Source organism: Salminus brasiliensis, chromosome 6 (assembly GCF_030463535.1).
Source record: "Salminus brasiliensis chromosome 6, fSalBra1.hap2, whole genome shotgun sequence".
In the NCBI taxonomy this organism is placed as follows: Eukaryota; Metazoa; Chordata; class Actinopteri; order Characiformes; family Bryconidae; genus Salminus; species Salminus brasiliensis.
This window is the reverse complement of record NC_132883.1, coordinates 10,946,265-11,234,622: the sequence shown is the minus strand read 5'-3', so window position 1 is coordinate 11,234,622 and position 288,358 is coordinate 10,946,265. Positions and strand designations below refer to the sequence as shown.

Below are 288,358 nucleotides of genomic sequence, written 5' to 3'. Positions count from 1 at the left end.
GCTGAAAATACCCCAAACTCCCTTTCTTTCCCAATGTCTGACACTCGGGTCAATTCACAGCCAGTCTGGCTGACATCTCATCATGGATGGCACTTTAGTTGATCCAGAATGCAGCAGCATGACTCGACTTGTCTTCCTAAGTTTGGTCAGGTCATTGCTTTATTGCATTCCCTTACTGTCATCCTGCAGCTCACATAAGATTTAAAACTCTAACATGAGCCTACAAAGCCAGTGGACCAGCCCTTTCCTACCTGACAGGAATGGTCAATCTTCAAGCATGAGTTTAAAGAACACTTGACCTTACATCCTTTCAGATGCACGGAAGGCAAACTTTTTTCTATCATGGCACCAAGACGTAGGAACAATTTCTCAGCTTTCATGTTGTTTTCAAACACAGACTAAAGACCATTATTTCAAGATTTCAAGAATATGTAAATCAACACTATGTATGCACTTAAAGTCTTATGACTGCACCTAAATGTCTTTTCTTTTTCATTTCTGTAGACATTGATATTGTATTCACTTTTGAAACTCCCTTCTGGCTGGTCTTCCTACCAGGCCCTTCCAGCAGGCCCTTGCAACTGATACAGAATGTGGTGGCATGAACAGTCTTCAATGTTCCTAAGTTTAGCCATGTAACTTCTCTGCTGTGTTCTCTTCACTGGCTTCCAGTAGCTGCCTGCATTAGATTCAAAACCCTCACGCTGGCCTACAAAGCCAAGAAAGGGCCAGCCCTCTGTATTTGATGGCAATGGTTAAAACACGACCTGTACCAAAAGTGCTTTGAGACACTTGCTGTCTTCAAACGCTGACTGAGGACCCATGTCTTCCATGAGTACTTAAATCAGCACTTATTACGATTATGCTCATGTCTTGCTTGATTTGTTTAACATTCAGGCAAAGTGTAATGTATGGAGTATTGTGTCTCTAGGCATCTATGCTGACTTTTGTACTTAGCAGCATCTAACTTGAAGTATATTTTGGATTCTATACAATTTTATATAAACTAACTATTTTCTAAACAGGATATTTTCTGAGTAAACAGTGAAGCACTTCTGTAAGTCACTCTAGACAAGAGTGTCTGCTAAATTTATTGAGGAATCAGAGATGGTGCATTGTTTGTACCTACCTACTGGGTGTTGTGCTGATCATTGCATCTAGGTATCAGCACTGCTTGGGTCTTTAGCAGTGTTAGAGGTACCACAGAATTTTATGATAGCAGAAACTAGCAGTTGGAGGGGATGACTGGGTGAAAATCCCTCTTTAATTTTTAATTAAAATCAACATGCATGCTGCCTGAAGCTCCTAATTCAGTTATACTCTTATTAATGAATTTTGTCATTTGCTTACATACCACGGCCTCAGATAGCCCATAGTTAGATGACCTTTTCTTGTGGCCATGCCCCCATGGAAAATTGGAAAATTGGTATTTAGTTGCTTTGACTGTTACAAACTATATACTTAAGGGGGGATCTTCAGATATGTGACAAATTTAAGAAAACACAGAGAGAGTTTAAGGTCTTTCTGCTTCTCGGTAACTTGCTTAACTTTAATTGCCCCTTAAGGGTTTTCTTAAGGGAAAACTTTAAGACATCACTTAAAAAGTTTTATGCAGGGACAGGGTTTCATTTTCTCTTAGGGGATTTACACAACAGATGCAGCCAAAAGGAAATGCATCTCTCTCTCTCTCTCTCTCTCTCTCTCTCTCTCAGTCTTTCTCTCTCTCTCTCTCTCTCTCTCTCTCTCTCTCTCTCTCTCTCTTTTTCGCTCTCTCTCTCTGTGTGGTTTGCAATTTGGCAGGCTCTGTGTGTTTTGGGGTCGCAGTTCTTTTTTAGCCTTGTAGGACACTACCCCAAATGTGTCTGTGTATACCAATAGCAGTGAAGACGGGAGTGGAAGTGTATCTGAGGTGATTTGTAATATGGAGAATGGCATCACTGTCATTGCTTCTACAGGCTTGGCGCACTACTAACTGCACTATGTAACTTTGGAGAAGCAGGAAAGACAACACTCCTGCTAAGAACTGCTAAGATGTGTATCAGAATCAGAATCAGAATCTCTTTATTTCACCAAGTATGTTACACATACAAGGAATTTGTCTTGGTGAGAGCAACACGTATGACAAGTAACAAAAACACAGAACACAGATTATTTACAGTATTAAACTGAAGAGAAATAACACTAAACAATAAATAGGATAGGGGATAAATAAAAAAAAGTAAAAAGTACTAAAGGTAACAAGAGCTGAAGAAGCTGAGAGATGTGAAACAGATTTAGTTGAATATAATATATAGAAAGTTACAGATGACCTGAATATTTACAGAAAGAGAACATCTGTACAGGTGTGCAAATAGTCATAGTGCAAATAGCAGAGTGCAAATAGCAATTCAGTCGGTTTGGTACAGTTCAGTTGTATGTTTTGAGGTTTACAGTGGGAGGTGTCCACTGTGGTTGAGGAGCGCTACAGCTCTGGGGAAGAAGCTGTTAGCATGACATGTTGTGCTGGTTTTGATAGACCGCAGTCTTCTACCAGAGGGGAGTGTCTGGAAGAGGAGGTGTCCAGGATGTGAGGGGTCAGATGTAAGTTTGCCAGCACGCTTCCTCACCCTGCTGGTGTAGATCTGCTGAAGTGATGGCAGATTACATCCAATGATCCTCTCTGCTGTCCTGATGATGCCCTGGAGTTTGGCTCTTTCTTGTGAGGTGGAGGAACCAAACCAGATGGTTATGGAGGCTGTGAGATTGGACTCAATGATCGCTGTGTAGAACTGGATCATCAGGGTCTGTGGCAGGTTGAATTTCTTGAGCTGTCTCAAGAAGAACATTCGTTTTTGAGCTTTCTTGGTGATGGAGATGGTGTTTTTCTCCCATCTCAAGTCTCTGGAGATGGTGGTGCCCAGGAACTTGAGTGACTCCACCATGGATACTGCAGTGTTGTTGATGTGGAGGGGGGAAGGGGTGGTGGATTGCATCGGAAGTCCACCACCATCTCTACAGTCTTTTCTGTGTTTAGCAGCAGGTGGTTGTTGCAGCACCAGGACACCAGCTGCTCAATTTCCTTTCTGTAAGCAGACTCATCAGCGTTGGCTATGAGGCCCACCAGAGTGGAGTCATCTACAAATTTCAGGATCTTTACAGCTGGATCTTTGGAGACACAGTCATTAGTGTAGAGGCTGAAGAGAAGGGGTGAAAGAACACAACCCTGTGGGACACCAGTACTGAGTGTCTGGAGGTCTGAAGTGTGCTTCCCCAGCCGCACCTGCTGTCTCCTGTCTGTCAGAAAATCCACAATCAAACCGACACATGGAGTCTGGCACTGACAGCTGGGAGAGTGTGGCCTGAAGAAGCTGCGGCACAACAGTGTTAAAAGCCGAGCTAAAGTCCACAATCAAAACCCTAGCATAGTTTCCATGGCTGTCGAGATGTTGCAGGATAAAGTGCAGGGTCAGGTTGACCACATCGTCGACTGTTTGCTCTGTACGCAAACTGCAAGGGGTCCAGCAGGGGGTCTGTGATGGACTTCAGGTGGGCTAGGATCAGGCGTTCAGGTGTAACCCGGTAATTTGGCAATATTACTCTACTGCCTTAGTCTGAATGCTTCTTTAGCTTTTAATAACAGGTCTGTATCTCTCAGCTTGTCCAGAAATGAATGTGTGCTTTCTGTCTGTAGGAGTGTAGGATAATGCTGCTTTAAGACTGTGTTGGATTAGGAAAATTGTCCAGATCAGGATTTTGGTCCTGTGGTATCTAGGTAGATACATATATATTGAAGTCCCAGCCAATGGAAGACCCTGCTTGACTGTTTCTACCTGGATACCGCAGGAAGGCTTGCTTATCCATCAAAATAATCAGGAATTGACAAAGGTATTAACCAGTCACAGTTTAATTTACAGTAGCCCAAGTATGTGACAAACAAATGTCTCTCTGGCCCTTCTGGAAGTCCTAGACGTGTCACTGACTGGGAATGTGAGCGAATGTCTAAAGCTTTGGGTTCACTTCATGGCTTAACTCAAGTCTTAGCAGAGCATTTAAAGACTTTCTGAGTGAGTTTTGCTGATTTTTTTAAGGCGGATGAAAAAATGGATTATACACGACACAATTTCAACCTACTGCTAAACTGAACCAAACACATTCCCAAAACACATGTGCTTTGCGTTGCCTAGTAGACTTGATGCTGTCATTGTTTGCACTACCTTTTGCACTAGCCAAAATGGAAGAAATGTGAACAATGGTCTTAGATGAGATCATGAGTGGGAAGATGGAGTCAGCATGCTCAGCACTGAAGGGAGTTGGAGCACATATAAGCCCTTACATGTTTTTTCTTTATCTACTTCCTGTGTTTACTTTTTGATTGTACCTTATAAAAAGAAACATCAAAACACCATGAAGAATGAAGAAAACACAGAGGTTGAATCCCAAATGACACACGATTCCCAATGTAGTGTACTATGCAAGTCACAAAATTATGGATTCTAAATTTAGAGAGTTATATATTTATAATAAAACAGTATTTATATTTATTTATTATGTTGAAAACTGAACTCTAGTGCTATCTGCATGTAGACATTGTAGATTTATTACTTATGTAGTTTACTATATAAGGAGTAAGGATGCATTTTAGATTCAGCCAGAAACATGTATGCATTGTTATGTCAGCGTTTCCATAATGCTCCGTTTTCCCCATTCACACAAAAACACTGTCAAAAACCCTCACCATTTTTTACCATCTCCTTTTTCAAAGAGCAGAAACGGCATTTTCGTGTAGGCGGGGAAACATCCAGCCTTAGTTTGATCTAAAGGTTCTTTACTCTCAAATATTTATCTTATGAAATATTTCTTTTGTATGGAACTTCTGTGGTATCACTCAAAGAACCTTTGGCAGCAGCATTATTTTTAAGAATGTAGTCACTGCCACTGCACCGCTATACCATACTGTATCTAATTTTATTCTGTCTACTCTGTCTATCTCTTAGGAAAGGACAGGACACAAACTATCCTTTGAAGAAAGCCAAAGAGACATTAGGGAGGGATAGAGACAGAAGTAGAGGCAGAGGGTAAAACAGAGGGCGAGAGACAGTGAGAGAGACAAAAAAGAGACAGAAGTACAGTATGAATGATGGTGTGGTTGTACTAACTGCATTAGGTCTGGAGAGATTTAGTTACAGAGGGTAAAGGCTGAATACCATCAATGTGGCTGGACTACAAATTCACATGTGAAGCATGAATTAATGAGCGAAAAAGAGAGAGGGGGAGGGGTTCAGGTTTGAATGATGATCAGGTTGTAATAACTGGATTATGCTGGTGATGATGCAAAACTGTGGCCTGCAGAACTTTACTGACAAAGGGTTGAACATCATCCGAAAGAAACAATATGTGGAGAGAGAGAGTGATGGGGTGGGGGTGGGGAGGATCTTGAGAAAACTTTCTCATTGTTTACTTTGGAGGTCACTTTTCTGCGGATCTTCCTGGCTGAGTGGCATTCCTGAGATTTATGCTGACATTTCTCAGTTTCTATAAATAAATGGAAGCATCTGCACAGAGCGGTAAACGCTAGCCCCACACTAGCCTGCAGCCTTCATTAGCCTCCTTGCACTCATCTTCTCATCTGTCCATCCAGACTCGCCCCCCTGCTGAGAGACAGGCCCGAGAGAAACTAGCCTCATTTTCATTTACATCAAAGCAGGGTCAGATTTATTCCCTCATCTTTCAGTTAAATTCAGCGGAAAAACGCACGTGAGTCCCTGCGGCGGTGCTTTTAGTTACCCAGTCATGACAAAAAGGGAGAATTAATAAAATATCGAGAATAAAGGAATTTCAGGTGTTCCTAATGGAGATCCGGACTAAACCTGAGAGACAAATTCTGGCTCAGCAGGCTGCTGAGCTCTTTAGTAAAATGTGATATCCACAACCGGAGACCATGCCCTGAGCTACAGCCACACGTACACCTGCAATAAGAGTTTGATGCCCATTTAGGAAAACGGTGGTAGCTGGGAAACCAACGTGGAATAGGGAAACAGTCAGTCAAACACCATAGGAGACAGTAAAGCAAAATTGGTTTTAGTGTTGACACACAGACACTCATTAATGTAGACGTGCATCTCAGGGCTTAATTTGGTGGATCCGTCAGGTCGATGCAATGCGGGAAAAAAAGATGTGTGTTATAAAGGTGCATCTATGAAGTCTTACAAACCAGGCTTCTTGTTCAACAACAAAGAACAAGAAACATCAAACTCAATATACCTGCACACCTTGACCTATTTTCCAATGCAAGGCCAAATGTCTACTAAGGCCGCACTGGTGCAGACCGGTTACAGTTTCTATTTACATTTGTTGTGTTGCTAAATCAGGACCACACAGAGTTTTTCATGTTTTGGCAGTTTTATTTTTTAGTATTGTGCTACAACTTCAAGGCTAATGTAGATAGCTAATGCTGTAATCTGCATGCATAAATCATACTCATCTCAAACCACGCTAAAGAGGTCATTTTATAGATGTAATGTTATAATAATGTTGCAATCCACTTAAACAAGTCCACACAGCTGTTACATATCATGCAAATCGCAAACCCTGCAATTCGCTTTTAAGTGTAGCAATGTTGGACGAGGCCTGTAGCCGGCATGCTAAAACAGTGGTAGCGATGTTGTATGAGGGCTGTAGCAGACTCAAGTCTGCTAAACTTTACTATGATGCCACAGTGTGTGGCAGTATAAAGCACACTTGCTGACACACAGCTGATCAGTGCACTTCATCAAGGCCTAGAAGACCACTTGAATTTTGATGTTTAAATAAACTATGATCTTCTCTGACTGCATTAAAACAACCACTGAAACAGCTTTTTAATCGTCCCAAAAACACCAGCCAGAACTGAAGGTTTATTGTTCTAACAGATTCTAGTGAAACTCATCCATGCTTAATACCTCCAGCAGGATCGATTGCTGCAATGCTGGTTTAACAGGACTTCCCAAAAAGAGCATTCAACAGTTCCAGCTGATTTAAAGCTTTGCTACAAAAGTTTTAGGGTGTTTGCACACCGACAATTTGTTTTCTCTGGTCTGAATAAGTTAAGGAGTTTCTAAACTCAGAGCGTTTGCACTTGGTTTGGGTTGATTTCAAACAGGGAAAAAACCAAGCCCACCAAAATGCGTCACAACAAATCATGTGAGAACTTTCTTTTGCTTATTGGTCAGACCTGTCTGGGGCACGAGCATGATAGAAAATACAGGAAGAGGGTCATGTGTTCTGGACTAGTGCAGTTTAACAAGGAGCAACAGCAGAGATGGCTTTTGTTCATAGTTGTAGTGATTACATGGGCAACATACCTTAACATACCTTAAGTGGCTAAGCGTGAGCCGTTTAGCTCAAAGAGTACACCTGATAGTTGGTTCGCATCGAGGTCAGAAACCAAAGAACTAAACACATTAATCCAGGTCTAAAACCACAACATACTTTGAGGACTTTGAGTGATGCCACAGAAGAACCATTTTTGGATTCTGGGAATAAACACCCAGTAGATTACGTGATTCTCCTGCCAAATATTGTGCACTGTAATGTTGTTTTCCACTGTCCTCTGAACTCAGACACAGAATGGAGACCAGAGAAGTCAGAATTTCCAGTTGGAAACTTGGGCACATTAAGTTCACTGATATAAACCCATCTGGTGTCAAAGCCAAAATGAGGCCATGCATGGTGAACCGTAAACATCCAAAATGATCCATGTGCTTCCATAGTGAAGCTCTGGAATGCTATAAAACTACAGAGATTTAAACTTCAAGCACAAAGGAATGCAGTATAAATAAAAATGTTCAAAAATGATGTGCACAATTTTTGGAGTCATTTACTTAATCAAATTACTCACTTATATCATTAATTAACCGTTCAACCATCCTGGGTTTTTTACATCAAGACAGAAACACTCAGTCTTCTGTAGCCTTTACTCTTTATTGTAGCTCTTTTGTAGTTTACTACAGTGTTTCTGTAGTTTATGAGAGCGTATTTGCTCTGTGTGGCTTTTCTTACTGCTCTTATGTTAGTGCAGCATTTGTTCATCGGCAGTAAACGCCTCATGCTCTTTCATCTCACATCACCTGTTTCTCTGGAGTCCTCATTTGTGATAGTTGTGATTGAACTATTTCCCTGATATAGAAATAATTCTGGCAGCATAAGAGGAGAGAGTGGAGCCAGAACCATTTGAGACAAGAGCCTTGGTCTAGTGAGGACTTGAAATGTATACATTAGAGAGAGAGACAGAGAGAGAGAGAGAGAGAGAGAGAGAGAGAGAGAGAGAGAGAGAGAGAGCATAGCCAAGGTCATATCTAAATGGCTGAACTTTTGTAAATGTCTTCAATCTGCCTTCCTCTTTAATGAGAGAGGGCACAGGGGATCAACACATTCAACTATCACACACACATACTCACACACCAACTCTATTTCATCTTCAGCGCTGTAGGTAGATAAGGATTTGATTGGGTGAGGGGAGAAATATCAAAGGAGTAAGATGGCTAGAGGGGAATGTGCAGTATTGTGGTTGCATGAATTAATAGGTGAAGTAATGTATGTGACAAGCATGTTATATAAGCTCAGCTTTCAAAAGATCCTGGCTTTAGCAGCAGCAGCAGCCCTCCAAGTGAAACTCATTAAAAATTGAGTTACTTATAAACCTGCAGTGTGTATTTTGTACACAGCTTCAAACAATTTGTGGACAATTTCTGGACCAATTCATAAACAGATGTATGGAAGATGGGTCCTTTAATGACTCTAAAGCGGCTGAAGGATTTGAATCATAATTTAAACATAAATCCCATATTTGATTATATCGGGATGGAACATGCTCAGTCAATATTTATTGTTACTATGTTTAAGTATTATTTTAGAATTGGAATTTAGAATTCCAAATTACTGTAAATATTTCTTTGAAAATTTGTCTCTAAAGCATGAGTAGACTCACTATACTGAGTAGACTGATGAATCACTGTGCTGATCAGTTATTTATCTCAGTGTTGCTGAGCTCTACTAAAGCCTGAGTAGACTGATAAATCACTGTGCTGATCAGTTATTTATCTTAGTGTTACTGAACTCTACTAAAGTCTGAGTAGACTGATAAATCACTGTGCTGATCAGTTATTTATCTGTGTTGCTGAACTCTACTAAAGCCTGAGTAGACTGATAAATCAATGTACTGATCAGTTATTTATCTCAGTGTTACTAAGCTCAGTTAAAGCATGAGTAGACAGATAAATCACTGTACTGATCAGTTATTTATCCCAGTGTTAGTGAGCTCTAATAAAGCATGAATAGACTGATACATCATTGTGCTGATCAGTTATTCACCTTAATGTTAATTGTTTGATCTATAGCCTCATATTATCTCAGCATGTGAAACACTCACCAATCTACAAAACATGTTTCAAGCATATTGGGAATCATGCTAACAAAATTCATCACAGTACAATAAAATATCGCATATATAGCATATTGCCCACCCCTACTGGAACCTTTTTGGTACTATATTGAGCCATTTGAAAGGGTGTGTTTACACTTATAGTTTGGTTTCTGGACCAAGCAAGAAAATTATAAAATGTTACATTATAGTTCTGTTTTGCTTTTTGTTTATACTGACATACCAACATTTGGAGGAACAAAAAGCTACATGGTGACATATGATGCACTTACTTATAACTGTAAGTACGTAAGGCTTGCATTCAGCAACGGAAGCATTAGTAAGGTCAGGATGTTGGATGATTACCACTCCACCTCATCCTCAACTCCCTAACTCATTCCAAAAGTACTGCATGGAGCACCAACCATCAATCCATAAAACACAGTTCTGTCACTGGGGGGGCTTCATACTCCTCTAGCCCACACCTGGTATTAGGCATGGTGTCAATAGATTCATGTTTATCTGCTCCAGAAAGTCCTATGCTTTTGGCAGTACTTCTCTACAGGAACTGGACAAGCTGTTTGTGTGTGTGTGTGTGTGTGTGTGCACACGCGCACATTTGTACATCTGTGTCAGCAATGGCTGCAAAGTAGCTGAATATGTTTAAAGGGGCGTCCACAAACATTAGGACGTAGTATGTGTTCTGTTTCCTTAAGGCATGGCTCCAAAGAACTTTTCATTTATTTAAAACACAGTTTTTATATAACACACTTGGTGCTGAGATAAACAGTTTAAAGCAGTTTGGCTGTCTAAGACTTTTGCACACTGCTGTATATTTTATTCATGTTACACTATGTCTAAATTATAGCTATTAAAATGTATCTTTTGGAGCTGAACACACCAGCTAAAGCACACAGCAAGTGAAGGGGTTGCTTTCTGTTTTTACCTAAAAGATGAATTTTGCTGTTAGAGTGGTTTATACAAGTGCAAGTACTGTATATGTCAGTATGCGCACTTCTATCGCATGGAAAGTTCTGCATTATGATTTCATAACAAATGAGTTTCATATGAAAGCAATGAAAGTGCATCTGTTTACTTACTGGGCTGCAGTTAAGGAGGTTTGAAAAACTGGATAAAGTTCCCACAACTGTGGAAACTAAGAAGGACTGTATTACTATAAGACTTATTAAATCACTGAGCATGTCCGTGCAGGCGCACAGCTCCTGTGTGTGTGGGGCCTACAGGCACAACTCCGACGCTTCACTATAAAGGTCACAACACTGGGTTGCTTCAACACACTCTGATAATTACTCAATTCTCATAGGGCTTAAACACACACCTGCAATCATACACATGTATGCACACTTGTACACTAGGGCTGTGTGTTGGCAGGAACCTGACAAAATAATCTGTGTCACGATACAGGAGTAACAATTCAATATATTGCGATACTGTAATACTGTAATTGATACCCAATTTGGAAGTCCAATTACCCCAACCCTATTCATGTGAACTCCCTCTATCACTAGTAATGTCCCCAACACTAAGAGGGTAAAGACTAGCTCATGTCTCTTCTGACACATATGAAGCCAGCCTCTGCCTCTTGGACGCTAGGCAGGAAAGCATGGACCCCTAGCTCTGATACAACAGCTAACAGATGCCTGTGCTGACCAACATCACATTAAAAGTGATGTGGGGAGAAGTACCAAAAACCTACTTCTGAGAGAGCAAGGCCAATTGTGCTCCCTCTGATTGTAGCTGCTGATGGCAAGCAGTATTGACCTGGGATTCAAACCACAGAATTATTTCTTTTCCATTTTAAGAAATCTTCACAATCTGAGTAAAAGAAAACTCGACTTTCTACACAATCAGAAGCGGTCAGGGTTTAAACACAACACACAATGAACCACTGTCTGCCACCAATCTTTACATTTAAACTATTCATGTTTAATCAAAAATCAATACTCAATGTTTTTGAGAGTCAAAACAGTATTCCAAAATATGATATTGCTATACTTCGATATATTGATATTTTCTTGCACCCATATTGTGCACATGCATAGATTTATATGCATATTGCCACAATCATGAATCTAATTTTCATGTAAGTTAATAAATTCAAGATTTTAAGCGATTTTCAAGAAAGATTCACTCATCACAAAATGTTCACATCATGGAAAGAGTAGATGCCCTGAATAAGTGTATGTGGGATTTCTCCTTATTACTAAATTCTGATGTCGGACAGGAATGGCAGATGCACAGCTCCAGAGTGCTTACAATGTAGGCTCAACATCTGTTTGCAAGAAACTTGAGACAACAACCCTGACCAGCCTGAGAAAGAAAAGCCACAAAAAAAAGCCCAAACATAGTAAATATTACATGTAGCTCCTTTCGGTCCAGTTTTCCAGATATTGCCTAGTCGTGGACTAATAAAACAACCTTCAGTGAAGAATTCCCATCGGCAGTCTACCCAAGTCCTGCACTATGCAGTATCTTTCAGTGGAGAATTCCCATTGGTTGTCTATTCAACTCTGTGCCGTATTCTGTGAATTCTGTATCCAGAAAAATGTGTTTTTAATATTTAATGAGGGGTTCTGGGTTGTATGAAGCTTATGTGAAGATAAAGATCTATGTTAATCATTATGTATGTATGTATGTATGTATGTACAGCGTGTGTATGGGCACGGGGCAGACTATTCCTGTCTCTGTTTGTGTTATGAATATTAACAAGGGCAGAGTTTACACTTATGCATAATATGCACTAATCCAGAGTGACAGCCGACCTGTGGCTATACTTCTAAGGGAGAAACAAACATCACCACAAGCTTCTATCGCCCATTCTATGATGTGCCAAGTGATGAAAAAGCTTTATTTAGCCTAATTAACACATTGTAAACAAGGTATAAAGGTCTAGTGTCTCTGAGTTTGAGTCATTTTTAATGTTTATACCAACCTTGGCTTATTTGCTTCAACTAATGTTGACTTTCATCAGCTGTTTCTACAAACACTATGAAATGTATGAAGACCAGGGCGGCTTAACTTGAGATTACATGGATACTTAACATCATAAACAACAGATCAGAGTGGACTTATGCCAAAATCAGACTACACAATATATTTGTCGTAGGTCCTCAGGGAGGAGGATCAAGAAACAGGTTACAGAGTGTCAGTGCTGTCTGTGATGCTGGCGGTTTTGTGTTCAGAAAAGGAAAATTATAATAAGAAAAAAGACCCGATCCTAGGTGTCACGAAGAAGTCAGTCTATCATTCAAAAAAAAACTTGCAGTAACATGTCAATAACTTCCAGTACCTGTTCACGAAGCACATGTTCGGGCCCTATGCATTAAATTTGTCATGTCGGGCTGGATCCTCCACTCTTGTGCTATTCATGGCAAGCTTTAAAAGGCATCCAGTATGGGGACCTCACCTCAATCATTTTACTGTAAAAATGGATGGTCATACATGAGACCATGTGCTGATAAGTAGTTGAACTACTTTAATTCAATTCAAATAAACACTTTGAATGAATCAAAGAAAGTTTTTCAAGTTAAATTTAGTCTAGATGAACAACACACAATATTTGACATTAGTTTCAACCTCAAACCATAACTAAATCCAATCAAATCAGGTTTATGGTCACATCCCATTATCACAGGTGTAAAGGTGAGTAAAAAGCTTAGGTTCATAGTCCCTCACAGCATTAACGGTAACTTTGTATCTTTATAGTTCCATGTCTCAACACTGGCAAATCATTGATTTTAAGGGAAGAAAAGCTTCAAGCTCAAAAAGCAGCCAAGTCTTGGTTGGCCAAGTCAGCTAATCTAAATCCAACAGAGCATGCACTTCACATGATGATGATGATGATGATGGTGATGGACCTGAAGGCTAAATGACCAGAAAAGAGCAAGAAATTCAAAAACACTTGCGATAAAGGCCTGGAGGTTCATCTGCAGAGGATGCTCTATATTGAATGACATACAGTATATACTCTATATGCCCAAATGTTTGTGGACACCTCTTATAATGAATGCATTCAGCTACTTTAAGTTGCATCCATTGCTGACTTACACAGATTTGCAAACACACACAGCTTTTCTAGTCTCTGTAGAGAAGTACTGCCAATAGAATAGGACTCTCTGGAGCAGATAAACATGAATCTATTGGCACCATGCCTAATACCAGGCTAGAGGGGTATAAGAGTGAGGTGGGTTTAAATAAAAAAAAAAATGTATATATTTTTATATTAATGTATAAAATTGATTTGTATAGTTTTACAACTGTTGTTGTCACAAAGCAGCAGCACAAAGCACAAAGACCCCCAGTGATCATCCTACATCCAAAATCTAGTAAAAAGCCTTTCTGGATTAGCTTTTTTTAATACCCTTGATTTCAGACGAACAATAAATCAGCAGGTGTCGCGATACTTTTGTTCATATAGTGTATCTTACATCCAGCTTCCACTAAATACAAAGAATATGCAACACACCTATTCATTATCTTGTGCAGTACAGTGGGGGTATTATGTGTTCAGTATTCAGGCTAGGTTTCAATTAGTCAACAAAAAGCACACAGTCCTCAGCCTGTTCCTCTGTGAAGGAAGATACGCGCATTTTGAGATTATTTCTGTATAAAGTGGATTATCCCTTTAATCCACAGTCTCCTGTGGGTCTCATCCGAATTGAGTTTTCTGCTAAGAGTTTTCCTCACAAGGAAAATGTCTCCAAACTGAGTGGTCCGGTTGTGCACCTCTTGAAAACCACAGCGCTCACACCACTCCCTCAGGAAGCATCTTTCAGAAGGAAGCGTCCCAGAGGGGACATTAACCCTCATCACTCTGTGCCTGCTCTGGGTGGCCAGAGAGATACCTCTAAAAACACTCTTTGTCTGCAATTCTTTCCAAAGCTAAAAGCACAGCATGCTTCCTGTGTGGCAAGACTGCCTAAGAGGATTGTGCCCTATCTCTGGAACCTGAGGTTCAGTCCCTGCGCGGCCACAGCCATTCGTGGTCTGAAGTCCACAAGAGCACAGTTTGTTAATAAAGCTTCCTAAAGCTCCTCGAGTGTGGACACACTGTGTGGCCTGAAGAATTTACAGTTTATAGATTTTAAAATGATTTAGGCTTACATTATAGACTTAAAAATATAGCTATAGCTCTTTTGACCATAAATAACATCTAATCTCTAGGTTAAATATCTTACTCTCTTTAAAGAAGAACCCTAAAGATAATGATAGAAATAGCATTATTTCTTTTAGAGCAGGCCTGATATTCAACCAACATACTGAACAAAGGCAGTTTTCTTATTTATCAAGTCATTAAGAGCCTCTAACAATGAAACTGGGAAGCTATCAAAACTGTTAATCAATGAAAACTTAAGAATATGTCTGTATGTCCACTTATAGCTAAAGCAGCCTTGTGAGAATTTGTGTGTTTTGCTACCAAGCTCCCCTCACAGTTGTGGAATATAATTTGTGTTTGCACCATTGCAGTAAATACAAATCGCGCTTTAAATGACACTTTAATGAACAAGTGCATTTGTTAAGAAGTTGAGAGGCGCAGAACCATGTGGACTGACATAGTAGAGTAATTTTACAGGATTTTACAGAACTATAAGTATGGGTTATGCAAAGTGGTTCAGTCTAGTGAGAGGTCTAGTTCCACCAGTCACACCAGTCCACCAGTGCAGCAATCTCTGTAATCTTCCATTACAGAGATTATAGAGATCTATTCCATTATAGAGATCTGAAATTGTTCTTTATCTCAATTTTGGACCGTAGACTGTAGACAGTAGACTGTTCAAAATGTAGTGTATTGCCTGTTTACTGCTATATGTCCTTTACATTATTAGGTACTATATTATTACTATACTATATTACATTATATTACTATTATTACTATATTATTAGGTTATATATTTTGTGACAAAGAATATGGTTATTCCAAAGCACCCTGGAATTCACTTTGCACAGGTCTTTAAATGTGCCTAGTTGAGTAGTCATTTAAAGAAGTGATCATCTAGAGTGCACAGATGTCTGTGGGGAGTATTTTGTAACAGTGGCAAAGACTGTGTTGTGCGGTGGCAGGTGTATGCTGTAGTAGAAGGGGTTTTGTAAAGTGCATGCTAAAATGGCCACAGCTCTCTGAGATTTTAAACCACCATCCACACTTTCCTGCACTGCTTTTAACAGTCTGATGGGAAACACACAACTGCTTATCAAGCTAAAAGCTCTAGTGGTTAGGAATGGTCATGTGTGCATACATAAGTATTTCAGAGTGAAAAACCTGTCTATTAAAATGACTCATCAATAGCAAGTAAGTGAGATATACTTGGTATTTGGCAACCAATGAACTGCTTTACTTAACAGCCTGTGATTGATCGTTTTTGCCTTTTTTAATCGATACTGTTTGCTTATTCGAGATCAAAGCAGCAGGCCTGTGTAGCTATTTAAATGATTTCAGGCCTTCACCAGAGCGTCAGAGAGGAGGGCAGATTGTGTGCTAAAAACACATCTGTAAATAATACATTTACATTTTTACCTTATAGCTTAGTTTAACTTATTTTTAGACTTATAATAATTTGTGACTGCAGCAGGAGGAGTCATGGTGTCCAGTCTGGTGGTGGGTCTCATTTTCTGAACAGCCACTCTCATTTTCTGTTGTGGCCTGACTCTAGACCAGGTCGTAACAGTGTGGCGTTGCGGTGTACAGTTTCGGAAATATTCAGGAAAGGTGCTAATAATGTGGGAATGTCAGCAGCTGTCTCCAAATTCCATCATGTCAGCGTACACATAGCAAAACCACAAACCGCAAGTGTGGACTTCGAGACAGGCCCATCATTTCATGACTTATGCAGTGCGCAACATATGAAATGGGGAGGCGCTTGAGGTCCAGCCGCACACCTCAGACAGTGGGCGAGAATTGTAATGGCTCCCAATGGGTAAATAAAACATATGGTTGCGTCAGGGCTGGTGGGTATAAAGAACTAGTGCTTTCTTCACTATCAGCAGAGATCATGCTGAGGTCTGATCTACAATGTTTTTTGAGTTTGCCTTTTTATCATTAAAGTGGGATTTGGTGCGAGGCGGCTGTTGTGCTTCCTACTCTCCAATTCCTTTGCCTGCTCACTTGTACAAGCTGTTCTGCACTGGCTCCAGTAACGGCACACATAAACCACGGAGCTCCTGCTCCAACTAAAAGATATATTACAGAAAGAGCACGCACCCAGAGTCCTGCGGCTGCTTTCATTAGCGATTCTACTGCAGCCATACTTCTAACAGCCCCAGCTGAGAAAAACAAGATTGGCTAAAGCTGTGAAATAAGGGTGATTGTTTAAAATATGGCATAATATGTGACAGAAAGGCATTATTATTAGACTTATTTTAACCATTAGACATTGAGAGCTTGTTCTTTTGTTTTGCAGTACTAGTCCTATGTAAACAGATATGCAAAACATTTAATGAGTGAGAAATAATGATTACATTATGCTAATTGCATTATGATTGAAATATTAACTTTTTGGTTTAAATGTGCCAAAGAATACATGTATTGAGTATTTGAAGCTGTTTTTACATTTACATTTACATTTACATTTAAGGCATTTAGCAGACGCTCTTATCCAGAGCGACTTACATAAGGGCTTTGCTATTTACCCAAGAAAAACCTCAAGCTAGTTAGAATAGACTAATAGTTCAAAGATAACTTTAAGCTTTAGACATTACTAAACACAAGACAATAAGGTGACAATAGTACTCTTTTATTCGTCCAAGTATTCTCTGAAGAGGTGGGTCTTCAGTTTGCGTTTGAAGACAGCGAGCGACTCGGCCGTTCGGTCACCAAGGGGAAGCTTGTTCCACCACTTTGGTGCCAGGACAGAAAAAAGCCTGGACGCTTGTCTTCCGTGGATTTTGAGGGATAGTGGGTCAAGCCGAGCCGTACTTGAAGCTCAAAGGGCTCTAGGTGCGGATCAGCTTTTGACAATTGCAAGTATGGAGGGGCTGGTCCGTTCTTGGCTTTTTAGGCCAGCATCAGGGTTTTGAATCTGATGCGGGCAGCTACAGGAAGCCAGTGAAGAGAATGCAGCAGTGGAGTGACAAGGCTGATGTATGCATAGTAAGAAGTATGTATGTATGTGATTGAGGCAACAAAATGCTCAGATGCTGTTAAACAACCCTACAGCCCTGCTATCTTACTGGATAGTGTTGCTGTCCTGTTGTCCACTCTTGTTGTTAGCAAGTTGAGGAGATTGTAGCTGGGCTTGCTTTTAGCCTTGACCCCACTTGCTTCTTGGGTCTAAAACATAAGCCAGTACTTTCCCTTATGATGTGTATTTAGCTCCAGTTTGGTAGTCAGCTGAGGTAGTCTAAGTTCAGCCATGTAACTTCACTGCTGCGTTCTCTTCACTGGATTCCTGTAGCTGTCCGCATCAGATTCCAAACCCTAACACTGGTCTACAAAGCCAAGAATGAACCGAGAGCCCTTTGAGCTTCAAGTACGGCTCAGCTTGACCCCGCCATCCTTTATGATCCACAGAAGACAAGCATTCAGGCCTTTTTTTCGTCCTGGCACCAAAGTGGTGGAATGAACTTGCCCTTGGTGTCCAAACGGCAGAGTCGCTCGCAGTTTTCAAGCGTAGACTGAAGACCTACCTCTTGCAAGAGTACTTGGGCGAAGTGTAGTGCCAAGTGTTGTGGTCTCCATACTGACTTTTGTGTTTAGGAGTATCTGAGCTTAGAAGAATCTTTTGGATCCTAGTCTATACAAACTAGCTTTTTTTTCAGAGTAAACAGTGAAGCACTTTTGTAAGTCGCTCTGGATAAGAGCATCTGCTAAATGCCTGATATGTAAATGTAGTCTAGTTTATTTTTGAGTGAGGAAACGTTGGAGAGGAGAGATGGTAAAAGCTAGCACAGGAAAGGCCTTCAGGTCTTCAATATGATCAAATGCCTTTTCAACTTTATCAACAGTGCAATACACTTAGAAATTGGGGCAAGCTGTCATTCCACCCAGCATTTTTTAAAGCACCAAGGCAATGACCCAGCACTTTTTGATGAGTTCCTGAAAACAAACCTCCACTCTCCCTAACCAAACCGATCACTGACTAATGGATGGCCAGTTAAACTAAGAGGCAGAACCAATTAAAATCTCCATTTTGGCTTGGGGAGGAAAAGCATTTGCCAAACAGTGAAATCTGCATGATTGCTGGAGTTCAGTAATGCATTTTAACTTGCTTTTCGATGCAAAAGCTACTGCTGACTCACTTGGTCAGAGTTGATGTTCACGCTATTTGAAATGTACAGAATGTCAGTGGTAGTTCTACTTCTTATGACTTCCTTGCTAGGCTAGGACTTGATGTTCTTCAGATATGTGAAAAAATTTTGGTAATAGACATGTGACTTTCAAATTAATAAAGAACCTTTACATCGACAGGGTCATTTTGGGTCATTTAAAGGTTCTTCACACTCACACTTCTATGACACACATGGTTTTATAGGGAACTAAAAGCGGTTCTTCTATGACATCCCTCAAAGAGCCATTCGTAGCAAGAGTTGTATTTTTAAGAGTGTATCTGAGTGGAGCCCAATCTCAAAACAAACAACACTGCCACTATATTACAGTTATTATTTAATGAGTTTTAAATGCAGTGGTCCAATCAGAGTAGATCCACCTACTGTTGTTGCAGTTTCAATTATTTTTTGTTCATAAATTTTGTCCCACCACTTTTGGAGGTGTGGCTCCATCCTTGGCGATCCATTCTGATGTTTACATGACTCTGGAATGTAAACTCACACTATTAATCAAAACTTAATTAAATCACAGTGGCACGTGCTTCATTGATATTTATCACATTGATAAACATGTATTTACATGCCAGGCAAGAAGTTTTTTTCCCCCCAGCAAATTCCTATGAATTATTCATGTTGGAGTATCATTTACCACTTGAATCTAATTCATATGCAAAATAAAACTCTCCAAAATCTGTAAAATTGTTTACAGTTATAAAGACAATAAGGCAGGAGCGAGCGGCAGTGAAAAAATAAATTACTAAGCATATTTTTTTATCAGTTAAGCTGGGAGATGTTTAAATGTGTGCCCTTAAAGCAGAGCAATTACACATTCATAACATTCCAACACAAATTAATTGCTGTACAGAAACAAATACATAAATAAATCATATGACAAGCCTTGTGCCCAAAGCCTTTTTTGTGGCCTCAGGCCTGATTTTGCTTCATTACAGAAGAAAACCCATACAACAAACACCTCAGTATTATTCAGCACTGCCTTTGTATTTTCTTAATCTCTTAATTACCTTCTGATAATCAAATATATCTGTATTAAAAAAGCAAATTCCCCACAAGACCATAAGGTGGAAAGCAAAATATCAGCTAAAAAGACTAAGTCAGCCATCAGTCTGGCTGAAGAAGACTTTTTGAGATGGTGCACCATCTGAAAGCTCTGCAGTACAGACTCTGTGCCCTCAAGCAAAACAACGACCCAGTGCCTTCCTGAAAGTAACACAGTTTTATGATCATCTCAACAGTCAAAGAAAATGTTTAGCCCTTAAAAAGTCCCCAAATCCTACATTTTTATTTTATTTTACTGTTTTTGTTCCTTTTTATCTATTCTCCCTTGTGCCGTAGTTCCATGTGCTTATATGTTTTGCTTAGTCTCCACCCTAGCCCCACCTTGCTATGTATCTTTAGCCCTGCCCATTTGTCACCTGTCCCATGTGTTTCTAACCTAGTCTTGTGTTTTAGCAGTCTCACAGGTTTTGCATCTATGTTAGCATCTACCTCTGCATTAACCAGTGTGGTTTTCCCAAGGTGTGTTTTCCATGTTTGTCCTATGCTCAGAAACCATCGACATTCACACTTATATCTGGACTTCAAAGCCTCCACTTTGTAACCATTTTCTAACCACTCTCTGTTCTTAAGAATTGAACAGTCTTGCTTGTTATTCTACCTTTAAGACTATTATACTGGTGAGCCATATTTGCTGTTGGTAAGCCATAACAACTCACTTGTTGTTGCAGCACTTCCCACAAGTCATCAGACCAGATGACCTTCTTCAGTTGTTCCAAGGTCCAGTTTTAATGCTGTGTTCCCATTATTGGTGCTTTGTGGACAGGGGTTAGGATAAGCAGTCCTTCAGGTCCACTGTCAGCATTTACTAATCACTACTCACTGGGAGCAATGCAATGCTGTAACAATCTGGCCTTGTCAGAATCTCTGAAGTTCTTCACATCTGACCATTTTTCCTGCATCCAATAAATTGACTATGAGAGCCAACTGTTCAGTTACTGTCTAACATATGTCCCACCCTTTAATAAATACCATTGTCAGAAGAAAATCAATGTTCTTCATTTCATGAATGAGTGGTCATAATGTTTTAACTCATCTGTGTATGTGAGTGACTTATGTTCTGATTGACTCAAGTCAGAACAGTTAAAACACTGAACACTTTTTGCTGGCAGTGCTAAACTGCTGTTGGCTAAACAGGGAGATATACACAGATTCGCCAAAACAATAAGACCTAATTAGTTGATAGTAATAGGTGTGCCACCAATAGTTCAGTCTCCAAGACCTATGAAAGTGTCCTGTGGGATCCGGCATCATAACATTAGCAGATCCTTTAACTCCTGTTAGTTGCATGGTAGATCTGATGTGGACCCAGCACATCCCACAGGCATTGTATGTTGTGAGGTATTTCTCCCTTTAAAATGTTAAAGTCAGATCCATCCAGATGGGACCTTTGTAGTCTTTGTTGCCATCATACAACAATGAGCCTTAGGTGCCCAGCACATTTACATTTATGGCATTTAGCTGACGCTCTTATCTAGAGCGACTTACAAGATTACTCAAATTACAGTGTTAGGAGCTTTGCCCAAGGACTCTAATTGTTGTAGCACAGGATAGTCACCCAGACCTGGAATCAAACCCAAGTCTCCCACATGGTCTCCCACATGGTGTGGTAGCTCAATGGCAGGTATTATTCGTTGCACCACACCAACCCGGTTTTTATAATTTCACTTTTTTGACCTCATCTGAGGAACGACCGATTAAAAGCCAGTGACTGTCATTTTGAAAAGAGTGCATAAATAAACCAACTTAGCACAGGTACACTGTCTGATTTCCTAATGACCTGACGTACCATACAACATGTCTGAATTTGACCTCTTATATTTCTAGTTTTGTTTAATTTAAGTCCCATGACTTGTAGGTAGCCACATTACTTAAAAGCTTGATAACTGCGTAAGAATTGCTGCAGTCATTCACCTGCATTCATGTGTGTGTGTGTGTGTGTGAACGGGCTGTATTTAAAAGGTTGATAATATATCACTAATGCGTTTATGTGAGCTGGTAGCTCTACGCTCTTCAGGGCCGATGAGCTGTGGTCCTGCAAATGCTGTTTTCATTAAAAACCTACTGAGCAGGATAATAACACAGCACTCTACCAGCCTTCTCCTCTTATCACTTCATCTCCCTCTCCTCTCATCTTCATCCTTTTGTCCAGTTACTATTGTCTACACTCTTTAATCTATACAGCTCCAGAGCCTCTGCTTATCCTTTTGCTTTACAATCAATAGGCTTTTAAATGTAATTTTATAATTAATGATTGTAGCAATGATTGTACACAGTTGAATATATGAAATTTCTCATATTCAACATATATTTGTCACATACATATAAAATTTCTGTTTAACAGTATCTGACAATTGAAAATTGCCCATTCATTAAATGTGGACACAGTGTAAACATGCATTTAGCATTTTTAATTATTCTTTCACATATAAATACATGATATGGACAAATGTTTTGGGACACCTGCTCATTCATTGTTACTTCTGAAATCATGGGTATTAAAAAACAAGTTTATCCCCCTTTTGTTGGAGTAACTGTCTCTATTGTCCACGGAAGGCTTTCTATTAGATGTCTACTAGAGGATAGCTGTGAGGATTTGGTTGCATTCAACAACTAGAGCGTTGGTGAGGTCAGGATGTTGGATGATCACCACCCCAACTCATCCCAAACGTATTGGGTGGAGCACCATCATTCCAGATAACACAGTTCCACTGCTCCACAGCTCTGTGCTCCATGGTGGGGGGGTTTATGCTCCTCTGGCCTATGCCTAGCATTAAGCATGGTGCCAATGGGTTCATGTGTATGTGTTCCTGTGAGTCCTACTCTATTAGCAATTCTTTTACAGGAACTAGACGTTTATTAGAAGGAGTGTCCACAGACATAAAGCTGGTCAGCTAGGGCTAGTTTTTTACCTAGCACAGATAACCGCATGCTTTCTCAGCTTGGTCACCGGACACTAGCACGGGAATACCCACAGTCAAAAGGCCTGGTTCTCATAGCAACCTGTATTCCACTATCTAGCAGATTCTTGAGGTGATGAGCTGCTCTTCAGTTTCAACAACATCATCTTTCCCCTTTGTGTTTAACTGTGAAGCAGCTTTAGGCTTTAGGCAAACTTAGGAGGCGTAAATAGAAGTCATACAAGTCAAGACTGTTATGTAACAGTTTGGGGGTTTTGGAGTTGGCCCGTTTTAGTTATACCAGATTTTTTATGAAGCGACAACAGTGTTTGAGGTTCATGGTATGTCAGTTCCTTCTACTAAACTCTCATTATTCAACTATGCCAAGATACAGTTCTCCTTTAAGTTCAGTACACCCTTAAGTCTTTAAGTTGTACGGTTAGTTTAAGACTCACTCCTCTGTTTGACTAAGACACTGCTGTGCTGTATGTTCCAGCCTGAGGTCTTTTCCAGGTCTGACTGTGAAATGCGGTTACAGCTGCATATCAGGAGTGCTTCACTGCTTGCTTTAGCATGTAAAGCTGCCATCATTCAGTTCTGGCTGTGCTGCTGCTGCGACATGTCATGCTGATAGGTGTAGGGGTGTGTGTGTGTGTGTAGGTGCTCTTGCAGGATGATGTAGACAGATCTTCAGCAGCCTTGGGGGCAGATCTGTAGGGGGTGAGATTCTGAGGCTGCTTAATGTTTCAATATTTCGTCATAAATGAGTAAAAAAATCTCACTACTGGGTAATCTCTCTCTCTCTCTCTCTCTCTCTCTATGGGTGAGTGGGGGCTTTAATTTAAAATATGTTGTTAATATACAGTTTTGTGAAAAAGGTCACAAACTGGATTCACCGGAGTTTATCCTTTAACCACCCGGCTTTGGTAGGGAACATACCATGACCTCACTCCATTGCAGTTGTTTATTTAAAATGCATTGTACTCATTAGAATTGTGTGTTTCTGCCACTTGCTCCTGGAAAAGTAAAAGTATTAAATACAGTTAATAGAGTTAATGGAGCAACTGTAGCCAACTAGCATTTATGTCTTGCCTCAACATAATTAATTTTATTATTTTCAGTGTTTGATTTTATACCTGATGTGCAGAAGGGGCATTTTAAAGTACTAAGTTTAGCATTATATTTGGAGTTATATTTGGAGTTAATTAATCCCATTGCTTCCACATAATTATGTCAGAGCAGTTAAACTTACTCATTAAAAACTGTACTGATTCACAAATGTACTGATTCATAAATTTACTGGTTCATAAACGTACTTATTTAAAAATGTACTGATTCACAAATGTACTGATTCACAAATTTACTAATTCACAAATTATTATTTTACAAATGTACTTAGTTTTTTCACACCTACTTGTTTAGTGGTATTAGACTATAAACAACGTATGTAAAAGGAACAGAATTCATGTTTTTTTTTTTTTCAATCCAAACTGGAAAAATGAAATTGGAATCCCTTAAACCCCAAATACACGTGTTGCTGTTAAATGTCCCTGTGTCATCAAAAGATTCTAAATACAGCAATCATGACTAGCTACATTTCTCGGCTGATGTAACACGGGGTAACTCAATTGCCACCAGCCTAGTGATGATGAATGTAATCAGACTCTTATGCTTAATGAACTATTAAAAATCAACCCCTCACAGCTGCTGAAATGTGCTGTAATGAATATTGACTTAACATGGCTTTTCTAATGTAAACAAAGAAAACTGCTTACAGGCAGTCCCCCATTTACTCATTCTGAACTGACCTTCAGGGTTTCCAACAGCAGAAGCAACTCTGTGTTTAAGTGCCTCTGTGTTTAAGTAACGGATCATTGCTAAATCAAGCTTTTACCTTCTGCTCGCAGCGTCTGCTGTGGGGACATGTTTTGGGTAATCGCTGCTTGTGAAGCATGCTGTGAGCACATCTTTAGACGGGAGCTAACAGCCCTGCCACGCAGGCTTCAGGGAGAGATAATGAAAGGTTGCTTGGTTACAGGCTGAGTGCCGGGATCGGGCATGCAGGGCTTGGGTTGGACGTCCATGCCAGGGGACGCAGGCATGTGGTCATCTGGGCCTGCCTCCATCTGCTTTACTCAGAGACGTCTCCAACAGGTCCGGGAGAGACTGGACCGAGAGACGTGGGTGTGGGGAGTGAGAGGGATTCAGAGAAACCGAGGGATGGAGAGAGAGAGAGTTTAGAGCAAATGAGATTGGTGTTTGTGTGTGTATGTATCAGGGGATGTTAGCTTGAAAAGGCTTATTACATTAGTGGGATTCTGAAGGGGATTGGATGTGGATTGGATTGTGATGTTTGTGGGTGTAAATGACAGATCTTAAATGATACTGATGATTGGTCTTTGAACCTCAACCTTTTTTTTCTTTTGCTACTTCGGGCCATGCCTTCATTTTATGAAGATTTGGGAGAAGACTGAGAGGTACAAAGAATTTCGGGCTGAAGCTTGAGTGGCTTTTGCCTTGGTAGGAAGCCAGTCTCCCCTCTGACTAGTGGATCCAGGAATGATAGATGACAGGGTTAAAAGGGAGGTGATGGGGAGGGTTGCACTTGTTGTAGACATGTGAACAAGGCAGGGATTGAATTTATAGGACATTAGATTAGAGAGGAGGGCCTCCACTTCCAGTAAAAACAAATAACCCGTACATCACTTTCCTTTGTGATGTATGTTTAGCTCCAGTTTGGTTCTGAGGGAGCGGATGATGGAGAGAGGACATGGTAAAAGGCTAGCGTTAGCTTTTAGCCTTGCACAGCTTTCGTTTCATTGCAGGTAGAGTTTGAGCTCCCCTCCTGTGGACACTGGCATAGGAATTGCCACGATCACGACGTCTGGGTCATGTAGTGACCCATATTTCAATTAATAGCAGATTATCAAGCTTTCCAGGAAGTCAGGACTAGATTGTAATAGTTTTAGGGTTTTGGAATTGGTCTATTTCCAGCAAGAGCGTAGCTAGCTCTTTTTAAGCACCCCTAAATTCCCAACACTCCTAAAAAATTACAGAAAAAAAACATATGGCTAAAAATGTTCAACCATAGAGAATATATGATTAAACCAATGTTTTTAACAACAAAAATACCACCTTGCAAAATGGTATGGTCCAGCTTCTCTTTCTCTCAGTGCAGCATCGCACACACATGCGGTGTGTCAGTGCTTTATTTGACTGTCGTGTGTCAAGTAAGTTTTGTAGTATTTTGTACTTTATCACTCAGAACCAACACATTACAGTCATTTTCTGTTACTGTTAGCTGGGAGTGACTATCTGATGTTTTTTTATTTCATTTAATTTAGCAGGTTAATGATGCAGGTGGTCTGTTTACTGTTTAAAAAGGAGGGAGAGAAGCTTTACCAGCTGTGCTATTGGTTGGCCTGTGTGTTATTAAAGCCAAGGAGCTAGAGTAGTGCTGTCTGTATGTGTATTAGCTAATTAACGTTACAGAATGATAAGATATGAAGAGATGATACTATAACGTAACTCTGTGTGTGTGTGTGTGTGTGTGTGTGTGTGTGTGTGTGGTCAGCCAGTCAGCTTTGGATATTCTATTCTTTTTCCAGAAAAAAAGAGGCAGGATCAGCTGAGAGAGTAAGGTCAACATGATCTTGATTAATGCTCAGAATCTGTTGATAATCATAATAATATTGATATCTTATTATTAGCATTGGTGTGTCTGATCTAAATTATTCTGGCATGACACACCTAAGTCTCAAGCCCTGAATTTCTCTCATTCTTATATGGTCACCCCAGCCCATGGAAGGTCAGTATTCAATGATAAAAAAGTGTTAAATTGATTTGGATCTATTTATTTTTCTTTTAGATGAAATACTCACACTAACACACCACTGCCACATCAGTGTCACTGCAGTGCTGAGAATGATCCACCACCAAAATATTAGCTGCTCTGTGGTGGTCCTGTGAGGGTCTTGATCATTGTAGAACAGATGAAAGGAGGATAATAAAGTATACAGAGTGACAGATGAACTACAGTGCACCTGTATGATAAGTGGAGCTGATAAAATTAACAATGAGTGTAGATACAAGATCTGTGTACCTAATGAAGTGACCAGTAAATTTATATCGTTTACCCTTTTAACCATTATTATATTTGACTTTTAATAAAATGTCTTAATACATTTGTGAACTAAGCTTTGTGGGATTAATAGTCTGAATTTTTTTTTCTGTTCTAATTTTTGTGCTAAACCTAAACCTCTAAGCCTACAATCACCCCTGATTTCCAGTCCCATTAGGTTCTGCCAGATTTTCTTTTGAATGTTGACAATACCGTTTTTAAGGCCCACGATTTGTCACTTCCATATATCAAACGTTCATTATTCAACTACGCCAAGGACCATACATGCTCTCCCACTGTAGAACATGTATGCATGCTCATCTAAAAACAGAAAACCCACTTCTTCAAACTGGATCTGAAGTCTGAAATTGCTCATTTTGGACTCCACATTCCACACCTCCTCATCTCACTCAATAAAAAATGTGTGTTTCTTATGTATTTTAGTACACACTGGCTAGTGTTCCACCACTAAACACCCCTTTGGCCCCAGCGCCAACACCAACGCACAGAAATCAATCCCAAAGCTAACAAGGCCCAGTGATTAGTGCACAAGGCTTCTATTGATCTTTGGAGCAAAGAGAATTGGGCAGAATAGTGAAACTTAATTAATTCCTTCTCTGAGCAGGCTGGCTTGTCCCCTGGGTGGCTGGGGGTTGGGCACCCTGTCCAGACAGTGACACAGACTTATTCATCACCTGAGCCCTGAAGAACAGCCACAGAGATGACAGAGCATCTTTGCCTTTTTTTCTTTCTGATCTGCTGTCTATGTGCCAAATTTGCCATGGGGATAAATACATATTGATGGACCCGAGCATCCTCCTGCACTCCAAAAAGGATACTGCCATAAAAGAACCCCTTCTTGAAGAACATTTCAATGGACAGTTCAATTTCAATGGATAACAAAGGGTTGGTTCTGTTCTTGAGAGGTGTGAGTGGGAAGAAGGGTTTTAAGAAAAAACAAAGTAAAAAAAGTTTAAAGTAAAAGTTAGAATATCTCTACAATACTGTTCAACAGCCAGAGATTTATATATATATATATATATATATATATATATATATATATATATATATATATATATATATATATATATTTATTTATTTATTTATCTATCTATTTTGTCAGTCTGCTTTTCAGGCTCTTATATAAACAGTTAAACAGTACAACTGATTATATGGTACCACAAAAAACATATAGACTAAATAATGGTCAACACATTGGACCAGAATATCTTTACTGTCCAATTAAACCAAAATGGTGATTTTACAGGCAAAAGGTTTGTCTACATTGAATGGAAGTCAATGTAAAATAAAAGTTTATTCCAAGTAATTTGGAGCATTTTCATTGGTCCATTCATTCTAGATTTTTACACTGTGTACGGAACAGCTACAGGCCTCAAATGATGGAGAAAAAAATAAAACAAAAAAGAGACAAAATTGAAGATATATGTTTTTCATTGGACAGCAGCGATATACTCATATATGTTTAATACATAAGGGTTAAAAAGGTCATCGTACATCGTAACTATTAATTTAAGTGGTTTCATGTCAAACTACGTCAGTGTTACTGTGCCCTGGAAATGTGCTTTCCATTTAAGTGTGTAGCTCCTGTTGGGAGTTGATAAGGATGTGCCTTTTTTTTCTTCCCTTCTTTTCTTTTTTCAAATAATGCAGCTTTCTATCAGTTACAGGCATCTCCCACTCGGCTCCTGGAGAGCTGCCCTGCTGCAGTGTTTGCTTCCAGTCCTAATCTATCGCGGTTGATCCAGATAATTAAAGTCTTCAGGCACGTCTGAATGTGAATGATAGACAAAAGTGCATTAAATTAGGCTTGGAGCAGATCTCTGCAGAAGGAGTCCTGTTTAGCGGGAACATTTCCTGTCCTGGAAGTTTTCAGCCCCACTTTATTCAAGCAGTCCAGGGGCCAAATTCTCTAAAGCAAACAGTCACAAGTACAGCCATGCAGTGAGATTACCTTGTTAGAGAGCTGCATTTAAGAACATTCTTATGAAAGTCTTAGTGTTGATCTTAAGGTCACATTTTTTTCCTGGGAAAGCTGGAAAAGTCCGACCCCAGAACATTACAGGATTATCTACAGACACTGTTAACACTGTAAAATCTTTGAGTAAGGGTTGCAATCATGGTTGGAGTTAGAGGGCATGTACGATTTAGGGTTGGGATGATTGTTCACAGACAAATGTGACTGACTGATTCTGTTATTCAATATCTCTTAGTGCAGAGTAACCATGACTGATTCTGGGCTTACGTATATTCTGCACCAAGTAGGTCCTACTTTTCCATCTCCAGATTATCACCAGTCCTGACTTTGCTATGAGAAGATGAAAAGTACATTCTACTGACCCATTTAGCTACATTATAGGAGCGTTAGGCCCTGGTCACACTGTGTTTTTGTTAGTGAATTTTCACGTGTGAAAGGCAATTTCAAATATTAATTGAGAATTTGTTACATGAGACATTTGGTAGTTCAGTCCTATCCCCCAACAAAGTAAAACAAGCCCATTTTCCTAAAATGTCTAAAATATTTGCCCAAAACATGTTTACAAGAGAATACATCCAAAGCGCATGTACATTATGTGTGCAGCCTTTCCAGCATTCATCACTCTTACTTAAACTCATCCTACACATCTTAAGGGGGGTAAGGTAATACTTATGTAGCTTTTTACACTGAGAACATTTGCCCTTTACTTTCCTTATATAGCGTCTTACTTTTTTACAATGCTGTTCCATTTCTCTTCATAAAAATTACAATTAATGTCTCTCTGTCACACACACCTAAGACTGTTACAAGGGTTATTAAGTTCCCTACTATGGATCATATGAAACACAGCAGCTTTACAGCATTCAAGTGATAATTTCTAATATTTACATAACTCATTATCTGTGTTACTCATGTTACACCCTTTTGTTATTTGAAGGTTTTTTAAAAATGTTCACCCTTTAAATTATACCTTTTGACAATTTCTTCAAAGGATATAAATACTCCCTCACAACAGAGTGAATCCCACTATTCTCACACTCAATCCCACTATTTCCAGTACCAATAATTATTTCAGCATTGTGCCAGAGTGCAGAGTATTGTTGTTGAAATGGTGAAACTTCCCTTGAATGAAGCACAACAATGTTATGAGTGTTGTCCTGCTCCTTGTGTGAGGATGTCTCCCCGCTGTTGTGTGAGGATGTCAGTAGGATGAAACGGGGAGGGCAAATCTTTCACTACGGCGACCCTGTCCAAACCAGAATACTTTTGAAATCTAACATCTGGAGGAGCTAACCCTCCATTTTCCCCCAGGGAGGGTTATGTGAGTTCAATTGTGCCCCCCCCACCCAAAAAAAAAAAAAAAAAAGAAACTTCTAATACTCTTAATGTACTGTTTATATACTTCAGGTAGGCTGGGAAAACAGTATGTTTTCCTAATTCTTAGCTTTAAAGGCAACTTCTCTGAAGACTCCCCATCAGCTACAGTGTTAAGTCCTAGCAACGCAGCCAGGGACCATGTGTCATCTCTGACCTGAAGCCATGCAACACAGCAAACAGTGCATTTGTTTGTACAAACGTAATTGCTTTTTGACTCCAACCCTTCCATTCTCTTCTAGATTTATGCATGGAGATGATTTATGACTCACTGGTGATTTTAGCCGGTAATTGCCCTGTCAAGTGTCCCCCAGGGAGAGAAAATGAGAAATATCAGTTTTGGTATAAAAAAAAAATGTTTTTTCCACACTCCTGCATCGAAGATGCTCCGGAAGCAAGGAAATGTTTCACTCGCCCCTTCAGCTTTGTTTTATTTTTGTTGTCTCCTTTTCTGACATCAATCCGTAACCACTAGCCTAAACTCTCTAAAGTGTTTCTGTATCCATTTCCGTTGTATTGAGCGTACTTTGTCGAAGGTGCACTGATTAATTTTACAAACTCATTTCCCTGTTTTCAGCCCTGCTTCATCTCAGGGAGCTGTGATTAGGATCCGAGAGCGAAAGTGTATCTCTCTTTAGCCGGTTAGCTTCAGGGGTGGTGTACTGTGTGCAGATAATTAGCTTCCCCAAATTCCCCACTCAGCTGCCCGTGGCCAGGCAGCACTGAGTTAATTGCTCCCTATTTAACAGGAGGAACATTAAATACAGGAGCCAGGCTAGAGTGAAGAGCAGAAAGATTCTAGGGAACAGAGGCTCTTTTCTCTTCTAAGGGGTTTTTGGCATGTTTGGTCAGGCTTTAGAGGACCAATGGGGGCTTTTGGAGTTTAATTTCAGAATCAATTTCAGAGTCAATTTCTGGCAACACTTTATTCTGATGGTTCATTTGATGGTTCATCTACAGCTCAAAGTATTAAACATTTGTCCTGCTTTTAAGATGATACCATATGACATGGAGAAGCAGTGGCAACATCCCAGATGTATCCAGTTTCAGTCAAAATTATTCCTCCAGTAATATTCTTGGGTTTGCATGCTGCAACCACCTTCTTCAAATCCCACCAAAGAAAAATTATGCTTTGGTATCTTGGACCTTCCAACCAAGGAAGTCCACCAAGGCTTGGTTTAGAAGAAAGATTCTGGAAGATTCTGGAGTGGCCATAGAAAATATTTGGTGGGATTTGAAGAAGGCAGCACACATTTACAGCAGGTCATAATAGCAAAAGGGTGCTCTACTAAGCACTAAAGACATGTCATTATGGGCTTGAATCATTTCAATTGCAACTTTCTTGCAAGCTCACTGGTAGCAGCTGCAAATTGTGAGATTTATTCACATCTCAGTCAAATGTCAAAGAGTTCAACAAGTAACACCATACTTTTTAAGAAAAAACAGACACATGAAGCCAAGCAAAGTGCTAGACTAACTATGAATTTGTCTAGAAATTCACTGAAGGGGAACGACAGGGTTGTAGATGGAATATTAATTGGGGAATATTAAAGACAGAGCAGAAATCCAAAATAAAAACAAAAAGTTGGAAAAGCAAAGAGAGAAAGGCTAATGGAAACTGGGAACCACAGGAGCTGGCCCAGAGGACAAGCCAGGACCAGACATAAGAAGCAGGAAACAGACCAAAGAACCAAAGACAAAACTGTAGATTAAACACAGGACTGGATAGGAAACTGCACAGAGGGCAAGATACTAGACTGGGCAGGGGATAAGAAAGGCAACAAACAGAACCCTGGGCTGGCAACAGGACTGGGAACTGTACATACGAATGAACACTAGAAAGAATAAGACACTGCAATCTACAGGAGACAAAAAGACATAGGAACAGGGACATGGACTGTGACATGGGATGAGGCAAACCAAGAGAAAAACAAGGGCTGAGGAAGGGCTAAAAGTTTCACAGTAACACAGTATCCAGTTAAGTGCTAATGTTTATTTATTAGGTCTATTAGGCATTCTCCTTTCTCACATGCACACATACACAGAGGGCTGGAGATAGTGTGTGCTGGTTCACTTTGATCACACACACACACAATTCAGAAGTTGAATTGCAGTGAAGTTTGTGTGTAGTCATTATGCTGGTCCTCCCTGACCCAGACACCCAGACTTCAGTCTGTCTCCCAGAAGAGAGCTCGCCATATCTGCTACACACACACACACACACACCTGTGCTATGACATTTGGTAACTGGGTCACTGGAACCCAGAGGAGTCGTGGTCAGGTTTAGCTCTCTCGGGTGACGACACAGAGTCAAAACTAGCCCTAGTGCTACAACTAAACCCCAGTTTTAGCCAATTTTAGTCCAACTATGTTTTGGACTATGTGGACTCATCAAGTCTAGTTGCTCACTTGTAGCATAATTACTGCCAGTGTTTTCAACATTCTGGTGCAACCCTCATAATAATCATAATAATGGCATGCTAATGGTTGATGGTTTGTTGTTTCTGTTGTGAAATAGTGTGTGCACCATTTCCCAGTCTGATAGATGCATCTGCATTGTGACAAATGATTTACAATCCCCAATCCATCTCCATTAGTGTTTACTGCTCATGTTCTACAGTATCGATGCTCCTGCTGCTTCATTATGCTAAGGAGGCCTCGGGGACTGAAATAAATGTGGTTTAACGACCAATGACTGCACTTCGCTTGAATGTCATTGGAATATTTCCCATATTGCTAAGCATGAATGACTGAGGCTACATCATAATTACCCAGTCGCCCTGCTCCTCTCGCTGGGGAATAAAGCATGCAGTTTGGTTCGGTGTAACTTATTAACAGGCCAGTGAAGGAGTGACGGAACGAACATGGCAATGATGCAAAGAAATGCTGAGCTTATGAAAACAGTGCCGCTTCACTCTGAGGCTTCCATGAACGTCCTCCCACAGCCGCAGCCACTTTGAAAGCCATTGTGTGTTTGAGCAAGATGTTGCCATGGCTACAGCATTGGCTTCTGCTTTCTTCTGTGTATGTGTGTGTGTGTGTGTGTGTATGTGTGTGTGTGTGTGTGTGTGTGTGTGTGTGGCTCAGATCATCTCCAGTGCACATTACCACCCTCGTCAGACTCAGCTCCAACGGAGGAAATATTCATCGCTAGGGTGACCTTCATGATGTTCTTGTTAGGAACAGATGATGCCCATGTCAAATGCCATTCAGCTCTGAAGTCATTCATTCTATGGTGTCCTTGTCCTGCATGATTACTGATTGGTCAGAAAGGATTTGTATGTAAGGAGGACACATCACAGTCATATTTTTCAACGGGACTCTTAACTATCTGCCACTATTAATATTACCACTATTAACTATCATTACTCTGACCATCACTGCCATGACTATATTAAGTTCTACTTCCACCATGATTATTATATTATAATTATGAATTATGATCAGAGCAGTTCAACGGTATAGATGGCTTGGTTACTACTATAGCAATAGTTTATAAATAGTTCTGACCAGAGGAGGATGAGTCCCCCTTGTGAGTCTTGGTTCCTCCCAAGGTTTCTTCCTCCAGCTCTGAGGGAGTTTTTCCTTGCCAGTGTTGCCGCTGGCTTGCTCACTGGGGGTCTTAGATTTGTCATATCTTTTTATGTTATTTTTTTAAATATTTTTTCTGTTCTTTACTAATTACTGATTGTGTAAAGCTGCTTTGTGACAACAACAGTTGTAAAATGTGTTATACTGTATGTGCTTTAATAAATGTGACTAGCTGTAGCCTATATACCCTTACTTAAGTTCATAGCCTTACTAAACTTGAAAGCTATAAATTATATATTCTATTATATATATATATATTCTATTATATAATAAATTATCTTTCTCACTTGTAAGTGTACAGTTTCAGTACTTCCTGGGATTGAATTGGCCCACTTAACTATACTTTAAGTATACTTTAGTTGTAGGAGCAGTAAACTTAGATTACAGCAAGTTTTACCTTGTACTGCAACCTTAAACACTAAACTTAATTTTGGGAGAAGGGCCACACCCTTGACCCCTCCTTCTCCAGGTCTTGATCCCCTTTGTATACCCACACCTCACAGTCTACCCCTGTGTAAACAAACTTTGCGTCCACCTCGTCCAAGTCTCCTTATCTTTTTCAGACCACCACTCTTACAGGGTGGCCAGGCTTAACACCTCAGCAGAAGTAAACTGTTAGGTATACTGTTAGTTTACTAGTTACTTTTGTAGTATGAATGTTGAAAGTATGAATATGTTTGAGTATAGACGGGTTTCTGAGCAACGTCTACACAGTGATGCACACCTAACCAAAGGGAAAGAAAGCAACAGATAGCAGCATTCTTCACACTGGAGAGCAAAAATGACAACCACCAACCGCAGAGGAGATGGGTGAGAAATCTTTCATATTTCGAGGGGGATCAAATCCCTTTGTTAATATTGTAAAAGATGAAAAAGAAACAAGCAGAAAAAAAGGACAACAAACAAACAGATCCAGCTCTGACACTGTGGCTTATTATTGAATCAACAAGAATCTACAAACAGTGCCAAATCAACGTTAATTACAGCAGTTGATTAATATTACAATCTACTGACCGGCTATGTTTCCAAGCTGTGCGCACACCCAGTAATGTTAGTATACAGGAAAGCCATATATATTTCCTGTAAACTACTAATTTAATAGTTAAATACTGCAAATATACTGAGTTTTCTGAGTTTACTGAGTTTACTGAGTTGTCAAGTGAACTTGACATAATACTTATGAAAATGAAATGAAAACAGTGAAATGTGTTGTGTTAAAACAGAGGACAAATTATACATTACACCTTTACCAAATCAATGATGAAAAGTCCAGACCTTTTGCTTTTTGGCTTGATGTTCTGTGATGACCTTATGTATATGACAAGAATTCTTTTTTTTTAATATCTCTACAGCAAAAGTACAAGTATACTTAATATCATTTTGATTAGTATAGCTCTGATAAGCTCATAAAAAAGGGATTTTTAGTTTAAAAGAAGAAAACTATGCATGCTTGAATAAACCTTTTTTAAGGCTACTAGGCCCAAAGGGTTTATTTGGGGGTCCAGCACCACAATGTGAATGACAATATCTCTACTACTTACTCTTTAAAGGTCTAATCCTAGTGCCTAGCTGCCTGGACATATCTATATTTAAACTGTACTGTACTTTCTGAAAGGGCTTTATGTCCTCTGACTATGAAGAAACTAATACATCAAAATTTATCTGAAAAGTAACTCACGTTATGAACTTCTAAAAGGCACAAAGTTGTAATTTAGTATGTAAAATGTTTTAAAATCGCCATTTAGCACTACTTTAAAAAGTTTTCTTTGAATCAGTTATCATAAAGTGCCAATATTTTGTGTGATTAAGGTTCATTGGTGCACAAACCTTGAGAAAACCTGATTCAAAATAGCTTTAAATGTCTTTCCACATTGTCTGTCAATAATCCTTTATAATAGATCTAATTTCCCTTATTGGTGGTGTATTGCAGACTAGCTATAGGCACTACAGGCATCTACACTAACACAGTATATTAATTATGACACTCGTTTTAACACCGTTATTGCTTTTTGCTAATTTGACCCTGCGACTTATCCATTGTTCCTGGCTAATGCTGTATTCAAGATTAAGGGGAACTGGGAATTTTCCAACCTCCAAGTAGGAAAGTTGAGATGAACAGCCAGCTTCCCACTTGGATTGTCAGATTTTATTCAAGACCTCAAACGAAGCAGTGCCCATAAAACTAAGAGCCAATAGCTTGACTAATAGCTTTTCAGAAAGACTTTTTCTGTGCATGGTAGTTGAATATGGTATTGCTGAATGCATAGATATCCTTCAGTGACTGCAAGGTTACATCGTTCTGTACAAGATATACACGGGCTGTGTACTTTCGATTTATTGTTAGCATTATATTGACAGTGAATGCCATATCCTTGCATAGCACCCATCCACGTTTCAAAGAAATGAATTCAAATACCTAAACAACTGTTTTGCAGCGAGTGTAAATGCTTTCAAGAGCTTTTTTATGTGCCCACAACAGGCAAACAAGTGCTAGATTACCATTAGAACCCTTCTTTATTTTAACAAACATGCACAGCTAGAATTGTGTTTACACTTCAAGGTGGGAAGGAGGAAGCTGCAGGTTTGGCATGAACTCTGAGCTATCATCACGTCTTCAAGTACTATTTGGAAGTTCTTACTAACAACCTTGGAGCTTGTAAGGACAATGTGATTTCTGTTCATGTGGTAAAAATAGCCACTCAAATTCCCACTTGGATAGTCTGATTTTTTCAATCTGGAAAAAAGCATTTTCTTAGGGTGTTAATGTTGTTTCCAACCTTGGATAAATGAACAGCAAGTTTAAACAGCAAGTTCTAAGGATGTTATCTGAATAAAGCGAATAAATGTTTTTTTCCGATCATGCCGCAAACTTCATGGCCGAAGAACACAGAGTCAGCACTTAAAAAATTATTATTATATTATTTAAAAATAAATAAATACACTGCTGATTTCTACCACATCTGTAATATCAGTAACGTTATTCTACATGGTTCAGAAGTGGTAAGTCGAAACTTAGAACTGCACGGATGCCTCCATCAAAGCTGCTCTTGTGTTTGCTTAAAGTTCATCAACAGGCATTTTGTCTACATCAAACAGTCTTAGTTTTTCATGACTCGTCTTTCACAAAATCTTCCATTCAAGTCACATGCTCTTTCAAAAGTTGAGCTGGGAACCACTGGCGTGCTGGAGTAACTTATGTCTGCAGTCACATTTTGAAATGTGGTGTGAAAGGTCTCCAGAGCTCAATCTTTTCTTTTATTGGATCTGCTGTATTTAATCTTCTGACTGGCTGCCAAGCAATGGCTAACCTGGAAAAAAAGCCCAACAAAGAACTAAAAGTGCTTCTTCTGTGGCATCACTCCAAAGAACCCTATCGGGTAACTTTATTAATAAATAGTTTGACAAAGAAAAGTCCCAAACATTTCAAAGGTAGTCGGTCAGCCAAGAAGTTGGGTGTCTGAAGTTTGCTTGTTACAGGTTACCCTGGAGCTATGAGGCAAATACAGTGCTAGCTATTTCAAATAGTCTTACTTATAAAGTTTCTGACACTTCACAATGTGCCCTTGCCTACTGTTGTACAACTGTATAGACAAAGTTCCGACTTGTAAGTGGCTGCTTTAGCTGTGCAACGTTCTTCCATTTTTATGTGCATGTCATACAGTGTCAAAAAACAAAGCCAAAGCAAGTTTATAAGAATTTGTCATGGTTTGAGTGTTTGCATGTGTGATGTAGGATTTAAAAATACAGTTTACAGAATGCTAAGGATTCCACATTAGCTGTATTAGCCTCCACTTTAACACTGTATGAGGTGCACTAGCCACCTAGTGCTTACTCTCAGAGATGGACACTAAGTATGATTAGGCGGATCAGCTAAGTCTGAACTATGTCTGTAAGTAGGGTAGCGGGGTGTCACAGGAGAATGGGGATGAATTGTGTGTACTGATATTGTAAAGAGAGATCAGGAGAGCTGATGCTATGTTGAAAGTGGTTGTGTAAATCTCTCACATTGTAAAACACACAACATTGTATGTACAGTTTATTTTTTATCCATCTCAGACACATTTCAGCCAACTGTTTGTCTCCTTCAGTCAGATTTATCCTTAAAGGCAAGATCAGGCAAGATCAGGCAAGATCTTGGCGCTTTCTTCTAAGCGTAATGGCTTTGACGTCTTTGACCTCACACTTTAAATTGACCCACAGCATATCCCACAGATACGGAGCTGTTGTTCTGTCAGGGAAAGTCAGAGTGGACACTCTGGGTTAAATGCTTGGAATCATATTATCCAATTGTTGTTTATGGTTTATATTCAGGGTAAAAAAAATCCAGAAATTAACAGGGTATTCAGTGTATATTTACATATTTAACACATGTCAATATTTCATTTTTAGTACAAGGAATTATAAAATGATATAATGTTTAATAATTTTTATAGCCATTTTTCCATTCTTGATGTTACAGTTTTCTAAGTCATTGTCAAATTATTACAGCTCTGTTTTATCATTCCTGCATGTAAAATGTGGTAGGTTAGGATGTTAGATAGGATGTTAAATAGTTTCACGTAAATGCATTAAACGTAAACTGCCAGGTAACCAAAAATACAACAAAATCCCTGACTCATAAACAGGCCGCCACATCGCTTGATAATGAGGCGTGCTATGAGTGACACACAAGCAGCCAATCATTTAACAGGTGTAGGGAGTGAGTAGCGTAAGCTACACAAGTGGCGCAAATGGTCCTATGTTTATGTAGCTTCCGTACCAGCACTAGGTTAAAACTGAAAGAACATATACAAAAGGTCAGCTTGCTCACAGGTGACTGACTAATACAATATAAACGTACTAAGGTGGTTAAATGAAAGTGTTTAAAGTCAATCATTCTTCTTGCCCTTTATATATTGAAAATAAATGTAAAACAAGCTATATTAATGTATCAAGGAAAACAGGAAATGATAAAGCATTGTTATGCCAGCATACTTCACTACAAGCCCTCATGCCGCTGTTGCCACTGCATTTGCTGCATCTGCCATTTTTTCTAAATTTTTCCAGACATGAGTAGCTCCTCCCTTTTCATATTACATTGCATCGAAATCACCCTCAAAAACAAGCTGTTTCTGAGTATGCACCATGGATTTTTTGAGTATACTCAACTTTGACACTTTTTATTATTATTAATATTACATAGTACATACTCAGAAAAGAGTATTACTGGTTAGTAAGCAATTGGGACGCCCCCAGGTTCAAGAATAATCTGACAGAACAAGACATTTTAAATGCTTTATTTAAAAAGGACACAGCGGATAGCATTACTTATCCTTTTAAGAAGAGGAGATTGGAGTTAAAGTTCTTTTCCTTTTTTGCTCAACTGCAATTACATTTCTATGGCTGTTTTACTGTTTACAAGTCCTTGAGACAGATACTCAATCATTATCGTCACTGGCAATTTGTTCCGCACTCAAGTCCATTAAGAAAAGTTTTTGGTTTTTTGGGGGTTTTTTTCCCCCCACTGCGACACAAACTTTATACTGTGAGCGTTATGCAGCACTTCTGGCTCTGGCAAATTGAAGCTCAGTCTGGGTTACTGTATGTGTGTGTGTGTGGGTGTGTGTGTGTGTGGTGGCATAAGGGGATGTTTTTATCAAAGTGTCAGATTGTGCATTTTGGTTATGGAATATTTGAACAGTGTCCGGATGTTTGGGTGTGTGTCTCGCTGTAGGAGTTTGCTGTGCCGTCGGAGTCTTCTCTGCTGCTTGCATTGATTCTAATTAGAATTTCTCTTCATTAGTGTCTGAAATGGAGTTCTGAGAGCATCGGCAGCTTCAGTAATCATCAGTGCGCACTCGCTGAACTGATTAAAAAAAGAGAAAAAAACAGTCTGGAGGAAAAGTGGCTCATTTTCCACAAGGTTTTGTTTAATTAGGCGAATGCATGGTCGGGGCATGCTGTCGTGCATTTCTATGTATCTGCTTCCAGCCGAGCAGAATAAAGGACAATTGCAGATTGCTTTATAACACTCATATACTGAACAGCCTTAAAGGGGAATTCCACCAATTCTTCTAAAGTTTAGTGTCATTTAGTGTTTAGTGTTTCGCTGAGACGTAACCAAACTCCTACACAGGTTTGATTTGTATATCAGGAGATGTCAGGACAGGTCATGTGGAGGGTTTTGAAGAACACTATCCTAGATAAATGTTTATATGGGGCTACTATGTCTAAAACACAACCACTATGTCTAAAACACAAAGTTCTTGCAGTTGGATCTTTCCCCATTCCTCTATGCAGCAGGCCTCTAATTCTGAAATATTTGTGGATCATTTTTAATGGATAGCTTGTTTAAGGTCTGTTCTCAGGTTTCAATGACCAAGTTTGTGTCTCTTCAGGTAACATCATGGTGGATTTTGAGGTATGTTCTTTGAGATCATTATCCTGATGTTGAAAGTCGCCCTCTTTTCAGCTTCAGTCATTTCACAGATGGTTTGACATCTGCATCCAGGATTTGCTGGAGTATTGTGGTAACCATTCTTCCCTCAACCAGTGCATTACTGCCAATGCCACTGACAGATGAAGATGTAGGTAAGGTTTCTTTCTAACGACTCTTCTATGAAGATGATGTTTGTGCAAGCAACACTGCACAATAGAATGGTGCACCACCCACTTCACTCAGCTACAGTTTTAAGCATGTTTTGATTTGCCTTTCTTACCAGCATAAGAGCAGTTATATTGGAGACTTTTCTTGATCTTTCAGATCTCGTCTTGACCTTCATAATCCTCCTAAACTGCCATTTAAAAAAAAACATACCTCAATGTAGAAACTGCAAACTGAAAATGCTTGGCTTCCAATATCTTCTTATAGCCTTCCCCTGCCTTGTGGGTGTCAATTAATTACCGACAGTTTTTTTAGCTCTTTAGACAGTTATTTAGAGGAGACCATGTTTAAGTGTTGAATGAGGAATCAGAGAATTCATACAGCTCCTTTAAAGCTTATTTAAACTACAGTTTAGCCTAACTTCACAATATTGTTGTTTTTGTCAAAGATACACAAATAAACAAGCAACTCCAAAATGTGCGGTTTAACACTGTAATAAAGAAAAAAACAAGGGACTTCAGCCTGTTTGCTTTGATCTTTCACTCAAGAGACGGATTAAATGAGCTGGTGTGTCTCTGTGTGTGAAGTAGTCTCCAATAGAGCACCTGTCTGAACAATAAAGCTCCGATAAACAATTAGGCCAGACTTATTTAATTGGATACAAAGAGTCATTAGCATAAAAAGGGAGCAATTCATTAATCTGAGACAGAACGATCTGCTTAGCTGACTCCAAGGCTTTGAATCCGGTGAGCTAAATATGAAAGATCAGTAGCGTGTTGTTAGTGGCAAAAGGTATAGTGTGAAAGCTTGCAAAAGCCATAATGATTTTGTTTGCGCATGCAAATCAGTCATAAACGGTTGCTCGCCTTCCATTTGTTGTAAATGAGGTTTAATGTGTGAACTGGAGCTTGTCTGTGCAGGGAGTTTAAAATTCCTCTACATTCCTTGTGCTCCTCAAGTTTAGCTTCTCTCAGTCTCTCAGTTTTAAAACTGACATTAAAATGCAAAACAATGGGTCTTGCTCAGCATCCGTTCTTACGAACAAATGTATTCCTTCAATCTACTTACAAAGATATCACAAAGATTCTGAGATTTGTTCAAATTACCAGGACAATGGGATCCATCAGTAAAAGAGCAGAGCTGTTAAAAATCTGTGGTTTAAAAACACATCATGAATCTGGAATACAGACTTTTTGTTAAAATGTTTCTCAAGAACTTTTCTTACTATGATAATCCTAAGGAAGGTATTAGCGAATGCAGCCCAATGTTCCGAATGTGATCAGGCCAGACTTTCCATTTACTGGGGTTGATATAGTGGCATGGTGTAAGTTTTCACACCTGCAATTTTTGGTCGAATTAAATCGGACTGGTTTGCTTTCACCCTTGGTATTATTATTTTGGGCAGGTGTGAAGACAATATTGTGAATACAATAGTCGCACTCAGGTGTGAACCAAAACAACCGCACCAAGACCCTTGAGAGAAGTGGTCTCAGTTCATTTGAGGTGCGAATGTGATCTGACCCCGAGCCGACCCGACTAACAGGTGTACTCTGCAAGTTTGAGCTAATTGGTAGTTTAACCTGGCGTATCGTACTCGTACTCTAATTTAAACCAACTACGGGTGTGAAAACAAGACTACCAAAGACTATTGTCTACCTGCCACAAGTACTGGCTCACTCGTCTTTATTGATGATGTAATAAAAAAAATTCTGAGGTGTATAAAAAAATCTTATCAGCTCAGGAGTGTTCAAGAAAATAAAGCAATACTCATTAGTAAATTATGTGAATGTGCACTTTAGTCACATGTGAATTGTATTAAAGATATAACTATGGAGTACACATGGAGTATGGAGTACACTTAATATATACAGTATATTCCTCTGTCCCAAACACTATGAAGGGCACTATACATACGTACGCACATGTTTTACGCTTAGCATGCAAAATAGATGCACATAAGATTGGCTGATTATGTATAGCAGTTACTGAATAATAAGCCTTAAGATTAATAACTGAATAACAAGGCCACAGTTTCAGGGGTTACTCTTGCCTTGACTCACTCCTTTGAGATCAGTACAAGAACAGTGTGGCCTAGCCACAGCAATGTCTGCTAAATAATGTTGGGCCAGCTGGTATCTTCTGATTTGTTTGGGGTGCTCTAGCCTCATATGGCTGCTGTTGCATCAGGTCAGGCACTTACCAGTGCGGTGAGGCAGAATTTTCCATTCCTCGCCACAGGTCTGCAGAGAACTACTGTTCTGTTTACAGGACAGGTCATATGGCACTAGTGGCTGTGCTGCCTTATAGAGTAAGATATGCATCTGAGTGTCTTCAGAGCAATATTGCTGAGGAGGTGTACACTGTGTGACTGTGTATGTGTGTGTGGTTTGCACCTGGGTATCTTCAGTGCATTACTGCTGAAGAGTTTTACTCTCTGTGTACATCTATGCTTGTGTGTGGTTTGCACCTGGGTGTCCTAAGTGCATTATTGCTGAGATGGTTTACAAACTAAAAGGTCTGGGGGGATTGAAAAGTGTGTCATCTGGCTGCGTAATATGTTTTGAACTAAGGGTTTTTTCTGTCTTTTTTTTTTTTTACATCCTGACGCTCCCTGATCTGAATGTAACAAATAATAAACATCACATCATTTGCGTAATCACTCATTTCATGCTAATTAGACTAGACTGTACACTGTGAGTGCATTTGAATTTCACAGGGCAGGGTATTGCTACATGTTTACAAGGCAATGGCATCATTCTTTCAACAGTAGCAGTAAATTCACTGGAACAGATCTGCCATCCACTCTAAATGAAGGGTGGATATGCCCATAGGACCCAATTCATCAATATCTTACTAAGAATTTTTCCTAAGTTCATTCATGAGAAAAGTCCTAAGAAAAGGTCTACATCAGACTTAAACTGCAAAATGGTTCACAACTCTGCTCTTATAATGATGGATCCCCTTGTCATCATAAATTGAACGAATCCCAAATAAGAAAACACTGGGGAATGTCAGAGTCTTCCTACAAACAGCTCAAGTGGATTTTAAGAAGAACTTTCTTCCTAAGAACGGTGGGTGAATAATGCCCAAAGCTATCAGTAAAATCCAAAAGCTAAAAGCCTTCAGTGTGACTGAACCATAGCAGCATGCAATCTACCTGAGGCTGAATTTACACTTTGCAGGATGTTTTTAAAGTCAGTTCTCAAACAAACTTTTTCAATATGCTCCAAATATGCATTTTCTTCTGTTTAGTCTTTCCTCTGAAGTCCAGTTTTGCTTGTGAACATCATCATCTGAAGCTACTGTTGTTGCTGTGCAAGACTGATCTATATTAGTCCAAATGTTTGTGTCCACCCTACACAATGCACTCATTGTTGACACAGATGTGCAAATGCACACACACAGCTTGTCTAGTTCTTGTAGAGGACTATACATAAATGTATTACCCATATAATAGGACTCTGCGGAGCAGATGAACATGAACCTATTGGCACCATGTCTCATGCCAGGCCTGGGCTAAAAGGGTATAAAGCCCTCAGCATTGAGCAGTGTTATCTAGAATGATGGTGATGATGGCTAAAACGTAAGGGATGAGTTGGGGATGAGGTGGAGTGGTGATCTTCCAACATCCTGACCTCACCAATGCCCGTGTTGCTCCAAAATCTACAAAGAGATTTTTAGACAAAATCTAAAACATTCTTTCCTGAATAGTAGAGACAGTTACTCCAACAAAAGCAGGATGAACTCTTTATTAATGGCCTTGATTTCTGAAGCAACAATGAATGAGCTGTCCAACCCAGTGTTGAATGAATGTAATAATTTATTATTATGGTATCTATTGTGCATTATGAATGTATGATGAACTCCAAATCTAAATCTAGTCTTTGTCCTGCTCACTGTTCACTGTTCTTGGTCTTGACTTGACTTCACTGCAAAAGCTTGATCTCTGACTCAATGTTTTGATGTTAATGTCAACCTTACAGACTCCAATTCCCATGACCCCACTCACAATGTTAGTTTGCATCTATACCCCTTCATTTGTCTGTTACTTCATGAAGTATTGACAGCGTCACCTCGTTGCACACTAAGCACTCCTTTCTAATTTTCTAGTTTTCCCCCATTTTGGAATTGCTATTTTGCTCTGGTGTCTGATATAGATAGTTATGGTTTTGACCTGGCCTGTTCTATGTATCATCCTTTGCAGTGTTTTGGTCGGGGTTCTGTCTCATCTCTAATGGTCTTGATAATGTTGGCTTCAATATTATCAAGTAGATAGTATTGCAGGAGATAGATGCCTTTCACTACTTTGAAAGCTTTGGAAGTTAACTGTTGTTTAAAATGAGAGCAGCCTGCCACTACTAATTAAAAAGCAATTTAGTAGAAATATACAGTATGCCACTAGCACACATCTGTAAAGTGTGTGTGTGTGTTTCATTTATTTTGACCAAAGATTTAATATTTACTATGAGTATTTAGTACTTTAAACCATGATAACATCATAATGGCACTGCAATTGCATTGACCTGGCTGACACTCAGCAAGCTGCATGTGCAACCAAAATCACACACACACACACACACACACACACACACACACACACACACACACACACACATACACACATCTTTCCTTTGGACTTTGAATACAGTAACCTTTGATACAGACATCACAGCTGCGTCACTCTGCCTCATTTATCCAGCCTGACTGGGGGGAAAATATCACACACACACACACATTCCTAAGAGACACACACACACACATACGAGTCAATCAACCATATGTCAGCTCAGATGATATTCATATGACCGCAAGTGATCAAAAATTTAAACCCTCAGCTGTGTTGAAAGATGTCATCTGTTTGTGAAGGTTGCTGGAAGGTCGTTTGCCACAGCCCTCAAGGCTTTGTTGGGAAAAGTAAGACTCGTTTCGCAGCTAACTGTGCTGTTGGACTGTTGAGAGATGTTATAGCACACATGAGTCAACACATTAGGCTTATGATTATGTGTAGAATTATGCAGATCTACGTCTCAGTGACTCAGAAATGCCCTTATACAGAAGTGCTTTCGAAAGGAAAGAGAAAATCTACGCTGGAGTACGTTCCTAACATGCTTGAAATACAGAGGACATAGTAATACGCTCCAATTTGTCATAGTAGCCAAAACAACATTATCCAATTTTACATTTTAAATTACTGTAGCGGAGACTTTTCACTATGGAAACAGAATTATCTGCTTGAAATAATGGCTCTGTTTTAAGCTGTGCGAATCACGATTGCTAAGCGCCTCTCCGCTGCTTGCTTAAAGCTTAAGCTTAAGGAGTGAGAACGTGTCCTGATTAGACTGTGATTTATTTGAAGGTCATGGGCAGAAATACAGATCCTGGTATTGCTTTAATGGAGGGGATTGAATGCCTAAGAAATTTCCTTCTTGGAACAGACCAGTAGTGTTATTACTTTGGGGGGGGGGGGGGGGGGCAAAGGGGAGAAATTGCACTAGGGTCCATCACCAGGCCCCCTACTAGGTGATAGATAAGGGAGAGCAGGGCACAACTGAACCAGGGTTAAAACCTGGGTTAATTATGTGATAATTGGTATTTCTTACTCCTGGTCTCCCCCTACCCATACACAACTAAAGGAGGACAATCTACACATGCATTTCTGGACAAGCTGGGAGATACAAAACCGTCACTGAAAGTAAAAGAAGCATGTGGACTGGGGTGGTAGAGTAATATTAGAAGATTTTACATGAATTAGACTTAAGCTAAACAGTTACGCAGTTCATGCGAGCGCTGTCCTGCTCTCTTCACCAAAGTTACATAGTGCAGTTAGTGCAACTCTTTTCTTCATATTACAAGTCAGTGAAGTGATTATACGTATATGTTTGTCTTCCCCAATTTTGTCATTTCCATTTTCCAGCTACTAGCTAGACCTCCCTCTATCACACAATGCTACCACTGCTAAAATAATTATAGCTAGCATGTGCTTCCTTTAAGTCACATTAAGTGAGCCACTGCATTTTTTCAAACTCGTTGCACACAGTGTTATTGAACAGCTAAACACGTTTGCAGAAGAACACTAGCAGCCACTTCTGTTCAACTAACAGATGCCTGCACTGGCTAGCATCACGCTGCATGATGGGAAAGAGGGGAGAGCTATCCTACCTACTCAAACAGAGTGAGGCCAATTCCAGAGCTATTCCAGAGCAAAATGCACCCATCATGCATATTACCCACTGTAAAAGACCCTGGAAGCATTGTTATGATCTGGCTCAGAAATGTTATGTGGCAATAAAATGAAGTCAGATGAATACCTGAATGTACTGAATGACCAGGTTATTCAATGGACTGAATAACCCTCAATGGATTTTTTCTTCCCTGAAGGCATGATGGCCTACTCCGGGATGACACTGCCAAGATTCACAGGGCTCGAATTGTGAAAGAGTGGTTCTGGCAGTATCAGGAATCATTTTCAAACATGAATTGTCCACCATGGATGCCTGACCTCATCCAGTTTAATGTTTTTTTTTGTTTGTTTTTTTTTTTACCACAAGCTTTTCATTAGTTGTGAAAGCAAAAAAAATAAAAAGACAAAACTTTAAGCTGTTTGAATAAATGTATCATGTAAACAATATCATAAAAACATGGACATTTCTAGCATTTTTCCCCAGCATTATAGAACATCAGAAAACAAGTTCTTAAAAAATATTAAAATAGCCATTCTGACAGGAGTTCAGTTGGACAAAAAAGAAGTAAAGAAAATACCACACATTCCAGTTGTCACTAACATTTACAGGTGTTGTATCCTGTGACGGAAGTAGCACTGGAGCACACAGAGGCCAGAGGGTTCTCTGCAAACTGAGCATGTGAGCAGTAGAGAGCTCTGCAGCTCTAACCCAGAAAAGCTCACATACCTCTCTGCCTTACTCATGGTAATGGGAAAAATATATAATGATTCAAACTGGGGACAGAAAAGGAGGGTGTTTCTGAAATGATGGGTAGTTTTGGCTGTACAAACAGTGAACCTTGTCTTTACATTGTTTCAGTTGAAGCTATACATTTTAAATTAAAGTATTTTAAATAAAGAATGTTGTAGTTAGGATGTTACAGATGGATATAGAATACATGTTCAATATGTCTTAAAAATGTGTTTAAAAAAGAGATTTAATGTCATTCAAAAAACTTTAATTATAAATGCGGAAAAAGCTGTAAAGACCCCTAAAGAATGGTTTAATGGGCTCCAAATGAGGATGATATTTCAAAAGCATGACGTGTCTGATGTGTCAAATTTCTGTTCTGTCTGTCTAATACACGGCCAAATATGCTCATTAATTTAAGAAAGCCGGGTGGTGGCAGTTTCGTAGCTCCCTGATTGGTAAGGTCATGCTGTGAACCAAGCCCACTATACTTGTGAGTTTAGCAACATGCTGAGTTTGATTAAAAGGGAGAGCAAGTAATCCTGAATAAAACAGTCTACTAAATATGCCTAAAAACACTCCTAAGACCATTCATTTTACTTTGTGCTCTGAAACATGAGGATTTATCCTTAAAAGCATGTGTGATTTGAGCCTGGAACATGGTCTATACTATTGTGTTTAGCCTGCAAGCCAACTCATCTAAGCACAGATAGCTGGTTCCACAGCTATCTGAACCTTATTTTGCAATAACACTTGTGTTGGTAGCTCAGCAGTCAATAGCAGTTGCACTGGGCTATCTGAATACTCTGAATTTGTAGCTAGCTTAGCGAGTGGGCTTAAGATCCAAATCAGGAATATAACTTAGAAATCAGCTTTCGGCCTTTACAACAGCAGACGCTCGATCATTATCGCCTAAACATTTATAAGTGGGCTTTCAGTCAGCCAGACTTGAATTTAATCTGTGGTGAGCAAATTTGTTATCCTGCTAATGCAAATGCTAACCATCTTCTCTCCTGATTCAGAGCAGCTTAACATTTGCAGTTGTTGTCAGACTGACAGTTCAATATTTATTAAATTATTATTTTAAATTGTGCACAGTGTTCATTTAGTCTATGACCCTGTGAGTAAACTGAACATTGTATTTGATTGTTTTTTGGTCTTAAGGTAACATAGGTTGAGATTGTACAGAAGTCACATAAACGTAAAACTATCTGTGCAACTTTTTTACACTACTTTCCAGCCCCGGAATTGTGCATACCACTGTAATATTTTGAGATGGTTTGGCAGTATAAAAAAGTGGATACTGCCCTTATGACCTTATGTTGCTTTACTGTTAATCCAGAAAGGTCTACGTAAAACAGAACAACAGTCTTTTTGTAAGTACGTTTTGGTTTGAAATGTAGAAAAAAGTTAGTTGCTAGTTTAAGTTCTAGCACAATTATGAAATCATCAGAAGAGCCAAATGATGTCCAGCTCCTGTTGCCTTGGCCAAGGAGGGTTGGCATTTTATCTGGAAGTCGTGTTTGGTCGATAGTAGACAGACAGATAGTAGTAGAAGAAGAAGGTTCTCATAACTTCTATGGCAATCATGGCTAGAAAGTGTTATTTGTTTAAAATATATCTGAATTGATCCTTCATGCATAGCCTGTATTTAAAAACTGTAATTTTATTCTGTATATTCTGTAGAAAAATACACTGAGCAGGAAGAAGACGTCCAAGAGAATGTGGCTGAAAGACTGCCAGAGGAGTGGAGTAATGAAAGGAATGGCTGGATCAAGGAAAGAGGAATCTTAGAGGGTTCAGAAAGCTGTAAAGAGAGTTTACCAAACCTACCTTCAAAAAGAAACAACCAAGCGAAAGAGAAAACCAGCAGATGAAGGTGGAGTAAGAACCAGTTTGTGTTTGAGACACAGAAAGAGCAAATAAAGATGGAGAAAGTGAACAACAGGGTTGTCCAGAAGCTTCTGGAGGATAAGATGGCCTTGGAAACTAAGAGAAAAAAATAAAGCTCCTATCAGCACAGTCTGGTGGAGAGACAACTGAGAGAAGAGCAGAGCAAAGATGGAGAGAAGAAGTAAGGATCCAGACTGAATACTGATGAGCTGAAAAGATGAACCAGTAACCTGAGTGGTTTTCATAGACTGGACTCCGACCCAGAGATAGAAAGCAGGGAAGATCTGGAGAAAGTCTGGACCTAGGTGACAGAGAACAGACAGGCAGATCTAGGCTGTGAGGCAGAAAAGAGGAAACAGACAGTAGAGACTGAAAGAAGACAGTGAAGCTTTAGTGAGCATTGGTGGAGAAAATGGAAGCCATGACACTTTAAGGCCCAAATGGACAGGGTGTGAGTAGACATGCATAGAAAGTGCGTTGATTACAAATTATCTTCCAAATTGTCTTATTTGAATGCATTATTAATTGTATTGTATTAAGCCTTACATTATCTAAGCCTTCTGGAACACATAAAGGGCATTAAGGGGAGGGGTCTTAGTGGGTGGACCCAGGGGTCATATCCAGTCCTGGCTTTATTTTTTTAAGCATCTCAATACAACACACGCACACAAACCCGAACACATTTCTGCACCCGGTTGGATACCCTTAACTCGCCTTCAAATTCTGAACTATCCTAACTGCACAAATGTGACAGAAGACATATTCAATTGAGATGGATTTCAATTCTTGTGTGTCACTCAGACAGGCTGTTGACTAGGGCTGGAGCACATACATAAGCCGACTGTCCACAGTAGTGGCAGGTTTCCAAGCCTGACATTGGTTACAGCAATTTAGAGCTACAGCATTGTGTTCCAGTCCTCAGAGAAAGGAGATCTGAAATAGCAGCACATTTCATGCTACAGTACGTTAAAATGAGCTTCCATTTAGTGCTAGATTTAATGTGTTAGGCTTATGTTAAACTGTCAGATAAGCACAACAAATGGCCAAGTGTAGATCCAGATAGCATATTGATTGACACACTGCATGTTTAGAAGACAAAGGCAGTAGCTCACTCTCCCAAATGTAGTCAAACAGCCAAGGGATGTCGGAAATGTGCTTTCTTGGTTTTGTGCTGAAGGAGTGAGGGTAATGTATCTTACGAGTAATGGAAGCTCATAGCCCAACTAGTTAGCACTGTGTAAACTGCTAGCCTAAATAATGACACACTTCATACTGAGTTGAGTAATAAAGTGATTTCCAGCATAATTTCACAGTGCAATAGTTTGTGAAATTTAAAACATAAATCTGTTATGGCAACAATAAACCTTTGGTCTGATGATTTTTTCTGATGAAAATTGAGTGGAACTAATCTGATTTCTTGATTATTTGGGAAATTAAACATAACATCTTGAGCCTGGCTGACAGGCTTTTTACTAGCAAAGCCATCTTTTGGATTGTAAATGTTATTTAATGGTACTTTTAATGGCATAAAGAACATTATTATAACATTTGTGAATAAATAAAATAATTTAAATCATCTATGTACTGTTTTCCCATGGACCCTCTGCAATTATACCAACGGACATGTCATTTAAAACAGTACTCCTTTAGTTTAGAGAAGGGCTGATTCATTGGTAGGGGTCTAGGGAGGAGATGACAGGGCTAGTTCATTGGTAGCAGCATGGGGTATGGGGTATCAGGGCTAGTTCCTTTGCCTGTTTTGATTAAGTGTCAGCCAAATGAGGAACTAAACGTTAAGAGGTATTTAGTAATGGTAAAGGAGCAAAAGTAGCCTGTTTCACTGTGGGCTTAATGCTGTGCTGTCTTTTCTCTCTTTAGGCTTTCTTTTAGTTTTTTTAGGAGCTGGATATTTCTTTAGGAAGAGAAGATATGACAGTCCACTGATGGTCCTCACTTGCATTTCACCGCTAACAAACACTGTTTTCTTGGTTTGTTTGCGGGACCAAACCATTTAATAAAATTCATGAATATTAACAGGAGCTTAGTCCTGACATTTAACTTTATAAAGATAGCTTTATTAATTCTGTCTAACTTGTTGTTGTGCTTTATATCTATGTTAACTGCTACATCATTTCAGGATTAGAGAGAATATTTCTACAAGTTGCTAACTAGTGATTTAACACTAGCCAACCAGACCCTGCTTGTGGTAGATGGTCTGTAAAGACACAAAGGCAAACTAACTTACCATGCTTTAAATTTGTGGTGGATATAAGTAAGTATATTTATAACCATATATAATCAACTGAATAAGCATGTTTGTTAATGTTGGCTCAGTTTTAGCTATACCTGTCAGTACATTTTTCTTAGGATCCTGATGAGATTTTAGCCCCATGCATTTACACTCAGTAGTCAAATGCATCTTCAGTAAGTCAGACTAAAATCTGATTGGTGTGTGGGAGAGAATATGCAAATTCACTCATTGCACCGAAATGATTACTGGTGTTTCAGTTGTACTGGGAGAGGTTTAGGTTGTTGAATGCGTCTTGGAGAAACGGATGTGTTTAAACAAACTGCTAAACTCAAATGTAACTCAAATGCGTCTCAGACCACCTTCTGAAGTGGTTTGAGTGATTGAATTTATACCTGGCTTAAATGCGTCCTGGGTGTGTCTACACTTCCGTTTTTTTATGTGGTCTGGCCTTATACAGTTATTATCCTGATATTTAAGACGCACAAGGACATGTCCATGTGTAAACAAGGTCTTAGTTGGACCAATTAGCTTTGTAATGTTGAACTACAGTTACTGAATTTGCTAGTTGTCTGAACATGTTCTTATTAGTTGGGTCAATTTTACTAATTAGCATTTTTATTAAAGCAAGATTTAGCCATTATAGCCATTATCTAGTGCTATTCTAGATTGTCAGATACTTAAGGTTTCATAATTGTGAATAAAAGTACTGTTTCTTACAGTATTTAATGGGGTTTGTATTCATTTATCAGACATTTTAGCAACTGTTACAACTCTCACCTCAGTCTTATAGCATTATACAGATAACTCTGCATACATGGCACGTTGTGAATTTACACAGACTTCACTTACTGATGAATTGTTCATAACTGACTGGTACAGCTAACAAAGCAGGTTGCTTGTGTAAAACAATGTTGTTTTACACTTAAAACTGTGTGTTGGGATATGACTCAGTATGCCCTAATTAGACTATTGTACACCCATTGCTCACAGAATCATTTTAATATCAGACCTCACTTGCTTGCTTCCATCACCATTACTCAGACATTCTTGACGTCTGTTTATCTCCCACCTATTCATAATGGATCTCATCCACGGTAACCTTTTCAAAAGAATGCTTCACAACCTGCAACATGATATATTTATTAACAAGCTATTTGCTTAATAAGGCTAGACATAAAAAATAATATCTTCAAGCATCAAGCAACATATTCACATAAAATTGATGAAATGCCTTTTAGAGGCATGAAATGCTTCAGTGGCTGGTTTCATCACCACCAGTGTGAGCAATTCTGATGGTGTAGGTTTCTCTAGAACAGTGCAATTTCTGTATGTTACTCATTTGAGAACTTTGTGTAAGTTGTTAGGCCAAACATGAACAGCCAGGAGAGGTATACAGGATGGTACTAGCTATTGCTATACTAGAGTGTAATAATCAGATTTGGGGAAAAAGCTGTAAGCATGTCTAGTTTTGCAGGTCCTGAGTTGTCAACCAGAGGGAAGTGGATGCAATAGGTGAGGTCTGGGGTGAGAGAGGTCAGCTAAAGTCTTACCAGCACATTACATAAAACTGCTGTTGTATATATCATTGCTGTCCAATGAAAAATATGTACTTCCAAAATGGTGATCTTACAGGAGAAGGCAAAAATGCTCTTATCTTTGAATTGAAGGCAATGTAAAGTAAGAGTTTACTCCAAGTAATTTAGAGCTTTTCTATTGGTCATGTTAATCCAGAACTATTTACACAGTACACGGCTGTTTTGGGTTTAGATATGGTTTAAATTGGTCAAACTGACTTGCTTTTGGGTTTCATATGAAAAAAAGTTAGCTGTAAACATGGAATAAAGTGTAGATCGAATGCTAGCTTCAAGACGGCTGCTACTAATGTTTTAGCTCCAAATATAATACATTACTGACTGCCACACAGCAGGGTGACCACACGTCCTCTTTTTCCTGGACATTTTTTTAAAGATGTGAATGATGCATCAAGACAAAATTTTTCATTTCTGTCCATGATTTTTTTATTGATTCAGGGCGGCCGGTAGACACACATTCTGTATGTGACATTTTCCAGCTTTAAACTCATCTGTTTAAGTCCTGCCTACTTACCGCCACTATTGGTGTACACGTACCTACATGAGTCTACATTAACCACTGACCAAACTTCTTAAGTCCTGCCTTCTCACCGCAACTATGTACATCAACTGTTGGTCAACCACATAAAACTGCCTTAATGTAAATAAACACTAATCAGTTTGACTTCGTCATTTTTTATTTTACTGATGTACTTGTTATTAACATTTTTACTTGTTTTATTTTAAGACACATAAGATGAAATAAAAAAAAATTTGTTGGACCATATACGCTATTAATGCCATTTAATAGTTGATATTGTTGGTAAATGAGCAAACGTTTATATATTTTTGCTCATTAACATAGTTGAAGTTTTTAGAGATATTTAACTCCCTCTCACCCTCACACATACACACTACTTCAGTCATACAACGTAGGCCCACTCAAAGCCCTCCAGTCACAGCATCCTAGCCATGACAGAGGCTTGTTCGTCTCCATTGTCTTCTTTTTTGAGGATACTTTGAAGTTACTTAACAACTTGGCATGGTTTGGGGCAAGTGTGTGATTAAGTACGTTGTTTGCATGATACTAATTGGTGGGCTAAAAGCTTCCATTGATTGTTAGCCAAATTAGCCTTGTAGGCCCAGTACAAAACCAATAAAGCCAATTTCAGACACCAATGACGTCTTTACTAACCAATTCAATTTAAGGTAAAGGGGAAATTGTGGAGGGTGGTAAATAGCAGATTTTGTGAGTTAAAGGCACTTGATGGTTCAATGGTAGATCCTGTTTATTATGTAGCCGGAAGGCAGCTGGGTACTTGTGGTTATGACCCCAAAGATTTATCTCTTCCCTGTTTCCACACACTTTTCTGCTGTCTAAAGATGTCTTCCGCCGCCATGGCTGGGAGACCAAAACATCACATGTTACTTTTTTAGAAAGGGTAGGGTGGCCTCAATGTTCCCCCATTGCTTAGCGCAATGCTAGCCAGTACGGATGTCCGTAATCTCACAGAATTTACAGTAAGTGTTCTCCTCCAAGCATGTTGAGCTGTGTAGAGACTTTGCATTTAGGGTGCAAAGAAAAAAGAAAACAGCAAACAAACAGCAGCTGGATTTGTTGTCTTAGTTGTGTGAATGCAGTGGCCCTGATTGCAAGGACAGCACCACTCTGATAATGAAGTCCTCAGAGGTGCAGGTTTGGGTTGTGTGTCTGTCTCTCCACAGAGCCTTCCCCTCATCTGATAATGGGATGTGGGTCACAGTAGGAGGCTGAGCAAAGAGGACAACCACTGCTGCGAGTGCCTATCAGCCACAACATCAGCTGCCATCAGCACCCTCACTGCTAGCCCACCACACATTAAAGGACAGGTTCATAAAAAAGATTCTTCTTGTCCTGGGGTTCTCTATGTAGGCTTAAGGGTCATTCCTGGAGGACGACTCTTGACATTTGGACATGCTGGTGACTTTATCCTGCTATTTCACTCAGCACTATATCCAAGGGCATGAATCACCTTCACTCAGGCATGTAGGAAGGACGTTTAAAATGGGGGGGGGGGGGGCTTAAAATGTTTAGCAGCACTTTTTTTCTATGTTCTGGAGGCCCTGTCATTGCAATAGGATTATCTGCTGAATGGACAGAATATACAAGGAAACTATATATACAAAGCTCTTTATATACACACTGGTACTGATGAGCCAAAACATTATCATAAAATGAGGAACAGTAATTGTTCCATAACAAGAGTTCATGTCAAGGTCTGAGATGTATGTCACTTTGGACAGGTAGACCCGTTGGTTCTTGTAATCAACATGATGGATACAGAAGAGATGGTCAGGTGTGAAGACCTGACAGACTCTGACAAGGGCCTAAACGTTATCACTGGGGGTGGGTTAACAAGGATTGTGGGATGCTCCTTGTCATCATCAGGGTGTTGGGTACCAAAGGCATATCAACAAGCTTCAGTGTGTTATGAGAAGAATTCCTTACAGCTTATCATTTTTACATCATTTGGGTGGCCATTTTCCAGTGTCAGCTCTCACAAATGACAGCAGTTTGGTGCCAGATACACTATATGGACAAATGTATTGGGACACCTACTCATTTTCCACAATCAATGTTATTAAAAAGAGAGTTTATTCTCTAACTGTGTCCACTGTCCAGGGTCAGTCTTTCTACTAGATTTTGGAGCATTGCTCTGAGGATGTGATTGCATTCAATAACAAGAGTGTTAGTAAGAACAGGATGTTAGATGCTCACCACCCCACCATATCCTTAACTCATCCCCTACTCAAGTATCATTCCAGAGAACACAATTCCACTGCTCCACAGCTCAATGCTAGAGTGCTTGATACCTCTCTAGCCTATGCCTGGCGTTAGGCCTGGTGCCAGTAGGGTCATGTTTTTATCTGTTCCTATTCTATTCACATGCTTCTCTGCACATTTGCACACCTGTGTCAGCAATGGGTGCAACTTAAAGGAGCTGAATGCATTCATTAGAAGAGGTGTTCACAAACATTTGGACATACAGGGCAGCTAACACAGGGCATCATCATAGGTCTTGTTGAGTGAGCTGTTTTGGTTCCTGTTAGCAAAAATCTTCAAGCAAAATCATAGATGGTGAAATGAGATTGATTGCTTCAGAGAATGTTCCGCTCCAGTGTCTGTTTGGGTTCACAGCTGTGCATCTTTATATTTCACTGGAATGAACTGGGGAGAGCATATGCCGTCCTCAGTGGCGCTGTGATGCCAGCTGATATATCTGACTGGAAGTGAAGGCTAGTTGGCACTGGTTCAGGATCAGGTATAGAGGGTCTTTTCTACTCGGAGCATGAGAGTGTCTGGTGAGGGTACTGGTCTGGGGTCATTAGTATTCCTCCGGACCTTCAGAAGCAGAGCCTCTGCAATCCCTGCTGAATTAATTAAAGTTTATATTGCTCAGTGGAGCAGTGAATATGTGGGTACACAAACAAAAGGCTTCACCTCTCTCACAGCTTTGCTTTCATAGTTAGCCACCACATGCTCATCAAAATAAGGCCACATGTTTTGAGACCCAAGAAGCAGAATCTATAACCAAGAAATCAAACTTTGTAAAGAAAGCACTGTCATTTATGCCAAGCAACAGGAAAACTGTATAAACAGAATACTTCCCAAGTGTAATCATTTTGATGCCTCACTCACGTGAACAAGGGAGAATAGCGTCTCTATCATTGCTACTCCTGGTTTAGCACGCTGCTAACTGCACTTTGGTGAAGTGGGCAGGACAATGTGATTGTTCTGTATCTCTCAGCTTGTCCAGAAATGCATGTCAGTGTGTCCTTTCTGAGCTGAGGCGAATTACACTTCCGACTGGCAATTTTCACAAATACTACTTTCTCATAAAAATTTGTTGCATCTCTTGCAGTCTCACACTCAGTTCAAAAAGTTTCTTGCTTTAAGTTTTGGCCATAATTCACCATGAGGGAAGGATTTAGTAAGTCACTGGCTGCTAAACAAATGATTGACGCAGCGCAGAAATACAACCTGCCCACTGAATAGACCTTTACCTCAGAGTCACACCTTATTCCATTAAGAATTGGTGTTAAACCACTGCTCCACAGAATCAGCTTTGGCAGAAGCAGTCTGTTCTTGTAGTGTGTTGTAGCACTCAAATGTGAAATTGACAAAGTAAAAGGAGTTCAAATATTCAAAACTAAGCAGAAGATGTTCGCAGTTCCCAAAAGATACTAGATTCACAGTGTTTTTATTGGCTGGTTACCATGAATGCAGTTTATTTTTTGCTGTCTGTTAGCTAATGCTTGGCTAGCAGATGCCAAGCTGTGCTGTGACATTTTTGTAAGGTCAGGTGTCTGTGGTGTCGGAGAGCCAAACCTTGTTGACAGCAAGCTAACTTAGTAACATTAGGTATTTATAAATTGACATGGCAAACTGCTATTGGTTTAGCACCTAGCCTAGCAAACCTTCCTAGTAACTTGTTATTTTTACAACATGAAGCACTGGTGTGTGAGATAAACAGCGCTGCCACGTGCAGCCTGCTGCTAACAACAACGCGTGATAGCCAGGTTGTTTTGGGTTAGTAAGTGCAGCTCTGTTCAGTGGATGGGTTGTATTGCTGTGATGCATCACTTATTTCAGTAGCCACTGATTTACTAGATCCTGCCCTCAGGTCAAATTATGCCCTAAACTTAAAGCAAGAAGCATCTTACACTGAGAGCAAGAATGAGAGACGTCAAAATGTGCAACAGACGTGGAGTAAAAAGGATTATTTACACCTATCAGATGTAACATTAATACCATCTGCCTAATATTGCCACTGCAACAGATCTCCCCATTTGAGGCATGGGCTGCGTCCCAATTGCATACTACACACTAACAATATAAGGTATATACTTTGTAGACTCAGTACACAAAGTGGGAATTCACAAAACAACTTGGTGTACTTGGTAGAACTGACTTAGGAAGTTTGACTCTCGAGTATAAACTCCCGAGAACGGGAGGACGCTGTACGGGAATTTTGTAATTGGAACAGAAGTGTGGTGTCTAATGCATTCTGGGATATTTGGCTATGCCAAGTCCACACAAGTCCCGTCAACTGATGCATCCTCAAAAAAATGGGTGGAACAAGAACACATCCGGGACTTTTGGCTGAACTAGATGGAACAATACTTAGGATGTGACTGATGAAGTCCACAAGAACACAAGTACAGACAACAACGCAGATTGAGAAGCGGCCAAAATATCAACATACAACATACTACTTGTACTTGGAAGTGCTGAAGTGTTGCTATGCCAATGTGAGTAGCTCCTCCCTTTCTGTTTCCCCTTGCATTGTGGGATAATTCTGTCCATCCTAACCACACTAAAGAAAAACGACTGGTTCTAAGTATGCATCATGGATATTTGAGTATAATCAATGCTGACACTTTTATCTATTCTACATACTACATACACAAATATAAGTTAGTATTACTAATTAATATGCAACTGGGACAGGCCCGTAGACTCCACAAGACCACTGACGGAGTCTTATGGTATCTGGCACCAAGACTTTAACAGCCACAGATCATTTAAGTGTATTATTCCTGTAAGCTGTAAGGTCAGGCCCATGACCTTGTCACTGGTACACGGGTTGTCCTCTTTTGAACCACTTTTGGTAGAAACTAAGTACCAGAAACAAAACCATAAGACCTGTCTAATTCTTTGAAGACAATTTGGCTCAGATCCCTTTTTCCTAGACTGTTCACTTGCTGCCTAATTTATCCCACCCCTTGACAGATGACACTGTAGATGATACCACTGTATGTGGTATTAATGTTATGGCTGATTGTTAAATAAAAATAAACGGTTATATGTATTCTATTTGCAAAATCAGTGAGAGAAAACGTTTTCCTAGTGCTTGAGATGAATGTCAGTGGTCACTAATTTCTTGGTTTGACTTTTTGATGTTTTGGTTCACAAAACATTCAGCTACTCCACCAGATAATTGGCCCGACTTCACGTAAAACGTTAAGGCAGATAGACATTGCTGTAGAAGCACACTGCCATTAATGTAGTCAGCTGAGAGGCTTGATTTGGCTTTCCTTCATGCACCCAGCGGCTTATGGAGCACGATGGTATTGGTTCATTATTCCAGAATATCCATTCATTGCATCACTCTTACAAAAACACACCCCAACAAGTATGACTTATTTATTATCTGTAAGAGGTGGGTAGAGTAGTCTACACCAGTGTGTGAAATATCCTCTTATAATCAGGGGTCTCATGCTGGTTGACTACTCGAGCATTGGTAGGCTGCCAAGTAGCTCACCATAACGACACTAACGCTCAGCGGCTGCAAAACATTTGGTTAACAATTGTCTGTGTGGTTGTTGTTGATAATACTGACATGACATCTACTGACATTATATGCATAATTAGTAGAGTTAGCTAATTATAATTACCAATTTGGCGGCTGGCCGGACTATGTGGGAACTTGCTCCAGTCTGAAACACTATGTAGAACTTCAGCAATAATGGGCGGAGCTAAAGGGCTGAATACAGATTATGCTAAATGTGTAAACAAGCATTACTCAATTACTTAAATACTTTTGAATGAATATCAATTTTAGGTTGCCATGTTTTTCAGTATTAGGAATATACATCTGTGAATAATAAGTCATGAATTATTAAAATGAGTAGAACTGCAGAAGAACTTCTTAGTCCACTCAAGTGTCTCTCAGCAGAGCAACTGAAGCCTGGTAGGCACTATAATATTCTCTTTTAATTCACTCTTGGTCTAAAATAACACAACACCCCACAATGTTGGACATGTGACCAGTCATAAAACAGTAAAGCAAAACACCCTTTATGGACAAAAGTATTTGGACACCAGCTCAGTCATTGTTTCTTCCAAACTCATGGCTATTAAAAAGAGACTGTATCCTGCTTTGGTTGGAATAACAGTTGGGGTCTCTACTGTCCAGGGAAGACTAGATGTTGGAGCATTGCTGTGAGGATCTGATTGCATTCAGCAACAGGAGCATTAGTGAGGTCAATATGTTGAATGATCACCACCCCACCTCATTCTCAACTCCCCAACTTATCCTGGGAGTATTGGATGGAGCCCTCCTCATCATCGCAGAGAACACAGAGCTCCACAGCTCCACAGCTCAATGACAAGGGGCTTTATACCCCTCCAGCCCACACCTGGCAGTAGGCGTGGTGCCAATAGGTTCATGTTTACCTGCTCCAGAGAGTCTTATTCTCTTGGCATTACTTCTCTACAGGGACTAGACAAGCTGTCTGTGTTTACACTGGCACATCTGTGTCAGCAATGGGCGCAACTTAAAGAAGCTGAATGCATCCATTAGCAGGAGTGTCCACAAACATTTGGACATATAGTGAATAGTGTAACAAATCCTATCATCCCTGTCCTCCTTTTCCGCATAGCATATTGTTCGCCTGTAGCTTACACTGAGCTGCATCACCCAAACTCCAGTGTTAAAGTTGTGGGAAGGTTAAAGACACGGACAGACAGAGACAGGCTGTGGTGCTTTTAAAGGCCATTGCGTTAAACCTTAGGTTAGACCAGGTACTTCCAGTGCAATCATGAAAATGGCTTTAATGTTTAATATGATGAGATGTGCGACCCCTCGTGAACCCCCTCGTCGGTTTATCTGAGCCTGCTTTACTCGGGGGGCGTCAAATCTCGTTTCAGACGTGCTGAACATCGTACAAAGGTGCGTGCGTTTAATGCCAGCGACGCTCCAGAAGGGCTCCGTTGAGCTGAAGAGGCTTCCGAGCGAAAGTGAGCGGATGCTGCCTCGGTGCGTCTGGCGTGAATCCGGCTGCACGAGAGAGAGAGAGAGAGAGAGAGAGAGAGAGAGAGAGAGAGCAAGAGAGAGAGAGAGAGAGAGAGAGAGAGAGGAGTGGGTGAGGGAAAAAGAGACCCCCACCGCTGTCTATCATGTGAGCATATTCCGCGGGAAGCCGCTGGACGTGCTGGAGCTGGAGCACCGAGGGAGCCGCTGCTCTCCGTCAGCACAGACCGACAGCATCGCTCAGACGCTCGGCCGCTCTAGCCTAACGGCGCGGTCAGCGAAGACTCCTCTGTCGACACCTTACGTTGATTATCCGGTAAAGCGACACACAGCCGCGCGGTTCAGCCTCTGTTTTTGCATCATTTCTATCCTCTGGTCAATGACAGCCTCTCTTCTTTCCTTATTAGTTACTTTAACAAGCGCATAGACTACTTTCCCGAGGAGCTAACGGCGTGGAAATGACCTGCCTGTAGTTCCCCTCATTTTTCACGGGTAAGTAGATAGCTAAGCTTAACAATTAATACACAATATTATTGTGTTTCTTTACAATAAACTCAGTTCTGTTGAGTTTTCGGTGGCTAGGTACCCTAGTCTGTTTAGCTATCTATGTGCCTTTTATCCGTTTTAACCGTTTAACCGTTTAACCGTTGTGTCGCATGTTTTTAACGGTTTAGGTTTGACTTTCATTTTTTTTGGTTTGTATTTTTATCTCTTTTATAGCCAGGTTTTGTTCATAAGAGTGAAATTTAATACCTGACAGAAATCTAGACGGTTTCTGTTTCTTGAGTCAGAGCTTCACCCTGATCAACAGGTAGCTACGATGATGGAGGTGGTATAGCCTCCTCATCAGCGCCTCATTAGGAGCTTCTTGGGAGAGGCTAGGTCCGTCTAGATGCTTTAAGCTTAATTTGAGGTGCAAAGCCCCCTCTTCGTCATGCCCCCTTACACTGTATTCATTCGTGGAGATTCTGTAGCAGTCGTGAAATGTCACAGGCATAGCCGTGTGTTTTTGTACCCTAGCAAAAAGTTGCCGTGTCTATGGATGACAGCAGACGTTATGGTCGAACCTTAAACCTCAAGGACGTTTAATTGAAAGCCCATGTTTACAGGGTCCTGAATAGCTGTGTTTATATAGTGCATTATAGCTTAAATTAGCCCATGTCTGTCCTACAACTGCAAACCCTTCAAGTTCAGTGCTGTAAGTTTATTTGTTTATTTTCTACTGAAAATAGAAAAAAAGTATTTTAATGCCGCTTCCTCACGATTTCACTCCTTTCTCACTTTCTCCATCCCGCTCTCTGTCCTCTGCTCCCATGTCCTTTCCATCCTCCCCTTGTCCTCTCTCCCATCATCTTCTTCTCATCGCGTCCTCTCTCACTTGCCTCTGCTCTCCTCTCACCCCCTCTCCATGCCCTGTCCTCCCTCGCTCTCGTCTCTCGCCTATTCTCTCTGTTCCTCCTCTGTCCCTGCCTTCTCTCATCCCACTCCCACTTCTGTGTATCCTCCCGCCTTTCTCTCCACTGCGTTCTTTCTCTGCCAATGCTTCTTTTCTCCCTTCAAATCGCTGAATAAATCCTCTCACTCTCTCTCTCTCTCCCTTTCTATCTCTCTCTCTCCCACTCCCACTCTCTTCTACCTCCTCTTTTTGTGTAGATGGTGTCTGAGCTGAAGTCAAGCTGGTTGTGAAGGTGTTTGACCTGCTCCCCTCGCCCCCAGACGGAGTGACCATGGCTGCAGGAGTAGCAGCCTGGCTCCCCTTCGCCCGGGCAGCGGCCATCGGCTGGATGCCCGTGGCAAACCTGCCCATGCCCGTGGCGCCGACTGACAAGAACAAGTGTCAGGACGAGCTCATTATCCTCAATGTCAGTGGCAGGCGCTTCCAGACCTGGAGGAACACCCTGGACCGCTATCCTGACACTCTTCTGGGCAGCTCTGAGAAAGAGTTCTTCTTCAACGAGGAGACGCGAGAGTACTTCTTTGATCGTGACCCGGATGTGTTTCGGAGCATCCTGAACTTCTACCGCACTGGCAAGCTGCACTACCCGCGCTACGAGTGCATCTCTGCCTACGACGAGGAGCTGGCCTTCTTTGGGATCATCCCTGAGATCATCAGCGACTGCTGCTATGAAGAGTACAAGGACCGCAAGCGGGAAAACGCTGAGCGCCTGATGGATGACATGGAAGACAGCAAAGACAGCAAGCTTCCCAACATGACCTTCCGTGAGACCATGTGGCGGGCCTTTGAGAACCCACACACCAGCACCATGGCCCTGGTGTTCTATTATGTGACTGGCTTCTTCATCGCAATCTCAGTCATCACCAACGTGGTAGAGACGGTCCCGTGCGGCTCCACGCCCAACCAGCGGGACATCCCGTGTGGCGAGCGCTACACGGTGGCCTTCTTTTGCATGGACACGGCGTGCGTCATGATCTTCACCGTGGAGTACCTGATGCGGCTGTTTGCCGCGCCCAGCCGCTATCGCTTCATGCGGAGCGTGATGAGCATCATTGATGTGGTGGCCATCCTGCCCTACTACATTGGCCTGGTCATGACCAACAACGAGGATGTGAGTGGCGCCTTCGTCACACTGCGCGTCTTCCGCGTCTTCCGCATCTTCAAGTTCTCGCGCCACTCCCAGGGCCTGCGCATCCTGGGCTACACGCTGAAGAGTTGTGCCTCTGAGCTTGGCTTTCTTCTCTTCTCCCTCACCATGGCCATCATCATCTTCGCCACTGTCATGTTCTACGCTGAGAAAGGCTCTGCCTCCAGTAAGTTCACCAGTATCCCGGCCTCCTTCTGGTACACCATCGTCACCATGACGACACTGGGGTGAGTTGTACATCGCTCTTTCTGACTTGAGGTTTCTGCTTTCTCTTTTTGCAGGATGTTTGGTAGAGTCAGTCCTCCATTGTTAGCATGCTCCCTCGATGGCTTTACTAATCCTCTACTGAATGATTTATTAATTCACTAGACTAGATCAGCAAAACCTGGGTCATTAAGAGGGGGGTCTGGTCTAGAAAGGACTAGTCAAAGTATTGATTATTGTGGTAAGTATCAGCCTCAAGAACGTGTTTTTAAATCAATTATTCTTATCAAGGCAGAATTCCATATTGATTGGTTTTGGTTTGGTCCAGAAAGGGCTTGTCCTGAACATCAGGCCTTTGACTTGTTGTTCTATGAAATACTGGGTGGATAAAGACCGGAAAGGGTGGATCCGAAAAGGCCAGGTGTATGAGGGATTAGTCTGAGTATCAGGACTGAGTACATTTTCCAGTAGTCAACAGCCATACTTTATCAGTCTCTAGCTGCACTGATGGTATGAATGTCCTTGGTACTCAGCTGCCCTTCAGTCTGTTGATTTTATCACTTCTCTTTTATAAGAACATTGATGGAATTTTGGCAGTCGTTTCCTAGCCTAGCACCTCCGTCAGAGCTTAAACCATCTATACTCTTACTTAACTCACTCTGAGACACGGCCGTATCGCCCAGCTGTGAGTTTGTATTTAACTTGTTGCCTTTGGGCTGACTTTATTTATTGTCACTTATCTGCCAATTAATATTTAAAGTGGGGTGAAACAAGCCGAGGGCCATTCTCAAGCACATCTCTCACATTAAGACAAGCAGCAGAACCAACTCAATAGCTCTTTATGGCACAGTATGTTCTGCTTTATGGCCTGTACTTCTGAGTGGCTCAGCACAGAAAATAAAGACAAGGAGAGAGAGACACTCCAAGAATCGCTCAGGAGCATGATTGGTTTTATGAGGGAGTGCTGGATTAATTAAGATTACTGGTTAATGAGTGATTCATTAAGATGACTGGTTCTATGAGTGAGGATGGGAGTCATGACAGATTATTGCTTCCTTTGGAAAACCGAAGCTGTAAAAAGCATAACTGGGTCATTAGCTGCCTGCATATGTGTGTGTGAAGTCGCTGCCTGGGTGTAGTGTCTTTGGTGCGGACGACTATTAGGCAGTTCTGCAGTGTCACAATGAGGAGGTGGTTTAAAATGGAATGGACTCAGGGGTGCTACTGACAGGAGCTCAATGTTTTTTTTTATGTCTTATCTTCCTTTTTACATTGCATGACTCTTACTTTATCGTTTCCTTTTTCATAAGCAGGGGAGGCCTCTTGTTTATGCTGTTGTCTGATTGGCTTTTGTCATCTTGATGAGCCTGGGGACTATGGGAAATCCACACTCATTGTACTCATCTTGTAGTCTCGCAATAGTCTCTGGTGCTTGTTTGTTTTCAGTACTGTGAGCTTAATGTGTTGCACTTCAGTCCATGCCAGCTCCTGAGAACTGGCCCAGTGTGTCTGTTTGTATGTGTGTGTGTGTGTGTGTGTGTGTGAGTGTGTGTGCACGCATGTGTCTCTGCTCATCAATAAAACACACTTTAGGGGTGTGTCGGTGTGACTAACGATGCGCTCCACTGCATCTGCTGACTATTGGAAACCATCCCAAGACTTCCAAGCCCACTGATGTCACATCAACAGCAAAACAGAGCAGCATGTAATGGGTTTGCTTACTGGTTTAATGTGTGTGTGTGTGTGTGTGTGTGTGTGTGTGTGTGTGTGTTTGTGTGTGTAGTAGTAGGGGTGCACTGTATATCTGCTATGTAATTTGCAGGTAAATGGGAAAAGCTGTTATTGTTATTGACCCAGTGTTGGAATTACAGCTGGTAATTACAGCCCTGGCGTCTCATATGTGCTGGTGCACGCATTGACGCATATACAGTCACAAATGGTGGTTCGAATAGGTCTTCACGAAAGATTTCATTGCCTGCCTAGACAGGAATGCCAGTGTAGTATCAGTTAAAGTCATTGGATAAGACTCCTAATGTTACATTCGCCTACCACTGTAAGTCACTCTAGGTAAGAGGCCCTACCAACTCACAATTCTTTCTTAGAATTTCAACCTGTCTTATGCTCATTGCACTGCGTACATGAATTAGTAAGGGTGGGGGAAAAAGTCAATTCTTAGATGCGTCTTCATCTATTGATAATATAATGTTGATGGAATGCAAAAGACAGAACTCAGAAGTGCAGCACCCAGACAGTCTGTGGCGTTTACATAACAGATGGATCAGACAATCAGACGACAACACAAGATGGATAAGCGAGAAATCTGACCAGCACCTTCTGCATTAAAAGCTGGTAAATGGAAGCACTGCGGCTTCTATACGAAAACAAACCCTTGGCAACAAAACGTAGAGTTTCTTACTTGTATTGCCCTTTCTGAGTTGGGTGGAAGCTTTGATATCACTTGCTTGTGCAGCTTGTCCTTTGGTTGGCAGCATGGTTTTTTACCATGGTTTTTTTTTAAGATATTTTACTGACCCACACTTTACAACAAGACCAAAACTGAAGTCATGGAATCAGTGAAGAAAACAGGTAGGATGGATGTAACATGTAATGTATGGACATTCATTGACACCGAAACCTTATGACATTGTAACTGTGCCTTTTATTTATCTTTATTTTCATCATCATTGATGGGTGGCAGTTAGCATAACATGTACTTCAAACAAGAGCAATAAATTAGAGCCACATTGAGGCAGATATGGCTGAGCTGTAAAAGAGTGTAGCACAGAAACGGCAGATCAATAAGAAAGGTATAGTTTTAATCACTGATAACACTCCACTTGCTGCTGAATTGGGTAAATTCCTACGTATGCCGACATGCTAAACCTTGCCTTTCAGTGAGTAGTCAAGTCACCCACAGTTTCAAGGCATTTTCCACCGCAGCCCCCCTGTAAAATCTTCCAGACTTGCCACATCACTTAAATTTTTTAGTAATAAAATATACTGGAGATAAAGTCATTATGTATTGTTACAAATACTTAGAAATACCAGGTAGGGTCACACAGTGAGAAAACAGAAATCTTGTACAAAAAAAATGTATCACTAGCTATTTCATCATTGCATCACAGCCCTCTGAATGGTAATCAAATCAACTCATAAGGGTTCCTTGAGATTTCTACCTCTATGTATTAGAGTATGTTGAATTCTCTATAAATTAGAGTGTTTAACTGTTGTTGTTTTTAAAGACTAAAAAGTAAAACTATTGGTTTGGTATCCACAAGTATCTACAATATCAGTAATCTCCCCTCAAATCATCTAAGGCCTGCCTAATGAAGCAACTCCAGGGTTGGAGTTAGCTGGCTAAGCAAGAAATCCTGCTTTGGATAACATGCCCCAGGAGCAGGTCTCTGAAGTTGGGTGTCAGCAAAGGGTACATTATCCTTTCACACATGCCGATTAAAAGTCTACAACTTCAAGAAAATAGAGAATATCACTTGAGTTATTTTTTGTAAGATCATTTTATAAAAGCAGGCATGGGTGTAAAGAGGGTAGGGGTGCACAGTAATATCAGTATTAGCAGATACTTAGAAAATATTTCAGTTATTATTCCAACAAAATGCAGAATGGTTAGGCCATTAGCTGGGCTAGTGTACTGGACGAGTGTTATGCAGATAGTGTGTGCTGGACAGCTCTAGGGGCCTTAAGTTATAGGTTTGATCTGGTCTCTAAGTGTTTGACCTGTTTTCCCCTTCCACTCAAAAACGAAAAGGTGAACTGACCATGCAAAATTTCCCCAAGGTGTGAACTGGTGCCTGTTGGGTACCCTGCGATGGACCGGAGCCCCGGTTCAGGGGGTATTCCTTGTGCCCAGGGGAAATTCCTTGTGCCCAGTGTTTCTGGGTAGGCTTTGGACCCTCTGTGACCCAGAATTTCTATATTGGGGCATTCTAAGAAAAACATAACCTGAGAACAAATGAGTTATGTTACAACTATGGGTCAGCGGGTATAATATTCACAGGGGAGCACAGGGGAGAACATCATCATCCAAAGAGATAAAAAAAAATCAGTCTTTATCAGTCTGGACTACTTTTATTTTAGAGAGGGAAACACCGTCCAAGCACAGGATCCTTTACAAATTTGGGGATCATCATCAAATAATGTTCACCACCCAAACATTTCTGTATCTTTTTAGGTATTGTGACAAAACATCATCCATAAAGCAAACATGAACAGTCACATAACATAAATACCACAACACCTTATGTGGGTTTGCAGGCCTTGCTCACCTCTGGTATGTGTATTCTCCGTACTCAGACGGCAAGATGCTGGCCAGAAGAACACTGTTGCCTACGCAGAACACAGAGTACCTGGATGATCTTCACAAGCTCTGGAGCACTGTTCTTCAGTCAGATGATTCAGAAGTCAACGTTACGAGAGACCAGTTCTCTTTTACAAGATTATAAATTGAAACAGTTTGTTCAGCAGTAAGGCCTGAGCGGGTGCTCACTGCTCGTCCAGTACAAGACGTTTTGTGGATCATTTTGATTGTTGTAAACGCACTGCCAAGATCTTTTGCTAGCAGCAGAAATCAACATACCTCCCACATCATGTTTTGATGTGCTAGATGCATACATATTTATATTGTTTATCGTTAACAAATTATTTGTGTTTTCTAATTTAGGCTGTGTTTATGTTCTGTTCCAAGCATCTTCAGGCGGTCAGGCTTTCAGAATGACATTAATCAGAATGGCCATTCTCTCATTGTTCTTCAGATTAGGGGTATTTAGCTAACTGGTAATAAAGTAACATAAATGTTTAATTTTTTTTTTCCTACTCAATTACCCTACCCACTTTTTAGTACTTTCCCCAGCACGTGTAATGATTATGACTCTTTTCTAACTGCGGCCAATGCAATGCCACTGGGCAACCAAAGCACTTAAAGTGATGTGGGGGAAGAGAAAGAGCCATCTACCCACCAGAACAGTGCAAGGCCATTTGTGCTCTCTCCAGTTCTGGCTGCCGATGGCAGGCAACATGACTCAAAATTCAAACCAGTGGTATTTAGGTCATAGTGGCAGCACTGCTGGACCCTTCTGATGGTTAATCATGAATTAACCATCATTTAATAAACATTTTAATTTTTTAAAACATATTTTTCACAAATAAAAATGACAAAAAAAAAGGTTGAATTAAAGTAAAAGTTTTTTAATATTAGAAATATTCTGAATGGCTCATTTGCATACTCTTGGGCGGTCATGAAATGAATGAGTGGATCTGGTGGACCTTTCATATTTGATCTGTCCTCAGAACTGCTTGAGGGGCAGTGGTGGCTCAGCGGTTAGAGCGCTGGGATATCGATAACAGGGTTGTGGGTTCGATTCCCGGGCTCGGCAAGCTGCCACTGTTGGGCCCTTGAGCAAGGCCCTTTACCCTCTCTGCTCCCCGTGAACTCACTGCCCCTAACACATGTGTGTGTGAGTTCACTACCAGATGGGTTAAATGCAGAGGACACATTTCGCTGTACAGTGACAAATACATGCACCTTTACCTTTTTTGTTGCTTCACAGATAAAATATAACATTTTTCATAGCATGTGAAAGTTGACATTTTCCCCCTACAGTTGTGGAGTGTAACGATTAGAAATTGGATTTTGATCTCCCCCTAATGGACAGCTAGAAACATTCAGTTCAGGTACAGAACTGGCATAGGAAGTGAAAGGTGTCATGTAGACTGAGGAGGTGGAGTAAAATAGGTAGAGTAGAGAATTCTACACTAATATGACATTGTGTAATATGGTTCCAAAGTTCCATAGTGCAATAGCAGTGGAGTGGCAATGGTAGAGATGCTATTCTCTGTATTACCGTCAGTGTACCATCAGCATGATTCTGAAGCCCTTATTGTAAGGCTAAAATGCTAATAATGGTGCTTAAACCAAGGCTGTTTGAGTTTGTGTTTGTGTGCACTTATCTGTGCAAAATCATTTATAATGCGTGTGTGTTTGTGTGTGTGAGTGATGCTCCTTTTTCAAGGTGTGAAGAGTGCCTCTGTCACAGACATGAGATTGTCTGCTCTCTCTCTCTCTCTCTCTCTCTCTCTCTCTCTCTCTCTCTCTCTCTCTCTGCCTCTTTCTCTGTATTTTAAACATGGAGCGAGCCCTAATGCCAAGACGAAACACAGAGCCCTGACCTCCAACAAGTGAGCACTAAATTAAACATGCGCTGGTGTAAACGATACAGGAGAGCAAAAGAAAACAGAGAGGGAGAGGAAACGTACTGCAGAGATACCTAATATAGCAGCTGGGACATAATGCTGTATGACATGCGGATTCCTTGATCCGCTGTTGTTTTCTCTTATTGTCTTTCATTGAATTATGCAAGGAACAACATCTCACACTGGTAATCTATACAGGCAGAAAGAAGGAGAGCGAGATTGCCCTTTCAATCACAGTTGAAAATCCCCAGGCCTTTTGAGTGCTGGCGGCAGATGTTTCGTGACAATCGCACGTTATAAAATGATAAAAACGCACTGCCTCTCACTTTATTACATGTTGCGCAACAGCGACGTGGCCTCAGCTGCGGCCTGGCGTATCTGGAGCCCAGCTTTGCGTGGTGCGTGAACGGGATGTCTGTTTCGACCCTGCTACGACCCCGCCCTCCTCTTTCAGCCCTGCTCAGCAGATTGCGCCTTCAGAGGGATTTTCGCTGAATTTTTGGTCGTTAACAAAATTGCTGCTGACCTTTGGATGGACAGGAGCTTGTCGGAGTTGTTATGATGTCTGCGAGCAGCACAGTTTCATGTTGTGTGCCAAAACGGGGGGATTTGTGACTGGACATTGTGAGCTAAGAGAGAGAGAGAGAGAGAGAGAGAGAGAGAGAGAGAGAGAGAGAAGAAGAAGACAGAGAAAGTGAGTGTGAGAGAGAGAGGTATTGTTTTTTCTTTCTGTTGGTAATGAGATGGGCCTGACCTTTAGGCAGAGCTCCACATCCCCAATAACCTTTAAAGAAAAAACACAAATCTCTCCTCTGAGCTTCAGCAATCCCGCAAATGCTAGAGAGAGGGAGACTCAATAACCCTTTACCTCCCCCCCCCCTTTCCATCTCTTGTTCTCTCTCCTATATGATGGGGTGGAGCACTTTCCTGCCATGCCTTTTGTCAGGAACTGTCTGATAGGTTACAAGTTTGTGTGCGGCTCAATTGCATGCGTGAATCCAGCACTGCTGTTGACCAGAGGGACTGATGAGAAGGATGAAAGGCAGTCGATGGGATAAGGATGAGAGGCAAAGGCATGAAAGAGCTGGCTGGATGAAGGACAGAGATAAGGGCATGAACACAGCGGATGGACGGATGAGGGAAAGGTGTTATTTCAGGACGGAAGTAGTGTGATTACCACAGCAGAGAGGTGTCAAACACAAGGAGGGTTCTTCATGTGTGTAGGTGTGTGTGTGTGTGTGTGTGTTAAATTGATTGAGTGAGCCAGCCTCCTTGAGGTAAAGGTGCAGGTTTGACCTCTTGACTCTTGACATGAGATAAGCACACAGAATTGGATTGACAATCGATCGACAAATTCTACTTGTTGGTTTGTGGTCAGTCTCCTGCCCATATTGATGCTAATGGAATAGAAAAAACACACTGCGTGCTTTCTTGATCTATGCGCTTATTTTATAGACATCTATTTCAATTATCAGTTCTATGGTTTGGACCATAATCACCCAGGCTTCATGCGCACATTTGCACATGCACATGCACATATTTGTATATTATTGTATTTACTGTCTCATGTTTTGTCTATTGTCCTTGTATGTCCTACCTATTATACACCAGAGATTTAGCCTAACAGTGTTTCGTTGTACTGTACAAGCCTGTATTAGTATAATGACAATAAAGTAAATTAATTTAAGTCTATGGATAATTATAATTTTGTGCAGTTGTTCAAATATTCACCTCACTTTGGTCCTGTAAATGGAAGTTTCTCTCCATCTCTTTTCACCTATTCCTCCCTTTTTCTGTCAGTAGACGTCTTCAGTCTCTTTTACATTCACTTTCTCCCTCACACTCTATTTGTGTGAGTCTATGTATGCATGTCAGTTCCTGCACTTCTCTCACTCACTCCATCTGTCTTACCATGACAGGCAGTGCTCCTATCCCATAATACTCCATCACATCTATGAAACTACACACATGCAGGCACTTTTACTCAATAAAACGACACTGCGACATGGATAAAGACACATGCAGGCTGCTGCTGTGCAGAGAACTGGACGCCACTGTGGTGAAGGTTCCACCAAAGGCAAACTCACATGTTGATGAGTTCTCCTCAGTGTTTCTTAATGAGTAGATGTGCAGGAATACCGATAATAAATCATAATAAAATCAATAATTGTTCAAAGAAAATGAATTTAGAGTGTTAAGTGGGAATCAGTGATCACTTTGCACTATGATCGGTTGCTAAAACATCGCAGATCAGGTAATATTGGAACACCAGGCATAGTAATTATTTTTATGAAACAAAAAAAAAGAAACCATGAACTTTCCCAAAGCAGAGTAGCTCCAAAAGCTAAACTACATAGGGTGTATTAATTGATGGACAAGACAGAACCAGCAGGCTGCAGGGCCCATGTTTATGACAAAGATAGATTTTCCTTGATGTGCCCCTCTGCACTTTTTACACAGCCCCCCCTCCCCTTTTTGCAATGACACCTTAAAATTAAAATCTGCAATTCATAGATATCTCCAGGTGCTATGTATCTTTTTTGGTCTTTTTGACTCCAGCATTTGTTTCTCAGCTTTCTCTGATAAGATGTTCCTGTAAACATCTTCTGACCTGATGTCTTTTCTGCTACACGCACACTCTCTCTCTCTCTCCAACCATTTACCCCAGATAAAATGGGAAGCATTTTTTTGCACAAAGCATTTGCACTAATAACTTTACTACCTCACTGGACTCAATATTTATTACACACTGCAGAATTTGCACACTACCAGCAATTATTTATTATTCTCTGTCTGTACTGCGTTGTGTTGTCTGTCCGCACTTGTTTGTGTTGCACTTGTGTTCTGTATGCACTGTGTCTATGTTGCACAGTGGTCCTGGAGGAACGTTGTTTCGTTTCACTGTGTACTCTGTATGTAGTTGAAATGACAATAAAACCCACTTGACTTGACTAAAGATCACTGTGCTACTGCCTTTGCAGTTGCATTATCAGTAGTGGAGCGTATAAAGTGTGACAGATTTTGTGACAGCCATACATACCCAAGCCATGACATCCCCACCACCATGTTTCACAGATGAGATGGTGTGCTTTGGATCATGAGCATTTCTTTTTTTTCTCCACACTTTGCTCTTTCCATCTCTCTGATGCAGGTTCATCTTGGTCTCAGCTGTCCACAAGTCTTTGTACTGTTCTTGCAAACTGCAATCTGGCTGTTCTCATATAGTGGTTTGCATTGTAGTGTAGCCTCTGTAAGCCTTCTGTTCATGAGGTAGATAGTAGTCTCTGATAAATACACACCCGCCTCCTGACGGCTCTTTATGGTCTGTCTGACAGACCATTGAGAATTTATTTTCAGCAATGGAGGTCTTCCTTGGGCTGCCAGTCCCTTTGCAATTAATAATATCACAATTGCATCCTTTCTTCTCAATGATATTCCAAACAGTTTATGACTCCAAACATCATGGTGCCCCGAAATAAGGGTGTCTGTGTAAACAAGGGTTGTCATTTAAAGATAATGCAGATAACCTTAAATTACAGTCTAGAATGTGTACTTTAATCTAGTCTGATTGGTTTGCTTTGAAATTTGAAACTGTGGAGCAGAGAACAGAGCAGGCCATATGATGGGAAAATGTGTCTTTGTCCCAAACATTATGTAGGACACTGTCTATCTTTTTCAGTTCTCTGTTCATAAACACTTAAACATTTAAAGATTAGATTAAAAAAGTCCTGCTTCCATTTACAAGAAAAGGGGAGTGGAAATCATCATATAAGTAAGAGTAGTCAAAGTAAACCACTCTCACTATATATATATATATATATATATATATATATATATATATATATATATATATATATATCTGTGCTTGTCTGCATTCCACAGATAAACCAGATGCAAACTTTATCAGTTACCTTCTTTTACCTTTCATATCCTGACATTGCCCAGCAGTGGTTCCTCTCGCCCCTCCTTTTTTGAGTCTGGGCCATCTTTTTTCCTTTGGTTTATTCGGGTTGTTTTGTTTCACGTCTGGGTTTATGTAGGCCATGCTCGAAGGGCTTAAAGACGTCGTTTTTGGCAGGCTTATCAGAGTGCCTATTCCACCTGGCTGTTACTTCAACGGGAGCACATCGAAACACACACACACACAGCCTCCAACACATTCCAAAGGTCTACACACACCATGGAATGAAAACAAAAACATTATGATAAACTTAGGAAAGGTCTCCCATCAAACAGCCACGAGAGGCAGAATAATTAATAATGTCAGTCATTTAAAACCTTTTCCTGATTGATAGCACAGACATAAAAATCATTAACATCAAATGATACGCCAGTCGTGAAAACCTAATTATGATAATTCAATTACAGCTCATTTTTATTCAGTCACGACTTTAAAACTGGACATTATGGTAATGGAATGGTTCCACATTATCACTCACAAATTTATGAATATGTAATACAAAGTGTTCTTTTTTAGAATGAAAGATATTTTTCAGGTCCACTAAACCGAAGCCATTAGACATAAATAAAGATCCTAAATGTGGTAAATAAAGGTCACTGTGATTACTTCATTCTACACTAATCCGAAACATCCTCCAAGGTTACAGTAACTCATGCCTTTACCCGCTTTGGAGCTGGATAGAAGCTGAATTTGTTGACCCCCAACCTCACCCCTTTGCCGAGACGCCCAGAAGTGTGATTATTTTGCCTTAATTATCCCTTAAAGATTAATGGTTGGGTTTGTGTTTGTATGTGACTGTGGGTGTGTTTTCATTGACTTAAGCCCACTGCAGCAGTGTAGAGGTTAGAGTTAATGACATTTGCTGCATCGTGTTGCCGTTTTGTTTGTTTGTGTTGCAGCTGGAGTTGTGCAGAATTGTTCTAAATTCATTATTACCTGTAGATACAGCAGAGGAGCTGAATTTATCACCTGGGATCTAGCAGCGGGAGATACACCGGCTCATTCTCAATACTGGTATGAGTTTTGTGTTAACCTTTGAGATGCTCTGCCATGTTTCAGGTGAAAAGGAAACTCTTGATCACCTTCAGATAGTCAGTTCTGAGATGCAGCCTTAAGCCCTATTTGGACAGGATTAGTTTTGAGTTTCTCAGCGATTTGAGTCCTGTCTGAACGCACTATGTCTGCCATTTTCATGGCTCACATGCTCCCACATTAGTATTTTATTATTACTTAAAGTGGTTTATAAGATAAGGTTACTATCATGTAAAACTAATGCTATCCAAATAGGTAGTCCAGTTTGTTTTCACATCGGAAAGTAATTAGGGAGGAACGACTACTCTCTTGGGGTTAGATTTTAGCCTAGCATGAACACCAGCCTCTTGTCTGTGACTCTTGTCTTGCTCGGTTAGCTGCATCCAACAATGGCATAGGCAACGGCATCATCATTTTAAAATATCTCTGAATATGTTCCTAACAACCCTATTAACAGGTCCCAAAGAACATTGGGACTTTAATTGTTTATCCTGCTTTTGTAGGATTGTAGAGACTAACTGTCTCTACTGTCCAGGGAAGCCTTTCTGCAACAAGGGGGTTAGTGATGCCAGGATGTTGGGTGATCACCATCCCTCCTCATCCCCAACTCCTCAACCCATCCCTAAAGTAATGGCTGGAGCACCGTCATTCCAGGGAACACAGTTCCACTGCTCCACAGCTCAATGCTGGGGGGCCTCATACCCCTCTAGCCCATGCCTGGCATTAGGCATGGTGCCAACAGGTCCTACTCCTTTTGGCAGTAGTTCTCTTCATGTACTAGACAAGATGTGTGTAACTTAAAATAGCTGAATGCATTCATTAGAAAGGGTGTCCACAAACAATTAGACACATAGTGTAAGATAAATCAGGTGTGTTTGAGCAGAAAACTGAGCAGCGTTCCCTAGCCCTTTTGTAGCAATATTCATCTTTGGAACCTTGTTTTATATGTTTTATAATATATATATTTTGGCATTGTTAATCTACAATTACTAGATAATAAAATATTTTGACAAACTTTTAAATCATGCTATTTAATGATTTTGTGGCCGTTCCATCCACTACTACTAGAATTTTAGCAGAAAGCTTTCAACCTGAGAATTGTTCCTCTCTTTCTCTCTCTGCTCTGCTTTCCTTATCTATCACTCATTTTTTCACCTTCTCTAAGTCTCTCAGGCACATCTTTTACACACACTCTCACTCCTCTCCCCTATTATATCACCTCCCTAACACTCTGTTAGTGTTTCTGTATGTGTGTGTGTGTGTGTGTGTGTGTTTTGAGCTCGACAAATCAATGAATAAACTTCTTCAGACTCGTAGAGGCTTGTCTGTAAGAATCTTTTTCCCACCACAATAAGCATCTCAGCTTACATTGTCAGAACAGCTCTATATTGATTTTATAAAAGCAGCCTAAGGCCTATAAAAGCTACAGGGCTGGGCGGTAGAACAATAGTAGGGTCTATATTGTGGTATTTGTGGTCTGTGCTGTATCTAGTTAGTGGCTAAATAAGCTCATTCCCTGTATGCATTTAGGAAGTGGGGGCCACAGAGTGGGGGCCACTGTTGGTAATGTCAGATGCTGTAAAGTCCTTGGGCAAGACTCTAAACACAACATTGGCCCACTTCAACATTTATCTGTAGCTAATGCAGCCTATTGTCATTTAAACATGTATATATTTCAATTTTGTGAAATATATGAAGTATAATATGTAATATTCTTTACATATTTTAATAAACAATGGGCAGCTAAGGACATATAGCAAAAAAACATATGCGTTCCCCCGGCTTTGTTGAGATTTTTAATATGGCCTTTTAAGTGGTTGAGTTTGACACCCCTGGTTTAATTGTATGAAATAAATGAATATCGCCAAACCTTAAAGAGTTACGATCTGTACTCATTCCTGTGACCTCAGAGCCATGCTGTTCCTACGATCTGATCTGCAGCTTAAAAGCACAGCAGCCTCCCGCTTTCAGACCGATCACTTTACTGTGACAGACTGAGGCCTCCAGTTTCTGAGTCTTTTCATGCAGTCTGACCTGCCTTTTTTGAAGCTTTGAATTCAGTCTGTGTTGTGAAAGACAACACGTATACTGTTATAGCCATTCAGCTCCCTTCAAATGTTCTGAACAACTCTGATTCTCAGGAGCTGTAGACCGCAGTTTTGGCATTGCCCTACAGTGCTTTAAACTGCCACACAAGCAACTCAGATCGCAAGATTAGTCATCAGGATTTTTGGACGTTTCTAAGCACCGGCTTACAGCATACTGCTCTCAAATTCTCTCCGAAAAATTACAGTCTCATTCCCATTGGGGACTTGTTGATTGACGTATGCTGTATTTGCAGTGGAGGCTGTAATTCTACAGTGGGATTGCAGCAGCATGTAATGAACGTTTCACAGCTAACGGCTCACATTTAGATACAAAATGCCTGCACTGAGCTGGATGAGCAAACAGTATGCTAAATAAAATTCTAAGTCTGATTTCTTCTCCAAATACATCAGTCATTGTTTCTGGATTTTATACTGTGGGTTGTATTGCGCTACAGCTGTTTGTTCATTTCCCTCAGTTAATCCACGTCTGCTGCTGCTCTAACAGAGCTCTAACTGGCACGTCAACCAGTCTGACTGGGAATGAGCTCTTTCCTTGGGTTGTTTTGGCAATTTGTATACAAATCGGAATATACATGTAGTATAGATACAACTTTACCTACGTTTTATTAGTTAAAGAAGCAGTACACAATTACGATCTTATTCATTTTAATGATACAATTGGTTGGAGGTACAGGCCAAATGTTTAGGGAGCAAAATTCTCAGAGATTAATTTTCACCTTGTAAATTTTACTATGAGCAGGCCTGATCTAGATCTTGACCATGATCTAAAACATCACCTACGACAGCATCATAGGAAATCACTAATGGGCTGGGTCAATCAAACAAACTTTACTTATATAGTTATTTTCAAATAAATCAGATTCAAAGTGCTTCGCAAGAAAATTAACTTAACATAATGCATTAAAATAGGTCTGAAATACAATACTGTAAAATACAACAAAAGATGGATAGTAGGATAATAAAATATAAAAACAGAGACAGGTAAAAAACTGTTTATTATATTTATTATAAAACTTATTATTCTAAAGTATTATAAAAGTCATACATAAAAAAATAAAAATGGCACATTACTGAAATATAGAAATACATTTCGTAATAAAAAACTACGAATAAATGTTGTAATAAATAAAAATATTCTGAATACTAAGACCATAGAATGTTTATTTTGCATTTAAAAACATAACTCAGGCACAGCAGTGGGCATAACAACATCCTCTACTGTGTTTTTACACTGTTTTTTGTTTATACAACCTGCCCCCAGATCATGATGATTTATTTTGCATATTACAACAATCAGACTCTGCACAAGCACTGATTGGTAAAACACACTTGTGTGTCATTCAAACTTGCAGCCCTTAAATTGCACTTTACCGGCATATAATAGCAGAAGGCCTAAAAATGTACATGGCGAGTTAGAGAGATGGAGGGCTGATGGAGGTGGAGTTTCTCTGCTATCTAATAATAAAGTCACATTTTGCAGCATTTTCAGACTAAAACCCCAGTACATTTCTGTGTCTCATTTAAGAGTGAATGTCCAAGCAATGCAGAAGCAAACACGCTGTATAAACTGTCCACGTATTGCACAGTACTGTGCACAGCAACTTGTACATGTATGAAATGTGTGTCTGTATGAAAAACACTGCAGGTTTGAATGACAGACAGTGCTAATGAGCAGGCTGAATGATGGGACTTGGATTAATCAGGATCCTGAGCAGATCATGCAGATAATGCAGACATCTCATGCAGAATGGCATTGAGCAGTATGAACTGAGAAGCCAGTGGATGCTGGTATGCACACAGTGCTCATGCCAGATGGTCATGTGATGGGAAACTGCGTCTTTTTGTGCAACAAGTCAATACGCTTTTAGTTTAAAACATCACTTTTAAAATGTGTTTACCCCTTGTGCAGTTTTTGGCCTAGGATTTACACCCTTTTACAAGGTTTTGGGATTTCTGGCTCCAGTGTCCGACTGGGCTGTTGATAGGAAAGTGCTCTGGAATGCCTCAACAGGAAAATCTTAGAAAGGTTGGAGAAAGAGGAAAGGAAAAGTACATAAAGAAGAGCAAACAAAGGATGCCTCACTCTCACACATAATAGAGTTGAGAATAAGGTTATAATCTGATTATGTAATTTTGATTAAGTCTCGCCAGTGAGAGAATGAATCTAATATTTACCTGCAAATCTTAATCAAACATTAGACTGGTTTTCACGGTGGGAAAACAGGTTCTAAAGCACAGTTGAGGGAGCTGATTGTTTACACTGAAAGCATAGATGCATGAGAAATGACAGAAAAAGAAATGGATTTTTCAATAGGTAGAGAAACCTCAGCAGGTCTCAGGTTGCTGGTGGAAGGAGTGCGGGGGAATGTACACAATGAGAAATATCATGGATCCATTGCTGTAACAAATCTAGCCTGAAAGAGCACACACTTGCACTGTGTGCTGTCAAGTTGTAGATGACCATATTGTGTGAAATGCTTCAATTAAAATGGGTGCATTTTATATAAACATCATAACCACAAAATGTGCCTCTCTCCACTGATCACTAATCATTAATCTAAGAGATATTAGATGTCCAAATTCTTCTTTAGTTAGCACTACAAGGCTACCATTGCTAACAGGTTAATAGGCCCAAAACTGTAAATGCACACCTGCTCAACTCGTTTGAATGGCATCCAGCTCTTTATCACGGTGGCACCAACTTGTGGATGTGGTTTAGCAGAGACTTTAACTTACAGTGAACTGTAAACATGAACAAAACTTCGCTGCGTCTAAAATTTCTGAGCCCAGCGTTCAGCTACATGGTGAAGTTCTGTTTATGTTAACAGTTCACAGAAAGTCCATATCCATGATTCTGTGCCACCTTAATAAAGAGCTGAATGCAACTTGAGTGAGTTGAAGGGAATGTGTGTGTGTGACTATTGAGTTTTAGTGTTTGTTAGCAGTATTAGCAGAACTAAGGAAGCAGAATTTGGACACCGAATGCATCTTGACTGATGGACTGCGTCTTTGGTAAGAGAACACTGCGTAAATTTGATTTTTCACCAAACTGTAGCTAAGAAAACATCATTATTGGCTAATGCACAAGATACGGGGTGGGCATTATGACAGTATTTTATCTTATTGTGATAAATGTTGTTATTGTGATATACAAAAAGCTTTTCTAAGCATATCAAGGATATCATGAGTGCTGAAAGAACGCTGACCAACTGCAGGTTTCTTTACAAACAGTGTTATCAGTCTGGTTTAAATGAATGAAGCTGCACATTTTGGATAAAAATCACTGATATCACAGTTTTTACCATATCTCCCACCCCTACACAAGATTGCAATGTACACTGTATTTAAGCACTCAATTCCAGTGAATTAGCTGAACTAGGGCTGCATGATACTGAAATAAACTGTCACCAAAAATGAGTGATCCCACATGTCATGATATTAATAATGCACTGTATCCAGGATTGGAGTAAAATAAACAATATTGGTCAGATAATGACATTACACATCGTGCGATGTGAATATTGTGCATGTGCACATTGCGATGGCAATGCTGAAGCGATTCATTCTGCAGCCCTGACCTGAACTGGTACATGGCTGGTGTTCTACATTCCTGTGTTTTCTTACTATATGTAGAAAATCAGCTTGCTAGGAGTACCTCACAGTTCTTCACAGCATCGCCCTTTCTTCTTTCCTTCCTTCTCTCAGCCTTTCTTTTTTTTCCTCTCACCCATCTCTTTCTCTATGTCCGCCTGTCCGTCTGTCTTACTCTGTCTTTCTGTGCAGGTCTTATTGAATGAGGTCACCAGCCATTAAGCACTGGGTCATCTGAACTATTCACAATGAATCTAATGGTGGCCCATTAAATAATGACCACACCTTTAACAGCTGTCTGCTTCTTATGTTTATGCGTGAGAGGGGGAAAGTGAGAAAGCGAATCTTTCCTTCTCTTTTGCTCTCTCAGGATATGCATCTAGGTGACGAAAGAGTCTGCAGTGGTACTTAACTGTAGTTCTTTATCAATAATTGACAGAGCTTCTCTCTATACTGTCCCACCATAATGCACAATCCATAATTGATGGAGAAGCTCTGCCGATGCAGTCTATTTCCCCCACATAACAGTACCATTTAAATAGTGCCTTGACCTTGATGCATGCGTGCATGAACACTGAACCCTTCTGCATACCCTGCCTTGCAAAACATGAGCCAAGTCAATAGCCTATAATGCCGTATCTGGTGTGGCTGCGTGTTTCTTAAATGTTTAGCCCAGGAGGGGTACAGGTGCCCATATCAACAAGTCAATTAATTAATTGGCGGTGAGGGTTGCTGCCAGTCCATGGCAGATTTAATAAAATAATCTGCTTTAATGTGAGCTGATTATGGGAAGGTAATACCTACTGGGTGTTACAGATTACTGTAATGTCTTACAGTGACCTGGAACAATCACAGGCCTTCAAACAAACCCACCCGTGCGATACGCTACAATTACATTTGTGTCCTGTGGTTTTCTTTGAAGAAGGCTGTGGTACACTAGAAGCCGTGCTCCTTTTATAATGAAACATATGCTATATCGACACCAGGGTTGGGCGGTATCCATTTTTTTCGTACTGTTATACAGCTGCAAAATATTACAGTGTTAATATACAGTATTAATGTGGATGTCACGGTGTGTAGAGCACATGGTTACACAAAACATGGTTACACAGAGGCAAGCATGACAGAACAGGGGCATGCATGACAGCGGGCGGGAAGTAGCAAAAGCTCAGCTGGTTCCATGTTTACGTGGCTTCCGTGCCATCTCATCACACATTATTTTAAAAATGGAAAGAGGTCCAGTACAAAGTTCAGTTTGCTTTCAGGGTCACAGACTAAATTAACACTGGGCACAATTTTAAAGCAGTCATTCAAAAGCTCACCACAGAACATCCTCAAGTCTGGCTAAAGGAAACCACAAGTTTAAATAATAATGATTCAAATCTGAAGGGTGATGTCGAGTGACTGGTGTTGGAAGGACAGAAAGCTGAAATTAAAGTGTGTTTCCTGTGGTGGTGGACCCGCAGTCCACTCGCTAAGCTAACCTTTGCTTAGTTAGCTTGTCTGCAGATACACTGAGAAGCATGATAAACTGGCGTCCGAGAGAACAAAGTTGAGAAAATTGCAGTGCAACAGATTGTCGTGTTTGGACTCATAGCTGGCTAACTAAGCTTAGGTAAGGTTGCTAGCAGACTAAACACAGCAGTTCTGCCTAAATGAGGCACAAATGACAAAAGTTTAGAGGATACAGCCTCGTATCTGAGAGTTCGAAGATCTGTAAACAGTCTTGAGAGTAACTTGGCAGCCGATATTGAACATGCTCTGCTCGTTGCTGATCCATATCATGTAACTTTACTTCCATTGGTTTCATCAATAATGCTTATGGAATGCTAGGGCTGTTTTCAGGCACATTTAGCAGACTGGTTAATTCAGGTTGACTTGATCTCCTTTATATTTGGAATGATTAAGCAATTCACTAAACTTGCCGCTACCACAGGCCTGTTTGTTTTCACACCTGTTTTCAGTACATGACATCACCTAACAGCGCACCCACACTGTGGGCCTCTGAAATGCACATGGGGGAATAAACGTATTTGGTCATGCATAGACCCAGAACACAGACGCAGAACTTGATTTTAGACACATCAAACATGTCCGATTTTTGAAAAGCCATCCTCATTTAGAAATACCATCATCATTTTTAGAAACCATGGTATATATGTATTACTGTAATATCGGCCAACCCTCCTTGACACACTCCCTGCCAGTCTGCTCTGCCATTTTTAGCACCGAGTGCCTAATTACGCAGTGGGCTCTGATCAAAACTCCCACTTATGTAAATGTGCCTATCTGAGTTTTCCTCATATGCCACAGATTCAAGGAGGGAGAGGGAGGCAGAGGTCAGAAGGTCAGTAGCTTCAGACGCAAGGCCAACACTGCTGCAGCCTCACACCCACTCAGTCCTAATCTTTCAACCACTGGGCTGCCACCAGAGCTTCTCATTACAGCCACTGATGGTTTCATTGCCTCCCAATCTGGTGTGAAGTTAGTAAAGTGGGTGTGCTGGTGCCTGATGTGTGCAGGGATTGATTAAAAGATAAGAAGCTCAAAGAGCATTCGCTGGGCAGTCTGCCCCAGTGCCCTGCCAGTGGACAAATACACAGAGAATCTGATTAAGCTTAGAAATGCTGTTGGCTGCTCCCTAGTGGCGCAACCATGTAAGCCTCATCATCGGGAGACAGTGGGTTTGATCCTTGGCGATGCTACAGCAGCCTGTGCGTGGTGTGTCCAAGAGATCATAATTGTCCTCACTCGCTCCGGGTCGAAAAGATGTGGTGGTTTCACGTGACGCAGAGGAGGCATGTGCTAGTCTTCACCCTCTCCCAGCTTGGTGAACTTGTGTGTGTGTGTGTGTGTGATAGGGGCAGATGTACAGGGGTCACACCTTGCAGGACAAGCAGTGGCCAACGTAATGAGGGCTGAAATCTGTGTGCCATCCCGTTGATGTCCACCACACATCTGGTAATGCAAAAACGTACAAAGTAAAAGCAAAAAAAAGCAAAGTGTCAAGCCATTTTTCAGACAATAGATTCTACATTTCAGAATGTCGAAAGCAACCTTTATAAATCTGTGTGTCATAATTGAACCATCAATAGGACCAGTCGGTGGTAATCTGTGCAAACTGATACGAGAATCATGTCACTTGAAATTAATTAATTAATTTCTGTGTGATTAGTCTTTTTCACATATTAGCTTTAGCAATATTCTGCCTTTTTCATCTCATTCTAGCGTAAAAATGTTTTCGTGGTTTAGGTGTTGTTTTTAGTCTGTTATTTGGTCTCAGTTCAGCTACTGTTCTGTCTGACTTACAGTTTGAATTACATTTCTATCCATTATTTAACTCCCAAAATAACACCACGCCTAGACTGTTCTATTGTCCAACAATGGACTGGCACCCTGTCCAGGGGGTAAACCTACCTTGTGCCCAATGATGGCGAGGAAGAAGTGGATAAAAAGGTAGATGGATGGATGGATGGATGGATGTCCTACCCTAAAGGGCACCAATTGTTCAAACATTTGAAAAACACCCAAGAACTCACAGGGCAATTTGAAATTTATGGAAAAGTTTTGCATATTGTCACTGTCACATAAAAACCTTGTATCTTTAGTTTTACTGTTTAAATTGTTTGACATAATTTAAATCTGGGAGATGTTTGGTGATACAGGGTTTTTGTGTGACAGCAATGAAATCGAGTCCTAGAAAACGTTTGAAAAAGAGTGGGAACCCTGATGTAGCTAGTGGGTGGAACTGGCTATGACTAAAAAACAAAACCAATACAAAAAAAACAAATGGTGATGTCAATCACAGCCCACCCCCTTTAGACTGTGAGCATTTGAACAGTGGTTCTTCCTTAGTCTGAAGTTTCGTCCTGTGCTGTAGTGATTAAACAGCTTTATTTGTGAGGTTCCATGTAGGAGTGGACAATGTGACATAAGATTGAACAAACCTGCACCAGCAGAACATTACAAATACACTGTAAGACAGCTAAGAAAACGATAGAGCATCCACAGCAGCTGCTAAACATCAGGCATCATGGCATATGTACATCTAAGCAGCTTTTTGACGGCCAGGGTATCAGATGACATCATGAAATCGATACCATACCACAATTAAGCTGACCTCTCTAGTTCTCTCCATCTCTGTTTTTGTCAGAATCTAGGTAGCTTGACCACATTTGGAAGAAGAGTCCTGTGAGCTGTGTGTTTGTATGTGATAAATGTCAGTTTCCATGCCTGCTCCTGCTCTCACCGCCCCTCTGGAATCGCTGCAGTATTGAGAGATGAAAGTTGAGGCTGCGACATTCACACATACACACACACCTGCCACTACACTCCTCACAGCTTTCAGAGGTTTGAGGGATAATTGGGACATGCAGAGGCAACATTGTCAAAGCTCTTCTCATTTAAACACAGCGCGTCCTGAGACACACACATACATATAGCTCTATTTTGTTCTTGTAATGAAATTATGTGTGTTTTCAGGTGACAGTGATTTTCATGGCAATTCTACATTACATCCAGGTACACAGTAAACCCAAAACAGCCCAGCAACACAGTTCTGTGCTGCTGTGATGTAAACGTACAGAGGTTGAGAAGGAGGTTTTAAAGGGAATAACAAACAATGCTTCACAATTCACAAAGCAGCAAGCAACCTCTGTTATAAGCTGTGGCACTCTGGCCACCTTGGGAGGAAGGAGGATGCAGGAGGCAGGGTTGAGGCTGGCAACAGACGTACCCTTTTATTTTTCAAAGCACACACACACACACACACACACACCATACTCCAACAGACCTTGTGGCTTTTCAATCATTCTGGCATCTATATACTAGCTTTTCAGCTCAATCCAGTCCACCAACTTTTCAGAACGCTCCCCACTTCTCTGCGGCTCTATTTTTTTAAGGGGGGCTGTGGTCCCTCTCGCTGATCAGCACTAGCTGATCTAATCAGTGCAGGCACCTGATGGACAGAGAGAGAAGGAAATAGAGAGAGAGAGAGAAATTGCTCTGCCTATCAAGTCATCTTAGGCATTTACCGTGCTACCTCCAGGATTGAATATGGGACATAGTTCATTGGCCACATTGCAAAAAAGGAAGTGAGGCTCTAGGGATGGTGCTCAGGGACGTGTGTATGTCATTACAGGCCACACCGCTTGGAGGTGTGGTGGTGGCTTTCAAGCCCAGCTCACTGTTCCCTCCCGGTCCCTCAGCTTTAGCAAACCCGATCTGAGCAAACACTGCCCCCGCACATGTTCACACTAATGTACTTGGCGGTACAGACTCTGCAAGTCCGACTTGTGAGCACAAACTCCCGAGGAAAGGAGGACACTGTACGGTCACTATGCAGTTGGAACATGAGCGTGTTACGAAATGCATTCTATGATATTTGGCTGTTCCAAGTTCACATACCAGTCCTGATGCAGTCCTTGATAACACAGCCAGAGCAAGAACACATCCAGACGTTTGAACTGTACTTGGCTAGATGCAGACTTTCAAATAGAACAGTACTTGGACTGCGACTGATGACGTTTCACAAGTCCACAAGAACACAAGTACAAACAACAACAATGCAGCTTGAGAATCAGCCAGAGAGAGAAAGAGAGATCGCTTCCCCTCCCAAGTCACCTCTACCACTCCGCAGAGCTGCCACCAAGATTGAATATAAGATGTAGCTCATTGGCCACATTGCGGAACTGGAGGTGGGGCTCAGGGGTCAGTCCTTGTGGATGTAAGTATGTCATTATGGTGGCAGCTTTCCTTCCCAGCTCACTGATCCCTCTGCCCCTCAGATTTGGTGGCCTTGCTTGAGCAAGCCCCCGAGCCAGCTAAGGGAAAGAGCCCTGAAGATGAGGGACGAGACTGGACTCTCACGAATGACACATGGATTTGTTCAGATTTGGGTTTTGATCCTCTTCCAAGAAGAATCTCTGTTTCTGGGATAAGTGTTTCTCTCTGTTGGTTTAAGTGGCTTCATAATATCCCCCAGGAGTAGGCAGATTATTAATGAAGACATCTGAACCCCATGTTTGTGTGTGCACTGACCACATCTTCGTCCTTTGTTTGGTGTGTTTGACCGTGTTTGGCTCTGGGGTACCTGAGTAGACCGCAGTGTGGCTGCGGTGTATGGCGTGTGGACCGCAGTGCGAGCGCTGTGTTTGGCCTGCTGTGTGAGAGCAGCATGCAGGGAGTTGCGGCCCCATGAGGTCCGTTGATGATCAGTGTGTTTGACCAGTTCCCCCCGTCTCTCCACACTGCACTGCAGAGACTCTGGGTGGGTGCACAGAGAAAAGAGAGAGAAAGAAGAAGGAGAAAGACGCGAGAAAGGTTATAGATAGACAAGAACAGAGGGTTCTGTTCGGATTTTAATTTAATTAACATATAAAAAGTTACTTAAATATAAATGAGATACTGAAAGTAGGGAGATGGTATGAGCAAACAGTGGAGGGTTTACCTGGCTAATGTGCTTCTGCACGAGTGGGAACCAGGGCGAGAGAAAAAGAGAGATTTATTAGCAATGCAGAGGTTTCTGTATTGGATTGTATTATGGAAGGCTTAAAATATTATTACTGTCTATTGGGACAGAAGATACACAACAGCGATAATAATAACAAAAATAATAAATAAAATAATGTGCCTTACACTTGTACAGTTTTCACAGGAACCATTGTATCATAACGATAAATGTAAGATGTGTGAGAAAGTGAGTCATGCTCTATCGTCTAAAGATGATTTGATCCTTTTAGGAAACTGGGCACTGTTTCATTTAACACAGTGGGAGGTATAAAGCTTTTCAACTCTAAATATCACAGACTATAAGTGTCTTTACTCAAGAGCTCTAAACTTTAATAACAAGCCAAAATCATGAGCTGTTCTGATGCTTACTAGACATACTGTGTAATTGTCATATTGACTGTATATCTCTCACATGAGGCTTTCTCTGTCTAATTAATTATATCTATTTAAACTCTTTGCTGCTCTGCTTCTATGCACTGCTACTGTCTTTTTTTTGATCATATCTTTACACATTCTTGTATTAAAGGTAGAGATGGAAAAATAGCTTGGCAATGTTTCAGTATAGGCAGATTTTTTGCACAAATATTTGATCAACCTTTATATCTCTAACTTAGCCCATCCTGGGAGCCGATCAGATAGTATAGCTAAATAAGCAGCCCGGCGGTCCGGTTGTCCACAGTGCAGTTCACTGGCCCTCACAGCACTGCCGGAATAACAGTTACAAAAGCCCTGTAAAATGGTAAATTACCTAGATTGCCGGCGATTGGCTGATCAAGCTGAAAGACGATTGGTGAACGGTATCTGGTCAGCCCATATCTAGTTTATGTTGGTTACCTGGACATGGATTAGGCCTAGTCCTAGGCCTAAGTAGATGTGATCCCCAGTGATGCCACAGCTACACTCATGATGACATGTGATGCTTCTAACAGAGGCTTTTACCTTGTCTGATTCTGGACCAGCTGTTCTCAACTACATCCTGACCTTTAACAGTGCACACCTGCACTCAGATCAGAGCGTAAGGGAGCTCTCACTCCCTCGCCCTGAGTGCCCTTTCTAGCAAGGTTTTTATTAGTGTAATGAAAGCAGTGTTACAGGCTGGCTTTTCTCTGAAACACATACACACACGTGTACACACAGAGGCACGGATACACTTGCCGAGTTTTAGCGTCTAACCAGCTGTGTGAAAGATCAGATAAAGTCATACTCAAAACTGTGCCAAGACAAGCTCAACCTTATTTCCATTTTGAAACATGCATTATTCACACATAGCGTATGAGAATGTGGGGTGAGAGAGAGAGAGAGAGAGAGAGAGAGAGAGAGAGAGAGAGAGAGACACTGTTGCGCCACTCATCTCCCAGAAGAGCTGAGAGGAGTAGCCTACATGCTTGTCACCTTTAAAACGCCCATCACTGTTTCTAATTATTCTGTCCTGCTCATCACCCAGTTTGTACAGTGCTGAATTCAGTGCTGCTTAATGGATTTTTCATTGCGTACAACCTTCTGCCTAACACTTTAACCCTATAACAACCCTACATTAGCCCTTTAGGGCTGGTGCAAAAACATGCCATTGAATCTGCTCTTCTTTGTTTAAGAGGGAAATCTGTAGATTTTTTGTGCTGTTTGTGTAGTGGCCTTAAATCTAAAATTAAACACATTGGAAATAAGAATATCAGACACATATTACACATGATATATATATACCAATTTTTATTGATATCATTTTAAAATCAAATATGAGCTCATAATTGTACTCAGAATATCTAGAAGGTGCTGGATATTCTAACGGGTAATTATGGGAATTAACATGAATTAACAGGAATAAAATGGGAATCTTCAAAGCTAAAGGTTTAGATATGATACCAAAACAGTTGAAGAGCAAAGCTGTTCCTCAATCCCAGGCACATGGCACTTTACACACTGTAGGGCTATTGAGACCAGACCCCCTGCATGCACTGTTCAATCCTCCATCACATGTACAGCATATGTCCAGATGATTTCTAGAAATCTGACACTCACCACTACTGAAAACACACATTTGGACCAAAGGACTACCCATAGCCAGGTAATATTTTGACGAGGTTCCTAGTTTTTATTGACAGAAATAGCATTGAAACATTTAAGCAAATATTAAATAAAGGTGTAATCTTGTAGTTGCTCGCTATCTGGTAAATTAGAAAAACGTTCATCTGAGACCAAGGCTAGGAGTTGCATTCTTTTGATTTTGATTGTTTAATGAAAGTATTTAGCATTTATATTTATATTTAACTTCTGCTTGCAACTAACTGTGTGCCATAGTTATTATTTGTATTGTTATGCCAAAAAAAATGGTACATTGATGATAGTGTATGATATAGTTCCTTTACATTTTCCAATATTTCCTGTTAATTCCAATAAATCACCATTTCTTCATTTTATAAAGTATGTTTAAGCATTGGCTTTGGCATATATGTACATAGACCAGGACACACAGTGTCACTGAAACGAAGCACAAAAAGCTGTTGGAGTACTTACAGCGCCCTGTTGTGGAGAATTGTCAGTAAATGTGTTAGTTAGTTAGTTAGTTAGTCAGTTAGTTAGTCACTATCTAGGTCTGTGACGAGCTTAACATCAGAATTCACATTTTAGTGCATCCCTAATAATAATCAAAATTACTGATCCAAACTGCAACAAGTTCTGAACAAGTTCTGGTTTGACAGGGTTAAGACCGATCTACTTTTTATACCTCGTGTTTCTCGTGATTGTATAATTTTTGACAGTAATGTCAATAAGATTTAGAACCTAAGCTAAAGAGGTATGTTACTTTATATGTCACATTCATTTACTCTATAGTAGTAATAATTATAGTATTATATAACTACCTGTCGGACAGACAGTAGAAAAAGGATTCAGAAAAGTGTCATGAGGAGTAATAATAATCGTATTTAGCTATATAACACTTAGTTTTTCTAATTTTAATTAGAAAACTTGAATGATTCTTTGCTGTTAAATTGTTCTTCTCTATGATGTAGAAACTACTGCATGTGGTTGGTTCTATACAGCACCAAAACGTTTTTTTTACAAGTGGCAATCATCAGGAACCAGTGAGCACTGCATTATGGAACCAGTAGAGCACAAACAATAGGCAATGTTTTTATAGACTGGCCACACTTACTGCAGTAGATGTGTGAGATCTTTGGCCATGGCTTTTATTTGCTTAGTTGTTGAAAGCATTATATAGGAAATACGATTAGTAATTACATGCAGAAAGGCAAGAGTAATAGCAGCTTTCCTGGACTGCTACAGCACTTTCACTCTGCTGTGGATTTATGATACAGACTGATACAGCTCACACTGCTGCCACTCACTTATACACACCCATGATTACACACACAGATTCACAGCTGATCTAAAAATATCCATGTCACACTCCTCCCCATCATCCATCCTTTACACACATACACACACACACACAAACGTACGCGCACACTCGCCCACCCTCGCTTCTCCTGTTGAAATGATCAGCTCTCCTTTCTGTGCGTGTGTGTCCTTGTATGTGTGTGTTGTGTCAGAGCCACGAGGGTGTTGCGTGGCTAAGTTTGAATTCTGTTGATTATGAGCTCTTTGTGGTTAAGTGTGTTAAGAGTGAGAGAAACTCTCATCCAGTGACCATTAACACAGCTCACACTCAATTACCACACAGCACTGAAGTCCTACTCCTTCTCTTTGGGAGTGTGTGTAGTATGTGTTTGTGTGTGTGTGTGTGTAATCCAAGCCCAGCTGTCAGTGTTTAATTAGACGGCATCGGTAATAACGTCACCGTCAGAAGAGAGTAAGGGGTGTGTGTGTGTGTGTGTGAGAGAGAGATATAGAGATAGAGAGAAAGAAGAGAGAAAGAGAGAGAGAGAGAGAGAGAGAGAGAGAGAGAGAGAGAGAGAGAGCAGAGCTGACACTTTGGCTAAGGGGACAGCTACTTAACACAAGCAGCTCGCCAGCCTCCATTAGAGAAACACATAGCTGAGAGCCAGCCAGTGTGTTCAGAATTGAAATGAAGCACCAAACACACACACATACACACATACACACACACACACACAGATATAGCTAGGACATATAACATTTTTTTTTAGAACGGACAAGAATAACTGTAATGTACTTTGTAGAAATAACAAGGACTCATAGTGTTGTTAATGTGCAGCACCAAAAGCTATGAAGTACTAACAACACCCCCTAGTGATAAATTCCCAGGCTTCTAAAATGTGAGTAAGTAAAGGAGTGAGTGAGTGAGTTACATACCATGTCCATGAGATGTTTCACCTCTAGAAAAACTGGACTGATCTACAGATTTGATGAAAAATGTAATGCGATTTATTTTTGGTTACTGAGGTTAGGCTTGCATGCCGTTACTAACCTTTTTGGGTAGATGTGTGTCTGGGTGGTGGGGTCTGCTGCCATTGGAGAATTCTGCGGGAGCAGCATTCTGTGACCACTGATGAAGGACTTAGGGGAGACCAACACAAACTGTGCAGCAACAGATAAGCGTCTGCCTCTGACGTTACATCTACAAGGTGGCTTAACTAGGCAGGGCTATCTAAAAGAGTGGACAGTGAGTGGACACTGCAGCACTGCTGCAGTAGCGCAATGCACACTAACACACCACTGCCATGTCAGTGTCACCGGGTTATCTTAAACATTGTAATACTTAAGCATGTGTCTTAAAATTACATATGAAGAGGCAATCCTAGGGGTCCAAGCACTGTGCGCCTTTTTGGGACCAGTAGAGCACAACTGATGTGCAGTGTTTTTAGACTGAGCTTGTTTATAACAGATGTGTAAGATGTTTGAACATGGGTTATAATTGCTTGTTTAACTTAATTAACTTGTTTAACTTAATGAACTGCATAATTTCAAAGCATTTTAGTCTCAGAGTGAACCCGAGTGAACCAGACTTTTCATGTTGGTGCCACCACAGTCTACTGTGTCTGCCTTTGTCTGCCTTTTCATGACGAATGGACCAAAATGGTCCAACATGACCTAAATATATTTACATGAACACCTTGATAGTGAGTATGTCCAACATAATGGCCATGTATTTTCTAAATGAATGTAACAGTTCATAACACTCACAACATAACGGTTCATTTAGGGATGCACCAATCCGATATTAAGATCCCGATATTAACACAATTAGCTGGATTAGGTATCGGATAATTAAGCTGATACATGAAACCGATCCTTTCCTTTTTTTTGTTGGTGTGAGACTGCACTACATGTTTACATGTTTGCAATGTTTGATTTCTTTTTTGTGTTTGGCAAAGTGAAGTTAATTATTTTATTTATTTTAATATATATATTTTCAGTGTTGTGGGGCACTATATAATACATCTACCTAAAAAAAGAGGCACTGGGTGCTTGTGAGGCTCTTAGGTTAGCTCTTAGCTTAACAGCTTAGCTGACAGCCTCACAAGCACCGACGAGTCTGCTTCACAGGTGGACTTTTGGGTGGATGTTTTAAATTTAGCACCTTCAACCATAGACACAGGTCCTCTGCTTTTCTGGATATAGTGCCCCACAGCACTCTGATCTTTTTGTGTGGAGTTGGAAAGCTAGATAGCAAATCTGTAAATAATTTTAAAGAGCATGTTGGAATGCTGGGTTAGCACAGCTAGCTATTTTATGACAGGTGTCCACAGCAGTGGCCTAATTCAGACTGCATTCACTTTAAGTACAAAATGACCGGAAATTCAAACACAGAGGTGATAGAAACAAACTCTTCAAAGTGGGCGTGGCCAAATAAGGTGAATACAGCTCATCAATTTGATCAGGTTGACTGTGAAGAAAAACTGTGAAGGTGTGTGTGTGTGTGCAGTTAAGCAACAAACAGGTTAAAATGCCAGAGAGTTTGCAACCACACAATATGTACCTTAGCTTGCATTCATTTGTGAATATCTGTGTGTGTGTGTGTGTGTGTGTGTGTGTGTGTGTGTGTGTGTGTGTGTATGTGTGTGTGCATGCTTTGGGTTATTGTTTTGCTGAATCAGCAGGAAGGTACACTGCTGTGCACTTATAAGCTGCTAGAATGTACAATGCCTAAGTCAGAAGAAGGACAATAATGCATGAGCTGCTCTGTGTGTGTGTGTGTTGTATTTACTGTCACAGTGTGTTGTGGTCAGTCCCAGAGGAAAATGGATGAGAGAGTCATCCTCTTCTTTCATCCCCTTTCATAATGTTTGGACACATACACAGTCCAATTAACACTGATTTGATCTGTTTGGTCTGTTGAAGATGTGTTCCTACCTGCCCACAATGTCTCACACATGTTAGACCTTCAGCCACACACACACACACACACACACACACACACACACACACACACACACACACACACACACACACACACTAGAGATGGGCAATGATTTGATCGTATCGTGATTTTGGAGGATACTGTTAGTGCTTAAAGAACACTGATCAGCTGCAGATTTCATTACTAACAGTGTGATTAGACTGGTGTCATAGAAATCACTGTATTCAGTACAGGAGAGTATCTGAATAGTAGTTTATAAGAATCTGACGCTACTGATGTTTTTAGTCTATGATTACATGTATCATGATAAATATTGTGTATCGCGGAAAAAGTCTTCAAATATCATGATATAATATTTTTACCATATTGCCCAGCCCTTACACACACGCACATGCACACGTCACTACGAACACATTCAGAGCACTGTTCAGTGACGCAGCTCTTTACCCAATCAGCATTGTGTGTAACTGCCTGGTCCCCATAAAGTTCCCATTGATCTCACTGTGAATTCAGCGTTAAATCAGCTTCCTCTCTGCTCTCACAGAACAGACTTTGACTGTTGTTTTGCTCTTGTCTGTCAGTGCTGTCAGCAGTTGCTTGTTGTATTTTTGTTATCCTATCCACACAAAAGCAGAGCTGTCTCAAGTGGCTGCTAATTGCTCTTTTCATTTGTGCTGAGCCGCTTTACACTGCTGATGACTGGCTGTTGCATTTGTAGGTTTGTAAGATCAGAGTCAGTCATGTCAGACTTAAAACACAAAAACTATTCATCACTATTTGTGGGATTACTGGAGAAGAGCAAAGTATTGTATTCATTGTTTCTGCCTCTTTCACACTGAAATAAATATAGTTTTTGAGGAAATGTGAAATGAGAAATTTGATGAATTAAAGAAACAATATTCTTTACATTTGTGATGTGTGATGTGTCCTGCAGGCAGACAAAAAAGATTCTGGCAAAAATTCTGGCAAAATGCTAATAAAATGTGAATGTAATTGATTGCGTAAAGCTATGTGATTAAAATTAGGGCTGTAAAAATACTATATCATGGTATTAAAAGACATTTTCCCCATACGCAATATTTATCACAATACATGTAATTACAGACAAAAAACAGCAGTAGCAACAGATTCTTAAAAACTACTGGTCAGACCTCTCCTGTACTAAGTACAGTGATTTGTATTCAACATCTGCTGCACATTAAACCAGTCTAATTACACTGTTGGTAATGAAACATGCAGTTGATCTGTGTTCTTTAAGCACTAACAATATCCTCAATTTGCTTGTATCTCGATAACAAAATGTATCACGATACAAGAAATATCATCATATTGCCCAGCTTTAATTAAAACATGCAATTACATAGTTCGATTTCTATGCTATAGAAAAATTAAAGTAAAAACATTTAAAGTTAAAGGGCACTCTATCGATACATAACTTACATTTGTAGGTGCCATCGAATGCATTTATTAGTTACACTATGTACCCAAATGTTTGTGGACACCCCTATACCCCTATATATTTCTATTCACCCCACTGTTGGCACAGATGTGCAAATGTGCACATGCAGCTCGTCTAGTCTTTGTAGAGAGGCACTGTCAATAGAATATGACTAAATACACATGACAGATAAACATGATAAACATGATTGCCTGTTGGCAACATGCCTAATGCCAGGCCCTGGGGTAGAGAGGTATAAAGCCTCCCAGCATTGAGCTGTGGAGCAGTGGAACTGTGTTCTCTGGAACGAAGGTGTTCCAACCAATACTTTTGAGATGAGGTGGGGTGGTGACATACGGACCTCACTAATACTCTTGTTGCTGTATGCAATCAAATCCTCACAGCGATGCAAGTAGAAATCTAGTAGAAAGCCTTCCCTGGACAGGAACAAAAGCAGGATAAACTCTTTATAAACCCATTGATTTCATAAGAAACAACGAATGAGCCGGTGTCCCAATACTTTTGTCTATATAGTGTATTTTAAGTTGTTGTTATGTGTTATGTGATGTGTAAATAGTATGTATGTATGACTTTGGTGGGGGTGGAACATGTCCAGATATGTTTTTACACCCCTATTGGCAAATATATATTTTTAAAGTATCAAATTCACCATATTCTCCTGAAGTACACGGCCATGTACCAAACTTTTACATTTCAGCTATGCCTAGGACAAAATTCTACTTTATCTAACCCTAAGAGTGGTCCAAAACCTAGCTCTGGTTCTAATCCTACCCCTAAGCCTAACACTTTTGACAAGTGAATTTTACCAGCTAGTTTGTTGCTATGCAATTTATACACCTGCAGATAGTTCATAGTCCACCAAACACATGAAGTGAGACCATTCTGGACCATTCTAACCTCCTATACTCCATTAAATGCCCAAGCTATTACTAAGTTACAAACGTGAGTAATGGAAAGTGGAAGTATGGAAGGGCAGAGTTTAAATGAACCTCATGCAACAGTATTTTGGCTAAACTGCTTGTGGACATGATCTCTCCCACAGCAGCCCAGACATCAGCCTGTGCATATTTGATCAGACAGTCGAAACATCATCTTCACGTTCATGCTTTGGCCATCCTGCCACCAGCACAATAATAATGATGGATAGTACAGACGTTCACTCTCGTTTATCTTTCTCTCCCTCTCCCTCAGTCATCAGAGTGGGAAGGCCACTGCTGCATAATTCAGCATCTCGACATGCCTATTATACGTCTGACCCCGGTGATGTAATTCTCTGACCAAGCTGTGCTGACACTGATTGGCTAAAAGGCCTCAGGCTGCTTTGTTCTAATACGCTGTTGAACGGAAGGGATGCTTTCTTATTTACAATTAAAAGATAAATAAGAGTGGAGGGAACACACACATACACACACCAACACACGATAATCACTCCCGTATTGTCACTGTCATATCAAAATGTTCCTTTGTCACCAAACCGTTACATTAACATCATTAACATATATAATATACATGAAGGTTAAGAGCATTTGTACTGAGAGAGCCTCTCTGTCAGAAATACGCATTGTTCAAAATGAATGAGCCACACAGGATGAGACAAACAGTCAGGGTCACACACATACACAGCCAGGCTTACTGAGAATAGCACATCTGGACAGCGGTGATCTGATGATGGTGTATCTGTGTGTCTGCTGTAATGCTGCAGTCTGTGCGCTTATTTGCTGCCCTGCTTGACATCCCTAAACAAAAGCAGAGCTAAGCAATGCGTCACGCTAATCCTGCACTCATTATACAGAACAGCGCGGTTGCTCACCCCATGAGCAGCCTCAGCCGAGGCATGTTTTTACTCCTCTGCAGCTCCTGACGCACCTGGCTCACGTAACCAAGGGCTGCAGAGCCCAGGACGTCTAGGAACTCGACTGTACTGATCAGTGCCAACATGTGCTGCATATTGGGGTGAGTTGGGGAGTTGGCGATGAGATGGGGTGGTAATCATCCAATATCTTGTCCACACTAACCAAAGTATGTCACAAATTAATTGCCAAGATGCACACATTAGAAACCCTGTCCGTTTTTTTAAAGCCGCGGTCACAAGGCCTAGTTTGAGTAGCAGCTCTTGTTCTGATAAGTAGCAGTGGTCTCAAATTCAAATTCCCCTGAAATACACTTCCATGTACTTCTTATTCAGCTATGCCTAAAAATATACAGTTTTCCATTCTAGGGTGCCTTTAAGTTACATTCACAACATATCGGTTAAATTACCTTCAGTTTCCCAATTTAACCTTAACTTCATCACAAAATCTAAACCTAACCCTTAGAGCGGCCCTAAACATAGCCCTGGTTCTAATCCTAACTCTAATTCTAACACTGTTGACAAGCCTGACATCCCCAAACAAAAGCAGAGCTAAGCAATGCGTCACGCTAATCCTGCACTTATTATACAGAACAGTGCGGTTGCTCACTCCATGAGCAGCCTCTGCCAGAGCATGCTTTTACTCTTCTCCATCTCCTGACACACCTGGCTCGTGTAATCAAGGGCTGCAGAGTCCAGGACATCTAGGAACTCGACTGTACTGATCAGTTTCTGGGCAGAACCTGTGCTGCATATTCTGTGGGAGAGGTGTTTCTGACTAATCCCAGAAGCTTTATTTTAGGCCTGCCTTCTGGTAAACCTCAACCTGCGATATTACTTGGAAACACAGCTTGTCTGGCATCTGTGGGTGAATGAACAGTCCTTGATTGGTGCAGAGACACTGTGTTTTACCATTTCTCCTGAAAGTTATGTGTGTTTTTATGATTATGCCAACTAGATTAGAACAAACTATCAAAAGTGTAGTGCTTCCACAGTACTGCCATTCGGCAATCTTTCAGCAGTCTAGCGTTTAATACATTAAATACTTCATTTGATTGAATTAAGATTGGATTTTTTTTTATGAAGCGACGGGTCTTGGTGTTGAAAACATGTTAATAAAGCTTGAAGGAGTTAAATATTTTTTATGTCTTTAGTTCAAAGAATATTTATTGGAAACTTTGTTTGCCAGTACAGTTATGGATCAGTGTTTTGCATTGCTGTAGTTTGGGTGCAGTTTGGGAGCATGGTTGCTCAAGCATGGGTTAAACAATCTACACTAAATGGACAAAAATATTGGGACACCTGTTCATTCATTATTTGTTATTTATTTCACAGGTTATTAAAGAGAGAATGTATCCTGCTTTTGTCGGACTGACTGTCTCTACTGCCCAGGGAAAGCTTTCTACTAGATTGGGGAGCACTGCTGTAAGAATTTAATTGTGTTTAGTGGCAAGGGCATTAGCAAGGTCATGTTGGATGATCATCCAAACCCCCAACTCATCCCAAAAGTATTAAATTGAGCACTTTTATTCCAGGGAACACAGTTCCACTGCTCGTGGGCTGGTCTGCACGGACTCTCACTGAAGTGGGCAGATGCGGAAGCTTTAAAAAGTTATATTTTTCTGCATTTAAGAAAAAGTGGAGGTTGGGAAACTTTATGAGCAACTTTATGATACAATGTATCGGCCTCAGTATTGAAGTCAAAATGGTGGCATCATGAAATTCTACTAAAGGATCGAGTGTGTTAAATTACTGAAGTGGTAGATCTTCATGATCATGTTTGCAGTGCTGTTGTTCTCTATGATGTTTTTATCTGCTGCAATGCTACTGTAAGTATAAGCCAGCACATCGCTGCTAGTTTCCAGAAGTCTGCAGGCCGATAGAACAGCACTCTTTTGAAAGACCACAGCCTAAAATGTTCCCGTTTCCAGCTGGAGTAAAGATGTCAACTCGCTTCCCTTGGCATTTTCTACACCTGCACACTCAATATGAACTTCTGTCACTGACTGTGATGTGATCAACTGTGCTCTGAAGTATGTGATTCAAAAACAAGCTATGACTTGCTGCTGATGCTGGAGGTTTTGGCATAAAACGCTCATTACCTTACTGGAGCTGGTTAGCAACTCATCTCATGAACTGAGGAGAGCAAAAAAAATATGTGGAAGTCACATTTACTGCACCAGATCTGGGGAAATGGGGGGTTTTCCCTGCTTAAAAACACGTGCTGACTGCTGGGATGAACAAGAAAGCTACACAATCTCCAAATTGTGCAGGAATTAGGCCCTTCAGGACCCAGGAGTTCCTTACCCCTGCTCTACACCTTATCACCCTCAAACACCAAGTATTTTCTCTCTCTCATTGCAATCACATGTCTAAAGCAGGGCTGTCACACTCATTGTAGGTAATGAGCCAATATTATGTGGGTCATTTTATTTCTTGGAAAACCCGAATCCCAACCTCTTCTTTTGGAAAGAGATGTGCTTCCAGCATGAAATCCTCAGCTTGCATGTCATTTGAATTATATATCATTAGCTCATTTTACCTAAAGCGTGGCAGTGGAACAGCTTTCTCTGACTGACAAAACTGGGCCACTGACTGGCTACAAATAGCCTTTCTCAGTAATACAACATAATAATGTTTTTAAATCCTTTCTAAGACATTGCTAGGCATGGTATGACACATTTAGTCTGGCTGTTTTTTGTTTTTACTAACTCATTCAAATTAAGTTGTTTATGTACAGTTCTGAGACAAATAAATATGCTTGAGTGTACATTTACTGAGATGAGATTGGTGACAGTTTAGGTCCAGTGTTTTTAGTAGTATCATTAGCCTAATATCTCCTATTGTAAACTAAAGTAAAAAAAAAAAAAACATTAGATATTAACCCTCTGGAAACAAAGGGTATTTTGCCAATTTTTGCATATCTAAAAATGTTTAGAAACAGTGAGAGGCAGACGCCAAGTTTAGGAGTGTCCATTGGTCAGTTTCACACAAAACATAGAAGGACACACGATTGCACCAATTACAGAAGAGAACAGACACACAAATTCACCACTTAGACAGGGCCAGAGGCAGAGACGAGTATCTCAACCCGTCTTCAGAGCCTAGTAACTGTGAGTCACGTACAATCTGGTATTAAGATGGAATGGAAATTACGGGCTCTACAGATTCAGGAGATGTTTGAACTATATTTCTTCACTGTATTATCTCAAAGATATTATTAGAAACATTGAGAAACATCTGATTTAACACACTGGCATGTTCGTAGGCTCCAGAGGGTTAAACTAGTCTTGGCAGATCCTTTGCATTTAGGGTAAAAATAATACATCATGTTAATTACACTTTTTGACAAACCGCTCCTTTAATTCCATGACGTGACCACTGATTCTGTCAGCACGAGGGAGTCAGAGACTGAGAAAAAGAGAAGTGATCTAATCCCTTGATAAAAGTCAAGATCGTGTGGTGACCTTTTCACCAAATTCTTTCCTGACGTGTGTGTGTGTATATGTGTGTGTATGTGTATCTGCATGTGTGTTTCTAGTTGAAACGATCCCTGAGAGACGTTAGGTGCTATGTTCCACAGCAATGCCTGGTTAGGGAGTTACATTCATTGGCAAATGACTCCTGGAGGCAATTCATCTGATTTGAATCATTCAGTGATTTGTTCATTCATACAGTAGGTTGGAATTAGCGAACGGCGCTGACAGCACAAAGTAATGGCGCATTTGTCCTCTTGAGTTGCTGTGTTCTTTTGTGTTCCTCCAGAGCCAAATAAAAGAGCTTCATTTGTATGCACTAAAGTGGGATTTTTCAATTTCCTCTGCATGCAACTTTAATGTGCTCTCATCTACAGCTCTAAGAGAAAATGTGCACGAAAGGGAGTCAGAATGAGAGAATGCCAGAAAGAGGGAAAGAGCAAAGGAGAGAGGGGGAAATGGTGTCCCAGCCACTCATCCATCTATATAGCTAACACTTCAGAAAATCTATGGGGAGTCAGGTTATGGGGGAAGGTGCTAATGTAGCGAAGAGGAAGACAGAGAGAGAGAGAGATGAGAGAGCGAGAGAGCAGAGAAAGATGCTACTTGGATTTTTGCATTCTCACTCTTTCAGTGGTCTGTCTGTGTGTATGTGTGTGTGCGTATCCACGTTTGTGTACCAAGGATTCTGAACTGAAATTAGATTGACTGTGACCTCCAACGGAGCTTGCGGATCCGGAGCCACGCTTCAGCAGTTCCCTGCAGCAAGCGAGCTGACCATCTGACCCAGCTTTGGCCTTTATCAGTGATGTAGGACCAGCCCACCAACACAGACATACACAAAGGGAATCAACCGAACCGGCCAAAAACTGGTCCCTGATCAACAAAGGGGGTCTTTCTGCCAACAGCTAAGTATGGGTGGGCCGTGCTATGGAAGTGCCCCAGCTTATGCCTTAAGGATGAGTACTAGCTTTACTGCAAAAGAAGTTGATGTTCCTTCTTCTGGCCTACAAAAACTTGAAGGAATCCTGCATGGACTCTAAATGGGGATAATAGTCAATTAGCCTCAGACTGGGCCTCATGTTGCTGGACGAGCTTCTGCCCCTTAAGGTTAACACTGACCCAAATGAGTGTGAACGTGTTTGTGTGAAGCAGTGTGGATTTGGCAGGTGAGGCTTTAACAGATGGTAAACAGGCGGGTACATGGAGCACACGAGTGAGAGAGAAAACCAGAGAGAGAGAAAGAGAGACAGAGCGAAGAGAGAGAGAGAGAGAGAGTGCCACTGCTGTGTGTAACAGCACGCCCAGGTCTGGCTCCCACTCTCAACAATAATGGGGTCAGAGTGGGGTGTGTGTCACACACACTCGGACCAAAACACACACACTGAGAAGAGTGCGGGGGTCAAGAATGTGCAGATGGAGAGAAAGGAGAACAAGGAGGAGAGGAGAGGAGGAGTGAGGATTAGAGGAGGCAGGGGGTTGATTAGTTTCCCATAGCCCGTGTTTTGGACTGATTGACGTCAGTAGGCTAATTGTGGGATCCGTGACTGTGCAGAGAATTCAGCGCTGATCAGCTTGTTGCTTAGAATATTAAGGACATCTGTTGCATAGATGCAGACTGGCACATAAGCATCACTGATAGTGTAGTGCATATAATAAACTATTTGGACAGAAATATTGAGACACCTGCTTTCATCTGGGTACTCCGGTTTTCATCCTGTCCCCCAAATACACATGGTAGCTGATTCGGCTATGCTACAGTGCGCTTGGATGTGAATGGTTGCGTGTTGTACCCTGCGATGGATTCCGGATCTGCCATGACCCTGAAAAATGGATGGATATGTGAGTGTTTCATGTCTATGGATTCTGTAGAATCTAAACTCTTTTTTTACATTTCACAAACACAAAGCAAGTTGGAAATCTGAAACCTGCCATGTTTAAACATTAACTGGTCCTATGAAAGTCTGAGGATTCAACCCAACACATGGCTTTTTTTCCAGGTACATTGTGTATGTATTAGAATAGTCCTCAAAGGTGTTCAAGGACAAATATCTGCTATGTCCTTCCCGTTAGCGGTTGGATCCAATGCTGCTGATTAAATGAAAAGCAGGATTTAAGGAGCTAGTGTTGCCTAGATTTGTGTTGACTATTGAAGGTTATCCACAAGTAGTAGAGAAATCAACTAGCACTAGTCTTTTCTGGTAAAGTCTCTGATGTCTAATGCATTTTACCAAATCTTGCTTGACAAATGATGGGTCTAGTTATGCAGGTTTTATGTAAATGATATAAGCCAACATTCCATAAATAATTGATTACTCCAATTTTCTTTTTTTAAGTGTTACATGTGAGCATTAAAACACAGTGTTTTAATGCTCATCACTAAAATACAGAAGCCTCTTCAAGTCAAAGCAAGAAGCTCTTTTTATACCTGACAAACAGTCTGCACATGAGTTATGAATAATAAATAACTAACATTGAGCATCCATGAGATTATACTTGCATAGTGATCATCTCTAAAGGTGCACAGCTTTGTACCAAATGTAACTGATCACCTGGTGATGCTGACATGACTCCAGCTAGCTCTGGACGGAGGCTAGTTTGCATGCTGCAAATGAGCCGGGTCTGTGCGTATTAATACCGGATGCTTCTTGTTATAAGAATACCATATGGATATTTAGGCTAATTTACATAATACCAGGAGTACAAATAATCACAGGGATCCCAGGGGTCGGGCGCACCTCTCTGCCATGATGCTAATACTATTAGCTTGTGGATAGAGCATAAGATAAGTACAGTATAAAGCACTCTGATTAACATACTGAATGTAGGGCACGTTTTCAGCCTCTTTTTTTGCTGAATCATCCGTCCTTGTATCCACTTCTACCTGGTCAGAATCCCTGGATGCAAAGCAGGAATACCCCCTAGACAGGGCTCCAGACACCTAGGGGCAATTTACTTGAGCTAATTCAGCTACCATGTTATTCTCTAAAGGAAACTGAAGTATTTGGAAGAAGCCGATGTGAACATACCAAACTCCTCACAGACTGTGACCAGAGCAAGGCCTCCCACATGGAGGCTCCCCTGAGCTGTGCAGTACACTGGCGTACCTGCTGCGTGACCAGGCGTGACTGTTTGCTGTCTGTTTTGGAAGTGGAAGTGTGTTATTTTGAGGCCACTTATACTTTCAGCTCCATCCATATGACTGTCAGTTAGCAGGTGGTTGTCCGCCATAGGCACTGACCCCGGATCAAGCCCTGCAGGTGTCCATCGGTGTGTGGGTCCAGTCTGTAACCAAAGCTCAGCTTTCACAGGGACGCGAAAGTGTTTAGGGGTGGGTCGCAGCTGGTAAGAGCAGCAGACAGCCTGCCCCTGTTGGCCTGGCAAGCCTGGCTGAGTTTATTAGCCTGCAGTAAAAGGTTGTGACGGAGTGCGTATGCCTCGATGACATTATTACAGAAAAATGTGTTTATTTACAACCTAGAAACCACAGCCAGAGGAGACAGCCATAACTCACCACTCACTCTCTCACTCTCTCACTCATACGTCCTCTCTCTCTCTCTCTGTCTCTCTCTCTCTCTCTCTCTCTCTCTCTCTCTCTCTCTCTATGCCCCAAAAGCTATTTATGTTCTGTGTCAGCCATGATGTAAAAACTTCCTTTTTTCTCAGATGAAAATATGATTCTGTTTTGACTTCTGGGCAGGCGAGAGAAAGAAAGAGAGAGAGACAGAGTGATACAGAGTGGAAGAGAGACATGTTCTCACCATGACATATTGATGTTCACTTTAGTGATCTTAAGCCATCTGTCAGATCCTGCAGATTTTATGATTTGATTAGAAGAACGTTCAGTAAATAACTGTTTTTATGCATATCAGCAGCAGCTTTGGGCTCTCCAGCTGCTTTATGGCTATGCTGTATGTAATAATGAATGTGACTGATCACCAGGCTATTGAGTGTGTTGTGTTCCTGCCTCACTGAGAGGATGTGTGTGTGTGTGTGTATTTATTTGTATTTGTGTGTGCTCCATCTATGGTAGAGCTGTGTGCTGACAGTGAGTATTTATCGTGTCTCATGAGCATTTAGATTTGAGATCATTACCAGCTGGTTACAGTGGATCCACTTTCACATGTTGTTGTTTGAACTTCAGCCCACAGAAAATGCTAATGTGATATCTGTTCCCAGGGGTCTGTTATCTGACAGATGGACAGTATGGTTGGAGTTGATGAAATACGCCTTTAAGACCTATTTCAAGTTTAATTGCTTATTTTCTATATCACTGACTAACCCATAGCACCAGAAGCCAAGCACAGAATACCCAATGTAGTACTGAAGTATTTTATATGACCCAAAATGAAAGAGGGCTTCTAATTGGGGTTGTCATGTTGCCATCGTTTTGATTTTAAAACCATTCCAAGCGTATTATCACCATGCTCAATACCAAACAATACTAAACCAGAAATGAAAAACTGTCTGAACACCAAGAATCAGCTTTCCCAATGTCGACTAGGCATACACTCTTAACAATGAGGGTTCTGTATAGCAGTGATTCCCAAATCTGGTCCTAGAGGAGCCCTTATCCTGCACATTTTTAGTGTTTACTCTGCTCCCAACAAAGCCGAACCAGCTAATCAGCTAATTTACAAGCTGTTATTGAGTTGAAGGTAGTGTGGTACCACAGGAGACACTGAAATGTGCAGAGACTAGGGTTGGGAAACACTGCTATATAAAACCAAAACAAAGTTCTTGGACTTTGACTTTTACTTGGACTTTGACCTTGAGAGATCCCCCTTCATAGAGAAGAAAACATTTAACCATTTAAACACTTGTTTTTCTTACATTCCCATGGTTCTATAGTGTGTATATATATATATATATATATATATATATATATATATATATATATATATACAGTGAGTCCAAGAAGTATTTGATCCCTTGCTGATTTTCTTCGTTGGCCCACTAATAAAGACATGATCATTCTATACTTTTAATGGTAGATGTATTCTTACATGGAGAGACAGAATATTAAAAAGAAAATCCAGAAAATAAATCTAAGGAATATATATTAATTGATTTGTATTTCATGGAGTGAAATAAGTATTTGATCCCTTAGTATTCATTAGCAGTTCTGGCTTTTACAGACCAGTTAGACACTCCCAATCAACTTGTTACCTGACCTGAAGCCACCTGTTCTCACTAATCACTTGTGTGAAAAACACCTGTCCACAGAATCAGACAGATCACACAGATTTCAAGTCTCCAACATGGGTAAAACCAAAGAGCTGTCACAGGACCTCAGAGTCAGAATTGTTGACCTTCACAAAGCTGGAATGGGCTACAAAAAGATTAGTAAGGTGTTGGATGTGAAAGTAACAACTATTGGTGCAATTATCAGAAAGTTTAAAGAGTATAACATGACAATCAACAGACCTCGGCCCGGTGCTCCAAAGAAGATTTCGCCTCGTGGGGTGGCAATGATGCTGAGAACAGTCAGAAATCGTCCTGCAACCACTCGGCAGGAGTTAGCAAATGACCTGAAGGCAGCTGGGACCACAGTTTGCAAGGAAACAATTGGCAACACTTTGCGCAACAATGGATTCACATCCTGCAGTGCCCGAAAGGTACCCCTGCTGAAGAGAGCACATGTGGAGGCGCGCCTCAAGTATGCCAATGATCATTTGAAAGATGAACCAAGTTATTGGGAGAAGGTTTTGTGGTCAGACGAGACCAAAATTGAACTTTTTGGCCTCAACTCCACCCGCCATGTGTGGAGGAAGAAAAATGCTGCCTATGACCCCAAGAACACTGTGCCCACCGTCAAGCATGGAGGTGGAAGCATAATGTTTTGGGGGTGTTTCTCTGCCAAGGGTACAGGGCTACTTCACCGCATCACTGGGAAGATGAATGGAGCCATGTACCGCACAATCCTGAGGGACAACCTCCTCCCCTCTGCCAGGGATCTGAAAATGGGCCGTGGTTGGGTCTTCCAACATGATAACGACCCTAAACATACAGCAAAGGCAACAAAGGATTGGCTCAAGAAAAATCACATTAAGGTCATGGAGTGGCCCAGCCAGTCGCCAGACCTCAATCCGATCGAAAATCTATGGAGGGAGCTGAAGGTCAGAGTTGCCAAGCGACAGCCCACCAACCTTCATGATTTAGAGAGGATCTGCAAAGAAGAGTGGGCCAAAATTCCCCCTGGTGTGTGTGCTAAACTTGTGGTTAACTACAACAAACGTCTCACCGCTGTGCTTGCAAACAAAGGCTTTGCCACTAAGTATTGAGTGTGTTTGGCAAGAGGGATCAAATACTTATTTTCCTCATTGAAATACAAATTAATTAAAATATATTCTTTAAAATTATATTCTGGATTTTTGTCTTGATATTCTGTCTCTCCATGTTAGAATATATCTACCATTAAAAGTGCAGAAGGATAGTGTCTTTATTAGTGGGCAAACAAAGAAAATCAGCAAGGGATCAAATACTTCTTGGACTCACTGTATATATATATATATATATATATTATCTTTACTAAAGGACCATTTAAAGACTTAATCTGGGTCTGGAAAACTGGCACTAAGTGCTTATTGGATTGATCTTAATGAACTGCTTATTTAAATTAAATCTGCTAAACAAGGAACAAAAAGGATTAAATTGTTTGCCAAATTGCCACATTGGAAATGCATTGAACTTATAACCTAATGATCACCGATTCAACAGTGGATAGAAAAAGTTTAAGGACACTCCTGGAAACTTCTCAGAAGTTTGGTTAAATAAGTTATTTTACATGAAGATATGCTGCTGTTTTTGTTTACTATATATTGTGGCTTATGTTTATTGAGATTTGCGGTGATGAACTGGCAGCCAAAACTGCTGGGGTGGGTTTTGAAATATTAGTGGTGCTGCAGGGTGGCTTATCGACTTTCATGAGCATGAGTAGCTCTCAGAATCAGAGGTTTTCTTTAATTGGTCGTCTCGAGGTGCAGTGGAAGTTCGCTTCTTTGGCGTTCTCTCAGTCAGCAGTTTACTTTAGATAGTGTTAGAAAAGATTGTCTAGATATATTGCCTGGTGGGAGGTTTTGAAGAATTCTGTTTTTACAAAAAAAATTGGCTTTTGGAGGAACTGAAAAGAAGCCGGTAGGCTTCTGGTCTTTTTCAAATGTGGGATTGTGTTTGTATGAGAGCAGTCAATTGTGGGAATCACTTACTAATTCATAGGGGAACTAGCTGCTGAAATGTAAAAAATGGGCAGCTTAAATTCATTCCATAGCTGTCTCATATTTCAGTGTGAGTTTGGACTGGATTGTTAATACCTGCCTTATGACACTCTAAATGCCTAGAGTGGGCTGATGTGCCATGGCATGGATCAGTTTTGACCCAAACTGAGAGGAAATTGACCACCAAGGCACAGACCTGCCCTGAACTGGAAGCTGCTGGAACACCAGTGTCACAGTTTACAGTCAGATGAGTTTTACATCACCCTGGACTGGGAGGCTGCCACCTTTAGACAGAAGCCTCTGCTCTAAAATCATTTCTAACAAAAAAAAAGGGAAGTCTTAATAGTCAGATGAGGCAAAGTTATTCGGCCACAGTGACCAGAGGTATCTTTGGAGCAGCAAAAAACACTGTGTCAGTGAGTTCAAAGAAATCCATGTTTAGGGTGGGCTTAGGTTGCGCATTTAGAGCATATGCCTGGGCTGTATCTGAGTGCATTAGCCTGGCAATTTTGAGAGTTGTGGTGCTTAGTACAAAGTAAGGTCCTATTACTTTTCATTAAGACTTGTAGCTCTTTAAAAAGACATCCTAGACATCTTGTCTCAAACAGTTCTCTGTAAGGCAGTCCGGAGGCATTAGCCAGAGCAAGAGAAAGTGAGGAAAAAGAGTCAGGGAGGAAGTGTGTATGTGTGGGGGTGAGTACGATGGAGAGAGCTAAAGGAGGAGAGAGGTGGGTGTAGAAGCAGCAGGGTTTCATGTGTAGGACTGATCATCTCTAATACTCTGTTAATGTAGACAGGCCTGCCTCAACCCTCATTAAAAATGAATAAAGACAAGCTCTCAGCTCGGCTAATGACTGACACACACAATCACATTGACACACACACACTGGGGCTACAGACCTTTGTCTCAGTATTTTGTGGTTTGAGAAGTTTCTCAAAGACTTGGAAAGCATGGCTTGGTGAAGATTCCAGCTCTGCTGGAATGGACATTCTGCTGAGATGTAGGGATGCACGCAAGTTGGGATTTCCGGGCTGATGTCAGTATCAGACATGTTCTATATACATCTGTCAGAGCTGTTGCAGAATCAGATTCATTTTAATACACTGCATTTCCTAGGCTCTGCTTCTATTTCCTAGGTTCTCTGGAACTCATTTTTATACCTCAAGTGAGATTATTATTTAAGACTAATATTTAAATCTTTCCATATTTAATTTAGATCCTATAATTAATCTCTCTTCCCTGGCTTACAACCTACACCAGGCCTAATCTGTCATTATTACATCTTCACAATATCCTCTTAACTGTTCTGTACTTCTATACTATGGTATGTTCTTTTTATATTATATATATATATATATATATATATATATAATATTTTTTATATTATATGCATTTATAATTGCAAGCTTTTTAACAATGCAAGCCCAATTTAAATGTAGCCATTTGCTGCATTTCAGCAATGGGGAGTTTGGGACTAAAATATTAGCTCTTTGGTTTGAAAAGGTTCTGTAGCATAAAATGGCATCTAATATGTTTCATGTACCCTTTAATGTCACCCTGCCTGGTAAAAGACTCAAGCCTTGCCCTCAGAGCCTTAAGATAAAGACCACAGATTTACTAGTATTTAGATGTGAGTGGTCCAGGGCCGCAGTAGCGATGCTGGGCGAGGCCGGTGGCCGGCGTGGTAGCAATGCTAATGCTGTGGTAGCGATGCTAACACCAAAGTAGCAATGCTAAGACCACGGTCTTGTTAGCTTTGGGACAAAATGAAGTCCACAGACCATTAGTATGAGAAAATGTCTATTGTAGCAGAGGCCTTTTTCAACTCTCTTCATAAACCAAGAACAGGGCACTTGGATTCTCCCAGAGCTTTTCCTAAACAGCAGACCTAGATACATTGCAACGAAAAGAACGATGAAACCTGATGAGAAGTTGCCTTGCCATTTCAGAAGCTTTGAATCAGCATCGCTCAAATGTTTCCAGTATGATTAATTACTAAACAGTGTGGGTAATTATACTTCGTCTCAAGTCAGAGCATGAAAGAACACAGAAAGATGACAAGCAGAAATGTGATCAGTGAAATGTGGCGTAGGTGTGAGTTCAGCATCCGCTCGCTGTTACTCAGGGCGCCAGCAAGCAAAGTTACAACTTATTTGAATAGCACAAAAGCCAGAAAGCAAAAGCCAACATGGAGGAACCGGAGTCATTCATCAAGCTGGATTTTATTGATTACAGCGCAAAGGAGGAAAGCACACACTAACACAGACACACCAGCAGACCAACTAGTTATAGGGATATCACGCCAAGTAGTAAAAAAAAAAAACAGGACCAATGGGTAGATGGTGACAGTGCAATCATGTACACTGATTTACGCTTCAGCAACTCTCTCTGCTGACTGTCAACACCACAAACATTACTCCCCGCACTTTGTACACAGACACATAAAGACAAACACATACACACACAGACTTTGAGCAGTGATCAATGGTGTTGTGGCCCAGACCCCATGGGGAATGCAGATTTTGCATGTTTGATGCCCTCAGTGGTAAAGAAAAAAGGGTTTTGCATTTAATTACCTGATTAAAACCCTGTGCAGTGCTGAAGCACAAAGCACTAAGAGTGTCTTTCAGAGTGTGTTGGAAATAATAATCACTCTGTCATAGAGCTATGCAGTATGACAGCGTATTATTGTATAAATATTGTTATTGTGGTACTTTTCTAAGCTTGTCATCGATATCGTCAGTGCTTAAAGAAAACTGACCAACTGCATGTTTCATTACAGAGAGTGTTATTAGCCCTGTTAATGGGATGGAGTGCAGCACATTCTGCATTGAGATCACTGTACTCTGTAGTCCTCATAGTATTTAAACAGAAACCATCAGGGATTTCATAGCCACTTCCTTTCAACCAGCTAGCAACACCCAAAACGCCACAAAGCAACTGAAAAACAACCACCTGGGATACCACCTCAACTCCATAACAACCACCTAGCCACACTATGGAACCCATCTAGCAACCACTTGACAACACCATAGCAACCACATAGCAACTCCAAAGCAGCCAACTGGAATGCCACAGCAACTCTGTATCAACCACCTATCACAACAATAGCAATAATTAATCAAAGCCATAGCAACCATCTGGCAACACTATGGAATGGAGCAACCACCTTTGCAATACCATAGCAACCACCTAGCAACTATCTGGCAACCCCATTGCAACCACCGTTGGTTTGCTCACTGGTCTTAGATTTTTGGTCTTTAGTCTTTTTATGTTATTTATTTTTCTTTATTTTTTTTTTTACTAAGTACTGATTGTGTAAAGCTGCTTTGTGGTAAAAAGCGCTATTCAAATAAATTTGACTTGAAAACACAATGTCAGGGTATGGAGTATCACCTCATTACCTGCATAGCAACTTCCTGAATGTGGGAACTGGAAGAGGAAGCTGTATTTTAAGCTGTACAACTATTCTTCTGCTTTTCCGTAAGGGAATTTTTCGCCTCTTAAAATCAGTATTGATAATATTCACAGCTGTTTATATATCGGGCTAGTCGTACTTCTACCTCCATCTTTATTAATTAATACTAATTCTAAACCTAAATGTTATGGAGCATGTGTAACACAAAGACACATACAAACATACAAATGTATATAGCGTATTGTATTCTTGGGCTAGATGGTATCCATTCATGGTATTCAGTTCCCGTCTATAAGCCATTCACTCTTTCGCAGTCATCTGTCTAAACTGGGCTTTCCCTGGCTTGGCTAGAAGAGCAGTTGACCTCAGGATAAGAGCAGCTAAGAGGCTGCTCTATGGAGCAGTGTTAAACAGCCGGCGGATTACGGGGATAGATTATGGTGATACAGTGTTCCTATAGCAAATAGGCTCAGTTGTAAGTTATTTAGCGTATTTACATAAATAATGATGCAACAGCATGCAACTGGCCAAGAAACAGCTCGGTAGCCAATTACTATTACCACTGGCTCTTTGATAAAAATGGACTGTATCCTTCCTCCTATATATAGCCTTAAATTAATGCATACAGTTTGCCTTTGAACCTTGACATATTATTGACATATTTCTTTTAATAACTACAAATTAAAGCATGTTTTGCATTTATTTATTGGTACTGTTCAAATACCTTCAGATGGAATCACACACTTTGCACACTAATCTCATTGTTATTGTTGTATTTCAGATGCAGTCTACAGAGCCAGAACAATTTAAAATGGGTCACTGGTCAATTACTTATGAGCTGAGTGGTGTATTTAACAGAGGTTAGAGCGTGAGGGCCAGCGTTCAGCACGTTTTATAACTTAACCTGGGGTTGTCGGTAGGCTGTTGTAGGTTCGTTTCAAAGAAGTGCTCTTAAGTTAGTTTGAAAATGAAGAAGCAGGATAACGCAAATTGATGGTGGGGAAACAAAGCCATTGGCTCATATCTTGCCTTTTTTATAGAAAAGAAGCAGGCCCAGTATGTGTGTCTGTATGTGTGTAGGCAGTCTTCGGTGTAGGTGGCTGTGATTGGTTGTGTTCGTCATGTAGGTACAAGGCCAGGTACAGGAAACAGAACACCCACACGAGCCCAGATCTCAGATTCAGAGAAAGAGAGAGAGCGGCAGAGAGGTGTGTGTGTGTGGGGGGGGGGGTCTGCTCTGAGTATGTATGTGTGGGGGGTTTCAGCAGTGCTGCCTGCAGCTTTTCAGCACAAGGAGAGTCTCACTGAGTATGAAGAACAGGTCCAACTCTGCACTCCTGTGTGGGGGGAAAAAGTGAATCCCATTATATAATGGTCCTACTGAGCCAGCAGAAGGGAGCTGTAGGACTCTCCCTGGTATTGCATTGTAAAATTGCCCTGAGAATATCTGTACAGTGTTCGTTAGAGACTGTCACAGCGTTGTGCGAGTGTTCTAGTTTTGCGGAAAACGTCCCCTCCTGCTGAATAATACCTGGGTTTCTAATTCTTACGCTGACACATACACACGTACTTGATAGCCGGCCTAGTGGTGTAAATTTAGAAGACAGATTTAGGTCTGTTATCATGTTATTGAATCACTCCCTCACCCATAGTCAGTAATGAAAAATGAACGCTCCACATACATATCCATCAAAGGAAGACAGAGCAGGCCAAGATGATGGCAGAGATCCAATCAGTGTGTGATGTGAGGCGATGTAGTCAAGTGATGAACGATTTGAACGATTGATGCTTTGATCACACAGCTGAAGATACTGAGAAGAAATAGTTTTGATTTATGATGCCTGCTGGTTCTCCTCTAGGATTTCTTCCTTGTTGTATCTCCATGCCATTGTTCCATCTTACTCAATTTTTACTGTTGAAGCAGGGAATGCCCATGGGCTTCATATAGAAATCTTCACATGGACATCTCTATAGATCCAGAGACCTTACATCTATGACTTACAGAAAGATCCAGTTTCTTGAAAGCATGCCACAGCAGTTAGCAACCATCAGCACCACACAGACAACGCTGACCTACGCTGATCTACTCATCTCCTTCTTATGTATCTCATCCATGGTAAGCATTTTCAAACAGATTCTTTTTGACCTGTAACATGATATATTCTAGATTTGTTCTTAAAACTAAAATGTAAAGCAAGGGTTCATGGGAATCTAAGCCTATCTGCCATATCATTAAAACATCTGTGTAATATTGTGTAGGTCCCTCTGGGTGCCACCAAAACAGCTCTTAAATGTGAAGACATAAACTCCACAAGACCTCTAAAGGTGCCTTTTGGTATCTGGCACCAAGGTATTAGTACAACATCTATTAAGCCCTTTAAGTTGTGAGGTGGAGCCTCAATGGATTGCTTCAGTGAGCCTGGAATACCCAGGACCCTTGTTGCCAGTTCACCGGTTGTTCTTTCTAGGAATATTCTTGGTAGGTACTAATCACTGCATACTGGAAACACCACTGGAAAGACCCGCCTCCGATGTTTTGGAGTCTAGCCATTAAAATTTGGCCCTTGCTCAGATTTTTACACTCAACTGTTTGTTCTGCTGTCTGCTTCCAACACATGAACTTCAAGAACTTATTGAAAATGATTCCCAATGATTTTATTTTTGCTTTGAGCCATAAGACCCTAGTTACGCCACTGACCTGAAGCTCTTTAGAGCTGCTCTGTGACAGTGTCTTTTGGAACGAGGCTATATAAATGAATCTGAACTGACTAGAGTTGAATTCTGTTAAAGGCCAGACTGCTGAGCGTCCCTGGAGTCTCATGAACAGTGTTATGTTTGCTGGAGAAATGTCTTGACAACAGTTTTACAAAAGAGCGATTCTGAGAGTCAGCTTCATGTTCAAGGCTTATGTAAAAGTAGCACTATTGAATGCTGGCCAGTCTGAGTCATCGCTTGGAGAGTTTGATTTAAAGAAACTAAGAGCATCAGGCCACCACCCACACACACACACACACAACACATCCACGGATATCCCATACACCTTAGGAGTTCTACAGGCTAACACAAAAAGCTGCACTTTCACCGCATTCACACCATGACATGACAATAAAAAAAAAAAAAAAACAAGCTCTGTCTGGACACACTCATATTTCATACCTTTTAGAATCAATGTATTTGTTGATTTATGTGACAGACAGAAGGCTACATTCAGTCCGCCTGCAGTAGGATATGTTAGTCCTTACTGCATCGTCACACTGTCCTCTCAAACCCCATCTCTTTCTGAGTCACCCGATGCGACTCTTTCCTGTGAAAGCTAACCAGACAGTCTCAACCCTTCACCTCAGTTTATCTGCAGTGTGACAGGGAAAGCCACCACACATCACACTGCATCATGAGGTCAGTAAGTGACCTATTCTGTTGCTCTAGCTGCTGAAAGAGTGCTGATACAGTTCACAAGCCAGTCATACTTTCACTGGATCTCAGTACCTCCAAAACATTAGGCAGGTTTTGTGGGATTTTTGTACTCACCAAAAGTGGTCCAAGAAAGCACAACCTGTGAACTGGCGACGGGTTCACAGGCACCTCATTCGATTCAAACCATGGAGGCCCCACCTCAAAACTTACAGGACTTAAAAGATCTGCTGCTAATGGTCACTTTGCCAGATGACTAATAGACACACACCTGGACAGGAATGATTCTGGCTATCTTAGGAAGCTGAGGTCTGGTGATTGGTGTTGGAGTGACCGTTAGCTAGTGTTGTCATGTGATGTCTAGAGTTGTTCATGACATAGGACATGCCAGGAAGAAGGCGAGCTTTTTACTATTTTTACCCACTTCTTTTTCCAATAGTCCTATCCAGTTCCCGCCCACTAGATAGGCTTCTCCCATCACACAGACAGTGCTACCAATCTAGAAGGATTGGTTTAGAGGATTGAAGGCTAGCACATATTTCCTCTGAGGCTAATTATGCTCTATTGGACTTCCAGACAGAGATGGGTGTCCAGCTTGGGTGTCCAACTGGTGATAGGGCCAGTGCTTAGATGGCTGTGCCTAAAAATGTTATTTTATTTCAAAATTCCTCATTCATTGAATCAGTCTTGTTGACATCAGTGGAAGAACAGGATTAAGTGTTGTGATAAAGAGTTATAACTATAATGAGATTTCTCAGATTTCTCTGATCGCTCAGCTTTTGCTGGTAGCTGGTTTTGGGTGTTTAAAGCTGGTCTTTAATTGTCAGGGTGGCTGAAAAGCTGGTCACCCACACAAAAGCATACCCTATGCTGTTAAGCCAGCTAGTTAACCAGCTCTTGACCAGCTAAGTCCATGTTGTATTTGATTTTGGTCAAGCTGATCGACAAGCGTGGTCATGCTGGTCATGCTGGTTTGCTAGCATGGTCAAGCATGGTTAGGTTGATCACGCTGGTAGACGAGCTAAACCATCAAACTCAAACAGAAACACCTACCCTACTGACATACCCTGTACTGGTCAAGAGCGAAGTTGGTCCACCAGTCTGACCAGCTTGAGCTGACAATGCTTTTTTTGCAGGGTTAGTTTGAGTAGCTCCATGGCTTTGTTTTGCTAGAACCTTGACATGCCTTGTTTGCTAGAATATTGAGAACCTTGAAACTACCTGATGTCCACTATTACTGTTCTGAATAGAACCAAGCTTGCTTACTGACATTGGGGCATGGATCATGTTTCTTTTGGCTGGGGCCAAAGTTTAGTTTGGCACAGGCGACTTTGGCTATTTATTTCAGAGCCCACTTTGAGAGGAGTTGTGGGGTGTTGTGGTGCCACCAGGCCACACATACTTACACACATACAAAAGTAAAGGTCAGTGTGTTTGCCATATATAAGAGTAAGACCCTTTCCGGCATGATGTCGAGTGACATTAAGGAGGTGCTAGTGGCGTAGTCAATTGGTGAACTCTACAAGGTAAGCTGTTCAGCAGTAGTTCCGTCCCAGAGTGGTACGTACTTAATATTAGGTAATATTAATGCATTGGCTGATTAGTGTATATCCACAGATCTAGTTACCCGTTCTTTCATGGCCAGGGTCATGGTGGGTCCAGTACGTAAGCCTCCAGGGTCACAATCAGTTGTCCAGGCTTCTCAGAGACAGAGAGAGGGAGAAAGAGATAGGGAAGGAGAGTGCATTAGAATGAGAGGTGTGTAGCATATGGTTCTGAGCTCTGAGTAGTGTTTTATGGCTGCTGAAAATGACTGGGTGAGGTCAGAGCAGATGTGCTCTTAACATGTTGTCAGCTGTTGAGCTATGCAGTTTCAGCTGTCCAAAACAATAGTGCTGCTACCCAGCGCCTTGGACAGCAATCCATTGATAAGATAATCTGTGTAGTGATGCTCCTAGATGCTGGCTTGCCCCTGCCTACCACAGACTGAAGGTGTGCCATTAAGCTTTAGACTTAAGGTAAGTTACCCTGACAGCAAAATCACAGTGATGGAGAGTCAGGCTTACACTCTGGATTGTGGCTTGTTTTCATTTTTAAATGACTAAGGTTATGTATCAGAGGCTTCTTGAAATGCTCTAAAGATTTGTCTGGGTGCCTGAGTGTGGACTGAGCCGCACGCCATGTGACCGCCTGCTTTGCTGGTTAGGTTTGCGTTCTCCTAGATCAGGATTACAATACAGCTTACTGTTGAATAGCTCAGTGGAAAAAAAGAGAAACATGGAAAGACACTATGAGCACATTTACACACCACTTTCTCTTCACTTTTCACCCACCCCTCTACACTCTCCCGCTTCTTCTCACTCTCTTTGACTGACACACACACTCTAACACACACATGCACTTATATACACAGACCCACATAAGCTCCAGATGCCTCCCTGTTCCAAACCCCTTCCCCTTTCAGCAGATGAGGTCTGCAGAGCGTATTAAGTGCTGCTGCTGTTGATGTCATGACAGCCCCTCTGGATTTAAATGGCACAGGGAGTTTAGTGTGCCATCTCTTGTTCTCTGTCTTACTCTCGCTCCCTTTCTCCCTCGCTCCCTAAATACTCCTAAATAACTTTAGCAGATCACCAGCTTATACAAATGTTCAGGCTGAAGATTGTGTAACATTATGGGGGGCGTAATGCTGCCGAGCTGAAGGTTTAGAAACCTGTCGAGACTAATGTGAAAGTCAAAACAGACATGAGGCATGTGGCAAGTAAACACTAATCCCCCAGAAACAAAGCCAACCCAGGATACACATCATGATCCACGTTTTAACCCTTTTATCCCCTTTGTTTAAAAAGTGTCTGCCTTGTGATTTACCCTTCTTTATTAATAATAGGATTCCTGCCACACTGTGCTGCCACATTTACACTTATGTAAGGAAAAAGATCTAACAGAGCTGGATGTTTATGCCACAAAGTACAGCCAAGTTTGTTTGAGCTTAGTCCGGGCACGGACTCAAACCTTCACTGCACGTTATGTATCAGCCACTGGCTCATATGGATGATATGAATGAATGACTGCTCCAGCTGGCAGCACAGCAGGACCAGTTCTCTGACGTGAAGCTGTGAGGATCAGAAAACCCCTCTTGTGCTCCCGAGCTCCTGATGCTGCAGAGCGAGTTTCAGCTCTACCCTCTGCTGTTGCCTGGCATCTTCTGGGTATTAGTTGCTAAGCAACACAAGTACACAACACTCAGTAGGCAAGGAGAGCCGTTAGCGTTTGATCAGGATGGAGTGTGACAACAGTGTAGCAAATGTGCGGTCAGTCTGGCCTCTTCACTTTATAATGATGCTGATGCTGCTGCTGCTGCTGCTGCTGTTGTGGTGGTGGATGCACGTCTGAGCTGTGAAGGTCCACGCATGCTTTAATCGCACAGCGTCTGGCTAGCCCAAAAATAGCAGCTCACATTTAGGGGATTTAGTCTCTCTAGATACACGCTCCCCTAACTCGCATCACTCACACCGACTGACTGCGTTTTTTCCTCCCTCTTAAGACCTAGAGACTCTCTCTCTCTCTCTCTCTCTCTCTCTCTCTCTCTCTCTCTCTCTCTTTCACACACACCTATAGTGCAAATATATTACCTATACTGAGTAGAGGCTTCCCTTGTGTTGGATGTTCTTGGCAATTCAGTGTAGGTGGCATGTTTAATACTCTTCTCCAAGTATTATGCACTTAATAACTCATACACAGTGGCATGCAAACTGTGTTGTGTTGCAGCCAGCGGCACAAGGACCATTGGACTTAAAGATGGAAGAATGGATTCAATTAAATACCAGTACTGAAGTGGATGCAGGAATCACACAGTCTCTAAAAACTGAAGATGAAAAGAAGATGTTCTACAGCATAAACACCCCTCAAAATCTTAAGAGGTGCAAGCTGAAGGTTTTCCCATGGCCCTCACAGTCCACCAACCTCTATATAGCTCTAAACTCTATAACTCTATAGGAGTAGTAAATGTAATCATGGCTTTAGTACAAAATATTAAATACAGTACTCACAAACAGGGTGAATGAAGCAGTTATGGTTTGTGATGATTTGTGTGGAAAAATCGATAAAGGAATCAAAAGGCTCAGACTGGTCAATACCAGTCTGTGCATCTGTGTGTGTGTGTGAGACAGAAAATGAGTGAGAGACAATATACTAAAGGGGCATCTGCTTTGTCCCTGTGGATTGTGTTATTGCTTCACCAGCTTCGGTGCTTTGGTTTAATGAGTAAGCTGAGAGGACCATGGTGGTTTGAACAGATCAGATGGTGAGCGGAGATGTAGCGCAGTGGAGCAGTTAGCACCTCTGTCCACTGAGATTACAGCAGGGCGTGAGCTCCTGAAGGCAGCAGGCTATCCTGATGACACCTCAACACCTCTAATGAGCGGCAAGCCTTCACTCAGGTTACTCAAGCTACAGTATCTGCACCTATCTTAACAACTCGAAGACTCAAGGTGCTCTCGATAAAATTGCAGCCTTCTAGGTGGAATCACCAGAGCATGAAAGCCCTTTTTTGTCACCTTGTTTTTGTCACTTGTGGATAGTGTTATCCAAAATATCAATGTCTCGACTTTTATTTGACTCTTATTGTGAACAAAATGTACTGTTTATGTTTATGTGCAGCAGGGATGTAACAATGCAGTTTTCTGTGACATTTTGTTTTCAGCAGTCTTCTGAGACAATCTTTTTTGTCAGTTTTTCAAGAGACAACCTTTTGTACAGCAGTTTTCTTAGACAATCTATTTTAGCAGTTTCCAGAGACAATCTTTTTCATCAATTTTCAGATCGTCTTTTTTGTCAGTTGTTTTGAGACAGTGTTTTTTCAGTAGTTTTCTGAGACAATATATTTTAGCAGTTTCCAGAGAGACAAAGAGAAAAGCTTTGTTTCATCTATTTTCAGAGACATTTTTTTGTCAGTTTTCGCAACAAAGTGAAAGCCAGGGTAAAGAGTGGGTATTTGTGCTAGACCATAAACTAACTGACTAAGTAGCCAGTTAGCTTTACTGTGTCTTCTGCTAGCTAACTGCACACTTCAGCACATATCAGCACTATCCGGTAAGAATAATTATAAAAAAAAAATAATTACAAGCATATAAAACAAAATAATAATGGAAAATTATAAATAATAATAATAATATAATATAAAAATAGTTATAATATGTTTGATAGTATCAGATAGTGTTAAATATTGGTGTGACAACTGTTTCAAATTAAGCTTTGGAATATAATAGAAATGTGGGTAGATGATTCAGCACACCATTCTCAGACTGTTTGCAGACGGCCATGAAGAACTGAATGTTTGAATGTTCATTCTTTCATTTGAATGTTTGGGAATGCTTGGAAATGCTCACAAAAGACGCAAAGACTTTGGGCATGGAGTTTATTCGTCCCATTAGGTATTCAGACCTCCAAGTCCACTGTCGCCTGCTGAGCTTTTCTCCCGCTGCTGCAAAACAGGGGATTAGTTATGGTCTTAGCACATGGAAGTAAGATGTCACTGCAAGCTTTAGACTCAGCTGCACCTTCACTGTCCACTCTCACTCTGAATCCTGACCTCCTTCCATTGTCCTGTTGTAGTCTCATCTGTTGAGTTTTGAAACTGCACTGTTGTTTATTACGTATCGGAATGAGATTAATTAGAATGGCTGGTCAAAATCTGCTTAACATTAGGTCTCTATGTTGTTGCTCTTCAAGACTGAAAGAGCTCTATGATACTAAGTCTTTTCACAAAGGAATGAACCTTGAGATAAAAAAATCTTTAGTGTCACTACTTTACTTGTAGTTCATTTACTATTATTATTATTATTGTTTTATTATTATTATTATTATCATCATCATCATCATCATCATTGTTAGTACTATTACTTTTTCAGACCTATTGAGGCAGCACTACACACTAAAATGAAAATATTCCTCTGGTGGCTGAATTTGAATTGGAAATCTGGAGCTTCTGCAACAGATTGAAGAAGCTGTTATAATTGGTTGAAGGTTCTTCCCTGGGCTTTATATCATTTATGCATCACAGCCTCTTCAGAACAGCTGATTAACTTTGATTTTAACAGAATCTCATTAAAGAGGCAGGATAAATTGGCAATGTGGCATTTTTAAAAGATTATTTAATAGACCCTGTGCATGACTGTGCAGTCTATTCACTTGTTATACAAGCTGGTAAACTCACAAAGTGTTCATTTCCATGACTATGGGAGTCATCCCTTGTCACTGTACTTATACAAAGTCCTTGGCAGGAGTACAGGATGGTGGCGCACAACCTTTTTCTTACCTAAGTTAATTTAAAAGTATTAGTTTTACACAAGCAGTCTGCACATCTACTACAAGTTTAAACTGTATCACCAACCATTTATGAACAATTCAGATTAAAGTGGAGGGAGTACTACCATTACAGCTTACCTTATAGGCAGGTGCAGCACATCAGCTGCAGATGGTTAGAACAAAGTTAGAGAGGATTGTGAAGGAGTCTTATTTAAACCTCAAACATTTAGTTTGGTTTGCTCTTGATTGTTAAAGTGAGTGGGATCACCATGACAATGCCCTTGTCATTGTCAATCCTTCTACAGTAGTAATGAAAAATATAAATATAGTTGCACTTATAATGTGTTTTTTTCTATAGGCATGATGTGTGTATCTGTCTCACCAAATGTGGGAATCTCGACTGTATAATTTCTGGTAGTGGGGGACTGCGTTCGCGCTCACATCTGAACCACATCAAAATGTCACCAATTTAGTAACTGTAGGAATAACTCTGTTCCAGGGTTTTGTGTGATTGTATAAATGGCACTGTTTAAACTTGATATCGGCGTGTTTGATGTGCAGGGTTGTGTGTGGAAGCTTTAAGCTGTCTGCTGCTCATGTTTAAGGCCTGGTTGTTTGTTTCGCTTGGCCGAGTCGTCATTCTGCGTGCACAAAAAAAAAGCCCTCTTGCACAAACTACAAATAATCTTTGTCCCTGCTCTCGTTTTGCATGGCAGCGCAGTCAATGGGTTTGTGCTGGATGTTTACTTGCTCATTTCTTCAGCAGTTTCTCCAAACACTTCATCCTGCGCCTGCATTTCGCTCTGCTAACTTTCGCCGTTCTTCTGGAAAGGTCGGCTAAATATTGTGGGGGATTATCTCCCATAGAACGTAAGCGGCCAAAGCCTTATTAGAACGATGCTTAATTAAAAACCACAAACATAAATAAGATTACCCCCCCCAACACACACACGTTTATGAGGAGTAGAGCAAAGAACAAATCAACCGCTTCACAATTTTTCTCTCTTTCTCTTCCTCTCAAATACTGTCTATCGGTACCACCCTGTATGTCTGTCTATCTGTCTGCCTTCCTGTCTATCTCTCTCTCTCTCTCTATATATATATATATATATATATATATATACATCTATCTATTTGTCTATCTGTCTGTCCAAATGTTTGTAGAAACCCTTTTAAATTAATTTATTCAGGCACTTTAAGTTGCAATAATTGCTGATACAGTTGGTTTAGAATAGCTGCCAATAGAATAGGACTCTCATGAGCACATTAACAGGAGTATGGGGTATAAAGCCACCCTAGCATTGAGCTGTGGAGCAGTGAAACTGTGTTCTCTGAAATGATGGTGCTCCATCCGATTCTTTTAGGGGAGGTTGGCCATGCCAAGTTGATTATATAGTGTGTATATGTCTATATGTCTATTTATCTGTTTGTCTGTCTATCTAGCTGCCTAGCTGTATGTCTATCTATCTATCTATCTATCTATCTATCTATTTATCTACCTACTTACCTACCTACCTACCTACCTACCTATCTATCTATCTCCTCTTGCTGCACTTCTCTTTTTCTCTTGCAGTCTCTGTGCCTCTGTGTCTCTCTTTCTGCACATACACACTCTCTTGCTGTCAGTGATCTCATGGGTGAGAGCCTGCAAAGCTGTTCCTCTTGTTCATGTTTGGGTAATTGAGTAAACATATGCTTACTGAGATAAATACTGTCTGAACAGTTTTTACTCTCGAATTCGGGATGACTTGGCATTTCGGAACTGCACAACAGTCACTGAAGATGGCTTAGCAGGAAATGCATTAAAAAAAGGCATTTTAATAGACTTTATGATCAGACATAGTTAGAGAGAGAGAGCTAGAGAGAGAGAAGGGCAGACAGAGGTTCAGAGTGCAGTAAAAAACTGATGTGTGTTCTCAGTTATGGTCGATCTGTTCCTCAGCAGGAGGGGAAACCAGATGGACAGTCCAAATTTCACACACTCTCTCTCCTTCTCTCTCCCTTTCTTCCTCTCTCCCTCTATCCCTATCTATCTCTCTTACATTCATCCCTCTCGCACCAGCAGGACGTCCTGTCACAGACCTGTGGGATATTAAAGACCTTTCTGTCCAAATCCGTTTTACCATTCCGGAGAGCAGCATTTCTCCTCTGTCGTGCTCATTCCATCCTTCTCTCCCTCTCTCCCTGACACATTGGGTGTATCTCTCCTATCCTCTCTCTGTTTGTCAGTCTGACTGATGAGGTCAAAAGAATGAGAACATAAAACTGGATAATATGTTTTCCAAATGTTTCTTTTCCAGTACAGTCGATTCAGTGCTTATGTTACTAAGAGTCCCTAAGTGTGTGGAGAGTGTTGAGCATCTACCTGAAAGTCTAACTTATTTTATTCTGGGTCCATACAGTGGCATGCAAAAGTCTGTTATTGCCAATAGTTAGATCAGTAGAAGCTGAACTGATCTCCAGAAGGCATAAAGTTAAGGATTAATTTCAGCAGTGTAAACAAGATTAGTGTACTAGTTTTGTTTTGTACAATTTTTGAGAGCACCATGTTCATGTTTGGGAACCCCAAGAGATTAAGGTATATATATTTTTTTCAAGACCTCCCTTGCTCCAGTTTTGAATATATGTTTCTGTTCACAGAGAGACGAAACAGACATACAGGGGCGTTAGTACCTCTTAAAGTGAAACATCGAAACACCACGAAGACGTAAGATAACACAGGTTAAATCCCAGGATTCTAAACCTAAACAGAGTGTTATATATTTGTAATAGAACAGCATTTATATTCACTCACGTGTCAAAATCTAGTGCTATCTGTGTGTAGACACATGACTTATATAGTTCACTATATAGGGGGCAAGGAAGTATTTAGATGTAGACGGAAACATTTGTGTTGTGACATCAGTGTGTTCATGAAGCTCCATTTTCTGTATCCACACAAAAACACTGTCCAAACCTCCACATTGGAGAGCAATTTTGAAAAGCTCCATTTTCAGTGACCAAAAACAGCGTTTTCATGTGGACTGAGGACCGAAATGCAAACAGAAACCTTGTTTTCTAAAAACATCTGGATATGTGTGAATGGAGCCTTAAGCTCTCAGATATTTTTTTTCCAAGGTCACAGACCTTAATTAGCTTCTTAAGGTTGTTGTAGCTTGTTCACAATCATCGTTAGGGAAGGTCAGGTGATGCAAATTTCAAAGCTTTATAAATGCTGTGACTCCTCAAACCTACTAACAATCAGCAGCCATGGGCTCCTCAAATCAGATGAAAATGAAAATAGTTATTGACTAAAAGGCAGAAAAGGGCTATCAGAGGAAGGCAAAGCATTTTGATGTAGGTATTTCCTCAGTTCCTTCATAACGTAATTAAGAAATGGCAGTTAACAGAAAGATGGAAGAGACCTGGAAGACCAAGGACACTTTCAGAGAGGACTGCTGGTAGGATTGCTAGAAAGCCACATCAAAACTGCAAAAGATCTTCAGGAAGATTTAGCAGACTCTGGAGTGTTGGTGCACCATTCTACTGTGTAGCAACACCAGCACAAATAAGACCTTCATGGAAGAGTCATCACCACAGAAAATCTGTAAAAACAGAGCTCTAGCTTTATTAATTCCATTAGCTGTCAAGTAATTCACAATAACAATCAAATATCCATCAATCCATTGTGTTTTCCGCTTCGTCCTGGTCAGGGTCACGGTGGGTCCAGAACCTGCCTGGAATCACTGGGTGCAAGGCAGAAATACATGCTGGACAGGCCACAATCAAATAGCAACATCTGCAGCTCTAGTCGTGCCGTTCTTTTACGTGACTATGTGAACTGATGATACCTGATCAGATCTGAGTTTATTTTTGGAGCTAAAGTGACACTGAGGGGTCTACAGCGATCTGCTCCTGTTTATTCTATTCCGCTACTAAACTTAGATCACAGCTGAGACATTTCTAATCTCCTTTGAGTGATGTGGAGCTCACACACTCTATGATTTGAGTCTTTCACAGCTCATCCCTCACATGTGCAGGCTAACACACAAACGCTTCCTCATACACCACCACAGAGACTCACACTCACACACCGCTCCTCGAGGATGTGATGATTGGCAGATGACACTCTTCAGGCGGTTGTCATGGAGATGCCAGAAACACCGTCAGGAGGTCTCTAGGGGGGTCTCTTTTTGTCAAATATTCCTCCCTTGACTTAATCTCTTTCTGTCTCTCTCTCTTCCTCTCTGCCCCCTCCCTCAACTGCATCCTACTCCTTCTTTCTTCTCCCTGTCTGTGTGCCGGGTGCAGCCTCATCCTCTGGTCGTGAATACATTTTTATCCTCGCTGTTATATTTGAAAATCCAGCTTTATTTAGACTCTTTTCATTTCAGGCTTTTGCCTGACGCAGGGATCTGTTTCTATTATGGAAAAGAGGTCATTAGAGATGGTAGACTATGCAGAGGCTGCACTGCCGTAGGATTCTCCCTCGCCAAAGCTCCGCTTTAGCGGGGCCCTTTTAAATGTCATCCCAGTGACATTTGCACAACTCCATGTGACTTGCCTGGAGGTGAGAAGGAGAAGTTGCCGTACACACTTCACCTTTTCCACCCGGGGTTGCCTTTCAGGGCCAAATACAGCCACCTGTTTTATTTACAGTACTCTACTGTTTTCGGTTGGTCTAATAACGGCGGTAAGATCTTGCTAGTTGCGGATTGTCTAGTGGAAGCATATGGAAATTCCAAGAGTCAAAGGTTCTTCAGTTGTTCTGTATTGAGTATTGAGACACGTGCTCATTCATTGTTTCTTCAGAAATCAAGGGTATTACAAACATGACCTCTCTACTGTCCAGGAAAGGCTTTCTACTTTTAGAGAATTGGTCTGAGGATTTTATTGCATTCAGTGACAAGAGTGTTAGTGAGGATGATCACCACCCCTCCCCAACCCTAACTCCCAAACTCACCCACGAAGTATTCAATGAAGCCCCATCGTTCCAGAGGACACAGTTCCACTGCACCACAGCTCATGCCTGGCATTAGAAATGGTGCCAATAAGTTCATTTTTATTTACTCCAGAGTACAGAAGATTAATGGGATGACTATGTGTTTCTTTGCTGGTTAAAGGATTCTTCAGAGTGCTGGAAAAACCTTTCTTAATGATTTTATATGGGACTTTTTGAATAGTTCTATATAGCACCACAAAGGGTTCCACTAATAACAGACAAAGAACATTTTGCTTATATAGTTAACGTTAGTTGGACATCAACAAGCTAAAAAAAAAAACGTAAAATGGGTTTTCGACTTACATTACTTTCTGGTGTCAAACCTATAAGCAATAAAATAAAAGCAGTTCATATAAAGAGAAATGATTCCTAACATTTAAATAGTAGCACACACCAGGCCTTCCCTACACATTTACTAGGGTTTGAATGATAGTGTTCAGTCACTGTGATGCAAAAATCATAGATATCTGTAGATATTTGCAGTTTTTGATATTTTTCCCCTGATAAGGTATAATTTGAGATACAAGGGTTTTTGAGTGACATTGATGATGTTGGTAAAGGTAATACAGTATAATGATGGCGGTATGATTTCTGATTTGAGTCTAAGTAAGCTGGAACATGGTCTGTGCTGTGGTGTTTAGCCTGTTGGCTTACGTATTTAAGCCTAGCTGGGCGGCTACAAGTCCAAACACGACAGAACAGGTCTCACTTCGCCTTTCTGTTACTTCCAACAGCAGTCACTCAACTTCGCTCTCTCAGATATGAGTTTTCATCATCAGTACTTGTGTCATTTAAGCAATAGCAGCTGCATTGGGCTGTCTGATAATGTGTGTATCTATAGCAGAGCCAGTTAAGCAAAGGCTACCTTAGCAATTGGGCTTCAGAACCTAGAGTCTCATTGTTTCAGAACATCTACTTGTCTAGTTTCACAATCGAATCACAGGATTGTAAAAACCTGTACTGTGATGAGTGTTGCATTGTGAGCCGGTTGGCAGTAGCCATCCCTAATCCAGAGCCTCTGGGGATCGAAATTACTTTCTCAGCCCAGCTCAAACCCAGCTCTATAATGTCAACCGCAGTCCTTTTTCTCTACTTTATTGTGTAATGAAACTCATTCGTTCATTTCCATCTCAGAGATAATTTCCATAGCTCGAAACCCTGATTCTCGCACTCTGCATCTAGGCTTCCTCAGTCCAGTAACACAGGGCTAAAAAGGGCCCGAAGTTTGTTGTTCACAGTTCACTCATCATAGGCGATTACTCTGCTTGTGTTTGTGCCTGTGCACAGTAATAACGTTGCTGCTAACGGTGATTCATGCTGCAGGAGAATGCAATATCCTCTCCATTAGATTAGATTAGATTCATTCTGCTCCAAAAGCCTCTGAAGGATCCACTGTCTCCTTCCATTCACCAGTTTCATCCTGCTGGCAAAGTGGCCACCACGTCACTCTAGACGAAGCTTGTGGCACTTCGATATTAAGGCCGCATAGGTGTCCATTTGTGCTTAAACCATCCGTGTAGCTGCTTCCAATTAAGCCTGAGGTTTACCAGTGTAATCTATTACAGCATGAAATTTCTGGACCTAGATGTGATTAAGGCGAATGAAAATTAGCCGGTCAGTGTGTAGCATAGCGATTTTTTAAAACTCTTAAAGGCTAGTGTGATGTAAACAGTGACTTTCATGGCGTGTTCATACTTGTCGGCTTTGGTTAGATTATTCTCTGTGTGAATTAATAAGCCAGGTAAGGGTCCAGTGGTTAGATTTAACGTTTTTTTTTTTTCTGTCTCGCTGGTTATTGCGAGGATCACGCAGGATTCATGGACACACCTGCCTTCTGTCATACACGCATCATAAGTCACCTTTTCCCCCTTTTGGTTCAATTGAGAATATGTCAATATGAATGCAAAGAAAACCAGGACTAAAATGTAACAATGTACCAATTTTCTTGTTTGGTCTGGATCAAGGGAAGTGAGTTTTAGCTCTCTGGAACAGCATGCAACACAGCTTCAGCTCTACTTCATCATTCAATCAACAAGCAGTACATGCAGACAAGATCAGATCAGATCATGGATCCTGTGGTAGTTTTTTATTATTATATGATTTGTTTTTGCATGTTTTCATAAATTGGTGGCACTTAATGACTTATTTTGGTGCTTCTGGTGTTGACTTAAACTGACTAATATGAAGTGTTTTGAAATAACATTTAGAAGATACACAAAAATAACATGTGCTACAAAGTAGCATTAAGCTGAAGTTCCACCTTAAAGTGGAGCCACTGGTACCTGAAACTTCTCCTACAATTAAGGTGGAACAGAAAACCCCAATTCCAATAAGAAGAAGGCGAATAAGAAGCTATCGTATGTGATGAAACGATTAAACTACAGAAGCATGGCTGAGCAAGAACCTACCGTGTGAGTGAATAGCTGTACGTGGTATCTTACCTGTCCAAGGGTATTCCTGCCTTGGACCCTGTGATCCCTTGTAGACTCCAGGCACACCATGACCCTGACCAGATAGGAATATGATGGTATTGTGGATGTCCGTGTAAGGTGGATAATTTCTGTGATGATTTTTCTGGACCGCCAAGCAGCCATCAGCATCACTGCTGTGGCGTTAGCAGGAACTACCATGCTGGATACTGGCCTGGCTCTGCATTGCTACCATGCAGTAATGAGTGGGTTGGGTAACTGGCTATCCACAAAATCTGGGAGGAAAAAAAAAATCCCTAAGAATATTGGAATCATATGAAACAAGAATTATGAATTGCATACACAGATTTTGTCCATGTTATTCCCATGATTATCTTTGCATGCAGATGCTTTACATAAATGTTTTATGGAACACTTACTGTAATTCCACACTGAAAAAGGGGGGGGGTCCATAAAGCATAAATGCATAAATCAGTGCAGTATCTCTGCCTAGTGATTTCATTACAGTAACAGATGAGTGTGCCTTTAAAAAAGCAAAAGGAATGGAAGAGGAACGGAAGGAGGCGTAATGGGGGAGATGAAAGGACAGTGGCATTTTCATCTGCTGAATGCTCACTGTGTTGTGAAAGCTGCATATTCATTTTCACTAGATGTGGACTGAGTTCATATAGCTGTGGCACTCTGAACTCTGTCTCTGTGTGTGTATGTGTGTGAAAGAGAGAGAGGAAAAGAGACAGGGAGAGGGAGCCGAGTGTTCAGTTCTGTGGTTGTGTGGTCTGATGAGATGTGAACAGTCCCTTCATGGCTATTAGTTTTAGTGGCTGTTCACTTGGGCAGTAATCTCTGCAACAAATCTGTCCTTTACACGCCTCTAACCATCCCAATTAACCTCAGCGACAAACAAGCTGTAACAAACTTTTCGCAGAGAAGCCAGAGGACTGTGATGAGACACTCTGTGATGAGGTTTTTCTGATCTGAGAAGATACGCGTCAGCAGAATAGACTCAAACAACTCTAAACTACTAAACTCCACTTTGCGCATACTGCTGTACTGCTGCTTTCCAATCACGGCATAATCAAGAGCACTTTTCCCTTCTTTTTTCCTGTTTTCGCTTCCCCCCACCCCCCACACCACCATACCATCTATCCCCATGAGGTGGCTGGTGGGATTTGGAGGCCTGGTCACGTGAGCTGGTTTATTTATACAGATGCTGCTTCAGGCTTCTGCTTTCTCCTTGCACTGTAGAACAGTAAAGAGCATGGTAATGAAGGAGAGTGGGCTAAAAATAGAGCTCTGCTACTGTAGTGCCCCCCTCCCCTTCTCTCCTCTGTTTTTTCCTGTTTTTTTCTTTGCGCTCTCTCTCTCTCTCTCTCTCTCTCTCTCTCTCTCTCTCTCTCTCTCTCTCTTTCTCTTTCTCTTTCTCACTTCCCCAGTGCAAACAAGCAAAGACAGAGAGGTCCCCTGCCTGAATCTGCTACCTCCCCCACCCCTTCCTGCCCCATTCCATTCCATCCTCCTCCCATAAGTGCCTCAGTACATAGAACCCTTCCTCGCAGCTGGTGGTCTGCTCAGGCCTGTGGAATATACAGCACAAGTACAAAACGAGAGCTCTCAATATGTGGCCACAGATTTGCAACACAATAATGCCGCACAAATGAAATGCGCCCTGATGGAGTGAATGACAAATATCGCAATTAGCGCAGCCCGAGGGAGGCCAGCGGCTCACGCCGCGGATCCGCTTATGTGTGCTCGGAGGGGGTTGGGAGAGGCTGGTTCTGGTGATTTGGGGAAGAGACTGTGAGAGGAAATGGCACAGGCCGGGAATTCTATTATCGCTGTGTTCAGTGTAAAAGACCACATTACGCCCGCACATCCAGCTCCTCGAGTTAGCGTAGCGTGGACCAGGCCACATCCTGAGAGCGCAGTGTTTATCAGGCATATTCAATCAGGCAGTGGAGTGATGACACGTTAGCTCACTTTTCATTCTCAGACAGAGATTTTCATAATGGAGGAAGCTTTATTCTTCCATATAATTGATTGCCGTGAATGGCACAAGTGAGAGGCCGCTAGCTCCATCATTCTCCTTCCTTTTCAGGACAAGATAGGATTTTTGTAGGCAACCAGTGCTGGTCAAGCAACAGGCAGCTTTTCAGAGCAAGAGACATCATCATCATACACGAAGACACGGCTGCAGTAAGCCGCGTCTGAGAGGGGTTTAAATACTTTATTAATGTAATGGGCAGCTTATGCTTTTGCTAATCTGGTGGCCAGTGTCCACAGCTAGCGGGTTCACCCCGCACGGCAGCGCAAGGGTGATTTATAGTGTTGGCACAGGTTCAGTATGTGAACTTAGCAGTGGATTTAAGAGTGGCGTGAGGTGAAGTCCTTATGTAAGTCCAGAGGGGCCAGAGAGTATTCGGAAAAAGCTTACCGGAGAGCTAAGCTCTTTTCTGCTGTAATGCTTTAAGCTTTTACTGAGCACAGCACGGTTTATCAATATCATATTAGCAAATTTGTTTACATGCCGAGACCTTAAACTACCAAATAAATGTTAAACACGCAGAAAACAGATCCATGGACAGTTGCGGTCAGAAGTTTACATACACTCGTCATGGACATGAATGTCATCGCAATATTGGCCATATTCTTTAGCAGACTTGCAGAATTCTTGTTGGATGTTTAACCACCCTTCCTGGTAGAATTTGTTGGTTTCCTGGCACAGACTTTTACACAGCCCAAATATTTGAGGTCAAGCCCATTCCAAAGGTTTCATGTTAGCTTGCTTTATCCATTCTGTAATCACCTCTGATGTGTTCTTGGGGACGTTGTTCTGTTAGAACACCCAATTCTGTCCAGTTTTGACTGTCTACTTGATGGTTTGAGGTTATGCCAAGGACTTCTGAGGTTATCCTTCTTCATTTCTTCTTACACTTTGTGCAATGTATCAGTTTCAGTGGCAGCTAAACAGGCCCAGATGATGACCCATGATGCTACCACCACCATGGTACAGTGTTCTTGGGGTTGAATGCAAAAACCTTTTTCTCATCTGATCAGAAGGCTTTTCTTTGTTTATGTGATCAGCTGCAAACTTTAGTTGAATTTAAAGGTGTCATTTTTAGAGCAGGGAGCTTCTTTTTTGGACGGCAGCCTCTCAGGCCATGGTGATGTACGACTCACTCAACCATGGACAGTAACACTGGTGTTCCACCAGCTTCTATTGAATGGTAGTCCTGTGCCTTGGTGGTTCTTGGGTTGTTCCTGACCATCCAAACCAGTTTCCACTTAGTTAAAAGGCACAGTTTGGGTCCTCTCCCAGACTTTGGCAAGTAACTGTATAAATCTACAATCATCCTTCTCAGATCTGCGCTTAGCACATTGGACTTTGTCATTAAACTCTGTGTTGGTCAGTCCAATGAATGTGCTGTAGTCAATCATGATCACTAACAGGAAGGTAAAGAGGCTTTGGCAAGTTACAAGATACCAAATTCTTCTTTAAAATATATTCATTGCCCCAGAAAACCCAGTTTTGCCATAGCATTCATGTTCATAATAAGCATATGTAAACATTCGACCTTAACTGCAATTTATGTACCTGCATTTGTCTGTCTTTCTGTCATCTAGAGCAAGAGTGCTTAGCGTTGATTTCAGGTCACTTTCTGCCTTTTATTACTGCCTTTCACACTTTTATGGTCAGCACAGAGCTGACATCAGATCAGTTCTCTTGCTGGGAGAGATTTGATATATGAGACCTGCTCTGTATGCTGCGTGTTATGGGCCTCTCGTTGGGAATGAATTTAGGGAAAACTTTGTGTTTAACCTTGAACTGATGCCAAACCGCAGTTCAGTTCCCAGTCGAAATAACCTCCACTAAATGCAGTTATCCTGTCCTCACTCCCCTCAGATCAGATACACCTGCCACCTGCATCTATCACACTCACCTATTACTCGCATCTGTATTCAGTGAGAGTTTAAGCCCTCATAATCAGCTGGAGTGGAGAGGCATGTTCCCGCAGCTCTGGGTTGTGAATATGCATTCCTGGAGGGACACAGGACTGCACAGGCTAGTGCTGTTTTCTGCTCAAACACACCTCATTCAGACCTCTTCACGGAGGCCCAAAATGTGTAATGAACTGGACAGTCCTGCATTAGCTAAACATCCCACCAATTTCATTCATGCTTACAGTAGCATCCCATTTAACTCATAAAGGCCATTATGGATCTTGAGAGTGCGTACAGTATTTGTCCAAATGTTTGCTGACACCGCTTGTAAAGAATGCATTCAGCTGCTTAAATTTGCACCCACTGGTGACAAATGTGCAAATGCACACACACAGCTTGTCTAGTCCCTGTCGAGAAGTGTAGCCAATATACTGCGACTCTCTGGAGCAGATAAACATGAACCTACTGGCACCATGCTAAATGGTATAAAGCCCCCCAGCTTTGAGCTATGGAGCAGTGGAACCATCTAGAATGATGGTGCTTCATCCAATATTTTGAGATGATTCGGGGAGTTGTGGATGAGGATAATCCAATTTCCAATCACTAATTCTCTTCATCAAAACAAATTATCACAGCAATGCACAATATTCTTGATCAACAATCTAATAATTCTTGATTTCAGAATGTCAGAAAACAGGTGTCCAATTACTTTTGTCCATGCATTGTACAGTCTGACTTTATTTTGACTGTATTTTGACTGCAGCATAACCTGGGATTCAAACCAGCGAACCTTTGATCATGGCCTTAGGCCACTCTATAACTTTGAGTTTGGAAATCATACACAAAGCTAACCAAATTTCCACTAAATTAGCCCAATGCAAATGTATATACCTGCTCTTAATAAGATTTTTCATCATATGGTATGGTGTGGAAATATAGCTATGTTGAAATCAATGTGATTCATTTATATGTGTCAAAACATCAACAACTAATGATAAATATGTGTCTGAACTAATCAGTTATTTTACGCAGACTGAAATCAAGCTGGAGAGACAGAAAAAATACTTGGGCATTCCCATTTTTTACTAAATGTATAACAAATGTAAAGTCATCGACAATCAGCGCTCTTCTTTTTTTTTCCTTCAAACTCCTCAGATCTAAGAAGACAAAAACTGACCTTAGATCAGGTCTGTCTCTGAGAAGTTTGATACATACATCTCAAGACACCGTAGCCTTTATTCTGCTGATGATAAGCTATCAGTGGCTTCTCTTTAAAGCTGAGAGATCTGGGCTCGCTCTCTCCTTGGCTTCCTGACACTAATAATAAAGCACGATAATGAGATCACCTCAAGTCATCTTTAATCAGATAAGATGGTAATCGTGGTTCTTCATACTAATTGAATCTGCTTTTCTCTCTCTTTCTCTCCTCATGCCTGCTGCTGCCCTGTTCCCTCTGTTTCCTGTAGGTAAGTGCTAATCTTCATGCATCATTCTCACACAGAGAGCTCTTGTGCTGCATGCTCTCTTTATGAGAATATTTAATATACATATTTAACATAGCCTGATCCACTTTGTTCTTTGAACACTACAGCAAATATAAGTACAGACCATTATGACAAATATGGAAATAGCTTTCGTATCTGCTTTGAGGTCCAGCAGTATGGATTTTATCAGACAAGGCAGGGAAATAGAATGTTTTGCTTTTCTTTGTTTTTAGAATATGTATTTTCATTTTTCTCATTATGTTTACCTCATTGACCCAAGTGTTAAAGCCACTGTGTGTTGGGCCAGCTAGTAGTGTTTATTGTATGCTGTTTTATGTGGTCATTGTACACTGATCAGCCAAAAAACATTAATAAGGGAAGTAAAGATTGTTATTATTATAATCTGTTAAGGGGGGATATTTTAGGTGTGAGTGAACAGTCAGTTCTTGAAGGTGAGGTGTTAAAACTTTGGAAAAATTGGTGAGCATAGGATTCTGAGCCACTTTGACAAAAGCCACATTATGATGGCTAGACAACTGGGTCAGAGCATGCCTACCAAAAGTACAAGAAAACACAACCAGTGAACTGGTGAAGACAGTATTTAGAATTGTTAATATAATATTTTTTTAATATTTACAGATAATGGAAAAAATTCTTTAAATGAAAAGTAATCAATTCTTGTTCTCTGTGATCTGCTAAAGCCTGAGTAGACTGATGAATCACTGTACTGATCAGTTATTTATCTCAGTGTTACTGAGCTCTACTAAAGCCTGAGTAGACTGATAAATCACTGTGCTGATCAGTTATTTATCTCAGTGTTGCTGAGCTCTCCTAAAGCCTGAGTAGACTGATGAATCACTGTGCTGATCAGTTATTTATCTCAGTGTTACTGAGCTCTACTAAAGCCTGAGTAGACTGATGAATCACTGTGCTGATCAGTTATTTATCTCAGTGTTACTGAGCTCTACTAAAGCCTGAGTAGACTGATGAATCACTGTGCTGATCAGTTATTTATCTCAGTGTTACTGAGCTCTACTAAAGCCTGAGTAGACTGATGAATCACTGTGCTGATCAGTTATTTATCTCAGTGTTACTGAGCTCTACTAAAGCCTGAGTAGACTGATGAATCACTGTGCTGATCAGTTATTTATCTCAGTGTTACTGAGCTCTACTAAAGCCTGAGTAGACTGATGAATCACTGTGCTGATCAGTTATTTATCTCAGTGTTACTGAGCTCTACTAAAGCCAGAGTAGACTGATGAATCACTGTGCTGATCAGTTATTTATCTCAGTGTTACTGAACTCTACTAAAGCCTGAGTAGACTGATAAATCACTGTGCTGATCAGTTATTTATCTCAGTGTTACTGAGCTCTACTAAAGCCTGAGTAGACTGATGAATCACTGTGCTGATCAGTTATTTATCTGTGTTACTGAGCTCTACTAAAGCCTGCATGTGTGCAGAATAGCAGAGTAATGCTAACTGCGTTGGCAGTACCTCAGAGTGCATTTACACTATGTCAATTTGAGGATGCGGTTTTGTCCTCCTCCCACACTGCTTTCTTTGCCGGCCCTTTAGTTTTCTCCTCTGCTTTTGTTTACGTGTGTGTGTGTGTGTGTGTGTGTGTGAAACCTGTGGACGGATTGATCCAACCCTTGCTCCCCACGGTGTACCAGTTCCTCTTGATGTACAAAAGCGAAAGAGAGTGAAACTGAATCAATACCTCCACCTTCAAGTCTCTCCCTCTCTCTCTCTCTCTCTCTCTCTCTCTCTCTCTCTCTCTCCCCCTCTCTCTCTCTTTCTCTCTCTCTCTCTCTCGTTTGTCTGAAGGAGTGGGAATAGGTTTTCACATAATGCACTGTTGCGTAACACAAGCAGTGGCAGTTTGTTAAGTTTTGTTATTTCTGTTGCAGCGCCGCACCGCGCATCACACAGACATATCACTGCATAATTGGGTTCAGTGCTGAAGCCACTGCGATCTTAACTCCACCAGTGTTCTACGCTTTGCAAACACACACATACACCCCACACACTCCCATACCTTCCCTCCCTCCCCCCCTCTCTGTCTCTCTGAATAATTCATTTTTACATCTGTTTAAAACAGTGGTGCTCTCTAGTCTTTTTGTTCCTTTAATTATGATTACATAAGTATTCATAAGATCTTTTGGCTTTATAGAAGCAGAAGGAGAGCTGAGTTTCTCTCTCTCTCTCTCTCTCTCTCTCTCTCTTTCTGTTTCTGCCTGAGTGCATGTGAATGGGTTTATTGTTGCTAATGACTTGCTAATTAATGCCAAGAGAACCCTATATGTGTATAATTGATATAATATTTGAATATTTTAATGTAATATTTATTTATTTATAATAGTAATCCTATAGTGGTGTTATACACTGAAAAAACGCCACTTTCAGTGTAAATGATTCATACATGTCAGTTGCACATAAGAGTCATTGTAGTAAATCGGTGTCATTTGCATTCACAACGTTTGATGAGAATTTGATGGATTAAGCATATGACGTATAAGAAAATACTATAATAACACACTGTTTTGAATTAATTAAAAATATGGGCATTTTCTAAAAATCATTAAATATCCTAAAGTATCACTTCATCTAAAATATCATCAAATAAATGTTATTGTTTTATTAAGCCGTTGTTGTTATAGATTATAAGATACATGTAAAAACCTAGAACATAAAAATGTATAATTCGTCCACGCCCCCCAGTTTCACAAACGCCCGTAACAGTGATTTTTCTTAATAATGCACTGATCTTTTTAATGGCATCAAAAGCACAATATGACATCATTTAAGTCTTTGACAATGTTTATGCAAAGACAATGATATTTTAAACTGATTGGCATATGTACAGGCAGTGGTGTAATGGATGACTGATAATCTGTGATCTGAACAAATCTCCCCCATGGTTCGAGATGCATGTGGATCGCGGATTCATCGCCAGAGTTTAATCTTGTGGAATACAGTTTTACTTTTTAGACGCAAAGCTACAGTAAAACATACAGACTGAGCTGCTGTCAGTCACGTGAATGTGAAGTCACTAACACAAACAAACAAACCAACAGGATGTGTCAAAATAAAAGTCATCAATACAAATAAACAGGCCACGTCAAAATAAAAGACACTCATACACACAAGCAGGATGTGTCAAAATAAGTCGCTGATACAAACAAACAAACAGTCTTCATAATACTTTTATAAAAATACTTAAAATACTTTATTTAAAATACTTTCAAACTAAAAGCTAAAATGATTGTCTTACATTTGTCTCCCCTTTTTTTGCTAATCTGAAAATGATCTGATCCATGGCTCAAAAGTATGATCCGATCTGTGTCTCAAAAACCATGATCCGATCCAAACCATGATTTTTTCATCCATTACCCGTATATAGGGCTAGGGCCATTTTTAGGTTAAATTTACCACCCCGTCACACACCACCCTGTCATGTTTTATTATGAATAATAATATGGCGCAATATGGGAAATCTGTGGATTCATCTGTGGTTCTAAGCTTACCATCAGAGGAAAAGGGTTGACCACATTAACAGCTGATTCACTGTTACACAGTGTTATACACATGAATACATTGTTGCTGCCTACTGTAGTAACAGGAATGATTAAAAATGGGGCTATTTTTAAGGGTGATCAGTAAGGTTTGAGCCAGCCTTATGCTGTGTTAAAACGTTTACCTACACAAGGGGTTTCAATCTCTCAGGGCTCAAATGGTCACGAATGGCACTTAGAGCAAATTAAGGGCTCATACATATTCCAAACTGTGGATAGAAAAGGTGTGGAATAATAGCGCCCTATGGCCGTGAGATCTGACTGTTAATATATGCAGTGTGCATTATACATGGCTTAAGAGGAGAAATGAAAGAGCGTTTCTCTTTCTCCCTGCACACACACACACACACACACACACACACACACACAGTGTGTCTCCCTGTCTCCCTCTTCCTCAGAGATGATAGCTCCATATGTAAAAATGACCATTAGACCAAATGTAATGTATTATTCAGTGACTGATCAGTTATCTGGCAGCACATTACCATGCTGATGCAATAAAGCATTATAATACACTTACATCAAACACTCCAGGGCAAAGTTGAGTCCTCCTTGTCCTAATAGCTGGGAAACACTATTGATAATCAGGAAACACTGCATAAGTATTAAACCCCTTCAGACAAGTTCTTGGTAGAACCACTCATTGCTGGAATAACAGCTTTAAGTCTGGTGGGGTAAGGTTCTACTTTGCTCACTGTTGGGTCACATGGGTTGTTCAGGTTGGAAATGCTTGTGGACCACAGTTTTCAAGTAGTCTCACAGATTCTCAGTTGAATTAGATAGAGATCTGGACATTTTTTAGCTTTTTGTTTTAGCTTTCGTTTTTTAGAAGACTGAAGCAGTTTAGCAGTATCTCCCCGTATTTTACTTCACCATCCTTCTTTTAGTTTTAAGATATCCAGTTCTTTCAGAGAATGCCACCCCCATACTGTTAGAATGCTGTTATAAGTAATCAAAGTAAATCTGATTACTTATAAGGAGGTTGAATACTTCTGTGCACCCCTGTGGTTTAGTCAGTAACTAGCTAGCCATGACAGTCTGCATGGAAAGGTATGTTACTAATATAATATAATATAATATAATATAATATATTATTTTTGGTTCAGTTATTTGTCTTGAGATTTGTTCTTTTGAAATGTGATGTGTTAATTATGGACATTAATGTTTATTATAACTTATTATATATGTCTGTTTTTTTGACACATTTAAAAGTGTATTAATTTTAAATTTTCATTTTATATCACTTCATTTCACGTCTGCCACCTGATTGACTTTTTATAGTTGGAAACATTTATTTCTTTAGTGTTACTGATTTCAGTCAGATGCTTGCGGATAAAAGTCACAAACAGATAACATGGTCAAAAACAGGCAAGAGTCAAAACTAGAGAAAAATGCAGCCAAAACATCTGAACAGAAACAAAGCTCTGATCAAAACCCAGAGACGGAAATAGTATCAAAACCAGAACAGAGCAACTAAAAACAGAGCCAAAATGGGAAAAGCCAAAAGCTCACAAAGTCAAAATACAAAAAGGTTCAAGACATGAAGAATACAAAAGTTGCAAGCGCTTGGTATGTCGTTGGAAAACAATTGCAATACTTCACATAAAACATAACAAACCAGGTTAAAAAACAAGTTATATATATTATGCAGACCAAAGTGTTAGGACACTTGCTTGTCCATTGTTTCTTCTGAAATCAAGGGTTTAAAAAAGGTGTATCCTGCTTTTGTATGAGTAACTGTCTCTACTGTCAAGGGAAGACTTTCTACGAGATTTTGGAGCATTGCTGTCATTTTGATTGCATTTGTTTGTTAGCATTTGAAGCGTTGGTGAGGTCAAGATGTTGGATGGTCACCAGTCCACCTCATTCCCAACTCCCCAACTCATCCCAAAAGTATTGGATGGAGCACCAACCATCATTTCAGAACACAGTTTCACTGCTCCACAGCTCAATGCTCGGGGGTTTATACCCCTCAAGCCCTCTAGTGTGTGTGCATTTGCACATCTGTGTCAGCAAAGGGTGCGACTTAAAGTGCAACAAAACCACCAATCAAATAAAGGTTTTAAAGGCTCACATGTTGACAGAAATGCTGCTTCATCTAGCCAGTGAGAATGAATGCAAAATGATGTTTTTTCGTATTGTAGGCGAGAACTGCAGCATCTAGGGTTAATTCATCAATCAGCATCAGTACGTAAAGCTTAGTCTTCTGGACTTCAGACTTCAGTCTGCAATGCAGGACACAGTGAGGTTATGTCAAGTTTCCAGTTAGAGTCTAAAATATGTTTCAGTGCTGCCAGCATGTATGTTATCGTGGTTGGTCACGTAGTGTAGCGTCCTGTTGGCCAGCTCCGAACCCTTTTCTCCTGTCACACCAAAGCCCGTGTTTGAAACCTGGCCAGTCCAGTGATTGACGTATGCTTTGTTCTGAAATTGATTGCCCAACGAAGCTTTGAGTTACAGACATAAATCACCCTGACACTTTAAAATGCACAGTCTGAACTCTCCGGCGTGTGTCAAGGAAATCACAAGCAGCGTGTTCATGGCTGACTGATTCACACTTATTTCAGCCAGCTAGTCATCAACAAGCTGGCAACAAGGTGCTAAAGCAGCGCGTAATACATGCTCAGATAAGGCCGAAATAGATGACGTGCGTCTTGTTGTTTGTTTATTCCAGCCCTGTTGGCGTGTAATAGCTTATCGATGCGCTTGGAGAGGAACTGGCCAGACTGAAGCCTGTGGGCCAAAAAAGCTTTTGTTTGACCTGGCGGATGACATCTCTTTTGACACGAGGCTTGTACAGCCAGTGCCATCGCCGGGCAAATTGCTCATAGATTTTCTTGGTATTTCGTGGCCTCTGGCAAACCATTCATATTCCATTTTGGCTGTCATCGATTTGGAGGCCGGTACAGCAACACTCTGGAGTGTTCTCTCTGTTGGGGAGGGAAGTTGTCATACCAAACATAAGTTTGCTACTTGCCTCCATCTAATCATATCTCCACCCAGTTGTGACTCAGAATGTGATACTGGCTAGTGTGTTTTCTGGGAGCATATAGTGACCAGAACCAGTCATGTTTATACTGAATACAGTAGTCATGATATTGTATGTGTAAAGTGCTGCATCATACAGAACCAACATACAGAATATGTCATCTAAGATAGGATAAGATAAGATAGCCCTTTATTAGTCCCGCAGTGGGGAAATTCTCAGTGTCACAGCAGAAAGGATAGCAAGACACTCAGTTACAAAAATGTAGATAAATAATTTACACTATATACACAATATAAATAAGAATAAAAAAAAACAATAACAATATTATTTACAGCAAATGACTCTTAATTGCACATGGGGGGAGAGGATATTGCACATAGTATTTTTGCATTGAGGGATCTCTGTTCTCTGAACATGAACATGTTTGTGTAGTTAAGTGTGTGCGTATGTGGTCTGCTGGGAGCAGTGCTGGTTGTGGAGTCTGACTGCAGCAGGAAGGAAGGACCTGCGATACCGCTCCTTCACACACTTGGGGTGAAGCAGCCTGTCGCTAAAGGAGCTGCCCAGTGCTGTCAGAGTTTCATGCATGGGGTGGGAGCTGTTCTCCAGCATGGATGCCAGCTTGGCTGTCATCCTCCTGTCTCCCACTATAAATGCACACTTGAGAGAAAGGATGTCATATTTTCATATGGCGTATTTTAATGGATCGGGTATGGGCTAACTTAATCCCAATCCAGTTCTGAGTCTTTGTTTTGACCATGGTGTTCAGAGCACCATCTAGTTTCCTCAAGGTGCCATTAACACTGTAAGGACATTCTCAGAAGGTAAATATAGCAGTTGTGGAACTGTTTTGCGGTGAAACATGAAAACATACTGACAGGAGCATCGTTTTATAAGTAATGAGGGGAGAGAGCACCATCTACCCACTCAAAGAGAGCACGGACATTTGTGCTCTAATGGATTCAGGCTGCTGATGGCAAGCCGGCATGGCTCGAGCCGTAGTAGCAGCGTAATAGACTGCAGTGTTTTAAAGGAACTGGGAGCGGATTGGTCAGGGAGGAGAGTCACTATACACACTATAGAACACTCTACAAAACAGTATTTTTAAGAAAGAACGAACTAAAGAAATCAGTCCAGAATGTCTAATTGTAGAAACTGCTACTAAAAATAAAGGTATTAGTATTAATCAGCAGCTCATCTGATACTCAGCATTAAGAGATCCTCCTACGATATATGATCGGTACATCTCATACTTGACAGCTGTGTGAGGTACACACAGACAGGGTTCATACTGAAACACATGGCAGGAATGTCATGACACACATGACAGGAAGTTAATGGCAAAATATTTGTAATAAAGAGGTCTCATACCACACCACTTCCCTAATATGGCACTAGTACAAAACAATGTGTTTTGTAATTTTGTTCTCTGGCAGGGAGAGTGAGTGAAACTACGCTACGCCACTCAAGTCAAAATGGCAAAAGGCAACTTAACACATCTGCCCCAAAATTTATCCGCTTATTGGATGAGCGCTGAGCAACAGGTCACAGTTGCGTGCACAACACTGTCTGGTAAGTCTGGTGAGTGCCAGAATCAAAAAAGCAATCACTGCAGTGTTTGGATTGAACAGACTGACTTTTAAGCCGAATCAAGCTTAAAAGTCATCCTGGTCGAATTATCAAAATACTCTAGAGAGAGAGAAGAGGGAGGGAATGAAGAGGAAAAGAAAGCAACTTAAATGTCAGAGGATGTTCGGATAATAGAGATAGAAAGCTACGGACAAGGTCTACAAATAAAGACCTTTAACCCCTGAATGCAGAAAGGCTTATTACACAGTAAGGTGAATTATTCAGTAACTACCGGGACTTCTGTATAAACAGGTGGGACTGTTACTTGGTAATAGAAGTTTGTAATAACACTTTTGACCCATCGGCGGGCCATAGCCTTTTTTAGGGGTTAACTGTATTTACCTGTATTATCTGGGGCAGAATAAGAACAACTTTACATTCTAAAACAGGACATTTAGATTTCCATTCCGAAAGCTTAATATTAGCCTACTTTATCCATTCCACATCCGCATTTGATGTGTGTTTGGGGTCATTATCCTGTCCAATATCCAACTGTTACCAGGTGATTGTTTGAATGTTAAGCTAATGAATTCTGATGTAGCCCAACTTCATTATTCCCTCCACTTTATACCACTTCCACTGGCAGCAAAACAGCCCCAGAGCGTGATACTACCACTACCATGCTTAACAGTTGGAATTGTGTTTTAAGTGTTGAATGCCTCACCTTTACTCCTACAAAAATCTTTCTCTTATCTAAGCATTAAACCTTTCTGCAAAAGCCTAATCTTCAATGTGCTCAGCTGTAAACTTTAGCAGAGCTTAAAGGTGTTTGTTTTGGAAGGTGTCAGTTTTCTGTGGTTGTTTTAGAAATCTCTCCAAGAGACATTCCTGACTTGTTTATGATCATCCTTCTCAGGTTTGCACTGAGCTCTTTGGACTTTCCCACTTTACTGTGTGTTGATCAGTCAAACAAACCTTTTTTATGTGGGCGCAGAGAAGCTACCAGCTGTAGTCAGTCATGATCACTAACAGGAAGTTAACCCCTGAATGCAGAAAGGCTTATTACACACTAAGGTGTATTATTCAGTAACTACGCGGACTTCTGTACAAACTGGTGGGGCTATTCTTTGGTAATAGAAGTTTGTAATAACATTTTCGGCCCGCCGACGGTCCATAGGCTTTTATGGTCCATGGAACTTTTTTTATACTGAAGTTTTTTACACTGTATGTACGAGTGGAGGAAAAAAGGCAAAACACTGTGTTTAAAATGTTGATCTGTGTTCCTGCTGGATTCAGTTTCCATTGCTTACCACACAGTCTGGACCAGTCCTTCAGTCTTGGGTTTCTGGCTTCTGTTACTGCTGGGAGTCCTGTTTGGGGTTCTGCTTTCCTCATGTGTGTTCTCTTACAGCAGAAACTGCGTCCATATGTGTCTATATTCTGATCTCTCTCTTAAATCTCTCTCTCTTTCTCTGTCATTCTATCTCTTTGACCATTGTCTCTGTACCTCATATAATTCTGTTCATCTCATCCCAGTTTAACATCCTGTCTCCCACCTGTACAGCGTGCTCTTAGTCATTCAGACATCCTAATGAGCTCTATCATGAGCACATGAGCAAAGCTCAGCATGTCAGAAGGCCTCAGCGTATTTATTGGTTTGTTAGTTGTCTGAGGCCTCATTCAGACTGGATTATTTTCACACAGGGAGGTGGGCTAATGTACTTTCACCACAGGATGTCTGTCATGTTACTGACTGATTCACCTGGCAGAAGACATCTCAGTATAAATTACATGGACAAGCACAGGGCTGGTGAGGTCAGGATGTTGGATGATCATCCAGCAACCTCATCCCTAAATACCCCCATCCAAAAAGTATTGGATGGAGCGCCAACCATCATTTTAGTTACCCTGCTCTACAGCTCAGTGCTGGGGGGCTTCATACCCCTCTAGCCCATGTCTGGCATTAGGCATGTTGCCAATAGGTTCATGTTTATCTGCTCCAGAGAGTCCTATTCTATTGGTTGTACTTCTCTATAAGGACTAGACAAGCTGTGTGTGTGTATGTGTGTACATTTTTGCACATCTGTTTCAGCAACGGGTGCAACTCAAAGTAGCTGAATGCATTTATTAAAAGGGGTGTCTGCAAACATTTGGACATTCACATCAAAACTAAAAAAAAAAATGAGTCCCTAAATTTCTGAATGTAGGGACTCATTTTTCACTAAACTTGCCATAGGTTCTTCTCCTCTTATAAGTTCTTTGGGAAATTGTCAGCGCTTGAGGTTTCCCACATTGGCCACAGACTTGTAAGATTCACTTGATGTGTGCCAAGTGTTGCAGGTTTCACTTTGATTTTCACCTTGCCACACTTCCATGCCTGCTCAAGCACTTCCATACTTGATAAATCCTGCAAAAAAGTCTTTTCTATATGATGTGATGTAATATTTCCCAACATGCAGGTCATTTTATAGAAGGTAAAAGGTAATTCTTTACTCAGGCAGAAGCGTGCAGTCCATAAAAAGAACTGACAGGCTGAATTTGGGTGGCACTAAAACCACTGAGAGATTGCGGTAATAACTACATTACCCACGTTCCCATGTAAAACTAATCCCATCTGAATAGGGCTTAAGTTTGAGAAGGTGTCGACTATGAAGATGTAGTTTGGAAGAGTATGCAGAATGGACTCTAATAAGGGTCCAGTCTCCAACAGCCATGTAAAATACAAAAAAAAAAGATTCCTTCACCTGATAAATTGGATTCGTCCTTCACTGATCTACAGTGAGTATTAGCGTAGCGGCTAGCTTTGATTTGCAGAAGATTGCATCAGTGTTTGCTGATCTGTTGGACCGAAAATCTGTCTTCAGCCATCTAAATGAAATTGGTTCACTTTCATTGAGGGCTTGAAGGCATATGACCCATCATTTGACTAAAACCTCTCCGAGATCCAATTTGCCCGAATCTAGCCAGTATTGCTTCATTATTGCAGAAATTTTTGTGGAAAGTTCTGCTAGTTGAAATTCAGTATCTGAGGAAGAAACATGGCACTTTGCTAGACATGAGGCAGGATTTCAGGTCTGTCAGTCAAGCAGTTTCTGGTGCCACTGCCCCACCGTGCTGATTGAAACCAATCAAGTTACACTCTGTTCAGCTCCACAGTGAAATTGCAATCCCAACGTCTTTGTGAAACTTCGGGTGGCTGAAATCAAGGCAGTGAGACTACAAAACCTGGCCTTTTTCAGCTCTGCGCTGGCCGGGAAAAGTCATCTCCACTGTAGTGTCTGGAAGTGAGTCGTGTGCTTTAGGGTGTGTTGTGGTAGTTTTCGAGGCTTTTGTAACTGTGTGCTGTGTCTGACCTGCGTGTCGACCTGCGAATAATGGACATGATTGAATCTGAACCCACTTAACCTCAGGACTATCTGTCTCTCCTCCTGTCTCTATCTAAACCTTTTCTCTATATTAGACCACATGTCTCGGTTAAATTTTAGTCTTGATTTATTTCACATTCTGAATAGTGGCCTTTGAAGCGATGTTGGGATTTTAAATCTGATCAGATTCAATCTAAGCACCTTAATGAACTTTGTGTTTATGTATATATGCCAACTAATACTGAAAGTAAATCACATTGTTTTTGTAAACAAATTACAGTGTCATCCATGTTTGGAACAAAGACTTGTTCCACAGTTTACCATTTAAAATCTGACAAGATTAACGTACACATTCCAGACTGTAATTTAAAGGTATTTGTGGTGATTTTAAATTCTCTTCTCTCAAAATAAAAGTGTTTCACACCATTGTGGCATTTGCAAAGGATTAAACTTGAATAAGGCTTCATATAGCTTGCCTAGTAAAATATACCTACATCAGCTCCAATACTGATTTTTTAAATGAATACTGATCTTTCAGATAAATACTGATCTTTCAGATCTTTCAGATGAATACTGATCTTTCAGGACTCTGGGTATCAAAACTGACCATTCAGATGAATGCTGATCTTTCAGATCTTTCAGATGAATACTGATCTTTCAGATAAATACTGATCTTTCAGATCTTTCAGATGAATATTGATCTTTCAGGACTCTGGGTATCAAAACTGACCTTTTAGATGAATATTGATCTTTCAGATCTTTCAGATGAATACTGATTTTTCAGGACTCTGGGTATCAAAACTGACCTTTCAGATGAATACTGATCTTTCAGATAAATACTGATCTTTCAGATCTTTCAGATGAATACTGATCTTTTAGATTTTTCAGATGAATACTGATCTTTCAGATCTTTCAGATGAATACAGATCTTTCAAATAAATACTGATCTTTCAGATCTTTCAGATGAATACTGATCTTTTAGATCTTTCAGATGAATACTGATCTTTTAGATCTTTCAGATGAATACTGATCTTTCAGATCTTTCAGATGAATACAGATCTTTCAAATAAATACTGATCTTTCAGATCTTTTAGATGAATACTGATCTTTCAGATCTTTCAGATGAATACAGATCTTTCAAATAAATACTGATCTTTCAGATCTTTTAGATGAATACTGATCTTTCAGATCTTTCAGATGAATACAGATCTTTCAAATAAATACTGATCTTTCAGATCTTTTAGATGAATACTGATCTTTCAGATAAATACTGATCTTTCAGATGAATACTGATCTTTCAGATAAATACTGATCTTTCAGATCTTTCAGATGAATACTGATCTTTCAGATAAATACTGAACTTTCAGATCTTTCAGATGAATACTGATCTCTCAGATTAATTCTAATCTTTCATATGAATACTGATCTTTCAGATTAATTCTGATCTTTCAGATGAATACTAATCTTTCAGATGAATACTGATCTTTCAGGTCCTTCAGGTTGATTCTGATCTTTCTGATAAATACTGATCTTTCAGGTCCTTCAGGTTGATTCTGATCTTTCAGATGAATACTAATCTTTCAGATGAATACTGATCTTTCAGATAAATACTGATCTTTCAGATAAATACTGATCTTTCAGGTCCTTCAGGTTGATTCTGATCTTTCAGATGAATACTAATCTTTCAGATGAATACTGATCTTTCAGATAAATACTGATCTTTCAGATCTTTCAGACAAATACTGATCTTTCAGACAAATACTGATCTTTTAGATCTTTCAGATGAATACTGATCTTTCAGATCTTTCAGATGAATGCTGATCTTTCAGATCTTTTAGATGAATACTGATCTTTCAGATAAATACCGATCTTTCAGATCTTTCAGATGAATACTGATCTTTCAGATAAATACTGATCTTTCAGATCTTTCAGATGAATACTGATCTTTCAGATAAATACTGATCTTTCAGATAAATACTGATCTTTCAGATGAATACTTATCTTTCAGATTAATTCTAATCTTTCAGATGAATACTGATCTTTCAGATGAATACAGATCTTTCAGATGAATACTGATCTTTCAGGTCCTTCAGGTTGATTCTGATCTTTCAGATAAATACTGATCTTTCAGGTCCTTCAGGTTGATTCTGATCTTTCAGATGAATACTGATCTTTCAGAACTTTTGGTATCAATACTGATCTTTCAGATCTTTTAGATCAATACTGATCTTTCAGATTGTAAGAGCCATCCCTATCTTTAAGCCAGTTTGTCAATGTCTGGGATAAGACCTCTATGTTAGCCTCTGCGTTGAAGCAGTCTTTGGTTTCTCTTGGCTGAGTGAAGCTCATTGTGAGCTGATATAGATTTTTTAGAAAGAAAGGCATTTTTGTTAGGAGCAAGGGAAAAGGTGTATTTACAGCTACTCTTATAGACCTTCTCTATGAGTCTCAGTGGGAAGGCTGATGTTCAATCTCCCTTAAAGAAAAACTGTCGGCATAGGAACTGCTGCTTAGCACTCTTTCTCCCCCCTTTCTATCTCTGTCTATTTCTCTTTCATTTACTCTCCTTTCAAGAGGTAGTACACTCCAGAACCTTCTTTTAGTACTGAAGAAAGCACACAGTCCACCCCAAGTACAACATCCAGCCAACATCTATCTTTAGTTCTCTAAAATTAGGCAGCACTTTATTAGAAGATTAGAACATTAGAACAACAATTTAGACCGGTATGTGTAATAATATCACTTTAGTATTAGCAGATAATTGCTTAATAATATCTGTAATGGACAGATGTTGAGATTTGACCAACATCAAGTATTTCAAACCAATATTTGAGGATGTAGTTCTTGTACTGCAGATATTCAGACTGCTTGGGAGATGATGGGCTACTGCACTAAAATTTAAATATTGATTCATTTCAACATTTAAAACTACAGTCCGCATTCAGTCCATAAGTATTTAGACAGTGTTTACACAGTATTTTATACACACCACCTCAGTGTGTTTGAAATGAAGCAGTCAAGATGTGATTGAAGTGTAGACTTTCAGATTTAACAAGAGTTATCTTCTTCCAGAGCTTATCAGGCTTTTTAGATGGTTTCTTGCAGTCTGATTTGGGCTTTGTGTTCTTGTGTGTTAGTGGTTTGCGTTTCGAAGTAAACCTTTTTTGTTTACTTATATGAAGGCCTCACTTGATTGGAAACTTTGACAATGATACACCCACATCCTTGAGAGTGTTATTGACTTGACAAGATGTTATAAAGGGAGCTTTCTTTAGCAAGGAAAGAATTCTGCAAATGACCAACTTTAGTTGTTTTTTTTTTTTTTTTGGTTGCTAATCTTACCAGTGCGTTCCTTCTTTTTAAAATGTACTAGATTGTTAATTTGCCCACAACAGATTTTTCTGCTACCTTTCTTCATTTTGTCCAGCTTATAGATGGTCTCTATACTTGCATTAGCACCTCTTAAGACTTAAGGGTTTCCATGAATGCATTAACATAACAATATTGAATATCTGCATCTGCAACCATAATAGATACATATTCAGTGCATCCCCAGTGTTCTGAAATGCCTAAATGTTTCTAGATGGAAATAACACCAATATATTGCTGTCCATGACTCACAGACTGGGTGTAATCACTGGGACCCGAGTTATTTTGCTGCTGACATTTTTCTCGCTTATCTGAATCTGACCTCAGCTCCGTCTATAACATTTTGTTTTTATTCTACCACCCAGTCAGCTTACTCTCCCAGCAGAGAGAGCCCAGGGTCCAGCCTGCCCTCCCAGAGCATTCAAAAATTCCATAGAAGTCCTGACGCAGGTTCAGACCTACCGCATCCCTCTCCACCTTCATCACTGTGTGGGAAAACACGAAACTGATCCAGAACCAGCACGCCCTCGCTGAGCTTCAGTAAATGCAAGCCCCCCGAGGTTGTTTGGCAGAGTGCATGCACTGTAAGGGCTTTAAATCTCATAAACTAGACCAGAGTCCCTGAGAGAAGCCACACGGGCAGCTCCGGAGGCAGCAGGCCTCCCACTGCACACGAGCGTGGGCCTGGCAGCTCCACGCTTATTCTGGCACCTACACATTCGGCCTGCAGTCTTCTGAACCAGCGGCAGATCAGGCAGGAGAGAGTACACAATTAGGAAAAGGCAGGGAGTTGTGTTTGGAGTCGTGTGCTGAGCTGTGTGCGGAGCTGTGTACGGGCGTCCGGTAGAACCCTCTGCCCTCTACTCTCTTCTGCTCTCCGCTGGCTGTCCCCTCTGCTGGCACACAAGCTCACACTACTGCTCTTCCTTACCGTGCTTTCATCTAACTCCGAGCCATCTGCTGGAGTTTTGTAGCTGAGGGCGTAAACACGGATGCTCCCAACTGCACACTATTTTGCGTTTTCCATATTTGATACAGAAGCCAACACACTGGGGCTGTACAGTTCACTGCATGCTCTTAACTGTGCGCTGTACTACTACAGTAGTAGGTAAAAGTTCTTGAAGGACTAAAGGAACAGTGAAAACAGCATCTCTGTGACACATATGCTGTTTAGCAGTGACCAAAAGAGGTACTTTTTTACAATAATTCCTTAATGTTTACTTTACCTTGATTGCTTTGTATACTATTGGGATTATCACAAGCAGCTGTCTTGAGGAGGCTGCTGGGATGCTTTTACAACAGTCCACATATGATGAAAAGACTTGTTGTGAAGGTATTAGTAGGTACAATTTAACATTTTTGGTAAGGCCTGTGGTATTTTCTCATCTCAGGCTCTTTAGTGAAGGCCTGAGAAGTGTCATGACTGAAGCAGAATTACCTGTCAGATGTCCTCAAGGGCATCCTTGCACAGTCAGTCAACCGCTGGAACCATTTACAGTAAGAAGCCTCACCATCATGCTATGATGTATGAAATCCCAGCAGCTTATTATAATATATTTAATAAACCACCCTGGTAAAAACAGTCAGTTGAACTGGACTAGTTTTACATGGGGAGGTGGGTTAATGTAGTTACTACCAAACATTAGTAAAAATTCCACTGCCTTTTGTAAAGCGAGCCATAAAAATAGAACCTCAGGTTATATTAATTCTATGCGAATTGACATGTAGGTAAATATTCCACCATATCCTGTGGATAAGTAATTTTCACAGCTTTTCTCAAGAATGGAGGCCTCGGGTCGTTCCAAGTCTGTGGCAAATCACAGTCAAATCCAGAAGACCAGTCAGAGGACTCCTCAGAGGCGTGTAGCTTCTGACTGCTTTAGGCATGTAATTACTGTGTAGCGTAGCCAATAGTCTACATACATGCTATGAAAATGTAGCTGCTAATTTAACTTAAATTTCATTATTACTTTAAGTGGGCTATAAGATTATTTATCATCATTTTTTTTGGAGGTGATGGGCAGTCTGGAAATTGAGTAGCCACTCCCATCTCATTTTTACGGAGATTTTTTAGCCTGTGCAAATCTCAATCCCTCAACTTGTTCTGTTTTGCTATTTTCTGACTATGGCTTTACTTCTATGTCTTTCCCAAAATGCATCATTCATGAGCATTATAGTATGTATTCTAATCAAATGTCATATTAGGATAGTTTTTGAATATGGCTTTTGTCATACTGTGTGCACTTTGATTGAGTGTTCTGGAGCATTCTCCAGTTTGGCTGCTTTTCTGTTTAGCTGCTGGATCATGGTACAGTGTCTGTGCTTTCTCATTTGAGTTGTATTCATTTGTTTGTTTTGCCTCAGCTATTGTCTGTTCCACACTGTCCAGATTATCAGCTGTAATGGACAGACCTTTTATGGCGATGCAGCAATGTAGTCCTTCAGAATTAAACAACCAATGACAACATCTTTAGAAGGCACAGATAGCGCGGACGCTAACAAAAGCATGGTGTAATTTTCTATTCAGTATTTCACTCTTGTTTGAACAAGTGGAAATAGTCTGTCATAAAGTGAGAATTTTAAACTTTTAGTCGATGCAACTTGTGTTAAAAAGATATTTAGATTTGTCTTGTTTTATAAAAAGAATGCATGAGTCTAACACCTATCCAATAGCTATTGGTATCTGGCCAATATCAACAGAAATATGCTGAGCTGGATAATGAAGAAAAAAGATTGAATTCTATCCAATCTTGTAACCACAAACAGAACACGCTCACACTGTGAGTCCATGTTGTTAGTAGTGTCTTCCTGTGACCTATAAGGATATGCATTCTGATTAATTTTGATATTTGAGTCATTTTCAACAAACAGGTAATTGGTTAATTAAGGGGAAGAAAAAAAAACAACTGTCAAAAAACAATTGTGGGACCATAAATCATGTTGGCTTATGTTTAGGTGACAATACTGGTGTTAAACATTCAGCAGCACAACAGTGTAGCAGCATGCAGAGAAATCCATTTGAAAAGGTGTTTTATTATTCAGAAATATCTGGGGGAAGTCGCTTCATTTCAAATGTGCAATGGAGGCTTACTCTGTAAAGATTGACACTCTTTTTACATTAGGTATTTTCTCCTCAATAAATATTGTGTCTCCTCAATGAATAATTTGTCATCAGCTAGACATCATCTAGGTAACATCAGCTAGAGGAGTTAACATCTAACTCACATCAACTAAAAGAGTTAACATCTATCTAACATCAGCTAGAGTAGTTAACATCTAGCTAACCCCAGCTTAAGTAGTTAACATCTAACTAACATCAGCTAGTAGAGTTCAAATCTGTCTAACATCATCTAGAGTAGTTAACATCAAACCAAAATTAACTACAGTAGTTAACATCTACTTTACATCAGTGGTAGTAGTGAACATCTAGCTAATGTAAGCCAAAGTAGTTACCACCTTAACTAACAGCTGGAGTAGTTAACATCTAGATACCATTAGCAAAAGTTAACATTATGTTAAACCAACATCAGCTTACAACAGCTTTGAGTAGTGAATTCTAAAGGTATGATTAAGAAGTGTAGTTATAGATGACCATCTTAAATGCTTTTAATGGAATCAATGGAGTTTTTTTTTATAGATGAACTATCTGGTCATTATCAGTACCAGCAGTATTTAGGGTTTCAGTGTTGATGGCAACATCATGTATGGCAAAACTGGTTGCTGGTTGGTCAGTCTGGTTGCAATTGTTTGTTTGTTTGTTTGTTTTGGAGGCTTACATTTAGTTTAGTAACTTTTTTGCTGCAATTCTGCACTCCACTCCTACATTTTCATTTCCCAAACTTTAGTCACCAACTTGGTACTGATTCCTGCAGCGACCACACTGCTGTTCAGGAGGCTCCAGTTCGGATCTTTGAGCTGTCATATACAGCACATGCACAGGGGGCTAAGACAGTGCTTTGATGCTGCTTATTCCTCTCCTTCTCTGCACTCTCCGCAAGATCTGCAAAACAGCCTCCACAGAGTTACTGCTTTCAGCACTTTCCACAGATGGACAGGAATCCTGAGGCTTTCTTATTCAAGAGGAAATGGTGAGTGAGGGAGTAAATGAGAGAGAGAGAGAGAGAGAGAGAGAGAGAGAGAGAGAGAGAGGTTGGAGATGTGAATATACTGGCTGGAGAACAACAGATAGAAAGAAGATTATTAGAGTTTGATGTTGGTACATGAGAGTTTGCTATTTTAAAACATACATACATACACACACACACAAACACACCGCTGCAGTAGTGAAATGTTTTGACAAGCTGTTGGAGAAGAGCAAACACAGTGGAAGGAACGCCAGAAGACCGACACCTTAATTACTGCCCTTTTCTCTCCATAACGCAAGCTACAGCCAGAGTGTGTATGTGTGTGTGTGCTTGCTTTATAATAAATGGCAACAATACAAAGACTGAGGCTAAAACTGAAGCTGGGAATGAAAACTCAGGCTGTAGTGTGGAAGGAAAGTTCACTGAACTGAAAGTAATGTCCTTTCCTCCACTGTGAGAAGACACCTCAGTGCTGTGACTTGCAATTTTCACTGCAAGTTAAATAAATAAATTGAGGTCTTTGGCCTTTGCATAGTGCTGGACCTATGCGTTTACTGCTGTACCGATGACTCTAATGTCCAGAGTGACATATGATGGTAGGAGAATATAGCTGTAGGAGTCTTAAAGGTAGTACTAATCTCCCTGATTAGCTGTAGCATTGACATTCCTGTTTGAAATGGAAATCGAACTTTTGCTCTTCCATGTGGATGATGAGGGTGTTATCCACAGTGCTGTCCAAATGCATTACATGTTTTTTTCTCAATAGGCCACCATTGGCTAAAGAGGCTTATCTGAAATAGCAGGTGAAGAGTGCATTGTAGGGCAGACAGCCTCGTAGTTCAGAAGATTATGGTCATAACACACCTACACCTAGGTTTGAAACCTAGTAGATATCCAGCGACTTCTCAAAACAGAATCGAAGTAAAGATGCTTCAGTACTGAGGGATAATGCAGAACAGGTGAAAGCTGGTCATAAGAAGGCAGGCAACACTGAGCACAGGAGTCAGGAGGGAGCTAAAGATGGGAGCCTGACATTAATATACTTATATTCATGCATATGAGTTTGCAAGACTAATACATGGTCTTCAGGACACTCAGCTGCCCACTTTAAAAGTGCACTGAAATCGCTATTATGTTTAATATTTCTAGGAAAATCATTTTTCAAAAAATAAATACATGATTTATTGTTGGTACGTTCTATAAAAAATGAACACCTGGTTCAAATTTGGGAACTACAGTTCCTCCCCTTGATAATTACAAAGGAAACAACCAAGACTGGCCCTTTATCAACAGCTGAACAGCTTTTCCCACCTGAGAGCTGTATGAAGTCTGTGATAGATTAGCCCAGTGCAAAACTCACACATTTACTCCACTTCTACCCACTTTGGCCCGATATCTGTTCCAACGTCTGTTAATGATAAGCAGTGTGAGCAATGAAAAATGGACTAAAATTATGGGTAAAAATAACTTTTTATTTTAACTTAACTTTTCCTACAACTTAACTTTCCTGCACTGGGGGATGGGTTTAATGGTGAAGTCATTGCATTTATGTTGGGCCGGACGCATTTAAAAGACAGGTGGTCTCGGTCAAGTCCCAAACAAACTCTGTAGCAGTTAGTTTGTGGTGAGAATGTGATCTGACCTCAATCTGATCCAACTATCAGGTGTTAAGCTGGCATATTGTCTAGATAATTACTACAGCTATGAACAGATGCCACATCTGCCATTGCTCTATGTTAAACTGCAAAGAAATCTGCAGTAGTCCAGAACACAGGACCTTCTTCTTGGATTTACTTCCATGCTCCTTCCCCAGTCAGGTCTGACCAATAAGCAGAGAAAACTTTCTCACATGGTTTGTTGGGCTTCAGTTTTTCCCTGTGAAAGCAAACCAAACCAAGGGGAAAATGCTCTACTCCAACAGAAAAAGACTCAGTGGAAGGGGTTCACAGTGGATTTGCATAATTGCATTCATGTTAGGTTGGTTTAGACAAGTGTTCAGGGCTGCATTTAGTTTCTAGTTCAGCTCTGTATATAGACCATCATATACTACATAGGTAACAAGCATGGGACTTAATTAATAAATTGAAATATTATTTAACCATTTTGATGATTGCACTGGTGGGACTTTCCCTGTCCCATGCTTGGTTATTATGGTCCCACCTGTTGGAATATTGGAATATTAATGCTGTGTCCATTTGAACTGGAATGTTGGAGTTTCCAAGTTCCAAATAGGATGTTTCAACTGTGATGCCAACACACACAAGTCGGATTTCTTACACAGTAAGTTCAAAACCCATGATGACCGCACCACACATTATGATTATACAGTTTATTAACACTTCCATCTATTTGGATCTTGTTAAACCAGTCATATACACAGGACTGTCCAACTGCTATCTGTGGGCGTCATTCCATGATGCGTTGTAATCACCTGGTATCACTAACATAGGTAACGCTAACTTAGGAAAGAACTAACAATGATAGCCTGGAACATTAAAGGTGGGAAATCTTTTGGTTAGATTCATCATAAAATATGGAAAGGATTGTGGTAACCTCTGTGGTAAAGTCTTCAGTTAAAAGTCAAATGTTTAACTGGACTTTTCATTCCCAACTACGACTTCTGAGAGCATAGAACAGTCAGTTTTAACTGCACTAGTTCATTACATCTGTCTGTTAATTAGTTCTCCCGTAACATACAGTGGAAAATGTCTGCCGCTCATGTCGGCATAATTGTTTAAAAGTAGTGAGACCACACGTAGGACTAAACAGAACAGCCAGAAGCTTGTACAAGAGATCTTTGAGGGAAAAGGGAGAAAGAGATGAACACAAAGGCAGACATTGGAGAGCAGACAGAGTGAAGGAGAGGGCACTAATAGGTTGCGTGGTGTGGTGCAGTTAGAGTGTAGAGCATTGGGATTGAGGATGCTTTCCAACATGAAGCTATTAATGGACATCTCTCTGACCTCCAGGCCTTGGGCAGTGGAGTCCCGAGCCAGAGAGAGAGAGGTCCACACATTGGCAGACCTTTGATTTAGTCTGTGTTACTTCCATTTTCTTACTGCCGAAGAGATTCTTGCTGCTTTTTTTAATGGTTTTTCAATCAGCCAGTCAGAAACAAGCCAAAAGAATGCAGCAATTTCATGGGGTCGTATGTGCCATAATTATCTCAATCACATGGATGGGGAGCTAATCTTCAATCACAACCCTTTTTCTGTGGGGCTTGATACATATGGGCTCTGAAATCTAGCAGAAAGCAGGAGATAAACGCAGTGGGTTAAGTGGAGAGCCCTAGCCATTTTAAATCATTGTAACTCTGGGGAGGTGATTATTGATCTGCAGCTCTGGAGTCTTGAAGTGATGTCATGGTAATTATTCTTTGGCTCAGGACAGAAGCCTTTTTCACAAACATTACTACACTGAAAGCACTCATGGAACAATGCAGCAAAAGTAATTTCACTAATTAACTCCATCAAAATACTAATTCAAATATTGCTGAATACACCATACGTTGATGGTTTGATTGTAATACTTCACCTGCCTGCTCTTTTAGAGGTTAATTCAGTCCTGTTTCAAATACATAACAGACTAACACTCCTCTGTCCGTGTTCCTCTTGTTTTCAGGTTGTTTGCTGGTAAAACTTTAGGAAATACGATAGAATGACCCTAAAGAAAAGTGTTTACCAGTTATAACATCCTTGTAACCTGGAGCTTAATTTGGGTTGATTTGAGTTCAGTTCATCTGAGTTAAATTTGGTTTGTTTGGGTTCAGGTGGATTAAGCTTGGATTGGTGGCTTGTTGGTGTAAATTTGCATGACTTCAGCTGGGTTAAGTTGTGTTTGATTAGGTTGTTGAAAGATCAGTTTGAGTGGGCTGGGTGTGGTTGGATGCAAATGTGCAAATTAAGGATTGTGATGAGATTGGGTTAAGATTGGTTTAGTTGGGCTTCTGAATGGATTGATTGGGTTAAACTGGATTCAGCTGGGTGTATTATTCAGTAACTACTGGGACCTTTGTGCAAAATGGTGGGGCTATTCTTTGAAATGTCATAGAAGTGTGTTATAAAACCTTTATGCCTGAGGAGAGCCACTGGCCATTTAAGTGGTGGTGTTCCATTGGTTTCTTTTGGATTGAGCTGGATTTAGTTTTTTTAGTTAGTGCTTAGATCTGTTTGAGTTAAGTTAGATTTGTATGACCTTTGGTTAACCTTTGGTTAAGTTTGTTTGGATTGGTTACTGATCTGTTTGTTAAGTTGGGTTGCGTTTGGTTGGGTTAGTTTCCAATCTTTCAGTTTAATTGGTTTGTGTCTGATTGGAGTAAGTGGGGTTTGTTTCAGCCTGAGTTGGTACAGATTAGCTGGGGTTGAGTTAGATTGAATTGGAGTAATTGGGCTGGGTTTCATTAGAGATGTATAGAGTTGTATTTGGTCAGATTTGTGTTTGAATTAATTTGAGTTTGGTTTTGTTTTGGATTTGTTGAGTTAAACTTAGATCTTTTGGATTAAGTTAGGTTTGCTTGACTTGTGTTTGTTTGGATTAGTTACTAATATGTCGGTTAAATTGGATTGGGTATGATTGGGGTTAGTGGGGTTTGTTTTAGCCTGAGTTGGTTAAGACATGTTTGGGTTGAGTTGAAGACTGAACTGAAGAAATTGGTCTGGGTTTGATAAGCTTGAAACAGGTCAGGTCAGGCTGGGTTAGAATATGCTGACCTTAGTTGAATTGGATTGAGTTCATTTGTGGTGTGTAGTCTCTGCTAAAATGCCTTTGGTATCAGAGATTGCGGCTGTTTCAGGTGACTACACATCTGAGCATTCTGTCTGATACCACAGTGAGATTCTGTAACTTCCTCTACAACAAAATGAACTGTCCTAGAGGACTCCGAGCAGGTTATTGAATGTGTATGTGGATTCCTCTGTACCATCCAGGGTTTGAAATATGCATGGAACTTCACAGTGTTCTCAATAGGCCCCCTTCTCTAAATACGTGTGATGTGATTGGCCAGTGATAAGTCTGGCAGGTGGTTGTCATCCCTATTTGCACAGCAATTTAGGATGGTTGAAAGGCACAATGGAAGGGAAATAGGGCCATTGAGTGTTTCTTTCCATTCTGTTTGGAGAGAAAGAGAGTTCCAGTGTACCTGTAACCGACTCTGCGTTGATTAGGATCAGTGACCGTGTGTGGTTTCATTAAAAACCAATCAGGAAACTCAATCCCTAGCTGAAGGCCGTGAGATTGGTCAGGCTGTTGGGTTCCTAACCAGGTCAAAGATCATTTAACTCTGAACACCACACTGATGATTTCAGCATTAACCCACATCTCCACTCTGATTTGGCTGGAGACCCATATCACAGGGTATTAGCTTTCATTCCTGTATCAAAGGCTCTAGCCTGATCACCTTACCATTAGCCAAACTGCTAGCAGAGGCGAAACCGATCCCACTCTTAAAGAGGAATTGTGTGAATTCAAAGGCAGTCCTTATTTAGCACAAAAGAACGAAGACTTCTGAGTAAGTCACATATTAGTCTGCATTAGTCTCTGGGCTGGAGATCAAGGCTATGATTCAGCTTCTTTTGATCAGTAGCAGTCTGTGTTAAAAGACGTAGGTGTATTTTATTCATTGCCAGTTACAGTATGTGTGTATGCTGCAGCTCTTGTTCTAAAGACAGGGCATGTTGTGGTGCAGTCTTAAGGACTCACCTGTTGTCTCATGTTTCTCACTTACAATAGTGCATGAATCACCAGTGTTAGACCAAGCTCAGGGTCAGGGTGACATGATGGGACAAGATCAAGTAACAGAAGGTTGTTAAGTTTGTTTCAAGGCTTAGAAACAAGCACCGTAGACACAGTACACAGTACAATCTCTGCAGTGACAGAAATCCCTTTCAATTCTCATTCTTAATGAGAATCTGTAGTGTTAGTCAAAATACATTACATACAAGACATTTAGTTTATGTTGTTTATTGGTTTATTTTACATTATATTTATTTTCATAGGTTAGAAAAGATGGGCCATTACATGCCTCGTAGATGCTCACCTGACATACCAACTAACATTCATCTGAATATGTATTAAATGCAACTGAACTCTTATGTTAAATGTAAATGATTAACATTAGCCTTCAATCAACCCTAAAACCTAACCATAACAATAACCTTAACCTAAACCTTAAAACTAACCCTAAACCTCATTCTAGAAGTATATGGTTAAGGTAAGGGTTAGGGTTAAGTGTAGGGCACCATTCAATAGACAGTCATTTACATTCAGATTCAGTTTATTTGCAGTTAAGAGGCATGTAGTTGAATGTCAGGTGAGCATCTACGATGCATCTACAATGGACCATCAAAGAAAAGTGTTCAGACCTTAGCATGATGGCAGATCCGTTCAATAGCATTCCCTCTATAACATAGCCGCCACTTCAGGGACCTGCTGCATCAGTGGGAGAATGACAAAATACAAAAATAATGATAGCAAATGTTCATTTTGAGGAAAAACAGTAATATTTATATAAGAAAAGATGGTTCTGATTCATGTATAGTTCCCTGTAGTTACTGGTTTAAGGTTACCATCTAAATGTTTGTTTGGAAACCAGAATATTGCCAAACTAATGTGTTTGCACTATGCCTTTGAACAAGCTAAACAAATTTCCTTTATACTCCCCTTTTGTTTTTACATTTGTGAGCTCTTGCTGATTCACAGACGTTACTTACGCAAATGTTTCTCCCCTGCTGGAGAAAGTTCACACTGCAACACTGAGTAGTAAATTTCCTCTTCCTCAAGTTCTCATTTTCCATTGTTATTACAGAGAGACAATGGAAATCAGCTATGTATGTCTGTGGGGAGCCTTCAGCACGTTTAAGGTTTGGAAAATGCTGAGCTGGATGAAATGCTCTTGCAAATTGGTAGTATTACTCTTGGTGGTGATCTGTTTTCCGCACACACAGCATGTGATACTGTTAACATCCAGTGGATCTTTGCATTAATTTGATTAACCCTCCTTTACATGACTAGAGTAAGTTCATCCATTAGTAGTTAGAAGGATTCACTCATCCATTTTCTCTGCACAAAAGAGGAGATCACACATGACAGTGGCATGTGACAGAAATCATTTGCAAGATACTGCCAGTCCTCAATTGTCATTAGATCGAATGGGTCTTATAAAGCTAGTCTACGCTTGCAACAGTTGCGTCAAAAATACATGGATGAGTAAAGTGAAGCTTACTGATATTTAGCTCGTGACAGCTGTGTGGTGTCTCTGAGGCATTAGAGCCTGTCCCATATCAGAGCTACAACATGGCTTAGAATGCTTTGTCACCTACGCTATGGTGTGTGTCTGGATCAACATATAGATGTGTGTGTGGGAGAAGTAGGACGATGGCACTCGGCGGCTGAAGGCAGAGACGGAAAAACATCTCCAGAGTGGTGGTGTACCAGTGGCCTAGTTTCCTCTGCAACCTACTTATAAAACTTCAAAACAGAAGCAGGCAGTTGAATTCAGATGAGCCGACTATTCCACGAGGAACATTTCGGGCTGAATCCATGCCAAATGTTACTGTGTGTGTGTGTGTGTGTATGTGTGTGTGTGAGAGAGAGGAACCATGCCAAATGTCCCACAAATGGAACAAAATGACCTTATGAGCATGTGGTGGACGGTGCTCAAAGCAAATCCCTGCAGGTCCTGTCATTCCTTTCGCCTCTTTCTCATTTTTGTTCTTGCTTCATTTGAAAGCTCTGAGCCAAAGTTCAGGACACCTCTGGTGTTGTGACCCTCAGGTTATGTCCCTTGGGTTACTCAGCCTAAATTAGGCCTAGTATCCCAAGAGTCAACCTGCAGATTCTTGTCAGCTGCGTCTATGGGGAGCTTCATTAGGGTTTGTGGTGGACTGTCAGATGTGAATGTTATGTCTTTTAAAATTTAGTCAGCTTAAAATATGTGATCACTTCACTGGGTTTATGAAAATGTGCCCAAGAATGGAAAACCGGCATGACCAGAACTGTAAAACTGGCCAATTTCAAAACCCCCAAACTGTTACATAACCGTCTTGACTCATTTTATTTACGCCCCCGAAAATTACATTCACCCAGCCCTAGGGATGTTTCGATCAGGTTTTTATTCAGCATTAGTGTGTATTAGCATTTGTGTTAGCCTTCACTCCACAAGGCCTTGTGACTGCGGCTTTTCTTGTGCCAGTATTCACAGAAGAGTAACTTAAACTCAATAAATGAGAAAGCTAAACCCAGAGAAGTGAGCAAGTGTGGGTTTTTTTTGCCATCTCCTCTTTCCAGTGTCTACTCCCTGAAAAACAAAGTGACATCAGTTCCCCTCAGACTAGGGGAACTCAAAAGCACAGCAGGAGGAAGCCCGACCTGGGGAAGATTGTAGGTGCTGGGTGAGTGCTAGGCTAAAAGCTAACTGTAACCATTTGGACACTAGAGGAGCAACATAAACAGTACCTGTTTATACATCAGTCATAATCTGTTCATCAGTAATAATCAACCTTTACTTTTTTGAGTTCTTACTTTGTGGAGAGTCTTTAATTCCTGCAGAAAAGACCCCAAACTTCCCACTTCCAGAAATCTTCCCACTTCCAGAAAAGCCAGCGCAGCTTGTGTAACAGCATCACAGCACGATCTTTGCTTACTGTACGCTTTTTCAAACAGCCAGTATGTGTCTTCTAAACGTGGCCACTAAGTAAATAGAAGTGTTTGGCTGTAGACGTGTCCAGGGCGGTGCGTCTGTAAGTGATCCTGCGAGTGCGCGAAAGCGAGAACTGCCGTGCGGCTTGCGGCAGGTCACACTGACACACCGAGAGAGGGATTTGAGAGAGTGAGGGGGAGGACGGAGAGAAAGAAAGGAGCGAGGAGGAGAGAGAGACAGAGAGAAAAAGCGGAGGAAGAGAGGCAGAAGCATGAGGGGGCTGAGAGTTTGGACGGTGAGAGAGCTGTGTTGTGTAACAGCGGTAAAGACACAGCCGTAATGCACAGGGCTGATTACCGTGCTAGAGCCAAAAGCCAACCGCTAACTTGCTGTTGCATCGCTCCTTCACTGCCACACACCCACTTCCTTTCAGTCCAAAGGGATTGAACCAGTAACATTCCAGTCCCAAGGCCACGGCTGCCACCTTTTTGCTTAGAGAAGTGGTGTTTCCAATGTTTACACATTGCTTACCTTACTGTTTACTCTCGCCGTACTGAATAGAGACGGATTGGTGCCAATGAACTGGAAGATCTACTTAATAGAAGTTGAATGGCATGTCTTCTTTTATTCATTCATGTGAATGACATCTTTCTTAGTTGAGTCTTTCCCCTCACTGTCTCTGTTGCTCTCGCTCTCACTCTCTCTCCTTCCTTTAGAGGGCCTATGTAAAGCAGCATGCTTTCTCCTCTGTCTGGAACAGAATGTCTGCAGTCCTATGCAGACTGGCATTTCTTGTTTAGAAGCTTGTGGCCTTTTCCACTCCATGTCACCTGTGCAGAGGCAGATAGGTGATGGGTGCTGTGTGATTGTGTGTGTGTGTGTGCATGTGCAAGAGAGAGAGAGAGTGAGAAAGAGAGAGAGGCTTTAAAGTCTATCAGGGCTCTCCATCTGCGAGCTGGGCTCTTTGTGCTCCTCCGGGCTGTCAGAGCCCTGTAAAAGACCAGGTCTCTCTCACCTGACAGCCTAGTGGACAGCAGCGAGATAACCCACACATTATCACACACACACAAACACACCCACGCACACCTGAGACTGACTCTTCAGGTACACAAAGGAAGACAGACTTTGGAAAACTTTTGTGGCAGCCACGTAAGGCCTTGTTATGTTGTCACGGCAAGTTTAAATACAGCAACACTGGACAGCATCAGACATACATGCAGTCCACAGCATGACCATACCAGCTTGATCTCTTTAGCTGAGTGTATTGCAGTAGGGACTGGGTTAACCTGATGAACTGTGCTTTTACATGGACATACCTAGTTCAGCTCTGGCAGATCTGTAATGGAGCAGTTTGAGCTTTTGTAAATGGGTTAATTGGATGAAATATCGTGGCTGTCACGCAAAAACCTTGTATTGTCATTTTTAGCCATTTATACTTTTTGACATAATCATTTGTTACATTTGTTACATTATCATGACGAATAGGCCAGTAGAATTCGACCCTTCCTCTATAGAGAGGCCGCCCAGGTGCTCGTTCAGTCTCTTGTCACTTTGAGACTTGACTACTGCAACTCTCTTCTGGCTGGTCTCCCTCTGCGCACCATCAGGCCCCTGCAACTTATCCAGAATGCAGCTTCCTGTAGCTGCTGCCCGCATCAGATTCAAAACCCTGACACTGGACTACAAAGCCAAGAATGAACCAGCCCCTCTGTACTTGATGGCAATGGCCAAAAGCCGATCCGCACCAAGAGCCCTTCATGCTACGAGTACGGCTCGGCTCAACCCGCCATCCTTCAAAATCCACGGAAGACAAGCGTCCAGGGAAATGAAGTTCCCCTGGGTGTCCGAACGGCAGAGTCTCTTGCTGTCTTCAAACGCAGACTGAAGACCCACCTCTTCAGAGAATACTTGGGTGAATAGCAGAGTGGTCACCTTACTGACTTGCATTTAGTAGTGTCTAAACTTAGAGGTATCTTTGAATTTTAGTATATTCAAACTAACTGAGGTTGTCCTTGGGTAAATAGCAAAGCACTTTTGTAAGTCGCTTTGGATAAGTGCGTCTGGTAAATGCCCTAAATGTAAATGTAAATGTAAATTCATGTGTCTGAGTTAGTGCTGGGTTCACCGTCCTTTGGTGAACTGTTTAAAATGTGTCCTACATTATGCGTTTCTTATATACTATAATACCGGTATGCAACAAAAAAAGTGCAAAAGTGCACTACGTAATTTAGATGCATCAAACACAGCATAGACACTTAGCACAGTAGGCTCCATAAAGACCACCGGCAGTTTCACTTTTTGCCTGATTTAAAGTCACTACTGTTAGCTAACTCATGATTATGGAGGAGACCACTCATACACATACAGACAGGGCTGCCAAACACTTTATGATCACACTATGCTAATGCTGAAAATGTAAAAATGCTTTGAGGTAGAACTGCACTAAATAATCCTCACTGCTACGACTTTGGGGTGGATATCACATCGGGATCCTCACATATAACAGGGTGCGCATACTATGCCCTGGTGACAGTCTAGAGGTTGTAGATGTGGATTTGGGAAATCCACATCTAAGAGGTGAAGAGTGTTTTTATTTTATTTTGTTGTTGGTATTACAGAGAGGATAAAGTACAGAAAAACAGGATCATTGGGTACCGTGAATGTGAAAGATACTCAACCCTAATACTGGAGGGCTTTATACCCCTTTAGCCCACACCAGCCATTAGGCATGGTGCCAATGGGTTCATGTTAATGTGTTTCAGAGAGTCCTATTCTATTGGCAGTACTTCAGGAATCAGACATTTGTGTGCATTTGCATATCTGTGTCAGCACAGAAGGGATGTCATATAGTGTATGTCTAATATTCTGTTAGACCAGTTACTTTTTAAATGCATTTGTGTAACTAGTTGCTGGATAGTTTCACTGTATAAATCCGACCCGTGTTACTTACACAACTGGGGCCCTTCCGAAAGAGGATCGGAAAGCAGGAAAAGTCACGACTGCTGCACGGCTTCAGCTTGAATTAGCACTGTGTCGTGTTTAGCACGGTGTAGACTCTTCTGCTTTTGAAATCCCACTTCGACTTCAAAGCTCCTTACTGGCGTAAGATGAAAGATTCTCTTTGTTGCCTCTCTGTTGTCAAGTGGAGGGATCAAACGGTTCTTATCAACACAAGTATCATACCCACTATCCCCCAGCCGCAACAACCCCCCAGCCCCACCCCCCCCCCTCCCCCCCGATCGGGGCACCTGGGAAAAACTCTGATTTGCAGAGCAAAGGTGATCCTTCCCACTGAGACTGGGTGGAGGGTTCACATTTAAACGACTGTGTGCTGTTCATGGCTAGAGCTACTTGAGAGCACAATTGGCCACATGCTGTGTGCAGTAGGCTAACAGTAAGGGTAATACAGTGAACTGCATAACAAGCCACCTTCGGAAAAGTATTGCATACACTCTACTCTGCTATCCATGCCTTACATTTCTGCGGTTGTGGATGTTCAAAGCCGCTCTTTCTGTGCAGCACGTTGGAGGCCCCTGGGTCTATCTCTTCTGGGTTATAGAGCCTGAATCGGATGACCGGTATCTGTGTTTCTAGTGTACTGCTGAATGCTTTCTGACACTGCTGCTGTTTTATATTTAGGAAGCATCCTCCCAGTGTATGGCAGAAAAAAAGAACTTCTTTATATCTTCACAGGATCTGCCAGGGTCTACCAGGATATCTATAGGATGGACTCTGTGTACAAAGACAGACTCTGACAGCCATACTCACATACACTATTTCATCTCAAGGATGGAGAGACAGTGGGCCTGTTTACACCTGGCGTTAACATGCGTTTGTGGTGATCGGATCACCATCAGATTTCACTTGCCTGCATGAAAAGTCAGGTGTAAACACTCCCAAGACGCACTGTGATCGGATTGCGTTCGTACCACTCAAACCGCATTCGGAGTTGGTCAGAGGCCTATCTGGTCCCCGCTTAACACAAGTGTAAACGGAATGTGTTTTCTGTGATCGGATTACATGAGACAAGCGTAAATAGAAGAGGGATCTCCCTCTGTCTCTCTCTCTCTGTCTCTCTCTGTCTCTCTCTGTCTCTCTCTCTCTCTCTCTCTCTCTCTCTCTCTCTCTCTCTGCCTCTCTCTCTCTCTCTCTCTGCATGCTTGTACACACTTATTTACTGGAAGATGAGAACAGCGTTACAGAGTTTGTTCCCTTGTGCTTTAAATAGTCCGTCGCATTTTCTGATGGAGCCATTAGGGGAATGCGAGAACCATCTATTGTTCCACTGCTTTGTAGGACCCCCATTGTTCCTCTAAACTGTTCAGTCTCCCAGAGCAGGAACATTTTGATGAGAAATAGTTGTTTACGGGAAGTAAAATGGAAGTGATGTACGCATCCGTGCACTTTTTACATGGAAAAGTAAAATCATCTGGTCACACCGTTGACGCATTATAATGACGACAGTAAACACACAGTGTGGGGTTTTGCACTGGGATGACAGGGATTTTTGTCAGTAGTGTAAAAAATTAATTGGGTTTGTATAAATTTCAACCTAAAGACAGTCTTTTCTATTTAAGAACAGTGCAGCTGTGTCCTTTATCAGAATGCATTTATCACATTCTGCAGTTCAGGAGCATTACTGGCATTGTGATAATGAAATGGGGTGAACACACACTATATGGACAAAAGTGTTGGGCCATCTGCTCATTCATTGTTTCTTCTGAAATCAAGAGTATCAAGAGTTTATCCTGCTTTTGTTGGAGCCACTACCTTTAACGTCCAGGGAGGAAGGCTTTCTACTAGATTTTGGAGCAATGCTGTGAGGATAATCACCATCCCACTTCATTCTCATCCCAAAAGTATTGGCTAAAGCACCATCATTCCAGAGAACACAGTTCCACTGCTTTACAGCTCAATGCTGGAGGCCTTTATACTCCTCTAGCTCACGTCTGACATTAGGCAGGGTGCCAATAGGTATATGTTTATCTGATCCAGAGAGTCAGTTCTATTGGCAGTACTTCTCTACAGGCACTAGACAAGCTGTGTGTGTGCATTTGCATTTCTATGTCAGCAACGGGTGCCACTTAAAGTAGCTCAATGCAGTCACTAGAAGGGGCTAGTAGAGGAGTAAGTGAGTGATGGAGAAACGGCTGTTAAACGGGAAGTTTCATTTCATTAGTTTGACAGATGGCTTACCGGACAACTCAAAGGCTGCAGTTATTGTCAGGAAGAGTTTAGCTATCAACGGAGTACATCCAGCCTGAAATAGCACATGGATCAACTATCAGCAACAGGATTTACATTAAACATTATTACATCATAACAGGAGATACATTAAATGGAGAGGGCAATATTTGCTCAGGGTTTGGAACTCAGCCAATATTGCTCTTACTGGTGATTATTGGATATTATTAGGTAACGACAGCTAGCTCGGAGTTACAACTGATTATATAGATGAAGTGTGGCGACTTCATTCACATGCTTTAGCATGTGATTAATTTTTTTAATCGTTTTACAACCCTAATATATATATAGTGTTTCTGTGATTGTATTCTGTGGTTTTCATAGAGCTTTTGGGTTCTTGTTACAATGGAGGCTCTTAAAAGAGTGGGGCTTCCATAGGTAGCCTTCAGCTTGCACTACTACAGATAGCCTAAAGTGTCAAATTAAGTTAACAGCATAAAAAGTAGTGCCACTAATAATACATTATGTTAACATGTTTTTAATTGTTTTTTTTTTTGTTTTGTTTTTTATCATAAGCAGTGCAAAATCAACAACATGTTCTCCCTTTGTAATGTAACAATGATGACAGTAGCACTGTAGTAAAACCTTGATGAGTAAGTGGTAGGAAATGAGCTCTCCTAGAGGTACGTCTCTCTAGAGTAATGCCATAATGACCTGTGGCTCTCACTCTCACATTACAGCTGCCCATCCCACTCTGCACCGATCTGCTGTTCGCCATGCTGGAGGGCTCTAACCACTTGTCAGCAGCGGCTTGCTTTAAAGACCAGCTTCATGTGTATACAGTGTATCCATTTAACCACATGAATGCATAACCATAGTGTCTGTTTCTGGGATTACAGAGTCAGCCTTGGGCCTCACCTTACCTCCTAGTTTGTCGTTTGTGTTTTTATGTACCCCTCCATGCCCTAAACCCTGCCTCTCCTTTCCATCCTTTAATAATGGGCAAACCATAATGGAGTGTGAAGCTCTCAGCTCATCACTCGTACACAAAACACATAGAAACAAATGAAAAAGAAAAGATGCCATTACTCACTCTCCTTTCGTTCAAAAGGAGATGGAGCCAGTGATGGGGCGGCATCTCTCTCCGGTAATGTTCTCTCCTTTCCTGACTGAAATTCTGTTTATAAAGATGGCAGAAAAGAACTGAAGGGTTGATGCTAGAGATTGGGCTTGAAAAAGGCAATGTCTCTTTTTTTTATTTAACTATGAGTATTTTGGTGGTTAAATTAGAAAGACCCCTCTCATCATGTTTAAAGCAGCCCTGTTCAGAACAGCAGGATTCTGTTTGATTGCCTGTTCCTTTAAATGATAATTAGGCCGTGGCTCACCCCACCCTCCTTTTTATTTCTCCTCTTGGATACATTAAATGTCCTTTTTTGTCCTTGTTTGCACTACCTAACTAACATTTACTTCACCTTAAGTTCACTTCTCTTTCTCTCCCTCACACTTACCATCACTCTCTTTCTCTCTTGCTCACTCGCTCTCCTGCACCACACTCTGAACGGCATGATAAATCACAAGATTTCATACCTGGGCAGCCCACAAGGAGCTGACAGGGTTGCCTTATTTCAGTGAGTGGGTTGGTAGGCACTCCAGATACTGTAGCATATGTATGAGCACAAGCACTGACAAAGTGAGTTTATTCATAGTAAGTCCTGTTTAAAGCAAACTGTCATGGTCAAGCAAAAACTTTGTATCTTCATGTTGGTCGTTTCACTTTGACACATGATCTGAATGGACTAATAGAAATGCAAAGACTTGGAATAAAAGGTTTTTTTGTACATTGAGTTCCAATAAAAGTTAACAAGTTTTTTTATCCTTTATCTATAAAGTTTTAAAGATTTATACCATTAAAAGATACACCATGAACATATGGACAGAAGTATTGGGACAACTGCACATTGTTTCTTCCAAAATCAAGACTATTAAAAAAGAGTTTATCCTGCTTTTGTTGGAGTAACTGTCTCTACTGCCTAAAGAAAGCTTTCGACTGTTTTTTGGAGCATTGCTCTGAGAATTTGATTGCATTCAGCAGTAAGCACATTAGTGAGGTCAGGATGTTGACTAATCACCACCCTCATTCTTAACTCCCCAACTCACCCCCAAAGAATTGTATGTAGCACCATCATTCAGGTAACACAGTTCCACTGCTCCACAGCTTGTTGTTCAAAGTGGGAATGCATTCATTAGAAGAGTGATTATTCACCATCCTGACCTCACTTTCTGCCCTGGCTCCAAAATGGCGGAACAAACTTCCACTGGGTGTCTAAACGGCAGAGTCACTCTTCTTCAACGCGTGTAGTACTTTTGTGTTTAGTAGTATCTAAGCTTAGAGGTATATTTTGGATCCTAGTCTATACAAACTAGTTAAGGGTATTCTGAATTAACGATGAAGCACTTCTATAAGTTGCTCTGGATAAGAGCCTCAGCTAAATGCCTTAAATGTAAATTTCCATAACCATTAGGACATATAGTGTAGAAGCCTTTTTGTGTGCCACCAACACAATACTGAGAGAGGGAGAAAAGGGAGAGTGTGTGAAAGAGTGAATAATTCTGTTTGCATAGAGATGTTAGGATTCTCCTCATACAGATCTTAATCTCAGGATCATCAAACAGCAGTTTATCTGATAATCTGGTTTACACTGAGCAGCAGTTCAAACACCACAACCAGTGTTTATTTCAGCTCCTTATTCTCACATCGCCAAACATGGCTACCTGTCTGTACAAAACATCACTTCATTTGTGTGTGTGTGTGTGTGTGTGTGTGTGTGTGAGACACACATACAAATATGGAGGCATTCCTACTATCTAACCAAACTAAATTGTATTTCAAACATGGTTAGATAGTAGGATTGCCTCCATATTTATATACATTCCACATATATATATACATTCCATCATCTTCCAATACTGTGTATTTGTCTCGTTCTGTGTATAGGTCACCCGTCACTTGTCACCAACAGAGTCTGTTCAGATTACAGGGGTTTTTAATTGTTTGCTTTCACTGTCATCTTCATTCAGTGTGGGTTTAACACATGAACGTAGTGTTTTAGTGACCATGTTAATATTTCTGAAATCATGTGTAAGACAGGCTCATTTACTGATATGAAATGCCCCCTAAATCTGGTGAATCTTTGCAAAGCACAAGGCTACACTAAATGTGAAATGTTTGTTAATGCTCATTCTAATGAATGCATTCAGCTACTTTAGGGTTGCACCCATTGCTGACACACATGTGCAAAGGCACGCACACCTAGCTTGTGTAGTCCTTGTAGAGAAGTAATGGCAATAGAATAGGACTATCTGAAGCAGATAAACATCAAGCTATTTGCACCATGTCTATTGTGGGAGGTATAACCCCCCCCCCCCCCACCACCACACACACACACACACACAACATTGAGCTGAAGACTAGTGGAACTGTGTTCTCTGGAATGATGGTTCTCCATCCGATACTTTTGGGATAGGGTGGAGCCTATCCAACACCCTGACCTCATTAATGGTGTTGTCGTCTAATGCAATCATATCCTCACAGCCAGGCTCTAAAATCTAGTAGAAAGTCTTCCCTGGATAGTAGATACAGTTACTCCAACAAAAGGATAGGATTAGTACCATTGATTTCAGAAGAAACAATAAATGAGCAGGTGTCCCAATACTTTTGTCCATATACGGTATGCTGTTATTGGAAATACTAAAGGGACTAATTTCTGCTGTCAAGTTGTCTGTATTCTGCTTTATCACTAAGAAGACAATTTCACAGTTTATTCATAGACTCTTTTTTTGTGAGCTTAACAACCTTCTTGAAAATATATGCGAGAAGAGGTAGTTGTGATTCAGTGGCAGTGTGAAGATCAGTGAACCTGACAAAGTGGATTTGTGAGAGAGAGACATGGAGACTCTCGTCTTTGATCAGCTTTGTGTAAAACACTCTGGATAACCTTTAGAAGAAGACGCAGTGTTTGTAAGTCACTGTACTGAAAAAAGTGATGCATGGCATTTATTTGCTTCAGTTGCAGTTTCCCACACATAGGTTAAAGCGTGGTGGTGCACCCAAGTATATAAAAGCCCAAGTGTACACAAGATGTCCAAATGTTTGTGGACATCCCTTCTAATGAATGCATTAAGCTACTTTAAATTGTACCCATCGCTGACACAGACGTGCAGATGCACACACTCAGCTTGTCTAGTCCCTTTAGAGAAGTATGGCAAATAGAATATGACTCTCTGGGGCAGATAAACATAAACCTTTTGGCACCATGCCTAATGCATGGACTAGAGAGGTAATAAAGCCCCCCAGCATTGAGCTGTGAAGCAGTGAGAACTGTGTTCTCTGGAATGATGCATGGTGCTTCATCCAATACTTTTGGGATGAGTTGGGGGGTTGGGGATGAGGTGGTGATCATCCAGCATCCTGAACTCACTAATGCTTTCATCACTGAATGCAATCAAATCCTTACAGCATTGCTCTGAAATCTGGTAGGATGCCTTCTGGGTGGTAGAGATAGATATTCCAACAAAAGCAGGATAAACTCATTATAATAAAAGCATTGAGGAAAAAAGGAAGAAACAAGAAAGGAGCAATGTGTCCCAATACTTTTGTCCATATAGTATATTTTAACCCAATTAAAACCCAACTAAAAAATGTTAAACCTTTTTTAGAAAGAACTACATGCTTAGAATCCGGTCTTTGTTTTGTACATGACCTTGGTTGTGGTAATTCACTGTTTTGATCTATAAATAAGGAAATGATGTGGATTGTGTAGATTTGATGAGTTTAAAGAGAAGGACGGCCTTAGATACTGTAAGTTAATTAGCAAACATTACTAAACCTTGAAACTGGTTGTGTGAATGTTAAAGTAATTGTGGTTTAAAAAAAAACTTAATTATACTTACTTAAAATTATCGAGACAATCAAGACAAATCAGCATTGTTTGTTTTCATCTAAGATTAATGTAGAACATGACAATTGGGCATCCATGTTTAAATGACATTGCAAGTGGCAGTCATCAGGGTCCAAGCATTATACAGTATCATGGAGGCAATAGAGCACAAATGGTGGACAGTTTTAAGCATCTATTCATTATACTGGGTGTAGAAAGGAGATTTTTTGGACATGAGATACATTTACAAAGTTGTTGAATTAATAATTTCACTGCAATTACAGCTGTGTTTTAGGACATGTTCACACCTGCACTCTTTACTTTTGTCAAATTGGACCCTGGACCTTGGTGAAATGTATTTGGACAGGTATTAATCCAGCAATCACACTCAGATGAGTACAAAAACAACAGCACTGAGAACATTGAGAAGGTATGGTTTCGGTCTGGTCCCAAACGAACAGGGTGGTTTGTTTGTGGTGGGAATGTGAACTAATTAATTACTACAGCTGCATTACAGCTGTGATCAGTGCAGCTTTGAACAAAATGCCATCTCTGCCGCTGATCCATGTTAAATGGCACAGAAATATGCACTGGTCCAGAACACAGGACCTTCTTCTTGTTATACTTTCTTGCTCCCGCCCATTGTCTGCAACACTGCAGTCATTATAAATATATAATTGAATATAAACCGTATATAAAAGACTTAAGCTACAGCTTTGGAGTCGGTGTCTTCCCAGTGAACATCTGCAGTGAACACTGGCAGGTGTACATTACTTGCACATCTTTTACCCCATTACCGGCAAAAGAAAGTAACACTATAGACATCATTGTGCTGATGTGGTGTATTGTGTGTTTGTGGTTTATATGCAGGGATAGTTGCTCAGTGGCTCAAATTGTGTATGTACACACATACATTTAATAGGGAGTGCAGTGTATATATATATATATATGTGTGTGTGTGTGTGTGTGTGGAATATGATATGATAGATGATAATTCAGTTACCATATCCCCCAATAGTACAGAGTCTGTGATCCATAAGCAGTTCTAATGCAAGCAGAAAGGGAGCAGCGGGGTACTTGTGCAGATGACCGCAATGAAAGCCAGCAGTAAGTAAATAGGGCAACATTTCTAAAAAATATTATCATTATTTAGTGGAGCGAGTGTCACTCGGGGCCCCATACCACCCAGCAATGATCATTACTCTGTGAAGTTGTTAGAAAATGTGGCCCAGTAGGCAACTGCAGAGAGCATTAGCATTATTCATTTACCCTCACTCTACAGATTAGTTCGTGTGTAGCTGTCCGTGGTGCTGAACACCAACAAACCTCTGTCTTCTGAACTCTTCTCTTTCTTCTCTTTTTTACTGACTTCTCTTCTCATCTTTTCTCTCAGCTCATCTTCTCATGTCCTTTCCTCAGCTCTGCTCTGTCATCTCTTTGCTTGTGTTGTTTGTCAATCATTTCTTTTCTTTTATTTCATTTTGTCTTCAGCTCTCCCCTCTTCCTTTCTCATCTTCTACTCCCTTCCTTTGTTCTCCTCTTTTCTCTTCTTCTCTTCACTCTTCTCTTCCCTTCTCTTTTCCTCTTTTCTCTCATCTCCTCTTCTCATGTTCTGTCATGTGCTCTGTCATCTCTTTACTTGTGTTGTTTCTCAAATCATTTTTTGTTCTTTTCTCCTTTTTTTGTCTTCAGCTCTCTCCTCTTTCTTTCTCGTCTTCCTTTCCCGCCTCTCTTTTCATTTGTTCTCCTCATTTCCATCTTCTCTTCTCTCATCTCATCATCTCCTCTCCTGTCTTCCTGTCTTCTCTTCTTTCCTGTTCTCTTCTTGTCTTTTTTCTCACCCTTTCATCCCAAATCATCCACTGGTTCATTCACTTCCGCTCCAGTGAAGTCATGTTCTTTTTTTCTTCTCCTCTGCTGATCCAGCTCAGGGTGTCAATGTACTCTAGTTCACAGCAGTACTCTCTCTCTCTCTCTTACACACACACACACACACACACACACACACACACACACACACACACACACATACATAGTCTACTTTGGGGGTAAATGGAACTCATTGAAGAGAAGCCATTAACATTTAGAGAAAGTCAAAGCCATTTTCTCCTCCCACTCCTCCTTTATGCCCCCCCCCCCCTTTGCTCAAACACTTTTTTAATACTTATATGCATGGTTAAAGATTTATATAATGATTTTATTAAAACAATTGTCACAGTGGGTATCACAGTAAGCTTCCGTACATCCTTTTAAAATATAAATAATGTATAATCACCAACTGTAACTAGAGGACATGTAATAGAAGAAGGTATAAAAAGCAATTAGACCTGCTAAACATCTAAGTCACTGTGGTCAGATTTGATTTGGGATTGAAAGATTTGAGGATTTGATTGGATTCAGCATCAGGAATGCTACTATTGGATGGAGCACCATCATTCCAAAGAACACAGTTTCAGTTCTCCACACATTTAAAAATGAAATTGTCAAAAAACACAAACTTTTAAGGAAACATGATTCCATACCATTGTTTAGTTATCTCAACAACTGCATTGTAGTTGTTCTTAAGATTTTGTTTAGCCAACATACATTTGTTTGTTCATACAGTACAGACTATTTTCTTTAGGCTGTTAAGCACTTACAAAACTCTCACTCAGCAAAGAGTAGTTTTTGCATTAAAGTTACAGCATTAATGTTAGCTATCTACCAAATGAATTGACATTTGGATCATTAATAACAATAGAGCAAATACTGTAATATTCAACTTGCCTAATGACACTCAGTAATAACGAGACTAATAATTTGGGCTTGATGTCAGAAAGCCAACCAGACTATAAAAGCCAACTCTTTACCAAAGAAAAGGTAGCCGATGATGAATAACTACACATTGACGGTGTGTAAGGGGGGTGGGGACACGCCCAGTATGGAAAGAAATGATTCTTGGAGCCAATGGGAATGTTCCAGGAACTGTGTGTTAAAGCACTGTTTTTAAGCCCCTGGTGTGCAAGACTGAGAAGCCCCGTAGCATTTGTCTGTGTGCCTTAGTATGGAACCAAAACAGCTTAATCAACCAGCAACATTGTGTAATACAGAGCAGATTCTTCAGGTAACACAGAGAAGCCTGTTGGCACAATATCAGGGTGAAATCTGTTGGCCTGACATAGTTAAGTAATTCAGACTTCCTGATCTCAGTGACTCAAAATCAGGTAAATGAAATGTAGGTATTGTTTTTTTTAGACACAGCTTAATGATGGAATTCTCTTTAACCCTCTAGCTCTAGCCTTGACTTGTATGTTACTGCAAACGCACTGTCCAAATGAACCTTTAGGGCTTCTTTAATCTGAAACTGTGAGATCCTCTTAAGGTTCCTCAAAGCACTCTAAGAGGTTCATCCATTGTTTTAAATAGAAGAACCTCCAAAAGTTCCTAGAGGGTCTTATAACAGTGTGCTGCTTTCAGGACACTTTCTCCAAGTTTTCTGTTCTTGTGGGAACATTTGTGTGTGTGTGTGTGTGTGTGTGTGTGTGTTCTGTGGAATACCCACGGTGTGTTTTGTTTATGGTTCGAGTGGCTTTGAGTAGCATCTTTCTGGAAGAATATTGATTTACTCACTGTGAAATTAATATCTGTCATATCAAAGATGCCTCGCTGTAAATCACATCTCTCTCTCTCTGTCACTCTCTCTCTCTCTCTCTCTCCCGCACACACACACTTTTTCTCTCTGTGTTACTATATCTCTGACCCTCTTACTGTTTACCCCTCTCTCTCTCTCTGCCTCTCAACTCTCTCTCTCTGCTTCTGTCCATCTTTTTGTATCTATCTCCCTCTATCTCTGCCTTTCTCTATTTTTCTGTCTCTCTCTCCCTCTGTCTCTTTCGATACCACTACATTCTCTCTCGTTTTACCTGTCTCTCTCTCTCTCTCTCTCTCTCTCTCTCTCTGTTTCTCTTTCTCAGTCTCTCTTTGTCTGTGCCTCTCTGTCGTGCTCTGTCTTTGTCTCTCTCTGTCTCTGTGTCTCTCTCTCTGTCTGGTGGAGTGTGTTGGAGGCTGGGTGTGAAAGGCTGATGTTGTGTTTGAAGATGAGAGTCAGGCAGGTCTTTGTTTGGCAGCTCTGAGAGACACTGCAGTAACAAAAGCAGTTCAGTCTGACAAACAGCCTAACAAGAGGAAAATCACAACCAGGACACAGACTGAGCACGCTTAGCCCAAACACACAGGAATTACACACACCAACAAACACACTGCTCTCTTCCCTGGACTCTAGAGGAAAGGAGACATGATCTGTCTGTAATCATTACCATTCAGATACACACATCCACACACACTGATTTAGTATTTTACTCTTCTCTCATTCTCAAAGTAAAAAATTTACATACTGTATTTCACAAGTATAAAGAAAACATGAACTGATGGGTGTAGTACAGTGGTAGTGTGTATGTCGCACAGCTCCAGAGGCCTGGAGTTGTGGTTTCAATCCTCCCTCTGGTCTTCCCCCAGGTGCCCCGGTTTCCTCCCACCTTCCAAAACCACACATGATGGGTGAATTGCCTGTGCTACATTGCATCAGGTGTCATGAATGTGTTCATGAATGGGTGTGTGGTACCCTGAAGAGGAAGAAACAGATAAGGAGATGAATGAATGAACTCATGGTTACTCAGTGGTCAGAAAATGGGCAATGCTTATTAGCAGTGGTTAGCTGCAGCATAAAACGATTTGTAACTTAGTGATGGAATGAAGGAGTGAATGAAGGAGTGGTGCTGTGAAAAATCACAAATTACAGCATGTGTGTTTATTGCTTGTCATTGACATGAAGCACCAGAGGCTGTTCAAGAATCTTTAGTCTGCTAAATGTAGGTTAATCAGTAAGTTAGCTAGTTTGTTAGTCAGTCAGTTAGGTAGTTAGTCATCTAGCTACTCAACTAGTTAGTTAGTTAGTTAGTTAGGTGTACAGTGAGTTAATTAGTTTGTTTGTCAGGTAGATTCTTAGTTTGAGTTGAATCAAATGGACAGTGATTGGCCCATGAGCTTAAAATAAAAAAAGCTAATTTCTTTCATATTGATGTTTCTTAACAGTCAGCTGTGCTGGTTCAATAATGTACAGTGGGTTTGTGTGTATAGTACAACCTGAATAAACCTCACACTTTTCTCATTGGCTTCTGGCACCTATTTGCTTACTGGGCGTGTCTTCCCTCCCCCTTTTTTTTATTTTCCTTCTGATTGTGACTCTATGCAGGTTATAATAATTACAGCTTGTTGAAGAATAGAAGTTATTGTAGTTATGTATTTTTTTCAAGGAAGTGTAGCTTAACAACTTAACTGTTTACTTTGAATGAGTTAAACTAGGCAAACATATCTGGATTTACAGTGGAATATGGTGTAAAAACATCATTCCCCTTGCAGCCTGGTCTCAAACTTTGTCAGATCTCAGACTTTGGTCTAGCTTTCCTTACATCAGACCTTTCTAATCACAGTTCTAATAGTTCCTGGAACCCTTGATCACTGTACATACCACGCGCAGTATGAACTTCCATGCTTCCATTGGCACTACCGTAGCAAAATTGAATTATATACGTATAATGTGTTCCTGTCTACTATTCTAATGGAGTAGCATTCAGATCCATCGTTCTGAAAGTGTATCTGCAAATATGTTCCCTTGAGGCAATCACAGTCATTGCTAAAGTAACGCACAGTTCTACATTTTTAATGATACATTTTCTCCAGCGAGCACATGATTACGCATTCAGAAGAAGGCTTGGACAGAAAGTATATCTTCTGAGATTTGTGTGAGAGAACTAAGTTGCCAGAGCATTTTAACACTGGTTGTAAATGGAACCCATTCTAGTAGCAAACCAACAGTGTGAAAAAGTGATGCCATTAGCACTTAGTGAAGCATTGAAGAGCTCTCTCTTTCTTTTTCTCTCTCGCTCTCTCTATTCACACTATCCTTTTCTCCCTGATAGCTCTATGTCACACCCAAGGTTAATCATATGGTCAGAGGAGAAAAGAGTGGAAGAGAACAAGAAGGAGCAGAGATGGAGGGAGGAGATTTATTTAATTGACTCACACTGTGATGTAACAATATTGTGGCATAGGAGAGTTCCCATGATGCTCTGGGGTGCTTTTTGGATTTGTATGTCGTGAATAAGAAAGAACTTTGAGTAGTACTTGGTGAAACTTTGCTATTTTGTGTTAATTTGTGTTTGAGATGTTTTGGTGTGGATGGTTGGGTTTTTTAGGGGGAGTTTTGAGTAAACACCATCATGATGTCAAACTAAAAGAGATACAGCCTCAGGGCTCTGTCTGCTCAAGGCTTTGTCAAGTCCTTTTGTGCCAATAGTTGAGTTTCTCATATGATTCTTTCTGTGCTCCTTTTGTGATTTAATATACTCCTTGAGATTATAGGGTTTTTATCTTACCCAAACCTATCATTGTGGTTGTGAGTGGGTCTTGCAATGGGATTCACTGTTAATCACTGGTGTGTAATAGTAACCTACAGGTTTGGAGGCAGCTGTTAGTTATAGGTTAACCACCTTTTAACCCCCTCTGCTGGAACTGATCCACTTCTCAACTACTACTTGTGACCAGCTCCATCTAATTAAAGGTTCTGACATTTCCAGGTCTCCTTGGATGGGTCAGATATTCAGCTATTACTTACCGACTGGCATCTGATAGTGGCAGCGAGTGCGAGTGGCAGCTGTCGGTCAGCCAGTGGTAGTTTGAGTGGAAGATGCAAACTGTTAGTGGAAGCAAGTCAGCATGGTGTGTTTGATAGGAGTTGGGGGACAGAACATTCATGGCTTTTTCACGCAGTGGTGAGCTTTCTGAACTCCAATTAAACTGATTTGCTGACTCCACTCTTCTTTAACCTTTTAGTAACTCTAATCTAATTTTTCAATTAACTGAACTGAAACATTATGTTTACATCAGACCCATGTCCTTACACATGGTAGCCAAGAAATACTGTTGCTTTCAAGTGGAGGTAATTGGTCAAAATTAGCAATTGAGGGTCAATTCTGTCAGTAGTAGCCCAAAAAAAACTTAGCTGACCACCATTAAAAGCTTGTAGTTGACATGACCTTTCAAACAGCCCTGACACTATCATTTACTTTAGTTGACATCATGATGGTGCTTTCTCAAAGCTCCCCAAAAACACCATCCAATAACACAAAAATATCTATGCTATACCATCACATCGCAGTGTAGGTCAATTAACATTATAGAATGGGTGCTCTGATTCTAGTTTGTGAGCTAGACAGTACAAGATGGGGAGGAGGATGAGGTAGGTTGACCTTGGGTGTTCACACTCGAAGCTTGTGATAAATTATCAAACAGAGCACCTTTAACGTTGTACAGTGATGTTAGCAAGATGAGTCATTCTACAAAACCCTACCAAATAAACAACAGTTTACTCAGTGAACCAGTTTAGTCCCGACTCTTGTTTGACACAGCTTCTACCACTTTTTAGGAAGTTTAGTACCATCACCATCCTGAGCTGAGATATAGACTAAGGGTTGTTTCAAGCAGTAAGGACAGTTTCAACTTTTGGGCTGTGTTTGTACTGCTATTTGTGTTATATGTATTTGAAATTTGATAAATAATATTAGATAGTAAGAACCATTTGTTCCTAGTACACACCTATCATTGATTATTTATTTTTTCTGATTTGTGTGACATCTAATGTAAAACCAGTCTGTACCTCACCAAGGTGAACTGGTTTAGTCTCAAGTCTTGATTGACACCACAGCTGCCACTATTTAGGAAGTTTTGAGTGGTTAATAATAAAAATATATTGCTTAGTTATATATATATTTTATCTATTTTTGTTCTGTCATTAAATTTGCTAAATAAATAAGGTTTATATTGTTAAGCTGTGGTCTGTAATAGTAACCAACAGGCTCACTGGCAGTTAGTTGCAGTTGGTCAGACTGACCCACCTCTGCCACTGCTTTTGACCAACTAGATCTAGTTTAAGGATCTGATGCTTCTGAGCTGCCATACATGGGCGAGGTATTCAGTCAGGTCCATAAGCTAACACTTACTGGCCGGCATTAGATAGTAATCTACAAGCTACAGTAAGTGGGAGCTGCCTGGCAGCTCACATGGTAACTGATATTCATTCAGTGGCAGTTTGAGTAGTGGTAGCTGTTAGTGGCAGCACATCAGCATTGCAGGTTCGATTGGAGTTGGGGCACAGAACTGAGTTTGCTCAGAGTGCATCCATGGCTTTTTGACAAAGCAGTGAGTGCTCTGATGCGTCAAAGGAGACCTAGTTAACTCAGTTCTGTCCCCCAACTCCAATCAAACCCACTACACTGCCTCCTGTCCTCTTTCACCTCGCCCCATTAACTCGGATCTACCCTAATAAACTAAATGGGAACATTATATTCTCCACAACTTGACGAAAAGCAATAGTTGAGAGATGGGTCAGTTCCAACAGAATGCATGAAAAATGTCTAAGCTACTCGCTAACAAGCAGAAAAAATGTCTGATATTTTGACAAAGTTACATAAAATAGCAATGCTTAACAAAATGACTACTCAAGTTTCCTTCATATTGACTAAATACAAATTCAAAAGGCACCCAAAGCATAATGGGGGCACTCAGTTAACCATATCAGTGTGAGCACCAAAACATCCCTTAAAACAAAATAGCAGTGCTTAAGAAAACACCACCATAGTGAACAGGCTTAGTCTTGACTATTGGTTAGTCACTGCCGCTACTACTTTTTAGGGAGTTTTGAGTAAACAGTCATCATGTCAACTAACCTCAAGCAGTAAGGACCAGGTGTTTCAGATGTTGTTTTATTGCTGTCTTTGTTTATATAACATTTTGGGGTTTAATAAAGGATTTATTTTTTTCTTCCATATGCTATATCTCTTTCATATGAAGAAATAAACACTCTTTCCCACACCATTCTTGGCAGGATGCCTTCCATGCTAACAGTCACAAAACCTGCTAATGGTTTAGTAAATAGGACTAATGCTGTTTATTACTGGCATGTAATAGTAACCTACAGGCCCACTGGCTGCTTTTAGTGGCAGCTGTTAGTCAGAGCTCTGCCAGACACAGCACTTCTGCAGTCAGGTCCAAATGCTACTCTACTCTACAACTCTACAAAACCTACAGAGAAACAGAATGGGCACACTGAAGTACAAGATGGGAAGGGGGACGAGTGTAGGCTGACCCCAGGTCTACCCAGTAGAACCCTGTGAAAGGGGGGGGGTGGAGAAATCAAATCAAATAGCGCACCTTCAGCTTTGTACAATGCTAATGCAGTTAGTAAAATCAGTCAAGCTACAAAACGCTGCCAAATAAATGGTATAAATGATTTAATGCAGACATTATTGTTGCTTTTCAGTTGTGAATTAGCACATATAAAGGTTCACAAAGCCCTACCATATCACTAACTTTTTTCTAGATGGTAAAATACTTTTCATATATTTGAGTTGGTTTAAGACAGCATGAGTAACACAGTTAATACCCAGTGGTTCTTTGATTTGCTTAGTTGGGAAACCAAATAGTTTGTCAAACTGGCATGTTGGTATCCTTCTTCTTGACAAGCTCGGCAATTTTACCCTCTACAAGAGAGCAGATACTAATTAAAGTCTGCCTGGACATCCTTGTCATTTACATAATATCACACTTCTTAATTTTTTTAGCACTCAAAAGGTGACCCAGCTGAATCGCCACATTCAGGTCAATGCATCTACACACTGAAACCTGGATGTTATTATACCATTATGGCTGTTGTTTTCAATTGCTGTTCTTTTCAGGCAGACTGGCACTATTTCCCATGCTAACATTTATTTCAAAATATGATCTCCAAACCTGATTCACAGCCTTTAGCCTTTGCCGTCTGTGGGAATTAGCCACATCTGTTGCGTCTTTTGTGTCCCTGATGAAAGAGCTTTATTTTTTATTGTCATTATGGTGCTGATCCAGTAGAGCAGATAAATTATACTACAAATTACTGTTTGCTTTTCTCCCATAATGCCCTGTTTTGCTTTTAAATGAATCGTTCAGACCACAGAGTCTCTGCTCTAATCCTTCCCAAGCAGTATTATGTGTTTCATTAGGATGTTTACTTTTATGATGTGCCTCCTCTATTAAATGATTTTAATGATGGAACAGGATTAGCTGGGTTAATAAAATCACTCAGCCAGTTGCTAAATTGGTTTATCTTATCTCAAAGGGAAATACCACTAATGTTACTATCCATTAGAAAAAAATATGGAGGAGATAATATGCCTTCATGTACATGAACAGCATTATAAAAGAGTGTATGAGGCTGTGTGTGTGTGTGTGTGTGTGTGTGTCTTACAAGGCATGGGAGGAGGTATTTTTGTATTTGCAAAAATTTCACAGTTGAAGTTCTCTTTAATGTTTTCTACTGATAGTGAAATTTCTCTTCTGTCCGAAGCTCTGCTCTTTCTCTGTTTCAGCCCATTTTCTTTCCCATCTTTCTCCCCACACTACAAGGTCCAACAAAAGCACTATTACCAACATTGTACAAATTACCTCCTCTTGCTTTTGTACAGCTAATGCGTGCCTTTTTATTTGTAATGCAGCACGTAGCCTGTTACTCCGTCTTATCTGTCTCTGATGTCAAAAAGCGTTCTTCTTGCTTTGTTCAGTTTCCTGAATGAAAAAGGAAATCTATCACAGTAAAGGGAATTGTGTTTTCAGGATTTGAAGCAAGCTGTTGGAGGATTGCATACTGGACCCCAAATATACTAATCTGAGACATTTAGGGAACTTATTTTCTTTCTAAATTGCTCGATTCGTTCCTGGCCTTGTCTAGGAGTGCACTGCTCATCCTGTGTAAAAGCCTCCACTCCTGATGGTCTGGATAGAAAGCTGCAGAGGAACTGCATTGTCTGAGATTTCGTGTTGCTTCACTGAATGAGGCAGTGTTATTTATAGGTTTGTAACGGTGTGCCGAAGTCACAGTTCGGTTCACACCATGGTTCGAACCTCACGTTGTGGTATGAAAAATGTATTTTGAACAGACAGAAGTGAAAGCTAGTTCGCTCCACCTAGTATCACATAGTCACCCCTGAGGTAGCTGGTTTAGCCTGGTAAAATCACTGATATATAGGAAGACCTGTTTACTGTAGAGGTCTTAGTCTAAACATAGAACAATAATTAATTTACAATTATTGTGCTCTGTTTGCAATTCATTTACACTATGATATAAAACACAGTCCACAAAACACAGTGAGCACCGAATGGTCCAGTGAGCTAAGACCAAGGCAATGCCACTATCAAAGGATCACTGGTTCGAATCCCGGGTCGCGCTGCTTACCATCAGCAGCTGAAGTCAGAAAGAGCACAATTGGCACAATTTGCTCTCTTAGGGGTGGGTTGATGGTGTGATGTTGTTCAGCACAGGCAGCTGTTATGTTGGAGCTTTACAGCATCAGCGGCAGTTCAAAAGTAGTAGTGGCAGTGTGCTAGTCTTCACCCTCCTAGCGTAATTAGCCCTACAGATTGGTTGGAAAACAATAACACCAACATGCTGAGACAGTTTACTCTGATATACACCAGTCTGCCACAATGTTAGTAGAAGTCAAGTGAAAAACCTTTGGTTGTCTGCTTTGAAAACTGTTAAGGGGTGGGGTATAGCAGACAGCAGACAGCAAGTGAAAAGTTCTTCTTTTGGAGGTGCTGTATTAAAAGCAGGAAAAATGGGCAAGCATGTTGTCTAGACTGACTGAGCATATCTAAATGCCTCAAATGCTCAGATTTATTGTGGTGGCACAAGGACAGGTGGTGCTTATTTTAAGGCTGATCGGTGTACATGTACTGTATATACAGTGCTGTGAAATAGTATTTGTCCCTTCCCAACTTCTTCTGTTTTTGCCTGTGACATTTTCAAAGTTTCTAAACAACAGCAACGGCCAGTTTGATTTGATACATTAAACTACATAAAAAATTAACTACATTTAAAGTTTATTAAGAGTTACTTTTCACCTCATGTTGAGCCGTGTCCTGCTTTCCCTATTTGCACAGTTGTTAAGTTGTTAACTAAATGAAGCAGCATGAATTGTCTGCAATTTATTTTTATTGTTGTCAGCATATGTGTGTCTGTGTGTGCGTACGTGTTTGCGTATGTGTGTTTAACTTTGCAGTTAGGCAGGGCAACAGCTCCCTAGGGAGACAATCTGTAGAAACAGGCTGTACATGTATTAATGCCAGAAATCTCTCCCTCTCTCTCTCTTTCTCTCTCTCTCTCTCTCTCTCTCTCTCTCTCTCTCTCTCTCTCTCTCTCTCTACCCCTCCCTCCCTCCTTCTTGACTCCTTCTAGGTATGGAGACATGGTCCCTAAGACAATAGCAGGGAAGATCTTTGGCTCTATCTGCTCTCTGAGTGGCGTGCTGGTGATCGCTCTGCCAGTTCCCGTCATCGTCTCCAACTTCAGCCGCATTTACCACCAGAACCAAAGAGCAGACAAGCGGCGTGCGCAGAAGATGCAGGTTAGCACAGCTCTTTCTCTCCCTCTCTCGCGCTCCCTTTTCTCTGGGTGAGATCCAGATGGCACCAGGCTTCAGGGCACTGCGAGAGCAGCTCGGCCCCATGGGACCGCACTCCTAGCTGGGGAGCAGGTGTGAGGTAAACTGACCTTGGATGGGCCAGTGCTGAGTGCAGTCAAACGCTTTATGCACTGAAAAACTGTAACCCGGTTACACAAATGCATAGCTGGGTCAAACGTGCATCTGAGGATATGAGCCTGTTGTTTTGGGGTTTTTTTTTTCTCTGGATTGTTTACAGAACCTTTAATCCTTTAATCCCTAGTGAGAAGTTTGTATCAGAGAGAACAAATTTGTATATTAATTTGAGACATTCAAAGAAAAAGAAAAGTATTTAGAATAATCTGGATTACAAATGTCACTTACACTGTAATCCCACAAGATGTTTATACCCAAATAAATGAAGTCTGTTGTACATAAAACTGGATACATCCCACACATTGCTCAACTATTTCAAGTTAGGTAAACATTTTTGATCTTTTTCAAGATCTCTGAATAAGCTGAATCAATTTATAATAACAGAGTTTAGTCTGTCACCATTGGCAAATGGACAATGATTGGTCCATGCAAGCTTGAAAAAAGCACACTTAAAAAAATAACTGCACTGATGTCATTTCTCTCATATTGATGTTTCTTAGCAAGCCCTGAGTCAGGACTGGTTCAGTAATATACAGTGGGTTTGAGTGTGAAATACAACCTGAGTAAAATGTACACCTTTCCTATTGGTTCCTGGTACCTTCTATTTGCATGCTGGGCGTGCCTTCCCCCCTTTACTCACCATCAGTGTGTAGGCATTGCCTATTTGCTACCTTGTCTTAGGTATGCTGATGTGTGCCTATTTGTTAGTTTGTTTTAATGTTGAGGGTGTGAGAGTAAGTTACCAGTTCCTATGCTGCTGAGGACAATCCCTTAAAGAATGAAAGGTGGTTCACCTTCAGTTAGAGGTATTAAATACCTATGATGATGTAATGAGCTATTATAATTTATCTAATTATCTATTTGAGTTGTTACTGTGTTTAGTATATTAAGTACATTTAACTTTTCAATTAGTTTTACAAATCCTAACCAAATAAACTCATCTTAAATACATTAAGAAGGCAAACCAAGAGTAACTGTAGACAGCTTGTTCCAGCCAGTGTTTTTACTGCAGACTGATACTGAAACAAGCTGAGAAATTCTGTTAAAAATGTTAAATCTTAAAATGTAGATTGTGCGTGTAGGTGGAAAATAAATGATGAATAATGATAATGGTAAATCATAATTAAAATGTGATGGAAAGTGAACATGGAATGACAATTGAACATAAATGAATAGTTATGGTTGGATGTTCACATACGCTTATCATGTACATAATGACATTATTGGGCTTTCAGTGATTTCTTTGAACACAAGATCTGCAGATTCCAAGACCATCAGTTTAGACATGCACAAGTACAAATTATTGTTTACACTTTGAGAGTGTTCGGATGGTCAGGCCAAGCACCACCAGGGCGGAAGCCTGCCATGAACTGCTGAAACACCAGTGACACTGTGTACAGTCAAGCGAGTATTTCATAGTCATGGATTATGAGGTTGCTTTCAAAGAAAGTGACACCCTCCAGTGAAATGTAAGTTTACAACTGACCACAAGGAGATAAGGCATTCAACCCCAAGAAAACTGTTCCAACTGTTAGGCATGGCGGTGGTGCTTTGGAGCTCTACACTAAGTGTTTCAACAGGACAGTGACCCCAAACACACATTAAATGTGATTGTGCAGGGGATAAAGCAGGCTAACATTAAGCTTTTGGAATGGCCTTCCTAAAGTCTGAACCTCAAATTTGTAGATTGTGTTTAAAAGTCAGGTCTGTGCCAGAGAATCACCAAGTTTAACTAAGCCAATTCTGCAAAAAATGAAAATGGTCAAGTATCCAACCAGAATTCTGCCAGAAGAATTTTAATGCTGCTCAAAGAACATCTCAAAGAAATCTTACAAAGTCCCACATTTCCATGACATTGGTGTCCATGATGTGCCACTGTGTGTAATAACAGAATTCCATTTAAATAGAATAGCAAAATATGACAATAATGATAATAATGGTTAAACATGACTATTTCAGTTTAGTACACTGTTTAGAACAGTTACTGGGTGCCTCCTCTTCAACTCTCCATAAATTCCTGATTAGATTTTCAGACTAGGAGTCTCTTAGAGACCATCTCAAAGAATCTGACCAGCCAACAAAGCAAAGCAGTTCATTTGTGTGAGGTCTTTCAGAATCGACCAGTTAACACGGCACAGCGGATTTGGCGGAGATAAGAATTCTCCTTGTATCACTCAAAACATCACAGCCCATTTCAGAGAGGTCTTTAAAGACCTCATTAGGAAACATGACAGAGCCATGGAGACGAGGTCAGGATATTAACAGTGACAGAGCTGTTTAAGGAGCCATTAGGCGACGGCAGGTCGTTCAAGCAGCCGCTAATGAGGTTAAGGAGGGAGATTTGATTAGCAGTAACCCTCTTCCCTAACTACACACACGCCATCACCACCACTCTACACAGTTGTAATCAGACTGTTTCCCACAGCTAGTCACTTCCATAGCTCTATATACTGGATTACATAGATTTTTGAATGTATATTCTGTATACCACTGCCTGTGAGACACTTGGCCTTTGTCTCGTAGTGGCCTTGTTAGTAATCATCTTTTGCTGCATCTAAAAAGAAGAGTGGTGGCAGAGGATTTAAATACATACGAATAAAAACATTTCAGTCAACTGCATTATCTGCACAGGTGCAAATCGCCCACCTGTGTATTTTGTACACAGTCTGTCCCCATGCTTTAATAAAAACCTTAAGTTATTTAAATGTAGGCTACTGACACTGCTGATTTGGCACTGGTGGACAAGACGTGCAGATTAACAGCGAATTAGTGTCATTTTATAGAAAATGTTGGTAAGCTTACACAAAAACACAGAAAAAAGTGTTACTACATTAAGAACTGTATTGCACATAAAAATGTTGATCCTCTTGGTCAGAAAAACGGCAGGGTAGAAAATTATTTACAGCATAACATGAGACAAATAAATGCCACCATAAAAAACAACCACATATTTATGAAATTATAACATGCACAGCAATCTGTGTATTGTGTCGCAGTTGTCCCGGTTGTTATGATACCAAATGTTTGCCCTTGATAATAAAGAAATCCAGGAATTTACAGATACATATTTGCCAAATGTTTGTGGACAGCCCTTCTAATAAATGTATTCAGCTACTTTAAGTTACACTCATTGCTCATACAGATACACAAACACAGTAAAACAAAAACAATAAATATAGTAGATATATCCTCCTTCCCAGAGTCCTTTGTTGCTGCAGACCTCTTGAACACGCCCCTCCAGAGCACCACTGGGTGTGAAGGGTGGAGTTAAGCCTTTAACACTTGATGGTGTTCAGTGTTAACTTAACACTGGTACTTCATCTCTTTGCAACCAAAAAAACAAAACTGAGAGAGCTCTGATTAGTGTTGAATTAACCAGTTCATTATGAGGATGGATGAAAACCAAGAAGTTGGACATAAGGGATTGCCATCAGCTACAGCCACACCAGCTTCATACCACACTGCTCCTGTGTCACATTAAAGAGCTGTTTAGAATAATGGGACATTAAATTTGGTCAATCCAACTCAAACTAGCAGTGATCAACCATTTACATTACTTGAAAAACATAGATAAATTAGACTGAATTAGGTTTGCTTGGCTTTATCCAACTAAACATAAACCAGCTTCCAGCTACTAAACAGACTACTAAACACCAGCAGTTACCATCTGCTGAAACACTGATAACATAACTCTGCATTAGCCATCATTGCAGCATTCTACCTAAGTAAAGCCATACTCAGCAACCCAAAAAAGAAGCAAGTTGCTTTACAGCCTTTAACATAGAAAGCAAACAATCCTACTGAAAACCATAATTTAAAATGCTTCAAGAGAACACATAGGGTGAGATAGCGTGGGGTGAATGACAACACACTGATGGTAAGTGAGGGGGAAAGACACACCCAGAAGGGAAATAGATGGTGCCAGGAGCAAATGGGAAAGGTGTGAGTTTTACTCATTATGGTAAGACTGCCCAAACGCAAGATGTTCATTACTAAGCCCCGGAAATTCACTCTCAAGCTTCAAACCGTCATTGGCCAATAAAATCTCTTTTTGTACTGTCTATATTTCTTAGAGAACTTACAAAATCAGCAACACACTGCCTGGAGAAAACCATGGTCAGAAATGGGCACAAACAAGCACTCATCACTAACCTCGTTACATCCAAGGGCCAAGGGTTACCATGACAAGTCTAAGGTTGCCATGACGAGGAAAAACTCCCCTGTGGTTGCTATGGAGACAGACTTTAGAGAAGCCCCTCTCAGCAGGGTTAAGGCTTCGGCTTCAGCTCTTAGAGCAGGCCTTCTGCACATCTCCACTTAATGCTGGAGGAAGAGACTCCTGTCTGACATCCGTCTGACCCAGCAAGATGAAATCCACAGCAGATTTAAGTCTGGAATCAGAATGCAGTCTGTTATGCTGAAAGCATGTTTGCTTGTTTTATTAATCTGATTGGATTGTATTGGGCAGAATAGGGGCTTATAATTCCTTGCTAAAATATTTAAATGTGGTCCAAATGGCTTGGAGCGTTTGGACTTTAAGGGAAAGATTACTTGTCCAGACCTGGCTTGATGGCCTGTCAGCTTTGGCTGAGTGTTTTATATGGCCATAGTAAACCTACCACAGGCCAGCAAGCTTTATGTGTGTGTGTGTGTCTGTGTGTGAAACACACGTGTGTTTTCTCTGCTGCGTCGCTTTCATGGCTTTGACTGTTTGACAGGCAGATGTTGTGCTTCATCTGGATGAATAAGGCCAATAACACAGCGTGTTCCTGTGTCTCTGCAGTGATGGATAAGAGTACTCGCTCTGTCACTGCTGTGAACAACTCTCTACCTGCCGATCCACAGTGCCACACACCAGACATCCAGCTGCCATGTTAAACATCCCACAAAGGAACTCTTTCAGTGTCAGTGCAGAAGCCCATGCTGAGATCCATCCATCCATAGTCTCCATGCATCTTAAGTGTTTATATTGCTTAATTAAGTGTAATTTAATTGGTTGTAAAATCACCATGAGACCGTCTCACTCATTTCCCATCCTGATATAGAGCCTAATGACAAGTCAGATTTACTGTAGATTAGTGTGATTACAGATAGCACAGCATGATGGCTAAAGAGAGTCCTTAAGGGCAATATAGTCCACACTATGGATGCTGCTGAAAGATGTCTGTGTATACACTTTTTAAAAATAGAGAAATATTTAGTTTGGTTTGTCAGTTTGTATTCAGACGACAGTGTGGCAGCAATAAAGTGCATAAAATCATACAGATGCAGGTCAGCAAGTAACGTTCACATCTACCTTCAGAGTGAGGAAAAACATGATCTTAGTGATTTTAACGTGGCGTAATTACTGGTGTCAGATGGACTGGTTTGAGTGCTTCTAGAACTGCTGTTCTTCAGGACATTTCAGCACAAAAGTGTCTACAGTTTACTCAGGTGCAATAAAAGAAGAAAAAACATTTAATGAGCAGCAGGTAATGCCTTGTTGATGAGCGAAGTGAATTGAGAACAGCCTGACTGGATAAAGCTAGCAGAATAGCAATGGTACCTCAGTTAATCACTCCACATAATTGTGGTGAGCACACCAGATGGCAAAAAAATGGCAGCAGTTTTGACAGGGACCAGTAGATTACCAACATGCTACTAACATAATACAGTATAGTAACATATAGTAACATATCCTTAAACCTTTTTATAAATACAGAACATAACATTAGTCTCAGATGTAGCCTGAGATCATTACTCACACCATGTCTTATAAATGGTGATTATCAATGATGAAAGACACCCACACTGTGCCCACACTGAACCTACAGACAGAAAAACACACAGGACACATTAAACAACGTACAGCTCTCAATAACAAGCAGAACACAGGATTTACAGTAGATAGATTCTATTTCCCTTTGCTGCTGCAGACCCCTTAAACACACCCCTCCAGAACTACACAGCATGTAAAGAGTGGAGCTAAGAGCTAATCCTTTAACACTCCTGAAATCAGGATTTAACTGTATTCAGCGTTAATTTATCAGACAGAACCGGGACTAGTGTTAAATTAACCAATTAATTATAAGAATGGATGGATTGGAATCTGGGATCTGGCTACTGCAGCCTCCATACCACACTGCTCCTCTGTCACAATACATTACGTTCATAGTATGGAGCTGTTTTCAGATTAAATGCAAAAGTCTGTTGAAATTGGTTCATTTATGGCCAAAATGTTTGATTTTACAGTAGAGAGATGTATTTAACAGTGAAGGGAAAAATCAGAAAAGCATCTCGGAATGCACACCTTGAGGTACACGGGTTACAGCAGCAGAAGACCATGCCAGGTTCCGCTTCTTTAGCCAAGAACAGAAAGCTGAGGCTGCAGTGGACGCACGGTCACCATAACTAGACAATTGAAGCCTGGTCTGAAGAATCTCGATTTCTGTAAAGGCACACAGAAAGTAGGATCAGAATTTGGTGCCTATACCATGAATCAGTTGAGAGCAGAGGGAGACCATCCCCAGTACTCATATAGAATTTCTAATAATGAGCTTGGTGAGTTATATTTTCTGCACATTTCCGAGCACATTTCACACATGTATTTTTTTTTAATTGAAGAAAAAGAAAAAAAAAAATAAATAACAAATTGAATGTGCCCATTTGCGACATGTTAAATTAAGCAAATAAACAGTAATTAGGCTTTAGAATGTGCAGAAGTGTGTTCTCTATAAAGGATGGGAGTAAATTCCATCCTTAATAACAGCATGACCTGTGGTCTACAACCCTTTTAGTTAACCTTCAGCCCAGCTACATCTGTGCTTAGTGTCCATGGGGGAGAGGGGGAGAGCGAGCGGCAAGTGCACACTCTCTCACTCTTTCTACAAATAGCTCTCCCAGATGCAGCTGAGTGGCTGAGGGACAGGCCGCTGATGTGCTGCTTTGTTTGTTCCTGCTGTCACTTTTAGGAGACGACCTTGTATCATCTCACCTGGCTGCCAAACCACACTGCAGCAAGCACTGCATTCACAGGCTGCACCTTCGCTACTCAATAACATCACATTAGCAGATACCAGATAGCGTTGCTGCCATATGAAAAACCCAAAACTCAATCTGTTACATCATTTGGAAACAACTGAAATGATAAGATCTGATTACAGTAGCTTGCAATAAAAGTTAAGAACACAGGGCCTCATTTACTAACCCTTTCTAAGGGGGTGTCTTCATAAAACCCACTTACGCCATTTTCACAAAGATTCTGACATTCACCATTGTTTTCTTATTTGGAATTTGTTCAGTTTACAAGAACAATGGGATCCATCATTTTAAGAACTTAGCTGTGAACAATTTAAGATATTGGTGAATGAAGCCCATTGTCTCTTAGTACTAAGCTTAAAAGCTTGCGCAAAATAAACCCACCTGGTACATAAAAACAAGCAGCAAAGTGGACTTTATGTACTACATCATGATTGTCTCTCAAAGCTCATAAATATATTCATTTTAGAATAATGATAGTGTACAATAATGGAGTGTGTTAGTTATTGTGTTAGTAGAAAGGCAAGTGGAGATTGGTAGGCCCACTGGTCTTAACCGTGCTTAAAGGAGTGTTATAAAAGAAGCAGTGCACAGAGAAGAGTGTGTACTTTCATATACTATTAATGTATGCAGGCATGCTGGGGAGTCAATTAGATCTGTTTGCGCCCACTGTGAAAAAGATCTGACAGTTGGAACCCCCTGGAAATGTGTATTGATAAATAATCCATCATTTCTATCTGATATAGGTTGTATACTATACTAATGCCCCAATGACATCACTAACAATAACCTAAAGCAGGGGTGCCCAAACCTGGTCCTGGAGATCTACCATCCGGTAGACTTCAGATTTAACACACCGGACTCAAATATCCAGGTGTCCCTGAAGACCTCTATTACTTCTAACAGACGTGTTAGATTAGAGCTGAACTTGACATTCTTGTCCTAAAGTAGTCAGTGGACAAAAGACAGTACCTATAACACATCTGCTGCCTCAGCATCACTGAATGCTTTTTGATTACCTGGATGGTATCAGCCTGAACTGTTAACACATGGATTCAAGCTGTTGGTGCCAAATTCTGTCCCTACCATCTGTGTTCCTCAGCAGAAATTGAGATTCATCAGACCAGGCTATGTTTTACCAGTCTTCAACTGTCCAGTTTTGGTGTACCTGTGTCCACTGCAGCCTCAGCTTTCTGTTCTTGGCTGACAGAAGTGGAACCCGACATGGTCTTCTAATGTTGTATCTCATTCACCTTAGTAAGGTTGGGCATGTTGTGCATTCTGAGATGCTCACTACAGTTGTACAAAGCTGTCGTCTGAGATACTGTAGCTTTTCTGTCAGCTTCAACCCGTCTGGCTATTCTCTCTTGACCTCTTCAACAAGACGTTTCTATCTGCAGAACTGCTGCTCACCAAACTAAGCAAACTCAACAAACTCTAGAGACTTTTATCAGTTACATTTCTTCTTCTTTCCTGATGCTGCAAATGTAAGTAATACATTCAAAGCAAGACATTTTGAGACATTACGTGAGACATAATTCATATAAAAAATTCCACCACATTTACTGCTGCCAATAACTAATTCTTCATTGGATGTCTAGACAAGTGCCATTGAATGCAGACTCATACTTGTGCGTTACTGTAATTGAAGCATGCTAGTGCATCGAAGAACAGACATCTGGTTGCTAAGTAGAATTCTTGAAGTGGGCTTCACCCAAATGAAACATTGATCAAAGAGGGAGAGGCCTCTCTGCTTCCAGTTCTTTCAAATTCCACCCACTAGTTTGAGGTTTGGGTAGCTCATGTGTCTAATAAGCGCTGCTCCTCCAGCCCTCTCGCTGATCTGCTGCACATAACGCTCAGGGGTCTAAACTCAGTCTTCACCAGCTAGCTAACAGCACTTCGATAACGTCTCTGGTTCTTTCTGTTTCCTTGATTTAGTCTGAATTATCACTGCATTCCTGTCAAAGCGGACACAAAGGTTTTTCTACAGGAAAACAAGCTTTAACAAAGCTTTAACAAAGATTTAACAAACAAGCTTTAACAAAGATTTAACAAACAAGCTTTAACAAAGATTTAACAAAGATTTAACAAACAAGCTTTAACAAAGATTTAACAAACAAGCTTTAACAAAGATTTAACAAACAAGCTTTAACAAAGCTTTAACAAAGATTTAACACACCGGACTCAAATATCCAGGTGTCCCCGAAGACCTCTATTACTTCTAACAGCCGTGTTAGATTAGAGCTGAACTTGACATGCCTGTCCTAAAGTAGTCAGTGGCCCTGAATGGATGTGGAACTTTTGAAGAAGCTGTTATTGTCAAAAGACAGTCCCTGTAACAGATATGTTACAGATACAGATATGTTACAGATACAGATATACAGATATTACAGATACAGAGACAGATATGTTACAGATGTGGCCAGATATGGCCTTTTTCTGAACATTGTCGACACAAGTCTTATTGATTTTCTAAAGTAACCTATTGGAAAACAAGAACATACAATTTTATGTGCTGTTACCTTTGTTTTTTTTATTTATTTTGTATTAAATAGCAAAACAAATACGTAGTAAATAAACAGCAACTGTTCTTTAAACCTTGCAGAAGTGTGTCTCTAGAGAATGTGAGCCTACAGTATTTTACTTTTTTAGCAATTTCACCAGAGCTACCAAAATGTTTGATGATAGCAAAACGAAAACTTTTATTCTGCTTTTTTTACTTTAATGACAGTTTAGCAGGTGGTATGGTGTCCTGGTGGTTAGCATGTTTGCCTCTTAGTGTGGAAGTCTTGGGTTCAAGTCCCTATTATGGTGATGTTCCCTTATATAGTCCAAAAACATGAAGATCAGATAAATTGGTTACTCTAAATTGCACATGGATACCTGTATGCCCAGAAATCAATTGGCACTCTGCCCTGGGTGAACCCTCCTAGTGCTCAATGCAGTTCTCAAGGTGAATGGTCATTTCTGGTTGAGAGGAGGCAGAGTGGAGGCTTACACTAATGATAATACACACACACACTCACACACACACTGTAAAAACCTAAATCATAGCATATTCAACCTCACTTTAGTTATTTCAGATATCTGTCCAGAGTGTGGACCACTACACACACGCACACAAAGTGATTCAGCTGCAGTGTTTTAAAGGTGCTGGGGGCTGAATGGTAAGGGAAGTGAGGTCAGTCCAGAATGTCTCATTACAGAAACTGTTACAAAACATAAAGTGATTTTACTTCAGTATTGATCAGCAACTCATCTTATCTAAATTGTGCGTTCAGAGACTCATATCGGCCTTTAAAATCCAGCCTTTAGTGATCTGAGCTGATAGAGGAACTGTCACCAACAATACAGGCAATAGGGTTAATGAGTTAATTAGTTGGATCAGGTGTGTCAGAGCCAGGAAAACACTGAAATATGTGTGCACTGGAAATAAAGACAAGGAAAGAGATTTTAACATTGGTGATGAGAGAGGGAGAGGGTTCATGCCCCCTAAATTACCAATCGCTGTCCCCTCGCCCCTAATCATCTATCTTAGTCCAACGTTAATACTCAACAGTACCCACCTTCCATCACAATTAGACCACCATCTGGGGCTCTGCACTAGCACACAGATGTCTATGAGGGAGACAGAGCTGTGCAGTTATACTTTATACTTGTTAGAATGAAAAGGCAGGCTTGTATTCGACTGCTTTTTTCAGCCCCACATGAAAGGGCAGATGCCACTTTGAGGGTCCTAAACGTTCAGTGTTTGTTTTTCGCTGATGAATCAAACAGAAGCTTAAGATAAGAAGACATAGATGAGTTAAATCAAAAATGGCTCTTTGCTGCTCTAGAATAAAGATGATATATTTAGTACTATGCGAAAATTCATCTACAATAATACACTATAAAATTCAGTGCCAAATTTCTGAACCTAATGTTCTGTGCAATGTCACAGTTCCCTGATTAGGAGACTAGGAATAAAAAAAAAAAGAGGAAGCTTGGTAACATTAAGAATAAAGTTCTAATCAATAAAGAAAACATGCTGAAGGCCAGGGGTGATCAGATCCTGAGGCAGGTAACAAGAACAAGGTGTGCAAAGAAGTCAACACATGCTCTTAAGCAAACGTTTTCTACAAATGTTAGTCAGCAAGGGGTCTGTCTATTCTTGCTCTAGGAGTCTTCATTGTGCTTTAAGTTCTTTGATATTTCTGGACTAATGTGTTTAAGACTTACCTACAGATTTTGTCAATGAAGTTTAGGTCAGAGAGCACATTTCTCTGCGCAGTTCCACTGACGCACAACCCCAAAGCATAATAGACCCCCTCCATTCTTAACAATTGTCATGGTATTCTTTTAATGAAATGCTGCTCCTGTTTTTTTCTGAACACACCTATGGTTATTGTGGCCATGATGACTTTTCCATGCAGACCATGTTTTCATAACCAAGCAACACTGCACAGTAGAACTTTGCTTTGCCTTTCTCAGTCATTCAGTACCAAATTTAAGTTCATCTTAGAGAGCCAATAAGCAAGCTTGTTCAAAAAATTAGACTAGTGATTTCTTTCTCTGAGTGATAATAAAAGTGTGCATTAGCATCAGTATGTTAAAAATTCTGCTTGATAATTATTTGAGGACGCTGCAGATTTGTAATATAGCAGTTACAGAATACTGACAGTCATAAGGCTAATTTGTGCTCAGCGTTCAGTAGGGATATAAACTTACAGCAATTCTGCATTCATTCTTTGGAAATTGTGAGGGCAGTGTTGTCCGTTGTTTAAGCAAAACAAGGAGTATAAATGAGCTTTAATCAGTATTTAAAGCTACCCTGATTGTTTTGCCAGAACACCGGGACCACACTGACCTCTAAAATTCCTTTTCCACTTTGTCTAACAGTGCACTGAACTTACGACAAACCAGAGGGCATGCTGACGTTTTGAGAGGGAATTTATTGGTTCCTCCTTGAAGTGCTGTCAGTATCACACTGTGTGGCCTGCTCTGTGGATAAGAGGTCATAGTGTGGTGCTGCAGTTGAGTTTATATCACTTAAATCACTTTTCTTGCCACACCCCAGTTCCCCTGACTTTGGTCTCTCCCGGATCTGGGCTGTTTTCTGTTTGGAGAGGATCAGTTCGGCGCTGCAGCTCCCGACTCACACAGTTACGGCCTTGACTTCTTCCCAGCTGCCACTGTACAAAATGAGACTCTTACTTCCTAATCTTTATTTATTCCAGCCTTCTGTGTCTCCTCTGATGAACTTTTGCTTCTGTACATTCATATGAAATGTACCGGCATTGGTGGTAGAGGTGATTCAGATATTCCCTCCACACTGCATCACGCTGCACACTTCACTTTGTTTTTTATGTTTCTTTATTGAACCAGGTGCTAGGGTCTAAGGTTCACGCTGGTGTATGTACTGAACCACAGATCACAGGTTGGTTATGCATCTCAGATTGATGTGTACTGTAATAATGAGCTGCACACGTCCAGCACAATACATCCACACGCTGAAAGAGGTGCAGTATTTGGATCTACTGCTGAAGAGCTGCATGTTGATTCCTGATGGTTGCTGGATGTCACTTTGATGAAGCACCATAGCTTACCGTGTACCATTCTCCATTTTGTGTTCTCCAGAGCGGTTTGCACGGCAGCAAAAGCATTTCTCCCTCTTTTTTTCTGCAGTGGTAGTGTTCGTTGGAAACACAAACGGTCTCAGAGGTCCCAAATTGATTCAGTAATGTGATAGCAATCTCCTGTGAAAAGAGCAGCGCTAGCACTCCCTTCATCGCCCGCCCGTGTGTGTGCGCGCACTTGTGTGTCCATGTGTTCGTAGGTTTGATTGCGTGTACAGTAATGTGTATGGTTGTGGGTATGAACCAGTAAGACCCAGCTAAACCAAGTGGCAGGATTAACTACATGAGCAGGCAAAATAAATGACCGGTGAGGCACTCTTCACTAAGTAGAAGTTGAAGTAGTACAACGGTTAATGGCGCTACCTGCTAGTGAGCTACCATGCCATGTGGAGGACTGGGGTTCAAATCCTGGTCTAGATGTCATGCTGCATTACACCAATAAAACTCCTTACCCTACATTGACTTTGCACGTTGCTCTGGATAAAAACTGCCATAAATGTAATGTAAATGTAAAACAATCTTAATCCAATGAATAACTGTAGATTAACTGGTCATTAAGGAGGCCCTAAAATGGAAAACGAGAGAGAGAAAAAGAGAATAATAAAAATTCAGTACATGGAATTGACATATTGTGAACCTAAAACACTTTTATTCCCCTAATTCCAAAAGCAAAACCTGTGTAAATAAAACAGTTGCAAAACTAAGAAAACACAAAACTGTTATGGCTCATTATATGTACACCACCCAAATTAACATGGCTTACTTGAAACTAAAGAGGACAGCAGCACTACAAATTGGGAATAAGTCAACATATATGTTTATTTTTCATTGTTTTTGTTACAGTGCTAATCTTAGCTAAGCTAGTCTAGGACTGTTTCTATTGTGTGCCTTTTGGGTGGCATGCACAGACAACAGTAAAGCTAAAAGGTTTACTTTTTTCACAAGCCAATAGTAAACAGGCCTATAATGTAAATAGGCCTATAAAACTGCATTTGGACATTTTTCACCCCAACCAAAGTTAAATACCTCCTACTTATCCATCAAAGACCAACATAAAACACTCAATAAATGCTTTGACACAGTAAATATGTCATTTATAAAAGCATTATATTAATAATGTTGGGTTGTAAACATTCTGTGGCCAATACGTTTTAGGGTCTAAGTATATTACTGTCATATACTGCCCATCCTTTGTTTTAATGACAAAATAGCCCATTTTCCATCTCAGAGGCCTCTCTCTATCATTGGAAGAATCTTGGGGATGCTGTGGCCAGAAGAGTCAGTAATTATTGGTGCATTATTAACAATGTTTTCATCAATGTTGATTAAACCATGGGTCACTGACAAAGACAGATATTTCAGTCAGGTTCCACTGGCCATATCATAGTCTATTAACCAAATATTAAGCTTAAAATATTAACAACCATTAACGAACCAGTAACACTTACTAAATACAGTGATATTGAAAAATACAGTGATATTGAAAAATATAGATCATCATGGAGAATGGAAAATGAACCCATGAAGTGCACTCCATGTACTTCACTCAGCTCACCGAGCCACATGAGAGAGAGCGCTATGGTGCAGACCACAAAGCGATAAAATCTGATGTAACAAATCAGCAACAGTGCCGTGTTTACTACGGCAACAGTGTTATTACTTAAATGTCAGGATTGTGCTCTCAGTCCATTAAAAATTGAGTTGAGATGACACTGAGAGAAAGTGTCTGTTCTTGGCTCTGGAGTGTTGTGGGTTATCTGGGGTGCCAGGGGAACCACACACCATCTCAGAGAAGGAAGAAAAACAGAAGGAGACATATGGATAGAGATGATAAAGAGAATTAGGAGAGAAGAGAGACATTTGTTACTTTTCTGCACTGATCTTTCTTAGCCTTACGAAGACTTTTTATTAAAAGTCAAGCTTCTCTCTGTCTGCCTAGATACACTGATCAGCCATAATATCAAAACCATTGAGAGGTCAAATCTGTTAAGGAGCCAAACTGTGATGGCTAGATGACTGGGTCAGCACATCTCCAAACATCAACAGACCTCAGGTTTTTCTGGTATGCAGTGCCCAGTACCTACCACGATTGCTCCAAGAAAGGACAAACAGTGAACCGGCTACAGGGTCATTGGCACCAAGGCTCATTGATGTGATCCATGGAGGCCCTACTTCACAACTTAAAGGATCGGCTGCTAACATCTTTGTGCCAGATACCACAGGACACCTTCATTATTAGCTAAGTGGTTGTAATGTTATGGCTTATCTTTGTATGTGTATGTAAATACTGTATGTATATATAAGATGGAGCAATTCAGTCTTTGAAGATTCACTGCATATGTATGTAGCTGATAAGCTCTCTCAGCAGGAAAAAAAACATTCCTCTACATGCATTACCTTCCCAGCAGGGTTCTCTTGACAACACTGTTTTTGTGTATGTGTGTGTGTGTGTGTGTGTGTGTGTGTGTGTGTGTGTGTGTGGTTGTATGTGTGCATGAAATCTTGCAAGCCCCCGCACTCATCACGAGTGTGCAATTCTCTTAGCAGGACAAACAGCAAACCACTTGAATGTTATACAGGCTCTTTAGTGTTGGAGGTTTGAAAGAAGCAGCAGTTAGAGGTGATCTGATGCACAGTTGACTTATCCATGCTCCATCTACTAATGAACTGAACCATGACAACAGTTGTGCAAATGAAATAATTTAAGATGCTTCCCTATGTCCCTGTATGATGTTTATTGTCCAGGTTAAAATATTGAGCTCTAATGCAATTTTCCACATTAGCCTGATTACACCACAAAAACACCTTTTACACATAGAAAATGATCATTCTAAAGTTTTTTTCATGATGAATGGACCAATAGAAATGCTCCAGAATTAAATAAGTACATTCAGGTACATTAAAAAGTACATTCACTGTTATTGAATGTTAAGAGTTTTTCTCCTTTTTCTCCCGTCTTCTCCGTTAATGTTGCCATTTTGGAGATACAAAGATTTTGAGGGACAGTTACCATGTATTTTTGTAGTATTTAATGATGCAATTAATACAAATGAAATAACAGATATTCCATATTCTTTTTTATCTAGAAATAGTGCTTGATCCCATTTTAATGTTTTTAACATGCCCTCACCAACTTCAGCTCAGCACAGTGGGACGTATAAATAACAAGGAGAAATTTTCATCTGGAACACCCTTGCCCTTGGTTAGACTAGCTTCAGCACGCTAATTAGCTAGCTACGCAAATCGTGCAGTGTTTCTTGAGAAGTTGTTTGGCTATAAGCTTTTGATTAAAATCACGATGTATCTTTTTTCTGTGTAGCCTTTATCTTTGTCTTTCAGGTTGGCACAGCAAAGTAATAGACAGTCTAAAGCCCATCAAATCAAATGCCATGGTTTTGTAGTTTTGATAGTGCTTCTTCTTTGGGAACTGCATCAGGTCGCAATGATTTCTTGGCAAGTTCTGCTGCCGAAGTCAATACTTGTGTTCATTCGAACCCTGACTCCTTTGAGGGCTCATAAAACCATATTTTCGTAAACTGAAGAAGTAATGGATTTTAAGAAGGTTTTAAGAAGGAACTGGGGTTTCTCGAGGGGAAATGGTCAAGGCCAGGTGAGCAAAACAGGCGGCTTTGTTAACGCCGTTGTACAAAGAGATCAGAATTTTAGTCTTATCCCTTCCATTGAAGCTTAGAGAGCACTGAGAGTCATCTGAACTACTCATCAGAGGCTTTTTCACAAATCAGCTTTAGTGCACGCTGTCAAACAGGAGACATCAAATACTACATTCTCATCATAGAAATATTTCCTTTTTTTTTTTACTCAAGTTGTTATGCTGATGATATAATGTGTGATGGAAAGTGCTGTATTAAAGAAACCAAAGACTGCATTAGTATTATGAGTATTTTTAAGTCTTTGATGTCTTTGGTTGGGCCTAAAATGCTCAGATGCAATGTTACATGCCCATTTACAACCCTGCTATTGCCTCAGAATTAAATACACAAATTGTCCATCAGCACAATGTGTTGTTAGCAAGCTGAAGATATTGTAGCTGCATTAGCTTTTAGCTTTGCCCCCACTCGCTTCCCACGGTTTGTGCTTCTCGAGTCTTACCAGTGAAATGTCTAGTGCCAAACTTCAGCTCACCCTTCTGTCATACTGCAACAGTAAAAACAGTCATGCGTTACAGTCAGTATTTCTGTGACTAGCAGAGTCTGGAAGAGATGTGCTGCTCTCCAGTATCAACGACGCCATATTCTCCTAAAGTCATGTTTTAGTACTTTGTCAGCTTTGACTGAAGCTTTTGCTGGTGAGCTGGGTAAAATTCTGAGTGTAAATTTAACGAGTCATGACTGTTACAAAACAGTCTGAAGGTTTTGTAATTGGCTCGTTTTTCATCCCTGTTTTTGTTTATGCAGACGCAGCAGTGTTTGAGGTTCATGGTAACGAACTCTCATTATTCAAGTATGCCAAAGAAAATAGTTTTCCATTAAATTACAAAAGAATGCAAAGCATTGTCAGTAGTGGTCTTTTCTTGTGGCGTGATCACATAAGCAGAGAGCACATCGTGTTTCTGATTACAGTCCTGATTCCTCTTCTTGTCTTCCTATAGAAAGCACGACTGGCCAGAATGCGCATTTCCAAGACAGGGAGCTCCAATGCCTTCCTGCACAGCAAACGCAATGGCATGCTCAACCAAGCCCTAGAGCTAACGGTAAGAAACTCGCTCGCTCACACACACACACATACACATACATACATACACATACACATGCACTCTTCGTACACAGCAGAGCAGCACTATCTGTAAAAGCAAAGATTTTCCAAATGCTTACTGACCCCAGACGTGGACGGCTGGATGGATGAGTGAATGGATGGGTGACTCTGAATAGAGAGATAGCTCTTCAAAAATATCACGGAGAATGAAAGCAGTAAGAGAAAAGCTAAGAGCAGCCTTGCATGCCAGTTTGAGCATGTGTGTGTGTGTGTTCCGGTCTGAGGCTTAACCTTTAGCCTGTCATTGCATTTCCTGGAAGAACGGTGCTCCGATTCTCCGAATTTATAGAATCCAAATCAGTCAGCATGTAAAACAGTGGAAAGGGAGAAGATAACCATACGCAGGCCATGCAGAGCAGAAACAGACGCCAGCTCTCTACACACACAGTGTACACCCAGCTTTCAGCTTTCAGCATGTTCGTACTCACAAATGAACAGAGAGAGCGAGCCAGAGACTGAAAAAGAGAGAGGGAGAGCGGGGGAGAGGGGGCGAGAGAGTGTAAAACTTGTGTCAGAGGCTTCATTAAAGCTGAAGTGTCTGGGTTCTCTGGCTGCAGCTGGTAATAAGGCTGTGAAATGCAGGATAAACCAAGCGCTGTAGATCCCACATCCAGATCCCATTTTTAAACACCCTGTGGATTTTTACATGCGATTGTGCACAAGAAGCTGAGGATCGGGGGTCTCTTTCAAAAAATGATCTGTTTTAATGAATGCCTCTGTATCCGTATCTTTCTCTCCCTCCCTCTCTCTCTCTCTCTCTCCCTCTCTCCCTTTCCACCCACAACATCCCTCCTTCCTCTGCTGGTTTAATCAAAGGCTAATGAAGTCAGACCCGAAGTCAGACACAAACAACAATGTGAATTTAAAGCTGAATTAATGAAGGACCCTAACTGATAGGGTTAGCCTTCCTTATCAAAAGTGCTCCCTCTCTCTCTGCTATTTTCTGTCTATTCAACTCTATCTCTCTTTCTCTCATGCTGATCCTGCCCAGTAGAATAATAAGAATTTTAGAGGATTGAGTGAAAAAGGCAACAGCATCTCCGGCTATAATGTGTGTCCTACATGTGTGATTGTTTGTGTGAAGTTCTTACCACAATACCACTGTGCTCATACTGTACAAGATCTGTGGGTGGCGCTAACACTCAGTAAACACCATTGGTTGAAGGGATGAGCTGCATTTTTGCTTAATTACCAGTAATTAGGGCTGCTTATGCTGAATAGAAATTCAGAGTTTTTGTAAAATCAGGCGACGTCCACAAAGCTCATTCATTTGGGCAACGATTTGTGGAGATACAGGGGTGCTTGGTTCACAGCTTAGCAAGGGATTACTTCTGTACAGTGCAGCGCCTGCAGATAATAATGAGATTTAACTAAAGTTCAGTACCAGAGACTTGAGACTTGCACCCTAGAGAGTCAAGATTTGACCTGGACTTGCATGAAGTGATTAGGGAACACTGCCAGACACTGCCACTGGGATTGTACTGTGTCTGAGGGCAGTGGTGGCTCAGTGGGTTGGATACCCAGGTCCATTAAGCTGCCACTGTTGGGCCCTTGAGCAAGGGCCTTAACCCTTTCTGCTTCAGGGGGGCTTGGTTGACCCTGAGCCTCTTTCTAAGCTGTGCAAGGAGGAGATTTTTTTTTACTGTACAAGTATATCTGTCAGACAGAACAGGTGGCATACTCAGCAACAGTAACAATATGGCACACTGCCAAGTCCATAAGTTTTGTGATTACTAATATAATTTTATGGGTATGGACAATGAGTTTTGTGTAGGCACTAGGTAACAGCCCTTATGATTAAGAACTAGATAGCTGTACTAGATAATTTAACATAAGTTTATGGAGGGCTTGCATGCATGATGCTCACCTGTTCGCCAGCCCACCTGTACTGCTCAGTCTCTCTCTTGTGCTTTCTCTCTTTCTCTCTCTCAGTTTCTTGGCCCACTCACAGCTCACTGACTCACTGCTGTTATTTTGATACGTTCCCTCTTGAAGCCGAGCAGCATGGAAATGGGAGAGAGCATAGGGTTGTGTGTCTGTGTGTGTGTGTGTGTGGTTTTGTGTGTTTGTGTGGCTAAGGGGCTCAGAGCCTGTACCTTGTGCCGTAACTCATCAGGCCGTAGATGTGTACAGCCGGTGTGGCATTAGCGAGCGCTCCGGTGTGTTTTGAAGGCCAAATGAAGTGCAATAGCTCAGCCGAGCGTTAATGTCAAACAGCGCTCTAATTTACTGCCTCTGCTGCTGCCTGCTGAAGGCCCGGTGTGTGTGTGAGTGTGTGTGTGGAAACTCACACGCTGTTTCGCAGCCTGTTTGCTCTCCGTTCTGTCACGTATCTACCGCACTACCGGGACCACAGTGTTACATAATAGTGTTCCTGGAAGGAGCCCGGCCTTTCAAAAGCAGTAAACCTCTCTCTCCATGTTTTTGTCTCCCTCTCTCACCCCCTCAACTACAGCAACTACCTTACCGGATGAAACTTTCAGATCAGGTACTGAGACAGAAAATACACACACCCTCTCTCTCTATCTCTCTCCATCTCCCTATCTCTAACACATGACTATTGTGATTTATAATTAACCTGTTATATGTTTCTGTTTCTCTTCCCCTGTGTTTCCTCTCATTCCTCTTTTTTGCAATATTTGTGTGTGTGTGTGTGTGTGTGTGTATGTGCACTTGTGTATGTCTGTGTCCTCTTTGTTGCAGAGCTCCACAGGTGAAGAGCGACATCTGAATAAAACAACTTCAGTAATAGAGAGCCAACACCACCACCTACTGCACTGCCTGGAGAAAACCACGGTCAGAAACACACACAAACACACATACACACACATCGACACACACACGTTTTTATTTATTGTCAAACTATATGTTGTCCAGTACATGCACTATATGTCCAAATGTCTGTGAAATACCCTTTCTTATAAAACTCTTCAGTTACTATAAGTTGTACCCATTGCTGACACAGATGTGCAAGTGTACACACACTCCTTGTCTAGTCCCTGTAAAGAAGTATTGCCAATTGAATACTGAAATATTGGAGCACATGTTCATTCATTGTTTCTTTCTTGGAGTAACACTCTTCACTGTCCAGAGAAGGCTTTCTACTAGATTTTGCTGTGAGACCATTGCTGTGAGGATTTGATTGCATCCAGCGACAAGAGCATTAGTAAGGTCAAGACATCATCCTAAACACAAGAGCATTGGCTGGAGCACCATCATTCTAGAAAACACAGTTCCACTGCTCCACAGCTCAATGCTGGGGGGCTGTTTACCCCTCTAGCCCATGTATATTGGCAGTACTTTTTCACTTGATCAGCTCTGTGTGCATTTGCACATCTATATCAGCAGTGGGTGCAACTTACAGATGCTGAATGCATTCATTAGAAGGGGAGTACACAAATGTGTGACTCCATTTGTGTCGTTTTTAACTTGTTTGTGGTAAGAATTCATAATAAATAGATAATCATAAATGCTCCAAAAATCATATTTTAATGTTAAGATCTCTCTTGCATACATGAACAAGTACAGATCTTGCAGATGTATACTGAACAGTTAGCAGGTCTGCTTTCTCTCCACGTGTGATGTTTGCTGTTTTGCTGATGCGTACACAGACTAGATTGTCCATCGTGGCATGCAGTACAGTGGCCATACATTATAAATAGAGATATGGCATATAGCTATCCATTACGAGTGCAGATATATGGGATATGGAATTGCTCACTGAGTGATTTGCCTGCAGGGTGGAATAGCAGATATAGCAGAATTCTCCTCGTGCTCTCCTCAATGATGGAGCGCCATTCAGTCTATAGAATTATTGCTCCTCCGTAATGTGTTTTTCACACCATTTTCATGTTTTCATAAGCACCCAGTATTCTACAGACATGTGAGGGTACTGCAAGTGTCAAGGCAAGAGGCTGTTGAGATTGCTGAGACAGACACCACTGAGAAAAAGAGGACAGGGATTATCGGACTGCACGATGTGGAAAGATAGGACACCAGCCTGCATCATTCTGACAATAATTTGGCTAATTTGCATATTACAGCCTTTTGTTCCAAATGGCAATCATAATTATCGATTACCAACTAAACTATGTGGACAAAAGTATTGGGACACCTGCTCATCCCCAACTCCGCAACTCATCCCAAAAGTACTGGATCGAGCTCCATTATTCCAGAGAACACTGGCTTTAGGCATGGTGGCAAATGTTAAAAATGGTGCCAAATGTTAAAAAAATTACCATATTTACCTGCCCCAGAGAGTCCTTTTTTTATTGACAGTACTTCTCTACAGGGACTAGACAATCTGTGTGTGTATGCATTTGCACATCTATGTCAGCAATAGGTGCAAGAGGTGCATTCATCAGAGGAGGTGTCCACAAACATTTGGGCATATAGTGTATATTGCCCTAATAAAGGAGTGTTTAATAAACTTAATTAAGTAATTGATTAATTAATACCTTTCCAATGAATCAACAGTGATTATTTGGCACTGTGCATGTAAGGCGTTTTGCCACTGACCTCTCTCTCTTTCTCCCTCTTTATCTCTCTCTCCCTCCCTCTCTGTAGAATCATGAGTTTGTGGACGAGCAGTTGTTTGAGCAGAGTTATCTGGAGAGTGGCCTTCAGAGTTTCCCCTCACGGAGCCCCTCTCTCTCCAGCCGAGAGGGTGTCACAGGAACCTGCTGCTCGCGAAGAGCCAAAAAGACCAGTCAACCCCCAAACGCGGCGCACACACACCCACATACACACCCCCACACACACAACCTGCAGGAGCTCAGCGCCATACATATCCAGTGTGGAGAGCAGCAGACTCTCAACACCAGGTAACACATACAAACACATGATCCCAGGCCAGTCAAAAGTTTGAGCACCCATTACTAATTGAACTTCTCTCTCTCTTTCTCTCTTCACAGTCGTTCCAGTCTCAACATGATGCCAGATGAAGGTCTGAACTGTAAGAGCAGCAGTCAGGTGACCACAGCGATCATCAGCATCCCCACCCCACCTACCAATAACTCCCCCAGCAGCCCCGAGGCCCCTTCCAACCCTCCCTCCAACTCCAGCGTGGGCGTGGTGAAGGTCTCAGCGCTGTGACTGACACGGCCTGAGAACCAATGGAAAGGCAGAGAGGGGAGGAGCACTCAGGACGAGAAAACTGTGGAGTAGCCTGCCCCCTACTGGCAGAAAGATAGCACTGACTCAGACTCTCAAACTGAACAACCGACAACAAGGGGAGGTTAAAAAAGGATGATGGAAGAAAGTGTGTGAGGTGTGTGTGCGCGACAGAGAGAGTGTGTTTGTGTGAGAGAGATTGTGATAGCAGAAGAGCCATATGAATCAATCTGTCCCAAGGTTGATTAGACGAGGATGTCAAGAGTCACTTTGCATCAAGCACTTTTTCTTTTGTTTTGTCTTCATTGTCTTGTTTTGTGTCTCATTTTCTCTATATTTTAACCCAGAGCAGGTTGAGAGTTGGGCCACTTTCACAAGCACATTTTGGTATCTGTCAAAAAAAAGAACAAAACACACACATTAGCTTTGCTGATTTGTTGTAGGCATGTTTGTGAATGGGAAGCTTAACTCATGAATGCTTGTAAGCAAAAACACTTATTTTCAGTAATGAAGTCCCAATGTGTTAGCTAGCAAGTTTGCTAACATCACCTCGAGATGTGTAGCTAGCGGATACATTTCTGTCAAAAACTAGTGACTAGCAACTGTGCTACTGCAGCCCAAGTACAGTACAGTAGCTAATAGGTTACTACTTACTACAACAGGAACAAGGCCAGCTCATCATCTGCCTTGCATCCTTTTATCTGTGCTTTATTGACAAAAGCATTGGGACACCTACACATTACACCTAGAGGAGCTTTAATGGCATCCCATTCTAAATAGGCATTAATATTGAGCTGGTACCCCTTTGCAGCAGGTTTGGAGCTCTGCAGTTTTTGAGTCAGCAGAGCATTGGTGAGATTTTTCTGCACTATGCGCTGTTCTGACATTTTGTGACTGAGCTGCTGTGGCTCCTAAACGCTTGGAACGGAGGATTTTCAAGAACTGGCATCCTATTACAGTACCATGCTGGAATTCAGTGAGCTCTTTAGATCCACCCATTCTTTACAAATATATGGAAAGGCAGATTGCATGGCTAGGTGCTTGATTTTATAAGCCTGTGGCAATGGGACTGAATGAAACACCTGCATTGAATGAGGTGTATCCCAATACTTTTGTTCATATAGTGTATTGTATCTCTAAATACGTCAGAGATTCACTCTTGTTCATTGGATTACTCACTTGTTCTTAGGTCTTTTAGGTCTTTTCACAGCCTCTGCTGTGATATCCATACTAGGAGTACCGTGTAAGTCTCTTCTTAGCTAGCTAAAGACCCACAGTTGATGGTGTGTGTCATATGCCTCATGGGCTCATGGTCTTGTTCACACTTCACCAAGTTGCATAGTGCGGTAGCAGACATTCCAGGCCAGAGTGGTGATGACAGAGACACCATTCTCCCTATTACAGTCAGTGGAGCACCAACATGGTTTTGAAGCTGGTATTTTAAGGTACAGTTGTTACATAATGTAGCTTTAATTGACTAATTAGAAGGGATGTCTGGAAACATTCATAGGAAGCTCCTTACAAAGCTGCATGAAGATAAAGGGGTCTTCTTTTTATCATAATCACACATCAACATACATGGATGCCTGTTATCTGTGAGAACACACAGTTTTTATGGAAATCAATGGCAAATGATGCAAAATGACCAAAATGTCCTTGTGAATGCAGCCTTATGTACCAGATCACTCATAATAACTTATTGTTTGACAGCAAGATTTTATGTTTTGTTATCAACTAAGCAAGATGACTGAGGGTTTTTTTTTTGAGTTTCTCTTTTTTGTGTGTGTATTGTTACTATTATCTGTATATCAGCTATCAGTTACCAGGACATCATATGCAGCCTGTCCAAATCCTTCCCATCTCATGATTATTATTGTGCGTAAGTCCAACTCTAAAACAACAATAAAAAAAAACAGCAACAATAGGGTTAGTGTGAAAACGTGAAGGTTTTTACATTTTTATTTGTGTGAGTTTAAGAGAAATATAGAGCAGTGTGATGTGTTAGGATCTTACAGTGTGTTTGTGTGAGTGTGTAAGTGTGTATGTGTGTGTGTGTGTGTGTGTGTGTCTGAGTCATATCCCCGTAAGCTCTCAGCGTGCGTCAGCCTGGAGCCTTTCACACAGTATGTGCCTCTCTTGGGGGAAGGAGCTTTTTTTCCTCTTCTCTAATCCACTTCCCCTCTCTCCTCTTGGGAAACTGTATCCTTCTCTGGGTCCAAGATGTTGAGCGGACAGCACAGCGATACAGTATCAGTCTGCGAATTGTCAGCAATCACCTTGCATAATAGAACCAAAAAAAAAAAAGAAGAAGAAGAAGAAATATGAAAAAAATAATTCACACTATCTGTGACTATAAGCACAAGGCATTTGCTGAGAAGTTGCGAGTAGGATATGTACTAAGCCTTGGTTTATTTGTGAATATTGTTCATAGGATATTTTGTAATATTTGGCCATTTGTTTGGCAAGAAAACCAGTGCAGCTGCCATCCTTCTCCTCTCTCACTGTGGTCCAGTGCTGCCCTGTCCTCCCCGTGTCACTAAAAACCACGCTTTCGATAGTTGTTTTGGTCCTCAATGTTGGTTTCTTTCCTGCTCAGTGGACATTTTATTGAGGAAAAAAGAAGTAAACCTTGTTACGTGTGTTTGTGTATTTTACCTGCATAGAAACTTGCTGTTCGTCACCCTTCAGAGTTGAGTTCTTGTTTTCTCCTAAAGAAACGGACTGTCTCTAATGAACTCAGCCGTGAATCGTTTGCTGCCATGGCGACAACATAAGCCAGGACGAGATTGTCTGACACTCCCATGGACCAATCAGATCTCTGTTTCGTTGCTCAGTCCCTTTGTTCTGTTTCTCTGTCGACATAATGGCCATTTTAGGCTTTGCCAATCAGATCGTGTATGTGTGGGATAGCAGATTAGAAAGGGAGCCACTGAACTGGCTTATGTTCCATGTTTCAAACTCAGATGCTTCATTTGAGCTGTTCTTTAAAAGTGTTTGAAGGGATTGAGGTTTTTATTTCTCCTCACCTAACATCTGTTTCTCTGCTTTGAAATCTGTTGATTTATCTAAGGTGTTCTTTTCTTTTTTTATCTGAGGAATCTTTAAGGCCTGAGGCTCTGATTCTGATTCTGATTCTGCGTAGAAGTGTAACCTAAGGACAGCACTGTCCAATAAGTAAGTCATATAAACATCAAAGTTGAAAATAGTAATAGAAAAGAAAAGAATGCTGTTATGAGAGAACCTCATTATTTAGTTTATGGGATTGGGGGAGAGCAAGGCACATGTTTTACTAAATCATTTTAAATACATTTGAGCAAGATGGCTATTTTTATATGAGTAACCCGCACATCTATGTAAACTATGTTTCCAGCACCTAGTGTTAATGAACAATTCAGTGATAATCAGAGAGTGCAAATGTTACAACTTACCCCATAGACCAGATCAATTGGAACTGAAGAAGGTAGGTGGGTTAGAAGGTTAGTTTTAGTGTAGTAGTCACTAAAATCTTTGATGAACTGGTAACATTTTGAAGTAAACAAAGCCTCTATATCAATCAAACAGAAAATCTCATGTTTTAGCAAATCCTAACCAACAGTTCATCTGTCTTTCATAACAAAAAAGAAAAAATCTTCAGTGTTGCCTGTGCAAAGGTTTGGCACCCTTAGCGTTGCAAGACGAGGTCTCAGAGCTTAATTAGCCAGTTAGGCCTGAGGCATGTCACATACAAGTTTGCAAATACAAACTGTCAGCTGAATGAATCTTTCCAATATTTCAAAATTATTTGACTCTTCAAAACCTGTACTAACGCTTCTCAAACAATGGCTCTTCTAAACAAGTGTGTAAAGACCTGAAAATGGCAGTAATTGATGCCCCCAAAGCAGAGATCTAAGCTTTTTTAGGATTTTCACTACACCATGTTTCTACAGTGTGGGCTGTTCCTAGGAAAAAAACAAAGTTACTCAGGGGAACTGTGAAGGACAAGATAAGATCTGTAAGACCAAGAACACTCTGAAAAAGTGAGAATTGCTTATATGCCGGTAGGACCGGCAAATCAAAACCCTCATATGACTGCCAAGAATCTACATGACAGTCTTCACTGAAGTGTCAAAAGAGGGAAAGCGTTCCTGGGACCTCGTCTCAAAAGTCCACTGTTAAAGCATACTACAGAACATCTAAACAAGCCAGATGAGTTTTTATCCTGTGATGAAAATAACATCTTGCCAACCGCAATGCATGGAGGCGGATCTATCATGCCTACCCGAGGAGTCAAACCTCAAGACTCTGTAAGATGCTTAAACCTTTGCTCAGGCCACAGTGATTGTTTTGTATTTTTGATGACACTGTACATTAGGATTTGATGAAGATGTTGTGTGACTACTACTATTATTGCTGTTTTACTGCTTCTCACTTTTTCTAATAAGGACCAAAAGAAAGAGAGTGACCAAAAGTGTGTACTATTCAATTTGTTTTTGTGCCGCTCCCACCTCCCACCTCATTTTTGACCCTTTCCTCTTTATGTCACTGACACCTGTGCAAGTGTGCAAGCTAATCAGTCAGCCTAATCATCCGGAGGATGTGTTACCAAAACTGTGCAAAAGCCTTTTTTGTGGCTCTGAAGATACATTGTTTTTTTCATGAGGGTGACAGTGAAAGTGTCAGAGAAACACCAGCACATATAGTAAGGGTTCTTTCTTCATTTTTAATCCAAGACCACTGGTTCCCTGTGTTTGACTAATGAGACTTACAATGACTACAGAAAGGCACAAAGCTGGATCTTTCTTAAACTCGACCAGCAGAGTGTTTCATACTTTTCTGCACATGGTTCATCAGGGATCTAGAAGGCCCAAGAGCAAGTGCTTTGAGATTTCACCTTATGTTGTCTTTAAATTGTGCTCTGAACTCAGTTTCAGCTGTTCATCTTCCATGACCCACTGAAGAGGGGGAACAGTTGTTGGTACACTCTAGACAAAAAGTGTTCTGTACAGTATGGAAATGGGTTCTTTGACTAGTAATGATATATAGAACAACTAAAAGGTGCTATATAGAACCATCTATGAAAGGTGTTTCACTAATCCTGGAGACCCCTTTAACCAGGTCAAGAACCTTTAAAGTATGATCCCTGACTTGTCATGGTTTTATGTAGAACCATTGCCTTTACTAAAGAACCCTTGAAGAACCCTTTTTCCGAAGAGTGTAGGAATCTCATTCACTACCAAATATTCCCTATTTTCGGACATTCATCACCCTGAGTCTTATTGCTTTAGGATAAGATTCATTTTAAAAAAGGAAGTTCGTGGTCGTTCGTTTAGCCATGCCCAATTGTTCCATTGGAAGATATTTAGACGATGAACACTAGATCTACCATAACACAGCTTCAGAGTGTTAGGCTGTAATCTTGTGTTAGGAAATGTGGTGTGTATTGTATAAGACACCTCATGTTTGTTAGTATTAAGGGGGAAAAAGCACATTATTAGCTCTAGGTAGAGGAATATCAGGGTGTCCATGCCACTCATTTCCACAAGACTCAGTTTGAAGTCTTTATAAATTAATTCTTTAATATTATGAGATTTAAAAAAAAAAGAAAAAGAAAAAAGGTTTATGGCTTAATTAGACGTTCCCATTTTAAACATCCCGTCTGTGTCCTGAGCTCTTATGACTAGTGTTCAGTACCACATACCAAAATAAAGCATTTGTTAAAGATCTTTGCAGGCAGCTGTGTAATACGGTTTGTAGGTTCTTTGCTGTTTTAACTCTGATTAATATGAATGATCTCACTCCGTTCTGTTTCAGCTGTAACTTCATCAGCAGGACTTTAGTTTGATACATATCCCTCTGATCAGAGAGAGAACACCTCTTCTGGTTCGCATATGTGCTCAATAATGGAGTGTGAAGCATCAGAGAACATGCTTTTTCTCAGTGTGGGTGTTCTCTCAGACGTAGTATCAGCTTTTTAATGAAACCCGAATCCTGTTCATTCAACTGTGAACTCATTAGGTTCAAATGTGGCTGCATAGGAACATGAATCAGATTGATGGTTAGCGTAGATCTGTGAGAAAAAAAAAAAGGAATTTGACCGATTCAGAGGACTCAGTTACTTGTAATATTCCAGGGTCTGCCGGGAATATAGTCAGATGTTCCATTCCTGTCGTGTTTAAGTGTAAGTACACTCCCTTCAAGTGTCCAGAAAGGGGTCTGTTGTTCCATTCATGTCCCAAAGTGAAGATCTGTATCCGTCTGTCTACCTCCTCCTCCTCCTCATTGTCTCTGTTTTTATCTTTCTCTCTCTCTTTACGCTTTAGTTCATATGGTATTCTTCTCACGCTGTTCTGTTAACCCTACTTCTTTGCCTTCGCTGTCAGATGTTGAATATAATTTATGATCTTGTCTTGTCACAACTGTGAAACGCCTGATAAATGATCTGTAACTGTCACTAACTCGTTTGCTGTGTGTGCACTTCTTAAAACTTCAGAAAATCTTACCATCACGATTACCATCCACGACCAACTTCAACAAAAGACTGATCCCGAATTCAAGGTTATCAAGAGAAGACCTGGCTTTCAGTGGCTTAGCAGTCTAATGTGCTGCCTTTTATGGCCTGGGGGTCGCAAGTCTGAATCCTGATCCTTGCCGCTTTGCCATCATCGCAATTGTCCGTGCTCTCTCTCTCTCTTCATCGCTCTTAAGCGTTGTTGGCTGGCTCAGGCATCTGTTACCTGGTGCAGTGGACACCTGGCTGTCCAACATGCTGCACTGGCGGCAGTTGACGACTTCACTGTTGATTCACATAATAATGCTTGTGAGTGTGATGTAGTGTTCAGAAGTATGGAATCAATGGGCCTTAGTCACCAAACCTTCTTTAGTAGAAATTACTCCATAAAAGCCACTTACACAGTTGTCACAAAGATTCTGACATTCCTTGACGTTTTCTTACTTTTCCTGAATCTATGATTATAGTTTTGCATAAATGACAATAGAATACTAATGAAAAATAGGTCTGATAAATCAGTAACACAAAATTAATTATAAGAAAGAATCAAAAGCTGTGAAGGCCAGGGTGTAGATCTATATACACATAAATATATAAAGGCATGAAGCTAAATATATTAGAGGTCACAAAGTTTAGAACAGATAACAGGTAATATAAGAACCTCTTTACAAGTACACTTGTCGTGTGCACATTTTAAAGGGCTAGATTTCACATTGCTGGTGTCTACTTGCTGTCTGTTCCAATATAGAGTAAATAAATAAATAATCAATAGTGACTGATTTTTGATTTAGTAAAGATCACAAGACAGTTCTGCTTCAGAAAATGATCCTCCAGTCAGTGGTCAGCAGTGTGAGAGGTTGAATATCCAGTCAGTGGTCAGCAGTGTGAGAGGTTGAATATCCAGTCAGTGGTCAGCAGTGTGAGAGGGTGAATATCCAGTCAGTGGTCAGCAGTGTGAGAGGTTGAATATCCAATCAGTGGTCAGCAGTGTGAGAGGTTGAATATCCAGTCAGTGGTCAGCAGTGTGAGAGGGTGAATATCCAGTCAGTGCTCAGCAGTGTGAGAGGTCGAATATCCAGTCAGTGCTCAGCAGTGTGAGAGGGTGAATATCCAGTCAGTGCTCAGCAGTGTGAGAGGTCGAATATCCAGTCAGTGGTCAGCAGTGTGGCTTGGCGCTGAAAAGATTGCGCAGCTGTGTGCGGAAGTGGCGTTGCAGCAGTGTGTAAATGAGCGGATCCACAGCAGCGGGAACACAAGACACCACCAAGGCAGAAGAGTACAGATCACACAGCAGCCAATCCTACACACACACACACACACACACAGTAAATACAATTAGAACTTTTCTTAAAACTTCCTCAAAACAGCCCCAACAGGCCAGGCCAGGTAAATGTGTTGGGGAGTTTTGTGACATCACAAAAAAATTATATGAAACAGCCTGTGCTCAGCTGTTTGGTTTCAGTGTTTGGGGAATATGGACAGTGGTATATATTGAAACTTTGAGTCTCCATATGAGGAAATCTCCTTACAGACTTTACAGACAAATCAGACTGAAATTTAAAGTGCTTTACAAGTGACTAACAAAGCAATACAATAAATCAAACACTTACAATAAAAAAGACAGAGATGAATAGTAAGATAAACGAATAATAATATAAATTATTATTTTTATTTTTATTATTAGAAATTTATTGTATTAAGTAGTATAAGTATAAGTATTATGTAAAGCTTTTAAAAATGTAAAATGTTTGTAAAATATAAATGAATTGAAAATAGAAATTGATCAGTAATAAAATGTAGAAATGTAAATAGAATAAAAATAAATAGCATAAAGTAAGTAAAAAATAACTGAAAATCAAGAACTGAATTAATAGGTTCTGGGATTTTGGTTTGCTTTTAAAAAGGTCAGTATTTTCAGCTCCTCTGGAAGCCTCCAGTGGTTCCAGTGGTTTGGACCATAATGGTTAAAACAGCATTACCTAAACATGTTGTCCTGCTTTAAGGAACTCCTGGAAGAGGGAAGAATCAGAGTGATCTTTATTCTTATTTCTTATTGATTTAAAAAATAAATCAATAAGAAAACTAGCAAAGGTGTAAAGACTTTAAACTAGGCATGATCTGAGCTCTCCTGCAGCCGAATTAACTGTAGTCTGTGGTAGATCAGACAGTAGTCTAGCCAGCTAGTTACAAAAGCATGCATTGATCTTCCTGTGTTGCTCAGTTGTTTCTGAAAAAACACACTTTCACTTTTATTTAAATAATTTTTCATAAACTCTGATGAACTGATGCCCGATCCAGGGAGATTCCTGGATAAGAAGATGGATGGATTGATTTTTCATTGATGTTACAACTCCAGTGGGTTTTGGCTAGTCGACACTTCTATACTCTACTATACTATATCACACCTCAGTACTGTAGCATCACATCCCGCTCAGGTAGTACTCACGCAGCTTTTGGCGCAGTCTACAAACTCTTGGAGTACGAGGCTCAGCACCAGAGGGAGCCATAGGAGGACGACCGCTGTGATGATGTAGCCCAGCCGCTTGGCCAGCTTGCCCTCCAGTCTTTTCTTGCCAAGCTCTTTGGCTTTGGGGGTGAGGACGCACACCGCGCCCACTATCCCTGGGGGCGTGTCTGGCTCTTGCCACTGCGCCCCTCCCTCTGCGCCTGCGCTCGATTCAACTAGGAGCGGCCCTGCCTGCGCTGTCCACGGTGCTGAAGCGACTACGCTCGGCCAGCCTGGCCCAGGGCTCGCGATTGACGCTCTGGGCAGAACACCCGAGTCAAAGACCTTATTGGCGTGCTGCCTCACCACCACGAAGATTCGAAGGTAGTGGACGGTTATAACAGTGATGGACAAAGTCCAGATGGGCACCAAGACGCGTGCGCCAAAGGGGTCCGTGTGGAACTTTGGCGAGCTGAGGTGGGCACACATCATGTAAGACAAAGGGTCTCGGCTCAAAGTGAGGGAGAGAGCCGCTATGAAGAAAGAGACCAACCAAATGAGCAGAATCCAGGTCCGCATTCGCTCGTTCTTCCTCTGGGTCTTAAAGGGGAAGGCGATGGCTTGGTATCTCTCCACGCTGATGGCCACCAAACTGAGCAGCTGCGCGCAACTGCAGAGCGCGAAGGTGAACTGCTGGACGAAGCAAAGCCTGAAGCCAGCCTGACCGCGCCTCTCCCCCCACACCAAAGAGGCTAGAAACAGAGGAGAGTCCAGCAAACACCTGAGAAAATCCCCCGCAGCCAAATGCACCAGGAGCGCGTTGTTGGTGGTCTGCAGAGCTTTAATTCGGAATGCAAGCCAGCAGACAAGTAAGTTGCTCGAGACCCCGACCATAAAAATGAACCCAAGCAGGGTGCAGTTCACTAGTAGCACTCGTGAGCCGTCCTGCTTTTCTCTACAGGGTCCGGTCCCGTTAATATCCCAGCTGTGCCCCATCGCACGCGCCTGATTGCTCTACATGGTATAATTAGTAAGATGCTCTACGAGCTTCTGCTTACCTCTGACTTCTCCCTGACAACATTCGGTCATTTGCATCTAGAAGGGACGACCCACAGATGCGACGTCATCTGCCCGCCTTAAGGGCTCCCTGAACTTCTTATTTGCTACAGATCAGCCATCCAAGTTCCCACTTCAGCTATTCATGCTCTCCTTCTGTTCCCTACATACTAATTCCTGAGTAATTTCAACAATGCTGCAATCAGTGGGGTGGGTTTCATTTCAGCTCTGGGGGGACTGAACTGCTCAGGACACCTGATTAGTCATGTGAGAAGTGTTCATACATCTTACACATCTAATTACTATTAAGCTTCTGCTTTTTGTTATTGGTTTGCTCACTTGGGGCTCAGACATGGCTCTCTTTTGCTACATCATCTGTTTTTAAAAGCCCTATATAAATGACATTGTATAAACAAACATGCTGAACTGGAATCAGGCTTCCGTAATCCCAGTCCCAATGTAGCGTCATAACTAACTAGATTAGTTTTCATTTTTAGTAGATGTGAATCACCTCCAGGAACCGGCGCTGGATTCACAAAAATGTCTTAAGAAAGGAATTCTTCCTAGAGTTGCTTTTTTCTTTTAACTACTTATTTATATATTTTTCTTTTACTTTTTATTTGAAGGATAGGCTCCAAAATGGTTAACCCAGGTAGATTAACCCAATGTCTGTATTTCATCAATGTATCTGCATTGGCAAGAAACATCAGAAATTGGTCCAGAAGGACACTGAGGTCAAGTCGAGCTATATTTTCCCCCTTTCTCTAATTAGAGAACAAGAGGTGGGAACGGAGGCCCTTGCTTGATTGGGAGAGCCCGTCCTGATTATGGGTAATCAGTGCAGCATCACTTCATCAAGCGCTGCTATAACGCTATAAAGTACATATAGGGGGATTCTGATTACCTTCTAGAACCAGGTAAAGGCACTTAAATAGCATAACCAATCCCTCCTGAAAAACAACATTCATGCAAGCTCTTCAAAAAAATACTGCCTTAATGTGGTTATGATGAATGACTTAACAAAAGCATTGTAAGGAAATCTTTATTACTAGGTGATTTTACAAATACACAGAGAGGTTCATCAAAACCTTCTTTTTAAACACCCTAAAAAACAATGCAGTCTGATCTCCTGGTGATCAGGGGAACAGCTGTGCCACTCAGGAGGATCATCGTCAATCTGAACCCCACCGTAGGACACAGAGGTCTAATGGTCTAATACACAGTGATATACCTGGGAGGATGTTTTACTCTTGACTATAAGCAAACCTTGAATATTACATCAAGCCTCATCACGTTCAAAGAACTCATTTCAAAAGTCTGACACATTTAACACCGACTCCTCTTGTCTCTCGATTAGCGAGTTCCAAACCGATCCTCAGGGAGACCTAGACAGTCCACAGTTTTGCTATTTGCCAACTACCAACGACGGATCAAAATGTAGACCTCCTGGGGACCCGTTTTACACAAGGACTCCAGTGTAGCATCAGCGTTTCATCATTTCCATCATGTAGACTGTGTTCATGTGGTATGCTGCCAGCCAGTTATAGGGTGAATGATAGTAATAGGCTGAACTGTGAGAGCTGTAATAATCCTCCCATGCTTGGTAATATGTTCTCCAGTAGTCCTGTTCATCTTCCTCCTCATTCTCAGAACCTTCCTCTTCCTCCTCTCTTGCTTTCAGCTTCCTCCAGCTAGCTTCATCTGCCCTGGCTGCCTTCCATCCCCTCTTTTTCTCAGGCTCTGACTTTGAATACTGGTGGCGATGAACGTGAGAATGAGGATGAGGAGGATGAGCCTTGATCTGAGGCTTGGTCAGACTCTGCCTGGATTGAAGGGGCTGTTTTGATGTACTGGCTGTGAATGGGATTGGTTCAGTGATGCGCTTTGATGCACCAAGTGGCTGTGGATATCTGAAACGGTCTTGCTTCTGTGGGGCACTGGACAGTGAGCTAGATGCCGAAGCATCAGTTTTTAGCTCTGTCTCCATCTCAGATTCGCTCTCTGAAGAAGAGGAGCTGTCAGAGGTCAAACAAGAGGGAGTGGGATGAGAGACTGGATCTGCTGACCTTTTAGATGGAGGAGAAGGCTTTTTATCTTGAGTACACGGCTCAGGAGAAGCAAAGTCAGCATCATCATCATCATCATTAACATCAACATGGTTTATGTACTGGCCATTAAACAGAGAGGTTCCTTCATCACGACCTCCATACTGTCTTATGATTTCAACAGTTCGACCAGGTCCAGCCGTGATGAAGTTCTCAAAGTCAGCCACAGCTTCTGCAAATGTCATGGACACCTGTGCTGGGGCCTTGAAGGATGGAAGGGGAGGGATTTTGGGTAGAGCTTCTTGCATTTCTGCTCTGGTGAGAGCTGAGGAAGGCTCTGGGTTTGGGACAGGGGCTCCTGCTCTAGAGAAAGGCACCAGACCAACAGCGTCTGCAGCAAGCTTCTTGCTCTTCTTCCGCTCGCTACTGTTAGCTGAACTATGACGCTCAGGCTGATCTTTAGTGGAGGATGTGCGCTGAGGCTGTCTGGAGGTTTTGGAGGCTGCTTGTTCAGATGTGGCTCGCTTCTTTCTGTCCACTTTGGGCTCCAGAGTAAATGTAAGGTCAGATTTTGAAGGAGTCTGGACAGAAACGCCCCAGTCACACTGCTCTTCCATGAGACTGGCTGGAATTGGATCTGGGCAAAATGGTAGAGACAGATCAAACACAGTTAACCAAAAGAAATCCAAGTGTTTGCAGTTACCCCTTCTAATGAATGTATTCAGCTACATTAAGTTGTACCTATTGCTGACAGACACAGACAGACACTTGTCTGAAGAAGTACTGTTGAATGCAATCAAATTCTCACAGAAATGCTCCAAACTGTAGTAGAAAGCCTTCTTCCCTGGACAGTAGAGACAGTTACTCCAAAGAAAGCAGGATAAACTATTTTTAATACCCTTGCTTTGAGAAGAAAAAATAAGACCCATGAGCAGGTGTCCCAATACGTTTGACCATACCATGATTTCCATACAATAAATTCCAATTGGTTAGACAAACATATACAACTATACCAATATGGTAGCCTTGGGCAATTAGATCCTAAACTGACGAGCTGTAGAACATATAAATAATATGAATATATTATGAATTAATAAAGTTCACAGGAAACCTACGACTGACTAAAAGGGAATGTTACGATAAGATTAAAATAAAAAAGGGCAAGGACATGTGCATGCGAATGAGCCGAACAATTACCTGGTAATTGGTCGAGAGTCAGGCCGCACTTCTGAGCAATGGCCATCATCTTGTTCTCCTCTTCTCCATGGCAACAATAGGTCACAGCAATCCCCAGAGTGCCTAAGACAAAAGCACAGTTATTATTATTATTATTTTAAATAATTAAAAAAAACACTAGATTAGACTAATCAGATTATTTCATTGCATTTTGCCCCTGTAAATGTCAACAAATTTCATGTAAATATAATGTATGTAAAGCAAACAAAATGGATGCATCTACTTTTTATTGTACCAGAATAGGTGTAGAACCTCAATTTGCACTTCCAACATATTCAACATTAGCATCCCACCTCCGCTGGAGTCAGGTTTCCACAGCATATTAATAAAGCCACACTATCAAAAACAACCAAGGTCTTCTAGACAAAGCTTACTTCTGGACAATTCAAGCTGCCCACCAGAAAGCTGCCCTAGACAGATGTAACAACACTTTGGCTCTTTCAAAGGAAAAATGTCTGGGCACCCCCACTGTACACTCTTTGAGGAATAAAGGGACAGAGACTGACCGAAGCGTCCTGCACGCCCAATCCTGTGCATGTACGTCTCCCAGTCCTGAGGAACGTCCAGGTTAATCACCAAATTCACTTTCTCAGCGTCTATACCTCGGGAGGTCTGAGAGAAGACAATACAAAAAGAACAGCATGTTTGACTGTTTAAATTACAGGCATTAGATAGCGTTCACACATACCACTACTTACCAGATCAGTGGAGATGAGAACTCTACACTGATACTGTTTCAGCTTCGACATCGCCTCCAACCTCTGTTCCTGACTCAAACTACCTAAAAGCACACAAACAAAAAGAGAAGTTCAATTCTGTATTTGCACACATAGACAAAAGCGTTGAGAAGATTCCCATATACAAACAGCTACGTTTAATAAGAGCCAGACACTGACCAGAAATGCAGACTGAGGGCAGGCCTTTAGAAGAAAGAACATCAGCCAGGTGCTGCGCTCTGCAAACAAACACATCCGATCAGTACAGCGAATACATTTTTTAATACATTTCATAATACAGAACTTACTTGCACAGAGATTCCCCACACAAACAAGCATTTCTCTCATTCATGGCACAAACATGCATTATTCATTATACAGCTGAAGGGAATATGAAGGCATTCATTTCTCTTTGATTATTCACTGCATAACAAGAAGAAAAACAAGCCTCATACTAGTCCAACATATTAACAGATAATCTACACTGGGCTGGCAGCACTGCAGCATAATGACTTTAGCAATAAATGATGAGTGAATGTGGCTGCAAAGGCAGCCTCTAACATTTATTGTGAAAACAATATACATTCAAACCTTGTGTGCAGATTGGAGAAGACCAGTGCCTGGTTAAAGGGAATTTTACTGAAGAGCTCTAGAAGATTCTGCACTTTTTCCTCAAAGGTCTTATGCGGCAGAGCATGTGAGTGCACCAGCTTATAGTACTGCTTCAGGCCTGCAGAGAAAAGAGAGGAATGAGAATTATAGTTTAGGCCATCTTTAGTCTTTTACACTAAATAACTGAAGCCCTATGAGAAGAGAGGACCTGCAGCCTTACCGATAAGTCCGGGGTCAGTGGGGTTAAGCCGCACAAACGTCGGCTCTCGCATGTACCTGCACAGGTGCTGTGCTAAGGATTCTGGGTAAGTGGCAGAGAGTGCCAACATCTGTTTATTCAGCGGCAGAGAAGAGAAAATCCAGCTGAAACACAAAGAGAGCAAGCTCACTTGCACAGCAGTCAGACTCACAATGGTGCTGAATTGTAAATCATGCATTATTAAGGAACACAGAACAGAAGCATGGTAATTAAGTGTGTGTGTGTGTGTGTGTGTGTGTGTGTGTGTGTGTGTGTGTGTGTGCATTTGTTTCTCACTTGATCTGCTCCTGGAAGCTGCCCTCCTCCAGCAGTTTATCTGCTTCATCAAGAACAAACAGCCGGATACTCGCTGTCAGCAGAGCACCCAATTCTATCAGCTGCTTTATACGCCCTTCAACAACAAGAATACACACAGCTCTTCATCAATCAATCCACTGGAGATCAGTGCTTCAGCTTGCAGAACCTTTTTTTGCAGTAAATCTAAATGTAATTAAATGTCATTTTATTTGTGGAAGAGTAAAAAAAGCAGATCTTTTAACCCAGAGTCACCTAAATAGTCCACCCTTCAAATAGTAGTTTTTCACTAATATGTTTAATTTTTTACAATTATCTGATGATCCTGATATGATTCAGATACAAAGCCGAGAAGCAGGAAATCACTGCTCTCTTTTTTGAGAGAATTTTTGCGAGAGCAATAAGTGGAGTTATGAAATAACTGAATTTTGGGAGGAGGAACATGCTCAAAGCCCCTTCTCCCTAAACTAACATTTCTGCCTTGAGCACATGTCTAAAAGTCTGCCCAATCTTCCACCTCCTCGTCCCCTCCCTCTTAGCCCGGTCATCAACCATTCCTGACTCCACATATCAGAAAGGGGACTGACCAAGCCACCCAAACTCACCCAAAATTCCCTCGCTCACAGCGTTCTCACAAAAGAAGCTTACAGCACAAAAGCCCGTAAGCTGAAGGAACTAGCAAAATGAATTTTTGAAAAAACTGTGCATGTTAATGGGATATACACTATATAGACAAAAGTATTGGGACACCTGCTCATTTATTGTTTTTTTCTGAAATAAAAGCTTATTTTTTTATTTAGTATTTTTTGTCTGTGTTTGTTGAAATCTCAACTGCCCTGAGAAGGCTTTCTATTTCTACCAGATTCTGGAGACTTGCTGTGAGAATTTGATTGAATTCAGCAACAAGAGCATGAGTGAGGTCATAACCACCCCACCTCATTTTCAACTCCCCAACTTAAACGTTGTTCTCTGGATTGAGCTCAGTGCTGGGGGGCTTTATAAATGTTTTTTATATGTGAATATACAAATCTTTTTCTCTTCACCAGGTACTATCCTGCAGAATAAATTAGAATCAGATGAACTGTTTAATTAATGATTTAGAATTAATTTGTCAACATCAATTTCCTCAAAGCAACACTTTTAAAAACATACTGTTTTTAACAACTGTTTTTTCTATGTATTCAACAATACACTGAGAATCTGCAGTGGTCACTAAACGTCTGTGCGTTATCAGGTGGATTATCCCCTTGTTTCCCCCCATGGATTTGAACACAGCAGTAAAGATTACATTTTTTGATAATGTTTTTTTTCTGGTTCTATTAAGTCAATTTAGCTTCATTCCATTTATTTGTTCATTAGTTCCATTAGATTGTTGAGCGGACATAACACAACCCAAATTAACCCCAATTAAATACAAATGCAGACGCCAGGGCACAAACGCACGTCCTTTATTAAAAGGTGTTAAAAGATGAGAATTGAGAGAATTGCAGCGTATTTTCATGAAAGAAATTATATCACAGTTTGCCAACCCTGTAAAAACGTGGTGCAATAGTTGATGATGAAAACTGAGCTATTCTGAAAGTAGATCATGCTCAGAATGTGTTTTGTTTGCCAGCTAAGCTTACAAAGCTTGTTTGAGAACAATGTGGTAATATATGAATGATGTTTTGTAGGAGGGGAGCAACTTCAAAGAAACTAATGTTCACAGTGTACCTTCACCTAACTTCACAAACGTTTAGGAAACTTTTCATTTTGAAAAGGGAACTTTTTAAATTAAAGACTTAAGACTTGGTCTGGTTTAAAGCTGTTTAGAAGATACCAAATCAGTTCTTCCAGATAGAACAGACCCAAGAAGCCCCATCCATTAAGACCTTCATGAAGATCTCAAAGTGGAGCATCTGTCCATAGCCTAGATTCTAAGAACCAGTCTAACTCTGTGTTTTATGCACACCTACCTGGTGACCCAATAGCAATGTGGCATTTCTTCAGATGGAGCTTGTCCTGACTGACAGGGCGACCACCAATAAACACATGGCACTCCAATCCCTCCATGGAACTGCCTATAGCCATGACCACTGAATGGATCTGAACAGCAATTTCTCTGGTTGGTGCCAATACAAGAACCTGAGGGAGAGAGTAACTTTTCAATATTTGGAAAACTACACTGAACAAAATCATACTAATAACAACAACAACAACAACCACAACAAAACCAATAATAACAATAATAACAATAGCAGTAATAATAACATTACCTGTGTGGCAGCATTCTCCAGTACCAGAGAGTCCAGAGCAATGGTGGCAAACACACATGTCTTTCCTGTGCCAGATTTTGCCTGAACTATAAGATCTAAAAATCAGAGACATTCAGAGAGACATTCAGAGAGACATCCATCAACCTGAAACCTTGATCATTAGTTTATACTCATGTATACAAATGTACATAGATTTCTGTGTAAAAAATGAGTCCACAGGAATTAAACAAAATAGCCCAATCATATTCAGACCAGTCTGTTTAAAACAAACCTGTACTGCTATTTAGTTTGAAGACATGTGTCTAAACAGGCTAATCAGAACTACATTACCTGTCCTTTTATTTTAGACATAAAAAACACCCAAAACAGACTAAGAGAGTCTAGCAAACTTCAGTTCTGGTGGGGGTGGATGCAGGAGGTACTAAGATGATCTACTGCAGTTGGGTTAATCAGTCCTGAAATTGTTGGAAAGGCTTCACTTAAATCATAATTTTGTAAAAGAAGCAGTTTTTTTATTTAAGGGTTTAGACGTCTCAGCACACCTCCAACAATCTTAAAACCAATATTTAGAGAGTGTATTATCTTTATTATGCAGATTGGTGGGAGAGCTCCATACCCACCTAGTCCACACCGGCCCAGAGGAATCGCCTTCAGCTGAATAGGAGAAGGTCTCTGAAAGCCGGAGGCTGACAGGCCCTCCAGAACGGGCTTCGAGAGGAGTAAAGAACTGAACTCCACTCCATCGGACGACAGAACATCATCTGTCCGCTTTCTAGTCTCTATCTGATGAGCTGCTTGTCTCCTGGGCGCAGCCATGTTTCTGACAGCCCGCCACTGCTCTGCTCGGACTTGTTGGTGTTTGACTTTTTCGCTGGTAAACGTGAACAAAACCGAGAGGTTTGTTCCTGCGCCCTCTGCTGTAGAGGAGAGCAACTACAGCCGCAATGCCTGCACATGACCACTAGATGGCGATGGCGCGCTGATTGAAGCGATTTCACAGAGCTGGGTTGTACAGTATTCAGCATCTCCATACTTCAGGAAACATCATCAGCTTAACCTGACCTACAATACCTATCAGATCTGTACTGCAAAACTGGGAGGTGTAATAGACTTCGGCAGTTTTCTAATGCAGATACAAACAGTGACCCTTTTTAAAGTCTACAGGTAATATAAAAAGTATTAGAAACTGAAGAAATGCCTGCATTAGTCTTTAACCTCTCCTATCAGTAATATCAGCTTCATCTCTGTTGTAATAAGTGTCTACAAGCTTTGCTCACTTTGCTCACAGATTTGCTCCAGGTTCTTTAGGTTTCAAATAGTCCCACTGCCTCATGATTGGATTACGTTTCACCTTTTTGTTGATTAATCATTCCTGAGTAGCTTTGGCCTCGTTTTTTAGATCAATGTCATACTGAAAGATGAAGCTTTTTGTAAGGTTTAGGTTTTTCTTGCAGACTCTTTATATATATATATATATATATATATATATAGAGAGAGAGAGAGAGAGAGAGAGAGAGAGAGAGAGAATGAAGTATGGATGTGGCAGCATCATGTTGTGTATATATATATATATATATATAGAGAGAGAGAGAGAGAGAGAGAGAGAGCGAGAGAATGAAGTATGGATGTGGCAGCATCATGTTGTGTATATATATATATATATATATATATATAGAGAGAGAGAGAGAGAGAGAGAGAGAGAGAGCGAGAGAATGAAGTATGGATGTGGCAGCATCATGTTGTGTATATATATATATATATATATATATATAGAGAGAGAGAGAGAGAGAGAGAGAGAGAGAATGAAGTATGGATGTGGCAGCATCATGTTGTGTATATATATATATATATATATATAGAGAGAGAGAGAGAGAGAGAGAGAGAGAGAGAGAATGAAGTATGGATGTGGCAGCATCATGTTGTGTATATATATATATATATATATATATATATATATATATATAGAGAGAGAGAGAGAGAGAGAGAGAGAGAGAATGAAGTATGGATGTGGCAGCATCATGTTGTATATATATATATATATATATATATAGAGAGAGAGAGAGAGAGAGAGAGAGAATGAAGTATGGATGTGGCAGCATCATGTTGTGTATATATATATATATATATATATATATAGAGAGAGAGAGAGAGAGAGAGAGAGAGAGAGAGAATGAAGTATGGATGTGGCAGCATCATGTTGTATATATATATATATATATATATATATATATATATATATATATATATATATATATATAGGTTGCATGTGGCCTTGGGCTCGTGTACATTGGTTTTTACTGGGACCCAGTTGGGCTTCTTAAATGGGTCCTATCGTTAGACCCTACCCTAATCTCACATGGCTCCCTTCTAGGCCCCCTTGTGCAGTGCATAGCCTAAATGGGGCCTATATTTACTCTTCCTGGTCCCTTTCACTGACCCTGGTTGGGCATCCAAACATGGGGCTAATGTGGAACTCATGGGCTAAACGTTCTGGTTCCTGGTTGGGTTAGCCATCCAGAGCCCACATTAGTGTATACAGTATTTACATTTACACAGATTTAATCTGATATCTGCTATTTTCTGACAAATCTCCACACCACTCATATATTTATATTTCCCTCCTTCTCCTGTAAAGCTGAGATATATAGTGATCACAGATCTGCTGAAAGATCACACATGTTGTTGTTTGTGTTCAAACTGCTGAGCAACTTTCCCACCACCTCGTATCCAATCAGGGTGACTCTCAGTGCATTCACTGGACCTAAAGCTGACTCAGGGACAATAGAGACGCGTCTATTCTTATGCATGAACCCCTGCTGAAGTGTCCATTGATCATCTATTGACTACTGTCCTTAAAGCTCGCTGGGTTTTGTACCCGGAGAACCGTTAGTTAAACCCCTTTTAGCTCCATCCTGGATGTTTTAAAGCAGGTCTGGAAGCCGCACGTGGAGTCAGACCCCAGCGGTGGGTCCGGCTAGACCCTCTGTGAATCTCAGCGGGCAGAGAGCGCGACCCACTCTCATCTCAGACTGGAGAGAAGATAAGGGTGATACGGCTGAGCTGTGACCTGGAAAACGTCGGTAGCTTCTCATGCAGTGCAGATCTGAAAGCTCCAGTGAACCGCAGCGGTGTGTGTGTGTGTGTGTGTGTGTGTGTGTGTGTGTGTGTGTGTGTGTGATTCTGGGTCTCTGAAAGCTCCGCGTTAGATGAGAAGTGACTGTTTGAGGCGGACTGAAGACTGAAGCCGAGAGAGCCCAGCTCGCCCCTCAGACCTCAGCTGGATCTGGTGGACATCGACTCTCAGCCTGTCATTAGCTCACATGTCCAGAATGGAGCGCGTGCCTGAGCGCAAGGATATGGACAACTGTCTGAAAAAGTTAAAACAGGAAATGGTAAGATATCATTATTCCACTGCTGTGATTTTGTTAAGGTTTGTGTATGATTTATTTTTAATTATATAATGTATGCGATGCATTTTCTGAAGCTCAAATCTAAATCTGGTCATAGAAAGTGTCATTACTCACATTTTATTGAATGTGTTAAACTAGTATGGAGATCTAAGCCTGTTTAAACCGAGACTGGATTCCTGGCTGTTTAAACAGTGGAAATGTGAAGCTTAAGTTTGGACCGGGTCCTGCAGCTCTAACGTGCAGCTCTAACGTGCAGCTCTAACGTGCAGCTGGCCGCCCTCCTTCGCCGGCAGTAGTCTTCTTCATGGCAGTCTGGATTTAGTCTGCATGTCTGAAAGGGTAGTTTTGGGGTAATTTAGGATAGTTTTTGGTAGTTTTGGGGTAATTTAGGGTAGTTTGGGGTAGTTTGGGGGTAATTTAGGGTAGTTTGGGGTAGTTTAGGGTAATTTAGGGTAGTTTGGGGTAGTTTGGGGGTAATTTAGGGTAGTTTGGGGTAGTTTAGGGTAGTTTTTGGTAGTTTTGGGGTAGTTTGGGGTAGTTTGGGGGTAATTTAGGGTAGTTTGGGGTAGTTTAGGGTAGTTTTTGGTAGATTTGGGGTAATTTAGGGTAGTTTGGGGTAGTTTGGGGGTAATTTGGGGTAGTTTGGGGTAGTTTTTGGTAGTTTTGGGGTAGTTTGGGGTAATTTAGGGTAGTTTTTGGGTTTAGAAATTTGGACCAGAAGCCCCCTTGCGCCTGTGCAGGTGTGACGCAGGTGCCGCGCGCAGTATTCAGTCCGTAAGTTTGAAATGGGTGAAGCTGATTGGCTGCCGGTCTACCTCCTGACCAATCAGAGGTCTCCGATAAGCCATGATGGCAGCTGTTTGATACCTGTGCAGACTGTGACCTTTTTCTGAGCGTAGGCCAAAACTGCAAACTTACAAAACACAGACAGCAAAAAAATGACAGTCAGCAATGGTTCTTTAATGGTTCTTTAATTTAAAATGATTTGGAAATATCGTATGAGATGAGTGCACATGGACGCCTCCACAAACTCTTACATGACTTGATGACTCTTAAATAATTTACTCTTACTGGATAACAATGTCACCCACCTAATGCTTATAATCTTCTGTGTGTTTGTTTGCAGTAATTGTAAATATACGTGCTCTCTGTTGGCAGAGAAAACAGTAGTAAACAAAACAGAATCACCTCATGCAGAATCACCTCATGCAGAATCACCTCATGCAGAATCACCTCATGCCGATGAGCTCCAGAGACATAAGAATGAACTTCAGTATGAGGGCGCTTGAAGGTAGCAATCTTTTTTCCGTTGTTAGTCCGTTGTGGCTTTTGCTCATCTAGAAAGAATCTTTCCGTTATCTAAGCATCAGTTTCTTAAAGTCTTTTGTCTTAACTATATTTATCTTATAGCGAATGAAAGTATGATACATGTAACTGACGTACCACGAAGCTCAAACACTTACAAACAAAACACGCAAATAAACCTCCTGTAGAACCGAAACAGAGCTGTGAAACATGCTGATTTCAAACCCAACGTATGTCGTGTAACAAATGACTCTTGTATGTATCTACTCCCCCCAAAATTGAAATGTACGACACGGTGATTGTGAGAACGCATTTGGACACTTCAGGAGAATATGGAGGTGAACGGGTATCTGTGCTAGGCTAAAAACCCTTGCAGACTGGGGGACGCCTCACCTACAGACCACAGGTATTCATGCTAGGCCAAAAGCTAACTCTAGCCGACAGGGGGAGCACCACTCGTGAAAAGGCCGCCGTGGGTAAACATGCTAGGCTAAAAGCTAACCCTAGCCAGCCAGGGAAAGCATCACTGGTAGAAGGGCTAACTCTAGCTAACTGATAAGAATCTGACCTATACATAATTACCAAAAAAATCATAATTATCTTGTTACTGTGCTAAAAATAAAGCCATGATTTGGTATGCAAAGCTATTCTACATCTCTTTTTTGAGCCGACACATGACGTAACCCAGTCAGTCACAGCAGAGCAGAAACAAATGATTCAAGAGCCCACTGTAAAAGGAAACGCCACAGGTTTTATTGTGGGGCAAAATAACAGGGCTGTAACTAGGCTAGGCATCTCACCGTTTTCACCCCAACCAAAGTTATAATTAATATTTCTACTCTACTGAAGTACTGAGTAAATGCATTTTACAGCACCTTGAAAATGTCCCCTATGATGTGAATGTCTGATAGTACTTGAATCCATTCTCTGCTCTATCTTGGCCAAGATGTGAAGATTTCACTGTGGGAGTGGTGGCTCTCATCATATAAGCCTAGAGAGAACGGAGCGGAACAAAGACTGGCTTTGTAGTCCAGCGGTTCCCTAAACAGAGTTTGGCTTAAAACTCCATGACATGTCTGCCTCTACCAGTCGCCTGAGCTTAAAACGCCTCAAGCGAATCGACAAAGCACGAATGAAGTGTAGAACAGCTCATACACTGAGGAATGAGGCAACTCTTTAGATGGTAGTTTGAGTCTTCCTAAAAGGAATACCCCAACATTTTACAGCTCATTTTATCTAAGCAGAAGGAAATTAAGGCCCAATCAGTCACATGCTAAATTCGTCTGGCTTAGGCTGGATATAAAGACAGACAACTTGGATATGCTTTCATATTCATGTCGTTTCCTATATGTACAAATATTGGGAAAATTGTTTATTATAAGTTGAAAGTTCACACAATCCTCACTACACTGCCTACAAAGCGCTGGTCCGTGGTTAATTCTTTTGGATGGCCTTGCCTGAATGAAAATGACTGCTGGTGACAGTTTTGAGCACTATGGCCTGGGGTCAGTGTGCCTGGCACTGGATGCTGGAATTCATATTAATCTCTTGATGATTGCATAACTGTGTTCTGCTGTTATTTGACTCACCATGAATGGATCATAGAAAAGCCAGCAGTACATATGATGACTACTCAGACATGGTTTTACAACCGTCATTGCTGCTGCCTTTTATCCTGATTCCCTTTAAAGCCTGCAGGCCAGAGGAGGCAGTCTAGCCCAACTGAAGCTAAAGAGAGCAATGCAGCCACACACTCATGAGAGATATTTCAAGATCCAAGGTTCAAGGTTTGACAGTTCCGCCAAGTGTTGTTTATACTATATACAAGGGAAATGTCCAGTTAAACAGTTCATCTAGCTCAATAAGAGTCATGCTATATTAACGTTATGAGCGTATATTGAGTACTGCCATCAATTTCCCACTCCTAATGGTTAAAAATCCTTGTAATTTTCATGAGATGGAAAACCGAGAGGGTCTTTGTTTTTGCTGAAAGTTTCTCTGTCTGTCTATCTCTTCATCTCTTTCATGCGATGAAGCAAAAGTGGGTCAAACCTTCACAGCAGTTTTTTTCATGCAGTTGAATTTTCAACACCCTGGTCAGCATGAACGGCTGACTCTTATGCCCAACTTCATACTTTTCAGACCTTTCAGACTAAAATGCACTAAAACACTACAGAAATATAGATGTACTCTGCAAAGATTAGTGTTTAATTTAGTGTTTAATAATGCAGTAAATCAGTGGTATTAGAATATAAATACTAATACCTTCATTCAAAAAGTAGTGACTTTTCATCACTGGGTTCCTTAGAACACACCTCCAAAGCTTTTCTCATAGGAACCTAGTATTATGTATAGTCATCATCCAACACCTAGTTTGGTAAGTCACTGCTTAATAGTGTTAAATCGGGTGAACTGGTGCTGAAATTGAGCAAATTCACACCCTGGCGGGGGCCATCCAGAACAACCATGCTTGGTTCTTTAGACTAGCTCCACAAGATCCTAACAAGTTCTTACTCGTTACTGTATTTATGTTTACCTGCATGTGTTCTAATGTGATCTGGAGTTTTACAAGTAAAAAAATGAATTGTCAAGATAAATGGTTTTAAATAATGTGATTAGGTGCCCTAAGCTTTTGCACAGTACTGTAATATATACACACAAAATAATATATATGTATGTATGTGTGTGTGTGTGTGTGTGTGTGTGTGTGTATATATATATATATATATATATACATATATATACACACACACACACACACAACAATATCTTTTATTTTATAATGACAATAATCTTTTAGATATAAAATATGGCTGAATAAAATGCAATTGAGCCTAATCAATCAGTACAGTCTTCTGTGAGAGTCCTGGACAGAGACATTCCTTAATGAGCTTTTTTTTTTTTTTTTTTTTAACAAAATCCACGGAAAGAAAATGGTAAAATATATCTGTTCAAAGTAATGGAGGCTAAAATTTAAAGCAACACTATGGAGCTTACCATTTCTTACTCCTGGGCTCCTCCTACAGTTGGTAAGAGCCTGGAGCAGCAATGACAGCTATGCTCTTCTCCCTGTTATAGGTCAGTGGAACATGACAGGAATTTTTGAAGATGTTATTTTAGGGTAAATTGCTTAAATAGTGTTGATTTAATTGTCACATTAAGGCTTCACTGATGTAGCACTGATAACAGTGATATTTTGTGCAGCCCTAATATAAACCATATAGTAAATAATTTTACTACTTTTAGAGATGTACTGATGAGAGAAATGTACAAAAAAAATAGAAAATAGAACTAGATGTACCTGGATTTGTCTTATAAACAAGCATTTTTCTAGGCTTCTTATGCACTGTGCAAATACTGTATATTCTGATCTTATCCACTCACCTTTTGTTGCTCTTTAAGCATGTGATTCTGTTTCCCCTAACCCTGAGTAAGGAAGAAAACATTCTCAAGTCATTTATCTGAATGAAAGAGTCCTTTGCATTTCAACGACCTAAAGATTACCCTGTGTTTAATCAAGAACACAAAAGGAAGCTAAACGTGTTGATTAGAGCTTTAACATGACGTTCTCATGTAAATGACCAGAGCCATTAGAGTGATCCCTAATCCCATTCATTTCATTCATTCACCTGCATCTGTTTTTTTCCCCTTCGTTCATTCAGTAATCCGCCTTCTCAATCAGCACCATCTATTCCAGCCATTTGCTTGTGAGTGAGGTACCTCTACTCTCCTTAACCTTCCCAGAGGCACCATCATTATCATTAAGAAGAAGTGATCAATATGTCTGCTGATTTATTGATCCACTGATAAAGCTCTTGTGATGACTAATGTCTATGCCTGATGACCTGGTCAGTTCATATGCACTGTCAGGATGTGGACAAATTAGAGAGGGAGAGAGGGAGAGGGAGAGTGAGTGAGTGTGTGTGTGTGTGTGTGTAGTGCTGACTAGTTGAAGTGAGATTGCCTTAGGGATGTTACTCACAAACACATCTGTCATGTCTTGGAACTCTGCAGTGACGTTTGCCAAACACTCCCGTCTGCCCGGGCACATCCCAGAGAAAAGTGCAGCAGGGCAGGCTGGTGATGTCATGCAGAACAGCTCCTATCAGATTTCTGTGGTTGATTATTTCTTTTAGAATATTCATAAACACACTCATCATTTATCTTTACTTGTGAAAATGACAACATAACAATTCTCCCTTTTACAACATTTTGTGACCAAGTTATTCTAAATAATATTGTATTAAAAAATAGTATAATAATGTCATTTTAATGCCATATTGATTTTGGGGGCTTTACTGTTAGGAATTTCACTTTTTATACCAAAAATATTGTGATTTTGCTATACATTTAAAAATATTTTTATATAAAATATTATTATTAATATTAATAATAATTATAACAATAATAAACTTCAAGTGGTGTTATGGATCTCAGTAGTAGTAACTACATATTTAAACAATTATGAAAAATAGTTTTTTTATGAAAAATATCATTTTTAAAAGAATCATATTTTAGGAGCTTTGCGCATAGACATTTTATATGTAAATTGTAATGACAAAACATTTATCAAGAATAATTATAATTATTATATATAAATATAGTTATTATATATAAAAATAGTTATACGTTATAAGAGAAATCCCACATCTTACTATTCACTCAGATGCAGCCACTGTGATAAACCTGCTGTATAATTAGTAGTTGTAGTCATAAAGTAGTAGAAGCAATTACAATAAAAAAATATGCAACATGACTATAGTAACACTCCAGACCACAAGCTAGGATCATAGTGTCTCAATGTTCTTAAAATATAGACACAAAACTAGATAGAAACAAGGCATTCTATACAGACGCTGTGTAAAAAACAATAAATAAACTCACTAACAGACTAGCACCAGACATTGAAAATGAATGTTAAGGTTATTATAAAGCAATTGCCATAAACAGAGTTTGAATATATAAGATTAATGTAATTACAAATGTGACTCATTTTGCCCTTCGTTTGACCAGCTCATAACCACACCATCATGCTATTCATTAGAAATATTCTTCTCTGCAATCCTGACATTTCGAAACAAAGGACGCTTTCTCCACATCACCTTCACCACAGCCGCTCAGAGGCCGTCATAGTGATGTCATAAACAGTTATGAGGTCACAAAGCCGATGACAGTAGTTTCATTGACAACCCAGAGCGAACTGCGTTTCTCCAGCGACCGTTTCCCCCACAACCTCGAAAAAACACTCTACAACATGCCTGCATACATATTTAATGAACTGCCACTAATAAAACCTCTCTGCTTACAGTCTTCAGGAAATGACTGTCAATGTCCTTCACAGCTAATTTCCATTTAACGTTTGCTCTCCTTCAATTTGGCCTTCCCTTTTACTACTGTTTTACTGTTACTGTATTAGTGAAAGTAGGCCCATCAGTAGGGTACATCTCTGAGTACACTTCAGTCACTGTTCTCTAAATGCCATGTTGTAAAGAAAAGAGCATGCCAGTTAAAATGACTGACCCTTCCTTCCTATTACAGTGGCTGAGGATGATCTATGTATATGAGCTTCTTCCACAGCTTGAGGAAACTGAGATTATAGTGTATAGTGCTGTTTAGTATGTGCTTTCCCTAATTCACTAACTCCACTTTTACAAGAATGTGACCACAACAAGCAGTATTAACTGTTTACATGCATATAGACAGTGTCTTTAATCTCTGTATTATTATCACTTAATTGCTTTCCAGATCAGGACGGCTGGATGGACACACTTACTCTCACGCAAGCCTATTCACTATGAGCAATAAGAAATGTCTCAGCTTTCAAGTTTGACTCACTGTCTAGCCATTTCGCTGTTGAAACTACAACCCCCATCAGGCCATCTTGAGTATCCTGGGGCAGGAAAAGAAAAAAAAAATCAATGGGTTGCTTTACTTGGATGGTCACCTGATTGGCTGACAGTCAGATACACACCAGAGAGAGAAAGAGAGAGGGAAAGGAAGAGGCATAAAGGAGAGAGGGAGAGCTCAGGGGAAGCTGTTTAAGGTAAGCTGGTGGTGCTTGTTTTTGAATGAATGGGTTAGTTAGCCACGACAGTGCAGTGGGTTGATGAAAAACTGCAGAGATGTTGACTTTACACATATGTACGTGTGTATATGTGTCAAAATATATAGGCCTATACATAAACTGCTTGAAAAGATGTTCAGGTCAGAACAGGCTTTTTGTGGGCCTCGTCAGCTGTGAATCTTTTAGCTTTCAGTGCAAACTGATCACTAACAGAAATGAGTGGTAACAGAAAACAGACCTTTGAGTGTTGCTTATCTTTATCCGTTTATTTTCATTTTTTTAGCCAATCACTTTGGGTACCTTTCAAAAAGTGTTGTTTTTTGGTCCGAATATTATTTTAAATTTGTTCTTATTTTCCTCTGTCTAGCCAAGGTTATTCTATTGGGGCTGTAAAGCTTGCAGCAAGCCTGAGGCCCGTGGCAGCTATTGATCTGTAATCCAAGAGATGCTGAGGTCTTTTACAGGCAGCACTGCCTGGCCTTTTGTGTAATTTATGTATGCTAAAGGAAGGGGGATTTACAGTTGATTGATTTAGTTTGGAGCAGATTACTGCATTAAATACATTTTTAAGTCATTCAATTGGTTCAGGTATTATATCATCACTGTCATATAAATATCCTTGCATCTACAAAACCCATCTTAACGAAAGGAAAACAATATTTAAAAAAGATTTCAATTTGGAGCATTTCTATTGATCCAGTAAATCATGAAACTTTTGACACTACGTACATTTGACAACAAAAATGGCTAAATGGAGATACGAGGTCATTGCATGCAGATGGTGTTTGATCCTGACCTGTGAATGTAGCATTAAGCTATTGTCACGCACAACTTTAATTAGCTCTGTTGAATTATTACCATCTTGCAGAAAAGATTGTGTTACACTTCACTTCATATGGAATCTCTCTCCACTTGCAAGTGTTTGAGCTTCTCCTTGATCACAAGCCATGTGAAGATACAGTTACCCAAATAACAGGTGTGAGACATGCAGAGAGAGGAACAAATGCTGAGTGGAAGAGAGGAATACAAAAGAGAACAGGTGACAGGTGTGAAAAAACACCTCTAAACATGGCTCCTTTATCCAGGTGTTATTTTCCCTCATTCTTGGCATGACTCTGTGCTTAGGTAAGACATTAGAGTAATGCCAGCGTAAACCACGCAACCAAAAGCTGGGGCTCTGCTCTTTTGTTCTTCTCCTAGGTTTACCCCAGGTTTACCCTTAGGGTAAACCTGAGGCCACAGAGGGGTAGCTCACTACCAACCACAAATTCTGCTTGGATATTTGGAACGTATTAGCATAGCACAGATGGTAAGCTTTTTGTGTGAGGATGCCAGTAGTTCTTGTTTTGCCAAACCTTTATGGCACAAAGTAAAAGAAAGGAGTCTTAACGTTTCATTATCCTTTGAACATGATCTGTGATGTAATGCTAATGACTACAGTATGGTAACCCTTTACAGAGTCACAGGGCCCGTGCAGTAGGGGTGGACAATATGGGAATTATACACTACTGTTCAAAAGGTGGGAACTACTGTTTTCCAGGGGTGTAATGAAACGCCCAGCCCACAATTAGGTCCATGATACTAGGTTAATTGATTAATACAGTAAATATGCAAATGATGACTGTATCCATGTTGTTGGAGAATCTACTAATGGGAAAGGAGCTGGAAAGAGCAAAGAGTGTGGGACATGACGAACCATGAACACGCTGGAGTGAGTTGGTGCTGGATGTTTACAAACTTTAATTGTCAAGCAGCATAACTGCATTAAAAAGAAAACATCTTAATGATTCGAAACATTTGAATGTAATCTATAGTATAATGCCGTTTTTAAAAAACGCAATGAAAAACTGAGTACATGCTTTTCAGCACTAAATTAAATGAATTAAATCCATTTATGTGGCATTGAACTCCCAAAATGCTCACCTAAACCCCTTTAGAATGAAACAAGCAGTCAGTCTTAATACCACTGTATGCTAAGAAATATGGAGGGTCCGTATTATAAAAATCATGTTGCCCACTTCTATTTTGCAGCATTATGGGGTTAATGTAATAATCTAGTCTTGTGTTTTTTTTTCACTTTCAGATCTCCATGAGAGAAGCAGGCGATGGTCTCCAGGCTCAGATGAACTCTATGATGGGAGCTCTGCAGGAGCTGAAACTCTTACAGGTCCAGACTGCACTGGAGCAACTGCAAATCTCCTGCAAAACCACTCACCAACCACCAGCCACCAACATCTCTCAGCACCCCCCTCACGTACCTACAGCTTCAAACACGCAGTTCACAAACCAGCTGGACCACATCACAGGAACCAGACAAAAGGATACACAGATTTCAGACCGGTTAAAGGAACATTCCTTCACAAGGGAATCAAGTCTGTCTGAACTAGAAATGGAGCCATCTATGTTCCTCACCAGCTCCCCATTGGAGAACCCTAGGCTGGCTCCACATCAAGTACCTAGAAGGCAGGAACCCAGAGGAACCCAACATAGAGGAAGTCTTTGCACCTCTGCCTCTTTCTCCAACTCCGAGGACGACAGCTTCTCTTTCCATGATTCGTGCGAATCTCCTTCGGTTGATGCTTCTTGCCGTCCAGCTTCGAGGTCCACGCTTGAGGATAATCGGCCTCCTTTCCACCCAGCAACAATGGCAGAGCTTCAGGGCCTAATGGACACTCTATCACGCGAAGGTCCCTCCATTGACAGTGATTTTTCTCACTACGACACAGACGACTCTAGTGATTGGACATCCTCTCTAATGAGTCATAGTCGAAACAGGCAGCCCTTGGTGCTTGGAGACAATGTTTTTGCTGATCTAGTGGGCAACTGGCTGAACTTGCCTGAGCTGGAGAGCCGCTTAGCAGATGAAGAAGAGAGGGCAGAAAGGCTTGCCGAAGCATCCGGGCATCCACTGCGCCTCAGCTGCTCTCAGGAGTTCTGCAAGCGACTTTCTCTGACCACCAACATCTTCAAAAAGGTCTTGCGAAGCATTCGGCCCGACCGGGACAAGCTGCTCAAGGAGAGACCTGGGTGGCTGACCCCAGAGGATGAGGAAGAAGAACTGTTGAAAAGAGGCAAGAAGAAAATGAAAGGGTCCAAGCCAAAAGGAAGCTTCTATAGACCATTCTGGACAAGAGCTGGTGGGAGAGCCAGGAAAAGCAGGCCAAAACCAGACAACATTGAGGAGATCAGGAGTTCAAAGGGGCCCATGTTTGATTACAGCTCTGCAGTGTGGGTTTAAAAGGTGCTGATTATAAACAGTGATAATTACACAGGAAAAAACAGAGGACAACAAAGTGGATTAGTGGGGAGACTCTGGAAGTTTAGAGAACTGAAATTATGAGACTTCTCAGGACCAAAGCATTAAAAAAAAAAAAAAAAAGCACGAAAGAAAAAACTTTTTAAAATGAATACCATGTCAGGAACATGCTTGCACAATGTATAAAAACTCTTAGCAGCCTTGATGTTCAAAAGACAAAGATCGACTGATTTCTTGGTTTGCAGGAAATGGCAGGTCTCAGAAGACTTGTGTTTTTCATAGCACTGAACATTTGTCCGAAACATCCATGTCATGTCTCCATTTCAAAAGTATTACCACAGTATTCTGAAAGATGTGTGTAACTATAATTTCATCAAATTTGATAGTAATTGCTTTGTGTTTCTTTTTTTTTTTTTTTTTGTGAAGTACCTTTCAGGGGAAAAAAAACAAGCTGCTTATTCCTGCTGGGTCAAATGAACCAGTGTCCATCTGCACATTGATTTTCTGCCTCTTTAAGCAGGGATGTCAAATCGCCATTCAAATACTGTTACCTAATGTACAATACTGATTGCCAAGATCTCTCAGGACTTTAAAGAAGAATACCCATCACAGACCACCTGTACTCCTGCTTATCTATCATTCTGAAGCAGGAGAGAGAAACTATAGAAAAGCAGGTATACTTGTCATGTATGCACATTTTAAAATAAATAAATAAATAAATAAAAATAGGTGTAAATACTGTCCAACCACTAACACTCCTCATATGTTTCCCATTTCCCCTGCACTATGATCTATGCCAAACAGCTCTCTCTGGATGTGAGCCCTGTTCTACAGAAATATACATGTAAGATGTGGAAGTGGTGTGTTTTTCTCAGTACTCTCAGGACATTGCAGTAATAAATGGTTAAAACTGAACCAGTGGTGTAGTTCACAGATCAAAGATTCTGTTTTGATTTTATTTTGTTTTTCACTCTTCTACATTTTATAAAATGATCAAAGTTTTCCAGGTGAAGAGTGATTTATTGCTGCTCTTGACATTGTCGTGTACTGCTGGGTAATGTCTCTGTCAAAGTGTCAATTTTTAGTAGGGATGCTCTGATAATTGGTAGTTTTATGGTTGATTTTATTATTCCAATTTCTTTCCTATCAAATTGGCTAATGGATGACTGTGAGCTAAATAATCACATAGGACACACATTTACAGTAGCTTCATATGTTAAAAATCTGTTGTCTATTCAAATCAAATTAAATAAGTGCAACATAGATCTGCTGGTTTGAAGCAAATATTTGCAGATTCCTGTTGTGCACCCTTATCTTGTTTTAAAAGAGCAAAAAAATAGTAAATGAGAACCATTTTGAGAACTGGGTTCTGTCTGTATGAAAAAAATAAAAAATAAAAAAAGATAAAAATAGGAATAATTAAATAGGCAAACGGTCTCAAAATGAGCTGTTTCTGGGCTGTACGATATTTCAGCAATAGCAATAGTGGCAATACATGGAGCTATGATCTGTATTAAGGATGGCAAAGAAGAAACAGATTTTCCTTTCTGGAAAGGTCATGAGAAGAATATATAAAAAAAAAAATATTATATATATATATATATATATATATATATATATATATATATATATATATATATGAGCAAATGACAATACAGCAAGTAATATCATTGTCAGCAGCTTCTGTTATACCAGTATGTATACTATATGTCCAAATATTTGTGGACACCCCTTTAAATGAATGGATTCAGCTGCTTTAAGTGTCACCCATTGCACACACACGCAGCTTGTCTAGTCCCTGTAGAAAAGTATTGACAATAGAATAGGACTCTCTGGGGCAGATAAATAGAATCTATTGGCCTCCTGCCTAATGCCAGGTCTGTCCTAAAGGGGTAAACCCCCTCCATAGCATTGAGCTGCGGAGCAGTGGAACTGTTCTCTGGAATGACGGTGCACAACCCAGTACCTTTGGGCTAAGGTCAGTATCCTGACCTAATTAACACTCTTGTCACTAAATGCAATCAGATTCTCACAGCAATGCTCCAAAATTGAATAGAATCCATGGCTAGTAGAGACAGTTACTCCAACGGCAGCAGGATAAACGCTTTGTTAATACCATTGATTTTGGAGGAAACAATAAATGTGCTGGGTGTCCAAATACTTTTGTCCATATAGTGTATTTGGAGAATATAGTGATATTCAATTCTCTTTAATCACTTGCAGATCTGATCTGAATTTTATTGCTAACGGCCTCTACAGCTTCATAAATCTGTACACTAAGACACAGAGCCACACTTCCCTTCATTCACTTCTACTTCCTGTGTCCTTTTAATCTGTAAACAGGAAGCAGTAACGGTCAACTGGAGAGGCATTCTTACTGTCGCCCATCACAATGACAGCACCACACAGTGTGAGCTTGTGGACACTCATGTGACCCAGTGTTTCTACTGTAATGTTGCAGTTCATTGGCAACTAGGAGCTTATGCTGGGGTGCCACCGAAGCCAGAAGTAAACCCCTGCACTCCCTTACCATTTTTGAGGAACCCAAAAGGCTCATGCACACCATCTAGCCAAACTTCCTGTTTACGAAATCGTAATTCAAAGAACAGCATGACTTTTCACCTATCCAGAGAGGTCACGAGAGAGGTCAGCATGGACGGTCTAAAAATCCAGGGGCCAGGCTTTCTTCCGGAAGACATCAGCATGATGAGACACAAGAGACCGGTGATGAGTAAGACCAGTCAAGTAACACTGACTCAGGGAGGGCTGTTTCACTGGAAACCAGGGGATGTGTGATACATACATCTCAGCTGCTGAACTCATAGGTAATTGACATACATTATATGTCCAAATGTTTGTGGACACCCCTCCTAATTAATGCTTTCAGCTGCTTTAAGCAGCACCCTTTGCTGACACAGATCTGCAGGTACACACACACACATAGCTAGTCTAGTCCCTGCAGAGAAGTACTGCCAATTGAATAGGACTCTCTAGAATAGATAAACATGAACCTAGGCACCCTGACCCCTAATGCCAGGCCTGTGCAAGAGGGGTATAGAGCCCCCCAGCATCTATCTGTGAAGCAGTGGAACTGCGTTCTCTGGACCAGTAGTGCTCCATCCAGTACTTTTGGGATAAGCTGGGGAGTTGGGGATGAAGTAGGGTGGTGATCATCCAACATCCTGACCTTGTCACTGAACTCAATCGAAACCTCACACCCATGCTCCAAAATGTAGTATAATGCCTTCCCTGGACAGTAGAGAAAAAGCAGGTTATTATTATTATTTTTTAATACCCAAGAAAACACAAAAAACAAACAAGGATTGAGCATGTGTCCGAATACTTTGTCCATACAGTGTATCTGCCGTTTAGGCACAATAGCAAAATCAGCTTAAACAAAGGCAGGAAATTCATAATGTAAAGGTGAATTCTTACTGTTTTTATTTAATAAATGATACCAATGTCAATAGTGATCTTTAAAGGGAAATTCTAAACATTTAAAACATAAGTGTACAGTCTTTTAAGAATAGCCAGAGCCAACACACAGCGCCGGCTCAGGCCTTTACACTAGATGTTGGAACATTTCTGTGAGTATATTGGGTTACATTCCACCACAAGCATTAGCATTAGCATTAGCAATATACTAATGTTGATTGATTAGTTCTGGCTCACAAACGCCCCTCCAACTCATCAGAGAACTCTACGGCTTCACAGCCCAGCGCGGGAGGGCTTTATACCCCTCTAGCTGACACTTGGCATTGGGCATGGTGACCTCATCTGCAGCTGTTCCAGAGACTACCATTCTATTGCCAATGCTTTGCTATTGAGATCACAAGGTGTTTGTGTGTGTGTGTGTGTAACTGAACACATGTCAGCAATATGTGCACATTAAAGCAGCTGAATTGTATTCATTTAAAGGGTTGTTGGGATACAGCCTCAACCGAGTGTGTGTATCTATAACATATATACATGCTGGATGTGACTGTCTGTTAGAGAGTGTGTGTAAAGGGGCCTGGGAGCAATGAACAGCTGTAAGCATGACCTCCGATATGTACACACACCTATAGAGGAGCAGCAGCATTAGCACAGGTTTCTGCCCAGAGGTAACACTGAATTCTGTGTGACCTTCCCAGGCCTCACACCTGTTTGTCCCGGGGGCTGATTTTACTTGTGCGGTGTGTGTAGATGTGGGTGTGAGCGTGTTCAGAGCCTGTTATTAGAGTCCTACAGTAATAGTCTCTGCATTGCTCATCATCTGTGGATACCTGTAGTGTGTGAGTAAAGCTGATGTTAGTGTGTAAATCTTCATAGTAATCTCATCACCTGAAAACGCCAGCTGTCCACTCCTTGTGTAAAGGCTGTGTTACGAACAGATCAAAGGAAGTGGTCCAAAATGACTTGATCTCTATAAATAAGACACTGTCACGCAACTACACCATATGGACAGAAGTATTGGGACACCTGCTCATTCATTGTTTCTTGTGAAATCAAGGGTATTTAAAAACCTTATCTTGCTTTTGTTGGAGTAACTGTCTTTACTGTCCTCTACTGTTCTAGTACATTTTGGAGCATTGCTGTGAGAATTTGATTGCATTCAGTGACAAGAACGTTAGTAAGGGCAGGATGTTGGATGAGCAACACTCCACAACATCCCCAACTCATGCCTAGCTCATCCAAAACGTATTGGATGCAGCACCACAATTCCAAAGAACACAGTTCCACTCCTCCACAGCTCAATGCTTGGGGGGGCTTTTATGCTGCTCTAACCCACACCTGGCAGTAGGCATGGTGCCAATAGGTTCATATTTATCTGCTCCAGAGAGTCCTATTCTATTGGTAGTACTTCTCTCTAGGGCCAAGACAAGCTGTGTATGTGTGCCGAACGCATTCATTAAAGGGGGTGTCCACAAACATTTGGACATATAACAACATATTCCTCCCCACCATTATATGTCGTTTGAGGCAGAGGAATGAGGGGTATAGACCCAGACAACAGAGGTTTTAAGGACTTCATTAATTAAATAAGAGCACTGGGATGGTGGTATGGTGGCACTGCAGGTAGTGAGTGTGTCGCACAGCTCCAGAGGTTGTGGGTGCAAATACCACTCCTGACTGTGCGAGGAGCTTGGTGTGTTGGCCCTGTGTCTGTGCGGGCTTCCTCTCAATAATGCACATGGTATGTGAATTGCCCCTAGGTGTGTGTGGTACCCTGTGATGGACTGGCCCCTTGTCCAGGGAATATTCCTGCCTTGTGGGCACACAGGTGATCGTGGGGAGACTACAGACCCACCCTGACCAGAAAGCAGTGAATAAGATAAGGGGTAGATGGATGGAGCACCCTTGGTGAAGCTAAGTGATGCGCAGTGAACATCTCTGATTGTGAGAACTGTGTCATTTTCAATTTGCAAGCTTTTTTTAAGCCACTGATCCCACAGTCCATTTTCTGACCTTTGACACGGGCAGCATGAGAACTGCCCCCAAATCCAAATCTCCTCATAAAAATAAACAAACAAAAGACTGGCTTCCTCCCAGTGCACACACTGCATGCATGTACAGTACAAGCCTTGTTGTGGGAGGCAGCATACTGTAGGCTAAAAATGACTGGTCAGTCCGGGACTCTAAATTGAATTTGCCTGAGGATAACATGACAGTGGTCTGAGCACTGTGTGAACTGTGCAGTCAGATCTTAAGTTTACAGGCCAGTTTCATTCCAACAGCCCACACTATTATTGCGAGGTCTAACATTACACTCAACCAACAGGCTTTATGTGGAACAACTGTGTTAAAAATAGAGAACAACAGTAATTAAAGCAATAGTCTGGCTGGCAAAAAATACAATTTTCCCTTCCTTACCCTAAAGCTGGGCTAAACATGCTTTTGCAGAAAGTGAAACATCCGTTATGGGCTCAGAGACAAAACTTTTAAACGTTAAAGTTTTAGTAGAAGCAATTGATCTATGTAGATGCTTAAACATTTGTTCGTATGGTTACATTTTTGTCCTCGGACGGAAAATGTCTTGTAAGAAAAACCTCAGCTAGTTTGAATAGACTAACACTTTAAAGATACCTCTAAGTTTAGACATTACTAAACACAAGGCAATAAGGTGACCACTGTCCTATTTGCGGAAGTATTCTCAGAAGAGGAGGGCCTTCAGTCTGTGTTTGAAGACAGCAAGCGTCTCTGCCGTTTGGACACCCTGGGGAAGCTCGTTCCACCACTTTGGTGCAGGACAGAAAAAAGCCTGGACGCTTGTCTTCTGTGGATTTTGAGGGATGGCGGGTCGAGCCAAGCCGTACTTGAAGCTGGAAGGGCTCTTGGTGCGGATAGGCTTTTGACCATTGCCATCAAGTACGGAGGGGCTGGTCTTGGCTTTGTAGGCCAGAGTCAGGGTTTTGAATCTGATGCGGGCAGCAGCTACAGGAAGCCAGTAGAGTATTTCACATCATCACACTTTATAAAAAATGTTGTTAAAAAAAGGTTCTTCAAGGGTTCTTTAGTAAAGACACTGGTTCTTTATGGAACCATGGTGACATGAACTGTTGAATGCTAAAAGGGTCCTGTACAGTAGAGAAAACCTTTAGAGATGGTTAAAACACACCAAATAAATATAGAAAGAAAGTTTACATTTGCAATCTAAATGATTCCCCATTGTAAATTGGTCATGAGGTCACCATTGGTTTACTATTAACATAATTTACTAACATCCAGCTGTTAGCAATAGCTGGTATAACAATATTCCAGCTGTTATTTCAGCCATAAACCAATCAAACACAAATAATTAAAACAGATCCACTCATCTAATAGAACAAGTGCTTTCTCCAAATCAAATCTAATTTATTTGTATAGAACTTAAAACCCCTTGGGAGCAAGCCAAAAACTCTCTCAGAGCTGGAGGACAAAATCCTGGGAGGAACGAAGACACACAAGGAGGATCCATCCTCCTCTGATCAAAACTATTTATAAATTATTGATAAAAGTCACTGAACCACCTCATAAGACTGTTCTACTGCTCAGATGTGCTGATATATAGTCATGATATAACTAATATAATCATAGTAGTGATGGTAAGAATAATAAGAGTAATTATGGTTAATGGTGGTAATAATAATGATAGTGGCAGTTTCCCAACACAACACACAAAATGCTAGAGCTGAAAGCTTGTATATTTTGCCAATTGGGGGTTGAAACTTTTCAATAGCAACTGTAAACCTGCTAGTTAGCATTATGCAATCTGCAGGGTTAAAACACACACCTGCCAGAAACTATGTCAAGTTTTAAAGTAATCTCAACAAGACCATAAAAATGGACAAAGGTACAAACTAAACTGAGTGGTTCAAGATAGTAGTCATAGGCTTCCATTCCTTGGGAACTTTGGACAACAAATACGTCCTGGCTGACCAATTGGATTCAATTTGTGTTCCGGGCCAAAGACACAAGTTCATAACTGACACATCAGTGGCACACTGGTTCCTCTGAATGATAATTCGAGCCAGCTGATAGGAAATGGGTCAGGTTCTATGCCAGAGCTGCTTCCAGATCAGTCTAACACATACTGACAAGGTTCAATAAAGGACAATGTGATCTGATTCTAGACCAGTGCTGCGCTGAGCCATCTAGGAGAGCTACAGAACTCTGGCTGCGAAGGAAATGGAAGTCGACGGTGGGAAACAGATAAAGCAGCACTGTCAAAAAGCCCTGATTAAGCTTGCTCTGCCTGACTTGGTAGTGGGCTTGTGCAGATGTGGAAGAAATGGGGCAGGAGACACTTGTTCTTAAGTGACAAATGTGGAAATGAAAGGTAGCAGATGAAGTGGTAAGGACCTAAGAGAGCCTTAGAATGAGCTTAATCCAGACAAATGTTTAGATGTAACAAGCAGGAGTCCTTATTGAATGCCCTTCCCTAATTACAGGCAGGTAAGGACTCAGTGGTGACCTCAACAGCCACTACACTCGTTTCATCTGGAAGCCTTTGGAGGAAGAAAACCTAACAAATAGAAAATCTAGAAATAAAAATACCTAAAAGAGAATTCTGAAAACTGTAAAATGCCTCGAGGGGGAAAAACACTGCACATGAAGCAAGGGGAAGGGGAATGCCAGACTGTCCAGTCTAAGAGGAATGTCAACTCTAATTCAAACAGCCATGGGAGAAAAGGTAAGCAGCAATAACTAGCTCTTAGGTAGCACTTACTACACTCACTATGGGGTAGCTGTGGCTCAGTGGGTGGAGCTCTGGGTTATTGATCACAGGGTTAAGAGTTCAAGGTCCAGGTCCACTAAGGTGCCACTGTTGGGCCCTTAAACTTAGCCTTTAACCCTTTGGCTGACACAGGCTTCTAAACTGGGCAAGGTGAAGAAATTCACTGTACTGTAAAACTCCTGGGACAGTTTCTCAAAAATGTAACTAGTACAGAACGTGTTTCTGAATTTCAATCAACCGTTAGCAATAATCGTTCTGGCAAGAAGCTCTTTGTTTATTGTCCATGCACTGCCTATTGGCAATGATCAGATACCTTTCTGCATGATTTTATTACTTAAAACTTGGTTTTATGGCAAGTTGCTGTATAAGAGTTTAGTGAAAGCTACACTTCCACAAAGTACTAACACTAGGTGAAGCAGCCTGCCTAACAGATCAATCATGTAAAGAGCTGATCAGATTTGAGTGCAATCTGCCAGAAAGAGATTAAACTCAGAGGACAAGCAGGGCAATCAGCAGCATAATCAAGGTTTAACATGCGGACAAAGGAAGAGAGCTGTTCATTAAAGGATGTGCTCTTTTAAAAGCTCTTCAGAAACTCTTCTCAAGCAAGTACACAGGCAAATCTCTCTCTCTCTTACACACACACACGTAAGTCCATCCATCCATCTTCTTTTCTGCTTCTCCTGGTACTCTGGGGTCTTACCCTGGACAGGACATCAGTCCATTGTAGGGTAACACACAATCATGCCACTGGTCAATTCACTGACCACATGCGGGAGGAACCCTGCATAGACAAAGGGGAGAACACACTAAACTCCAAACAGACAACTGGAGCAAGAATTGAACACACACACACTCCCACCCACACCACCTCAACCAAATCCCCATTTCAATAAACAAAACCCTTTTGCCCTAATGTGTGAGAGACTCCAGCTTTGTTAGATGTGGTGGGTTTATACTGATGGGATACCTCAGTAAGAACAGGGATCTACTGCTCTCTACTGGACAAGGGTGAATGATGCATGTGATCTGATCCAAACACAGCACGCGGGTGTGCGTGCGGGCGTCTTATGATGCCTCATTTAAACAGATGACTCTAAAAGATGGACATCCTGGGATTAACATTTTCTTGAGTATGATAATATAGGATTTAACCATTAAGGGGACAAATATTTCACAAAAAGGATTTTCTGAACTTAGCAGCTGGAAAATGTAAACATCACCTATCTAAAGCACCATTATTTTTACACATGCCACATGTACAGTTTTTTTTTAAAAATATGTTAAACTAGATAAATAAACAGTAGTTACACCAATCATCCATTAAATTAATCACCACTGACAGGTGAAGAGAAAAACACTGATTAGCTTCATGTGCAGTGGGTTCATCAGTTAAGGGGTGGGATAATGGACAAGCATAAGAATCTAAGCCACTTTGACCAAGGACCAAACTATGATGGCAGGTCTTGTTGGGGTTTCCCCCCCTGGTATGCAGTGGTCAGTACCTACCAATAGCAGTCCAGGAAAGAACAACCAGTGAACCAGTGACAGGGTCATGGAGGCCCTACCTCAACTTACAGGGCTTAAAGGATCTTGGTGATATCCCAGATATCACAGGACTCAGAGGTCCATGCATAGAAAGGTCAGATCTGTTGTGATGGCACAAAAAGGACCTACTCCATATTAGGCAGATGAGGCTAAAGTTACGTTTGCATGCAATGTGCAGAAGTATGTTCTGTAGAAGATGAGACGCATTTTCGCCCATAAAATCAAAAGCATGTAATTTGCCTTGGGGTGCCCAAACCTTTGCACAAGACTGCACGTGCAAGCCTGAGACTGATATCGTGGACCATTCATGGTACTGAGGCCCATAAAGCTGCAATAAAGTGATAAACTACAAATATGAGAATGCCATTTATGAGAAACAGCCAAATCAATATGAAATACGTTTATTTAAATCAACTGTGGGGGAAAATTTTAAATCATAAAATAAGATTAAGGGTAAAAAAAAAAATCTTCAAATAAAAACCAAAAGCCGGCCAGAGACACCTAGCGTCACCATGACAACTATGGAGAAAATCATGAAGAAGGAAATAAAATAAAAATAAAGTTTGTAATATGATTCTTTTTACTTCATATGGACACTTGGTTCTTGACAATGCAGTTTAACAAACAGATTATTGGTTATTAGATGGAGAAGTCAACACCATGGTATAGGCCCGATTTCATTCTTCTCCTAGACAGGCACAAAACGGATTATCTAACCATCTTTATCCAAGCAAACGCCTAAAACAAAATACAAAAGACCAACAAATTAATGAAAATGTACTAAAATTTAATCATTCATAAAAGTTGGAAAATTATTACCACTTTGAGGGACAGAACACAAGAAGAAATATTAGAGTTGGTTTTAGTACAATAATTTTTTTCAGCATGAGAAACCCATTTATGTTATTTGTCCCCATCTCTCAAATAAAAGAACCATTTTTTCCAAAGCTTCTCTATGCAAAAAATGGAATTAGAATATATTATGCGAAATATGAAAGCTTCGAGACTTCAAATATAAAACAAAGTCACTCAGGCAAAAAACGTTATTTGAGGAGCTGGTCCAGATGAAGGGAGGGCGGGAGGTTTGTGGTAGAGACTTGTATTGCCCCACATCTACTTCTGAAGTGAAGGTTAGCAAGAGTCAGAAACATGGTCATAAGGAAGGGGGGAGGGGCTAAAATATTAACATGATTTGACTTTTGCAAACATTAATATGAACTGTTTTTAATGTGCCCATGCTTATTGACGGTATTAATGAACAGCACATTACTCACTACCCCCCAATGGACAAACGAAAGCGCTTGAGACAAATCATTTCTGGAGAAAAGAGGGGGGGGGAAAGGAAGGGGGGGGCAGGAGAAAAGTTAAAGATTGTTTGAGAAGGAAAAGCAGAAATGGAGAGAGTGTATGAGAAGTCAAACTCCTCTTTTTCTTGTTCACTCCTTTCAGTAAACTAAGGAATAAGCCTTAGTCTTTTTTTTCTGCCTTTGCCGACGCTGTTTCCAATAGCTGTTGAATGGGGCTGGAATGCTGGCCAGTAGGGCAACAGGTCTTCATTTCAGCATTCTAGAAGAAACAGAGGAAAATAAACAGGGGATGAGGTTTCTAAACTCGTCGGTTCTCCTACTGACTAAGTGAAATTCCAAGATTTTGTACATTACATTATTGAATAACAGATATAATTCCTGCACTACCATTTAACACCACTAGGAGGTGATATTGATCCAAAACTACACATCTGTGCCATTGCATTAATTAATGCAGCCGGACAAATTTAATTAAACACAGCAGAAGTTAACTAATGACCCAGCACTAATGCAGAGAATGTAAACATGAGTCAGCAAAATAGGAGTGATTAAAACACCTTTACCAAACAAATTGAAAAACAGGACAACACTACATTAATAAACATTATTTCAGACATAAAGCAATTAATTAACTAATTATGTTAGAGTGAAACTGGAGTGCTTATATTTTCTAGAGCAGTCAATGTAAACATTACTGAACATGCAACATTTATTATTGGTCCACACACGGTTATGATTACCTGGCTCAGAGCTGCTGCTGGGGTGCGTATGTGTGCGTTTTTAGAGCAGTGTGCAGTTAGACTTCTTCTTGGCTTTCTTTTTTTCCACCGGCGTTTTTCTATTAATCTGTCTGACCAGGTCATAGAAGATCTGGCAGAGATGGAGAGAGAGACAAAGTAGGGCTCAAAACTACACCAAGGGCTGTAAATAGTAAATGGGTCCTTTAGGCAGATTAAGCCTAATCTTGGACTTAACAACTGCAGGCAAGTTTCAATGAATGTTAGCAATCACTGAAATGACTCCACTCATATAAAAGTATAGCAAGCGCTTACTCACCTCATTGACATTGATCTTTGATTTGGCAGAGGATTCTAGAAAGGCACAGTTATTCCACTGGCGAGCAAGATTCTGCCCCTGCTCCTTGCCCACGACCCTCTCGTCCTCCAGATCACACTTATTCCCCACCAGAATCATTGGCACCTACAGAGACGAGCACAATGCATCATGGCCGTTATATTCACACACACACACACACACACACACACACACACACACACACACACCCCCTAAGCATGACAAGCTGCTTTCCGGCGTGATTAAACCTGAATTAAGTGATTTTAGGGCCATGCACACAGTTATATAAATAGATATAAACTGCATGTGCCTTGTATGCATGTATGCATGCATATGTATTTTATACATTTGTGTAGGGAGGTAAATATTGATAACTATTTCATCTTTATTTACCCTCATTTTATTCTCAAGTGTACTAAGAATTAAATCATTGCTGAATTTGGCTAAAGCAGTGATCTCTTGGAGAAACACCTTCCTTCCTGCTCCAACCGATATCTAACACAGCCCATTCAGATAATCAGGGACATCTAAAGGCAATAATTAGCTAGATCAGGTGAGGTGGCTTACTGTTGGATCCTAAATCTGTGGTAAGATCCCTCACCAGGAGTAAGCCTGGTCTATCAGCTTACCACAGTAAAACCCATATCACAGAACAACATCAAACCAGTAATCATTTTATCATTTATATCAATTGTAAAGCGCTCATCCCTCGAGTTAGTGGACTCCCCTAACAGTCATCACCAGGGTTAGAAACATCAGGTTTTTAAAAAAGGGTCAGGTGTGGTCAGGTGTTATATATTTAAAAAAAAAAAAAGAAAAAAAAAGGAAAGATCGTCCAACGATACTAACATCCTCTGTGTCTTTAACCCGTAAGATCTGTTCTCTCAAGTCCTGCAGGTCGTTAAAGGTGGACTGTGCTGTAATGGAGTAGACCAGAGCAAAGCCTTGTCCGTTCTTCATATACAGGTCCCTCATCGCCGTGAACTGCTCCTATAGCGCACACAAAATATGCAAACGACAGCCAATGGTTAGACTGAATAATTTATTTTAAAAAATGACATCTCTGGAAATGTCACTATGTGTAAATGTGATTGCTTAAAGATAACAGCTGCACTCCATCTTCACAGCTTGGATTAACCTGTGACCAATTCTAGCAAATATCTCTGGGTGAAAATAAGGCTTAAGAAAACTAATATTCTCTTACAGCATTACGGTTTTTACAGGTCTCTACCATAAAATGAGGAGTACACAAACTTACTGTGCCTGCTGTGTCGAGGATTTCTAGCATGCATTGCTGCCCATCCACTTCTACTTGCTGAGGGGGTGGGGGGTGGGTGACCGACAGACAGACAGACAGACAGAGAGAGTGAGTGTGACAGAGATAGTGACAGAGAGAGAGAGAGAAATTGACTGATTACAAAAGAGAATTTCATTAGCTGTGGTAACTTTACAAGGAAAAGGTAGGTTTATTTACCTTTCTATACGAGTCTTCTATTGTGGGGTCATATTTTTCCACAAATATACCCTGAACAAACTGGACTGTCTGTGAAGACGAGAGAGATGATCATAAGTTATGCACTGGAATCAAAACCACAGGGAGGATGTGGCAAAATGCCTGCATTTACACATTTGCAGCTATGTGAGCAACAAACTGTGCAAACCATCTAAACATGTGAAGGAGGTGATAGATAAGAAAAACAAGCAGCACATTTGTAGTTCATGTACTTGTAAAAGCTCTTCCAGTTTGATTTATGGTTACAGTATGGTTTACTGCAGTAGTCCTCAAACCAGTCCTCAGGGCCCCAGCAAGAGAGTCCACATTCTTTCCTGCCAAAAGTAGTGAAAGCCTGGGCCTGTTTGAGGACCAGTTTGAGTACCACTGGTTTAGTGTATGTGGTTCTGCTCTTACCAGTGCAGATTTTCCTACACCTCCTGAGCCTAAGACCACAAGCTTATATTCACGCATGCTGGGGTCTCTCTGTGGTCGCCTCTACAGCCTGTCAACAGAGCAGAGAACCAGAGAACATCTCCATCAACACAAACTTCAGTTCACTTCTTGTTTATTGGTACACATACTGTGCATACATTTCGTAACAAAACCCTCACTCCCAGGCCAAACATCATTCAAACAGCATGTTTAACAAGCATTACTTTCCTTATTCTAACCATTCTTTTTATATGTTTATATCAGCACATCTGAGAACAGTCTTATGTTGTGGTACAGTGACTTTTAATCAATAATTCATAAGGGGGTGGGTCCCCCCTTGTGACTATTGGTTCCTCCTAAGGGCCAAGTAAGGGATTTTTCCTCCTTGCCACAGCCACCTTTGTTTAGCACACCAGGGGGTTTTATGTTCGTGTGTATGTTTAGTTGATTAGTTGATCTCTTGTCCTGTTACAGGATTATTGTAAAGCTGCTTTGTAACAACGGCAGCAGTGAAAAGCGCGACACAAATAAAAATCGACCAAAAACCACAAACAGGAACAAGGTATTCACCAGACTGTAAAACCTTATTCTTGGTAAGCAAATTTAGGTTTGAGGGTTTTTAGTTGTGTAGAGAAAAGCAGAGTGTAAATTAGGGGAGAGGTGAGAGAAGCGGCATTTACGGTTTCAGTCAGGGCTGTGGTTGTCATGTAGGTTACAACCAAGTTCCTAACTTCTGTTTCAATTTCAACTCCAACTCTGGCTTGCTCTACTTCTGGCTTTCCGTCTCCACAGAGCTCCAGAACTGCAGTTCAGACAGGACTTTGGATGGATGCTTGACTGCTTAGCTCTTTTTAAGATTCTCTGGCTGTACATCTTCTCCCCCCATGTTCTCGCAAAGATCACACGCCCAGAAATCTAGAACCACAAATGTAGTCAGTGTCAAACCAGCAGCATTTATTAGCTTATCAACAAAGGGGTAGACAGAGGTAAATCATGTAGCGCTCTCATTGCTTTTAATGTTCCTGGCTACACACAGGCTACATTACCATGGGTTAGTTTCCAGCTACTTCACTACACTTGCACCATCACTCATTTTTATAGCCTTTACAGTAGATTTCCAGGCAACAGCACAACAAAAACGAAAGAGAGTGATAACATTAAACTACTCACTTGCTTACTCTTTCTCTGCCTGCCTGCCTGCCTCACTCGCTAGCTTGCCCTCACTCCTCCATCTCCCTCTGAGCAAGCCATATAAGGACAGTTCACTTGCTCCCTCTCGCACTCCCTCTCTTAAATCATTCCACAACAGCTCTCACGTTCCAATACATCCACGCTTTCGCTTAATGATAGTAAGGGACACTGTTTGGCCATGGAATGATGTGCAAGATATGATCTAAAACAACCAGCTAAAAGCTCTGGATCTGAGGTGGGGCGGCAAATAGTACTTTGTCATGAAAGGTGGACATTTGTTCATTTCTACATACATATGCAGCACTTTGCAAAGGTTTAGGACACCTGTGAAAATGAGAAGGAAAAAGCTGCTGGAAAAGAAGTGAAAAAAATTAAAATAAATACAAATAACATTCATACCAAAAACAAAAAAGGGTGATTTTACATATATTTTACATTTATTTCATTAATGATGGTTCATTAAAACATCTCCTCATGGAAATCTAGTATTGTTAATAGTTCTCATTCAACACCTGGTTTTGGTAAATCAGTGCAGCTAAATGATGATAAATCAGGAAAGCTGCTGATGGAATTGAACACATCCACACACTGGAGGCTGGAGGCATTCAGGTGAAGCTTTAAACCTCAAATTTTATCCATCTACTTTCTTCAAAATGAGAAATTCTTGCTTCCTTTTTACTGTATTTACATTTATTTGCATCTGTTCTAATGTGATCAGAAATTTCTGCAAGCAGTAACTCTTACTGCACAGTACTGTATATGTATATACTGTCAGTCACGCAAAAACCTTCTCCCTTTTTGCCCTTTTCATTTTGACATTTGAAACTGACTGTTCTTTGCACGGTGTCCCAAAAAAAAAAAAAAAAAAAAAAAATCTTTTCTGGAGATAGATTTTTTAATTATATATATATATATATATATATATATATATATATATATATATATATATATATATATATATATATATATATATATCCAAAAATGACAGATTTACAGGAGGTGTGTGACAGTGATGATACTGAGATATGTATATAAAAGTATCGCTGCTGGCCAAGGAGCAAAAATACTGCTCTGACAAACGATGTCATCAAATCACAACTGCTTGTAAACCTGCGGTCATAACTAACCAAATGAGCTGTTGGACACTACTGCCTGGCGCCACCAACTACTCCCTCTCTCTCCCTCACTCGCTCGCTCGCTCGCTCGCTCGTTCGTTCGCTCACAGACACACACCTCATTAGCATTGCTAATACACGCCCCAGCACAGGAGGGCAGCGAGAGAATGGCACTAAGTAAGCATTGTCCTCCTTCACCCACAAACAAACAAGCATTTATATGATCAGAGAGAGTCTGCATTTTTAGCCCAGATTTTTGATCATATATAAGAGTTGAATGAGGTCACATTACAACGTTGTAATGACCGGAATTTGCACACGACTGCAGTCAATGGCCACCATTTCAAACCTCCAACACTATGAAGCAGGAAAATGGACACAGTGGAGTATTGAAATAAATTTTTTTTATTGTAATTAATTTTTTGCATTTATGGTTATGATGCTGATTTTTTCTATAGTTCGAATATTAATCAAAATCAATGTTCAGGATTGCTAATCGTCACAATGTAAATTTTTAGATTTTGAAAATGTAATTTTTAAAAGATTATTTTCACTATGTGTGTTTGTGTGCTGTCCCCTTAAAAATATACTACCACATGTAGTCATGGAACTTTGGAAGAAACAGAGAATTTCAACAACAAACTGATTGAGTAACTCAAGCAGCTGATTATAATCATTCATTTAATGTAATCGAGGAAAAATATTCAATAAATTGTGATATTGATTGAGTTTATATGGCCCAGCACTAGTCTATACTACAGTTATTACTCAAATTTAATCACTTTGAATCAAATGACAATGGGAACATTGGATGAAATTTTTCATATTCACATCTGCTAATCTGATCCAATAAATCAACCTGCATAAAAGTGAAATAGAAATTAGACCTATTTGGACTTAAGTAGTAAGATTGAGGTAGAGCTACAAATGCAGAAAATTAGTTTACGAATTGAAATAGTCTTAAATAATCAAAACATCGATCCCATCATTGACTGGCCATCATTTAAGTACCTGCTGCTGATATCGCCATGCATCCCAGCTAAATATTACATAAGCATAAGTACAGGTAAAGCCACAGTTCCACTTCATCCTTACTCAGCAGCAGGTGGATCAGAGCTATGCTAAGTGCTAACAGGTCAGCAGCTCTCTGTACATGGATGCATATTAGCAGCAGGTCTCTATTAATGCCAGCTGCAGAGATAAGCCTGGCGTTTGATAGCGAGCGGCACTCATTTGGTAAACAGAAGGCTCATTGCTCTCTAGCTCACTGCCACTGATAAAAGGCGAAAGCGGTTACAAACTGCACTCGTTATGTTGCTTTATCTTGGTCACACAGACGAGCACATACACATAATTTAAGTGCTTACATACTCAATGGTGCCTTGGACAAAACTGGCAACAGACTAGAGAAAAAAACTTAAATAGCTCAGAGGAAGCGTTGGGGTAGAAAGGAAAATTGGGGGAGAAAAATTTTTTTTTTTACAAAATATATATAAAAAAACAGAGCAAACATTTTGTACATTTTCACCGTGTACTGCAACAATACTGCAGCATTTGAGTCGTTCACACAGAGTCGTTCTAACTCATACATAATTCGACTAACTAAAACTAAAATCTTCCTCATTTTACATTTTTAAAAAGCAAATAATGTACAAGTTAATTCAGTGTTCTCTTTCTTTTAGAAAATGATGAATTCCAAACACAACAGCCGTTTCTCCACAAAGGCCACTTATAAGGCTAGAGATACCCATGCTGTTAACTACACATTTGTTAACAAATAATGTCACAAAGCAGGTTTACAGAAATATATCAATGAAAAAGATCAACGAGCAATCGACAGTGGCACGAGAAAAACTTCCTCAAAGTTGCAGGAGGAAACCAAGTGATTATGTGATAATTAAGTGCTGCTGACAGTTCTGCTCAGGTGTACTGATATAGTCACAACAACAACAACAACAACAAGGGTCCATGTAAACTTCAAGGTAGCAAGTACATCTCTAGCAAAGAATGCAACCAGCTGAGCAGAAAGTTAGGCCTTTAATTTAAATATTTACAAAAATAAAAAAAATGTTATACTATTAAACCATTAAGAAAGACATGCTGTGAATGAAGCATGGTCACCTGATCATGATGTAAACACTCAAATACTGGAAACCCGTCCTGTGTTAATTGTAGCACTTATTTGAATGCAAAAAATAAATAAATACATAAATCACGTCTCCAGAGTTATTACAGACATCCCCCTGATAAACTAATCCTAAGATGACTTACACAAACAGTTACATTATACATTACCCACTTTTTACTATTTGTTACTTTGTCATAATTTGAAACATCACAATCCTTTACATTGTGTCTCAGATTTTATGATGGACAGACCAATGGAAATGCTCCAAAATGATTTACATATTTTACACTGTTTTCCTTTGAAACCCATGGACAATCCTATAGATACAAGGTTTCTGCGTGACAGCAACAGTGTGTGTGTGTTTAAGCAGTGTCCAATTCATCAATGACAGGTTTTGACATCCCAGGCTTTCCAGGACATGTGGAAACCTTGTTTATTACAACTAGGCTTAAGCTACAACATGGTTGGAAATAATCACAATGCAATGAGTGCAGAGCGTTAGCTTCGGTGCTGTGGAATGGTTCTTGGCAACAAATCCTGTACAGCACAGTAGAGCCCAGCGTTCAGACCATACAAAACGATAACAACCAGCATTAGATCATTTCAGCCAAGCAGACTCCATTGTGAGCCTCGTCTGCTCATACTACTGTGTCCCATTGAGTTGGAGTCCTGACAACGCCCTACACAACAGCCTGAGTGTGCAGTGAAACTCAAACGTCCTGCCCAAACACACAACACACAAACACACACCCTGCAGCTGCAAATGACAACTCCCTACTTCAGCTGTTCAGAGACTGCATGCAGAGCTCGTCCATTAAAACAAGTAAAAGGCGGAAGGCGGTCAACAGTAACTGCCCATTCCACTCAGCATCTACAAAACTGGCCTACATCTTCACAGCACACTCCTCCTCCATGTAGAGTTTTGCGCATGCAAAACTGTATGAGGCCACAGCAAACCTCTCACTACCTACATACACATTCCTGTCGGGGTAACGGCTGAAGAACCCAAACAAGAGATCACTGTTTCAAGCCTGCGTTCACTCCAAAAATTCAGATTTCACACGAAAAGCCAGAGGAACCAGCCAGCAGTTTCAGCCCAGACAAAAAGAAAGCTAAATACAGCCGTCATTTCTCTTTTTTGGCTTGTCTGGAACTGGTAAGATATCCATAAGAACTGCAAGCAAAGCAAAAAATAAGAATTTATGGCAGATGTCCACACTTTGTATTCGCACATCCTCCTCCGACTTAACTTACGACTCACGTCATGAACAATTATGTACCTTGTATCAACCTTTAGACAGAAATATGTTTTTGGCAAGTCAAATGCAGGAAGCCCTTTATCCAGGGATTTCCAAAAATACACAAGGCCTACTGCTGCCAACTATTTACACAGACGGTAAAGAAACAAAAGAGTCACAAGCTTATTACTTTCGTTCCATTTCTTCTTGTTTTCACCAGGACCTTTTAGCAGCGTGAAAATGCCCTACAATACTTATACACTTGTCTAGTCACGGAGTAAGCCATCTGATGGCTGATGGAAGTAACTGAAGAGAAATGACCAAAACAGAGATACCAGGGAAAGGTGAATAAGGAGATAAAAGCACTAGGGTACTTAATTTAACTCGGCCAAGTCAAATCTAGAATACACTATAAGGAAAAGCCACCCCGGCTTTGTGGGACAGCACAGCAGATCTGAAACACCAGCCTTTGATCATTGCTGACGGTGCCGTCACAACATTGTGAAGCATTCCCTTTGCTGCACCGTGTTTGCAGTCTAGCCTTGACTGCATTTTAAATTCCGCTGTGGTCAAGGATGCGAATGGATCAAAGGTAGATTAACAGATCTGCTCACCTCCCCATCTGTCCAGTGAACAGTTTGTGACTGAAGCACCAAAGGCTGGTCAATGCAATGCCTGGAACAACTGAAAGTGGAGTTTTATCTTAAAAGGGAAGCGAACCAATCTAAGGGCCTTCGCTAGTCACAAGCAACTTACAATTCAATGAAGTCAGCACTTTCAAGCCTTCAACTCTTTCACCTCCTCTCTCCCTCTTTCTCTCTTATACACACTTCTGTCAGTGTCTAAACTTTGAGCCAACACCCAAATGTTTCCAGATCCAGAATATTTTCCCAAAACAAATCAAACTGGCCAGAAGGAAGCATGCAGTGTCCCAAATATGAAAACTACCTTTTTTCCATTACTAATCTTAGTCAACCGATGCCATATAAGAACCTTTGTACAAGAGATGCATGTGGGAAAAAATAATTAGGTTAAAAGAAGCCCATGTGAAGGTCCTTTACCAATTTAAAAGGTTCATGTTCTCATTTCTTTTACAAAAATTATTCTTTATGGATCCAACAGTGGTTCTCCTATGGCACCTCCCAAAGAACCATTACTAGAACCTGTATTTCTATATGTATACTACAGTTTTCTGACAAGTCTTGGTCAGTGCACTCAAAAGTGATGATAACTAGAGATGCACACGGCATGGGAATTATAGGCTGATGCAGATATCAGAGTCAGCAGTATCAGGATATGTACAAACTGTGACTAGACTCTGGATGCTTTGTACAGTAATTTACCAAGCGATGAAGACAATAAAATAAACAAAGTAGTAACTAGGGATGTAATATAGACTCAAGGCATGATCTGATTATCAATACCGGGTTCACATTCTCATAATACTTAAAACTAAATCTGAAGAGACTGTATCCACTTGTTGCATAATCTACCAACAAGACTGAGGATTGGTAGGAGTGTGGCACATTAAATGACTGTACTGGAGTATGTTCCCCAACCCTCGTCCTGAAGATTCACTGCCATAAAGATTGTGTGATGGACTCATTTTTCTTAAACACTTACTAGAGGACTTAGGTCAGGTGCACTGGGAGCAGGGAATGAACTAAAACATACTGTACAATTTTCATAATGCCTGTTCTCCACAACAAACAAAGTCATATTTTTTTGAGAGATCACTGGTTTCAAGCGGTTACACCCTTAATGAATTCAAATTAAAGTGTTTCAATCTACACAGTGGTCCAATGCCAGGTAATTCTTAAACAAACGTGTTACAGATAACTATAAAAAAATACTACTTATCAATAAAGTAAGCACAAATTTTTACAGGAAACCCCCTTTAAGCAGCTTGTTCTTAGTACTTAAAGTTCCTGTCACACAATAAAAAAAAATAACTGACCTCATTCATATACTGAAGTCTCAATTATAACCTTGTAACCTTATAACCTCAAACTTGCCTTTCACACACAGGTGGAGTATGTTTGTGGGAAAGCAGCTTCACTTACTGTCTATTACATGCAGCTTAAAGATGGACTAGATCAGCGATTACCATTAAGTACTGTGCTCATTCTGATCATACAGTCAAGAGGGTTTAAGCTTCACAGCTTTACACATTTTAATGATGTTATTAGCACATTGAAACAATTGGCACCTTTATATTATTTAAAATAAATGAAAATAATAATAAAAACACCTCCTCTTATCCACCATCTAACCAAATTAACCAATGAACCAAGGGAAGCCAGGAAAGACTGGAATACAAGTTCTGTTAGCCAACTGACCACACGAGCTCCAACACATATCATTTTCTGAAGTTAGGCAAAGCGCATGTAATCCTCTGACGAAAGCAAATGTATGTATTAGCAATGCTACTACAAGAGCCAAAATTATAATAAGTATGAGTGCGTCAATGCTTTAAAAATCACCACCTTGACAGGCAGTAGTCTTTGCTAATCACACTAATCCTCCAAATAAGCAACAATCAAACAATGTGGATGCATCATCAGGGTATTATTTGGGGCTCACCGCCTAACATTTTAGGATCGGTTATTGGAGGGTGGGCTGACAAATGAGATTAGACCATTCTGGCAATGATGAGTCTTTTCAGAAGAGCTGGGCAATAAGACAATTATCGTATCATGATTTTGTTATTGTAATAACAATAAGCTTTTCTATTCACATTGAGGATACCGTTTATGCTTAATGAACACTGATAAGCTGCAGGTTTCATTACTAACAGGGTGATTAGACGTGTACGGGAGAGTATCTGAGTAGTAGTTTTTAAGAATCTGTAGCCACTGATGTTTTTAGTCTGTGATTACATGGATTGAGATAAATATTGTGATATAGTATAGTTAGTATAGCATATGTTATATAGTATAGTTTTTACCATATTGCACAGCTCTACTTTTTAGTAGTCTACACAACAGAGGAATAGTTGCAGAATACCTAAACTAAAACATGCTGCAAAAAACATCACTGCAATTGTAAGAATCAACAATTAAATGACCTAAAAATGAAGACAGTAGTGCTTTCTCTTCATATTGCATGTGAAGCATGATATGACAAATGAAAATTGCTGTACTACAGCTTCAAGCATGACTACCACCTACTCGATACAGACAAGCATAAAACTAGGGCCGCTGATCGGACTATTCTGAAAACATCTTCTGTCCTACTTCACTCCACCACTGCAAGAAAAGCTATTATAATCAAACCCAGTTACATAAAGTCAGAAATAGGTTGTGAGTGACAGGGTTGAAATGTTAGCCAAGCATTTGAGGCACATAAGCGAAGGGGAATTTGTGAATGAGAGGCTGTGTGTCAGGATCATCTGCTCGGCTGCTTGTGTAACCAGTACAGAATGCCACTGCCAGCGGTTTCTAAGAGCTGGAGAAGGGTCCAGGTTTTCATACTTTACCATCCAGACGCTGTCCACCAAACACACATTCAGCTTTACACAACAACCAGGGCAAGTTTCCCTGACTCAGACTAGCTCTTTTCCAAGAATTACAGACAATTACAGAAGAATTACAAACAGCATCACCATTTCATTTCATTTAAGTGTGTGCTTAATCAATTTTTGGATAACCAGCCCACAGACAACTGCCACCATGACAAAGTGATTTATCCCATCACTAGAACAATACAAACCTATCAAAAGGATATTATACGAAGCACTAAGTCAGAAACAGCAGTAAACAATAGATGTGCTACTACCAAATGTGTGCAGGGAATGAAGAAAAAGAAGATCATGGAAGACACCCACAGTGCTACGCATGTAGCCCTTGAAACAAGACCAAGTGTGTGTCCCTGCGTGTGTACACACAAAAACCCATGATTCATACTCAGAATCAGTGTTTTTACAATGGACACTTATCCCACAACACAATGCGAAACTGAAAGGGAGGAAACTTGCAGGGGAACTTGTAGTGACATAACTTGTAGTGCAGTGGCAAAGCAATGAATCATCCCTTCGGGTTAGTACATTAATATTTTATGTAGTAAGCTGCCAAATCCACACTATCAAGCTTAGTACATAGTACTTATCTTATAATACTAGTGTGCAGTACTCAATTGGGACTCAGCCCAAGTTTACTCTGTGTAAAGAGACAAAACTTCCACCTGTTTCTAGGACACTCCAGGTCCATGCAATACTTCACAGCCCCTAGTACTGAGTGCTGAGGTAGAAAACTAATATTTAGAGACTTAAAACATTCCCCTGATTTAATAAATATTTCCCTCAACGTACCTAAAGCATCACCATTAAACGGAGGGAACAATTTACTGTCTTTAAATATTACTTGTAGGGGTTCCATATGACACAGAAGAGCAGAACTGAAAAAGATAAAACATGAGATCCAATCAGACACTGGTCTCCTGGAATGAACCACATCTGGCTCTAGTCACAACACAGGTACAGTTCTTCCACAGATAAACCTCCAAGCGTGTTGCAGAGGAACTGCCAGGTTACAAACCTAGCCCAGGCCCAAACAATCCAGTACAGTGTCCAGAATTTAGGTCATCATTGCTGGCATTAATGATTAATGATTAATATCTCCTCCTGATCAGTCATAACAATAAGACCACATGCCTAATATTGAGTAGGCCCTCTCTGTGCAGCCACAACAGATTTGACAATTTGAAGCATGGACTCCACAAGACCTCTGAAGGCGTCCTGTGGTATCAGACATCAGGACATTAACAGCAGGTTCTTTAAGTAGTGCAGGTTGAGAGTTGGGACCTCCATAGTTCGCATCAATGGGTCTTTGGCACCCATGACCATGTAGACGGCTGACTGGTTGTCCTTCTCTTAACCACTTTTGGTAAGTACCAACAACTGCATACCAGTAAAACCCCTCGAGACCCATCTGATGTTTTGCAGAAGTGTCTCAGATGCATGTTTGCCCTTTCTTCCTGCTTTTAACACTTTTAATAAGAGCTGACTGTTCACTTGCTGTCTGGCGTATCCCACCCCTTAACAGGTGCCACAGTAGATGAAGATAATCCATGTTTTTCTCTTCACCTGTCAGTGGTATTAATGTTATGGCAGATCAGTGTAAGTAGTGTAATATGAAGTAAGCACAGGCGTATTAGCTAAGTGGATTAACGCTAAATGCCTGACATAACAGTGCTGCTGCTGCTACTACTGTACTTCTACTGTACCAGTGAGTAATCGTAGCCAGGCTGACTCGTCCTTTAACCCGGCGCGTTTAAGCAAATCCTTCGTAAAACAGCCTCACAGCTTACAGGGCAGACTCTCTGCGATGTGACAGCCAACGACCGCTATTAAAGCTCAGGTTTAAACCTTTCAAGCTAATCTAGCAAGTTAGCCAATCTGCTTTAGACAAACATCTGCTAGCTCGCCCCGAGCAGACAGCTTTAGCTAACACCCAACTCAGTGTGTTAACTAAGCTAGCTAGTTAGCTTAGCATAGTCAGCGAGCGACACCCACCCACCGAGTTAACTGGCTTCCAAACTCAACTTTTAGTGATATTTTTGGGGGACTGTGTGACCGCTCGGGAGTCACAGGGTGAAGCTTTATTTTTAAAGACCAAGAACAACTACGAAGAAAGTTGTAAATATGTAAGGGGAGGGGAGGGGAGGAGGGGGGCTAATCTGGCCCCGCCATAGTCCCGCTCCCATAGTGGAGAATCAGGTGTTCTGTCGAGTTGTGCTACCCATCGATATGTGCTACTCAGAGACTCTGCGCATGCGCACATTTCACAAATTCACAAATGTTTTTCATAATAGTTTTTCCTTCAGTGCATTATTACAAACTTAGCTTCCTGTTATTATTTGCTTATGTGTTTCAAAAGTGTGAATGGCGAATCAAATTAAAAAAAAAAAAAAAATACTTATTTCCTCAATTACCTTCTCTTTACCCCCTGATATTGATGATTTAGGTTATCCAAATATCCTGACTATACTTCTGCTCGGAGCATTTTCTCAGAATATCAAACCTACTGTCTTATTTAGGCAAGTGTGCCTACAGATATATACTACGGTAGCACACTTTGGCAAGATAGCACAACTCGACACAACACCGGAGTAGATTCTGACTTTGTGGACCCGGATTCAGCTCTGAGCTGTAGCTGTGCTCTACAGCGGCAGTGCTTTAGCTTTAGCTTAGCTCGCTAAGGCTAGCCCAGCTAGCCAAACACTGCGGTGTTTAAAGGCGGGACTAGCAGAGTCTGCTAACTAGCTAGCTAGCTCGCTAGCCCGCTCCTTTCCGCCGGCCTGTGCTTCAGTGTATTTGGCCAGGCTTTGAGTTTCCAAGCCGCCCGAGACTTAGCTTCCAATTTCCATTTCCAATCCGATTCGACCCTAAACGCCTGTCCGGAGCCAGGGTCGTACCTACGACCCGGTTAGGTTCGCCGAGAGTGGGCTGGTGAAGTTGTCCGTGTTACTCACCGTGTCTCGTCCTCCCCGCCGCTCCACTGGCGCTGAGAGCAGCTCCTGGCTCGCTGCTGCAAACGTCATTCTCCTGCTTCCCACCAGCGTCCTTAAAAGGGCAATGGCGCAGACACGCTGGGGCTGAGGAGAAGGCTTGGCTAATGTCAGTTAAAACAACAGAGCAGCGACGTGTAGAAGTTCCTAACTTCAGTGTGGAGACAACGTCTGCCAAAACAGCAGCTGGGGATTGTAAGCATACGTGGCTAAAAGTGCATAAAAGTATAGACTTAGTCCATTTGTCAGTAGAAGTAGAAAATTCAGGGGTGGTGCAGTTTTCTGAACCCTCAATTATATGAAGGTGTAGTTACTTCAGTGAAACAGTGACTAAGGGTTTTTAGAGTAGTATATTATATATATATATATATATATATATATATATATATATATATATATATATATATTAATATTAATAAAATATACTACTCTAAAAACCCGTAGTCATTGTTTCACTGAAGTAACTATACCTACTATATATATATATATATATATATATATATATATATATATATATAATGTTATATAATTTTAGCAGTGAATATTTTTGCATAACCTACATTAAAAATTTTAGTTAATTAAAAAATTATTATTATTATTATTATTATTATTATTTCTTTTATAGAAGCCTTTTTCTGGACAGCCCCCTCACCCTGTAACAACTGAAAAGAGCCAGCTCCACCTCTCCACCATACTGGTCATGCTTGCTTTTCTGTGTTCCACACCATAAACCTCTGTACCCTATACGCAGTACTACACTAATAAATACACTTTTTGCACTAAGTGCACTATTTATTTAAGCTGAAACTAACTGATACACTATATGTCCAAATGTTTGTGGACACTACCGCTAATAAATGCATTCTTGAGTTCATGCTTTAAGTTGCACCTGCTGCTGACACAGATGTGCAAATGCACAGACACAGCCTCTTTTGTGCATTTAAACTAAGACGTACTATGAATGGAATAGGACTCTCTAGAACACATGAACCTATTGGCACCCTGTGTAATACCAGTTGTGGGCTAGCAGGGTAAAAAGCCCCTCGGCTTTGAGCCATGGAGCAGTGGAACTGTGTTCTCTGGAAGGATGGTGTTAGTCAGTACTCAGTAATGCACTTGCCGATGAATGGAATCAAATCCTTACAGCAATGCTCTACAGTCTAGTATAAAAGCATTCCCTGGACAGTAGAGACAGCCACTCCAACAAAAGAAGGATAAACTCTTTTTTAATGGCCTTGATTTCAGAAGAGATAATGAACGAGCAGGTATCCCAATACATTAGTATGTGAGGTAATTGTTACGACACTAAATTGTACATAAAAAATTCGGACAGCTTTTCAGAACGGCTCATAGACTTCTTTTACATTAGCCTTGTAGCTTCAGTAGAAACGACCCACTTCTGATGACACTTAGGCTTTGATTTAAATGGATCCTTACTATATTGGGAGGGACTAGGAACACAAGTGAATTTAGGACACTTCCTTATCACCAACATGCATCAGCCCCACTCACATAGACAAACACATGAGTGTCTGAGCCATGTTTACAGCTCCACCATGCACCCACAAACTGAACTCTGAATGAAAGTCAGTAAATATTAGCAACTTAAACCTACTGTTAACAAACCACATAGGAAAATACCTGAAATTCACACCAATCAGAGACTAACTATCGATTGTTTGAGCAAACGTTGTCGGCTCCAGTTTGTTCCACTGTCCCAAGACTCAGTGATTTTGTCCACATTCGACTGAATTACCAGTGCACTGTGGGAGATGTAGTGTTCTCAAAATCATGCATAAATTCCACTTCACAATTCGGACACTCAGAGAAAAATGGGCGATCCACTCCACTCCAAAACGTATATAAGTAGCCATTTAGGTCACAGTCTTGGCTAGTCTGAACAAGGAGTGGGGAGTGGATTACCAGTCTGTATGTCCATCATAGGCTACACCCTTCCAAGTGGTTCTCTATAGAACCAACTCCAACAAACCAATTTAGCACATACAGTGTATGCAGAATTATTAGGCAAGTTGTATTTGAGAGGATTCTTTTTATTATTGAACAACTATGTTTTCAATCAACCCAAAAGACTCATATCAAAGCTTAATATTTTTGGAAGTTGGAGTGTTTTTTTTAGATTTGGCCATCTTAGGAGGATATCTGTTTGTGCAGGTAACTATTACTGTGCAGAATTATTAGGCAACGTAATAAAAAACAAATATATACCCATCTCACTTGTTTATTTTCACCAGGTAAACCAATACAACAAAATTTAGAAAAACATTTCTGACATTCAAAAACAAAACCAAAAAAAAAACCAGTGACCAATATAGCCACCTTTCTTTACGATGACACTCAAACGCCTTCCATCCATAGATTCTGTCAGTTGCTTGATCTGTTTACGATCAACATTGCGTGCAGCAGACACCACAGCATCCCAGACACTGTTCAGAGAGGTGTACTGTTTTCCCTCCCTGTAGATCTCACATTTCATGAGGGACCACAGGTTCTCTATCGGGTTCAGATCAGGTGAACAAGGGGGCCAGGTCATCATTTTTTCTTCTTTTAGACCCTTACTGGTCAGCCACGCTGTGGAGTATTTGGATGCATGTGATGGAGCATTGTCCTGCATGAAAATCATGTTTTTCTTGAACGATACCGACTTCTTTCTGTACCACTGCTTGAAGGTGTCTTCCAGAAACTGGCAGTAGGTCTGGGAGTTAAGCTTCACTCCATCCTCAACCCGAAAAGGTCCCACAAGTTCATCTTTGATGATACCAGCCCATACAAGTACCCCACCTCCACCTTGCTGGCGTCTGAGTCGGAGTGGAGCTCTCTGCCCTTTACTGATCCAGCCTTGGGCCCATCCATCTGGCCCATCAAGAGTCACTCGCATTTCATCAGTCCATAAAACCTTAAAGTCATAAAGTCTTAAGATATTTCTTGGCCCAGTCTTGACATTTTATCTTATGTTTCTTGTTCAAAGGTGTTCGTTTTTCAGCCTTCCTTACCTTGGCCATGTCGCACACCATGTGCTTTTTGATACTCCAGTAACGTTGCAGCTCTGAAATATGGCAAAACTGGTGGCAAATGGCATCTTGGCAGCTTCACGCCTGATTTTCCTCAATTCATGGGCAGTTATTTTGCACCTTTTTTTCAACACGTTTCTTGCGACCCTGTTGGCTATTTGCCATGAAACGCTTGATTGTTCGGTGATCACACTTCAAAAGTTTGGCAATTTCAAGACTGCTGCATCCCTCTGCAAGACATCTTACAATTTTTGACTTTTCAGAGTCCGTCAAATCTCTCTTCTGACCCATTTTGCCAAAGGAAAGGAAGTTGCCTAATAATTAAGCACACCTTATGTAGGGTGTTGATGTCATTAGACCACACCCCTTCTCATTACAGAGATGCACATCACCTGATTTACTTGATTGGTAGTTGGCTTTCAAGCCTATAGAGCTTGGAGTAGGACAACATGTATAAAAAGGATGATGTGATCAAAATACTCATTTGCCTAATAATTCTGCACACAGTGTACATGGTTCAGTACTTGGTTAAGTGCATGGGAAGGTTGTAAATATGCAAAAAAAAAACTATTGTAGAGGATTTTGCATAGTTCTATATAATACCCAAAAGTGTTCAGTCATTATTACGAGTCAAAGAACCTATGTAGAACCTTTTGCTTAGAGAGAAGAAACATACTCCTTCCTGAACCTACTTGCATTTGTTTAAATGAAGAAATAAGAAATTCAACGCAGTGATTTCAACCTATACTAACTGAATCGTGTTAAACTATACATGTCAAAGACAATTTCAGACCTCTCGTTACAAGGTTTTAAGATAAACAGCATGTAAACACTGTTTTCTGTTGAGGATGTGTAGATGTGGATACAATGAGAGCACACCTTGCTGTAATGACCAGTGTGCTATTGTAGCACATGTGAGGCACATACACGCTGTCATGAAGGGGAGTTTCAAAGTGAAGTCCTTCTGAAGGGAGCGCAGGAGTTTCCTCAGCTGGAGTTTCCAGAAACAGCCCCTGGCCACTCATTGTTCAAATATAACTGAGGAAACAGATGCTGTCAGACAGTAGGAAACATCTGAGCCCTGAGTGTGTGTATGTGTGTGTGTTCCTGACACAAATGTAGGGATAGCAGTCTTTATCACTATAGGCCACTCAGTGCCTATATATATATGTATGTATGTATATATATATATATATATATATATATATATATATATATATATATATATATATTCAAAAGTCATGTACATTCATGACATCATGACCATGGCATCTCAGATCAGTCTCCATGATTGTGTGTAGGCCTCAAAGCTCACAGCTTGAAGCTGTGTCCTATTCACCATATAGTGCATTACCTTGGGGTTCTGCCATTTTGCAGTGGTGTCCCAAAATGTAGTCATGAGTTTTTAGTGCACAGTCCCACAATGCACTGTGATATATGAGCTGTGTCCGAAACTGTGCCCTTACATGTGAAGATCCAGAGCTCTGTATAGAGCACTAATGTACAGGAATTGGACATGTCTTTATGTGTGTGAGCTCACTGCTGTGAGACAGCAAATTCCTCAAAGAACAACAAACTATGCGATGGATTATGGATATTCCATGTTCATGTAGTGTACATGGTTTGTACACTACATTTAGGGAGCATTGTGGGATCGTTGCAGTGCACTGAAAAACCTGCACTGCGTTGGCTGCATAGTGAATAGGGCACAGTTTTGAACACAACTATAGTATGAAAAAAGACATGGAATACCCATAATCCATCGCATAGTTTGGTTTGAAGATTCACGCACAGGTTCTCTGAAGATATCCGGCGGTCAGATTGTTTTTGTGGCGCACTCTGCTGTCGCACAGCAGTAAGGTCACACACCCAAAGGCCGAAATCGTTCACTACCTTGTGGATTCCTCTTAACTATAATAGTGCTCTATTTAGCAACCTGGATTTTTTAGCATGTAGGGGATAGTGAATAGGGCGTAGTTTCGGAGACAGCTACTGATTGGTTTTGCTAATACCGTTCCTGATTTAAAGGATTTATCATAGAGAACTGAGATTCTGTCACTTTTCTTTAACTACTTTGTTAGTATTATGCCAGAACTGGCATTTTGTGCTCTTGGGCTCCCCCCACAGTTGGGGAGTGTAATTCATTGCTATGCTACTGTCATAAATATAAATGACATTTTAAGCTCCTCCTCATGGACATCTATACACATGCATTTGTTGACAAACGGAAAGATACAGAACCGGTATCAGAAACTCAGTTCCACCAGAGTTACATAGTGCAGTAGCAGCGTTGAAGTCAATGGAACACTTTAAATGACTTTAAAGATGCAATTTAAGGTAAGATTGCTACGTAATGGTATTGTTGCACTCTGGTAAACTTTTGCAATACCACAGTCCACACTGTATATGGAAACCATGGGACAAAAACAGCCTGAAAACTTAAATTGATTGTTTTTGGGATCACAGAAACCAAAACACTGAGACCCGTGTAAACCTGGTTACTTCATGCATCTGGAGTATCCACTTCTTCCTAGTCAGGGTCATAGTGGGCCCAAAGCCTACCTGAAATGATTGGATAGAAAACAAGAAATCACAACCAGTCTTCAAGGCTACAGAAATGTACTGTACCGGTATTTGATACAAGTGTGTTTGTAACATGCAAAGATGTACAGTATATGTTTTTTTTACATTTTTATTTTGTCATTTTTGTCAGTATTAAATATCAAGAGAAAAAAATATCACAGGTCAAATTACCCTGCTAACATGTCAAAATGGGGCCTGTATGGGTAGCCCAACTGGGAACCAGAATATTTTGTCCTCAGATTCCACATTTGCCCCACATATGGATGCCCACCGAAGGCAATGGGCATCCATATGGGCCCCATCTTTGTTGTACACAGGCACATGGGACCCATGTGAGTTTAAGATGGGCTGTAACGATGGGGTAAAACCCATGGGGCAAAACGTATGTACAAACCCACTCAGAGCCCATGCCCAATTGGTACCCACCCATCCCACGTTCCTCTCTGAAACACAGAGTTAGGGTGTCAATAGGAGGCATTGTTTGACTTTAGCATGCTGTTCAACCCAGAATATTCATTTATTTATTATGCTGTGACAGTTCAGAGTGTGTCAGTTAGTGGTATATGCAGAGTGTAGAGTGTATAGAAAACTGTATTTCCTATGCAACGGTATTAATTTTGCAACATATCATATCTAACGGGACGCTCTCAATTTGTAAAGATAAAAGATTTATTTTCAAATTACACAGAAGTAAGATATGGAGTTCCGCAAGGCTCAATTTTAGGGCCATTATTTACATTGTACATGTTACCACTGGGCTCAGTAATAAGCAGACATGGCGTTAATTTCCATTTCTATGCAGATGACACACAGCTCTATATATCAGCCAAACCTGATGATACATTTAGACTACAGAAAATGGAGGACTGTGTAAAGGATATAAAACTCTGGATGTCACATAACTTCCTTCTCCTCAACAGTGACAAACAGCCCAACCTGCTGGAAGATTGCCTGCTGAGGTCCCCTCTACCTGCGTCAAACCAGCTGCCACCTACCAGTCCGGCCAGCGGACCAGCAGCTCACCCGCCTGCTGCTGCTGCCTGTTTGGTGGCCGTGTTGAAACCTAGATGGACTCGTGCCTGTCTGACACTATTAATATCACCACTATTAACTTTCTGTTGTATCTGCTTTGGTAATTTTTATCATTAATGTTTAAATAGTCTGACCAGAGGAGGATGGGTCCCCCTTGTGAGTCTTGGTTCCTCCCAAGGTTTCTTCCTCCAGCTCTGAGGGAGTTTTTCCTTGCCACTGTCGCCGTTGGCTTGCTCACGGGGGGTCTTTGATCCTTCATGTTATTTCTTCTTTCTTCTCTGTCTCTGTCCTTTATTAAGTACCAATTATGTAAAGCTGCTTTGTGACGACAAAGGTTGTAAAAAGCGCTATACAAATAAATTTGACTTGACTTGACATGGTGAGGTAAAAGGTGGTGGCTATTTTAGGCATCCACAGCTGGAGGTCAGCCCACTAAACATTCAGTACTAGAAAGCTTACATGCACTGTAGAATACATACATGCTGAAATGCAGCAGAATGCGTCTCCAAAAGCACAAACCCAGTTGAGACATTTAAGTAGTTTCAGTTCTCCAATCCACGACTCTTCCTCCCCATCCAAAATAACTGGTTCAGGCCTGCACTGCATGTTCTTAGAAATGCAGGCTTTTCCCCTTTGAAGTGTCATATGACTAACAATAATAGTGCAGGTTTTGCAGTGCAATATTTTAGAAAAGGGAGATAACCTGATCTCTCTCTTTATATCTATTTCTAAATCAAAAAATCAAAATCAAATCAAATATTATTTGTCACATACATAGTCATACACAGTATAACTTGCAGTGAAATGCTTTTTTTGACAGTCTGCTCACATCAAGCTATACAATAAAAATCTACATTTAAACTTAACTAAACCTTAACTTAATGAAGTAAAGTGCAAAAGTGCAAAAGAAAAATAAAATAAAAATGAAGAAAATAAAAATAGAATAAGTTACATTTAAGTTAAAGAATAGAATATAAAAATGAAAATATAGAAATATAAGCAAAAAAAAGTACAGAATACAAATATACAAATATATATACAGAGATGAAATAGTGCGTGTCTGTGTGTGTGTGTGTATATATACATACATATACATATGTACATATTTATCTGTATGTGAGTGTATGTGTGAGTTAAAAGAAATATTTCCATTGTTGTCCGTAGTGTGTTTTCCGTGAGCCATGGTTGTGTATTGTAGTGAGTGAGGGTCCAGTTTGTGTATGTAGATACTTTGATTTAGTGTCCTAAGTCCCTGTCCCCATTCCCCATCCCCTTTTTATCTGTTCATTTGTTACTGACAATTATTAGAAATATAACCTTCTATTTGCTCAAATAAGACCGATATCTAGAATCAAAGAAGAATGAGGAATGAACTGATGACATCGTAAAGTGTCAGTGACGACTTAAATGACTGGAATTTCTTATGGCAGTTTATCAAGATGTGGTCTAAATGGGTTAGATCAGATGGGGTATATAATCTCTTGGGAACAGACCTCATTTCTGTTGTAGATGAATATACTGTATGGGTTTATAATAGAATAAATGAAGCATTGCATTCTTGTCAATGCATGCATATGGGGTCTTTTATTGTTGTTTAAAATACTTCCAGCAATAATCCCTGGAATCTTAAGTAATGCAATGCAATAAAAATCTTAAGATTTAGCCTCTATATAAGTCAATGGAAATATCTGTTTAGGTCCACTGTGAGAAATAGTCCAAATTGACCCAACTGCACTCATGCGTCCAAACAGGTCAAGTATTTTTAAGCATTTGACTTTGACGCCTCAGTGTGGCCCTTTCCTGATTGCAACATAGCTGAGGGAGGTATATTTGTCTGGCCACGTGGGAGAAGAGTATAGACATGCTTCTGAGTCATGCTGTGCCCCTGTTGACTCACTGACCGACAACTGCCACACAGTCATGATAGACAGACAGACCACAGGACTTAAGAATTTAATGAAATTATGCTTTTTCATGTTAAGTCAAGTCAAGAGGCTTTTATCACAAGCTGCTTACATTTAAAGGTCCATATCCTACATTTTTCTTGTATTTCCACTGTGGTCCACTTTCCCTTAAACCTTAACAATTAAACAGATTCTGTTACTGTTCTTTTAAGATATATGTAAATGTCCAGTCTAAGATATATTATATATTTTAGAGCTTTAACATGAATGTGTGAGGCTAAACTGTTGGATGAGGATATATGTAAATGCATTGATTTTGAGGACATAAAAAAAATGAAATTAAATAAAACTGGGATGCTTTTGCAGCGTTTGCAGAGTTTCTATATATGGACTGTATGGTGAGTAAATGGTATGCCTGAAGCGTATGTACTACATCCTATGTACGTCCCAACATATTGCTTATTTCAAAAAAGAATTTAGACTTTTGCATGATATATGCCCTTTTAATTAACATGGCAATTTCAGACCACACATATGTAAAGATGTTTAGACACCACAAAGATAGATACAGATATTTAAGAACTGCTTTTGCAAACCTAAAATACAACATATTACCTTATTTAATTGAATTATTAACTATGAACTATTCACATTTATTCCATTTTTAAAGTTTGCATCATTACTGTTTCACAGGTTAGGGTATAAAGTTCTCCATTAAGGTATACACTATTTCCTTAAATATCAATAAACCTCTGCAAGGACTACAAATAAAGCAAGACAAAGGGACAAAGGGGACTAAAGATGCCCCCCTTGTCCCAGCTTGAACAAACCCACATAAGATAGAGGTGCAGAATAACACACTGAGATTGTAAGAAATAATGTGCAGTGCAGATTCCTTTGTTCTAACAGAAGCTTTCCTGTTTGTTACATCTACCTTATACTGACAACCACAGTGATCTTTCGGTTGGGGTGAACACATCATGGCTTAGCATCGCTCTTTTGAAGGTAAATGTCTTTTTGTGGTTTAATATGCAACTAGAACATCTGCCCAGTACAGAAACGTGTTTAGCAGTAGGCAGTTGCTTCTTTTCATGCCATACTGCTGTTTATTACAGAATTTTTCATTTGCCCAGGCAAGGTTTGCAAGACAATTTGCAATACTTAATTCTCTCGCATAACAGCTGCAAGGAGATATAGCAAAAACAACCGGAAATGTGACCACAGTGTCACACCAGAAGTACAGGGTTAGGGCACACTTTCCAAGATTAGTCAGTTTCAGAAAGTACAGCTTTCAGTAAAGGTGGCCATAGCAAGCAGTGGCCTGTTCCTCTTAGTTGCAGTAGAAATCTATCAGCTAATGCAGAAGGGATATAGACGAGTAATAGGATGTGGATACAGTGCTCAGCTGAACTGAAACCAATTTAGGTTCTCAATAAAGTAATGAGATTCTAAAGACTTTCCTAGTGATGAGCTATGAGAGAGTATGGAGAGTCGTCTTCTGCTGGAGGAGCGTGCTGAATGACGCTGTAGGTCTCTGAGGTTTCTTCTCTGGCGTCTGGACCAGCTAGACTGTACACAGCCAGCATCTCATCATAGACATGACAAACTTCCTCCTTAAGAGAGAGACAGACAAAGGTGGAATGACGCTACAGTTATGTTTATAAATATTTGGACAGAGACAAAATTGTTCTAATTTCGGTTCTGTTCATTACCACAATGAACGTTGAACAAAACAATTCAGATGCAGCTGAAGTTCAGACTCTCAGCTTTAAATCAGTGGGTTGAACCGAATAATTGCATAAACATGCGAGAGACTAAAGCATTTTTAATCCCAATCCCTTCATTTCAGGGGCTCAAAAGTAATTTGACAAATGAAATAATTGTAAATAAAATGTTCATTTCTAATACTTGGTTGAAAACCCTTTGTTGGCAATGACTGCCTGAAGTCTTAAACTCATGAACATCACTAGACGCTGTGTTTCCTCTATTTTAATGCTCCACTAGGCATTTCCTGCAGCGTTTTTTGAGGCTTATGAGGCTATATATATAGTTTAGCTACAATTCATGCTAAAGTACAGTTTGCATATATAATTATTAACAGCACAACAGGATTAACAGGATAAGGAGAGGAAAATAGTATGTTCATATGAATGACTTACAGCTACAGCTACAGACAGGTTAAGGCATCCCTGGTCAAATGACACATTTTGTTGATTATATAAAGTGATAATAAGTGAACTGTAATATCACATTTTACAAACACACTTGTATTTTGTCTGGGGTTGTGAGTTCAATTCTCCCTTTGGTCTCTGTCTGTAAGGAGTTTGGCGTGTCTTCTCAGTGTCTAAGCTGGTTTCCATGGGTACTCTGGTTTACTTCCACCTCCCAAAAACACACCATGCTAAATTGCCCCTAGGGATTAGTGTGAGTGACTGGTTTTGTGTGGCACTCTGTGATGATCTAACTTACCATCCAGGGGGTATTAGTGCCTTATGACCAGTGATTCTGGGTTTGGCTTTAGAGCCACTGCGAGCCTGACCAGGTAGAAGCAGGTAAGAAGATGGGTGGATGGACAGATGGATTGATGTTTTCTGGACATTTTAAAGCACATGTTCTATTGACTTACTGTAGCTTACTGTAACTTATTTATGATTAGTAAATGAACAGTGTAATTTGAACAGGGGTGCCTAAGCATTTTCATAGGTGGACCTCTGGGGAAAGAAGTATAAAATCAATGTATAATATGGGTCTTCTTTAAAGCAGCACTATGCGAGAATTGGTATTTCTTATTCCTGGGCTCCCCCTACAGTTGGGATGTGTAATTTGCACTTTTAGCCATCCCTAAAGGACATGCTTTACACATGCATTTCCAAACAAGCTGAGAGACACAGAAATGTCACTAAACACGAAAGAACATGTGGACTGAGGTGGTCAAATAATATTACAGAATTTGATATAAATATGACTGTTTTTTTATGTTAAATATGTCCTCATGAGCACTGTCCTGCCTGCTTTACCAAATTCTTTACTAAGTTTGATAGCGCAGGTAGCTGTGTTCCAGGCCTAGAGTGGGAATATGGAGGTCAGTGGAGTGTCAAAATGATTTTGAAGCTGTTTGTAAGGTAAAAATGCTACATAATGTTGCTTTAAGTGATTGACTCTTTAATGTGGAGAAATCACACATTAGGCAGAAATGCTACTTACACACTAAGCTCTATTATTCAGTAATGACAAGGGTTATTCTTTGGTAATAGAAGTTAGTAATAAGACTTTAGGCTGTTTAAGGGGTTAAAAGTTTTCTCTGTGGATGTTTGTGGACCTGGAAGCAACTATTCGAACCCTTCGAGCTTCAAGTACGGCTCGGCTCGACCCACCATCCCTCAAAATCCGCGGACGACAAGCGTCCAGGCTTTTTTCTGTCCTGGCACCAAAGTGGTGGAACGAGCTGCCCCTGGGTGTCCGAACGGCCGAGTCGCTCGCTGTCTTCAAACGCAGACTGAAGACCCACCTCTTCAGAGAGTACTTGGACGAATAGTTCTATGGTCGCCTTATTGTATTGTGTTTAGTAATGTCTAAGCTTGGAGGTATCTTTTGTATTATTAGTCTATTCTAACTAGCTAAGGCTTTTTCTTGGGTAAATAGCAAAGCACTTTGTAAGTCGCTCTGGATAAGAGCGTCTGCTAAATGCCGTAAATGTAAATGTAAATGTAAATGTATTCAAACACTCACTTGAGTTGTTTTCTTTGGACTGAAAATGCAGCAATAACACTATTTCAGTAATATCGGAAAGCTGCAGTATAGGCTGTAGCAGCAGTAAAGCAGCAGCTCAACTAATAAAGCATTTTATAACTCTATGGCAACTTGAAAAACTGAAAGATTTTTTTAGCATCTGATGAACAGATGAACTACTTTCAGTTCTGCCTTTTTTGCATTCTTATTGTTTGTGAACTGTGGTTTGCTAGTGTCAGACTTGAGCTTAGAGTATGAAGTAGCACCCTTTTGAACACCATCCAACTGCACAATAAAAGAAATGCCAAGGACCACAAAACAGTTATTAGTACAAAACAGAGATGCTCTGTTTCTTTTACCTGAGGTTCTAGTTCTGAAATTGAAAAACAGCATCACATACCTGTTCAGGTGGTGGATCTGAGATTTGATTTTCAGGGGCAGGTGGTTTCAAAGCTGAATAACAAGGGGAAGAAATGCAGATTAGAAAAAACAAGGGTTAAAGAGTGTGTAAACCAGCCATTTTACTCTTGAAATATTGAAACCTCTAAATTATAGGGTCCACCTTGCTTGTATACATTTAGAAACAGTTAGAGTTGGAGAATGCAGCCCACCTGTTGATGCACAAATAGCACTGACCCTGTAACAAAGCCCAAAAGCCTCATGCACCATACCACTTAACCAGGTGTCAAGTATCGTCTCCCCTTTGAGTTTTTTTTTTTTTTTTTTTTACTTTAGCATATGAAAGTCATGCTTACTGTATAAGCTCACCAGTTCTTCGCTTATTCTTCTTACTATTGTTAAAAACAGTTGATGGTGACAAGGCTAGGGTTTGGCTAATTCTGCTAATTCTGCATGAGTTTTTCTAAGAATGCAAATTTACAGCTAATTTAAATATATATGCCATATCCCAAACATAATGGATGGCACCCGGTCAACAGCAGTTCTGACAACAAATGGGCTACAGTCTGTTACTGAATAAAGGCCGCTTGAAAGACAAGTAGAGAGCTGCAGATCTGGTGTTTGACGAGTGCCACGCCTGATGTTCAGTTACAGAAGTTGAATACAATAAATCGCTTTGACTCTTTGACTCTCTAACTTTCATGTCCATAAGTTAAGTAAGTCGACCTCATAAGTATCCACTGAATAGCAAGTGTTGTTTGACTGCATTACATTTCTAAACATATTGCACTTACATGTGGAGAAGGTGGTGGATCGCCTCCTGTAGAAAACCACAAGAGCCACAAGAACACAGCAGAGCAACAGGCCAAGCGCCCCTCCATATACAGGAAGCTCAACTGAAAAAAGAAAGAGAAAGAGTTTATAAACCAAAAAGATATCTTTTTTGGTTTGTGAACTATACATTTTTAGTGTGTATAGAGTGTATTTGCTATTTACTGTGAACTGAAGAAAGTGTCTGTGTTGCTGATGATGTCTGTTCATGTGTGGTGGAAGTACCTGAAAAACAAACATCCATCATGGCATAGTTTCTCCTCGAAACGAAAAGGAACAGAAAATCAATCCATAATGCTTTTCTAACTGAACAGGTACTTTCTTTTTGGCTAGAGGGAACCTCTAATGGTTTCTGGGAATTAAAGAATGATATAGGAAATGTCTAGTTTTAGTTCCCTTTTTAAAAGGAATCATGCTTGTATTTACTGTCTGCAAGTATGTAACTTGCAATTACAAAATCCAGAGAAACCAAACACAAGGGGTATAAATACTCAATACAACAAGCAACACTTAAGGACAATGAGAGAATGGGGCTAAATATTTACACACAATTGAGGGGAATGATAAGGGTGGAGAAGGGGCAAAACAGGAAAAAAAACAGATGTCCAGAGACTCCAGGGCAGGCAGGGCAAGATTGTTACAATGTATTACAGTACTAGACGTATTCCATGGTTAGGGCTTGGTTGACAACAAAAAGGTTAAAGTATTGAACTTCTAAATAGAGAACTGTCCAATCAGGTTTTCTGTGGTACCTGGGTGGAAAGAGACAAACTTTTTAATGGACATGAGCAGAACAGAAGGCCTATACATGTAATTAACAGATGGTACCAGTGTAATGAGCATCACTTTAGGTCCTCTGGAAGTCCCTGATATGTAAGATCTGATTTTAAGCAATTAATTTGTTAGGAATCTATCTGGTGCCTTTCTGGAAAGCCACTGTACAGCCACTCTGTATTCCCATCAGCAGCAGGAGCTCAAGTCAGCACAATTGGCCTTGCTCTCTCCACATGGGTAGATAGCTCTGTCTCTCCCCACATCACTCCCCACAGTCTGCTAACCAATGCATCAGAGTTGGGTACCCGGCACTTTCCTCCGAGCACATTATTTGTTCAGTGATGTTGCATTAGCGGCAGTTCGAAAAGAGGCAGTAGCTGGTTGCGACATGTGAGACATAGGTCAGTCCTCTCCTTCCCAGTCAAGAGCATTACATGTGATGGGGATATTGGGAAATTGACTAAAAATTAGGGAGGAAACTGCTAGACTGCTAGATAGAAATTATGTAAAAATGTTGTGTACAAGCTTCAAATATCCTCTTCAAATCTAGAACAGGTAAAAACCTATAACAGCATTAAAGCACTAAACTATTAAGGTACTGAAACACTCCTAGACTCTCATAGGTGGTTAGCAAAGACTAGCATTATCGTAGGGATGGGTTTTTCACCAGGGTTTGACAATAACGGCCCAAAATGAAGGCCTATGTCCATTTGTCACAGTTCACCATTGTTTTTTAAATAGTACATATGTGACTTTTAAGGAACAAATGCTCAGACGTGGTTTTACAAGCCTTTGTTTTTAAGGTTTAATGTTTGTTTAAGGTTTAATGTTTGTTTTCAAGTTCCATCTCATTATTCAACTATATGTTGTTATAAGAGTTTCACATACTAGCCCCTCTTCAACCTGCCTTTTACTGATGATACAAATAATTGTGAGGAGTGGTGGAGTAAGTGTCTGTTGCTCTTTACCTGAATAATCAGCAGTCTGTACGGAAGTGGTCGTTGGGTTTTCTGATTCTGTGGTTTGAAGCGTGGACAGTGGAGCAGTAGAGGGCTGAGCACTTGCTGAAACTCAAAATGAAACCAGCAGCACATAAAATTACTATTTGTGAGTTTGAGAGTTTTCAGTTTAAGGTAGTTCTAAAACGAGCTTCAGGAAAAAAAGGTTTAACTTGTGCTACTTGTGCTACACAGCTATGTCCTTACTTCTTCATGCAGTGTTGCATTTATCCATCTACTACCTATCATACAGTAAAAACCCACAATTTTAATGGTTTGTTAGTTGTAATTGTGTTGTAAGTAGCTGCCTGTTAATATTCAGTTTGTATATCTGTTATGCTTGATTTCACACACACACTTGTGTATGTATGTAGCATAATACAATATGTTAAATGTTGAAATATACAGTATATTGTATAAAACAAAATAATATAAAATGACCAACAATACAGATTTTAGTTTAGCAGAATGTTTTTCATGCTTACCTTTCCTGACAGAGACTTGTACTTTAATGATGATGTCTATTCCCCATTTATTCACTCCACAGTAATAAACTCCAGAGTCTTTCAATCTGACGTTTCTGATGGTGACAGAAATGCTCCGGGCAGACACAGTGTTCAGTATAGAGTATCTGTCTTTAGAGACGACTTCATCACCCTTCTGTGTTTCAATTAAAACATCCAAATAACCACATGGATCACGACAAAAGTACTTTGGTGTGTGTATGTATGAATCTGGATATCTGCAGTGGATTTCCACACTGCCTCCTTCTGTTCCAACAAACACATTTCCACTGTTCGTCTCCACTTCTACACACATCAGAACTACAGAATAAAACAGAGGCATTACAAACTGCAACTCAACACCCCAGTGTTGTTAAACAGCACCAATAAAAGTCAATAAATTAGTCAATAAATGAAAGGCTAACCTTAATATTTATTTACATAAAACTTATGTGTCATATATTTACATTACATTTCAGTAAAGCATTAATATCAGTTATCCTCAACCTTTTAAAAATAAAGTCAACAAAAAATGAATGTACCTTGGTAAATTAACACAATCCTCAGATGTGTTTTCATTCTCCCCCAGGCATCACTGCAGTCCTTCGATATTGATTCAAAGACAGACTTAGACCAGAACTCAACTGTACAACTTGTTTTGTCAGTGTATTTCTGCACTCATGTGTCTTGTGTGAGCGCTGAGTGGCAGATAGAAGACTCGGCAGAGGCGCTCTGAGACATGAACACCACCAATCACTTCTGGTTTCCTCACAATGAACAAGAGGAGGAAGCAGTGAAGTAAACTCAAAAGGAAGGAAATACTGCAGAAGACCAATACCTCTGTACTGTGACTAATAGAATGAGACCCCCACACTGTGGTAGAATAACACCTTTACACTCATTTCTTTAATAATGTATTCAGTTAATATGCTTATTATTCAGTTACTCCTCTTAAAAGGGTTCTTCAAGGATTCGTCAACAAAGGGAATGTTTTTAAACCCTCTTCTATGTTGTTCTATATTGAACCAAAAAAAGGGACCACTATGATGCCTCAAAGAACCAGAGTGTACTGTTACAGTTTTAGGGAATGTTTTTTAGGTGGGCCTAAAAGGTTTTAGGTACAGGCTCTTGTGGTTTTAGAGATGAGGACTGCTCTCTGCTGCCCTCTTTGTGTGGAACACACTCACTACTTTTATTAATTAGTAAATGGATGAATGTACATTTTTATTATGTGGCCGACAAACCTGTCAAATTCTAGGCTATCTTACCGACTGTCAAGAATCTACCTCAGTCATTTGACATATGACAGTTGCACCCACCTAGAGTACAAACACTATCCATCAAAACACTAAATGTCTTTGGAATGTTTTGGCTTTAATCAGGCAAAAATAATATTTGATATATATTTTAGGTAGCTCTGTTAAAATCTCTCGTCACTCATCTCTCGTCACTTCGAGACTTGACTAATGCAACTCTCTTCTGGCTGGTCTCCCTCTGCGCACCATCAGGCCTCTGCAGCTGATCCAGAATGCAGCGGCACGGGTCGTCTTCAATGTCCCTAAATTCAGCCATGTCTCTACACTGCTGCGTTCTCTTCACTGGCTTCCTGTAGCTGCTGATTCAGATTCAACCCTGACGCTGGCCTACAAAGCCAAGACCAGGCCCCTCCATACTTGATGTCAATGGTCAAAAGCCGATCCGCACCAAGAGTCCTTCGAGCTTCAAGTACAGCTCGGCTCGACCAGCCATCCCTCAAAATCTACGGAAGACAAGCGTCCAGGCTCTTTTCTGTCCTGGCACCAAAGTTGTGGAACGAGCTTCCCCTGGGTGTCCGAACAGCAGAGTCGCTCGCTGTCTTCAAACGCAGACTGAAGACCCTCCTCTCCCGAGAGTACTTGGGCGAGTAGCAGAGTGGTCACCTTATTGACTTGTGTTTAGTAATGTCTAAACTTAGAGGTATCTTGAATTTTTAGTCTATTCAAACTAGCTGAGGTTTTTCTTGGGTAAAAAGCAAAGCACTTTTGTAAGTCGCTCTGGATAAGTGAGTCTGCTAAATGCCTTAAATGTAAATGTAAAATAAGTTTATTTAGGCCGTGCACAGTACTGTGTTAGCAGTATCTTATTAATTGGGGTCAATTAACTGCCATTGTACATGATTTAGGCAATAGGAAACGCAATTTTAATAATTAATGTTGTCATAAAGCAGCTCTACATAGTTCTGGGTCCAAACCTCCTTTGACCAAATCAAGGGCAACAGTACCAATGAAAAACTCAGATCGACGAAACCTTAAGAGGAACTAAGACTCAAAAGGGGAACCCATCCTCCTCTGGTCAACACCAGATAGCAGAACAAATGATGGACCAACAAGAATAAAATTTGACAAAAATAAGAATAAAAATAAGAGCTGTGGCAAGCCATACATGATAAAAATGTGAGTGAAATGTGAAAGTACATTCAGCTAAACAGTCATATGCACAGCTATGCAATGAGGCATGAATGAATCAATGTGAGGATCCACAGCAAGACAGCATTGCAGTGGGCAGCAGTAGGGTAGTGGAGAGTCAGGTCTGGTAGTACCAGAACAGAGCAGTAGGAACAGGCATCTCAAAACATGGGAAAGAAAAAGAAAGGGGGGGTAAAGGAGTTTGCAAAATTTGGGGGGTTTATACAGCAGGACTGATCCAGAGGGTAGACAGGCACCAGCACCCAAACACGAAAGGACTTGCATCAGAAGCAAGCGGACAGCAGACAGCAGCTCAGCACATGGGGGAGAGAAATGAAAGGAGAAAATGAAGAAAAGTTTTAGCAAAGAAAACGTAAAGTGCAAAGGTGGATTCGAGAGGTGGAGAGCTTGTGCCAAAGGGTTTTCATCTACTGTAGATTTAAACACTGAGAGTGTGAATGTTAAGGTATGTATGTTAATGTTAAGGTAAACTTAAAAATGTGTCTGAGGTTAAACTTTACATTAAAACATTAAAAAACTGGAAAACAATATATAAAAGATCTAAGCCACATGTAACAGACTGCAGTCCTGGTGGGCCTGAAGAAACACTAAAGAGTTATACACACCTGAGTGAACTCATCAGATAATTAGAAACACATTCGTGTGTTAAACTAGAAGTAATAGAAGAGGTAGAATGCTACTCTTTGGGTGGTAGTTTGACACCCATGGCCAAGGCACACTTTTTGGGACAAATAATTTTTAGGGGTTCTAATTCCTAATCATTTCCCCTCACTGAGTGAGTAACCCCTTTCTTGCATTTTGTATATATAATTTTGCTTTTGGCTGGTAGATAACGGAGTATCTCATTGTGCTTTACATATCACAACACTGAACACCATAACAAACACACACCTTTATTCCTGTTTAGTAATGGTTTCTTTGTACATTTTGTTTAAATCAGCTTTAGTAAAATGAAAGCATGTATTCACAAACTCAGAACATCTACTGTATGTGGAAGAACTTGTGGTAGAAAAATAGATATTCCAGATCAGATGTTCCAGGGGAACCCAAATTTGGGCCTCGAGATCTACCACCCTGGAGAAATCAGATCCAACACACCAGACTAATATTAAGATGCTCCTGAAAGCCTTTGTAACCTGGATCCCAAGTGTTAGAGTAGTGCTGGAGTTACACTCTGCAGACCACCAGGACCAGACTGAGCATCCTAGGTGTAGGTGGTTGTATTCCCATTGTTCAAATGCCTGAAAAACAGGTGTGGGGAGCTGAGGTCTTGTATAGAAAGAGCAAAAGAAAAACCAGCTTGGCACACACCACACCACAGAGCACTCCAAACACCACCAGCTTAGCTTCAGACGCTACAGGGGAACAATAAGAGAAGTACAGTGTTGGTGATGTTGTGGAGGTTTCACAATTTAATTAGAAAAATGAAATGCTTGGAGCAGAGACAGTGTATACAGGCAATTCAATTTGCAATTGAATCAGTGGTTTGATTAACACTCTAGGCAAGCACACCATGCTACACCAATACCAGTCCTTGGGGCAAGACTCCTAACACCAAATTTGCCTACCTGTGTAACATGATTCAAATGTAAGACGCAGTGGATAAGAGTCAGCCAAATGCCCTCTGTAATGTAAATGAATGCAAAGTAATATGATTATGATCCACATGTAAAGGTCCTGAGGATGTACCCAGTTTGGCATCATGTTGTTTTCTGTTTTTATTTATTTTTAAAACCAGCAAGGATTAGTCTGAACCATCTCATTCTTCTTTAATGGGTGCTCGTGGTCAAATTGTGATCTTATCATCTGAGTAAAAATGTGTTATTATAAGTATTAGTTGCTCATTTCTGTCCCCAATACTGATCCCAGGCTTATTTCCCATTAACTCATGTTAAAAGTTAGTTAAGCTGAACTTACTGGAATGTCTTTTTTTGCTAAAGAAAAAAATGTATCTGGGTAATGTTGACATGTCTGACCCAAATACAGAAGTTGTTTCTAAAATACATAACCAGAATAATAAAAAATACATAAAGACTACAAATATAGACTGCAGGAAAAAAAACAGATTCTTCCATTCGGTGCTTATGTGGTCAAAGTCTGGTTTTATCATCTGAAGAAAAAAAAAGATTTGAATTATCATTTGTTTTTTTTCACAGATATCAGAATGCAGATCTGCAGTTTAATGAAAAATGCAGAACACAAATGAAAACTTTCAAAATAATTTAGAAAAAAGCACTGTGCTCCCCAACAAAGAAGTAAATTAGTCAGCACTGAGAAGCACTCTTCAGTTCAACTGAACTGAATTCAACTGAATTGAGTCTTTATCATAGCTTTTAACTCTGAACAGTTGATCTATGGTTTCTGGTCACAATTTAGATGTTGTTTCTAAAACAATCGACCAGAATCACATTAGCTTTTGTTTAGCTAAAATGAAAACTCTTTCATATGTTTAAAAACTAGAACACCAAGACTGCTGCCTCACACTACAGGCCAGTGTGAAGTCTGTAAATAATGTCACAGGGGAGGTTTAAGCCACAGCATGCACAGGAAAAGAGACAGGTTTACAGTCCTCTGTGGTTTACACAAGCTCGAGCTATTCTCATAATGTTTGCAGTTTTATAAAAAAAACAAAACAAACAAGTCTGATTCATTTAGAAACATGCTTAAGGGGTCTAATAAACTGAATTAATTATTTGTAATGTTTTTAATTAAACAACCACATTAATTTGTGACGGGTACAGATGGAATTTGGCTTCCGCATTTATCCTATCTGTGCAGTGAACAGTGAGCACATGTGCCCTGAGCGGTTGGCAGCCATTGCTGTGGCGCCCGGGGAGCAGAGAGGGTGAAGGGCTGCCGAGCCCGGGTATCGAACCCACAACCCTGTCATCAGTAGCCACCATTGCCCCCCAATATGTTTAATGGCTACATAAACTAAATTTCTTCTTCTATACAAAAAGCCACAATATGCTTTTCTAATGTTGTTAAAGAGAAATGAATGAAAGTTGGACCTGATGTTGTGGGTCTAGCTCTGCTCTCTGTGATCCCTGGGCTGAACTCTGGAACAGGAGTAGACGTGGACAGGCCTGGAGTTGCTGCTGCTGCAAAAATATCTTAATTATCTTAACCTGACATTGTGACTCCATTAACAATTAAAATATGAAATATATCAGACTGTATTAAGAGATTAGAGATTTATTTGAAGGCACTATGAACACTAAGTGTTACTTTAGCTTGGTATACAAAATACTGTTTTACATCGAAAAATATTACAACTACAGATCATTTACTGGGCTGAAGGAAAATCTACAAAAAGTAGAGTTCTGTTCATGCTTACCTTTCCTGACAGACATGTACTTGAGTGAGGATGTCTTTCCCCCATGTATTCACTCCACAATAATAAACCCCAGAGTATTATAATCAACACTAGACCCTCTTCAATCTGCTATTTATGCTAATTAGTTAAACAGAAATTGTGAGGAGTGGTAAGTGTCTGTTGCTCTTTACCTGAATAATCAGCAGTCTGTACGGAATTGGTCGTTGGGTTTTCTGATTCTGTGGTTGGAAGCGTGGACAGTGGAGCAGTAGAGGGCTGAGCACTTGCTGAAACTCAAAATGAAACCAGCAGCACATAAAACATTGTACTATTTGTGAGATAAGAAGCATTTTCAGTTTAAGGTCGTCCTAAAACGAGCTTCAGGAAAAAAAAGGTTTAACTTGTTACTTTAATTACTACAATTGTAATGTTCTGTTAGTTGTAATTTTATTGTTGGAATCTATTTTGCTTGATATCAAACACACACACACACACACGTATGTATGTAGCATAACACAGTATGTTAAATGTTGAAATATACAGTATATTGTATAAAACAAAATAATATAAAATGACCAACAATACAGATTTTAGTTTAGCAGAATTTTTTTCATGCTTACCTTTCCTGACAGAGACTTGTACTTTAATGAGGATGTCTTTTCCCCATGTATCCACTCCACAGTAATAAACTCCAGAGTCTTTCAATCTGAGGTTTCTGATGGTGACAGAAATGCTCCGGGCAGACACAGTGTTCAGTATAGAGTATCTGCCTTTAAAGACAACTTCATCATCCTTCTGTGTTTCAATGAAAACATCTGAATAACCACATGGATCACGACAAAAGTACTTAGGTGTGAGTATGTATGAATCTGGATATCTGCAGCGGATTTCCACACTGCCTCCTTCTGTTCCAACAAACACATTTCCACTGTTCGTCTCCACTTCTACACACATCAGAACTACAGAATAAAACAGAGGCATTACAAACTGCAACTCAACACCCCCACAGCACCAACTGCAAATAAAGAGGTTAAACATGACGTGTTTAGAATTAAAGGCAGAAAACTAGTGTCTTAAATATGATTCTTTACTTTGAACTTCATTTGTCTAAAAATAGTTCACTCTTATATTTACTGAGTTAACTCATATTACATATCAGTAAACATTGTGTGATTAGCACTGAAGTTTTGTTTTTTGAACTGAATGATTAAATAAATCATGTACCTTGAAAAAGTGGCAGAATCCTCAATGTTCTCATTGTCCTCCAGGCAGCACCGATTCCAGCAGTAATTCAAAGACAGACTAGACCAGAACTCACAAGTAACTTTTATAGATTTTTTTAGATAGAAATGTGAAACGGTTTTAGTCTGTTTCCGCACTCGTCTGTCTTTGTTTGAGCTCAGCAGAAAGGCAGAAGAGCTACAAGAGATGAATGCTACTATCACTTCTGGTCTCTCACAGTAAGCAGGGGGAAGTAGGGGTGGCTCAAGCGAAGCACTCTGTTGCCCTCCGTGTGTAAAGCACATTTACCACACTTTGGTAGGTAGCTAATGTATTTAGAATATAATTCAAATCATAAATCCTGACATTATACGTACACTATATGGACAAAAGTATTGGGACACCTGCTCATTCATAGTTCTCTCCCAAAAATCAAGAGTATTAAAAATGTTAAAAGAGTTTATCCTGCTTCTGTCTGGAGTAACTGTCTCTACTGTCTGGAGAAGGCTTTCTACTAGATTATGGGGCATTTCTGTGAGGATTTGATTGTATTTAGTGACAAGAACATTTGTAAGGTCAGTATGTTGGATGATAACCACCCCACATCATCCCCAAAGTATTGGATGGAGCTCAATGCTGGGGGGCTTTATACCACTCTAGCCCATACCTGGCGTTAGGCAGGGTGCCTATAGGTTCATGTTTACTTGTCACTTGTTAAGTGATTTCTCTGGTGAAGCATTGCTGCCCTGTGTATGTGTGACACACATTTACTTAAAATGCATCTTTAATTAAATGAATGTATCTTTATAAAACCCACACATTTCTCATTATCTGTATGATGAGGTGTGAGCTCCACAGACAAAATCACATAGAAATTAAAATCCAACCTGTTTAACTTTCAGGAGCCAGAATATTTACGTTCAGAATTACCCAACAACCTTACCCAAGATCATTGTGAATCCATGCCATGAAGAACTGAGGCCATCTTGAGAGCAGAGTGAGGCCCTATGCAGTATTCCTAATACAGTGCTCTGTGAGTGTACACTGGCATCACATTTACTCATTTTTTAAAGTTCCCATCACATACTGCTTACACAAAAACATCAGCAAAATGCAACCACCTGCAATGTCATATCTGCATGACATATGAAAGCACTATTAAGTTTCTCCCCTTTGCTTTTAGAGACACGCTTAGAGTCACATCTTCCTCATTATGGAAACCACAATAACCTTGCAGCTGTTATACGCACTGTGGCAGTATGGAGCCACAGTTCAGCTCTTCTCTGATACAGGGCATCCTAACACTGTGCAAATGTTAAATAAAAAGTGATTATATAATTTGCAATTTACTCAGTTCAGCATCTTTACAAGGAAGCAGACAGAATAGAAAGACTGGGTAGACACATGCACATACAAAACATTACAGGCCAATTTGTAGTAGCTGCAGTGTTGAAGGACTGGGACATTTAAGCTAACCAACTAAACTAAGCAAAACCAAGTTGAGGTCGAGAACCAGTAAGAAAGATAAGAACACATAGATTTTGAATAGTTTACTCTCATTTATTCTGCACTGATTTTGTTAAGCAGTGTTGTCCAGTGCCAGTCTTTGGGACCTCCTACTTTACACCTTTTGCTGTTCTCCACTAACCCGACCCGGCAAATGAGAGGATCATTAATTATACAGTGAGCTGAATCATGCAGGCTGTTCCATTCTTCAGTGAGGAGCTACTAGAGAAGAAAGCTCAATGACTGTGTAGACATCTGAAGGGTCTTCTCTGACAGATGGACCAGCTAAACTGTACACAGCCAGTGTTTCCTC

General features: G+C 40.6%; 7 protein-coding genes across 12 annotated transcripts; 2 read left to right on the top strand and 5 right to left on the bottom strand.

Annotated features, from left to right (window-relative positions):
- Positions 1-60,779: 60,779 nt before the first annotated feature.
- Positions 60,780-212,512, top strand: kcnd3 (potassium voltage-gated channel, Shal-related subfamily, member 3). 3 transcript variants are annotated; one of them, XM_072681616.1, is made up of 9 exons: positions 60,780-61,034; positions 61,126-61,210; positions 62,372-63,548; positions 183,202-183,370; positions 200,807-200,908; positions 203,426-203,458; positions 203,674-203,766; positions 205,537-205,793; positions 205,884-212,512. In XM_072681616.1, the coding sequence occupies exons 3-9, from the start codon at positions 62,446-62,448 to the stop codon at positions 206,062-206,064; spliced, it is 1,938 nt and encodes a 645-aa protein (XP_072537717.1). In that variant the 5' UTR covers positions 60,780-61,034; positions 61,126-61,210; positions 62,372-62,445; the 3' UTR covers positions 206,065-212,512. The 3 variants fall into 3 exon arrangements, with proteins under 3 accessions (XP_072537717.1, XP_072537719.1, XP_072537720.1); XM_072681618.1 differs by lacking the exon at positions 61,126-61,210; XM_072681619.1 differs by lacking the exons at positions 60,780-61,034; positions 61,126-61,210 and adding an exon at positions 61,844-61,916.
- Positions 212,513-212,985: 473 nt separating this feature from the next.
- On the bottom strand, positions 212,986-216,053 carry LOC140557304 (D(3) dopamine receptor-like). Its single transcript, XM_072681615.1, has 2 exons — positions 215,016-216,053; positions 212,986-213,869 (listed from the first exon to the last, which is right to left on the bottom strand). The coding sequence occupies exons 1-2, from the start codon at positions 216,009-216,011 to the stop codon at positions 213,726-213,728; spliced, it is 1,140 nt and encodes a 379-aa protein (XP_072537716.1). The 5' UTR covers positions 216,012-216,053; the 3' UTR covers positions 212,986-213,725.
- inka2 (inka box actin regulator 2) lies at positions 215,149-238,438 on the top strand. Of its 3 annotated transcripts, XM_072681613.1 has the most exons (3): positions 215,149-215,884; positions 226,684-226,880; positions 236,351-238,438. In XM_072681613.1, the coding sequence occupies exons 2-3, from the start codon at positions 226,809-226,811 to the stop codon at positions 237,503-237,505; spliced, it is 1,227 nt and encodes a 408-aa protein (XP_072537714.1). In that variant the 5' UTR covers positions 215,149-215,884; positions 226,684-226,808; the 3' UTR covers positions 237,506-238,438. The 3 variants fall into 3 exon arrangements, with proteins under 3 accessions (XP_072537714.1, XP_072537715.1, XP_072537713.1); XM_072681614.1 differs by lacking the exon at positions 226,684-226,880; XM_072681612.1 differs by lacking the exon at positions 215,149-215,884 and having other exon boundaries at positions 226,472-226,880.
- On the bottom strand, positions 217,098-224,337 carry ddx20 (DEAD (Asp-Glu-Ala-Asp) box polypeptide 20). The gene is made up of 11 exons (XM_072681611.1): positions 224,109-224,337; positions 223,489-223,583; positions 223,189-223,357; positions 221,216-221,330; positions 220,901-221,043; positions 220,660-220,798; positions 220,249-220,307; positions 220,051-220,133; positions 219,859-219,964; positions 219,314-219,415; positions 217,098-218,753 (listed from the first exon to the last, which is right to left on the bottom strand). Exons 1-11 carry the CDS (start codon positions 224,302-224,304, stop codon positions 217,555-217,557), a joined length of 2,406 nt encoding a protein of 801 aa, XP_072537712.1. The 5' UTR covers positions 224,305-224,337; the 3' UTR covers positions 217,098-217,554.
- Positions 238,439-247,653: 9,215 nt separating the features above from the next.
- On the bottom strand, positions 247,654-263,826 carry rap1aa (RAP1A, member of RAS oncogene family a). Of its 2 annotated transcripts, none has more exons than XM_072681609.1 (8): positions 263,720-263,826; positions 251,559-251,646; positions 251,124-251,192; positions 250,908-250,964; positions 250,499-250,639; positions 249,632-249,775; positions 249,316-249,445; positions 247,654-248,834 (listed from the first exon to the last, which is right to left on the bottom strand). In XM_072681609.1, the coding sequence occupies exons 2-7, from the start codon at positions 251,613-251,615 to the stop codon at positions 249,356-249,358; spliced, it is 558 nt and encodes a 185-aa protein (XP_072537710.1). In that variant the 5' UTR covers positions 251,616-251,646; positions 263,720-263,826; the 3' UTR covers positions 247,654-248,834; positions 249,316-249,355. The 2 variants fall into 2 exon arrangements, with proteins under 2 accessions (XP_072537710.1, XP_072537711.1); XM_072681610.1 differs by lacking the exon at positions 263,720-263,826 and adding an exon at positions 252,257-252,430.
- Positions 263,827-272,785: 8,959 nt separating this feature from the next.
- Positions 272,786-280,780, bottom strand: LOC140557299 (uncharacterized). Its single transcript, XM_072681608.1, has 7 exons — positions 280,080-280,780; positions 279,520-279,858; positions 279,005-279,106; positions 277,428-277,487; positions 277,226-277,327; positions 276,433-276,485; positions 272,786-273,916 (listed from the first exon to the last, which is right to left on the bottom strand). The coding sequence occupies exons 1-7, from the start codon at positions 280,114-280,116 to the stop codon at positions 273,764-273,766; spliced, it is 846 nt and encodes a 281-aa protein (XP_072537709.1). The 5' UTR covers positions 280,117-280,780; the 3' UTR covers positions 272,786-273,763.
- A 2,099-nt stretch (positions 280,781-282,879) lies between these two features.
- Positions 282,880-286,725, bottom strand: LOC140557298 (CMRF35-like molecule 2). Its single transcript, XM_072681607.1, has 5 exons — positions 286,543-286,725; positions 285,939-286,277; positions 285,510-285,611; positions 285,014-285,103; positions 282,880-283,357 (listed from the first exon to the last, which is right to left on the bottom strand). The coding sequence occupies exons 1-5, from the start codon at positions 286,574-286,576 to the stop codon at positions 283,236-283,238; spliced, it is 687 nt and encodes a 228-aa protein (XP_072537708.1). The 5' UTR covers positions 286,577-286,725; the 3' UTR covers positions 282,880-283,235.
- Positions 286,726-288,358: the final 1,633 nt, after the last annotated feature.

Coding starts and splice junctions, on each gene's coding strand:
- LOC140557298 (XM_072681607.1), bottom strand. CDS start 286,576: ATGAGAACATTGAGGATTCTGCCACTTTTTCAAG. Junction 286,278..286,542: donor GATTCTGCCACTTTTTCAAG/GTACATGATTTA, acceptor TTTATTCTGTAG/TTCTGATGTGTGTAGAAGTG. Junction 283,358..285,013: donor AGCTAGACCCACAACATCAG/GTCCAACTTTCA, acceptor GTTCCCCTGTAG/CGTCTGAAGCTAAGCTGGTG.
- LOC140557299 (XM_072681608.1), bottom strand. CDS start 280,116: ATGAAAACACATCTGAGGATTGTGTTAATTTACCAAG. Junction 277,488..279,004: donor ACAGACTGCTGATTATTCAG/GTAAAGAGCAAC, acceptor TTTGTTTTTCAG/GTACTTCCACCACACATGAA. Junction 273,917..276,432: donor CAGATCCACCACCTGAACAG/GTATGTGATGCT, acceptor CTCTCTCTTAAG/GAGGAAGTTTGTCATGTCTA.
- ddx20 (XM_072681611.1), bottom strand. CDS start 224,304: ATGGCTGCGCCCAGGAGACAAGCAGCTCATCAGATAGAGACTAGAAAG. Junction 220,799..220,900: donor CACTGACCCCGGACTTATCG/GTAAGGCTGCAG, acceptor TTTTCTCTGCAG/GCCTGAAGCAGTACTATAAG. Junction 220,308..220,659: donor TTCTCCAATCTGCACACAAG/GTTTGAATGTAT, acceptor GTTTGTTTGCAG/AGCGCAGCACCTGGCTGATG.
- LOC140557304 (XM_072681615.1), bottom strand. CDS start 216,011: ATGGGGCACAGCTGGGATATTAACGGGACCGGACCCTGTAGAGAAAAG. Junction 213,870..215,015: donor TAGACTGCGCCAAAAGCTGC/GTGAGTACTACC, acceptor GTGTGTGTGTAG/GATTGGCTGCTGTGTGATCT.
- rap1aa (XM_072681609.1), bottom strand. CDS start 251,615: ATGCGTGAATATAAGCTTGTGGTCTTAGGCTCAGGAGGTGTAGGAAAA. Junction 250,640..250,907: donor TCCTCGACACAGCAGGCACA/GTAAGTTTGTGT, acceptor TGTGCGCTATAG/GAGCAGTTCACGGCGATGAG. Junction 249,776..250,498: donor GGGTTAAAGACACAGAGGAT/GTTAGTATCGTT, acceptor TCGTCTCTGTAG/GTGCCAATGATTCTGGTGGG.
- inka2 (XM_072681613.1), top strand. CDS start 226,809: ATGTCCAGAATGGAGCGCGTGCCTGAGCGCAAGGATATGGACAACTGT. Junction 226,881..236,350: donor AAAAGTTAAAACAGGAAATG/GTAAGATATCAT, acceptor TTTCACTTTCAG/ATCTCCATGAGAGAAGCAGG.
- kcnd3 (XM_072681618.1), top strand. CDS start 62,446: ATGGCTGCAGGAGTAGCAGCCTGGCTCCCCTTCGCCCGGGCAGCGGCC. Junction 63,549..183,201: donor GTCACCATGACGACACTGGG/GTGAGTTGTACA, acceptor GACTCCTTCTAG/GTATGGAGACATGGTCCCTA. Junction 203,459..203,673: donor GGATGAAACTTTCAGATCAG/GTACTGAGACAG, acceptor TCTTTGTTGCAG/AGCTCCACAGGTGAAGAGCG.